We start from the raw sequence: 272,971 nt of genomic DNA, 5'->3' as shown, positions 1-272,971 counted from the left end.
GTTTTCTTTGAGCTGGCAAACAATCAAATCCACTAAATTGAATTCCGGTACCCGGAGGTTGGTTCGTTTTCCGGCAGTGTGTATGTGTGTGTGTGTGAGGTATTTTTTCCCTGCTACTCATTGTTGTTGCAGCGCCCTACCGGGCGTGATTCGAAACAATGATCCAACCGACAATGACGCCTTCGGTACGGATTCGCTTGTTTGATTATGGTGCTGAATGTGTGGAAAACGAACCGGGAAGAACATTTCGATTTCCAGTGCAAATCGAATAATCGAACACAAATGCAATTTTCCAACGTCTATCCCCACCTGTTTCTTTTGTGCTGCCGAGGAACGTGGGATGGCTCGTAGCGACACCAGTACCGATGTGGTCGGATTTTAACAGGCCGCTACACAACATCTTACGGGGTGTTTGCGATTGGAAACATTTTACTTTAAGATGCTTTTAAATACACTCAGACACTATTACTTTGTTTCTGTTTGATAAACCTGTGCAGTAGGCTGAGTATAGAAGACATTAGACGAAAGTTCTTAAAATAGTGTGAAACTTTTGAAAAATAGGACGGTCTGATCCCATATTAATTATAATTCAGGGAATTTACAATAAACTATTCGTTTGTTCCATGCTATTAAAAAGAAAATTGCAATATTTCTATAACAAAAAAGGTTCCCGTTATTGGGGTAGATCACGGTCCAACCCAGTTTTTTTGTATGCGTTTTGACGTTTCCAGGCTTATCCGCTTACAGCTCGCCATACAAATGGCAAGCCAAGTTAAGCCTAGGAAAGAAGGATTAGATTGGTTTCTCAATGAAAGTACCCAAGTACCCAAAACCTAAACTCGATAAATGTCAAAACAAAGAATTTTGCTAGCTGGTCTGAGCCAGGTTAGGCCATGTTTCCCGTGTGCGAAAAAGGTAAACAATTTTTTTTAACGAAAACAACTAAAAACAGATTATTTTAATAATCAGACTTGTATATTATTTCATTGCATTGAAATTAAAATCAAATTACTAAACTTAAATCGATTTCTCTCAAATTTTAGTTTCACAAAAATGATCCCTTGTGTCATTCTTTATGTCAAAATGCTATGTCCTTTACGAATCTGTACAGAATGATACAACCCGGTACCTGAATTATTTGACAGATACAGGCTTAAAGCTTAAGCTTTCTAACTTTTGGGATGATCTACCCCGTTATTGGCTGTGTAAGCATCCAATAGTCAAATAAAAAAATTATTTGTACATCATCTCCCACAAAACTGCATGAGATTATATGAAATTATGAGGAGGGAAATGAACATACGAACCTTTTAGATGGTAATAAATTTAGGCAGGTTTACGTGATAGCTGCCAATAAAAGACAACAATATAAATAAACAGAAGTGAGACAGTCCCCTATCATACAATACACTATGCATCTCCACAATACTGTTCTTAGTGTTTTATGAAATCTGTACTGTACCAGGATACCACGCCTTTTCTAGCAAACTGGGTCCCGAGTGCATGCAATCTCTAATAGTGCCATTTTATCTAGCCAACGAGCTCACCGTGCTCCTGTACGCATCATGTCGGACGGGTCGCTAATGCGATCCTTCCCTGTAAGCCAGGAGTCTATTCCGGTTTTTCATCACCGTCGGGATATCTGCTCCATCAAACAGTTTAGCTAGTTCGTGGTTCATACACCTTCTCCACACGTCATGCTCAAAAAATAGCACCAAAAATAGTGGGACGATGGGACTCGTTGCTTCGAAATGTCGAAAAGCCCATAGAGAACTAACGGATGTATCAGAGTGCGATTTACGCAGTGTTTCAGCTGTTGTTAAAGTTTTCTCGATCGTAGGAGTTTGAGGTGCAATACAACGCCGGATTAGGCTGCTCAGAATGTTGCCTGAAGCTACGATCGTATCACGTAATAATAATTCTTCAACTACTACGAGAACGTCTGCGGTAACTTATACTCTGGTTACTAGAAGGGCTAGACACTCCGCATCAAATGCACAACATTAGCGTTGCCATAGAGCTTAAATAACGCTATATAAGAAATTAAATTACGAATATATTGTTACTTACGTTAACTAAGAGATGAAGTTAAACAATTAACAAACACATTAACTCTTTGAACCCTTTACTCAAATTTCTCCCTTACTGACTAGCTGCAATGTCCAACGATACTAAATGGTGATTTCCTCTGTACACGGCTCCACACACACATCGTAACCCAACATTGAATCGAAGCTCAAGCTAGGCCAAAAATCACGCTGGAAAAAAGTTTCTCCTTTCTCGCCGGTGCTATCTTTCAACACTGTTGCTCGTCGAATCGGCACACCCACGCACACACAAAATGGAAACACACGGAAGCTCAGCAGTGGATGGATTCCTGTTGCTTTCACGAACCATTCCATCAAACCCGGTGCCTATCGAGATTTTCGCTGTCCAAAGAGTGATGTGAGATTATTTATCACCAAAGTGACGGCCCGGCGAATGACTGTGCAGAGAGACCTGACAGCAACGCATCGTCCAGCCCCGTTGGGAGTGTAACGGGCCGTCGCTTGATTTTGCAACTTCCCGAAATGCAGCACGCATGGCAATGAGGGACAAAGGGTGTCATTTTGTATATTTGGCTGTGGAAGTTAATTAACAGCCATAGGTCATCGGTCAACTCGGTGCAGCAGCGGTAAAACCAAAGTACTTTCCAGCTGTCATTTGAAGTTGACTTGCAGTGACACACGAACCACGCGTAATCGTTGATGCTGTGGCTACATTTACTGTAAATTTGTTGAAATTTCTGATGGCGATCATTTTCTGCAACCAAACCATTATCAAATACACTCAAATATTGTTAATGTAATGCTGAAAATGAATAAGAAAATGTATAAATATTCATAATCGCACTCAATTCTCAGGATAAATTCTTCAATTTTGAATCGCTCTTCACTTTATACAGAGGTTTGATGAGATTCAAGATGAGCATTGAACTATTAACTAAAGGGTGGTCCAATATCAAATTGCATCACCGTTCAAACGTTGCAGAAAATGTACTAGTTGATCGATGGTTTTCAAACATTCTGGCATTAAAATATAACCCTTAACTAAGTAAGCTATTCGCGCTAACAGTTTCGGTAGGTTGCGCATTGCTTTGTTTGAGTACATGCGCAGATTGCTTGCCAAATCATGCAATTCTTGGCAAACTTTGTAATATTAGGTTACTTTAATTCCCCCGGACATTAAATTTGTCATTGGTGGCGAAGAACAGTAGGTACGAACCCTTGACGAGCAATTGAAGTTTCGTCAGCATCTGGCAGTGAGTCTATTGTTCACCTGTTTACACCAAATCTTTGCGTGACGTTATTTTAGCTTGACACCATTGTTTCCATTTTTAGATACATTTTTTATCAGCCAAAAACACTCGAAACTACTTCTGTTCATCATTTCAAGAGAATATCAACCGAGATGCAATTTGTTGTGGGACGCCCTCGTTATATTGAATTTCATCATTCGTTGTATTGAAATAAACATCAAAACAACCAGGCGCCTCCACCGTCTTTTTTCAATTTGATTATTTTATAGACAAGTAGTAAACAAAACATGTTAACAACTTAACAGAGCACCAACATTTTGGATTGAAAAATTGCTCTATTCACGAAATAAAAAAAACTAACAAACCACGAATCTAATGTATCTTTCGCTACGGTTGAGATTGCGTGACCAACTGCAGCACAGTCATGCCAAACAAACACAAATCATTTTTCATACCGTACACTGGGGCAGTATTTTAACTTCTGTACAAATCTGTAAATCGAGCATGAATCGTTATTATCACAACCACGCCAAACCACTGTCGTGGCCATGCCCGGCGCTGCCAGCAAAATCCTTGTCCGCTTCGGTACGAGCAGTTTTGTGTCTTCCCACGAATTCGTGCCCGCAGCCAGAATCGTGCAAAAACATTATTCACAATAATCAAACCAATCATCGGTAAAATGAATGAAATGAAACATTTCAGCGTAAATGGCTGTCCTTGGTAGGTTTTTTCCCCAAAGAGAAAGGGAAGGGGACAAGGAGTAGAAGAGAGGGGAGAGGTTACCAAAAGCATTCTTTCCACCGTCGCACCAACGCATCCCCTTCCATCCCTCGAATGACAACCGTTTTGCCAGTCCATCCCTTTCCGGAGGGGTTGTTTTCCGGTGTCACGCCAAAGGTACACGGAAGCCCTTGCGCCGTGCAGCGAAACGAATTCGATTCTGGCGAAACCGGAAATTGCCGCTATCTGGGTCGAGGCAGATGGCGCACCCAGAGCAAATATTATTTATTGCCACGTTATTGACCTTCCTCCGTGCGAAAGTGCCACCGACTGGGTGGGCCAGTTTCCGTGCAGTGCTCCACACCGGGTGATCTATTCACTTTTCCTTCGTTGCTGAACGCTGTGGTCTGTTCGTACGGCTGTGTGTACCATTGCGTACGTGTGTCCGTGTCTGTTTGTTATTCGGGAGCATCCGAACAACGGAGATGTTGTTCTGCTTGCTACTAGGGACACTTTGTGGCTGCCGCACTTTTGGATGGCAACGGCACTGGTGGATGCTCGGCACTTGGCAACGGCTGCTCGTAAATCAACAGGAGAACCGCCGATCGTTCCTTTCTCTCTCGACAGCCCTCTCTTTTTGCCACGTTCATTCGAATCCTTTAGCACGATCGATTTCCGATTCGACCAGACTGCGAAAACTAGGGCCGCTGAAGTTTTGCACGTTTCGCACGGGAAATCGATCATGATACCAGCAGTACCGCAGCTACAGAATGGAAGTAAGTCTTTGGTTCACCCTCGCAATACCATTTGTTTTGCCGTGCCAACGACGTGGACTGTATACGCATGAAAAAAAAAACTATCACGCAAGAAAGATGGCTGCGACGACGGCATCCAATGGACGAGTAGGGAGTCCGTTCGGTTCGACTCAAACTACCTACCGCCGTCAGGGTTTGTGAGGCAAATAAAAACACGGAAACGGACGATTTCATGTCCTTGCTCGGTCTGCACGGTCCCGGCGCTTTTCTATTTGTGTGCCACCCTTAACCTCTGGGTTATTTTTTTTTAGCGGAACGTTTCATAGTTTGTTCTTTAGCTGCTGCGGGTGGAGCGTCACGCTGGATGCAGTAGTACACGGAAAGGGACAAGGTGGAAATGGCAAGGTTGGACATTGATTAGCTTCTGGTGAAAGGCAAAACGGATGGTGCCGGTAACGCCTTCGCACGGGAAGTGTAGGTTCAGTCCATCCATCACCTGCACCGCGAATAGATTGTGAAATGGACAACCCATTTGCCTGACGGTTTCATTCGTTTGAAAAATGTACTGTACAGTTGAACTCATCGTTTCACTGTGCATATCAGTTTTATTTCATTGAATAGTTGAACGGTCAAACAGATTCGCAATGAACAAATTTTTAGTAAGAAAAATATTTATAAATTGCAAATATTGAGAGTGTGATTGTATAATTTTGCTAAAAGTATACAATCTGCATAACAAACAGAATGTTTGTTTGAATTGAAATAAATTTAAAATTGAATTATTATTTTGAGTGAAGAAAAACTAACTTCCTTACAAAAATTACACTTGATACTTAAATACTAGAGAATAGTATTAATAATATTATATGCATATATCCAGCAAAGAAATCTAATTTTTTCCTAAAACTTTGGCCACTGCATCGTAACAACGTTTTGGGAATAAAAATAGGCTATTGGGATGATTTATACATTTGCAACTAACATTTTCCAAAAAAAAAAAATAAATAAAAATAAATAAAGCTTTGATAGAGCACTACAGAAAAAATCTTTTTTTCCTTTGCTTTGAATAAATTTCCTTGTACAAAAAAAAAATTAAGAAGAATTAACATAAAATTTACCTGATTTTATAGGGAGACATGTTTTGCAAATTGCATACTTTCAGGCTCAAACTATAATTTTGCGCAAAGTATGCTGTTTGCACAACAAACAAACAAAAAACAGTGTTTCTTGACCGATAATAACTAATTTGCATAGGATAAATCTTTGTATTGAATTTAATTTATTATAACTATGTGTAACAATAAATCATGTACAAAGTAGAACAAAAATTTGTCTATTTTAACTAACCGACTTGTATACTACCGGAAGATCATTTTCCTCTTGATCGTCGATATTCTCCTCCACATCAATAGCCTCGTAGCTTTCAGCATTCCTAGAATGTCCAAGAATCCTTATTGTTATTTATCTTAGGGCGACGTACCGACCTGCGAGCTGCGACTATAACAGAATCGCCATCCACGTCAATATTTACCCGTGCGTTTTATACGCGATATCTACCCTTCCCGCTCCGTGATCCAGCAACACAGGAAGCCCGCGCAATCATTTTCCGCGTGGGAGACTACGGAAGAACCGTGCTTCTGCAAGGGCAGGAGCTTTTGCTAATCCCGGTCACGTAGATCCGTTCTTCCGGATAATTTAATTTTAATCTGATGCCAAATGGTGGGCTGCAATCGCATCACGCGCCATTCGCGCCAATACCCTTCCGACGATTCCACCTCTCGTTTGCATTCTACGGCCGTTTTATCTAGCGGCGATGGTCAGTGTTCCGGCCAGGTCCTGAGCGCTAGTACAGTAAAATGCGATGAATGGAATCCTGGTTTCCCGCCAACGAGAGCAACGCACCATGTGTTTGTGAAGCACGCTGTCCATTCTCGAGATCCGAGATTCGTCCGCAACCGTCCGACATCTCAGCCGTAGCAGCATGGCTGTTTTGTGTGGATCGCGTGTGGTGTGTATGTGTGTGTGTTATTTGTTCGATGAGATAAATTTCGGACGATATGCCCCACGGTCAAACATTCCACTCGAAGAGGAATTGTTTCTACGGTGTATATTTTTTTGGCTCTTCCTTCTGAAATTGTTTTTCTAACGACTGTTCGCTGCGTTCGAGTAATGATATCGTGGCAAGCAATCTTCCAGCCATCATGCAGGATTACACCAACAATCACGATGATTGGATGCCATTCGGTCGAAGGGCAACTCCTGTATTCTGTTCAAATGGCGCATATAAACTTAGACACAGACTGTTCGCACCATGAGAATCTGCTCTGGTGGGCGATTTTAGCGATTCTTTGGAAATAAAGATTTGACTTGACACAATTTCCGAGAAGCTTCCAATATGCTTTGCGGTTGACCCATCCCTTATCAGTTGAATCGTCATCTATAGAAGGGAATGTAATTGATACCTAAGCGTCAGTTCGACATTGGATAAAAAGACCAGCACAGGACGCCATCACCGGCATTGTAAAAGATTTGATAATTTAAGCAATTATTTTGCTCTGCTTCCGGAACACTATGCGCGTGTGTGTGTGTGTGGAGCAGACCTCCCCCGTATTGGACGCTATCAAAATCCAGCTCGTCTTCATACCGGTGAAATGATGCTGAGAGCAGGATTACATGTTTATTCCGTTCATCCCAATGGGAGGTTTATTGCTTTTACCCGACCCAAGGTCCATCCTTCACCACACCCGCCTGTGTCTTATCGCATCAAAAGGAAACCCTTCGAACTTACAAGCGAACCATACCGACGATCGACCGTACGGGATGGAAAATTCCGCAACAACACAACCCATCCATCCCGGCTGATGCGTAGGCCGTTAGTCACCAATGGTGCTGCGGTAGTGCATGCCTACCTTGCTTTTCCCACACCCTTCCCCCCCATTCTCCTTTCGTCACATTCTCTCACATGCGCTCTATTTCTCCCTTAAGCAAATGATGAACCGGAAGCACATCGCATATCGGGTACTGGCCGGCTGGTTGGATCTTTTCCAAGCGAATGGGTCCGGTGGACCGATGGTGACCGATTTATTTATCCATCTTTCCGCTCGATAGGGTTGACCGATCGATAAAGCCCGATTTCAATCATCCGCCTCCAGCCGGGTGGAAAACTTTCCGCTTGCGCTGACAGGATAGTTTTCCACCCCCCGCACTGGGAACTCCGAGCCGGATGAACGGGAATGAAGAAAGCTGTTGCACCGCAGTTCCAAGTGCGCAAGATGGGAACGGCTGGAAGAATGCTATGCAAGGACCACGGAGTGTGCAGTTGCGACGAAACAATGTTCATCCGGGACGTGTTCCCTTCAGCAGGATATAAGATTTGCTACAATGTTCGGGATTAAACTTAAGCCTTCCGTAAACCCCAGGGAGCGTGTTGTTTGGTAAACGCATCCAATTAATTTAATTAAGTATTTCTATTTCTTTATTAGTATAAAATATGGCCATAATACTATTTATTCGTACAATGTATTAAATAAATATTTTTTTGGTGCCTCCTTTCACTGTCCTTTTCCATACGATAATGTTCCAAAACTAATGTAAATTGTACCTTAAATAACACTTCAATAGATTAAAGCAATACGACCGATCCTTATGAAATATTTAAAAAACATCCAACCCTCTGATGTAGTTGATATTGTTAAAATTACGACCTGCAACTTAAGCCTTCGAAACAATTTATTCAATAGAAAATAGTTTTCAACCAACCGCTCAACCACAGACTCTGGCTATGAATGTTAATAAATCCTTGAACCCCTTGAACTGCCTACAATTGGAAGCATAATTTATGTCGAATATTTGGTGCCCGATAGCAACGCATCAATGGCAGCAAGTATTTATATCAATATTCAACAAAACAACTAAACCCCAAATCTACTCCCTTGAAGTTGGTTTCCCAACCAAATTCCCACTTCCATCGAATCACAGCAACCTCGACGCCATTCACGAGAGCACTCGATTGATTCAAATTTCCATCCTCTTCCATCCATCTCGGCCGTTACTATTCACGTCCGAATGTTCCGCGTCTCTCGGATGCGAAATTCATCCCACCCACGGCCCATCGGTGATGTAGGAATGGTGGAAGTGGCACCGACTGTCTGTAGGCGCATCACATGAATTCCGACAATCACGGCATCTCTTTTCCAAGTTTCCATTCTCCCCCGTTGCCCCCGATCCTCGCCTCATGGCGATGGTGTGCTAAAGCGTCATTGTTATCCCTCTTGGCACCCTCCACACACGCGGCGCACAGTGGCGCGCGCAACAGACCAGACCGGAACGTTCGGCAAGGAGGCAAAGTGTCCGATTTCATTCAAGTTTTCCTCTTCCGGCATGCTTACTCACACGTATGGTTTCTGTACTTCCGCTTTCGGGGGTTGTTCTAAAACTTCCTGTTCAGTCGCACTTTCCTGATTCCGCAATCTTTCATTCCCTCTCTATTCCTCCCACGCCAAATATTCGCATTCGAAGCTCCTGCGGTCGCACACAATACAATGTAGCGGAATGGCATCTACGCCATCATTGCAACTCTGCTGCCTAGACTCAGCACAAAAAAGCTGAAAATGTTTCCCCTCCATTCGGCGAGGCGAAAGCTTTCTTTGCTTCGTACACGTACCAATCCATCGAAATAAAGCCCACACACACACACCCTCAAATACACACACACACAACCACAAACAGTAGAAAAGTATGCTCCTATTCGAAATCAAAACAAAACGCACTCGGAGCGCTATTTGTACCATCGTAGCAATCGTCCTGCCACAAACACAACGAAGTGCACCTACACAACCACACACACACAAGCTGCTCGAATATTGCCGAAAGCTGGCTACTTCGTCTATCGAGCACGATTCGGTGCGCATGCGAAGAGCCAGCAACTTTCCCTCCCCCCCCCCCCCCCCCTCACTCCCTTTCACTCCCACTTTCCAGCGCCTACTACCGTCCAACTGTCATTGATTCGCCCACGCACAAGCCTGCCTAGCAAGGGGCTTACCAGCTGGCAGCGTGCGGAAACAGGGAATTTCATTCATCCAACTCGACGTCGACCGTGGTCGGTTCGTGTGCAAGCTCGGCATCGCACCGAACGTGTCGTACCGGTTTCGGTTTGCGCCGGATTGTTGATGGTTCGTTGCCAAAACGGTCGGCCAAACTAGCTGCGAACACAGCAGCCACCATCAGTTACGGCAGTGCAAGCGACCAGTTTGGATGTTTGCTCCCAGCAAGTGTCGCACGTCACAACTGCAAACGACGCAGCAAATCGCCAAAATCGGTACCGTGAATGTGCAAGTAAGCTCAAAATATCTGACCTGTTAAATGGGCGGGATGGTCAACAAGCAAGAGACCTAGCCGTCTCACCGTCTCAAACCGACATTTCAAACTCGGAAAGGACAACCGTTTCGTTAGTTGGTACAAACAAACAAGCAAAAAAACACTCAATTACCTCGTTGAGCACCCCTGGAGTCAACATCTTTGCACCGAAGCACGCACAGGATTTCCGGTCCGAAGGATAAGTGGTCGTTGAAAGACAGGTGCGTAACAGATACACTGGTCTTCCTCTTCAGATACACTGGTGTTGTGAAGGGGAGGGGGAAAAAGGAGGCCCTTGACGGAAGCATCTGCAGCCCCCCGAAAGTGAACAAACGATGCCACCAACAAGTGTGCCGGAGTGCTATTAATGGGACCTGTTCTCGATCGTACGATCGGTGCGGACGAGTGTGTCCTTGCCGTCACGGCACACAGCAACAGCACTGGGTCGTGGTGACTCCCGTGCGGCAGTTATCATGAGCGACGCTCAACAGTCGTGCCCGTGTGAATGGTTCCAGCGTTGGTGCGATAAGTGTCGATTACACGTAGTGGTGCACACTTGAAATCGAAGGCCTAGTACAGAGCCCACAAAACTGGCCTAGCCCGTACCGACGTCCGGCCGTAAGTGTCGCCTTCGAGTGGTTTTCCCTCAGATCCGGGGCAGTGTCTGGATGAGTTCGTAGTGAGAGTTCACTCTGTCGAAGTGAATCGTTCGCCGTGTGCAGTGAGCGGCTTCGGTGAGCTCGGTGCGTGCCAGATTCGATACTACCGTTGAAATTGTGTCTGTTTGTACGTGTTTTTGTGAGTGTCTGTGTTTGTGTGTGCGTGTGTGTGCACACGAGTGTGTGAGAAGCGTGTGCAAGAGTCGGTCCACTGTGTCTGTGCGTGTTTCGTGCGTGTATGTGTGCGTCCGGGCGTATGTGAGCGGGAAAACAAACATGAAACGTCTAAGTCGTCCCCGGGCATTGGTCTGTCATCTGCTGCTGGCGATCAACATTCTGACCGTTTGCTGTGGCAGTAGCAGCACGGGCACCGATGTCACCATTACTGCAGGTAATTGTCGAGTAAATGGCACTATCTTGCAGCATCGCAATGGCTATATTTGGAGCCGACTGCTCGATCGATATTATTATTTGCCCCTCATATTCCATTTCACATCATAGGAAATTGCTTTACCAAAGGAAAAACACCTCCAGTGTGCAACATTCATGGACCAATTCGCTAGCAACAATAGGAAACGTTGTCGAAGGCGTATTCCTGGCCACTACGCGACAACCGTTCGTTATCGACTCTAGCTCATTTGCGTACAGTTTTCCACACAAATGGTGTCCCACAGAATTCGGCTTCAAGGGTCGTTTAAATGGAATTGCTATTTGAATTGAAGCCATTTCATTGGAATTGGTCGCCGCAAGCAGGAACCAATTGGCTGCCAATCAGTTTGTTGCGAAATGTATCACAAACAACTAGGTGCTAACGAAATTAATTACTTCGCTGGAATATGAATCGGCCTCGTGGAGAATTACTGAGTAAAAGAAAATCCCGCCTTATTGATGAAATAATTACTATAATTCGTTTGTTTACCAAACAAATCCGTCACTTGCAAATATGCCAACACTGACGCGCCATAGTCCGGATGGGATTTGGCCCAGTTCGTATGAAACCCCGCTGACACCATTGCTAAACGAACAAGCCTTAGCTGTAAGTTTACCGTATGAAACTGTGACTCGGATGACTTTGGGACTAAAAGTTTTGCTCACATCACCACCAACGACAGGTAGACTAAGGTACCCAAAACAGAATTAACACTGTATAAGTGAGTTTGCGTTTCGCTCTCTAAAGCAATCAAGCTACTCGAAAGTTAGCTTCCCTGCACGTGTGTGGGGTTGTGCTTGTGCTTAAAACAGTTCACAAAATACACGGCCAACATACAAAAAAAGATGGCGGGGGAGGGCCAAATTAAATTTATGTTTCACATTCGCACCCGACCCTGAAAAGCATGGTGGTGCTTGCTGCTCGCCAGACAAGAGTAGTAGAACATAAGTAGCTAAAACATCACATTCCAACAGTTGTTTGAACGCAGTTTGTGCCTAGAGTTGGGAAAGGAAAGAAGAAAAAGAAAGTTTTGCATGGAAAAATGTGAGATGAGGGAAATTAAATACAAAAAAGCTCGCTTTTCTCGTCCCCTTTCTGCCGTCTGTGACCCCTACGAGTGACGAACTCGTTTTTTTTTGTTATTCTTTTTCGTGTGCTAGTCAAAGTTTTAAAAACATTGAGCCTGTTCGAGCAGCTAACACTCGAACCACGCTAAAAGCTTCGAAAGAGCCGGCTCACGATGACGATGGTGATGAAAATTGGGAGGCAAAAGTTTAACGCCTTTTCCACGCGCCGTTCGCGAACGAAGTTGTCATCCTGTCAGGCGCAGGTCGCCGTGAGCACGCGAAGAAGTGTTTTAACAATTTTTAATCAAACCCACCGTGGGCTGGGATGAGTGGCAGGAATCAAAAAGAAAACAAACAAACAAAAAATGATCAGACACGCTCCGGTGAGTATGGAAGGAAATTAATTTCTATTCATTACGCATCACATGGTGTGTGCTTTTTTCTCCCGATTAGCGAATGCATTAACGCGTGTCGCACTTGGAATGAACGATTCTAAAAGTTTTGAAATAAATTACAAACACACATACACACAGATGATTCCCGCTTCATTTTGCAATTGCGTGGGAATAGTATCGCTTGAAAAATTAATCATCCTAATTAACATTCATCGCTTCATGCCAAAGCTTTGCAACAGTCTGCAGTCTGATCTATGTTGACGCCTAGAGTAGAATTCAATGCTGGTAGATAAATAATTGGCTATTGGTATTCAGTGGAAATGCAACAGATGCATGATAAAATGATTGATTCCATTTTTCTCGTTCCGTTTTCCAACAATCTGGCAAATATGTTTCGGTAGAGGTGGAAAGCAAGGTAGCGCACAGTATGAAAATGCTTCAATATTAATGATACAGTTCAGTAGTGCAACACGTTTATTTGGTTCGTTTACTTTAATATCCGGCTGCTATAAATTCGAAACAATCATATTTTCTCCGCAAAAAGTGTATTTTGTACACCCATTGCATACATTCGGGCGGTTTTGTTGCATACTGTGTAGTACCGCAACCGATGCGATGCGTGAACAATTGCATCGAACCAAATGGTTGTTCTCCGTTCTCGGACAACAGATGTTCAACACGCTCAACCTACACCAAAAAAAAAAAGGCAAAGCTCCCACCCCACGGAAGTTAACTACTTTCGGGTGGATTGAGGTGGATAAATTATGTACCGAACCCGATCGTGAGCACACGTGTCCTGTCGTGTTTTCCGTACGGGTGAAGTAATTGTATGGCTTTCCGGCGTGCAATTAAACGTCGCATGCAGGCTAGGCTTGCGTTTTTCTCTAGCACAGGTTGAAATAAATGAGATTCATTCGTGATTTGCTTTTTTTTTTCGCTGTGGGAGGACGGGTGGAAGAGGTTGTTTGCATCAGTAATTTTCCTTTCATTTTATTTATTTTGTACCATCGGCGGGAACCGTACACCACTGGTGCCTGGCTGCAGTGGAATGAAAATAAGTTGCTTTCGGTTAAATTTATCACCCATCTGCCAGCTGTGCAACAGCCGGGCTCGGGAGACCTCGGCAGGAAGGGTACGAAACGAAGCAGGGAAAATAGAACAAGAAAAACCGGGTGGTGGAAAAAAAAGGTTAAGTGCTTTTCCACCTACGGTTTTGCGAAACCGAACCGGTCCGTGCCATCATAAATAACTAATTAATCTCCAAGCCTATTCTTTATTCACGAGAGGGCATTATGGAGAAAACGAGATTTCCTCGCACCACATGGCGGGAGTTCCCAGCCGAGTACCAAACCCCCGGGGTCACTTTGAGTCCCGAAGCACTGTGTACTATTTTTCACGACCCATTAGATGTGGGACTACTTGTTACCTTTCTTCCTTTTTTTTGTTTTGTTTTTCTACCTTCTCCCCCAAAACATGCTTAGCGAAGGGCACACCAGATGCAAAACCACTGTGCGGCAAACCGGTGTTGTGACCCGCGTACTTTTTTTTAGGAGCGCGAGATGATTACCATCCCGCCCTGGTCGAGTGGGAGCGCGAGTTTGTGTTGCTTATTTGTTGGCCCTTCCATTTTATTCCACACGCGGAATTTCATTTGTGGTGCGCGCCTGGTGGTCGTGCTATAATGAATGGTAGTGCCATTTATGCATCTACACCGCCGGCCAGGTTGGCAAGAAATGCTTAATTGAGCTTAATTACACATCCGTTGCTGAATGGGTAAGCCTGGTGCTTGCACACTGCTAAACGTCTATTTTTCCGACACACATACACACACACACACTTTGAAACGCTGGAGTTCGAGTTGGTTCGGTTACAAAAACCGCCAGCAGCTCACGTGATGGCGTGCGTTTGATGAAAGCCCGCCGGGGACTCTCACGCATCACGGACCGTGTAAAACGTTACGCTAAATTTCCTACCATCCGTCCAATATTGGACACACTTCGTCACCTTTCTGTGGCGTGTTTTCGATCCCGGCGGGGATCCAGTGCCGACACGTGCGGTACAGTAACACTTCCACTAGATATCCCTGAACTGCTTCTACGCTCACACTGCGGCATTAGTGGAAGGTCGTATACGTGCACGATTGAACCGGTGAGTCAGTGTCTTAACGAGAAGGAAAGATTTAGCCTGCGGGCGAACTGACGACGAGTGATACGCAGTAAATTAGATGTGTTCCAAAATCCTTGTTAATGCGATAAGTAGCTTTTGCCGGGATGGGGAAAAAGACATCGACCTACGAATGCGGACCAATCTTTCGGTTCGGTTTCTGGCACGTTACCTTGGTGAGGTTCTTCTGTTTTTTGCTGTTGTTGTTGCTGTTGGTATACCCCGGCTTAAGATATGTGTGTGCGTGATGAAAGACGCTTTCATGCAAGACGGGTTGGAAGTCGTGCATTGGTAATGATGAGCAAGACATGTACCAGGGCTCAGAAGCAGCGGAGAATATTCTAACCAGTCTACCAGTCTAGCCATGTTTTTCGTGATCTTTGGTATATCGATACGTCGGCAAGAACGAGCATTGATTAAAAATGGAGGGGCCATCCACGAAAGATAACAGCGTACGTAACAAAGCAACGCCACTGACATGATGATGGTTGGATGTTCAGTATAGCTCTACAACTTAGGTATCTAATTTAAATAACCTCCCGTACATGAAGCTGTATTCTGTTAATATAACCAACAACAAAATATTACACCCTCACACAAAATGAATGTTTTATTTGTTGGCGTTCTTTTTATTGTACATTCGATGTATTTACATATGTCAGATGTTTAAACTGGCAATACTGTCAAGTGCTGTCATTAGGGTTTCTTTTTCACTATCTGTCATTTCGCTTGAGTGTAAAAAACAAAATTTCATCGAACTTCGATAACTTTTGTACCGCATATTGTGGTTTATTGCGAGCAGTTTTGCTAATATTTTTTTGTTCATAAAATCATCGAGTGTTAGTGAAATTCTATGAAAAACACGCTATAGTTGATCCAACCTGCCGACGTTTGAAAAGTGGCGATTTTGGTTTGGTGAAGGTGAAGGTGGCGAGGTGAAGAATATTTCGGACACGAAACATTAACTAGCCATGGGAATAGGCAATGCTTGATTGAGATCTTGCACAACTACACGAGAAGCACGAGCCAAACCCTTTTTGTTGCCTTCTGAGCAACTGCCACGACGACACTGGTAATGAAAAAATAACTTATGACGATAATCGAAAGCTTTCTACATCCTGCTCATGGCTAATCTTCGATAGCTAAGCAGAAACCCGAAGATCTCGTGTAATATTTGGTGGGATCAACTGGCGGTGGTGTAATATAAGCTGCTAAAACAATATTAAGTTTAGCGATAGTCAATCGACGACTGTTGCTTTTGGGCTGAATTTTGTGAGAAAAACGGCAAGGCAATGCGTGACAAACCTAAATGACTACATTGAAATGTTCGTTCAAACGTTGCAGGACCTGTAAAAATGCAAAAACAAGGTAGTAGTCAAATTAGCATCCCTGAATAAATACTAATTTGTTTACACAAACTTCTTAATTGCAATTAAAACTTAAAAGTTTTATAAAAAATGCTGTTAATTAAATTGTTCTTTTAATGTAAAACATATTGTTCAGGCGTTCAGGACCCCTGGGAGGCGAAAACTTGCCAATGGTAGAGCGAAAGATGTCACGAGTCGGGGATCGAAGGAGGACCACTATGCGAGAGAAATATATTCGCCTGTAGGAGAAGGAAAGGGGGCTTTTTTGTAGAAGAACTCTAGTAGTGCGGTCAGCGGACCAAATTTTGAACTTTCGTTAAACTTCATTATTTTCTTCCTGGATTCTATAACGTAAAATAAAGTATTTGTGAAATGGTCCTCAAAAAATGAAGTAGAAGTGTAGCAAAGTTTACGCTGAATCTGCGTCCGAACACATATCCTAAGGCCAAAGGCTGCAAAAGATTGGAACAACACATGTGTTGTACGTTTTTCCATATGTGCATAGGAAGAAATCTACCAGAAGTTGTCGTTCCATTGCTACATGCTTTGCTGGTAGCAAAGCCATTCACCGTACCATATTTCATAAACCAAGCTCAAATGGAAAAAGGCTTTCAACCAAGACACTTATCAATTAGAAAGCACATGGATGGGTAACAATCAACAACTAATCATCTGGAATGGAGCTCTTCCCATTCCCATAATGCCATTGAGTCTTGTCTTGTTTCATTCCCTAGTGCAACGGTTCTTATTAAAGAAATTACTCATATTTACCATTGCTGCAACTGTAGACCCCGAATAATGGCACCGGAAGCGATGTTTGATTGCTCAATTCCCAGAACAATCCCAGACAGATGTACCTGAACCCATGTTTACTCGAAGTATACCACCATTACCACCAACGGAAACGTACCTTACACGTTTGACACGAAAGGGTCACAATGGGCGGGAGCTTATCCAAACCGTTCTAGTAGCTGCACATCCCGTAATTCGATCCCGTATTTCCCGGCTTGAGTGGTGGTTGACAACAGTAGTGCCTTCCAAGAATTGCCTCCTTCACGGTCGTCCAGATTGAGCTGCAAATTGGTGGTAGAAAATAAATAAAATGAAATCTCAACGTGCGCTTGCGGTGGATGGCAAACGAAGCTAAATCCGTTGTCATCTGATCTTGCCGAACCGAACGCCATCGCGACGGTTAGGTAACCTTTTTATCACTCCGGCTTCAGCTGCGCCACCATGCATGCAGGAACGCATCGGCACCGGGCTTAGGCGAAGGACAAAGCGCGTCAAGCGCGAATGACAGCGCACGACCTCGACCAAACCTTCACAGTTTTGTCTGTTGCCGATTCGTCGTCGTCATAAATAATTCAACGCCGAAGCAGTGAGCTTGTTTCTAGAACCACAATCCGTTGCTTTTTGCTGCTGGCGCGTATCGGTTGAACAGCGAGGCATTCTTTGCGCTCCGCCATTGACTTTCACTCCGGAACGGAAGGTTTATTCCATTCCGCGCTGTGAAACGACGCGTTTATTCCAGTTGGTCGAGATTGTGTTTGTGTGCGTATGACCGATTGTACCCACTCTCTTCTTTTGCATCAAATCAAACGGTAATAGTGTTTTCTTCTACTTTTATGGTAAAGTGATTGCTGTATGATTGCCGCTTATTGCCATCCTTTAGATCCGGTAGTTCGCCGCACTGTGGTAGCCGAACCCTTCGCGTTCAGAACGCTTCGGAAAAGTAAGGGAAAAGACCGAAAGACCGTAACCTTGCCATGGTGAACACAAAAAAAAAGGAAGCTTGAAACAAACACAGCATTTATTGCTATATTATCGATTGCAGCACCACCATCACCATCAACACGGGTCGCCCAACGACTTTGAACGCCCGGCTAACCGACGCCTGTAAGTTAGGCAACCCGCCAGTCAGTCACGTTTTGTGCCCCAATATGGGTGCCCCGGGTTTGAAGTGGATCGGGGCTCAGAGGTCGGAGGGAGAGAATGAAAAAAAAAGGCGGCAGGCTTTTCGATTTATGATGAAAAGAACGACTCAAGGGTCTGAAGGCTGAGAAAGTTCAATTATGCAGAGACCTCCCCACCGGGGCCGATGGTTGGGTCAGTCCCGTAACGCCCCAATAAGCCAATTCCCGAAGATCCCCGACCCTTTATGCCTTTCCTGGTTTTAGCAGGGGGGTTCAGTTATGGTTTGACCGCCGATTTAGGTCACTCCCACCCGGACCCCGGTTTGGAATGGAGTGGATGTAGATTGCACCGCCGTCAGTCTTTCGCCTTGTTGTCTATTCTATCCGCATAAACGGGACGGGAAACCCTTCATAAATCGCAAACCGAGTGGCCTTCACGCACGAGTAAATGTCAGGAATGGCTAATCTATAGTTATGGTGTATAAGGGGTTTTCGGTTGTGCACATTATAGCACATCCCTTGCCGACGTTCCTCTGTCCATCTGATCGCTCTGGCCATCGGGCAAAAGCGGGATTTGATTTGATATTTTGTCTGTTTTTTTGTTTTGTTCACCGCTAAATCTAACCTCTAGACGTGACGAGTGCACGGACAGGGTACCCCGCGTTATAGGGTCCAGGTGATGAAGAAACCATTTCGCTTGTCGCTTGTCCGCATAAATCAATGTCGAACCGAAAGCAGACATTAAATTTCGTACCCAATTCATTGCGCTCTAAACGATGCGTCCGCACGCACACGCTCTAGCAGTGAACCTTCCACAACGATCACGTGCCTTGGTTGGGTTTGTTTCTTTTTTTGTTTGTTTGTGTATGTGTTCCAAACCATTCTGTCGCACTCAACGATCCGCAACCCACCCGTTGCTATTGCGTTCCAGCCGTCGCAAAAATCAAACTCAACCATAAATGCAACTTCCCCCGCAGGGTGGGCGGAATAACTTTTCATAAAACATGAAAATTATGATATTTCGGGGTTGAGCGAGTGGTCCCCTGCCGACCGCCAGTGCAGCGACTTCTTGCCGGCACTCTGGTGCCGCCGCGAACGGATAAGCTCATAAATTCATAAACTTGTGCTCTTCAGCCGTAGCTTAGAGTGCTGGTGTTTTGGATTCCCGTCGCAGCTTCTCGGGATTGCCACTGGGTGGGAAAATGGTTTCACCGCGCAAACACTGTACCCCGATTTGAAGCAAAGCACGGAACGGATTTTACGGATTGCTAAAGGAGTTGAATTGTTCCATGGTTCCCTGCTTCCTTGCTAAAACCCTAATACCCGTTTCTATCCTTGGAAAACCATTTTTCCCATGGAAGATGGATGAGCTTTTTTGTTTCCCTTGTTCTTTCTACCCTCTCTTTCTCTCTCTCTCTCTCTCTCTCTTTCTCTCTCTCTCTCTTTCTCTTTCGCTTCCCAACCACATGACTATAAAATGATAAATATTATACCCCACGAAAAGCAGTCACTGTCCCGTCACGGAACAGAGTGTGAAAATGGCGGATGGTAGAACTTGTTCTTGATCGTCCCCCATACCACCCGCTCGGCAACGCTCGTAAAACATAAACACGCACCGGTGCGGTGGGAAAGCAAATTAAAAATAAATTAATTTCAATCATCGCAATGCGAATATTGCTTTGCCGTGCTCGCCAACCGCATGGGCCACAAGCGAATGATGTTGCGCATCCGTCCGTGGGGGAAAGATTGACGACCGGAAATTGTGGTGAATCACCGCCACACTGCGCTTCCCTGGCAACATGTTTTCTTTCGCTTGTTTATTTGGTTTTTCATGTTCTTCCCCCGGCCAAATGGCTGGGAAAATGGCAGCTTGCGTGTCTGCAATTAGGAACAATTGGAGAAAAAGGATTAGAGCGTCCGCGGTACAATATCGGATGGTTTTGCGTTTTTATTTCTTATTTGTGTGCTCTGTGTGTGGCGGAATTTCCAGCACAGCATACGGTGCGATGGTCAGCTGCAGAAAGAAGTGCTAAATAATGGATTTCGTAGCGTCCTACGCTTCCCTAATGGGCACGGATGGGGATTCAATTAGGTGTGTTCCAGCCCCAGCTGGGAACCGCCGGAACCGCGCACTGCCACTATTCGCACAATGACACAGCGCTCGGAAGGACGCATCAATCATTTGTGTGTGTTTTTGTTTCTCGCGTTCTGGAGCACGGATCCGAAGGGAACCGTGAAGCGGGTATCATTTTGTACTTTTCATCTCAATTAAATTGTCCTCCAGTATAAAGGGTATGTACGACCCGTGGTGAAAATCTAATTTTCAATTGTGAATTGTGAACAGAATGTGTTTATTTATGAGTATCGATAAATCATATGTATTCCGTCATTAACCAAACGAACCGCGGCACTCATGTTGGCGTGAAACACCAGGCGTCTCCATTCGTGGAGTTAAAGCGTTGTTTGTTTATTTATTGGTCCATTTAGCATGCCATGATTAATTTTCTTGTGATTTTCCTTCAACCGTTTGCGCTTTTGGTAAATGTTAGCGGCAAATAACACACTGAGTTGAACACTAGTTGAAAATACGACATCCGCAACGCTGTACACGAAATGAATGCTTGTAGCGATTAAAAAGAGTTCTGATTATTAAATTTAAAAAATCTAACAGTACAAGATATGTTTGATTTTTGAAAACTGTTTATCCGACGATGAATTTGGAAAACACATTTGCATCCATTGTTTCTTGACCTAAGAAAATAGAGCTTTGACATAGATACGAGACATGGACTTTGTCCCAAATTGACGAAAGCCTCGAGAGGTCGAGAGGAAGATTTTTGGCCCGGTATTTGTGCAAGGAAAATGGAGCAACCGCTATAATGACGAACTCCGTGGTCTGTATGATGAACTCACTACAGTGGATTAGATTCGTCCAGCTCCGGTGGGTTGGTCATGTCATGAGAATGACACTCGACGAATGCCCGATGCATTGCTCGCGCAGGTCGTCTACTTTTAATACTAGGAGGCGTGCTAGGCTTAAATTGAGATGGAGCAATGGAATTGAATCGTTGGTGGAATTCGTCTTCAGAATGAAGAGATTAATAATTCATTTTAAAAAATGATACATTTCAACGAGACAAAGAACTAAAATGAGCGGTCATAAATGAAGAATGAGGTGTTTATCCGATTTCAATTCAATCTTTATACACATGTTTTGAAGCGCTTTTACCCATTTAAAAATTCATTTTACCATATGTACATCTTGCTACAGGTAATAAGCTTCAATGAATAATGAATCATTTCGGCACACGATTTATAGCAAATGGTGTTTTTCTCGGAAGGGTGTGCAAATCTTGCTGTCGGCATTTGTTAGCTCTGTGAATACAATGTTAACAACAATATGTTCATATTTGGAAGAAATTAATCTACTTCGAAACAACGTTTGTTCATCATACTTCCCCGAATGTAGCACTTATATTTCATTTCCAAGGTAAGCGTCCTCACCACTGGCCGTAGTATTTAATCAGCGCAGTTGTTTATTTAATTAACCCACCATACGCTGGAATATAATGCATGTGTTTGCAAAAGTTAACGAAGCCAACTGCAAGAACCTACATACAGCAAGGTGAAAGGTGATTCATTTTCTTCTGGGAAACGATCAACAAAAGCAGAACGGTTGATGCGATTTACTTCTCAAAAATCTGTTTGGTACGTTGAGGTAAAGCTGCTCGATTGTGCAACGAATAAATAGAAGTAGGGTTTGATAACTTTTTACAAAGTATGCATAACAATCTACTAGGTCATGGTCATAAAAGCTATGCAAGCTGCCACTAGAAATGTTCGATTTGGCATATGAAGTAATAACGATAGTTCTTAAGATTCACAACTTGGACAAGAGCTTATGTTTTAATAACTATTACATCTCGAAAAATGAAATATGTATGCGACTTTACAAAATAACAATCCGAAGCTGCCATCCCATTTCGTGAATATTATTTTACTTCACGTTTCCTTGTTCAGTTGCATATACTTTCGGTTTTTTGTGCTAATCCATGCTAATCCTAAGCAGATTTTCTCTACCATACGACCCGGCATACAGTTAATGGCAAGTTTTCGTCGCCGGAAATCGCCATGAAAGCAGACAGCAACAATCGGTCTGACAAACGGATTACCGACACGCCACACAAAAATTCGGTTTCGTGTCGTAATGGCCGATGGGGGCGACAATCGAACGGCAAACCGTCGTAATCGGCCCCAGCACTACCGAAATGAACGAATCGTGTACAAACGAAAGCAAACAAAACATAATTGCAATGCATAATCCTCTAATAGGATTCTGTTGGATTTGCCCGACTTTGAAAGCTTGCTGGGCGACCACTGCCGCCATATATTTTCAAAAAGTGAATGTGAAAAGTGGGGAACAGACCGATTGGTGAATAAGTTTGGCGAATTTTCCACACTCACCAAAAAAAAAAACACAAACAAAATGAACAAAAAGAAAAAGAAAACAATGTAAGTCCTTGGTGTGGTTCTTGGCCAATCAATAAAAACAATCGAACAAACATTTGCAGAACATGGTACGCGAACCAAAATTGTTCCAGATTTTCGTGGGCATCAATTTTCCGTCCCACAACTGTTCCATTCGAAGAATGGAAGAAGTTGTACGGCTGCTGTCTTTGATGTGCTATTTTGGGTTCCCGTCTCTTTTCTTCTCCGGGGACCTTTCCGGCTGGCAGCGTGAGAAGTAGAGAGCATCTTACATCCGGCTGCTCGTAGCTCAATTCCTTCAGCTGAAAGCAACAAGAGCGAGCACTTAAGCCGCACTAGAAACTTGTCGACATTTGCTAAAGATTAATTATTTTTTCTCCTTCCATCCTTCCCCACCTGGTGCCTATTTTCCTCGTCTGTGTCCCACAAACTAAACGAGACGTTATAACACAAACAAGGTCGGCCAAAGCAAAACAGAAAACGTGATAAGATTTCGTGATGACGTTGCATGCGGGATTCGTCGCTGTGGCTGGGCGTGTGTGTGTGTGCGTATGTTTTTGTTGCCATTTGCCAATGTATGGGCAAAAAGTTTTGTGCTCTTCATTTCCCCTCGGGAAACGGTCATTCATTAGTTGGAAAAGTCGGGCCCAGAAAAAGGTTGCTTGCTTTTCCCTGACTGTTTTTCTGTGTTCTGACTACGCTCTACGTTATTGCCACATATAAGCAGCTAAAAGCTGGAAGCTTCTGCTCGACGGAGACACCTGCACATTGGCACACAAAAGTTGCAAAGTACTTTTAAGTAAATTTTCTAATCACCGGTACAGTTGTGTGATTTTATCAATGGTTCGGCTAAACAATTCATCCAAATTGGGCGAGAAAAGTTCCATTCGATACCTACTTATAAGTGGTATTATCTGCAAATTTATGTATGTCATTTTTACTTACTTCAATAACTTTGGTAAACTTTGTTGAAAGTTATCAACCCTACTTCTATTTATGCATTGTACATGCGAGCAGCTTTACCCGTACGTACCAATCCGATTTTTGAGAAGTAAATCGTTCTGCTTTTGTTGATCGTTTCCCAGAAGAAAATGAATCACCTTTCACCTTGCTGTATGTAGGTTCTTGTAGTTGGCTTCGTTAACTTTTGCAAACACATGCATCATATTCCAGCGTATGGTGGGTTAATTAAATAAACAACTGCGCTGATTAAATACTACGGCCAGTGGAGAGCACGCTTACCTTGGAAATGAAATATAAGTGCTACATTCGGGGAAGTATGATGAACAAACGTTGTTTCGAAGTAGATTAATTTCTTCCAAATATGAACATATTGTTGTTAACATTGTATTCACAGAGCTAACAAATGCCGACAGCAAGATTTGCACACCCTTCCGAGAAAAACACCATTTGCTATAAATCGTGTGCCGAAATGATTCATTATTCATTGAAGCTTATTACCTGTAGCAAGATGTACATATGGTAAAATGAATTTTTAAATGGGTAAAAGCGCTTCAAACCATGTGTATAAAGATTGAATTGAAATCGGATAAACACCTCATTCTTCATTTATGACCGCTCATATTAGTTCTTTGTCTCGTTGAAATGTATCATTTTTTAAAATGAATTATTAATCTCTTCATTCTGAGGGCGAATTCCACCAACGATTCAATTCCATTGCTCCATCTCACTTTAAGCCTAGCACGCCTCCACATTCCAAGTAGACGACCTGCGCGAGCAATGCATCGAGCATTCGTCCAGCGTCATTCTCATGACATGATCAACCTACCGGAGTTTGTCGAATCTAATCCACTGTAGTGAGTTCAACATATATGAGCTCCTGCATTGATTTTCCAAATCGAAATAATCTCAAATGTTAGCTCTACTCGTCATCCTTAGTAGTGGTCTTAGTGATTGTAAATGTGAAAGCGCTATTTAAGAGATTTTATTGTATCGTATATTTTCCAACTGATGATTTTTTTTTATAACATATGAAAGTACTGATTATGTATAAACTAAGCTTAGCTTTTCATTCCAAAATTCAGCAAACTTTCCATAAATCTTTTAAAAAATGAGTTTTACTTTGGAAAAGTTTGTCAAGTTACTTAGCTATGTTAGCAGATGTCCTTTAATTTCATTTCATTGGGCCAGTTTCTTCCTAAGGATAGCCACTCTTTAAGACTTTGCAGGTTATCGTCTAGATTCCAACTATCTTTCCCAGTTTATGGTTTGTATTTTACATGCTATCTTTCAAGGGTAACTCTTGTCGCGAAGCATGAAGCTACAAATTCGACCTAATCACCGCTGTCTACTTTTTACACCTGTTTCACAGGCTGATTCCGCTGTTGCATTTTTCACCACTGTGGGAGCTTTAGCGTTTCTCGGTGGCTGCGTTTTCGTTTGCGCAATGACCAAATTATAGCCAATTGTGACAACTTCGTATTCAGAGGTTGCTTTTGAGCTGTTGCCCGACAAACTGGTGAGTGGCATTGAAGTGGATATTTCAGTGAGTACCAACTTGTAATTACTACCCAAGGGTAGTATGGAAAGGAAAACCTCTAGAACTGCAAAAAATCAGATGAACTATTGCTTTATTTTTTCTTTATTCCTCTTTCCTTGTATTACCATGTATTACTTCATTCTCTGAGGAATGAGTAATATGGGCGATATAAGTATAGAACTCTTGTCAAATACCGCTCGATTCGTTGTTTAAATATATCCCTACACTAACCCTCTTCACTTTTCGCTCACGCAACACGGACTTCACTCAAACAGAACACTGTTTTTCTACACAAATATATCGCAGAGTGTGGCTTCCTAGAACCAGGCACGATTCTGTGAATTTAATATTATTTGACGCTTAACCGTCAAAATGAATCGACTAAATATAGCTTTCGGGGAATTCTTTTCAAGCATCTCCCCTGTCACTCTACACATTCATCAATCTTGTGTAAGCTGTCTTCAATTAACGGTAGAATCGTTCCAAAACCAGATAACAAATCCCGAAGCATGATCCATCCGGAGGAGCGCTTTGTTGCCACCGGTCTACACTGCTTCGCATTCGTTCACCGTTTGTGTTTGCTTCAGTTGCGTCATAAGCAATGTGCGATGCTAGAATTCAAATTCTTTCGCATCTAGAAGACACCATACTACTTTAAAACGGTGGGTTGCAGTTTTTTCTACCTTTTCATTTAAGTTACTCTATGTACGAATATTAACATTCTCTCTGCTCTGTCATTTCTTGCGCTTCTCTTGTTGTTCTTGGTGAAAAGATACTTAACGAGACGGAAAGCAACGAGGAAAAAAACCTTGAATATGAACAATTCTTCCTACCTAGCTCGTTTGGGGCATTCTTTTCTGGGCGAAAAAAAAATGCTTCTCCCTTATTAAATCCGTCATTTGAGATGTCAAACCAAAAAAATACCGATTCCGGAAAGGTATTTTCACCCTCTCCAAAACTTCCTATCCTCGATCGTAACCTGGCTATCCCTTTCGCTACTTATCGTCACTGGGCAACCCGGTACCGTGGTTCGGGTGGAAGTCGTTTGGGAATCAAAAGCTGCTAGCTTAATTTCCGCAACTCGTAGCTTCCCATAGTCACGTGACTCTGTTTCACAAACAAAATCATCCAACCTTCAATCGATCGGTTCGGGGCAGGAGTTGGGTGGAGCAAAAAAAAACTCCTTCCGACGAACGAAAGCCTTGCATTCAGTCCATTCCCGCTGGCGCTGCTAGCCCGGGCATTTGCATAGAAAACTTGAGTGACATTTACGAGCCGGACGGAATGGGCGGACTGAAAGCGAGCACGTAAAGAAATGGAGTCCTTGGTCACGCAATCTGTCGATTTGCTTCCAAAATACGGTGCCACTTCCGTTCGAGCACTGTCGTCTGGATCTGGACAATCTCAGACGCTTTGATGTTACCGAAATGTCAACGAGCGCAGCATCGTAGCACGATCGTAGCACGGAATGGAGCTGTCAATGCCAGCGGTTGTTTTCGATAGCGATAGCGAACGGACGGACGGGCTTTGGTGTCCGAGCTGTAGTAACAGACGCTTTGATACATTTTTTATGAATTCTCCACCGATCTGCGGTGTGCACGGTGTCCGCAAGCGGGAGTGGAAAGTAATTTCCCATCGCTTTAATTTTCCTGCCCAACATAGCACATCCAACATGCCGTAGAGAGGAATTTTCATGGTGGTTTTCCGTTTTTTCGTTTGTGTGATACAACCACAAAACTTTTTATCCTCCCGATAGAGTCGTCAGGCAAAGCAGTCTTCTACTCTTCGGTGTTATTGCCATATTTCATCTCGTTGTGTACTTCGCCCCTTAATCTGCGAAGGATCGACCCGAAAAAGCCGACATTTGTTTGTACGTCTCATATCTGCAAGGGTAGCATGAGCAACCGGTTTTTGCACAAACATAACCGTTCCGACCATGGCCAGAAGGTGAATCAAGGCTCACCCCATTAATCATATGTACCGTACTGCCAAGATACGCATCAAACGCTTAGAGGTGCCATGGTAACGACATCCGTTCGTCACGCGGCCCAGTTAACGATGTTGGGGGAGAGACCAAAAAAAAAAGCACCAAACCCCCAAACTGATTGTATCACGACGGTATCGGTTTCGCCGAGCAAACATCTGCTGCGATTAGATGCCGCAGCCACCTTGAACCAGCAGCCTAACTAACAATAACACGAGCGTCAGACAAAACAAAACTCACACCACCCACTACCACCGGTGGCAGCCACGCAAACAAACAAATTTGGCACTACAACGGGCGCAATTCACACGCTCGTTACGACCGTGTTGTGAAGATATTACGCACGTTAACTAGAGCGTATTGTTTGCCATTGTGGTAGGGTTTTTGTGATATCAGGGCACAATGGAAATTTGATACAGTAAGCTCAAATTCAGAAATGTTTATCGTCGGGAAAGTTTAAATGATGTGGACTCGTTCTAACTTGATGTAGGTTAAATGATCATTTTAGAAGCATATCGTACGATTTGTTCACTTCATTCGGAAGGTTTTCAGGAGCTCGAAGCGTCTTCGTAGCGTTCTTGATCTGTTTTCTTACTTTGTGTAACCTTGTGATATTAAACACAAGGTTATTTGATTGTACTTTTACTATAAATTATAACTGAATCAACATAATAATTTATACTTGTAAATTATAAAAATTAAATATATAATATATAATGATAATATTAATTAGTTAAATGTTATACTCAAATCTTCCATATAGTCTCATTGAATTTAATCAAAATTACGTATGAATACAATATGCTTAATAATGCTAAAAAAGTGTTGTTTGCTTTAATTTAATAGTAAAATGTATTTAACATTCGATTTTACATTACTTAAATAATTTTAATAATAATAATTTTGACTAAAATTAAGTATAAAAATTTTACGTGAAATATTGTTTTGTATTTACTGACTCTTTTTAGTTTTTCATTAATTACGGTGATAATTATAACTGTCACAGATAAAAGCCGCTACGAAACTTAGTTAATTCCAGGTTGAAGAAAAAAGCAGCACGCAGGAAAATCACTCATTGATTTCGATCGATAGTTACTACACAGTCACTGTATCATTAAGCATCTCATTGTGTTGCTCTTGTGAGTTCAGGTTTGGCGTCCCGTGTACCGTGTATCTGCTCCACGCGGCTTTGGTTCCCTCCAAGTATTTAATGTGAGTTGAACGATATGTTTGTCCCAGTGGACAAAATGACTTCATTTCGATGGTGAGTTTTTGTCTCTTATCCCCCATCCAATTTGATCCACCCATCCACGTGGACCGCTCCAAACAGAGGGAAACGCGTACCGGCCCAAGGTATCTTACCGGATGCGGTGGTCTCGGATGGGCAGTTAATTAAATTTAAAAAGAACTTAAATTGGATTATCTTTTAATTATTATCCTTTGTGTTTGTTCGGCGGCACGATCCCGGCCATGGTATTGGTGGTTGCTTGCTTGTGCTGTGCTCTTCCCCGTATGCTTTCTGGAGAGCATACAAAAAGCGCACCACCGGCACGTACCGAGCGAGCGAGGGCCAGCCCTAAATCATTCCGTCGCCTTACCATGCTGTTATATGCGGCAGCACAAACCTGGCCCGGCCCGGTAGCAGTCGTTCTGGAACCCATCCTTAACACTTCAGCGATGACAGTGCGGAGTGCCACGAACGTGCCCATCTCGGCTCAACGGCGACTAAATTCATTCCGACAACTGTGAATCCGTCTTCCAGCGAGTCAGTACGGTTGCTGATAGGCCCTTTAAGATTTCATTAATTTGCCATGGTAGTCACGTATGATTCATTAGATGTCGCAAACGCAAAGGTTGACCGGAGCGGCTAATCCTTTGGCTGCTTTGTTTTGTGGTTAAGACATGTATCATCGTTGCCGCGGTACGAGCTGTCAGCAGTTGAGGACAACATTGTGCAGAAATATTACTAAATGAGTCATTCATTTCTTGCCTAGCTTTATGGTTCTTCGTCCCGTTGGTTTCACCAATATCAGATGCTACAAGATTTATCATATACGCATGCACGGCCACCATTGTAGCATGAAATTAGATGCTTTGCGGATGACGATTAAAGATGAACATATTCAGCATGCAATGGAGACGCCTGGTGGTTTTTAAAAATGAAGCACCAGGCGCCTCCATGACAATTTTGTCGCTGTAGAGAAAATAATGCTTAATGCTTAATGCTTAATTGAATAAAAATTAACGTTTTGTTACGAAGTTTCTTGTTTAAATTATGTTAATTACAATAACTTTAGGCACGCAAAACAAATTTTTATCTGGTGCCGGGTGTTGAAGAAGCTCGACATTCACCATGAACAATAGTCCCAACCTCATGCTGACCTTCGTCATACCTTCATCATATCGAGCTGTAAGATTAGTTAAAAGCAAAAGCAAACTTTACGTTCATCCCTGTCCATATTCACCATGGATCGTTGTTTTACCCTTGTTAACAAAAGCCTTAAGGGTTGGCTATGCACCGTGAAATAAGGATTTGTTTCCCTGTTTGTCTTAACACGAATTCAGTGAGAGATAGAAAAAGAAAGAGAGAGAGAGAGAGAGAGAGAGAGAGAGAGAAAGGGGAGAAAGAGCGAGATAAAAAATCTCCCGTCAAAACATTGCGCATCCATCGTGTAAAGTTGGCGCCCCGAAGGCGTAACTCGAAAGTGTTGATGCGTGGGACGTGTAGACATGAACGGCTTCGGACCGTTTCGACAACGTCCTCACACCATCCGGCACCATAAGGTCAGCTACAAGCCCTTCCGCAAGGGCCAGCAGCCATTTCGGATGACTTTTCTTTATGCAAATTTCGTTCCCTTACGAACAACTTTCATTACGCGTCCGATCCGTCGGCATCTATCGTAGGCTAACTTCAACAGGGGAAAAGGCAAAAAAAAAACAGAAACGACACATAAAACGTGTGACGGAAGTGACGACAAAAAAGAAACAGTGCCACAAAATACTTCACCCGAGGGAATGGTGGGCGAAAGAAAACAAATTTAATATAAATTCATTTGCCACGGCAAACGGCAGCGAATATGATGGTGGGATAATTTATGACCACTTTCCAGAAGGGCACATCTTTGTCAACTTTGACGACCGCTTTTGTCCGACCATACACATGGAAAGCGCTGTTGGGCGCAATAAAGTGGCGCTATACTGCAACGGCGAATGATGCCAGTGGCACCGATGAAGGCTGACGGGTGTTTTTTTTTTTTTAGATCGACCCCTGAACCCAGTGGATGCAAAGAGAAAAACGAAACAGAATCGTAATCTGTGGAACGGTGTGAAGATAGGAAAAGTGCCATTTTCTTACACCTTTAAGCTTTTGGAAAAAAAACTTTCCTTAAGGTGTACCCTCGATAGGGTTGCCCGACGGTATTTCTTTTTTTTTTTCTTTTAGTCGTTTGTTTTTATCTGTCTCCCGGCACCAGTTTACCGCTTACCGACCTGCTGTTCAAATTTACCCGCACATAAGAAAAGCTTGCCTCGTATCGTGAACTGCATTATGTGGCGAGTTTTAATAAACTTACTCGAAGCCGAATGTGTTTTTGTTTTACTGCGAAACAATGAGGTGCACACATTTTACGGCCACAGTTAATGAAGTTGTGCTAAGGTGTATGCGCAACCAATATACACCTCGGTAACAAAATATTCTTCGGCCAAATCTTCCGAAATGGACGAAAGCCGCGATGACGCCGATCATCAAAAGAGGAAGGTCTTTGGGAAGCGGAAGTAATGGAGGGGAAAGGCAGTATAAAAAAACAAGCAGCCTGAAGTACCATTTAATAGCCATCCTCAAAAGGGCGAATGAAATGATTACGATGATTTACCGTTCTTGCCAGCGGTGTGTGCTCGTGGGTTTTTGGGATGTTCGCCTCATATTGCAGAAGCCTTCAAAAATCCTTGCAAAAAAACTGAATCATCCACGCAAAACAGTACACGGTAAGGCCGTGGTGAGTGATACTTCGTGAACTATAACCACCATTTCGGGGTTGGTCAGCCCCCCAACAAGAGGCCCACATGAAGTTGCGTAGCGAGTGGGCGGATAAATGGGAGTTAATGAAATTACTCATAACACTCCGAGCGAACGACATCCGAAACGCCGGCCCCCCGAGACGTAATGCCCCAAAATTATGGCGATGACACAAACGGGCGTAAGATAAAGGGGCGTAGGTGGGAGGGTGGTTTGGGGGGGGGAGTGGACGGGATATGCGAGTAAAAACGAAATAAACCAACTCCCGCCTTCGTACTGTGTCATGTTCTGCCCGATCTGTAATGTGGTATGATTGTTCCGGTCGTAAGGCTCCGGCCTCGGTACAATGGCTGCTTTATGCAGCACTTGACGCGGAAAAAGTCACTGAGCCGACCGAGCAGGGTGTTGCAGTGGGAGTGTGAGATGCTGTAAAATTGATTGCATAATGGGAGAGAAAGTTGTAACATTTTACGATTATTTTTATATTACTCCTTAAGCTGTTGGGGACCCGTTTTTTTTCTCTTCTCCCTATCGGACGTACGCAACAGTGTGTGTGTGTGTGTGTGTGTGTGTGTGTGTGTGTGTAGGGCAGAACGGGAACAGGGAAGCTCTGTGACTCACACGAGTGCAATGTTACGTACTTGTTTTACGGCATTGTAACAACCTGATTTTACGCACGTGGGCGCTTCAATCTGTGCTACAATCCGATCGTCACCGAACCGACCGGAATTGATTTTAATGGAGCTGAAAAAACTGTAAAACTCCACTTTCGAGTTGTTAGTGTCCTTGAAAAGAGCTTGCATAGCGTGTGCCCTACCAGCAGTATTCAAAATGAGCGGGTTCTTCTCAATTTTGGAGAGGATCGTTCTGCAATGGTCCCGCCACCCGATGGATGCTTTTGTGGTGAAAGTGTTGAATTTACATTGCCGAAATAGGGTAAATACGGATACAACCATCGTTCAAAACCGGCTCAACCGAAACTCGCTCAAATATTGAACCTTTGACACTCAACACGTTTGAAAGTGGTTGAGGTGTGGTAAAGCACTCTGCACTCCCACTGCGTAGTACATTTCATCACCAACATTCGTGTGTTTGACGTGACAGTTCGTGTTCGGAGTTCCATACCGAATATGATCCGTGTACATTGGCACCGTTCCATACGCCGACAAAAGGGAGCCCAACAAAGGCGTCCAGTACCAGAAAATGTCCTCTACCATACGTGACGAAGGCAGTCGGGATACACTTATCTTCGAAGTGCATGCACAAAAAACACAAAAGAACAAAGCAACATTTTCGGTTGTCGTTACACAGCGCACCATTGAGCGCTCTGGATAGTGTTGTGCTGCGGGCGAACCTACCATGCCGGGCTCAAAGTCAAACAACTAGCTGCTGGAACGAAATCAAGCAAAGCCTCCGTACGCTTGGACGCAACCATCCTTGCGACATTCGCTACGACAGATGTAACTCGAATGATACTGCCTCAAACCAACTCTGTCTGTTGCTTCCTCTAAGATGTCGTCTGGCCGGGGAATTTTGGGAAGGCAAACTGGGATTAGCTATCAGCTACCCCAAAATATAGTGTGAAAATCATTATGTGCATGAATAAAATTCACTAAAACCCTAGCTCGAGGGAGGCAACTCCTCCCATATCTTACCGCCCAGCTGTCCATGCCTTTTATGCCTTTGTAAAAGACAGAACGTCTTTGCGATACTTCAACGGCTTCATTATACTGTTCTCGTCACCCAAAAACCATCGCAGCTCGTGTCTTTTAATAAACATCAAACAAATCACGCTTGATCACGTTCGCCATGCAGAAGGATCACCTTTGACCAGCAAAGCCCGTTTCGCTCGGAGCTACACATGCATCAAACGAGTGTGACACGATATTGCATAACCGGCAGGCGCTGGTACAATCGCTGATGCTGGTGCCATGACCGGGATACTGTTGCGTTGGATTGCATAAATGATTTTTGGTGTGTTGGCATGGAGACGCGTGCGTGATACATGTTTCGCGACGAAACATATACACCCGATGTCATGCCAAACCGTACCCAGGTCGGAAGATCAACAGCTAACGCGCTGTATGAATAATGCAGAAAAAAAATATATTACACTCGAAACAACCACTCCAGTCAAATGTTTCGCAAATCTGTTGTCCTGACATCTACAGCATGTGATAAAGTTATTTATACATGGATGTGTATGTGTGTGTGTTTGCATCTATATGCAAGAAAGGGAAATAAATAGCTTGCTACCTACGGAACGATCTAAACACAACCGCAAACATGCATACAAACATTGAATCCGGTCGGTGGGTTTCGCACTATTCGCCGTACGTAAGTGCAACCGGCGTGAACCGGTGAATGAAAGATGAAAAATATGATTTGATGAAAAGGTACCGTTACGTACGAAGCGCTCTGATTCCGGTGGGCACGGATTCTTAAGCAGATATAAAGCTCTTTGCCACACACCAGCACCAACTGTACCGAACGACGATAAAACTCGTCTGAAGTGGTCTACCCACAGTGTTCATGCAAAAATAAATGGATCGATATATGTCGCTCGCTTTGCAATCTATGGCTTTATGTTGCATGGTTCCCTTTTATTTTCGTTCCCCGTATGTCGATTCAATATGTGCTAGCGATGTATGTGTGAACGAAGTTCTGTTCTTTTGCAATTCTTTTAACTAAACATTAAACAGAAGCGAGCGAATAAAAAAGCTCCAACCGCTTCGAGCGTTCCGGTTATGCTTGTTTTAATTTATTTTTGCTGGTTGGGCAAACGAAAGCCAAAAAGGGGAGGAAGAAAAAACTCTTCCACATATTGAACGAATACTGGCTTTCAATGCCGAACGTGTAGGTGGTCGGTTGGAACAGTTGAACCGCTTCATAAACTATTCACTACACATTCTGTTAATTTCTTTTTCAACATTCTCCCACGCTACCCGACTGCTGTTCCGATCCAAGAGGAACCGGAACGTGGGGCACTTCTTTTCCTTTGGTCCTCACATCACCCTTCATACAATGCAGAAGGGAGAAATGTTCAACTACTTTACAAAAGGGAAATAGTACTGGAACTAGCAAAAAAAAACGACGCCCAGAAAACATTCGATGGCTTTGTAGCTGCACCATTGCTTCGTTTTGTTTAGTCAAAAAGAATTCTCACCACTTGAGAAACGAGTGCGGGTGAAATACGTATATTGCCATGCAATTTTCACTCCATTCTTGTATCATTAATCTTTCCGAGGGGATTTTTTTTATTTGCTTGCTTCTTTCACTGGTCGGGACGATCATGTGGGGGTTTTGAAGATTTTTCCTTACACTTGTTTCAGCGCGCGTAACGTAAGGAAATGATGAATAAAGGTTTATTTTTCATGTTAAATCTTAGCCCGACAATGCATTGCTTCTTGACGTTTTTATACTTTTGTTATACATGAATCGTTGACTTTACTTTACAGTCAAAACGTTTTTTTGCGGACGATACAGTTTTGCTCTCTTACTGCTACCGATTTAATCTGGCGGGGTGAAATTATTTATAAACGTTAATTACAATTACAAGTTGCGACAAGCAACGAATTAAATAATTTAAATTATTGTCCTACTTCTTGGAACACTTCCAAACCATCGTGCTGCAGTGGAAAATGAACGACTCTGGAAGCAACCAAACACTCACCAAGCACGCTTCCAAGAAATGGTTTATAATTATAATTCCAATTATCCGGTGAGCTCCGGTTCCGTTCTATTAGCAGCAACCTGATACGACTGCCGCAGGGTTCACCGTATACGTCCTCGTTTGCAGAATCATCCCTTCGACCTGTATCGATGATCGACACCGAGCAGTCAAGAATCAATAGGAATATGTAGTAGAGCAGCTAAAACTCCTGGTTGGTTTGGAAATGAGTCCTTCGACATTGTAACACTACGAAATCATGTTACCGTTCAATCAGGTTACCCACCATCCGGACCGTCGCTCGTGCACAGCCAATCCGCCTGCAGGGTATGCACACCGCATAGCATCATGAAAGCTCCGGTCGGGTCCTACGCCCATCTGCCCATCGCTTCGGTTAGAAATAGGCTGCTGAAAATAAGCAAACCGTAACTCATTTACATCATTAAAGGCAATATACCAACTGCCAGAGCGAAACGAATTCGCTCGCGCATATTATCACATAGGCTGGCAGCTACGTTTTTGCACCTGCTGGCCAACCGTATCCTCACCTCGTCCTGGCTCAAACCAAAGGATCCGATCCAGGCCAACCAGGGGTGGCAATTTTACCGCTAATTAAAGTAAATTAAAACGCTCATTAGAATTTTATTCAATTACCGCACGCCAAGCCAGGCCATTCTGCTAGTTTTCAACGTTTGCCTGCGCCAGCTATTAGTCAACCGTGTCCACCAACCGGACACGGTCCCTGTGGTCTGGCTGGTCGGTCGCCGACCGCACGGAGGTCGCCACCGCGAAGGCGAAACCGTTGGCGCAGCTATTAAAATTAATTATACTAAACCATCACCAGGTACCTGGGTTCTGTTTCTATGGGACGGGTGAAAAGTTTCGTACCGCCACAGCTGGCCGCACCAAAACCAGCAGGCCAACCCCGTAAGACGCACAGGAGGTCCTTGCAGCTGTCAAAATATTGCTTCATTATTTACCCCGGGTGCGCGGCTAACAAATGGGTAGCCCGGGAGTTGGGAGGGAGCGGCTGAAGACGTTGCGTGGATCGTAACGACGCAACTGGCCGCGTGCTTGCACAACATTTCTCAGCAAGAATTTGTTGATAAAGACTTGAAACAATTGGAGGGATAAGAATCAATTATGAAACATGGCACACTGTTCACGGTGAATGGGAATTTGTGGGTTGCGAGATTGCAGCAGTGCTGCGGTGGCGTATCAGCACGGTTCTATTTTCGTGTAACGCCTACGGTCTTTAAATTAATTTTACAGTCCCTCGTCATGCGCTGGGGACACCGGTCTAGGATCCGTTGTACCATTCCGGTTAGTGTTCTCACTCGTATTGTTTTCACTCGTGCCTTGGAATGAATTGTGATATTATTTGATTTTACAGCGTTCTTCTCAAAGAAGAATGAAGTACAAAAATATGTGCTAGAGTTGAGTCGAAAACATCCAAAATTTCATTCCGTGCACGGAGGGTCAGCCGGAAGGACTTCTGGCTAAATCTTTGCTGTCCAAATTAATTAAGTTGTTACATCTAATTGTTCTATCCTCGTGCTTTAATCAACGTGATTTTTATTATCTTTCACGAATTATAAAGTACCGCAATATAGCATTTAACCATACTTCTATTAAATAAAACCCAGGGCAATAAAATAAAGCAAAAATCTTATCCAATATATAAACTAGTAGGCAATTAGTAAGTTTAAACGAGCAATCTAGTGTCTTTCAATTGATCAGAAAGAAGGATACATAACCGAAAAAGGATTATTTTACTAATAAGAATTTTACATTCTTTCAAATGAATTGAATTAAAAATAATATTTCTTTAGTTCTTCTGTTTAGTCGATTTTTCTCAAATTGTAATTCCACAAAAAGATCCCTTGTGTCATTCTTTATGTCAAAATGCTATGTCCTATACGAATATGTACATAATGATACAACTCGGTACCTGTATTATTTGACTGATACAAGCTAAAAGCTGAAGCTTTCTAACTTACCGTATGATCGGACCCATTACCTGTCTACACACAGATTACGCAATAGAAAGGAATATTTGAATAAAACCTGCTCAAATGCACTTTTTTCTACATTTTTCCTCATTATCTAACAATTTTTTCATGCGCTTAAAAATTTTATAATTGTAATCAAACTCAACAGAGCTGACCGCAAAAGTTTCCAAACAAACTTTTCACCCCTTTGGGGTTATGCAATGGGCGTGTAACCTTAATTAAACTCGGGCATAAAAGGTCAACACGGAATCGTAACACTAAGGAATCTATAAAAAATAGGTTTGCTAAAAATAAAGATTGCATAGCTTGTGGCTGTACCACGCCATGACACAGTTTCTGGTAATTATAATAATTTTGCATAACAATTAATGTGACCACAGACAATGTTTTGCGAGCCAGCATTAGCATCAATTGCTGTAATTTTGTTGAATTATACAATACAAGAGGTTGACTTTGCGTATCGGTCTAGACATCTTAACTAAGCGTTCAAATTAGGAAACTTTCAACAAGTTACTTCGCAATGCTCGGTGTACAGATGTACAAAAATATAGCAGTGCCAGTCCTACTTATTTATCACAACGCACAATTTGGCTTTGATGTTAGTACACTTACATATAATTAGCATCTCCCCCAAAACCTTATCCCACCGTGTTCTTCATCGATCCTTGCTGAGCCGGTTTTATCCCATTCAGCAAACAAATTTTCAATTCGGACCTCCTTTCGCAAACCGTACTTTATCCATCGCCCCAAAGCGATGCGCTTCATTAGCTTCAAATTGAGATTGCTACATAAATCCATCAGTAAAAGAGCTCGCTAAGAGGAGTAGCTATTAGAGTTGGAGTACGCCGTCCTGCTGGTAACCATCGCTAATCTCACACCGGGCAGATCGTACTCTGCAAATCTTGAGTTAAAAGACAAGCTATATTTTGTCCCTGTCGCCCTGGCTGCCGGACCGGGACGTGGGGCCCAAAACTCAATTAACGGGCAGCAAAACTTTGGCCATTCCATCTGCCGCAAAGTTTGCGCATGAAAGAGGTAAATTATATCAGCCGAAACGTAACCTTACCGGTGGGTTTGCCTGCCCTGTTTGGCTCGCATCAACCGTCCCACCTAAGTTATCGATATCATCATCTTCTCGCCTTGGGGTCGTAGACAGTTATGTAGAAATGGTTGTCAAATCAGGAACTTTTGCCACTTTCCAACATGGCCTCGGGCATACCCGATCAGCTTTCCTCGTTTCGAGCAGTGTTTTCCAAACGGAACAGATAAAACAATGTTCGGAACTGGCGCAATCAAGCAGCGAGTGCGAAAGTTTGGACAAAGTTAAATAACAACATAAAATCGCGATTTATTGCTGCAATTGTGCCCGAAAATGCTCACCTCGCGTAAAACACCCACTCTGGCGCTTGTCTTTTACTGCGCTGATAATGGACAATTGTGCTTGCCGTGCTTTAATGGATCACCTTCAAGCAACAGGAGCGCAGTTTGCTGGTGGGCAGCGATAAACCGGAGGCAAAATCAATCATCCATACAGTGCTGGATGCGCTATCTTGATCTCATTAAAAGTTACTTTTGCCTCATTAGCGAAAGGTCGCCATTGCTCAGTCCAGCGTGTTTGGCGTGAGTCATTTTTTGCAGCAATAAACGTCACTCGGGCAGGTGAATTCTTTCACGATTCGGCAACGTTCGCCATTCAACACTCATGGTGGATTACATCATCCTAAAATACTGAAGCTCAATGGACTTTCTGCAACTTTCACCTAAACAAGTAATTTATACTGACTGTAGTCTCATAGTTACAACTTGTTTAATGTAGGTAACGAAATACTGAAGATACTTGGGATACCATCAAGGCATACGGTAAACAGTATAATTTACTTATTTGTACAAATCACTTTTCTCAAGCCATTCTTCCAAGTGTCCTTAAACGTGTATGAAAGCAATTGCCATTTTTTGCCAGCAATTTTAATTGTTTTAAAACAATTTCTGAGCAAAACAAAGAGACTTCCTATCGTAAATCTTAAAAAGCGGCCAGTAAAAATTGTAAACACTTTAAATTCTTAGAAATGTTTTACCGCTGCAAGATAGTCAAATTCAAGGGGCAGCAAATTGGAAGGTAAAAGATGCAAACACGTTGAGAGATATATTCAACAGATATCTGCAATTGCGAATGGTTTGTATCTACATCGATTGTAAGGTAGCCTTTGTTGGGGATATGGCTTTTCCCAGAACCACCTCTGACGTCAGACGAACGTAAGAACATGTTCAAGTGATAGTGGTTCAGTGCTGCTAGCCGTATGATAAGCAACTACATCGAATAGCAAGAAACACCTGTGCGACTTCTCGTTTACATCTTATTTTGAAACGTCAACGTTGGCCAATAAATTACGCAATATTGAGGTGTCCCATATCCAGGAAATTATTTATCCTTTAGTGTAACATTGTAGGAACGAATAGAACTTCTGTTGAGCTGCTTGCTATTGTAGAACTTATTGCGGTATTAAATGACCTATGGAATTTGAGCAGATCTCATTCTCAGTTCTCAGCACTTTTGATTATCTCTTGAACAAGTGAGTATAGTAATGTTAGGGTGCGAAGCATACTTAACACAGTATATGTAGGGCTACATAAAAACTTCCAGCCTATGCAGAATATCAAAACATCTTTAAATTATTATTAGAGACTGCCGACGCATACGGCCCGATAAACATTACAAAGCATTGTAGATACTTATTTTCTCAAGTCCTTACAAGCTTATTTCGACAATTTTGGGAAACGAGAATATTTTTTCATAGAATTACTAAGCCCTGCAACTACTATCATAAGCTATCGTAATGTGAATTTGGACCAGAAGTAGATTGTCTGTGAATTCTACTCCAAATACCGTGATCAATAAGTTCAAATACATGTAAGGTGTTGACTATAGGTTGAATCGGCCAAAGATTTACCTCGTTTGGCACGAGGATCAAGAATCCATTCGGACGAGAAACTGTTCGTGCTGCAGCAGCCACATGATGTATAGCTTGACCAAGACTCCAAAATGGGACAGCATGGTACAAACCTGGTTTCTGATCGATTTAAGCGACTTCTTGGACTGAACTTTGTGAACTCCCAGCTCTCCGGATCTGGTTTAAATTGAATTTTTGGTAGGTTCTGTATGCTGTTAATTCTCAACGAATACAATGATATGGCTTTGGACCAGTTTTATTTTTATTTTTATTTTTATTTTATTTCAAGTATTACAGTCTGTGCCGTATTGTCGACCGAGGTCTCGACTGGGGTTTACAAACATTTAATTCATTGGTAGGCATTTCCTTCTACCAAACTGCCTTATTCCAGGCATACTCGGTTACTTTGAACCAGTTCTCGACTGTAATTCTAAAATCACGGAGGCAGAAACAAAAATATTGTCTGGTTGCCTCTATTGTAGTTTCAAAGTCTATTCGAACTTCAGGTTCACGGTGCATTACATGACATAGTAAAGAATAATTAGTCGACGACAAATCACCCTTCCTATAACCATCATTAAGCAAAGCAAACTATGTATGTGACGTCAAATGTGTTCCGCAAATGCTCTCGCCCGAATTTAATACACCACTGACAGTAATGACACAAAGAATGCACCATTATGAATAACTTCGAGATTACGAAACGAAAGATTACCAGCCATTGGCAGCATGGTAAAGTTACTTTGCTACATTTTATCGCATTCTTCAGTGTAGTCACCCATCAGGTCCAGCAACAGCCAGGCCACCGAATGATCAAACTTCCAGCTCATATTTTGTTCTGCTGGCTGGCTTCGGCCTGGCACGAATCAGGAGTCGTGCGACGTGGAAGCTAACGCTATCGCAAAAGTTAATCCATTGAAAAGTTGCATCATCGCGCCGGCGAAAACCCTTTGCCCATGAAGCAGCCGGCAAGTCAACGTTGACTGATGGCTCTTAGTCTTAAAATGACGTCCAACCGTGGGAGGGCGAAAAAGAGGGATATCGATCCTGCGCCACCACCCCATGTACCACCCGGTTAGCCTCCCGGTCGAGCATCTGCACCATTAAATCAAAAGCGTCATCTCATCGTTCACGGGCGCAATGGCATCGTCCAGCATCTTCAAGGCACGCTCGTTGAAGCAGAAACACCACGCGGTATCTGTGATGTATGAAGCAGCGCGTCATCTCCAACACGGCCCGGGCCAAAAAGCCGGTTGTCCGGTACCGTCTTACAAAAACCCGGGCTTAAGTCAACCAATTTTGTACGGTAAAGTTTTCACCTTTCGCCCTTGCACCGTTGGCACATAATTTTGAACCCGGAACTATTCATCATCTTGGCACGCGCGCTCACCACACCGCCAGCAGGTCCCTGGCACAGGGCCGCATCCCTCTCAAAACCGGTATGCAAAAATATGATCAACCTGCGTGAATGCAACATGCAGGTGGGAGTTTTTACGAGTGCGATAGTGTCGGGAAAAGAGAACAAAACCGAAAAAAAAACTCCCCGGTCCATCATGTTGCCACCATTTTCTTGAAAGGGGAAAATGGAAAAATCAAGCAAAGCGCACGTTTCGTTGCACGGACAGTGAATCTGCTCCAAAGAAAGAAAAAAAAACTGAAAGCTGGAACCCTGACGCTCAATTCAGTACAGAAAAATTGCTGAAGCAGGACACTGCTGCTGCTGCTTTTCACGTTGTCTTTGGCACGGGCAAGAAAAGTGGCTCCATATCAAGACGGTGGAACGTGATTTGAAATTGTTACCACGATCCATCGCCATCGTAACGCTGGAACGTGCATTGAAACGGGGTTTTGCTGTTGTTGTTTGAATGAACCTTTATGCTGCAGAGAAGAAAAAAAACAGCAAGAAAATAGATATCCGTACGGGAGCCATGTAATGGAGCAATGCAGAAGACGGCATGTAAAATCCATGCTACCTTTTACGCCATCCAAACGCAGAAAAACGTGAGAAACTGATCTTCGGCTGCTGGAAGAAGCGACATCTCGTAAAGCGGGAAGAGCCCTCTTTGAGGGAAAATTGCTTCACCTCTCTCTTTCTTGCTCTCTCACACACTCACATCCATGCTTTCTTTTGAAGCGGATTCTATTTCCAGCGTGGGGTAGACAACTGCCCCATAATCAGAAGATGATTGCAAATAAAAATGAAATTGTAAACCGTAAAATTATCGCACGAAAACGTTGCACCGGGTCGGTTGCATTTTCCGATCCATTTTCCACCAACCGAGAACGTGTCTGTTGCGGCCATTAGTCGTGAAATTTATCCCTGTCAAAGCTGCGCACCGTTCGGGCAAGTCAACATTTGCGGTAAACATTGAAGGGGGTTTTGTGTTACTGGTTTAGTTTGGTGTGCTACACTGTATCAGGCATGGCATCGCCAGTGTACCTTCACCCACTGGACTGGCCGACATATTCTTGTGTTCGAGGGTCGAATGTGGATTGGATGTTTTTTCCCTTGCGTTATTCCCTATCCAATTTCAACCCTTCCGGGTACGCGATTGTTCCGGAAATGAGAAAAACACGCACACACACACACACAAACACAGGGGGGGGGGCGTACAAACGGGTACAAGAAAATTTAAAATTAGTTTCTTAATTAACAGCAACCATGCTTGTTCTATCAACGCTATCTGCTTGTCGTTTGCCCGGTGTCCCTGTGAGAGGGATGCCGATTCGGGTCAAAACCTTGGCCATCTGTAGGACCACGCAACACATCCCTTCGGCAGGTTGGGAAGGAAAATTGAAAAACTCATCATCGGCTCAGGGACGACTGCCCACGATCCAGCGCCCAGTGCCAGTGTGCCCCCGCGCCCGAAACCCATAAGAACAGACGGGCAAGGGTATTTCTGTCTATCTAATAATTATTTTTGGTGAAGCGGTACCGGTTGCGTTGATTGCGAAAATCGAAATGCCACCGATTGACCTACATTTCCAGCACCGTACGGTGTTACTGCTCTATCTACCTGCGGCACGATTGGCAATCATACATCAATCATCACCCGATGTTTCACACCGGGTGCCACAAGTTCGTTATTGCGATGGACCGATTTTCACCGATCGATTATCTATTAACCTACACATGCGGGATGCACCGCAACCGGATGCGTACAAACATGCTTATGGGTTCTTCTTTTCGCTAACCGAACCGGTGTGTGTTTTTTTTTTTTTGTTTGGCCCCACGCCGCCCAAATCTGATCGTTATTTTCTCTTCTCTTTTCTTCACTTTTTCGGTACGGTTCCGGCTTGGTTGCTGCTGCTGATTGTCGCGGACGGCGTTATACAGACGGTTCCATGCCCTCCATAGCAACCACAACGGAAGCTAAACCCAATTCCAAGGTAAGTCTTTTATCCGTTTGGTAGGATTTTATGAGACAGAAAAATAGTCAAGTCAAGCGAAAAAAAACAAGCCCCAACAGAACGGTTTTCCAAGAATTCGGCCCGGCCGGGAAAATATTCCCGCTTTTGAAGATGGGAAACGGTTTTTTTTTTGTGGGAATGCAGCCCGACATTGAGGATGAAAACCATCGGGACCGTTCTTCGCTGGTGCAACGTCCTTCGTCGCCGTGTGTGGGTAGCAAATCGGATTACATCATGGCGCCGTTTGCCGGTCCGTGGTGTGTTCGTGGCTTGCGTGGAAAGGTACATCATTATTAGGAGGTAACCTGCCCCGTTTTGGGGGAGTAGACGGCTCAATAAAAACCTTCCTTCGTTTGCGGCCGTTCGATCTAAAGGTTCACTTTTGCTCTTGCGAGGAGAGTTGGCTTTTTTTAGGTGGTGGCAGTACAGATAAGCTGAAAGAAAATGGCAATGATTTTCCGTACTGACTACCAGGCAATGACTACCAGGCACTGAAGCTTCAGTTCACGGTTTATGTTCTGCTAGCATCATCGAAAATTCATGCGTTCATTCATGGCTTTTTTGCAGCTAACGTGGTTTAGGTAAGGATGCTGGTTATGGAAAGATTTGCGAGGAGTTTGAGTGTAATAAACTACTGCTTTGCAGATTTTTTACTGGTTTATAGGGCGCCACAAACGCTTCGTGGTCTTTCTAATGTGCAGAAGAGACTCTTTGGGTCGTCCGGTGTCATTCTAATGACATGACGTGATCCCACCGGAGTCTAGAAAGTCGAGTTCACTGTTTACGATAGTAAGTTCATTGTACAGCTCGTAGATCTAGTCATTGTAGCGGCTTCTGCATTGTTTTTCCACACATACGGGGTCAAAGATACTTCCGGGTTTTATATAATTACAGCTTAGTTGGCCGTGACAGTTATTTCAAGTAGACAATTTCCATCAAGCTGTAGAATTACCGGTTGACAGGTGAAATTTAAAAGTGAAAAAAGATTAAATGCTGGACTTTCAACTTTTAAGATGCGCTCACTCATATATACGTCAACTCTGTGCAAAGAATGATTTTTTAGTGGGGCCACTGATGGTGCCCACATCAATTTGGCAATTGCCTCGTTAATCTCCAATCCGAGATTTTTTGCCGCTAGCTAAATTCTTTTGAAGCTTATGCTACGTAGGAGAGCCGTAATTTGTCTAAATGATGTCTGTTTCGGAGGCCGGTGGTGTATTGCAGGCGGGGACGGTCTTCACACGACGGGAACGATCGAAAGTCCTATACGAACCAATCCTCCGCATGCAGAACTGACTGACATAACGCATACCGTTAAAGAAAGCAAGAAATAACAGGTTAGACCTCTTAATAGTTGTTGTGCCGATGATGGAATGATATCTATATTATCAGCGTATGCCAGGATTTGGATTGACTTATAGAAGATGGTGGTTTTTTTCATCCACCATCACCTGCCATGGGACGTTGGTCATTGTCATTCGTACCAGTCTGGTAAGTATGGTCGGGACTCCAAGAGAGCTGATTGCGTTGGATAGTTTCATCCTGGTTATGTTTTTGAATGCGGCTTTGAAGACAATGAAGAGATGGGAAAAATGAAGCTATTAACTAAAACTCCACCATCTTCCCCAAAACCTGATGCATGGTGAAAATCTGATCAGCGGTGGATTTTAAAGTAATGTCCCACAGTGACCTTACCAGTCCCCATATTACTTTGGATACCTCAACAATTGTTATGCTTTATCGAAATGTTGCCATACACATTATAATAATAATAAAGACAAGGTATTCATTATAAAATTGCCATGTTTTTGTTGCCATGGCTTGTTGATGTTGATGTTGAAGATTATTTATCTGTTTTAGCATTTAAACAATTTACATTCTCTTGTATTACCTTTATTCGCATTCTTTATCAACAAACGTACTCCACCAACGGTTCCCAATTCCTCCAGTTGTTAAATAGCCTAATTGGCTTGATAAGCGGTTTATTAATTGAATCCAATTATGTGATTTACGGTTTTTTTTAATACGGATCATCTTTTTTCGTAACGACCTTGTAGGTCATGCCTGCAAATAAAGTTTTACTATACTGTCGGTTAGCGCTTATTACGGAGAATCAGTCTAGATGAGATTTAATCTACGACCTTCGGACCTTTGCATGCTAAGCTAAACGATCATTGAACAACTCCACTTAATTAGGCACTTTACTTAATTAATAACACAAAATTATGAGCAAAGCCTTGTTTGTTAAATAATTTTTACCAGCGATAAATTGTTAAATGAACTCAACAAAATATTCTTCTTAAAACAGAGTAAACTTTCTACTTTATACTAAAAGTCTATCTGCTAGACGCATAAAAATGCTTACTGAACATATCCCCTTCAAACATGTGTAAAAGGTTTTTTTTGTGACAAACGCATAAAATGCAGCACAGCCTCCGCAGCTCAGCCCCATTGCCCTCTTTGCCTTCGCTTAAGCAACCTGACCGACCAAACCAAGCGTAACGGAAACCGATAAAGATTTTTGATCTTACCGTAAGCGATCAACCATCCAACCGACCGACCAGTTGATTGAATTTAGACGAAGAAAGCAACTTTCACAAAAGGTTTCCCCACAAAGCAGCAGAAGGACTATTCGGGTTCCGTTCTCGGCGCTGCAGCGAATGGGGGCGAACGTCCGCAAAATTGGAAAACGTTACAAAAGTGCCGTAATCAATGATTACAACGAAGCGTTTTGATTTCGAGAACGGGAAAAGGCAGTGCGAAAGGAGTGGACGAAAATAGAAGGAAAATAGAAGGATGCCTTTCGCAAAACCTTTCCCTGTCGGGTGTGTTCTTATCGGCTAGCGGCAATCGATCCAATTTGTGCGATTAGGCTTTCATTAGGTGGATTGTATGTAGCTTTCCATCAACCATTTCGTGGCCATTCAGGCGGTTGTGTGAATGAGGAAGGATGTGGGAAAGTATGCAACAGGTAAGGTGTGCTTTTCATAAGATTCGAAGCCTCCAACCACTCGCATTTAAGGAAGGCTTTAATTTTGAACTTTAGTAGGTTTTATTAAAAATAACAACAACATAATCATATAACGAGCCAAGGCTTTTAAATTTAACAAAGTACCTCGCTTAAATCATCGCTCGGTGACCATCAATAATCAAACTGAAAGATAATTAACATCGCTGGAAACAATTTGGGTCATCAATCATCTTTCCCGTCGGCAAAACTGAATGAACTTTTGCTGCACTAATTATCGTTCACAAATGTCACTCAATCAAGCACCTTTGATTGACAGCAAGGCCCGTAACCTCAATCGTTGTGCTCACGTTCGATGTTTATCCCGGGGCTGGTCATTGGATTCCTGCGTTCCGCTGGCCTCATAAATACACGCAAGGAGTATAAGCTTTCGATTCTACCCAGCGTTGCGAGACTGCCAGATCGCTCACTTATGCTTCTGACAGCTCGTTTGATGTGTCTAGAAACAGTTGGCTTCTGTTCAGAATTATCATCCGCTACAATAATTCATTCAATGATTGGTTCAACATTTTATACGGAATGAGAAAGGGCAAAGCACCATAGGATTGTAGCAGGACGTTCGGATGTTGAGTGGTCTCAGGACTCTTCTTAATCTGAACTCCAAAATTGAATATTTTAAAAATATAAAACCATACTAACAGTGCAAACGATGTAAAACATTGGAACTATTGGAAAAATTGGAACTCAAGTGTACAGTAAAGGCTTTGATCGCCTTTATTCCGATCATAGGGACATAATTTATCTCTCCAATTTTAATGAATGTGTTACTATTTGTTTAATTGTTCAAAATCAACAATAATTATTACTAATCATCAATATCAAACTTCTACTCAAACATTTGTCCACTTCAATCCCACTATGCATGGCTATATAACTGTCAAATATCTTTCACTGCACAAGCCACGTTGCAGAAATTTTACCCCGGGGAAGAATTTTCATAGACATTAACCTGCCCAGCGGCTAATCACGTAAGGAAACTAACCTCATCTATATCAATCAACGCCACCGAAGGACACTTAACTAAGCACTTTGCAACAATCGACCGGGAAAGCGACACTTTCAGCCATCAGCGGCGGTGTTGCACCGAACCGATGTGCCGGGAAATTCCATCACAACCCACCAGCTCTGAACCAGCCATCCACCAAGCCGGGTTCCATGTATGGACTTAATTTTCCGTTAATCTGATTATAGCGGGAGTCAATAAAATTACCATAATGGCGACTTATCGTTTCGTGGGGGGAGGCTCACCCTGGTGGGGGAGGTGAGGAGGTGGGGTGAGACCCGGATTGTCCGCGACGGATCGAGAGTAATTATACCCCAGAGTGTATCACTACCGCTGTCTACCGTACCGTCGGTTACCAAGGTACGACTCATCTCCCACGTGTTTGCCTTTATCGAGGTGGGCTGAAAATCGTCCGCTGGTGAAACAACATCGAACCTAATTGAATTTTCATTGAACGACTGCTGGCAGCGTAATTGATTTACGTTGCCCTCGGTCCAAATTCAGTTCATCCCTGTACAAATTCTCTGTTCTTTTTTCCTTGGTCTTGTGGAATTTCTCGGTCCTCCCGGGAATTGCGGATCAGTTGCGCCCTAGGAAAGTTTTATTTTTACGGCGACTTTTTATCCCATGCACGCGTGATAGCAGGTGAAGTGGAAACTCTCAATGTGGTTTCCCTCCCACCGTTTCCCCTACCTTCCGAACCTCACCTTTCCGTCAATGCTGACAGCCTAAACCATTGGTGATAAATCTTTCTCAGCAAAAAAAAAAACCCTTTTTCCACTTCCGATCACAATCAAAATGGTGCGACCGAGGCGATGGTGTAGGCAGCAGGAATGGAGAATGGGTGGCATGCAACAAATGCTTCCAGCCCGGATTGATTGTTGCAGCTATCCGGGGTTGAAGAAAGTTCGGAAACGCGTCCTGACACGCACGCACAGTGACTAAAGAAAGTAACCCTAACAAGGTACGACGGACATCTGGGTGTGGGTGACGGCCAAACAACGACGACAAAACCAAAGCAATCAAAGAAACCTGCCCGACGTTAGCAGCCATCGCCCGGTTGCTTAACAACGCAAAAGGAAATTCGAACTCGATATGCCATCGATAGCCCAATTGGCTGGCTGGGTTTGGTTTGTCTAATGGGCTAATTCTTTGAGGTTTGAGTTCGAATTATTTCTGTACCGGTTCCCTTTTTTCCATTCCTTTCGCAATTGGTTTCTAAGCGAATGTTCCGTCCTTTTGCACAACCACCGGTACGGCATTCTCGTTGGTTTGCCTGCCTCGAATGGCACCCATTATACGTTTTGGTCGGCGTGTTCAGGTGAACGTAGTACCGTTCGTTGCTAGATTGATGTATGGACAACATTCTTTCCAGCGATAAAGGAAAAGGGTACGTAAGCCGAATAGAAGAAAAGTGGTAAAAGTCGGAATGCTGCGTGCAGCAAGTTTCCCACATTTCCAGGCTGACTTGCTCCGTGAAAGGTTTGGACCTGCCGGTGGTGCTTGGCGAAGCGAAAGGGAACATGTGAAACATTTCAGCTCGATACGTGCATTCCGTAGGGTACGAGCCTGGCATATCATTGGTAGTACGCAGAGTATGTTTCATTTCATTTCATGGCATCAAAAAGTGTTCAAAAGCTTGAATACTTTGTGAAATAGCACAATGCCTTGAGCCGTGCCCGAGCCTTCCTGCACGCCATGTTGAACACTCCTTGCTTAACCACACATACACAACGATACGTTAGAAATGCTAAGCTTTCTCAGTGTAAAATAGTCTATAAAATAAAACAGTAATTTTTATCATCTTTATGTCAGAAGCATTTCAATTTTACAGAATATTTACTATAGTCGATTATTACTTCCACGAATAATGATTATTCGCACGTTTTTTTCCAGCACCCAAGCCAAGTGAGTAATTAATTAACACAATTTAGGATTTCCTGTAATTGCGCTAAACAAGTGCCAAAATTGCAAACACAATCAAGAGAAGCTAATTGAATAAGTGAACCGTTTAATGACAAATTAAGCTGTACTGCAGCATAATCAAGTAGCAATACTTCTCCGAAGTATAACATATTTGAGTTTTCCACATCTCGTCCCTTGGTAGTTCGTAATATCATTAAGCTCGTCTAAATGAAATGCTACAGCACGATACCGTTAACGACTTTATCTTTTCTGCTTATCGATTTTTGATGGAAATCGGAGAGTTCTGATATGCTGGTTGGGTGCCGCTAGTATGTGCTCAATTCTTTGAATCTGCTGATAGGCTTTAAAGTTTTTTATAAGTGATGTATGCAAATCCTGTTAACCTTACCCAGAAATAAGTAAAAATCAATAGGTCGTACAGCAACAATACAGCATATTGGCACTAAGAAAATGTCGAAAACGTTGTGAGCTGATCGATTTGACATGATCATCAAACATACTTTAGGCAATTTACAAGTACTTGATGGAAGAACACATATATTAAAGAGATTTTTTTTGTTTTATTGGCTCCTTGGAAATTTATGTTATTTTAGTATTTAAGTTGTAGGATTCCGATGCGAATTGACCTTACGTAAATATTATTTTAAAATTATTATTATGTAATGTTGAATATACTGTGAATATAATAAACTGTTAGTCATTAATTCTTAAATTATTTTTAACCTAGCATTTGATATAATTTCACTTAAAATATATATATAAAAATGTATCAAACTTCTAAATGTACAGTTTCCCTAAATCTGTTGAACTTTATAAATCGATTAATACAACAACAACAACAAACAACTTTCAAAACCGAAACTTCCCCTGACATTATCGTGATCCTAATGATTGTCAGTAAACCTCATCAAATGGGCTAATTCAAACCTCCTAAATAGTTTGCCTAGCAGGCAGCAATTGAGTTCAAATCATTGGCACGGTACTTGTTTACCGATATCAACCCCTAAACCCACGCAATACGAGAGTCAGTTCACTCCACGCCTGTTTGTGTGTATGTGTACACTAATTAGAACGGAACAGTTTACACAGTGCAGACAGATGACGGCCGGATTTCGTGGCGTGATCTTATCGATCGTTTCACACACTCACAAACACACACACACTCACACACAGTATATAAACTCCATGAGCAATGATTACAAATTATGTTAAGGCACACTGCCTCGCCCGTTGCTCATCATCGACACGCGGTGAGAATTAATTCACTTCGGCTGCTGTCATTTATCTCACGCACTTCCCACGCAGATTCTCAGCTCCCGGTGCTCCAAATCGTATGCTGGATGGCTGTTCGCGTTTGACGGGTGCTGTGACAGCATCATGTCGCCCCGGTCTGTTGTGCCACCCGTCGGCTGATAAATTGCCACCGCATCCGGCGTCCCGGTGCCAAAATCAATCGATTGAGCTAACGCGCCAAACTTAAGCGGGTGACAAAAAAGAGAGACACAACAGCAGTCACATCCATCTTGGTGGACTTGTGTCTTTTTGTTGGTGCTTCTGTAACATGCTTCATTGTGCCTATTTTCCACACGCCCGGTACGCGCGCGTTTGAGCCATCTGGCACGTACGCCGTCCCGAGGTCTGCGTGATGGAATTGGCAGCGGTGGAGACAGTCCGGAGTCCGGCTTTTGGATTGTAAATTTATGACCTTCTATGTCATCGATGTCCTTGTCGTCGTTGTTGTCTACGATCTCCACTTCATTTCAATCGATCGAACACTCAATTGCACTGTTGGCCACCGAAAAGGCGGGGGAAAAAGCACAAAGAAACCAGCTACAGCAACTCCGAAACGGCTAGTGTGTCTATTTTCCCATCGAACAGCCAGTTGACGGAGAACAGATAAATGTGCGCCCGTTCATCTTTTCTCCCCGTTGCCTTTGGACCACCAACACGTGCTTTGCCAACCAATAGGCAATATTTTTTCAACACAGCCCTCGATGCTTTGCCTCGTGTTTGTATGGATGTGTACGGTTTTTTCCCCCCTGTTGTTGTCTCATCCAAACAACCCTCGAAAAAACCAGCATCCAATAATTCCTGCACGGGGGATGAGTGATGGTCGACGATTTACCATTTTCGCCATACCGTACAGCCGGGGCTGGGAATGTGTGTAAATGCAACAAGCAAACAGTGAGTGAAAGAGCGCACATAAAAAAAAGCTTTACATTCCCTCTCATATATACATATTCCTGTACTGCTCACTCTAAAACTCCACGCGTCCTGGTCGCTCCGTCGTACGATGGGGTTTTGTACCGCTGCTTCGCACACCAAACACCAGGCGTCTCCATCATGCTGTTCCCCGTACATGGCCTACTACCGATGACCGTATTGGCACGAGCACGCTATTGATTTCTGACAAATTGTTTGCTTTATGCTCTGTTAGCTTTTGCAGTTTTGCATTAATAAGAAATAACATAGTTAAATTATTCAAACGTATTCAATATACGTCTGATATTGGGATAGTGGTAAACATTCAATGTTGGCAACGTTTTATATTATATTGATTGATCATTCTTTATCATCTTATTGTGTTCATGATTCTGTTTGTGAGTAAAAATTAATTATTTTAAAAAAAACTCATGTGTAAAAAAACTCATGCATCTATGTCTAGCTTTTATTAAATTAATTCTCGTGGTAATATAGTGGTAATAATAAATTGAACAAATTTAATATACAAAATCAAATTATGTTCGAGAAATGAGATTATTTTAGCTAGACAAGCCATTGGGCGGCCAGTCTTCATCCGACAGCACCGCTCCAAAATTCCATCCGGACCAATCCTCCGTACACGGAACTAACTTATTGGCAGGCCTAGACTTCCTGAGGTTGTGGTGTCGATAAAGAAGAAGAAGAAGCAGCAGCTATACATAACATATTTTCTACATTGACCATGCTTTAAATGTACAATATGTGTTCAATCTACTAGAAACGTGCTGCTGGAATTCATGTATGCTTGCAAATAATTCCGGGAAACTGAACAATTATCCCATTTCATACAACTACATCCAAAAACAATCGGGATGCAAAGGTTTTTGTCCAACGATGTATGAATTTATCACCTTCAGATGCCTTAAAATTGCTTTTCAGCTCTTTGAGACGGGTAATAAAATAGAAAAACCTTTTGCCCCAACATTAAAACCATCTTCAACCAATTCAATTTCAGCTTGCCAATGGGAATGACTGTAAAACCACAGTCAGAACACTCATTGCTTGGACAAGCAAAACAAGACATAAAATAGAATTTCAAAAACGTGTTCATAGCAAACAGAGCGTAAAGTTAGCTTTGACTACACCTTGATACCCTACAATTCATAGAGGTCTATTTTTTCCATCACTGCTATCAGTTTCCCATGGGCAAGGATTTTGCGGCAACAGCAGGCAAAATGTAAAAAAAAACCCATGTGGTTGCGTTTTATGCAGCGAGAATTGAGAGGCAAAGCAGACTTTATGAAGCCGTTCCATTGTATTTTACACAACAATAGACGACAATTCACCCACCAGCGTTTCTTTTTCCGTTTGGTTCAGTGTATAAATTTCGCTCGGTGTTGAAAACGGCCCTCCAGAATGAGCACCGCACCCGACCGGGTACTAAGCAGAATTTGTACGCACATAACTTGCGCACTTAATCGGTAGTCGGCTGATGATGGTGATGATAATGATGGCATAATGACGATGGACACACTCACTCGAAGCACAATACGCACCCTGCTAGCGGCTCCAGACGAGGGTATGAACAGCATGATAAGGAAAATTGAGAGCAGATTTTTCATCTCGATAAGAGCACAAATAAAAATCGATGAACGCTCGCCGACCGACTGTAACGATAGTCAGAGGGAAATGCAAGAATTTCATGTGTACTTCCCGCACTGGCTCCAGCCCCAGCCTGGTCGATCCTTATTGACGTGCCGCACGAGCATCCATGTCACATTGTGCGGTCAGCGTGGGTGGAGTTGGGTTGGGAAAATGAAAATACCGTTGGTTCCGAACGTCCTTCGGTATCGAATCGTATCGGCCTCCATGGCTGGCGATGGAATGGAAAAAGGAATTTACGGATTGTATTCCATATAATGATGCCGTGATTTTTACTCATTTCATAAACTGCACCATTTCATTGTTATGCCCCCAGGGCTGCAATCAAGGTTTGTAGAAGGGTCTGGTATTTCCGGTGACCAATATTTGCTTATAAAATTGGCTGAAGAATTAACGCTTCCTTTCGTTTGTTGAAGTTTGATCCCTAAAGGATGGTTCAATCTACTTAACCCCTAAAAATCTCAGCGATTTTCTAAGTCATCTGTTTCAAACATCTTTCCATAAGGACCAATTCACAATTTTTATGGTTGACGCAAGGTATACTATCTTCACGTAATGCATCTAAGATATAAAAATCTTTTTGTTCATGACGTGCCTTTATCATCTTCCTAGAACTGTATTTATGTTCATCCGATTGATCTTTGATCAGATTATCAGAGTGTCCACCATTTTTATACAATTTATACCTGAATGTTTTAATACTGTTGATATTGATGTTGTGCCCACAAGATTGACATCGTCTGTACAGATTTCAAACCATTTTTGATATGATAAATTGATCGTTGATCCAATTGATCGTTTTCAGAAACAATGAGTTGGTCTTCCAGAGTCCCTCAGAGATGGGGAAACTATCATACAGGGTCAAGAAGATTTATCATATTTTTTAAAGCCTTGACCTTTAAAATTACTGATCAAATCAGACTATTCTATGGTGATAGTATCTAGAAGAATAATGTGGTAAGAAGTTAAAAAAAAATTATAGTATTGTCCAATATAATAGCCCTGCGCATTGATGAATATAACAATCAGATATATATATAGAATCAGAAATAAAAATATTTCGTGTTAATACTCGTTATCTCGTGATAGCCATCACCTGACTCGTAACAGTATCATTCGAGTACTTAGAAACTAACTTCCCGTACCATGACCACTAGTCGTCACTGGTACTTTCAAGTTTTTCCTTTAAATCAGTAATTTAGCCATTAACTAAACCTTGTTTTACTTACTTGCTTACTTACCAAGAGATCTGGGACTTACTTCGCGATCTGGGCCTGCTGTACAAGTTCTCTAAACTGCTCTTCGGCCTTTCTGGGATACGCATCAACGCCACGTCGCTACATTTTAATTTAGGTTTACCCCGCTTCCTCTGTACATGGTTACGAGCTGGGTCGTCCGGAATCATTATCATGACATGACCAGCACACCAGTGCCTGTGGAGTTAAATCCGCTTTACGCTCATAGAGCTCGTCATTGTAACGACTGCTGAGTCGTTGTCCTTCCACACATATTGGGCTAAAATTCCTTTTTGAGCAGCTTCCTCTCGAACAGTCGGAGTCAGTTTTTACAAAGTCCATGGCTCAGAGGCGTATGTGAGTACTGGATATAACCGGATATAAGTTCTATATAGTCCCAGCTTCGACCGTAAGAACAGCTGGCGATGTTAATAGAGAATAAATAGTAATTTCCTCCTGCTGACACATAATAGGAGAAATTTTGGACGACTTCGAGGGTACACGCACCAATCTGATTTGAAACTTTGGTTAACAGATAGACACGAAACAAGCTACAGAAATTGATTGAATGGTATCAAAATTTTGGATATAATTTTTAAAAAAACATAATCAATGAATCATAATAAATATTCCCGTAAGTATTGCTAAGTTTGTTCTTCTAAATTCTTTTTCTTTTAAATTTCCAACCAAATTGTTCGCTACATGACAACAGCAACATGATTTATTGAATGTTTTGTAGTTGATTGTAAATCAAAAAAAGTTTCAAAACAATCGCTCTTGCCATAATTGATCGAACTTAGTTTGAGAAAGTATTCATACGAAAGTAAGTCAATTTAAGGTTTTTTTTTTTCGCACCAGCACCCCTGTTGTCACAATCGCCATTTGTCTACCGAACTTTTCAATCCATCGTTCACATCAAAACCAAACCTACGCACATCAACTTAATCAATCGAATCGTGGTTAAATTTGCTGACTCGCGCGATTCATACCGACGAAACCCGTCATCGGCACGCTGCTTTCCCACCTACACCGTAGCGACCGAACGTCGATGGTGGGGCCTGCAGGATCGGAAAAATTAAATTAATTAAAACTAACTTTAGCGCCATCAGCAATAGCGGCTGTTTGCTTTGATAAATTAATAGCACCGCACAAGGCGGGGGGGTCTTTGAGGGACCTTCGAGTCTCTAAATATTTGAATGATAGGTCCCGTACGGCTCCCCCTGCCCGTAAGGTGTAAGGTACCCGGTCGGCAATTGGAAACGATGCCGGAAGTAAAGCGAAGTGCGTTTTAAAACAATGCTGTGATTGATTTCGGTCCGCAACACTCACCGCTCGCGCCATTGCCCGTGGAATCTTTTTAATTTATTTCAAACTTTTCCCAACAAGCTTGCAAGGTTTCAGGAGGGCGATGGAAGGCTGTTACGGCCAACCCGAATTAATTGTTCCGCATGTACAATGTACAGCCAACACTTTTCCGATGACTTTTGTGAATAATGTTTTTACGCTTGTCGTTCTCTTTTTCTCGCACTTTCGCGCGGCACAGGATCAGCAACAGGCCAAACATAGGCATCGGCGGGAGAACAGCGTAGACGACGAATCGTCCTTGGGTGGAGCGATCGGGCCCGGTCCCGCTGACGATGGGGATCGTGAGGAAAATTTCATCGCCCTGGCACCAGATGAAGCGGATATTTATAACTTCTCCAACATCATGAGCATGACGATGGCGAACGGGCCGGTTGGTGCCGGCGGTACGCGCGGTACCAATGTAAATGAGGCAAATCCATTTAATGAATTTCGCAATACACCACGCCAACGCGACCGTTCCCCAGGGCCGGATGCTCCCGGTGACATTGAGCAGCTGCCAGTGGCAAAGGGTGAAAAGGAACTGCCCGAACTGACGCTGGACGATGAGGGTGGATTCGGTGGGGAAGCGGTGAGAGCCATCGAGAGAAGTCGGTTCGATGCGGAACCGAACGGTGACGATGTGGACGGTGGAAACGGCGGCGAGGTAGATTCTGAGGATGATAATGCGATCGAGCGAAGTCGCTTTCTGGCGAAGGACCCGATAGGACCGGATGGCCAGGATGGCCGTACATCCCGTACCGATTCCGATGCGGCGCTGCTGAGCAACAGTATCGACTTTCTGAACTCGATCGATGGAGCGTACCTGTTGGCTAATGCGGCAAACGGCGGACAGGATGGGGAGAACACCGGCAAAAACGGTGATCTTTCGCGGAAAATATTGGACGACAATGGTGAGTGGCGATAAATCAAACCATTCATGATAATTTATAATTCGTCGGAAGGGATATATTCTGCCCGAAGGGACATGCAAATTAAATGTTGCTAAGACGATTGCGGTTGGTTCTTGCTTTCAACGATAATGGCTTGCTTTTGCTAGTGAACAAATTAATAACTCGAGTAATCAAGATGCTTGATTTTCTCTTAGTAGCACCTTAAAATAGTCGACATAAACGTGTTCGTTGACATGTTATCATGCATTTAAAATTTTACATAATAATTTCAAATGTATTTGTATGTTTTATTTCTTTTTGATTTTTGTTTGTTTGTTTGTTTTGATTGTTTGTTCTTTATTACAAATGAAGATGCACATTGTATCAAAGTGTGAAAGCACGACTTTAAGTACAACCTTTACGTTCTATTTAATCGTTTACAACAGTCGATATAGTCGACATAATTTATATGATATTGGACAATTAACATTTAAAGTTGTTTTAGTAACAATTGAAGAAATTGAAGGTTTCATCAATTTAAAATAAAATTTAAATTTACATCTATAAATGTTCATACCTTTAAGGAAATATAATTTGCCGTTAGAAGTTTTCACTAATACGAAAAGTTCAAAGAAGAATCAGTTGCTGTTGCTTATGTATCAACTAGAAAAGTTAAACAGTTATTTTTCCCGTTTCCAACTTTTGAGCATGAAGTTTATTACGCTAAGACCTCTATGGTAATACAGCTCTACTCAATGATCCTTCCTTCTTATAGACAATAATATCTCAACACGTAAACCAACGCAACCAAGTGCGGTGGATGGTACCGACCAGGACATTGGAGAAAACGAACTGTTCGACCAGATGGAAAAGAAGGCCAAATCGTACCGCTTGAAGTTGTACAAAAAGCACAAGAACTTTAAGCACACGCACCACCATCGTGGTGGATTGTATCACCAGCCGTACCATAACTTTCACCACGACTACTACCGCCGCAAGATGTTGGAGCGTGAGCGCGAACGCTGGAAGAAGATGCAGGACCTGAAGCCGGACTACCAGGGCCAGATCAACTACTACGAGAACTCGAACAAGCTCGAAACAAACGACGACATTATGGCGCATCTGAACGGCCACAGCAGCCAGGAGAAATGGCCCAACTTCGACAAGGTGATGACCTCGCTCAAGACGGAAAGTAAACCGGACAACATCCCACCGTACATCAAGAAGTACAACCGGCGCAACAAGCAGCTGATCGATCTGCTCGAGGGTACGATCGCGCCCCTGTCCGACTACAGTGCGCACAAGCACCGGGAGCGCAAGTACCATCGCAGGAAAAATCCCCACTGGATGGAGGAGGACCTGTTCGAGGAGCAGCGCCCGAACCAGGCGAAGGCACAGGGCCTCCAGCGCAACTACATCCAGGAAACGATCCAATCCTCGACGATACACTCGAACGCACTGCCCGGCGAGGGCATTCACATCATCTACGACAAAAAGCACGCGGCGGACCACGACGATTTCGACGACGGTGGCGGTGGGGGTGGTGCAGGACCGCATCTGTTGTACGGTCGACCGACCATCGCCAGCGGAGGTCATGCGGTGGATGGACATCATCCGAACTACAAAATGTCGTCTCGGGCCGGCCAGTTCGTGTATCATCGTGTTGCGTCACCGCAACCGGTTGGTGGTGCTGGATATGGGCGGTTGAAGCGCCAACGTTTGCCATTTGTGGCGATTACGGATCGGCGCCTCAGTGCACCGCCGAAGCGTCGCCCTGCGTCGAACGGTGGCCCCAACCATGTCAACAACAATCTACTGAATCACCAGCCGATGCCTTAAGAATCGAGATCTGTCAAACTCTGTCTCCCCTTCACCTAGTCTGCTTAATCTCTACGGACCGTCGTTAATTGACGGGTCATTCAGTTTCATCCATATCTTAACTGCCCTTCAACCTCTTCTTCAGTCGGCAAAATCAATAACAAAGAATAGTCGATATAATCGACATAATCGAAGGTGTCACAGCTGGATAGGCAATAGTTTGTTCGCTTAACACTCAAAATGGTCGCTATATTTATTAGATCAGCTTCTCCAATCACTTCCCTCCTTTCTGCTCCACCCCTTCCCCATCGATCCCCCCCTATTATCTCTTCGCTTCATCCTCTACGCATCCCACGTTCTATTTCTCATAGCTGGCAGCATTCCGCTGACAGGACGCTCATGGTGCGTCCTCACGTTAGTTCGCACCCGGATTATTATCATCCGGTTCATCTGGCAAACCGTTTCCGTTTTCGCCGAAAATTAAAGGCTAGGGCTGACGGTGAGTTGCTATCGATCGAGTGCGATCGCGCTGGGTTCGTCGTACGGGCATCGCACACAGCATCCACCGAAAAGGGAGAGGATGGCCAGATGGTGCCCGAACAAAGCAACAAAAACATACAGAGAAACAGACAAAGGCATCCCGCTGCTGTCCCGTGTGGCCGTGATGTGGGTAGACGCGGATATAAAACCAAAAATGGAACAACAACAAAAAAAAAACAAGATGAAAACAAAGCAAAGTATTGTGAACACAAGCAGAAGACGAAGACAATATATATTTACCGAAGAGATGAGGATGATGATGATGATGCTGATGATAATGAATATGCTCACGTGTAGGGTTTAGTAGGGTGGCAAAAGGCAAAGGCGATAATATAAAGCGTGCAAAACGAACAAAAGTATCAGAAGCGGCAAAGTTTAAAACAAAACCAAAAAAAAAAAACAAAACAATACAAAACCAAATCAATACAAAATGTTACATATGCACTTATGCAATTACCATCCCAAAACTATTCTACAAATTTTTGGGGACAAATGAGCGAGAATGAAAGTGGAAAATGCGGAACGTTCGTTACCAAGTAAGACAAATGACACATTAACTACAAACATACACACACACACGCGTTGCAGCGCACCGTTTGGCTTATCCGTTTGGCAAACCATCGACTCATGTTTCCCAGGGGCCCGAGTATGTACGACAGGATGTTTGGCTGGCAGTGCTGTGTATGAATCTCCCGAAATTGTCACCCTCTAATAGCTAACAACATATCAAAACTGATGGCTTCACGTCACAATTCCGTTTCACCCCCCGTGTGACCACCCCAAATGGCGGCCATCCACTGAGAGACAGCCATCAGTCAGTAAAGACTATCCCGTACACACTCATCGTGGCGGTTGTCGACCGAGCCGGCAGTTCCCCCGTTGCTCTGAATAGCTTGAATTTTAAAAACCCCTTTTCTTGCCGAAACATTGCAAAGAAAAACCCTCCCGCAGGGTAGTCTTAAAAATCTTTAATGCACAAACGAAGGACAAACAAAATCATGACAATAATAAACATTTTAAAATGACGTTTTTTAAAATAGCGGAAGACACCGCGCGCAGCGAAGACACGTATTGGGGATAAGTATTGCGAACCCTGGCATACACACAACACAAGTTTGTTTGGTTAATTTTTGCAACAAGCTAAAAAAAGGAACACAAGTCTTTGTTTGCAAAAGGGTTGCAATTCACACCCTGAGAAGCCGGTACGAAAAAAAAAAAACACGCTGGGACAGCTAACGCGATGCGCAACAGTGAAATGTTAACGTAAGTTTTCTATGAAAACACATAAGCAATAGAAAATGACAATATCTTATATGGCGGAAGGCCACGGACGGGAATGCTGAGAATGCTGCCACCGACGTACGAGCATAACCAGCGCGCGTTGTATGTTGTTCCCAGCATGTTTTCCTTCCTATATTTTTTTGTTTCATTTTGCAACATGCTTTGCCACGTTTGGCTTTTGGTCGTACCCTTTAATGCTTGATGTGTGGTCGATGCATAACGTTGTACTAATTATTACTAGCACATTGCATTCCTGGCATGATTGCTTCATTAAAATTAAGCGAACATTAGCACACAGACGCGTGCGCATTGTGTGCAGCGGCAGGTGGACAGCGGTACGGTCTTAAGGTGGGAATGTTTCGGACGGTGAAAGGTAAAATTCAAGCCGACAACCGATTAAAACTAACAACAAACCACACGAAAACATTGTTCGATGTCAATAACACAAAAAACAAAACACTCCGGTACGCCAACTGGACACTGCACGGTGTGTACTTACGCGTAAGATTGATGAAGCAGCATATGAGCATAATCTAAAACACTACAAAACGTAAGCGATGGAGAGAAAGAGAGAGAGGGTAACATTGCGGGGAAAATTCCACCCAAAAATCACACAGCAACATGAAGAAGAAATTTTAAAAAGCTAACACACACACACGCACCCGAACAACAGGCTTCACAAAAATGCGAAAGAAAAACAAAAAAATGGTGGCCGAGAACAAACATCAATCTAAGGTAGGAGAGAAAACGAAGAAACAAGTTATAGTCAATTTTCTAACGGATTCGAATGAAGTACGAAACCCAACAAAAAAGAAAGAAACAAAGAAGAAGAAGAAAGAGGAATAAACAAAGCAGAAGAAGAAAAATAAGAAGCTGTGAGATAACCACTTAACCCGGGGGCCGGGGTCTGTACAATGAAAGTGACAGAACAATTCGCCCGAGTAGTAAAGTGTGAAGCGTAAACAAAACGGCACTAGCTAGTATGGGGGAAAATGCCCTCACACAGCAACAGACGCGCCATCTGGCGGGCAGCAAAAGTAAACTAGCTTGTAAGTACATCTCAACATAGGTATCTCTGTGTGTGGGTGTGTGTATGTAAAAAAAAAAACTATCGACGTACAGAGCAACATTAAACTCCAGCATTAAACCGACAGCTGGTAAACGATAAGGGTGGAAAAGCTGTTTACGGGAGGCAGTAGTTTCGTTTCTAACATTTTGTCTTATTTACTATTGGTTGAACTTTGCAAGGTTAGAAAGCTTGCTGCGTTATTGTATATTTTCAAGCAGACGGCATCGTGTGCAGCACGGCAATTATATGTCGACTTACAGCAGGCAGGTTAGGCTAGGTTTATGCACATATATGTACACATGCACCTGCACACTCACACACATACACGCTCGCACACGCACACAGAACAAGAAGGCATGCAGCTTTATGTCCGGTTGGTCCTGAAGTTTCGCGTATACCTTTTGCCCAGGAGAAGATAAGACATTTTTTACACTTTTACTCCTATCTTCTTCCGGGCCAGCAAGAGGTTCTACAGCAAACGACTCATCCACGGGATGGTCACCCGCCCTAATGCAGGCATAGTCGTCGCAAGTTATTAAGCAACACCACCAAACAAAACAAAAACGACGAATGCCAACTCATCCATGCCGATGCGTTTCGTTTTTACCGTTTCAACATGGTTTCTCTCCGACCATCAATCGGCAGCTAGGTAGAACGCACCGGCCGTGTCAGATTAGCGCACGCGTTCTATCCCAATGTAGACTTGTTGTATTGTTTATGCTCCGCTAAAAAGATATCTCTATCTATGCTTTAATAGGTGACGTTTTGAAACGGATATTAAGATGTATGCAATGGATGGATCTACATAGACACAGGTACAGGAGAATAAGCGCTTCAAACTGGCGCACTTGAAGATATCCCTTAAAGGAGGTCTCCCAAAATAAATGAGACCTAACCTAACGATCATTGGACGCTACAGTGGGGACATACAACAGATGCATTGACTTTGCTTTAAAGCTGTATCATTCAATTACTACGATTTTCTGTTCATACTCTCAATTAAAATTTAGTGGGCAATTTTTGATTAAATATGCAATAAGCTACAGATTGGGTAAATCCATTCCATTTTTATTTAAAATTAATACAGATAGAACACTAACTGATAGCAAGGTTAATGTAACATATTTACTTATCAGCAAACTACAATACATGGTCGCTTTATTTATTCAACGTAAGATTATCTTTTTACCGCTAATACACCAGTAAAATTCTTCTAGCAAAACAAATTACAATGCCCCGATATCGCAGACGCGTACCAAGATACAAGATGCATAAGCCGATAGTACGTACTCCACATCACTTTGTGACAAACTTATCATCTACACAGTGGAACAGTACATTCTAATCACCATCATAGGCCAAGCATCGTTAAAAGTTAAGAGGCTAAAGAAATAAACAAAAATAAAACAAAGAATCATCCCCCGTAACGACACGTACACAACAACAACAAAAACCCCAAATAAAAAACAACAACAAATGGCAAAGGAACAATAAGATAGAAATAAAGGAGTATGGAAAACTTACATTCGAGTGTTAGATGGCTCGGTTTTTGGCTCGTTAATGAGAAAATTGGGTGACATGTGATAAAACAATTTAATTCCTTTGCCGGGTTTTTTTTTCTCTTCCGTAACGATTTAATTTCATTGTACTGTTTAAAGTATCGTCTATCGCCTTCCGCCCGTTTTCATTCGCCATAAACGCCCAAAGGTATGCAATTTTATTTCGTACATCGCTTATTACTTGCTGAACAGGTAGAATCTCCTAGGCTTGTGAAGTGTACCACCATATCACTTAGCCATAGACGATCAGTCCACAAGGTTTTATCCAACGGAAAGCTGAAGAGGGAAACATTATAACTTATATCCAAGATTTATACCTACCAGCCACGGAAAGGTAAACCACGGTTAGCTTATGTCGACTTTTATGTCGACTAACCATCACACACTGTCAAGCAGCAAAACACCGATCTACAAATAAATGTACACCCATCTAACCCAGCTTGCATTGTTTTGACACATCTGACATACCTCAAGCACATGTTTCCCTACTCAACCCATCGTCTAACGCTGTTTGAAGATCGCGTATCACACACGCACCGGTTGTGAAATATTTTCAACGCATCAATTAGTCATCTAATTACACGGCAATTAAGCATGAATTATGGTGGCACAAATGCTGATTTGTGGCGCGCATTGTTATCAACTACTCTAATTGCCATACGGGCTGCGATAAGCTATATCCAGCCCACCAGCTGTTTCCATTTTGAAATGCGGGCTGGAATGTAAGGGTTGGACATGAGTGAGTAAGTTCCTTGTGAGAGCGGCGTATCAACGCCGACCCTACGGCTCGTCGCTTACCGAGGAAACTGTGTTTAAGCATGCCCAAAAAGGGGTCCCTTCGCTATCCCGTACCCATTCTCGTCATCAACCGCAGACATTTCCTTTTTTTTTGGGAGGGGAAGAAAAGCTTTCAGCATACGCTCCGTCAAGCAATCACATCCGGGGAATCTTTGCCAGATATGTTTAGTGGGATGCTGGGATCTAGATATACTGAAAGGTCGCAACCCCGTCTACCTCCAAGCGTTTCGGTTCGGTGCGATTTTCAATCAACGCTTTTTCCTCCGCCACCACACGTTTTTTCCCTCCCGTTTGCCCTACCCTACTCGGCAAAGCTGTTCATTTCCTTTTAACCCACTCGGCTTTGCCATTTTGGCCTTGATTTTGACACGACCAGTGCCACCGCACACCGGCGTTCTATCTACCTGGCGGCTTATCTACTGATTTCATTCCCGGGGATGTTGTTGTACAGCGAGTGCACACATCAGTGCTACCGAAGGTTCAAATCAAACACGGCACGATAGGAAAAGTGAAAAAGGATACCCGAAAGAAAATGGAAAAATGAAATGAAATAAACCTTTAACCCACGAACGGGAGGATGTGCAGGGTAGCGTATGATCGGGGCGTGGGAAAACTCTCCACCGACGCCACCAGACGGCTGTTCCCAGCAATCCACGGCCGTCTACGGATGGGCTGACAGTAGGGATTGCACAAAGAACGCACAAGAACGCACCACCATATGGAAGCTGTGGGGGGAAAAAAGGGACCCCATTTTGCAGACTTCTTCAATCGCATACCCTTGTAGAGTGGGCAAAGCGACAAAAAAAAAGTTGTTGAAAAGTTTAATCTCACTGACAGTATTCTTAGCCGTACCGCACTCAACTTCCCACACGGGCCGGTTGGAAGCCATCTTGTCGGGTCCCTTCTCGATGGTAAAAAATAAACGCTCCACTGCGGATACTCGCAGCCGTTTTGAGCAGGCCGGTCCAATTTCTTTGGCCGTCGAGATTGTGTCATGTGTTCGATTGCCGTCCCAGTGCTCGGGCCCATAATCGATGGCGACAGTCTGTTGGCTATGGCCGGGTTTGTTTCGCATCGCATAGTGTGCAGACCCGGCAGCTCAGCTTAACTCTAAAAGATACAGCGAGGGCCACAGTCAGGAAACGTGGAACGAAAGCATACTGCCGGAAACGGTCACATCCCTGTGCAAAACTATGCCCCGGTTTGGCATTGGGAACGATTAGAGTAACCACATTTCATAAGAACGATGCGTCCCGGGGACCAGATTAGACTGCCGTGGTCAGTTCTAAAGCTTGGAATTTAAATACGCACCAGTTTGGGTAGGTTTGTTTAAATCCCAGAAATGTTTGACGTCCGAAAGGTGGAAAGTTTTACCATCGGTGCATGTCGTTCGCCTCCGAAATGGTTACTCACCGTTCGAGAGCTTAAGACTTTTGCTCGGTTTTAGCCTCGGTTGACCGGTGCATTAGTTTTATCGTAGTTTTAAGTCAGGAAACTACTTCACTAAGCGTTTATGATTCAGCTGAGGGGCGACTTTTGCCCCTTGTAAGTTGGAAGAAACAATGCTCGAATGCTGTAGAATTCCAACCGTTGTGGTTGCGATAGTTTTACGCAAAACCAACCGGAACACTAACTGAAATGAACAAAAGGCTTGAAGATTGGAAAACCGATTGCTCTCCGTTGAAACATTTGTATGGTTCGGAAAATGTTTCCCTTGCTCTAAAGAATGCGCTAGAGCATGGCTAATGCTTTTATTCATGGCCTTAGTAGGACTTGATTTGTACCAAACGGGTAGATCATAAGGCGTTGACGGAGCTTTCAGGATCGTTTGGCTGCTAAAAACATTGCATGCCTTCGTGCATTTTAATCATCCGTAAGCTCCCGTTCCACACGACGCCACACGTACACTTAAGCTGGGCGTCTGGCACAAACACCGGGGCAGCGTTTGGGCCTCATTTTATCTAGGCTCGTGTAGGAGTATTTTCCCAGAAGTAGAACACCATTACCCGGATGACCGAACGGTCAAGAGTTGTTTACTCACTACCGAGGGCTGCTTTGAAGAAAACTAACAAGAATCGTCCTCAGCTAACTGCAAGCTGTACCTAACGAAGGAAAACCTGAGGCCATAATGAGACGCTTTCCCGGCGACATTGCTGCCTTAACTTTTCTCCGCTCCCGCTGTTCCCTTGCCTGTTCCTTTCACCCCCTGCGTATGACTGGGAATACATTAGGACCGTTTTTAATTTCCCTGCAGTCTCCGGACAACAGCTCCCAGGGCTCGGTTTGGATCCACTGAGAGCATACTGCATTGGAAATCGCCATGTTGGAAAAAAAACATTCCACCTGCCACCAACACCGTCCATGCCGGGACATCTAACCCCGGAACCCCGAGGCCCCGGAGGCAACGAAAGATTAATAAAAATTAAAATTCCACCACTCGAGTTGCTCGTAACCGCAGCCAGGCACAAAGTTCCCCCTGGGCCAATGGCTTCCGCTGAAAGGGATTTTAGCACTTTTGCTCTCCGAGACTCTCCCGCCTGACGCTGGCCCAGCAATTCCCTCAGTTTCCCGCCGCCCACAGAACGCTCGAAAAATCTCATTCCAGTATGCTCGCGCGCGCGAATGAAGCGAGAAAAGTTCTAACTTCCCAGCAACGGGGACGCAAAGCCGTAGGCACCAGGGGGGGGAGAAACCGTGGTACAAAGATTAAAAGCTTTGAAACTTTACCAGCTGCCACGGAGTGCATCGTTTTCGGGCGGTGAGATGACACGAATGGCCATGCTGCCGTCAGCAAACGGTGTGTTCGTTCAGTTCGTTTTGACTTCAAACGCGGTGAGTATCGGTGTCGAAAGTGTTGCAATTGCAACTGGCCACCAAGGATGGGTTTTTGCCGCTAGAAAAAAAACGCCCTGGGAATGAGATACTCTTCTAACGAGCGTTTCGTTTGGAAGTTTGTTTATGGTACGCTTATGCATTTTGCGTTTGATAACCAAAAGCGATAAATTTTATGCCGGTAACGATATAACGATTGTGGAGCTAGCCGAACTGGTTAAAGAACTGGTATACTGGTTAAAGTTTGAGTAGCTAAATAGAGCTGATAAACTATTTTACATATGTCACATCGCGCCTGAACTTATGCAATTTGCAGGGCAACACTTTAATCATCGAAATCAGGTGTATTAATATCGGAAAAAGAATCGAAGAATTTGAATGCCTTCGTATGTATTTGCATGTCCTGTTTGTTTGTCATCTCCGATTATAATAAAATTGTAGTCTTGCTCAAGTAGAAGTTACTTCAAGGGTTTTCTGGCTGCAGGAATCTTGGTAGATACAAGTTTCATTAAATAATATGCAAAATGCTTAGGATGAAATAATAAACAGTACTCCTCGAATCCGTGAATGTGATACGACCGAGTTACACGATGTATTCACTATCGCGCAAGAAGTAAGACTCGCAACAGGTCTACTCGTGGATAGGTTGTGGAAAATTATTAAATTTTTTACAATGAAACCCTTAAACACAGTACAGTTGGAAGAGAAATGCACAGTGGTGACTATTGTGGAATTCTCAGAGGAACCGGTCTGTGCCAAGCTGGTTGATTTTGAGTAATTTATTTGATTGAAAACGCCTGAAAATTTCTTGAACAATCACGAATAGTTAATTTCCAGTGAATCTTCTGAGGTTCGTTAATCTTTTAGTATATCTAGCAATATATTTGACCATTCCTTTCGCAATATACCAACTATTTATTTAACCAAACGGGCACAGGGATACCTACTCTCTGCATTTCTTGAATATCCAGTTAATACAACGGATATCTATGGTCTAGAACAGTTTAATCAGTATGATCAAATGTGCTTCCACCAAGTTGCTTAGCAACTTAATCAAAACTTCAAACAATAAAAGATTTATGTTTAAAGCCGTAAGGAACTCCACTCACACCGAAATACGACGTAAGCAACCTTATGCACAGCTCAGCCGAAAACATTCAATCATCTAATTAAACGAAGATATCACAATACGATCAATTAGCAAACTAAAGCACCACCCGATGTGGTATGGCACCGGCTACAGTGATTCGCGCCTATCCGCCAGCAGCTTCGTACGTTGTCCTGCTCGAATATATCAATTCCACATCGAAATCCTTCCCTGATGGTGTCAAATTTGCTCCCGAACTAATAGCCCAGCTAAATGCAACAATCAACAACGATTATCTGCGGTGCCGAGCGTTTCTTGCACGGCCATGTGTGCCTTCCAGCAGTTCGCCAGCTTATCGAGAGGCTTACCACCATTTGTCTCCTTTACGGACAGTCGTTTGCTACAGTTTCTCCTTCCAAGATTTCCGATACAAATAGCTGGCACAGTACGGGTTTGGGAGCTACGAAGTGTCTTTAATCCTTAAGCGCCATTAAAACAAACGACTAGTGTCCTTTGCGTTTGAAGTTCTCGACCCGACCAGTTGGAGTTGCTGGCCCTACCGAGGTACCAGGTCATCTTTCTTGCTTTGCATAATGGGGACACATTCCTTGGTAACCGGGGGAGTGCCAGCATTCCCTGAATTCTTGCTAATGGATATTGCGTGCGGTCCCAGCTCCTGTCCGGCCCATTGCCGGCACCAACTTTCATTAATGAAGGCCCGGCTCATCGCCGTTTAATTTCATTCCTTGGACAAAAAGATGCTAAACGACCAAACACCCAGATGGCCATAGTTAAGTGCATAGAGCCACCAGGGCGATCGCCATTTCCTCTTGGGCACAGGTGAACGTACACATAATTATCGTTGCTACACTTATCGGTTCTAATTTATAGATAGAACCTCCCAAAATGACCACTGGGTTGAGATTGCGTTCGGTGCTTCCCTTCTCAATACCGCCCGGATTGTTCGTAGCTGGCCCGACCGAAAAGGAACAACCGAAGCATCCGTACTGGTGTGCAGATCCCTGGTGGAATATGTTTTTGATTTATCTTCCCCACGCTTTTAACTGACTCCGTTCGGTGGAACAGCGAAGCCATCCCGACGAATGCCACCAAACGCTCCAGCAGTGAAAGCGACGTACGTGCCCTTCGTACACCCAGAGCACCCGAAGACTAATGGCTTTCCGGGGGATAATTTCGAAATTATTTTCTCTATTTCCTACCACCCCGGCCACACCCCGCAACCCCGACAAACGCACCCGTATGGTTAATGGCTAAGCAAATGGTGAAAACGCTCTACCGCCAAGGGTTCCAGTTGGGCAACTTTTACATACGGTGCAGATTTATGTTTCATATGACTAAATATCCCAAACTCCGGTTTCCCGTTCCGTACCGGGCGCGCCACTGTTAACGACAGCGCACACCCAGTGGAAACCATAAAGCTGATGATAACGGCGGAAGGAAGCCAATTTTCATAAAAATTCAAATTTGCCTCCATTGAATTTGAGAACCATATGAAAGTGGAACATTTGTCGTTTCCTGGCAAGGTTGGTTCGGTTTCGCCACCGTAGCCCACCTTCGGTTGTGCACGTATTTGAGAGTCTCCTCACCAGAATGGCAAAACCGAAACAAAGAAAAACTATACGCTCAAGCGAAAAGGGTGGCGCAACTCCACACGGCTCCGGGTTTATTTTTGCAAGCGTACATTACATCAGTTTGACATTTCGAGCCGCGTGTCGAACGACGGGTCGCGCCGGAACGGCAAACGAGCCCACGTGCACCACCGAGCCTATCGAGAACGGGCGACCAATAAAGAGTTGTGCCGAAAATGGTACGAACATATCTAGAGACTTTTCATTGCGGCCGGCCCTTTCATCGGCATCGTTTGGTTGGGAAATTCCAGTCGAAAGAAGAGACCCCCTAGTGCAAATAGCTCAACGGCTCCGGTTTGCGAGCTCGTTTTGTTCAGCGTCTTTGAATGAGAATAATGTGCTCATTCCACTACGGGGCTGGGAATGCTTTCTTCGTGCAGGTTGTATAAATTCCCCTGCCCGAATGCCAGAATGCTGACGGGTGGATGTAATTTGTTTTATTCTCCTTATTTTCTTTAAATTGTGAAGTGCGCCCTTTCATCATTTATGATACCGCGCTGGAAGCTGCTACACATACCAATCAAATTTGGCTGTGCAGTACACCGTGCATCAGGACGATTAAAACCCTTGTCATTTTATAATTATGATGCCATATGCGATACACTACACAGAACCGGTATGCCTTCGCGTATTGGCGGTGGAAGGAGATAATTGGCAGAAGCTTTTATTTGATATAATAATGACTTGACTGACTTGAAATAATGACTTATTTGATATAATAATTCCTTCTTCATATAGCTGTATAGAAGCTTTTTAGTCACATAAAAACGATCGAGCCAGCCAAGATTTAACGAAAATGGATATATCTTTACCATATTTTAAACTCTTGCAGTATTTCAGTATGAATATCACAATTTAAAATGAGTAAATGTTGGAAACCAAGTGAACATTTGAGGAACATTCGAGGTTACCTTCCGGGACATACGATGCTTATTTATCTGAGAACGGCCAACGAGGAAAATTGCTATGATTTCCTGAGAAGAAATTTTTTAAATATCTTTTCTTTCTTCAATTCCATGCGAGCATGTCTCAGAACTATGTAGTTTTAGTTTTTTTTTGTCAAAAATTGTTAAAAGACTCACGGCTTTAATCTCTGCTCACATTTTATGTTTACTTTAAAGAATAAAATCTCAGGGCTTTAAGAGTAAATAAATATTTTAAAGTAACTAAGGGGAAATTATTTTATCTGAACAAAATAAGCAAGTATTCTTGTCAAGTGTTGTTACTAACTTAAGAAGTTTGTTAATTGTTTTAATCTTTACCTCACCACGCCGTGTCAAAATCGTGCGATTCCTATAGAGCATCACTCTTATTCGGGTATGGAACAAATATGTTCTAGTCCCTGTGTGCAGTCACAGACATCAGTCTAAATGATCTAGTAGGTTTAACGAGCCAATAAAATGAAGAACTACGCCGTCTTGGCATCTTTCTGATTTATCTCATGAACTAGATCCTTATCAGGTGGAAGTGATGGTAACCTGACGCAAAATGAACGCCAGCGCATGTGTTGTTTGAATGCTCAATTCTAATCGCATTCCGACTGCATGCGTTTCACTTCAACGTATAAATTGTAATCACCAACACCAACACTCCAACCGTAACAACTGGTATCTTATTGTACAAGGCACTACTAGCCTCTGTTTAAAACCCAGTAGAGATTTATGTATCGTCTTATTGTCACAGTTACTTCCTCTAGGTTTACCTTAAAAGGTGCGTCAGATGTGATAACATCTGATTCATTTACTCTAAATGTTGAATGCTTTTGACACATGCTTCAAACCCCTTCTAAAATCTTCTTTAATAACACATTTCTTGACACTGTTGCAGGTGTCAGAATGCCCGAAATCGTACTCATCCAGCCAGGACAACTTCCCTCGAAAGCTCCCACGCTTTGCACGTACCTTTTCATCCACTCAATCATGTAGAACCTAGCATTGCAGGTGTTAATGCTTACCTTCTCAAGTTGATCTCGGTACGGTGTGAAGATGATGATTTGTAAAAAGGGCTTTTTTTACCAATTATGTTTAACCTTTTCTATCAACGTTGGCACAAAACGATGGTAAAGGGTGTTAAACTTTCACCGTACCCAGAAGCGTCACACCGGTAACCGATGGTACCGAAGTGACAATGGCAATATCGAGCGCTGGAGCAACTTTTCGTCCGGTTCCTTAGCACACGTGTGCGTGTGCGTACCCGCTGGCACATAAGGTTTGCAGGCGAAGAAATTATGCAAATGTAAACATGAAACTATGTAGATTGCATTACTTCCGGCGGGAATGCTGGGAGGAACCGGAGGTGTTGTTCGATGTCCAGGCGAAGGTGAAACTCGAAACCTCAAAACCCGCTGGAATGCTTCGCTTACCCCCCCGGGGGGTGAACCACCCATTTGCATCAAACCCTGCGCGTTGCAGCACCGCACGAAAGGCAACGTGCGAAAGGTGCGAAGCGGCAAAGCAAATTGTTTTTCCCGGACTCTTCGACTGTCGAATGGGGGGTTTTCGGAAGCATCCGTTCGTACACAGTTCGATAAACTTCTAAAATTCACTTCCAACAACCGGACGTTCAGGTACGGGCCGGCACACGCAAACACTACCGCACCGGGAAGCGGATAGTTTATAAACCGGATAAAAACATGTTTGCATAATTTATCCCGCTTCTCAAATCTGCTTAGCCGGCCAGGGAATGTAGACCGTTAGCCACTCGGTCCGTGTCGGGTGAAGGGACAGGGCAGCATAGAGCGCAGTGATAAAGGTTAGCCCACCCACTGCTAACCTGGGTCGGTATGGGATTCCATTGACTATTCGCATGCTAGCGTCACATACCGAATGGGCTGAAAACATAAGCGGCCTTCTGCACAAGCAATGGTTTGTTCGAATCTTATATAATGATAAAAAATGGCTTTAAGGATTATCTGCAACGTGTTCTGTTGTTTTTTTCAATCGATACTGTGATCCTTTAAATACTCTAAAATAAGTTGTAAAATGAACTGAGAGTTTGAGATTTTCTATTTCTATAATTTTCTTTGTGTAAATTTACCGACAGAAGGTGATTAAAAAAACGGTTTAAATAAGAAAACTTTTTATATCCAGATCTGGTGTTTCCTTAAAGCAAATATGACTTCACTCAACTGCACTACAAATAACAACGCTACTCACTGCGATGATGGGAAGGAATACGTGTACACTACATAGCCTACTTTTAGGCGCTTTTCTATTACGTCGACAGTTTGAGTTTTTTTCTTTCCAGAGGTAACTAGGAATAGCGGAAGTCTTCAATATGAACTTTAACGCAGGCTCTATACTTTAAGCAGAAGAATAGTTGATTTGTTTGGAAAAATTCATCCAACTGTTGCTTTTTCTTTACTTTTTAGCGTATAAATCACGGAGGAAATCTTCAAGCTAAAGATATAAAAGTGTACAATACTACACGAGCGATTTATTTGACTTTTTTGTGCTTAAAACAAACACCCCTGTTTCCCCGTACAACAAACGCTAGCTGCCGACTGCTTGCCTAGAGCAACCGATCGGGCACCGGCAGATCACAGATCGCATTGTGCGACGGTATGGCAGCGACACCGGCCAGCGCAATACCGACCGAGTCCGAGATGGACGTGACCATCATCGCGTACTCACGCCTTGCGGCCGGCACATCGTTTTGGATGCGATAGAACGTGTTGACGTAGCCGCCACCGCCCAGCAGACCCTCCCACAGTATCAGCACGAAGATGATCCAGATCGACGGTGTGAAGAAGTACACCGCCTCGAAGGTGAAGTACACCACGTTCAGGAACTGGAACACCGCCATTATCCATACGTGCCGGAACTGGATGAGGTTGACCGATGAGCGCGATATGAACACACCGATCTGATAGATCACCTGGTACCAACGGTACTGTCCCGACTGGGACAGCCAGATGCCCGGGAAGTACAGCAGCTCAAACTGTGGCCAATGCAGAGATAAGGGGAAGGTGGTTAACAAACTTTGCTTTAGTATACCATTGGCACCACACACTCACCAGCCCCTGGTTGATATAGTACTCCAGCAGATACACCAGTACCAAAGGAATCATGTAGATGAACAGCGACGGAATGTAACGGATGCGTTGCTGCCAGGTCTCCAGCGGTCGCTCATCCTCTGGCAGCGTGTTGTAGTCGATCTCTTCCGGTTTTTCCTTCGCCTCCTCCGGTTCGGCCGCTTTGTCCGTGTTCTTGTGGCGCAGGAGCAACCAAAACGCGGCCGCTTCCAGGGCCGGCACGACGAGCATAATGAGTATGGTAGTCTTTGGCGTTAGACCGAGCTCCGTCAGCCCGGTGTAGGAAAGCGACCCGGCAATACCGGCACCGCCCGTCCCAGAAGACCAGGTGGAGATGACGTTCCTGCGCGAAATGGAAGACGGGCGGCAGGAAATGGACACACTCGTTACAGGTGCTCATTAAAAACGAATAAAAGCTTTCCTACTAACTTGTTGAAATACGTCGCATACGCGAGGAACGTGGCTTCGCCGAGACCGGACGAGAAGGAGGTCGCTATCACGCCGACGAACAGCACCCATTCGACGGTGGCAAACGCTGTCAGTAGAAAGCCAGCAGCAGCTGCCGCGACGCACAGGAAAATTCGAACACTGCGATGAAAAACACCCATGGGAGAATTGGTCAAACAGTGCAACAACCAAAAAAAAAAACCGGAATCGAAAGCGTGAGAAAACGTCCATCTGCGGGGGTTTTCCCGGCCCAAGACCCGAGGATTCGGCGTGTACGTACTGTTTCGCCAGCGGAAGGAACGATGCAATCGATTTGACGGCCAGGCCCGGCAGAATGTCCGCCAGGAGAATTGCACCGGTCGAGAGCTTGTTGCACGGACGTGCCTCATAGCCGAAGGTAACGTCATCGGCCCGTGCCGTGGTGTTCGCTACGCCGTAGTCGGTCTGCAAGGGAAGCGAAACGAGAGCGAAGCGTGAAAAGTTACGAATAAATCGTTTCCAACCGGTCCATCAACAGATTGACCGAGCTGCCATTTTTGTGCCGGGGGAGAATTGGGAAAAGTTGATGGTCCATGCAGCTGCTGTTCGTTGGCTTCCTGAGGGTGTGGATCAAGCTGACTCATGAAGCAACAATGGGCAAAGCAGTTCAAAGGCAATACTGGTGCTCACTTTTAGGTAGTAATGGGTTTTGCCATGACGCTATGGAACGTGCCATGATTTTGTATCTTTTCAAATGCTGCTACTTAAAAATACAGCCACACGCTTTGGCTTCCACAGATTATACAATAAATTTTATATTTAATTTAGTATTGCAAGAGTATTTAGAGTGACATAGTATCAACGTATAAGTAGGTATACATTCAGTTAGACTGTCATTGGCTAAATATGCAGAGGCCCATCATCAAGAGTTACTTCAATGCTTAATACAGCAATAATGTGATCCTCAGTAAAATAAAAACAATCATGAATGTTACATGCGCCATCATCCGTTCAGGTCAGAGTTTAATGTGCTATGAACGGATTGTATAAAGACAGCATGTTCTTAAAATTTGATCATTTTTTATTGATTTTCTTCGCAGGTGTTGAAGAATGTCTGGTGAAAATTCATATCAATACTTCGAATAATAGCGAAGATACCGATTATAGAAAAAATTCATGCCCAAGCAATGCTCAGCTTCCAGAAGCGTGGATTCAATGTTCAACAATTACTCAGGTACCCAGAATTGCTGGAAAATTTGGAAAGCAATTTGCATGAACATTTCATCAAATTTTTCTGAACACTAAACAACTTTTTTTTAATGATTTCTTCGCTTGGCGTTACATGCATATATTTAATTTTTTTAAATTATTTCAGTTGTTGGTGGATAGAAATGTTTAATATCCACCTCGTCAAATACTTTAAAGCTTCTTCTTTATCGGCACAACAAATTCAAGAGATCTGGACCTACCATTTTTGGATTTCTGTGACTTTATTTACCCATCAGCAAGTCAGTCCTTGCTACGTGCGATTGGTACAGATAGGATTTTGGACTGGTCCGGTCGTGTGAAGATCGGTGCCGCTAACAACATCATTTTAAGAATCGCCAATGGAGTTAATGGGCTAATCGGGTTTATCGGGTACGATCTTCCTACTTACTCTCCCATTCAGGGACTGTAGTGAAGATGTTCGAGCATTAAATTTCAAAATGCAGCATGATCTGAACCTAAAAAGTGTGCTAGTGACCCAGCGAAAATAAATGACATGCTAATGCTAACATTGAATTCCAACATAAGCCCATCAAACCGTACAGTGGTATAAATCTGTGTTTTCTTTAATAACGTTAACGATCAACTTGAGCTAATGCTGGGCCAATAATAGGTGTTGTAGAATTATGCTTATCATGAATACGAATGAACAGCGCTTAGTAAATGTGAGAAGATTCTAGCCGTATGCGATTCTACGACTTCCAGGTGATACAGACCAATACAGTCGCGAAGCTTTCTAGGAAGCTTTTTCAGCAATATTAATTATATTATAATTATGCAAATTTCATGTTCGTGTTTCCAGCAACCGAATCTGTTCTCTATCTATGAAAACTTCACGAAACCTGGATGAACAAAATGGGGGGCACCGTTGCGGTACAACAATCCCAGCTGGACCCATTTACTGCAGATGCACGAAATCAGTAAACCCCACGCACTGACCGACAAACAGCGACGCTCTAAGCAGACAACGGCGTAAAACACCTTTTGTTATTTTATCGCTCCCGGTATCGGTACCACCGACCATAGCGATTTCGGAACTCGAATTTCACCAACGCACAACTTAACAGAACCGGCAAAGGTGGGTGAATTTTTCTGACAATAGAGCTTTAGCGGACCGTTTCCCATGTTCGGGAATGATGAAAGCTTTAGAAAAGGAGCCCACTTTCGGTGAGCAGAGTTGGTGAGTAGACGTGAGCCTTATCAACAGGCTACATGCCACTGCGGACTTGTCAGCTTTACATCATATTCAAACTGTAGAGATAATTCTACGAACAAACCTAGCTAAATTGGGCGTGGCTTTCGCATTCCCATCAAAAGTTTACCAACAACTTTTCTAACAATATACCAAGCTTATTCTTTAGACAACTGGTGGTGAATGTTTTTAAATACAAGCAGTCTTAATTTTTTGTGGAACCGTTTTGTTCCAAGCAAACGTATTTATCGATTATAAAAATAATGCTTTGCAAATAAATAAAATTATTAAATTTCAGGTCTTCACACGATAGGATCGGTGCAAAATCTTATCCGGACCCAATCCCGCGTAACAAGGACTGACTATCCGGCTACATGCTAACATTAAATCTAGTAAGCCAGAAATGACAGATATGACTAAGAAGATCGTCAGGCCAAGAAGAGAGATAGAAAGAGAAAGAGAAAGAGAGAGAGAAAGCATAGGAAAACGGTCTATTCCGCACGAAATCGCAGTCTGTAATCACATAAAAAGAATAGATCCTCAATTTTAAACCACTTTTAAGCTTATCCCAAGCATTTATCGTTCGGTACATTCATTAATGATTGTGCCGTGTTGAAAAAATGACGGTCATTTAAAGGCAATGATCAAAAGATTTGGGTAGTTATAGACAAAAAAGGTCTTGTAGTTACACTCGAGATTCCGTTTTCCCTTGCCATTGGCAACGGATGTCCTCAGCAGTTATCATAAATCGGAATGGTTTTATGAGTGGTTCGGACTATTGCTGACCTTTACCGCACCCATGCATTAAGTCGGCTGTGTTGAGAATGTTCCTAAATGCGGTTTTGGGCATCAAAATCATTTTTTTCTAACAATCATATCGTTCCGCCTTGAATGTTTTCTAGCTTCTATTCAAGCATTCTGACATTGTGACATGCAATATATTCTAAAATCTAATTTTTAAAACTTTTTCAATATGTTTCTTGTCATGCCACATATTTGTCAATTGTTGTCAGCTTAAGAAGTTGATCATTAACTAAAAACAGTGATATCTCTGATCAGCCTTAGTACAACTACCGTACCTGATCGCTAATTTTATAATATTGTTTGAAACATTTTGTAAATCTGTACGATAATCATAATCACCTTCAGGATTTTGATCAGTATTTCGCCAGGAATCAGAATTCATCGTTTTAAATTGAGCTATTAATTATTGCTTCCTCTCCTCTTCAACGTTTATTATTACAGTTTAAGCAACGTCCGCGCAGAAATCATAAATTAGTTTGAAGTTACTTCTGTCTTATCATTGTTGCTGCAATAATCAAGACACACAAGACTATGAATGGAATAAGGAAGTACATTACTTAAACATGGCTCAGATAATAACCGCCAGCAGCAAAAACACGAGAATGGGGAGATAGTAATTCAATTCACCAATTTATCTTTCCAATCTTAATTTTAACATTACGCCAGCTTCTGCTTTGCTGCCACTGTAATCTTATCATGTTTTAAAACATCACCTTTCGCGGTACACGATGTAAACACAGCAACCTCTATCACATTGCCATCAGACAATTGTAAAATCATTGTGATCTCCAATAAGCATTATTAGGGTGTTATTTCCTGAGCGACGATGTACTGCGGCTCGTCTCGTAAACATTCGCTTTAATTTGTCGTTATCTAGTTCCACCCCCTTAGACGAGCAGCTGATAAACTGTCAATCGCACCATACTGATAGGCCCTCGGACAAGCTCGTCTCAAGCAAAACCTTGAACGGTGGGTTCGACCGTTTCTGCAGGCCGATCACGCCGTTTCGCTTCATAAGCGGTTCGGAAGGTCTCGTACCATTGAGGGTTAAGGTCCGGTTATCAGGTAGCAGCAGAAGGGCGAGACATTGAGTAGGTAAAGAATCGGCTAATCAATCATTCAACAGACGCCTCGAGTCATCCCACATGGCAATACACCGGCCAGTTATGGCACCACGTGATGATCGTCGTGACAAGCTCACATACACGTGTTCGATATTAAGCGTCGAGTAAAAGGGAGATTCCCCGTTTTAGAAGCGCCAGCTCATCGACCCACTAACACGTATAACCTTCATAATCGCAGCTTTAGTCCGCCGGTGGCTAGTATGGACGATCGATCAAAACACCTGTGAAGCGTACACATTTGTTTGCAAATAAAGCACGGCCGCTAGTACTACCACGTTCACCTCGTCTGGCAGTGTCGTTCGAAAAACACACACACACTCACTCAAACAGCCGCTGATAGACAAGAGTGCCTAGCGGAACGAACTCTTGGAACGTTCGCCACTCGTACCACTTTCGCTACTCACCAACATTGCACTCTTGGCGTGATCTTCTCCCTCCAGTTCCTTGAGAATATCGTGCGCAGCGGTCAACATCACCACATACCCGTAGTTATTGCACAGTCCCAGTATCCAGTAGGCCACCAGATCGCGCCACAGACCTTTGTCTTTCGGTGGCGCCTGTTCCGGATCGTCTTCCGTCAGCGGCACTACCGACGGCGACGATGTTTCACCGATATCGGTCATTATTTTTATCACACGGGTTTCGGTCGCGGCTAAGGGCACTTTGTTGAACTTTCTTCAAGGCACGCTGGGGACTGAACGGTTGCTATCAACACTACACACACGCGCAAACACAATAGATGGCCCTTTGTTACAAAACTGTATCGAAACGGCAGCTACGTTGGTAAAGGAACGTTACCATTCATTGCCCTATTTTGCTCGCAACCCGTATCATCAGCGCGTGCAACAACGCAGAGTCGAGCCCCTCTGCTGTGTCGTTGGTGACCTCGAAGGTCGTTCGCGGTCAGCCACTCGCGTTTTCCCCTATTTGGTTCAGCAGCAGCACGCGCAATCCGCTCAGACCGAACGCACTCGAACGACTAGCGAACGATGCACACACGCCGTCGCTGGTGGCCAATTCCAATCGTGCAGGCCGGACGAATTGCCGCCAGCCACACGCACACACTGTGCGGCGATCGTACCGGACTGAGACCCCGCATGATTGGGGCCCGATTGACGGACAGGGTGAGTTACAGACCGTCGATGATGATTGGGTTTCGGCCCGGAGGGAACCACACATTATTGCCAATTCTTTCTTATCAGTGAATTTAACCGTTGCGAGATGCTGAAGCCGCGTTTTTAAAGGGATGGTGACGAAAACACACGGTGTTCTCAGTTCACGATCACAAATCGCGCGACGCGGTGAAGCGCATGAAGAAAATGGACTAAAAGACCCAAATTGTTCAGTGGAAAATGATGATCAGGTATACAATTTTTTTCATTTTTCTCCTGTTTTATTCCATGTTGCGATAAACGGTTATTAAAAGCGGTCATGTATTATTTGACAACAATTTAAAGTTATTTTATTTATTTTTTTGCGACAATTTGTGTAAATTACGACACATGACGATAGTTGGTAAGCATAATAAAATTTTAATCCGTTACTTCAACTATTTAAGCTTCAAAACTCTAATGTTGGCTCTAATGTTGTATAATGTAATAACTCTTAAAATGTAACTACGTAGTATGAAGCTATCTAGCTATAAAGGAAAGGATTTAGAGAAAAAAATACTAAATAAAATCTTAATATTAATAATCTATATTTTACTAAAGATGACGGAAAAAACTAGCCAAGAGCTAGTGAAAGCTGTGCCTAAATAAATATGAAAGCTCGTCCATAAATAGATCAAGTTAAGAAGGAATGACAGAATGATACTACCGATTGGTGATCGCTACTTTGAAAACCCTAGCTTTAACTGTCTGAAGGCCCAGCTTGCAATAAGCCTACGAAGTAGTCGATTAAATGGTTGATAGCATTTTAAAATTCTAGAGGCATTCTGTTGCCTTCCGGGCTGATCGTGTCTTTGGACTCGGGCTAAACATGAGCGGAAAGCTTGAACAAGTCAGGAAAAACAAATGTATCTAGCACTGGCAGTAGACTGGATATTAAGAAGTGCCAAAAATCATTGGACAGACTGGCAAAGTATGACGAATTTCGATATTACCCAGCTACTGGGTTACAGCACCTAGAATTAGATGGAGCAAAATCAGCATTTGCCCTTGCGTTATTTCAGATATCTGGATTCTGAACCAGAATTTCGGACGAAGTATATTTACTTTTTCAAGGCTAGAACCGCTTGGAGGTCTTGGTCTGTTGTAGGAGTCCTTTAAACCGCTTAAAGTCGAGCGCAGTCGCCTGCCAATCCATAATCCCGGCCTTTCTGGTGGACTCATCAACGCCGTCACTACATCTCAGATTAAACCTACCACACCTTACGGGCTGGGTCGTCCGGTGTCATTCTCATTGTTCTCATTGAACAAAGTATGTTTTGCATAAATTTTGTTCTCACAACATGGCCCCTGTGCAAAGCATGACGTATCCTTCATATCCCCTTGTAATGATGAATCCACCAACTACGTAAATACCTGCCTTGGTACCCATTCCCGCAATTCTCTGTCCTATTCCTATGTACCAGATCATTCCCACGTTAATCGTGTTTCACTGGTAAAGGACTTGGGTGTATGGTTTGATAGCAGTTTCACCTTAACGCCTCATATAGACTCTATAGTTTTTAACGCTTGGAAAAGGGCTCTTTCTGCCTCGGACTGCCTTTTCTTACTGAAAAGGCTACTTTCTAGAGCTCTTGGTACTATAAAATATATTACCCACGACTTCTCTAACCCAATGTGTTTGATAGCGCTGTTCTGTTCGTTGGTCAGATCTTTGCTAGAGTATAGTTCAGTAACTTGGTCTCCTACGGCTTGAGTCCACAATGACCGCATTGAAAGGGTACAAAGATCTTTCACCAGGTTCATCTTCCACGTTGCCTGATTATGAGTCTTGGTGTCAACTGCATGGACTTGAAACTCTCGAGGCTCACCGCCACCCTTCCCAAATCCTTTTTATTGCTTCCCTGCTGTGTGGTCGTATTGTTGCTCCATCTTTGTTGGGCTCAATTCCTTTTTATGTCCCAAACCTTCGTATTTGTCTCCCTTTATTTATCCCTTTACGCCATACTTCTGTTGGCCGCAATGATCCTTTGCTGCGTGCTTTACGTGCATTTAATTCTTCGCCTCACTTGTTTGACTTCCACCTTTCGCACTCCGTATTCCGTTCCTTGTTACGATCATCTCTTTAATTCTTAGTCCCTCTCCTAGTTCGTAATTCAAGCTTAACTTTAATCTTAATTTTAAATTAGCCATAAGTGTGTATGTTGAGCCACTAGCCAAGCATTACTTAATAAACTAATTTGGAGTTGGTGATGTTTTGTTGGAGAGTGACATCAACGATCAAAGAAAATTGCAAAGTTAACTAACCACAAAACCGTTAAAACAGCACTGGAGCTTGTTGAAGATGGGCTGAACTTTATTGTCTGTACGAAGTTCCATTTTATAACAAATGTTTAATGCGGGCTTTAATGGGATTTTGCAGAAACGAAGCCAATTGTTACAGTGAAACAATTAGCATAAAAAGAACATTTCGAACGAAAAAAAGTTCCTTATCTTAATCCATCTTTATTGCACGCGTAAATAGCTATTTCCACCATTATGCGCGACGAGACTTTATGTTTCATAAGGCTCTTAGCGCCGGCTCTACTCCAAAACATAATGTTAACTATTAATTGTATCCACACGACAATGCAAAAGCAAATACGTAACATTGCACAATGTTTTCTCTGCTTCCATTATCGTTAAACGCAGCGGGCAACTACCATGGGCTGTACCATGAATGGACTAGACACGTAATAAATACGCCGAAAAGCATGATTTATCCTGCAGCCCATGCGCTAATACCATTCATGGTGAAAATAATTAGATTCCCTTCCATTGATCGCACGTTTTGCAACGATATGCACTAAATCCCACGCTCGTACACATCCTTTCCCACCAAACCGGTGCGAAGGAACAAATTCAGCACAAACTCCACGTACCTCGTCCAGCACGGTATCGCTATTTACACGTGCTAACCGTGAACCGTTGCCGGGTATTGTGATATCAACATGCTCAAGCACCACCAATTTGCTCATCGTCGAGATTGTCATTAATTAAATTCTTTACCTTTCGGGTTGCGTTCTTTTTTCCTCCCGCCATTTGCTAAAATGTCCGTCCGTGATGGATCCCGTGCCAGCCCGGGGAACGCAACTACTCATTCTGCGTGGCACGGCGTAGGCGAGATTCTCAGTCAGAAGATGTCCTCCTCCGTGCCTGCCACCCATTACCTAACGCAACCATTCCGACCACTTTATAAAACACACCGGAAGCGAACAAAGTACGTGAAAGCCTTGCGTGGAATCCGCATCCGTCCCTGCTGGCGTCCGTCGTACCGGTGGCGTTGTCGTACGAAGCAATGCAAAACTTGCTCTTTCCTTTTAGATAACCACCGCATGAAATGTTGCCCGTTGTCGGGGTGCGTTTTTCGTCTGTTTTTTTTTCGTATGTGCATCGCTACAAAATGCACCAGGCAGTGCCGAAGAACTGCACCACCGTGTGGCAGGATACGGTGGCATACGGTTCTTGTTCGTGCTTGCCACATTCGGCAAAACCGACATGCCTATTCTGTTCTGAATGTGCCACGTCTGCGAGGGAAACTGTTCGCTTTTAATGCCACCCCAACCTGGCGGGTTGGGATAAGGGGTGTTGGGCCGGACACAGGACGTACCGTATACAGCATCAGCTGCAATCTTCTTAGCGAGAATATTATTTCCCTGATTGAAGGCGGTCCGTGGCGCCCGTGGAATGCAGGGTACGTCAGTTTCGATATTCACTTCACTGCCTCTTTTACTACTGCTGTGACATGTGAGCGTTGGTTTACTCTGCGCGCTGCCACTGCCGGTGGAAAAAAAAAACTTTTGCCTTCCGCTGCGTTTGGTTGCAAGAAATCTCTCTCTCTTCCTCCCAATATTGCCCACCCACCCAACAACGGTTCTGGCGCCGAACCAGGAAGCGGTGTATGATATTTTTAGCACACGATGGCCTTCGAGGGGATTTATTTGCGTGGGTGAGTAGACACAGCGCCAGCAGGCGGGAATGATGGGGAAAGCAAGCGCTGGGGACGCAAAGTGTCCCATAACGGGCACAGTTTTTGCCGAAGGAAAACCCCGTCCGAACTACGTCATAATCACCAAGGCGACAAATAGCTGCACCTTTCATATATTTTTCCATACTTTTCCCATATTTTTCACTCGCTCTCTCGTAAGTGTTTCAGGGGTAGTTACATTCCGGAAGTGTTTCAGGAGTAGTTACATACCAGTTTCCGGCATTTATTTACAGTACCGTGCCGGGCGATGGTGAGTGTGAGTTTTGAACTGAAGCCTGTAATAAGTGGGTCTGCAACAACGCATGCTTCTTTTTTATATAAACCGTTCCCATCAACATTAATTAAAGTGCAAGGAATAGTATGAAGGCCACGAACTATATGAAAACCAAAAGAGATGTGTTATTGGAGGTATTTAACAGTAATTATGAAACGATTACCAACAATTACAAACAATCTGTTGTGTTACGTGCAGGACAACAAATCTCCTACCTTCTCCGATCTGCAAAAAGGTGCAACGATCTAAATTGGACGTAGCAATAGGTGCGATTGCAATTTTAAAAAAGGACATGACAGTTCGGATGCTTGTCTCACTTTTCTTAGCTGTGACGACACGTACGGGTGTTTACCATTCGCTTTTTTCATTGCTGATTTTAACTTCCTCCGGGCACATTCACTTGCAAGTGAAGACAGGGGAAAAAAGTGATCTGTTGATGTTATCGCAACAGCAAAGCGTCAAAGGAAATGTTTTTTTTCCTACGAACTCCCCTGAACACGATCCGTCCCTGTTAATTAAGCAAAGCCTTTGATGAGCTGCCGATAGCTAAACATACACTTCCGTTAAAGCGTGCACCAAAAAAGTCTCTATGATCGAAATGAAATTTGAAATGGCTGTGAGTCTCCTGGAATAAAGCGCCCGAAGGTATGCAATACACGTTGCTAAGTGACAGTAGCACGATGAGGACTAGCATTGTTTTGCGTTAAAAATCGACTAAGCGTGGTAAAGAGGCAACAAAAGCTTTATCATTCCATCAGACCCCATCACACAGTTAGTTAAAAAATGGTCGCATAGCTTTTGGTGGTATAAGTATTACCTCCATTCTCTGAGATGGATCAAATTACGTAAATGATATTTCAAGTTCAATTAAAATTGTTTGATATGAAAAAGGGATGAAAAGCTCTGAACAATAAATAAACCAAATTTAACTTACCATTTTGATGTGTTACAGTGTCTATTACATGTATTCGCATAAAGGCAGCAAGTGTGTTTTTTTTTTGTTTTGGTTATTATAAGTTGTTATGACCTTAATTATTTCTTTAAGGTGCTGTCTATGAAAAAAATGATAAGATATTTGTGTTAAAGTAGTTCTCCAACTTTACAGCATTCTAAAGTGTCCTATTATAAATTGATCTTGAGATTACAATTTTTTGTACATCAGTTTTAAGTTAGTTCAATTCATATTGCAAGGAACATCTTGTTCGTTGTACAATTTTCGACAGAATTCGCTATTAATACCAAATGAACCCTGCCCGTTTAGCCTCACTTCCTTCTCCATACTAGCTTTCATTTGATCCACCATCCACAAACGCATTGATCGTCATAATTAGCAACATCAAACTCTACCGAGAGAGTTCCATCCCATTTGGCTCATGCATTAGGCGGAATAGAAATTATTAATATGAATCCTGAACCGACTGATGCGCGAGCTTTGTTCCTTTCCCGTTGGTGTAAATCGAAACATTCAAATCTGGCTCACTGCCACCAATATCTGGTTTCATACACTGGAGTTGCAAATCTGGATCAAGGTTAAAGGGTCCGAGCTGTTACAGCGCCCACATTGGGCGCACATTAAACCTTACCCCACCTGCAAGAGATCAAATCCCTACCGGCAGATGAACATCGAATGTAACACGACGCTTAGTATGCATTTTTAATGAAGAAATATCGTAACGCATAGGGATGGACGCTTTCCATGCAGCACACCTCAATCAAACGCTTCCTGAAACAGCGTGCAATAACCACATGCTTTGGCACCGTGCAGCGATACAGTGCCGCATTGCCGATAGGGAAAATTTGGGGTAATCCAATTAGGCGAAGGTATGCTTTTGGAGAAGATCTTGTAATTAAGAGCACGACAGCAGCGTAATATATGTGCTTCTGTTAATCCTGCAAAGGGAATGCTATTTGAATGAAGGAATGGATGATTCCTAAAACAACTTCTGTAAATTCTGATTCATTCGACAGTTCGCAGGATTTTGTACATGAAGCATACGAAAGCAGCTGTTCTGTAAAATACGGATTTGATGATTTAAATGGTGCTGAAATAGCATTCGTTTCAAAATATGCAATATATTTTTCTCAATAACAGCCATCGGAAGCAGGTTCAAGTATTTTTTGGGTCCTTAACAGGGAAATATTGAAAAGAGTAGTAGCGCGCTGCAAATAATCCTGCAACAACGATTGCATACTTCCCGGCTACATTAAGCCAGGACACAAACCAAATTATTCAGAAGGGTATTTTTTAGCATGCGCTTGTCTCATTTGTGTGTCATGTAATTATGAAAAAAACGTTTTTTTTTTCTTTTTCGAAATTTATGTGTTATTTATATATTTTTAAAGTAGTGTTTTATTTATCTTATCTTTGCATTAATATTCCAATTTGGTTTGGTACCACAACAAATGTGTGTTCTAAAAAGTTGACTGGCCCGCTGTACCCATATGTCAAATGACGAAACGTCAAACGACGTATTATTCCATCGCCTGCTTTTCGCTGAAACGTCTCAACACTGAAAACAACAAATCATCTTTAACCCCACAAATTCGTGTATCGTCGGTCATCTCTCTTGTTTGTTAAGTTTCACGCGAATTCATTCACAATTAACACGAACTGTACGGATAATTTAGTGTTTCTCCCATTGAACGGTACTGACTAGAAAATGTCTCGCGGAAGCAGCGCCGGATTCGATCGTCATATTACGATTTTTTCACCGGAAGGTCGTCTGTACCAAGTTGGTATGTATTGTAGCTGATACCTGTGGTCACCCAGTTGCCATCATGTTCAATTATTTGCTCACCAAACACGGTTTTCAGAATATGCATTTAAGGCCATCAACCAGGAGGGCCTTACGTCTATTGCGCTCAAAGGAAAGGATTGTGCAGTGGTAGCGACTCAGAAGAAGATCCCAGACAAGCTGATCGACCCGGCTACCGTGACCCACCTGTATCGGATCACCCGTGAAATTGGCTGTGTTATGACTGGTCGCATAGCGGACAGTCGTTCGCAGGTACAACGGGCTCGATATGAGGCCGCCAACTGGCGGTACAAGTACGGCTATGAAATTCCGGTAGATGTGCTGTGTCGTCGTATGGCAGACATTTCGCAGGTGTACACGCAGAATGCCGAGATGCGGCCACTCGGTTGTAGCATTGTAATGATCGCGTATGATCCAGAAAATGGACCGGCTGTGTACAAAACGGATCCGGCTGGCTACTATTGCGGCTATCACGCCATTTCGGTCGGTGTTAAACAAACGGAAGCCAACAGTTATCTGGAGAAGAAACTCAAGCGCAAAGCCGACTTTGGCGAGGAGGAAACGATCCAGCTAGCCATCACCTGCCTGTCCACGGTGTTGGCAGTTGATTTCAAGCCGACTGAAATAGAGATTGGCATCGTAAGCAAGGAAAAGCCGGAATTCCGTACCCTAACCGAGGACGAAATCGAGGTCCATCTGACGGCGATTGCTGAGAAGGATTAAGCGTGCGGCCGTTCCTTTTTCCATGGGAAATCTTTTTACGTACGGTGAGGTTACTGGTTCTTACATTTGTATTTCTTTTCCATTACATTCAGAATAAACGAGAATTGTAAGAAATTACTTATGCTAGTTTATTGGTTACGCAGTGCTTTTCACTTTCCTGCAGCAGTTGCCTGTGGATTGCGTAGTACAAGAATTACCGAATCCCCCCGGAGGAACATCTTCGAGATAAATCTATCCTTGTTCACCGGTTTAACCTTCTTTTTGCCCTTGCCGGTGCGCGGAACTTCGGTCCACATTTCCTTCACGTTCTCCAGCACCATGTTGCAGTGCCGATCGAACGCTTTCACGCGTCCAAGCAGTTTTTTGTTGTTGCGACAGTTTATCAGAACCTGCGTGTTGTTTTTCACCGACTGCGTTAGCACCGAGAGTGGACCGGTGTTGAATTCTTCCTCTTCTTGCCTCGCCAGCTCCTCAGGGGTTAGTTCCGACTTTGGTTTTGCCAACGCCCTGAAAGTGAGTAAGGAGATATTTATAAATAATGAAATGGATTGCAGTTTTTAACGATAGTGTACTTACATTTTAATAGAATCAAATTTTTTTCCAAGCTAGCAGTGTGTGATGCGGTGCTGTTGGTTTTTTATTTTGTTTGACAGCTGTGATGGCGTCCAGCCGCCGTCGATTTTAGCCGCCCATGCAAATGACAGCTCGTATAAACAACCGTTCATGGAAAGATGCCCTTACTTGATCGCGTTCGACTCTTTTGTCACCCAATCGTTCAATGATTCTTTCACATGATTGGAGTAAAGTTACACATTTAAAAGAAAATAAGGTATATTTTGAACACACAAAAGCTGGATAGGGCCCACGCATTGTTACGTAGAAGAATTTAACTATCAACCACTGGATGGATCCGTTATGGCGCCCACATTTTTAGACACGAGTGAGATATCCATGTTTGTAGAATGGCAGTGATTCCATGTTCGTCAGTTGCTTGATCTTCGAACGCTCCAGCGCTACACTTGGCACCAAATGGCAGTTGGAACGTCTGTGAAGTAGAAAAGATATAAAACACGTGCGGGAATTCAATCGTTTGCCGGTACGGTAAGCGCTTCTTCTTACTTGTGGATGGGTTTTTCCTGTTGACTCCAGGGCCAAGTTTTCTGCAGCTTGATAATACGCTCCAGCTTCTCGATGCGTGATCGCTCTTCTTCACTAATTTCAGGTTCTTCGGGCGTTTCCTCCTCATCCCAGGACTGTTCAACGTCGTCCTCTCCACGGGACGGTATCGTTTGAAAGACTTCCGACTCATCGAACAGACTCTCCAACGTAATGACGAAAGCTTCTTCCTCCGTCACAACGCCATCCCCGGTCGGATCCGGTTGCGTTTGTTCGGCACCGTTTACAAACTCGTCCATTTCGTCGGTAGCTTGCTTTGTGGTGGCCCGAAGCGCTTCCGGAAGTTGCCGTTGCAACTCGGGTGGTGCAAATTTTGTCAAGGTTTGTGTGAGGAAGCTAAGCGTCGCCTGAATTTGCATCGGTATGACGCTGATTTCGTTGAGCTGTTGTTGCATTTGGCGCAGCTGTTGTTCCACCGCCAACACGCTCAGGCTGTCGCAGGAATCACACGACAGTGAGCGGTGATCGTGTGAAGACATCGAATCGAAGCTCGATCGGCGACTATCGCAGGAAACTGGCCAAAATGGGAAAACATACAACGGGTAAGTGAACGCTGATCGATCTTTCCACAAAAATGAACCAAAAGGGTTTAACGATTATGTATAGGAAAAAAAAGAACGATTTTATTCAACATCGGAACAAATCGAGGTTAAGTACATTGATCAAAGCGAACAACAAGCTTTAACAAATCATGTTTCGTTTTCGTTTAATACACTCCCTACGACCTTTGCTGGAAAATCTGAGATAGTCTGTTATTTACTCCCTAACGGTAAGTGCGCCCTGTGCGGGCGTGTCTGTGTGGCTCGAAGGCAATCGGTCCCTTCCTAAGCCTCGACACTAACTTCCTCCGGAATCGGTTCCGCCGGTTCCACAGCGGGAGCCACCTCCGACACGGACCCATCCTCCGACGTTTCGCTATCCAGGCGTGTCCGCGGTGCCGCCTTCACACCGACCTTGCCCTTGTTCTTCTTCTTCTTCTTCTTTGGTTTGGGGGCCGGTGGTGGCTGTTCCTCTTCGTCCTCGTCCCGCCGGGAACCGGTCGGTAGAGAGAGCATCATACGCTCGATGTATTTCTGTTGCTCTTCCGGCTTTTTGCGCGTCTCCGTCAGCAATCGGCGAATGTTCGCGATCAGCTGCTGATGCGGTGCATCCTTGCCGTATAGATCCGGCGGTATTGGGGGTGGTGGCTGCTGCCATACGATCGGATGCCATACCTTGCGCTCCGGGGGTTGCGTCCAATTTTCTGCCCAATCCAAACAAGTAGCGGGCAGGGAGAACGCACGAGGGCGGTACGGCAAAAACGAGGTGAAAAGTAGTACAGAGTTAGTGTGATGGCCCCCTTCCCATGGTAGGTTAGGGGCCAGCTGGACATACTTTGGACGGTGGGACAAACCATTAGCACATACCACGTTCGTCGGTTTTAGGTTCGGGAGCGGGTTTGTTAGTGACATCGGCCGCCGGCTGCTGCTCATTACCTACGAACTTGACCTCGCGCGTTTCCTTCGGTTGACCCTGCTCTTCAGCTGTTCGGTTTTTCTCGTCGTCTCTGGAAGGGTAAAAAGACCAGGTTAGGGAAACGATCATCTCTTCAACGCTCAAGGTCGAGTATTCACAACAATACAGGCTGACGTGCGAGAGTGATGGGGGGGAATAGTTTTAGCTGTGTACTTCAAGAGGCTCTATTGCCTTTGAACTTTCAAAGCGGCATTCCTCCCAATCCGTTTTGTGGTCGTTACGTCGATACGAATATTACGTTTTGAAATTGGATGCAATTCGTGCATTAAATTACCATAACAATAATTTCTGCAACGCAATACGCTCCATATAGGCTGGTCCGCGAATGGTTCGACACCTCTACTTCTGCCGTGTGACGTCCATCGGCATCGCTCGACCGAGTTAATGTTTGGCACAACTCAGGATCAAAATAGAACCACATGCAGAGCGGATCATGCACTCAAACAGTAACCTACGCCAGTAGCCATAGGGGATGGTGGCGGGCAGTTGTTGGTAGGATTGATCTACGATCTACAAGCAGCTACCCCACATCGATAAGGCGCGTTTGCGCGCTAGCCCTAACCAGTCTCTGCCGCTTATTGTTGTCGGCACGGCAAGCAGGCGGGCATTCGAAAGACACGAAACGTAAGCAAAAAAGTTATTTCTGGTTCAACGGATCTTGCGAGATGTTGGATAACTGGTCCGTGCGGTACGGCTACCAAGCGATACGTTGCGCTTTTGACGTCCCTAATGGACATCGTTTCAATCAGCGCTGTGACAGGCATCAATTTCCCTGCTTGCGTGAGGTGTGTTGGGGCCACAAACAGGTGACAGGTGACGTCACCGTGTGTGGCTCTACCTGTTGATGTTTTTAAAACGCAGGTTCGTTGAACGAATTCCTGATACAGCAACGCTCGGTCAAGGATTGTTGTGATTGCTGAGGATCTTCAAGTGGGTAGTGGATTCGATCAGCAATTGACAGCTTGGTCAGATTACAAACATATCTACTCGTAGGAAGACGCTATAGATAGCGCATTATTGTGGTAGCCAAATGCGAGGAAGATCTTCATCCTCCTGTACATCTTAAGGATACACAATACATCGCCCCAAGTCAGTCGTCTTAATTACGACTTCAATTTCCTTCCCAAGGACTTGCCGCTTTTTTGTGTGTGAAGAAACACGGTTAGCCTTCATCCGTAACTAGGGCGCTAAGGGAAACAAGTTTCGACACCATCCCTCTAGTGCAACACGACTTTAGTGCGAGATTGAGCGCACGCCATGATCGGGGCACCTCAACTCGCCCCGATCTCGCTAGCGATCAGAAGATTTTCACGAAAAATTTCCGGTTATTTTTATCAGCAAAATAATCACTCTTCACTCGCGCGGACACACACTGTTAACGACATACGGAGGGGAATGAAACACACGAACGTGCTGTCTATTGACGAACCAAACGAACCACCGTTGTGTTCCCTGCAGGTCCCGGGAACTCATACAAAACGGTTTCTGGTTCGCCCGTCAACCACCCGGCGGGTTCAACCGACAACAAGAGCCACAAACACGGCGTGTGTGTGTGTGTGTGTGTGTGTGTGGGGGGGGGGGGGGGAGGTATGTGGGGGTAATGCTTACTGTGCAACGATCATCTGCAGCTGTTCGCCCGCCTGTTTGATGACGGATTGGGCCGTGGCGAGACGCATGGCCGACGCATCGGCCCCGTTGATCTGCAGGATCTGATCGCCCAGCTTGAGGCCCGCCTTCTGGGCCGGGCTGCCCTCGGACACCTGGTTCGGGACGAGAAACCGTTCCCGGATTACGCGCACGGTCAAATCCTCCGTATCGAACGGGATGATGTTTCGCTTGAACTTGGGTCGTTTGTAGTAGTCGGGAGCTTCGTCGCGTTTCTCGTTCGTTCCATTGCCGTCCAGTTGCTGGTGCTGGTCACCTTCCGGTGCCACCTTTGGCTCGTCCAGTGCCATCCCTAGCGTGACACTAGCTTAGACGCTCGGGGCGTTTGGTCTAGCTCTCTGGGATTTTAAAAAAAAATTTCTGATTCCAATAACGCAAGTTCCCAGCCGTTGGTCCTTCTACTGTGACAATCAACGTAACACTGAACCAGTGAGACAGGCATAGCTTATCCCGGGATTCACACTGCTCGATCTTGCCCGATAGCCAAAGGTGAGACAGTTTTGGTGTGGTTTTACTGCGATTTGTGCATGTTTTTGTTTCCCTCGTGTACCGATAGGCTGCGGACCACCCAGTTGTGTTGTATATGATTTTGAAATTATGTTTCGTCTCGGATACGCTTATGTACTCTGGGGTGGATAAATAGTTTCATTGTCGTAGTAGTGTAGCAAAAGCGCGAATCGCGGAGATTACTCGGCAGATCAAATGTGTGTCGAGTGCGATGTGGCAGTGGATCATCTTTCGAGGGTTTGTTTTCATGACATGTAATTCTAGTGACGTCGAGCTGTGTGTTTCAAATAAATTTCGAAACACTTTGATGAAAACAGAAAAAAAACCCCGGCAGTAGAACCAACGTCCCAAAACAAACGTGTTGTGGTTGGTCAGCTGCGCATGGCCGAAAGGGGAAGAATCAACACGCGATCGTGCGCATGACGAAGAGATACATGGCCGTGTCTGTCTGCAAACCGGCGACATCACTCAATTCAACTGTTCGAATGCTAGGTTATGTTTATCGCCGAACAAACCGGTGGTGCCTGTACGCTGGCAACGGCATGCACAACAGCAACAGATCGCCGATGATCGAGTTCAGCGTACGATGTTGCGCTAGCATAGATTCGGGTGGCGGTTGGATCTATTTTTGATCACGGAGTACGCACCGTACGCAGTGCGAGTCCCGCCATTCAAACCCGCTTTTCGTCGTTACGATGCACCAGACGGAAACACGCGAAACAATGGAACGAACCTGAAATTCCAATTACCGACGCTTCCTGCTACCATTCGATCAACGACCATGGCAAGTTGCCAAGCGAACCACTGACTCACCTGGAACACGGTGATGGGCATCTCGAAGTCCGCTCCACCGGTGATTCGAAATCCGAGCGGATTGTCGCTGTTCTCGTTGACCACCGGACCATCTCGAGACGATACGGTCAGCACTGGAATATTGCGCTTCTCAATAACAAATTCGGGCATTTTCACGATATGGCGGTGCGGGTGATGTAATGGCGGTGATTTTCCGACGATTCGGTCAATGCCAGGTCAGACAGGGTGTCGATCGTCGTCCGTATGCTGTGTGCCGTACAACGCGATGATTACGTATTCGCCGTGGCCTACTTTCACACGCAGTTGGCAGGATCGATAACCTATCACAATGAAATACTGCCGGATGCACCTATCGTTTGGATGGAACACTTGATCCTTGCCAGCTGCTAGTCACTCGATCGCCACCTACGGAGACTTACTTCTGTGTAAAAAGATCTTCAATTGCACTAAACACGAATCCAATCGAATGATTGGATCAATATGTTCTCAATCACGCAATCGTAACAAACGGTACACACACCGTCACTGCACGTGTGCACATGTGCGCACCGGTTGGGTAGCCGAGACAAATCTGGCGACGGAGTGAATAATTTTAGTGCAGCTGACTCCGTACATCAGATCCACGAAGCATGGGAATGCACTTCGGATTGTTGTCGGTTGTCGAGACACACACACCAACATAGCAGTGGGATGCGACTCGGAATTGGAATCGTCTTGGGTGGAATGCACTAGAAGTCTCGGGACTGCAGAGAATGCAGAGTTGTACTAGCCATGGTTTATTGACAATGGATGTCAATTCAAAACGAAGGATCACATTTATAGTTTAGGTTTAATTAAGAGGACGGTTTTGTTCCCTTTAGTCGTTAAGGACTACTGAAAATATTAAATTAGTAAATTGTAGTTTGTGTAATATCCTCGATATTACCATCCTTATCTTCCGTATCTCTCTACATAAAGAAGTTCTCTTATTGTTTTCTATCGTATTTCTTAAGGGTCTTATTTTGTAATTGAGTTTAAGTTTAGTAAACCTGTAAATTTATCAAAGCAGCTGACACTAGATGTGCTTTTTAGTTTATAGCTTGCCTTTAATTGGTCAATGGTTCGGGAATGATATAAAGGAATTGAGCAGTAAGACTTGGTCAATCTTTAAGAAAAAATAATTTAGAGCAAAATGTCTTCTTGCTACTTATTTATATATTTGAAGCATCATTATTTTAAACTATTATTTTTTTTTTGAAAGGATCTACATAACTACTTATTGAACGAGTACTGCGCGACTGCAGCCAGAGTTGTCAAACACACGATTATCGAGCCTCGTGCGAGCAGCTAGTGGATACTTTCGTTAGAGAAAATGGAGTGTGTAATAGGTAAGATAGAGCTATCTTTTTTTAAATATTGTGTGTATTTATTTAGCTTAATTTAATAAATGTCTGTCAGCAAGAGTTTTACAAATTTGTCTTATGTGCTAAGGGAGCTGCGGAAGAAATTACAATAGGAAATTAACAGATTACACGTAACACTAGTGATGATGAAAGGACAGTGGACTCACGTAGACGTGAACGAAAATGTGACACAGGGACATACTGTAGTAGAACAGGAGATACGAGCTATTGAAGTCCGAAAGCGCTTTGATAAAGGGTTTGTTTGAACCGCATCGCGTATGGCGGGTTGGGATGTATCGCGATAGAGGTCTGTCGCGTAGACAGCAAGATGGGGCGTAGAGAGCGATGGCTAATAAAATAGAAGGAACATCCAGATCATGGGAAAGTAGATTTGCTTTATTGCAAATCGGAAGATCGGAAGATCGGAAGTGGGAATGTCGAGCTTCAATGTCCAAGAAGTCGACAGCGTACTGCAAGGAAGCGACGAACAGCTACTCGGGTGAAGCTTTGCTGCACACTCTGCAATCTGGTCATTGCATTTAATAAATGTAAAAATTCTGCAGCAACAATACTCTATCTTTTTACTTAAAAGCCCCACAAGTACTAATCAATCATTCAGATTCCCAAACCAGTTGAGTTCTTTGGTTTGGGAGGATTTGCAAAATGTTCACGTTTGGTTTGATATGCTAAGAAATACCGCAATTCACGAGGTTCCTATCTGCCATATTCCGTCATAATCGTCTCGTCATATTGTCATATAACAGACAGAGGAAGAGTAGTATTCTCTTAGCGTAATTTTGTAAGATTAATTTTAAGTTAAAAAGGAGAACACAATGCGCTTGTCAATTTTATTCTTCCACCATTGTCTAGTCATAGATCCAACTATCTTTTTTCAATTAGTTTCTTGCAGATTTAGAACTGTGAATTTTATAATAACTTAACTTGAAGCGTGGAGCAATTCTTAAGCTAGTTACAGATAACTTAAAATGTAGCTAGGTTAATGTCATAACGACTTCCAAGTTGCTATCTGTATGAAGTACCTACTAAAGATTGGATTATTTTATAAGAATGTGCACTGAGATTGTCACTTCGAAGTTCTGCTAACCTTGTTTAGGAGATTATGAACCTATATTGCATGTAGTTGTATTTAGAGTAGTCAAGTGATATCGCCATTTTTTGGTTTGAACTTTCTCGACAAGAAGTGCATACTGAAATAGAAAGTTTCTAAGAATTTTTTTTTAAATTACTTAAAATTACTTGAAAACGTCTTAATTTTATTATATGTTTTAGTTGCAATGTTTTGATAAAAATTTAAATACACAATGATGATTGAAATGATTTAAATATATGCACTGCCATGTAGCAGAGGCTGTTGTTTTATTTAAAGTGTAATTGTAATTCATATATTTTATATCCTTCTCAGTATCCATGCCTTCTGAATTCCGAAAGTATACCTTACAAAATAAAATAAAAAAACGCTTGAACACTCAAGCATTTCCCGTGCTGCCGTCCTCTGGTTCGATCATATCCGTACTGACCTCACCGAGCACCTTTTCCTGCTCCATCAGCTCATCGATGTACTGATCGGCTTCGGCATCCGCCACTGTCGTCTGTTCCTGCTCGACCGTTTCATCCCCGACCGCGGCACTGCTCGGTTCAGCTTCACCCTGCAGCCGCTTGGCCGCTTCCTCTTCCTGGCGCTTTTTCTGTTCCGCCTCGAATGTAGCGAAAAACTGTTCCTCCTCCGCTCGACGCTCTTCCTCGGCCCGACGTGCCTCCTCCACCAGCCGCTCCTCTTCGGCCTTCTTTTCCGCCTGTTCGCGTTCCTGCTTCAAATGCTTCTCGTACTGATCCTCGGTGGCGCGCAGCTTCAGTTCACGTTCGCGCGTTTCTTCCGCTACGCTTGGAACCATAAAGCAGTTGGACTCCCTAGGGATATAACACACCGAAGAGAAAAAGGTAAAGCACATGTGGAGGTGTGTTTAGAGCGGCTCACTTTAACGCAAGCGTCTGTCGACGCCCAGTTCCGCCTGCCATGGGAAAAGCGTACTCACTTGTAAACCACCTTCTTGCGATCATTCCACGGCCACAAACCGTTCCATTTGTCGGGCTACGATAGAAAGTTGGTTCAGATGATTATTCACTATTAAAAATGTTAGTAATCCTTGTTCTACTCACATTCCTGTTGGCACGAAGACGCGCCTCCCAATCCAACATCGAACGGTCCGCTTCGTTTACTGAGGAAAAGAAACCATCTTTATCAACGGGTGGGGTAGTGACTATCCTTGCGAGATGCAGGCGGACACGGGATGGGATAGGACATAGACGGGATGTAGTTCGTGAGCGGACAGAGAAATGGGCTGGGGAAGGATTGTCCCAGAAAATCGTAAATGTGCTTCGCCAGTCGGTCAGTCAGTCGCCCCCGTCTAATCGGCCGCGTTACGATTATGAAGATGCAATGATTCGTCGTGTGGAGGCGTTCGTTCCCCCTTTCGTGTACTTACAAGGTTTAAACCAGTAATCCACCGTCATCTCATCTTCACTATCCTCATCCACATCGCTGCAAAGGAAAAAAAAAGGAAAAGCGCACACGTCATCGGTCCACCCTTTCATCGATTATTTCCTGCCCGATTGTGCTTACCCGCTGACGAATATCTTCACCGTGCGTCCCGATTCCGCGATCAGCTCCTGTGCCTGCGCGAGTGTCAGCTTGTCCGCATTGGTTTCGTTGATCTTTGTGATGATATCATTCACCCGAATGCCGGCCCGCCGCGCCAACCCTTCGCGCTTTACCGAAATCACTGTCAGCGGTTCGAACTGATCGATGCCACCGGTCACCTCGAAACCCCACAGATTGTCCACAAATGACATAACGCGACGATCGAGCTCGGTCGTGCCCGAAACACGCACATGGTACTCGCAGTTCTTGAACGATTCGATCGGTGGCAGAGCCATCTCCATGGCATCCACTTGCACGTCCATCGCGGGTGTTGTTTCGCTGTTTCGCTGAAGCGCTTGCACAGAAAAGCTCCCCGTAAGAGCGCTAGATACGGTGGCAGGAAGAACCGCGCTGTAAACACTCGGGCGTGAAAATGGTTGGCTGCTTTGTGCTTTGATCGGACACTGCCGTGCGAATGGTGTTTGATGCGGTGTGTGCATTCGTAATGCTTCATTAAATTATCTTCCCCTCAATGTCACCACCAGAAGCCCGAGCCCGAAACCATCGCGTGGCCGAACAACGAAGATTAGCCCTTCCGATACCGAGCAAAACAAATGCGATCGGCCGCATCGGTTATCTAACGCATCCTGCAGACGCGGATCGTTCTCGCATCCGAAGCGACCAGAGACCGGGAACGCATATCAACCACACGGCGCGACCACAGAGGTTGTCAAGTCATCAAAGTATTTTTAATCCATTTCCGATAGTTGTGTATCTCGTTCACGATCAAAATCGATTGTTTCGCTGCATCGACGGGTCTATTATTAGCCCCCCGCCGTTTTCCATATTATCGAATGCACCAACGTGGCAAATATTAGCCGTCTTTCCGGTACCGGGCACACACCCGGGTCGATCGAGCTTTCGTTGCGTTGAAGCAGTGTGCAGCCGGTGGATGTGCAGTGTGCAGTTATTAGGGAGTTTCCTTCCCACGCTAATGACCGGCAATATCCTTCCGTCAAGGTTTCCGCGGGTACACGTTTAATTGGGCCAACATTGTTTGTTCACGGCGCCAGATAATGTACTGCGTGGGCCTTCAACTTTGCATTGGGCGTAAGGTTAGAGGCGATGTCAGTTCGCAGCACAGCGGTATATTCATTGTGCCTGCATCGATTTGTTTTCTAAATATGTGTAATTTCGTTTGCATAAACAATACTTCTGGCGGTGGTTTATATAAAAGCTCGAGACTATCTGGTGGTAGTTTTTGCATAGATGATCCAAATTCAGAACAACATCAACAATTCGAAAAAATAGAAATTTATTTGACGCTGACACTGACAAGTGTTCTGCTTAATGAATCTTTTGCGAAGAGCCATGTATACGAATCTTTAGTAAGGAGTCATTCGAATCAAGAGTCGAATTTCAAAAGATTCATAAATTCTTAAAGATTGGTGAACCTCTACGGAAACATGAATTTTAGGATTTATTTTTCTTTTTGCTTCTGAAATAAACATTTTCGTACAAATGATATAAAACTTTTATTATGGAAAAACCTTCTTCTTCTTTATCGCTAGAACAACCTCTGGAGGTCTCGGACTGTCATTTTGGGCTTTTTTTTACTTTATTTACCCGTAGCCGGATAGTCAGTCCTGCTGACGGAGGATTGGTCTGCATGGGATTAGGACCCTGTCCTGTCGTGTGAAGCCTGAAAAACATACCTTATGAAAAAAATAGTTTTGGTATTTGTTTTGTGAACATTAATTCTGGGTAGTTGAGTTGAAAAAATAATTTTAACATACACAATTAATTTTAACTTGTTTGCTATTGAAATATTAAATATTTCGAAAACTAAGAATTTACGTGTTAAACTTTACGGAAATGATTGACGTTAGCAATCTCCGATGAGAGCAACGCAAAGTGGCATGTACGATATGTAAATTAAAGTAGTTACTAGCAAAAAGTTCGCTCCAACGGTTTACGCAATCCACTGCTAGGAGTTCTTATAACTATTTCTTCTTCTGTATCGGCACAACAACCTCAAAAGGTTTAGGTCTGTCATTTCTGACTTTCATCGACTTCTTATCTACTCGTTGCGAGCTAATCAGATGTCAGAGGATCAGAGGAGGATTGGTTCGAATGAGATTGTGGACCGGACCTGTCGTGTGAAGACCGGCGTCGCTACCAATGCACAGCCGGGCCGCTTAAAATTAAAAAATTAGCTAAATAAACATTCAGAAGCAAAAAGAAAATAAATTATTTTAAAATTATGTTTTCGGAGAGATTCATGAATCATAGAGGATTCATGGACCTTTAGAATAGGGGCAATTCATTCATGAATCTGAATCAGATTAACGCAGTTCTACCCCCTGACTTTTCTTCAATTAGACGATTTAAAATATTTGAAAGTTTCAATTAGCAAAGTTGTTTATAAAGTTAATAATAATTAGCAATATACACCAGGTAGGAAAACGGAAAGCATATAGAGAAATTTATTGTTTATAAAGTTTAATCAACTTCTAATAGTGATAAAGTGAATAATTATTAAATGTCACAAGATAACATGATCATCATAATCGCCGGTGGCATCGCACGATCACAGGCGACCCGGTGGCAGAATGGTAGCGGCACCGGTTTTCACACGAACGATCCGGACCAAAATCCCATCCGGACCAATCTCCCGTACCGCAGGACTTACCTATCCAGCTGCGGGTAAATAAAGTCACAGAAATGGCAGGCCTCTTGAAGTAGTTGTGCCGATAACGAAGAACACGATCATCGTAATCAATTGTATGTTAGAGAATCATCATCAACTACAAAGAAATGCATAATCTAAGTAGTAATCTTTGTAGCAATCGAACAGACGACTCAGAGGTTGCCAATGTGTCGTAATGGCTGATTTCAATTGAACTTCGCATTTACAATGCGAATAAATACAATCCCCCACCGGATCAAACTATTTTCTTTCATTTGTGTGCTTTCTTTCGACGCTTTCTTTGTGCTCACTTTGGCCGAGTGCCATCCCGGCCCTTGTGCGAAAACGCTCACGTGGATCGAACAGTTCGCTTGTTCGACGGTGTTTGTTTGTTTGTTCACTAGGTACGGTTAATAATAAACGCAATGCACCGTATCGTAAATGGGGTTTTATTTTTATTGTACTTATTTACATAGAAATACCAGTCTCTAGATATACTTGATAATGTTCTAATACAATCGATGTAATGAAAACAGTCAACGATGTGCTTGATCTGCAAAGATCTGTAGATTAAAATGAACGCTCTAAACGATCTATGTGTCGGCCAACATAACAATACCGTCCTATGTTGCGTCCTACGATGGATGGATGAGGGTCGGTTTTTTTTCTTCTCTTATTTGCAGTATGTCGCTGCGAAATAAAGGCGTAGGTGATGATTTCAATCGACGATCGAACGTACCACATGGCGGATGACACTAGCGAAGCTTAATAATACATCATTTAGTCAGGGAAAGGATTCGAAAGGGACGGAAGGCTAGGAAACGGACATTCGGGAGGCTTCTTCAGCAGGGTGATGTACACTGTAGCGCGACCGGCAAAGATTTTGTGGAACGTAGCCGATTAGCAGCGATTGATGAGATCCGATGAGGTGATGGAGGCGTACAATGAAGGCGTTGCAACCGTCGTGTGGATGGTTGTACGTTGAGACGGTACCGACGTGCGTAGCAAGAAGATGTTTGCAAAAGGTCAGTAACGGTTGCCGAAATCAGGGCCCAACAACGGGCCCAAGCCAACTCATCGTAAAGGTCATAAGCCAAAAGCACGCGAGTGGTGGGAGATTGGGGTTGCGGGGGAAGTGGGGGTAACGGTTCAATTTTGATAGAGGAAAACCTTCGACTTGCGAGGCTGGAAAATGGTTTCGTCTTTCATTACCTTTCGCACATCTTCTTCGGCTACTACCATCTCCGGGCGCAGCTCGATGCCACTCTTCGGGGGATCCATGTCGTGTACCAGCTTGTAGACGTCGCTGTTCTTGATGAAGCTGAGGTCCTTCTCGGGTTTCTGGTACTTGAGGAAGTTGACCCTGCCAAAGCGAAAGAGAATCACACACGGACGATCAGCCAATGCGTGCGTTCGTTCGGCAAGAGACGATACAGTCAGGGACGGATTAAGCATGCGGACACGGAAATAGAACGTGACAAGATGATACACAACGCAGTGATCACACCTTCGGGGTAAAGCGGCAAATGCGTAACAGCTACTACTTACCTCCCCACGGCCGGAGTTTTACTTGAAAAGCTCACTCTCGAACTTTTCCACCAACAGTTCGCAGTTGGAGAATTTCTTCGCTTTACTCGTTGTTCTTTCGGAAAAAGAGAGAAAGAGAGAGAAAAAAAACATGTGCACAATGAAGATGATCGGGACGCATATGTGAACCTATTCGAAAGGACAAGCTGGAATGCGGGCATGCAGAGTAGCGCCACTACGTACCTGTACACGTGCGGTGACTTCGCCTTGCCCTCGGCCCAATAGTAGTTCCAGAACTTTACCTAAAACATAGAATGTGCTGTTAGACAAGATGATAATGTGCGAGCAGGATGTGATGCGAACGGCAAATCTATTAGTGCGCGATGAAACTATTCATTGAGCCCAGCACCCACACACTCACAAAAGCCCATTAGTGACAGTTTCCACCAAAAAAAAAAAATCCGTCGTTAGTAACAACAGCGGTGCGTAGTGACACGAACGAACACAGCACCCGGCGCAAGGCACACAAATGACAATGGGGTGGGCGCCCAATGAAAGGGGTAACCCGTCGGTGGTTACCTGTCGTCGTAACCGAGATGAGGACTTTCGTAGAAGTTGCTACAAAAGAAGAAGAACACGAAATGAACGGTGCGAAAACATTGCGCATGAGTGCGAGGACAGAACGGACTCCAATGGATGAGGTGCCGGAGCAGCGGCACCGTGCCCGGTGAACGATGGACGGCGCAGCGGCTGTGAATGGGGTACAAGGAAAGCAGAAACGGGAACGACAATTACCCAAGCGTGGTGCCCTGGATCAGTTCCGCCTGCGAGCTGATCACCTCCGCGATGAACTGCTCGTTGAATGCGTCCTTCGCCGTGCGCCATTTGCGCCCACCGGGCAGAAAGATGGGACGCTCCTGGGGCGTCAGCGGCCCGAACGCACTGACCGTCTTCTTCTTCTTCTTCACCACCTGTAGCCTCAGCTCGTCCTGGACGGCGGTGCGCAGGTCGCCGCCGGCATTGTTTTGGCTGGAGCTATCGGAATCCTGTCGAAGTGTAATACGCCACCGAAAGAAAAAAAAAACCCCCAAATGGGACAGAACAAGGCAGAAGACGACCGGAAATGCGACACGAGCCGCCCGTGATCGCGATGGATCGCGTTGGAGAATGGTAATAGTAAAAGAGAGATAGAGAAACGATTAGTACACGAAACACGAACAGTAAGGCCACCAGTTTTCCGCCGTCGGCAGGATCTGGTTAGGCTTGGCGGGACGGACATGAACAAGCACACGGACCACACGGAGTCCCGTAGACTACAAAGCCACCACCCGGGTGTGTTAACGACGGTTTTAGTTGGTGGTACATTTATTGCTATTAGTATACGTGTTCGGGAGCGCGTATAAGTATCGCTGACAAGGGTGCTGTCATACGGAACGTGTGACCACACTCGGATTGCACCGAGATCTTGGTGTCTCTGCTGTGCGGGTCGGTATTTCGGAGTATATTGTTGAGGTGGGGTGGAGGGTGTCGGTGTCGGTAAGTGGCACGTTACGCTAACACCGGCTGCGGTTCGATGGCCATCGCGTCTGAGCTTGCCACTCCGCAGGCAACTAGCTCCTCGGAGAGGCGCAGTGGCAGTGTTACGTACTCAATTTCTTCCTCCTCGTCCACGTACAGTCGATAGCGCTGGGACACGATGGCCCACTCGATCGTTTGGTACTTTGGCTTCTTTCGTGTGTTGCAGGTGTAGTTTGTAGGTGTTCGATGCACAGTGCGTAGGATCACGTGTTGTTTTCGGAGAATTAGAGGGGCAGGTATATTGGGTGTGTAGGAACGGTGTGTTCGTAGATTAGCATACAATGTATCGGCGGTGATCAATTCCCATTCCAACGGAAGTGTACGGTGGTTTCATCGCAGTAGATGCAACAGGTAGTTGATCGCAAGGGAAAAAAATAAACGTTCCAAACAAAACAGAAAAGAAAATCTTTGATCAAACACTTTTGCCAGTGGTACAACAATCACCCACGGTGTGGAATGGGAATTTCACTAGATTAGCAAACGCGGCTAGGTGTTATGCTACGGTTCTGTTAGGGGGAGGCGGGGTGGTAAAGTTACTACTCCACACCCCGGCTGGCACTGCACTGGCAGTGACCAACGCGTCACGCACTCCACCAGGTACCGACTAACCTTATCGTTCTGGTTGGTCCACTCAATGTCGTGTTCCTTCATCCTTTTCTCTAGCTGTTCGAGCTCTTCCTCCGTGTACTGGATGTGTTCGCCTTCGTCAACGGATGAGGACTGATCGCCACCGCTGCTGTCCGCCCTGCTAAACTCGGTCACCTCGAACGTCTCGGACACATCGGGCACGATGGCGTCCGGTGCCGACTGTTCGGTGGCCTCACCCTCCTTCGCTTCCGCTTCTGTAAGGTAAGGTTAAACACTTTCACTCAACTACGCACTCGCACGGGGATGGTGTCAGATGATGCTCGCTTCGTTCGGGTATGACAGGTGCATGCGCACTTTACAGTCCCAGTTGGCATTGAACGAACTGAGTGCCAGTGTCCGTGAACGCATCCATTCGCTTTCCGGTTGCTTCGTTTTGTGTTATAGTGGATGCATCTGTTATACACGCCGCTAGATGATCACTACACGGCAAGCAGCGTAGATCACCGGCAAGCAGCGGTAAGATGAACCTAAAAAGCAATCACACACACAGCAAATCTGAAAATCGATTATACCTTCCGGTCGGGGTGAGATACTCTTGGATTTCCTTTTCGGTGCCGCCAGCACCGCTAGCTGTTCGGTCAGGGCAGCTATCGTGGCCTGGATCGTGTTCGGCAACGCAGACAACGCTTCCAGCTGTTTTTGCACATTCTGCAACTGTTCGCGGAACTCCTCCGTCGGTTCCTCTTCGCTCGGGTCGGTTGCCTCGGGCTGTGCGCTACCCTCAGCGTCACCTGCAGTGGAAGTGCCATTAGCGTTCGTGTCCATCTCCTCTTCACCGCAGTGAACACCATCGGAGCAGGCGTAGGGACAGGGACGGGGGCCAGGATGTTCGACGTTACCTGTCTGCGGTTCGATCGGCTCCTCCACGAGCGTCTTGATCGTTTCCACCTCCACCTCCTGGCGTTCGTTCAGGTACTCGTCGTACATCGGTATCGGTTCCGGTTCCGGTTCGGGTTCCTTAAATTGGGAGGCACGGGTATGCAAACGAACCACAGCTCAGCTCACAGTGCAACCACAGACAGTGCGTCCACCGTGCGGCACATGTCGCTTTTAAGCTCACTTCCGCTTCGCAGGCTCCGAACACTTACCGGTGACTTGGGTGGCTTGTAGTCGGGGGCAATTTTCGGTTTCGGTTGCTTCACAATTCGTACCTGGTAGCGCTCGGTCGGGGGATTCCGTTCGAGCTTCCTCTCCTCGGGCGTCTTCGGGGGCGGTCGCGATGGCCTCTGCAGGAAGGTGGTCCACTTCTTGTCCTCCTCCTCGCCCTGCACCAGCTCGCTGTTGAGCGTCTTGAACACTTCGCTCTGCTTGAACACACCCGCCTTGGGGATCATCTTGTTAAAGTTCACGCTGCAAGGTGACGGTACACGCCAAATCAGACACAGACACAGTCGTAGGTGAAGGAAATATTGCCCTTTTTGCACCCTTTGGTACGCTCACCACCTACCCGATTACGTTGTGTTGCTTCAGCACTTCGGCTTCACCCGAGAGGATCTCGGCGATCTGCTCGTCGGTGATCGGTACCTCGGGGACCTGTTCGTCGAGCTGGCGTTCTTCCTTCGATTGTCTCAGCGGGCATGGGCTTCCGACATTCGGCGTCCAGAACGGCTTCGGCGAGGTGTTGATGTACTCCACCTCGCCCGTTGGCGTTTTCTCCTTGATGAGTCGTTGGGACGGTGTTACCTCGCGTGCCCTGCCACGTTCGAACATTGAGAGAAAGGACATTTTGCGTTACAACATTCATGGCAGGACCTTGCTGCGGTTGACTAACCTTAAGATACCGAGCACAAACTGGTTGCCGGCGCAGGCCAACAGCTGGTGCGCATCGTAATAGGACATGTTGCCCGTGGGTATGTCATTGATGCGTACCACCACATCACCGATGTGCATGCCGGCATCTTCGGCGATGCTTCCGGGTAGGATCTGTAAAGTGCACACACAGAGTCGAATTGCATTTGCATCAAACTACAGTGGAAATAGAACGTATCAACTAAAGCCACAGCACACAAGACGGTGTCTACACGGGTGTCGAGCGAAGTCTTGCTGACATTTCTAGTTGCCTCGACGCTATTTTTATCGATCGATCCGTCGATCGCTTCAATAGTGGATTGAGATGGTCTCTCAATTTGGGTTTCATGTTTTGAGGTTAACCGTAACGTCTCGAACTCGTATTTTACTGGGAAATAAGGTTGTACGAACGATATTCGATGATCGATGTTATGGATATTAAGTTCGATGGAAAGCCCATGGTTGTACCGTGTTCTACGTCGTCACTTCTTAATATTGTACAGGATCTCTGCTATATTCTACCAGCATATCGGCACAGACAATTGCAATCGATTATGTAACATCGCCAAAAAACTATTCTACAATTAGCTTAAGGTTTTTACTTGCAAATTAAATTATTACAATCGGACGGTGCGTTGCACAGTCTTCGTTGATTGAACTTAAACTTTTGAGGTTAAACTTTGAAAGCTTTTAAGTGTGTAATATCGTAAGATAGCACTGTCCAAACTCACTTTAACCACCGTCAAAGGGACATCGAAGTCTGCTCCACCGACGAGCTTAAATCCAAACGGAGTCGTGTTATCGTAACGGGAGAAGTTTAAATCCAGCACCATTTTGAAGAATGTTGGGGTTATTCAGAAAACAATAACGTCCACCGTGCGCTGGTTGTAACACTTTCGTCACTTGAGCTGATTCGTTCTGTAAGCCCACGAAACTATCCACTTTCCCGCTCGAGAACCTCTCCGACCGATTGCTGCAGGTGAAATGTGGCGAAAAGACGAACGGCAGCTCACGAATGCATCCACCACGATGCGCCACTTGGACCAGCAGGCAACACGTCTGTACGAACGATCTCGTGATCCTCGATTCGGTTCGATCATATGATCGGGCAGCCACCGTAGTGCACTACTTCAGTCAGCAATCACTGTTTACCGTGGCGTCCCATCGCGACGGAATTGTTCTGAACAGGTAGCACGAGATGATGCATCTGTCAGCAATGCATGGCGGTGGTTTAATTTTGGAACAAACCATGGTGGATGGCTGCATGTGGCGATCGAGTCTATTGATTGCTTTTGCTTTTGTTCTATGTGCGATGCCATTGCAGCGTAATTAAGTGCAACACGTGCTTACGATGCATGCAGACAACGTTGTGCGAGAGAAGAAATGATTACCAATCTAAACAGCGTTGTTTATTCCGTTGAAGCGGTTGTTATGTTCGGGGCTCGAGGACTTATCGGAATCACATCTCTGAAGCTCTGTAGGTTTTGTAGGATAACCAGTTTCGTGGATTTTAATTAACTAGCTCTAAGGCTTTTGGAAACTAGCAAAGGTGATTTCGAAACGTTTAATCAACCACTGATCTTCTCCATGTGCCAGATCTTGAAGAAGATGGCGGAGCAATAGCTCCAGTTTTTCCATCTCTTCATTGACTTGAAGACCGCGTACGATGGAATATCGAAGGTAAAACTGTACGACGTAATCAACTCTTTTGGACTACAAGTCATACTTACCAGACTGGTACGAATGACAATGACCAACGTCACATGGCAGGTGATGGTGGATGTAGCGCTCTTAGGGTCCTTTGCTACCACCAAGGGTCTGCGCCAAGGAGTTCTATACTATTCAACTAGGCTAGCTCGTATACTATTCAACTAGAGCACTAGAGAGCTCACTCGAACTCAACTCGAAGGTAGAAACTTCGAGGACCATCTTCTAAAAATCATTCCAGATCCTGGCACACGCTAATGACATAGACATCATTTAGGCAATTTACGGATCTCCAACGTAACGGATACTTACTAAAAGATTGAGCAGGTGATTTCAGGTTAAAGATTCACGAGACAAACGCCAAATTGATGGTGGCTCCACCAGTGGCCCCACGAACAAATCCTTATTTGCGCAGAGTTGACGTATGGATAGGTGAGCTCATCTTATTCTGCAGTCTGGATAAAATTCTCTATTTGAAACAACTGCCGCGACGAACGAAGCTAGCACTATATAGTACTTATATGTATAGAAGGTGCTCAGTACGTGTGGAAGAACAATGATGAAGCCACTATAATGACGAGATCTACGAGCTGTGCGATGATTTCACTATCGTAAAGCGGATTAGACTCCCAGGCTCCAGTGGATTGGTCACGGCATCAGAATGACACCGGACGACCCGTTCGTAAAGTTCTTTTAGGTCGATAGAGGAGGCGTGGTTGGACCAAACTGAGATAGAGTGATGGCGTTGATTCAACCGTCAGAAAGATATATTGGATTGGTAGACGACGGCGCTCGAGCGGTTTAGGCGACTCTTGCTGCAGACCAAGCCCGCGAAGCGATTGTCATGACCAGCCCACCGGAGCCAGGGGAGTCTAATCCGCTGTAAAACTGTGAGTTCGTCGTACAGTTGGTAGAGCTCGTTCTCGTTCATTTTCCCGCTTATGGTCTCCACGAGTGTAAATCCGCCACTGAAGTGATGTATTAGTTTCCAGATCCTCAGAATTTTCATCATGTAGATAATGTATATTCGACGCATTTATTTAGTTGTCTAATCTCATGTTGTGGTTCGGTAATGTCCCGTAGATATCTGTCCAATGTTATCAGTTTCAATGCTAAAGCTACGAAATCATTGCTAATGATGCTAAATTGTTCCACAATTGGTTGCTGTTCAAACGTCTTAAGCCTTTTCAAGTACGCACAGTAAGTGGATGCAAGTCCTGGCATTCTTCGAAAGGATTATGGTGACATGTCAGTAGAGAATTCTGATATTTGTAGTAATTATCGCATATTAATAGTAATTATTCAATTCAACACCATAAAGTTCATTAGTTTTATATTCCAAGTAAAACATTTGAATGAGCTATCCCACTGCAATCCATTCGGCTACTCATTGTTCAGCAATGTGGCACATTCATTTAAAATATTTCTTAAACATTTGAATTTCTACTCAACTATTCACCCCATTTTCACCACACTGCGCACCGAATCTTGTTTTATCAAAGGTCAAAACCTGATTGAATAAAAAAAGTTACTCTCCAAAACTCTCCAAACATTTGTTGCGATACACCCTGTAGTGAGGAAAAAATCTGTTTTCAAACAAAACGTACTAGGTGTGCGTGAGGGGTGAACTCAGCGACGCACGCACACACATGCATTCAACCGACACATTTTAAATGACACAATCAGCTCACTGACACGGTACGGTCCGGTTTGGTTTTCCCTCGCAAATTTTTCAACGATAGAATTATCACATTTCCCGCGAATCCGGCACGTCGCAGGTATTTTCACGTGACAGTGTTGCTGGTCTGCCGTGCGTGGTGGCAAGTTCGTGCTAGTGATCTGCCCAGTGTACGGTGTAATTTCCGATTTGCCGGTTATACGTGATGACTACCCAGTGAGAACGACCGTGCAGACGGCCATTTTGAACGGCGGCTCACTGTTTCTTTGTTCCACGGAACGAGTGAGCGGGTTCATATTGCATGCGTGGTGTGGTGTGGTTATCCGTGCAGTGTTGCTACAAATCAGTTGCTACCAATGTCCTAACTGGCCCAACAGGATTTGTGTACCGTGACCGTCAAGCGGACAAAACAATGGAACGATTGTGGTGTTAATTGTAGTGAGCTCCGAAGTGAGAGGAAAAATTCCGCCAAAAGTCTCATTCGAACGAACGGTAAAGACAGAGGGCACACCAACACACATAGCGCCGATCGCTGTACGGATTCACACGAGCGTATGGGTGTGTGTGTGCGCGCGAGTCACGGCAGCAAAAGCGAGACGGCGAATCGTCGTGCGGATGGTCTGGAGCAGGTACGAACACGCATCGACGTTTAGTTACTGACGAGCGGGCACGAAGGTAGCCCGCGTTTTTCGTAGCAGCAGCAGGCGCGCGAGCGAACGAAAATCGAAAAAGGAACTGTAGTGAGAATTTTGTATCCTGTTTTGTTTTTTCTATAGCCTGTCATTCTTGCCAGTTTCGGTCGGTGTTGTTTCTGTTTTATTCTCTGTCTTCGCCTGTACGGTTTCTGGCACGGCACGATGAGTGTGTGAATTGTCCCTGTTTCCGGTTTTTTTTTCGGAACGGATTTAGTTGATTTTCCGGTGCTAGTTTTGAAACGATTCCCTGTAAAAGGCCATTACACAAGATCCTGATGCGTACAGCAGTGACACGGTACGAATTTCTTCGTGAAGCAGCTATGGATAGAACGACTCGTTAGATTACGAATTATTCTTCAGCACGATATAATAGATCCACCGGTGTTGTTGCCACTCGCGGTGGATCCCTCGATCCTTCATTGTGTCGTGTGGTGTGTAAAGTGAGATCGTTTGGCTATATCCAGTACCTTAAGTTTGCCGTCCTGTGGCTACTAAATCGGCTAGAATTATCAAAGGAAAGGTAACATAACCCAACCAATCCTGTTGCTGTTTGCTGAGTGCGTATTGCAAAACTTCCGGACAAAATGTACGACCTGGAGGACACGACCAGCGGATTCCACGACGCGCTGAGCAAATACGGTGTAAGTAAAACAAAAGAAATGCAAACCATAGCGTTTAGGCGAGAGGAGGACCTTTCACATTTTGCTGCACATCTTAGCGAACTGTTTGTAACTGAAATGGAATGAAAATATGGCCAATAATGCTTAAAAGCAATATGAACCCGGCAGATGCGTGTGTGTGTGTTTTTTTTGTTGTTGTGTCCATCGTGTTGAAAAGGCGCTTCGTAAACCCGTATGTGGTGCCATGTGCTCTGCCGTCAACGTTACCAAACATCTGCCTGCCTTTTAAACGTCAGGCCCCGCGAAAGTGTGCGGTGTGCTGTTTAATTGCTTGTGTAAGATTTTATTTTTTTTTACATTCTGCTGTGCTGCGAATTGTGACATGTATGGAGCGTGTTGTTTTTTTTTTCTTGCTTCCTTCTTTCTTTTCGCATCAAATGTCACTTGCTGTTAGTGAGGACAAAAACAAATGAGACAGCGTGAAAGAGAGAAAAGCGCCCCACACATCACTCACCCTCACGTCATGTTCGCAATTCGCAGTCGTGAGTCAAAACCCGCATACCGCCCTGAGTTTTGTTATCATCCGAACGCAAGGAAACGACAGGAAATGAGATGCGTATGCCGATTTGTTTCATCCCGCAAATTTGCTTGCATAAGGGGACACTACCTCCTCATCTGTTCGGTGGATCAAACCCCACTCCCCCTTCGCACGGCGGATGTTGGCGAGAGTGGATGAGAGTTGTGAGAAATCGTTGTTTAACCGGCGAATCGACTCACGCGGCACACACAGTTCAAGGCCAAAATGCCGGTTCTGCGTGAATCGAATGTTTTGCTATGTGTGTTTGTGCCTGTGTTTGCGTTTGTTTTTTTTTTGTATCGTTCGGGGGCACCGTGTTCTCTTTCGGTCCGGAGACGCACGTGGTTTCATGTAGAATTAGCACGAAATTACATGCAATGCGAACTCGTTACAGAGAACACAGCCACATTTCAATTCGCATCGGGTTTTGTGAGGTTTGTGAGGCATTGGGAGATGGGGGAAAACGAATTCTATTACCCACTCACATGATACCCAACAGATGTTGTATGGAGCACCACAAACGAAAAAAAAACATGTCTTTGAGGTTTTGCCTCCACGGAGTGTGGTGTGCACGGTCACAATACACAACTGCTGCACATTCCTACCAAGAGCTCGCTCAGTTTCGCGCGAAAATGTATCCAAGGAGGCGCAATGAAGGGAGAACCAGCAGAGAATGAAAGATAATCATCGCCGATGAATGCGTGCTCCCCAATTCCCTCCATCCGCTCCTTCCCTCCTACCCTTGCTCGCTTCTCTTTGTCTTTGGACAGAGGATCTTGGAATAACTTCTTCCTGTCCGTCTTCGCTTCTCCGTCCCGTACTGCTCCTTCCCCTATTCTTCCTTCCCTCCCCTAGTCGATACGCTGAAGGGGTGGTGGTTTTTTAAATTTGCCCATATGCCGCCTCCTGCCTTCATAGTCTCCCAAACATCATCGTAGCATGCGTGCGAAAAAGTCTCCGTCAGCCAGCCGGGGCAGAGCACGAAGAACGTCAAGATCATCACGTTAGTGTCGTGCTGCAAGGCACATGAGCGCGCGCCTTTTTTAATTCTACTGGTCCTCTCCGCAAGGCACTGGAGAGCAAGCAGTTGGGGCGGTAAGGTTTGTTTTTTTCTTTACTGGTTCGTCTAGAATTGGACCTGATCTGAGCTAAATTTAATCGATATTGATGTTGCTCTTTACAGGCAAGCACATGAACATATATCGCCTCAATGGAGAAGAAGAAGGACGGCGGTACCAAAGAATTTCTCGTCCCGGGCGGACAATCGTTGCGATTGTTCAGTTCCCGCGCTTTTTTTTTGTATCAGCTCCCGCGGGGGTCGACTTACCGATGGCCCTGAAACGATCGGAACCGCGTCGAGAATGATCAGAAAATGCACGAGACATGAATTCCCGCTCGTGAAGCCAAGGACATTGTGGCCTATTTCAGAGCATATTTGTATGAAAGTCGCTCCGCTGTCGATCGTTGGTTTGTGCCGTCTGGTGAAACTTCGCTTACAGAGCTGGCAGGCGAATATCGGAACCGACCAGGATACTGATTACTATTCCAAGGGTGTACTTAATTTGATACCCGCAGACCGGCAACTTCAATGTCGAATTCTCGTGGGTTTTCATTTCGAACGAGTCCCATGTATTGGTTGTGTATGAAAATCCCGCTTTTCCCTACTACTATTTCAACAACTTTTCGTAATTGAGCAAATTAGTAGTGTTATGCTTAATGATTTTTTGAATGATGAATGCTTAACGAATGAATGCAAAAGCGTCATTCATATGAATCTTTAACGAGGAATCATACGGATCAGAAATCGACACTCAAAATATTCATGAATCCTCAGAGTGAAATGTCAGTTGGTTCTTACTTTTGACAATTTAGGGGATCATGCAGGTCATGAATCTTGAATGGTTTATGAGTATTAGAGGATTCAAGAATCTTTGAAATAGCGATTCAAAAATTCATCAGATGTACCCAACACTACAAATTAATTTTTGGCGCGAAAAAAAAATCAGTTGTCTGATCACACATCAGTGTCGTTTATGCCAACCCATTTCGCTCGGTCGCTTTATTATCACCCCTTTTTTTGGTCACTAACCAAACAATCGCTGTGTATGTGTGCGTTTGTGTGAATATTTTAACGGACAAAAAGTAGGTCATCGGCATCGGTATTTCACGGGCAAAAACTACCACCATTGAAGATCCCTCCAAATTCAAAGGACATTTAAAAAAAATAGCTTAAAAGTCGATTGTGTTTGTACCCTGGAAAAAGCGCAAGACTTGTCCCGATCTCTTCCCATGAATGACGATCGCCGGGTAAAACTTGATTTTACGCACAGTCTGCACTTTTTTGTTGTTGCTACGTTTTGTCAACGCACATTCTTCTTTACGGTAGGGATTTTGCTGGTGAATATTACCCCAGGTACGAGAGTGAATACATCACTGTGTACCCTGTGTCCCGCCTGTTTCTACTTCTTGGTCTCCGTTTCATTCCCTTCGGAAATTCGGTCCAAACGAAACGAACACGACTCCATAAATGCATTAGACGTGTGCGTTGCTTTTCCGTTGTCCTCCGTAGCTATGTGCAGTGGAATGTGTTTATTTTGTTTTTAAATCTCTTTCCCAAGGCTACATCTCGCCTGTTGACGCGCAGGGGAAACATTAGAAAATCATTGCACTAAGGTCAGTTCCCGGGTGCGAAGGGCGTTGAAACCGGCAAATGTGTGGAAAGGACTCAAAAACGTTCCTTCGGTTGCGTTTTTAACGTTTGTTTTCTTTCCTCGTCCTTCTGGAGATCCTCGGCTGGGAGCGTTGGTTGTGGCCGCAGCAGGATGGAGGAAACTACGAATTAAGTGTAGGGGAAAGCAGGAGATAGCAAGAGCCACAACATAAGAAATTTTATGCTGTGTTTATCCGGGACTTTTCGTTTTTCCTTCGGAGCCATAAATCTTAACTTCGGGTGCCTTTCACGGAGATATCCCAATAGAAGATCAAGGTTTATGGTTCTCTATTATGCAGGAAACTATCGAAAGGAGGATCAGAACTTTATTGCAACCATCTCCGGAATGGGTTCCGGGGAATGGGACGGTGACGGTGCAATGAAAACGAATGTTTTCGAAGCCAATAAAACTATTTAGAATAATTTTGAGCACTTCACTAATTTATGCGCTCCAGAGTTGCGAATGCAGCGCAATGGAGATTTATTGATCGTGGTGACATTAACTCAATCTGTGTGCAGCATGTTTATTTTAAAGGGACAGCGCCAGGCGCCTTTCTTTCTTCTTGGTCCTTGTCCTTTTACAGCATCGGTGTCAGTTTCGTGCTGCTCAATATCTTCCCATGATTGCAGATTTTGAGTATGCAAATTAACATATGGAATTGGTGGTATAATGGGATCTTTTTTAATGTTGGAAATATTGATACGAACATCGCAGGCCAGGGTGAGATTTCCGCGTAAAATCATCCCCATCGAAAATCCCTGAACACGAACTCAACGTCGTTAATTTTAGTAAAGCTTAAAGTTATCATGTTCACGGTTCCGCCGATGGGGACCCCCATCATCTGTTCCGGCTTGCGGAGACTTGAAGACCTTTTCTTTACCACTTATTGCTGCCACCCACTGACCACGGAAGGAGCAGAACGCCGATCACACCGTGGAATCATTTTCTATATCTCGGGGAGGATCACCCAAACCATGGGATCAGAAGAACAAAAGGAGGCTCCACAAAGCTCCGCCACTGGTTCTAGTTCTCTTGTGCGCTCTTTGTTCGGATGGATCGTGTTCTTTTTTTGCTTTGCTAGACGGCTAGACGAACAAAATTCTTTGGTCACTATACAGGGAGCTAGTGGCGATGCGTATCTAGGAGTTGAATGAATGTGTTTTTCTATGTTTAGAGTATCTAATTATTTCCCGTAGTGGTTGATGGTGCGGTTTCCTTCTTGCGTTGCTTTCCTAATTTACATATTTTACACCATCCACTGATCCCCGGTGGACGGTGAATTTTCTACCTTTACTCCCATTATTCGCTATTTTTTAACAAAGCAATTGAGTGGAGTGGAGTTTTGGTTCAGTGCATGATCTTCCTAAGTTTTTTTTGCATTAGTTATTATATTTTTTGAAGAGTCATCAGTTTTCTTGTATGTTTTACATTATTTTGTAAACATTGAACCTGATGCTCCTGATGAAATACAATGTTTTCAGTTCTTTTTGCAAGAAAATATTAAAAAAGGCCTTGAATAATCACTGTTTACAGCAACCGTAGATTCGTTCTTTGTTCACCGGGAGAAACAACCTTCGGCAAGTACGATTGTTACTGCTCATTTCTTAGTACACATGCCGCTTTCAAGATCTCTCTCCTCCATTGAAGACAAAAGCTGATGAACCCCCTTAAAAAGCTCTGCAGGACGGAAAAGGCAACAAAAAGTTACCTTCTCGTTAGCGGCAAACACGAAGAAAAACCGGGCAGGCGAAAAACAACATTAAAAATGCTTCATGCCCGCACAGTGCCGAAACGCCCGCCAACACACACTGGAAGGAGGGGCTCACACAATACCACCACACTCTGCTGATGCGCTGATCATGATGCTGATGATCGCTGCGAACGCGCAACGAAGCGAAGCAGGAAGAGAAGCGGCACAGGCACATAAAAACACACCCCGCCGCGCATCTCTCGTACCCCGACGTGGGGTACACTGTCCCGCACCCGGCCGTTCCCGATCTGCCGTAACACTTTTCGGGGTCTCGCGGGTTCTTCTTCCCGTTTGCTTGCCACACGGGAATGACGACGACGATTCTGGACCCGGGTCCCGGGAATGAACAGGGGAAAGGGCAGGGGTAAGAAACAATCGGAGAAGGGTACACGACGATACACGCGGGCGAGTGAGATGGGTGGGTCATACTACGATGGTAGAATTTTATGCTTTCCGCCACAAACCCCGGGAAAAGGGCAAACGAAAGCCCAATAATGGACGAAGAGAAGGAAGATTGCATAGGGAGGAAAAAAGGGGAGGGAAAAGAGAGAGAGAGAGAGAGAGAGAGAGAAAGAGAGAGAAAACAGAATTGGTGGAGGGTTACCCCTGGCCTATTCTTTTCTGTCCCTTCACAACAAACGATGGGTTTTCTCCGTTCATGCCCTCCTATTCCCCAGCCGACGCTAAAGGTTCGTGTGAAATATTTTCCATCCAATTCTGCCTTTGCTTCTTCGCACAATGTTCTGCCTTTCCCCGGTGGCGGTCTCTTTGGCGCACGAAAGGAGAAGCTCTGCTCATCTCACACGCTGCTTTTGAAGCTAGTAGAATGCTAGTAGGTGTAGTACAGCAGTGGGCCACCACACCACACCCCCACAACACCGGGAAGAAGCTGACCCCCCCACGAGGGGGGGGGGGGGGGGGTTTTATGGGTGGAAGATGGCGGCGGCGAAACAATCATCCCCCTTTTGCGAGAAGAAACGATTTCAATGCCCAACTTTTCAACGAAGAAGGAAACCCGAGATTTCGGAACCGGTTTTCGGTTGGTGAGTAAGATCTGTTGAAGCTGTTCTCTGCTGAAGCACCCGTCAAGGTGCGGCAACGTGATTCGGGCTCGATTTTTGGACGATTCTCTTCGACTACCGTGTACGCTCTGGTTCTTGGCGATCGTTTCGAGCCCCAGCTTGAATAAATCTGCTGATTTCTCCTGCACAAGCCTTGCGGTGTTTCGGTTCGGTGTATGGTTTTGCGGTTGTTCTGTGGTTCCCTGTTGTTTGGGAAAATGATCTTCGATACCTTCCGTACCTTTCGTCCTGACCAACGAAAGGGAATTGTGTTGCAACGCTGCCGGGGAGGGTATTGCAGTGAAGATCATCCACTCCAGGCAGGCATCTGTGCGGTGTAACAATTAGTTGATCGATGGAACGTAACACACGCACACACACACACACTCACGGAAAAAAACACCCGGCCGAAACATTGACTAATTGCATCGGATGTTTTTTTTTTGTCGGAAGAATCGTTACCTGCAAATATGCTGCGCTCTGAAGTGCGATTATTGGCGCTTTTGCTTTCTTTGCTCGAATGGGCTTTTACTGGGTCGGTTTTTGAGGCCCATTTTTGTTTCGCAGCATCATGCACACAGTGCCGCTGTACGGTACCGGGTGGAAAAATAGCCCAAAAAAAGACACACACACTGTCTACCTTGGGTGTAATCCCTTTTTCACACCTTTCTGCTGTGTTGTGTGGCAGTGTTTGATGGTTTTATTGAGGCAATTTTTGTTTTTAACACGCAACATTATCATCAATGGGATGAGCTTTTCCCACCCGAGACAAAAGCGCTTATCTTACGTGTTTATCACCTTCTTTTTCAATTTATATTTTCATTGTTTTTTTCTTTATGTTGTTTATTACCTTTTATATTATGGTAGATCTCTTAAGATCGTTAAGATTTATTGTTTGGAGTTTTTTATTAGTAAAACTTGAGATGTATCGAACTTTGAAAGCAATTATTGGACCATTCTGTCCTTAGTTATTGCATACATTTAGGGGTTTATTAATTGTTAATAAATTGGTTTTAAGTACGCCTTAAACTGTTAGGTCTGAACCTCTTCCATATTTGTCTTCAACATGCGTTAAGTGTGTCTGATATACATGGTTTTCGAGATGATTTTTATTTTTATTTGTAAAAATAATATTTCATCATGAAATAATGTAAAATAACTAATATTTTATGCTTAGTTGTTTACGTTGAATAATTACTGCCCAGTATGGTAACAATTTCTTAGTTCCCAAGAAGTAATTAGAGCTGCTCAATAAAATAAAATATCTCCCCCAACTGCAAGTGACACTCAACGCTCTCGGAATGTTCATTGTACCACAAATTAAACGACTACCAACGTTATTAAAATCATGCCATTTAAAATTTTGCTTCCATACGGAATCAACTGATATCCTTCGGTGAGGTCCTCCACTCTTCTGGAAGTTGCAAACGTGAGCGAATTGTCTGCCCTGATGTCTCGCGCCTCAAAAAGAAAAGAGTTCATCTGCTACGAACTATCAGGCTGCCAGCACACGAGCACGACCGATGAAACATTTCACGCCAGCACTCTCCCGCCGGTCTCCAATATCTCGTCCTTACCCGCCAAACGAAATGGTACAGCGAAAGGAAAGGGCTTTCTCTCCGTGTTGTGTGCGCTTTTCGGGCTTACGCTGTGTTTGTTGCATTTCCTTACGGGGGGGAGTGCCTTTTTCCCGCGCATTTTCTGTATCCGGCAAAAGCCCATTGCATCGCACGGACGGTTTGTTGTGGGCGCAGGACGCGTCGTACCTGGAACATATGCCGGGTTTTTTTTTTTTGAATTTATTTACACTTCGAAGGTGTTCCGAGTGCGTGCGTTGGTTTCCTTCGCCTTTTACCCAACTAACTTTACGGGTGCAATCGGTCGCGAAGTGTAAACCCGGGCATTGCTAAACTGCATATTCATAGCCATCTCCACACCCCCTTATTGCCGAGTGGACCGTCGGGTGTTATTTCCGGTCCCCTATGGTCTCGTTCTAGCGCATTTTCACCCCTAGCCGCCGGTTGGTGTTTTTTGTTGTTGTTGTACAGCCGCTTAGGGCAGGTGAACACATTTTGGGGGTAACCACCGGGTTTCAGCAGGAAGCTGACAGAAACACATGCCACACACACACACACCCCAATCGGGGGCCTCCGTTTTTTAAATCAACCGGCGGACGGCATTATAAGGACGGCCGGTTTTTCGTTCCGCTTAGCGCAAGCAGGGCTAGGGAAATTGAAGTGAAAAAGGAGACGATAAAAAACACAAGGGGGACAAATGTCCACGTGCCGCATGCGCACTAAAATGTACCGGGTGTTTCACTAGCCTTTCGTTTTAGCTTGGTTCGAGTTGTGTGTGGAGTTGTTTTCGTTGTTGTTGTTGGTGTTATGCTCATTTGTGTGCGCTCCTTCTTGTTTCCAGTGAGTAACACCGCTCAGAGCATTCTAATTTGACCGGTGTGGGTGGGAAGGGTGAGGAATATCCTTGCCGCCTCTGTCTACTGACGAATGGTAGGACCCGTGTCACCTTCGACCGGGTAGGGAATCCAATCGTTTCTTATGTTCGCCTGGTATTTTCCGGAAGTGACACGAGAATTCCTTTCCGTTTCCGAAACGCCACAGACACACACACACTCGCACAATAGTGGGCACCTTTCGTGGGTAGGGGAGATGAGGGGCGGCCCGAACTGTCTCCGCTCGTAACCGGATTTAAATGTCCACAGATCTTGCACAACCCCGAACCGGCTCGAAGATGAACCGCCCCCGGGAAAAAAAGGTTCTGACGGAAGGGGGTGAAAGGGAGGAAGTTTCCGCTCTCCTGTGTGTGTGGCGAATTTTCATTCCGAGAGAACAAGCTCCTCAACAACAACAAATCGATCGATAAACGAGCAGCTCGGGATAGGATTTTCCACCTCCTCCACCTTCCTGTGTTTTTTGGGTTTCCTTCCTTCCCCCAAAACATCTTCCTGCATTCTAGCGCACATTTGTGTGTCCTCTGTGTGGGGGTTGTTGTATTGGAGTTTGCGCCCTGATCGCTGATCAAACTGGGCGCCAATTTCATGTTGCCACACGAGCCACAGGTAAGGAGGAGAATATGTGGGAGGGTGTGTGTGGAAGGGAGAAAAAGGAACGAACGAAAAGTTGGAAAGTCGGGGCACGAGAGAGGAAGGGCATTATTTTGAAAAAAATCATCAATTACTTTCGCTTTCAAAGGCGGGAAAAGTTAGTCGAGATGAGAAGACGCTTGGCGTCAAGAGTTTATGCTCGATAGATTTATTGGTGCGTCTTTTTTAATATCAATAATACCGATTGCAGATAATATTTGCAGCGAAAGCTTTATCTCAACCCCAATAGGTTGGAAAACATTCCCCCAAAAACACCCACTCTGTTCCATGTAAAAGTGCGGAGAGTTGAAATTGGATTTATTTTATAAATATCTCACCATTCGCTTCCTTGACATGAGAGGAGCTTGTGGAGCGCCTATTTGCTTCCAGGCAAGTGTGGAAACGATTTTCCCGCGTTCAATGGAAATGCTTCACCGCGGGAAATAGCAAATGGAACGGAAGGCACGCGCATGCGCCCACATTCCCATCTCGGTAGCAGCAACTAGCCGGTGAAAAATGTACATTGCCGGGTTTGCTGTGTTGTGCAGTGTCCTCCTTGTGTAGGGGTAGATGATGATAAAGGGGGGGGGGGGGGGGTTGGAAGGAAAGGGTTGGTCGCCGGTACGGTGATTCATTAGCAGACGGTTAGCTCTGGTCTCTCGCTTCAGTTGCACCAACTCCTGTGTGTCCCTATGTGTGTAAGTTTGGCAAGACAAGATGGAATTTGTCGTCCCGTCCGCTGTGTGATGTCCTGAAACGGAATGAAAAATGACTTGACACAGGAAAATGGTAGTGGAGGGAGCTTTGGATCGTGAACATCACAGACATGCAGACAGGGGATGGATAACTTTTTAAACTTCCAGAGGAAAATTCTTTTTAAGTAGAAAGGATTGATATAATTTAAATATACTGCAATAACAATTGTGGGGAAAGACTCTTCATTGTTATCATTGGAATCTGATTCAGACTCATGAATGTGTATGAATCTTTGTATTGAATCAATGAATCTGAATCTCTATTTCTAAGACTCTTGAAGGATTCATGAATCTTTTGAGAATCTTTTTTTTTGTTAATGACTCCTCACTCAAGATTCATATGAATGACTCTTCCCTAAAGATTCATTAGGCACAACACTAATTATCATGTTCGCTTGTATGGTTATTTAAAAACCGATCATTCTTTATGTTCGTTCAAAATTCAATCCATTTTCATATGTAATTTTCAAATTAATATCGTCATGCTCCCTGAAGCGCTTCAAAAAGGGCCAAAAAAGTAAACAAACACAAGGTGGTGGCTCCAAAAAAACAAAAAAACAAAAAGCACAACCTAATCACACGTTTCGCTTGTGAGCGAGAGAGCTCCTCGTGTGAACCACCGCTCGCGCGCCACACTTGATTGACTGCGACCGTACTTTTCCGCTGTTGGTTGTTCCCACCACCTGTGGGGATAGCCTTTTCGCCTTGAAATCTCGCCCAGAACAAGCCGAACGATTGAACGATTTTTTTTAAAAGTTTCCCACACCGAGGCTTTTCGCGCTCTCGTTTACCCGCCCATGTTCTGTGCTTGTTTCGCCGAACCAGGCTATAATTCTATTCTCACGCACGCCGGACACAATTTTCCATGCCCGGTTGTGGTTGTGGTGATCGCGCTTTCTCGCGATCCCTGCCAGAGTCCCTGCGCGCTCTGTGCCTGTTGTGCGCTTCGTGATAATGAGTGTGAAACAAAGGAATGACCTTCCTCTACAATGTTCAGACGGTATTTAACACATGTTTCGAACATCTTGTTCTTGTTTGCAAAGGGTAAGAAAGGTAACGAACCGTGATGCGAACCATTCTCTAGTAGTTTAAAAAGTTTCACAAAAATCTTTTACGCCCAAATCGTGTGCGATCATCGTGCAGAACTGCAGGAAAATTGTGTTGTAGCGAAGCGTAGTAAACACGCTTATTTAACATTCGATGTAAAGCGTACCAGGGGGAGGATCTATTTGCGTGTGGAATAAATCCCAACTACAAGCTGCTCTCTCGTGGAGAGTCACTCATAAGTGACTTGGAGGTGGAGTACTTGTCCGATCATCACAAGCAATACATTACTGATACTACCGAACGTGTTGTAATTAATCAACATGAGTGTGGTTCGCACACTAATCGATGGTTAGTTTTTTTTTTACGTTTTGCTGTTCCCAGAGGATATCTTTGGTTGGGTTGGGTAAGAGTGAAAACACAGGGGTAAGGTACGCGATCGTGTCAATGTGTTTTTGTTGTTGTTTCGTTACTTCACATATTCTTATGGATCGCGCTGAAGAGCAGCTGGTTTCGCACGTTGTGCACATGTTTCCGTCGGTGTTGTGTCCGCTGATGGGGTAGTTCTTCCGGCGCGTGCCCTTTTTGTGTTGCAGTGCAGGCAAACATCATACGCAGCCGCTGTGGATGATCGTGTTCCCGCCCGCTTGTAGCTAAAGCGAGGGGATAAAGGACGGAACAAACAAGCTGAAAATTCACTTGTCGTCATTGCAACCGAAAGCATCTGTCACATGGTGTGGCCCGTTCCCTTTTTTCACGGTGAGCTTTGAGCCTCAATTTCGACTTCCCTTTTCCAGCAGGCAGGTTCGAAAGCGCGGCCAGCAGGGTTGCTGCAAGGTTGAACATCGAGGGATCGTGTTATGATCGTAATCATGATCAAGAAAGAAGGATTCCGTTCAGGTTCGCTGATTAAGTTTGTGTGTTTTGGTGTGCAGTGGTGAAGTCCTTTAGCTTAAATATTTATGTTTACCTTGTAGAACAAATTACAATAAGGCTCTGCTAGTTGTTTATCACACTGTAGAGGATCGTGGATCGTGGAGGATTCAGAATCATAAATCTCTGCAAACGAATGAATGATTCTGGAACGACGAATCTGTAAAGATTCGATAATCTTCAAGGATTGCGTGAAAATTTTTATCCTTTGGCTGCTGCAATCATACGAACGTCGGTGTGTGCCGCTTCAGAGGATCGTTAATTTTTGTAGATTTTCCAGAGATTTTTCTGACTCTCTAAAGATTGATGAATCTATTGAGATTCTTCGGAGATTCATAAATATCTGGATATGATCGAGAGAATCGTGAATCTTCAAAATTTCGTAACGAACTGCGGATTCTTGAGTTTTTCGAAAACCAACTCTTCACAGAGACTTCACAGAAGAGGTTCTTACGAATGTTTCTCATCAAAAGATTCATTAAGCGGATGAACACTAGCTCAGCTTATAGTTTTAGCAACATCACACAGTACCGTGTAACAAAATCGCCCCTTGAACTCTTACCGATTGTTGTTTGGTTTAAGATTTAGAAACTTCAAAGATGTTTCTCTTCCAGCGGGGGGGGGGGGGGGAAACCTCTGCACAAAAACAACATCCATTTGTCGAGATGCAGGAAACAACATCCGCACTGTGGGAATGATGCGATTAGGGCTCACTTCCTCATCGTTTTCACGGGGGAAGAAAATTATTATTAGACGGATTTCCACTTGTAAAGTGTCTCTGGCTCTTTGGGGAGAGTGGTCCGGTGCGCCTTGGAGAGCGATCTTTGTTTGTGCCTGCCAGTCAGTAGCTTTTCGGATTCTATACTGCTGATTTTATGAATATACGTGAATATTATGTATTCTATTGCATAATGTAACCGATTTCGATGATGTTCATATTCCGATTGCGTCTCTTCGCCGGCATCTCGGTTGTTTTGCTTTGCTTGTACCGTTACTTTGTCGAAGAGCGAGAGAGCGAAAGTACGGAACCGCAGTCAGAATCGAAACCAACACATTGTGCAGTCAGCAGCGACAAATAAACATCAGCGCGCGCGCCGCGGGAGTAATGACCGCTCTTTTTTTGGCGCGCTTTTTCACTCGAACCATCAACCCCCCGGTTGCTGTTGTTGTTGGGGAGCTGGTTTCGGGTCGAGATTTTGATAGTGTGCTGGAGGACAGTGTACCCCGCCGCCCCACACACAGGGACAACATCTTCAGCGTGTGTGTTTGCGCGAGGAATCGTCATGTTCCTTACGCACGATTCTTCAAATAATTGGTCGTCGCAATGGTCTTTTCTTGTCTTACGATGCTGTGGCAGCTTGGTGTTGTGTGCTCGCAATCATCATCACTCATATACCGTCCCATCGCCCCATTCTCCAGCCCCCGCTCAGGAGGACAGGTGGTGTGTGTGTGGAGTTCACGAGAAAAGGAGCAGCAGGAGACAAATCAAACAAAAAAAAAAGCGCGCGCAAAATATGTTGATGTTGCAAGAAAGTTTTTATTACATATCTTTCTCCTTAATCCCCCCTCCCATGGTTGGGGGGGGTGGTAGGCGGAGAAGATAAACAACGGGTTGTTCTTGCGTAAGTATTGGTCGTTAACCCTCCGGTGGGGGGGAGTCTCTCGCAAAGGTTACAGGATGACGATTTTATGTTGTGGTGGAGGGCGAAGCATGTGCGGCACTGGATTTTTTGGCGCGAAACTTTCATGATGCTTCCTCGCAGAGGATGGCCGATTATGGAGCGAAAGTTTGGTGTTGGTGGTGGTGCACAAGTTTGAAACGGTTCAATAATACGTCCTACTTTACCTTATAAATTATAGCATTACTTTTTACTCACTCAGAGTGATTGTCATTTCGTACAATATTATGTCTCTTATGGAGAGATTATTTCGGGAAGTTCTAAGAGTCTCCAACAGAACTGGAAGAAGAAAAATCTTAACGAATGATGATGCAATGTTTCACAACAGTACGGAAAGTATGTAGTCCTGGAAACATTTCAACCCAATCGTAAATGATCTGATAATTTGAAGGTAATTTTTACAATTTGTTATAAACATTTAAACGTGAACGATGGAATCACACATACCTACGTGTTAACTTCACTATCAACACAACGGTACGTCGTCTCCGGGCGGTATTTCCGCAGTGAACGAATCGTGCGTTCCCTCCTATCGACTGACGGAATTCTGAGTCACTTTCATTAGATTTGCTAATGTAAGGCACAGGAAGATTCGCATGTCGCGCATCCGCCCGAAATGAAACTTGATAGTGTGCGGTTTCCCCGCTTTATCGCTCAATCTCTGGACTGTGTTATGGAACACCTCCATCCGGAGAGTGAAGTTCCCGCAACTTCGTTGGAACATTCGTTGGAAAATGCTGATTAGCGACATCCAGCCGCCGACAACCGATTGTTGTACCATCATCAACGGAGTCTCTCCGGGCAGGATGTTTTGACTTGTTGTGTCATGTTTCACCCACCACGCGGACTCACGGCACACAATCGTTGCTCGCACATCCTTTTCGGTACATTCGCTAGGCATACGTTCAAAATCTTTCCTATCGATACGCTTCACGGCACAAATCGACTTCCGCAGGATAGATAAACGCATTCATTCTTCGTTTGACAGACGGTTTTCGCGCCAAAACTTCAATCGCGCTGCTCTCTCATGCTCCGTTATCATCTTCGTCTTGGTCGGTTTGGTTGGTTATTATTGTGTTGTGTCTGTCAACATTTATTCGATCCGGTTGAACGGAAGAACGGAAGGGGAGAGAAGGTGGTTGTCGCTTGCCCTCTTCTCACTGTATGTCCACCCACCCCCCGCCCACAACGGGGTGCGCACCCCACCGTTTGTCATCTGAAGATTGCGCGCGGATTTTTGCTTGTTGGTGTTGCATCTGTGTCATATGTGTGTGTTATCGGATCGTGATTTTATTGTTTGTTGCTGACTACCAGCGAACGGGATGAAATTTAAATCACAACGGAAAACACTCAACTGCTAAGCGAATGATTTGATTTCGACTGCGCGCTCCACCGATGGGTTTGGTTTGTGTGGTGAAATTTCGCGCGCACTAAAGGCTTGTTGGTGTGTGGTGTAAGTCTCATGCGGTGTAGCTTTGTATGTTGAACGCTCATCTTAGAGGGCAGCGAACTAAACCCACCACATCTTACCCACCGAACCCCCTTAGCAACGTTCTTGGAAACCGCAAACTCTATTCCAACACATCGAACGGAGTAGACCGGGAGATGCAGATATCCAGCCCACCCACTCGCAACCCCTCCACACACACACACTGCGCAGGGTAGTAGAATGAAACTCTCCCCTTTCAAGCACGTTTCACCCCTACAGTGTCGGGGTGCGTGCGTGCGTATATGTACCTTGGTTTTTGGTCCAACATTAGTTCGTTCCCCCATTATATAGCTTCGTGGTGTTCCTTTATCCCCGCGCAGCCAAAGCAGCTCCAGAACGTTGTGCGGGTGGAGGGGAAGGGGAGGTGGTTTGTGAAAAGAGGAGAAACGACGACGAAGAGGAGGAACGACACAACACAACAAAAACGCCACCACCACCCCACATGTTTATGCGAACGAGCGAGCGAGAGTTGTACGGCGGCATCAAACACGGCTAAAAAGAGCGCACCAGTGTTCAGCGTGCTCGGGCACAACTTTTGACGCGACTGTACTTTCCTGCGTGTGCTGTGTGGCTTTCTCTCCCTTCTGCTCGAACGCGCTCCGGCTGCGGTGCTGTTCAGCGGGCCCGCTGAATGATGTATTTCGTTGCTGTGTTCCCCTCGCCGTTTGTATGTGTGTGCGGCGCGCGTAGCATTGTAGTTTTTTCTTCTCTGTTGGGTTTTGCGTTTGTTTGTGTCCCCCGTCGGATGCGGCGCAGCCGGCCGGCTTCAACGTTTTTATGTTGCACCGCACACATCTGTGCGGGATAGATGGCGGGCGCGTTTTGTCTCGCTTATTACGATCCCAGGCGCGGTTGCTATCTCGCTCGCACGATTATGTTGCTTAGCTCCTTAGTGATGGGTTTTCTCGCTCGGTAAAAGAAGAATAGCAGAAGGGTCCCTTTTTTGTGCGGGTATGTGCCGAGAGGATCCCTTTTTTTTCCCTGCGTTCCCTCGCCTCTTGCCCCATTCGCCGACCTGTAGAGCCGTGCCCCTGCTGTGTGTTTTCCTGCTTCATCTAGAATTTCCGTGCGTAGCGAAATACGCCACAAAGCAGAGAGAACGCAAATGTGTGGGTAAGGGTTTATTGAAAGGGGGTCTTCATGTGGCTCTGGTATACGGAGGGTTATTCGATTTTCCCTAATTCTTCCCGCTGGCTTTTACTGTATGCATATGTGTGTGTGTGTGTGTGTGTGTGTTTAAAAGTGTCTAGAAGTGAGGGAAAAAATTATCCATCATCTATCCTATTCCACTGTTTGTGGTGGTACATTCATCCCTTCGCATACGTTCGTTACACCGCCCAGGCACAGGGTGGTGCAGTTCAGGCTTTTTGAAATGAAAACATTTCCCTCTCTGTTGTTACGCTTTTACAGCGATCCCTTTTGAATCGACTGTACTTTTTTCCCGAGCTGCTCTGCCTTCTTTGTTTGCTGTCGTCGCTTGTGTACAGCGGCCGTATGCAACAGCTCAACCCTTGCTGTATACACCGTGACACCACCGGGGAAGACAAGATTGCAGTCTAGGGTTGCTTCGAAGCCTGTGAGAAAGTTGACTCACATCGTGTCCCTCAGTATGCCATGCAATGCATGTCGTTTGCAGTAGTTGCTATGGTGTTTCATCTCTGGTGAAGAAAACCGCACGCATATCATATCAGAATGTTGTATGATATCCTTACAATGGTTGGATGCAAGTTTTGCCTTTTTTTATAATAATAAAGATGGTTGCGGATATAGATGAGAATTTATCTGATTGACTTTTACAATAGACAACTTTTAATCGATCTCATTTGCTAATAATTATATCCTTGTTTTCTTTTTTAGACCTCAATGTCCTCGATGTCGGACCTGTACATCACCGATTCGATGCAGGATATGCTCGACATCGACATCAAATCGGAGGTGACGACCGTGGTGGGCGGTGTGAATGAGTTCGTTTCACTGATGAACTACGATCTGCCCTCGCTCGAGCTTGACTCCAACTCCCTCGATGGGGACAGCTTCTTCAGCAGCACGCTCGGTATGGCGAGCAACGATCTCTATCCGGAGGTGGGAACCTGCGCCAATCCGAACTACGTGATGCCCGTACTGTCCTCGGTATCGTTCCCGAACGGGAGCCTTCTGTCCGGTGCGTCCGCATCCGCCCCGACGATCAATGCCCTGGTCGCTGCCCAGTCGCTGCTCAAGTCACCGAAACAGAACATTAACCTCAACACGACCGTGCACGGTACGGCCGGGTCCAATCCGACACTGCCCAGCCCCAAGGAACGAAAAAGCCATCTTACGTTTTCGCCCAACACGATCAAGGTGTCCACGGTGCAGGAATCGAAGAAGATCTCCAACCTGGCACAGATCACACGTGTCGGGACTGGTGGTACCATCTCCTGCACGTCCCTTGCCGCGTCGACTCCGGTCGACAGCGTGCGCAAAGATCTGTCTTCACAGATGACGATCAAGGAGGAAACGATCATTGTACGGAATGGGGTGGTAAAGAGCGCTAGCGATCACTTCGTCACAAGCGGCAGTAATGTAACGATCGGTGAAACGACCGTTGTACATCGGACGACTTCCACCGGTTCACCGGGGCTTGGAGTGGGACTGGGCAAGGGTAACACCGTCAAGCTGGCTCATGGCATCGGAGCACTGACGTTCGCCAACAGTGTACCGTACAAGAACATCAAGAGCGTACAGAAGGTTAGCAACGGCATTGGGTTGAACAGTGGCGCGTCCAGCCCGAAAACCTTCAACCGTAGCATGATCATAGAACAGGCGGGTGGTAAACCGGGTGGCATCGTCACCGTAACGCACGGCGGCTCCCCAACGACAATGATCGCCCGACAGATGCAGCGAGCGATGACACCGACCGGGCCGAAACAGAAACCGATCAAGGCGGTTGGTTCGCACGGAGGCGAAAGCGAATTCCCCAAACCGGCCTATTCATACTCGTGTCTGATCGCGATGGCACTGAAAAACTCTCGCTCCGGTTCGCTACCGGTGTCGGAAATTTACAGCTTCATGTGTGAACACTTCCCGTACTTCAAGACGGCACCGACCGGCTGGAAGAACTCCGTCCGGCACAATCTGTCGCTGAACAAGTGCTTCGAAAAGATCGAAAAGCCAGCGATGAACGGAGGCCAGCGGAAGGGTTGCCTGTGGGCGATGAACCCGGCCAAGATTTTGAAGATGGACGAGGAGGTGCAGAAATGGTCCCGGAAGGATCCGCTCGCTATCCGGCGGGCAATGGTACATCCCGAACATCTGGAAGCACTCGAGCGGGGCGAGATGAAGCACGGTTCGACCGGTGACGATGATCTGGACGTGGAGGAAGATCTCGAAAGCGACGGAGGACCGTCCGATGTGGACGCGGAAGAGGTGGACGAAGAGGTCGTGGATCCGGAGGAGGAGGACGATGAGGAGGAGGAAGAAGAGGATGATGTGGAGCTGATCGAGCCACAGCACGAAACGATCGATGTCGATGCGGAAAGCTTCATCATCAATACGCCGGAATCGTTGATCGACGGGGACGAGGACGGTGGCGATCCGGTTGATTTTGAGCTGGAGGTAAGAACGGCCAAGCACTCATAGGGATAAAACAAAGACTAACGCAATTGTTTATCTTTCTTTTAGGTTCCCGACTTTTATGAAAATATTAATGTAGATTCTAAGGACAGTACGCTCGCGCTAGAGTTCACGCAGCAGGATCTTCTATCGCTGGAAGATGAAGATGAATCGCTTTACATTAATCAACTACAGCAGCAACAGCAGCAGCAGCAGACGCGGCTCGGTGCAGTAAGTGTACCGCAGCAGCAACATCAGCTCCAGCAAACGCAACTCGTAAACCACCATCACCGTCAGCAGATACAGCAGCCACCGATGAAACGGGCAAGGCTCGACATTAACTACACCATATCGCCCTCCTCGAATGGAACTGCCAGCCTGGTGAATGTCATTTCCACCCGCCAACCAACGGTAGTGCACGGTAGCGGCAACAACTCGGTCACCGTGACACCCGTCAACGGTGGTAACGGGGTGATGAGCTTTCAGCAACACTTTCAACAGCAGCAACTAAGGCAACAGCAACAACACCAGCAAGGAACGATCCGGCGGAAAGTACCGATCATCACACGGTTGGCTTAAGCCACAAGCATACGCATACTTACTGACCATTAGACGGTAGCTTTCGATCTGGTTGATGCTGCTGCCACAATGCGGGTAAGTTGCACTCAACCTTCCATATTTGTGTTGGTGGTGTGTGTGGTTCGGTATTGCAATAGGCCGAAACGATGTCTTTAATTTAACTCGCTAGCGTTAAGTAAGCAAGGTGAATATATAATACGGCCGCCACGTAGAAAACGATCAAACTTGGAAGAAGCTAATGTACAGCCGAATGGTATTGCATTACACACGTGTGCGCCGTCCCACTTAGTGTGATCATCCATTCATTATCGTTCGCGCGTTATTTGGTACAATCGTACAGCAAAAACCTGTACAACAACAACAACAAAAAAACTTGTACAGTAGTAGTAATAGATAGGGTCTAAGAAAAAAAAAAGGAACAAACAATACAAACAATCAGCATCAGTTTAACTTTTTGCTTTACACAGAACCTCGGTGGTGTGTGGGTGAAGCGATCATTCGTTGTTAAAAGAGAACAAAACACAAAAACAAATTCACTGCCAGCAAAGAGAGGGGCACACTCGCATGCCAACCAATCCGTAGAGGTGTCGTTCCACAGTAAAACACCACAATAACCCTAAAAGAAAAACAATATACCGATCTCTTCTAACAGTTGCCGTTTGGCCAGCGTAGGGTGGGTTGATACAAGCAATAGAGAAAGCAATCCACAACACACAACATAGCAGGAGCAAAAAATCATTATTGTGATTGCAAATGGAAGCTTGGTTAATAATGTAGTAGCAACGAAAGGGAAAACAAAACGTACCATAACATTCGATTACTGCAGTTTCGTTCTGGACCGTTTGTCGTTCAGAACCAGGTGACACTAATCGGTTTGCTAATACGCCCGTAGGTGCTACGTAAGGACAGGAATGTCTTCGAGAGGAGACGATCATAAACACAAAACTCGATACCAACCGTATACCTGATCAAGTACGTACAATCGCGCTTCTTGTGCATACTAATATGAACCCAGTCAAGCCCAGGTCCCCACACGCTTTTCGTTTCGTTCTGTTTGTTATATTTAGGGATTCGCAAGGATAAGAAGAAGAACACAGGGCACAAAACGGGGGCACACAAAATGTTCCTCGTTTCGTTCCTGTGTAACATATGTGTACGTCTAGATGCAAAATTGCCAGAACAGTATTTACCAAACACGGACGACGAGAACAACGATGGGGGGGGGGGGGGGGGGGGGGGTGTTGCCGTGGATGGGAGGGAGATGATATTTGGGATGAGATTTTTCAATTCAATTTTTCGAGTTTGATACTTCTGATGAGAGGGTGTTTTTTTTGCTATTTTACTTGTTATATGGTGTACCACCTCATCCAACGATCAAACTCGATCGCGCACCACGAAGCAGAAGTGTTTCTGTGGGTGAAGTTAAGCATTGTTTGAAAAATTGGAATGGAAAATCAATCAAATGAAACAATATGGTACAAGTATGTGAAGAGAGAGAGAGAGAGATAGAGAGATCTCGTCATTAAGTTCGAACAGTACATTAGATAAGAATAAACTAACGAACAAAAAAAAAGGAAATACAAAAAAACCGGATCGATAATGCTCTGAAAGTGGCTCTAAAAACGTTGCATTAATTTAAACTCCAACAGCAGTACAAAACGTGTCTCGGTGAATAAGGATTTGTGTAGGTGAGGGAGGACGTGCATTCGTCCTAAAGCACACTCGTGAAAGCGTGTTACTCTCGACGCAAATGCGAGCGTTTTCTCGTGTGTCCTTTAGAACAACACGATTAAGTTTAGTTTAATTCGCAAACGGCCTGAAGTTGTATACACAAATTATATATACATATACGTTTTATTTAAGAGCAGTACAATTGAACCTGAAACAAGAAAAAAAAGAGCATTAACTAAATAAGTGTGCCTGGGCACGTTCGATACTTTCTATCGGCCAAACTGGGTTTGGTTTATTTTATTATTTTATGCTTTTTTTATGTTTACCCCCTCACCACCTAAAGCCCTAAAACGATCAGTTTTTCAATGTTTTAGCACAAAGCGTAATAGCGCTGCTCCACTGTACAGCACAACGATGGCGCGGGACACATACACTTTAGGCTCCCGGAAATCTAGGAATAATCTATGGAACTAAGAAAAGAAGGCATTTACTACAAAACAGACAAAAAATCCTGTGTCACGACGAAGGATATCACAATCAAAAGAAATGCATTAGCCGTGTGTGTGTGTCCAACGTGTGTTGTTGCGCAGCAGCACCGTTACAAATACAACTCTTCACCGAAAATGGGCCGGTGAGGAAGAATGATGTGATGATGTGAAAGTGAATAACGATAGGCATTTTTATTTGTTTTAAGTCCATAAAATTGCACACCAGCTGTACTGTAAGATGTAAAATAGTTTTCTAGTGTAAGAATGAGCAACAACAGCAACATTCAGCGAGAGGGAGAGAAAAAGTGAGGAGGAGGAGCATAAATTTTTGTATCAAAAATAATATACTTTTAAAAGGAGAGATAATTGAATGTGTGGGAGCCGGGGAGAGAAGTGGTGGAGATAGAAGAAAAAAAAAACATTTAAAAAAACCACAAAACAATTTGAAAAAAATAATAAAAGATTTCTGTTGAAAAATGGAACCCATCCGTGGTGTGAAATGCTTTTTGCATTCATCGTTTGAGAACACTTGAGAGAACGGTAGCGTAGTACTTTCGTTTAGTACAATGAATGGTCGAATGATTTTTATTGTCGGTACATGATTTTTCCTCGTATTGTTGCAAAATTTGAGCAAGCATTTGAGGTTGATAAAATTTAGTACAAATAGCACACAAGCTTGCATACAAGAAGACTCGAAATTGTGTGCAGCTCTTTCGCAACGGGTGTGTAAATATGAATCCGTTTCAATAATCTCAGTTTATTGTAATGTTGTATTATTGTTTTTTTCGGGTTGCTGTTCGTAGTAGACAATGTTTTGCTGGTCCCACCGAAACCCGGCTGATCGGTTTTTTTTTTGTAACTTAGTGATTCTTTTAATTCGTGAAGAATTTGTGTAGATCGATCACTTAACGGTCAGTGCATTAGGAATCTTTTCTACTACAATATGAAGTGTTTATTCAACTTTTACTTTCAGGTTTTTCATACAAAAAAATCACTGTACATTGGAACATGATCAGGGTGCAAAGTTCTTCCTACTTCTAGTTTGCAGTTTTGCGGGTTGTGGTTGTGTGCATCTCCACTTTGTTACACTTTAACCCAACTACGAATCGTGAGCATTAAAACACTTCCCTGGGCGCTATCTCCCAAGGTCATATCAATAAACAACTGGTCTTATCAATACAGGCTTGTCTTTTTAGCTACACTTTAACACCACACCCGGCTCATAGCCTACTTTTCATCATAATACCGTCGCTTCATCGCCCGATACTTTCGCAGACTGTAGAGCGCTTCGATTTCCTTCACAACGTACTCGCCCAATCCAATCGCTTTTTCGATCTTCTCCGGATCGGTTTCGGTGCTTTGTCGCTTGAACGCGTTGTAGCAACGTTGCCGAAATTTATCCGGTCCGCCGGGATATTCGCGGCCCATGTACTGCAGCTGTTTGTAAGGCGGAAAGTAAGCAAACAAATGTCTCTCGTGTGAAGGTGGTTGTGGTGGTTTCAAGCCGCTTACCCGTTTGTAAAGATCCAAAACGCGTCTCCGATGGTCACCCATCCCTGCGGTAGTAGTTTCCCCGGAGCAGTGGATTGTACTGTTGCGCAAAAAGCGGGGAACGTAAAGCAGCAACAACACACAAAACAAACACTTTGTGTGGCCAGCTGTCAAAAAAAGGCTGTGCGGTTCGGCGGAACGAACACTGTGAACCGCGAACACAGCTGACCGTGCTGGTGTGCATTGTGCGACGAAGGCGTCCGAGCATGTGTGTGCGTAAATGAAGCATCATCGCGTAGAAACGTAGAAGGCCGGGTTGTTGTTAAACAAAGCCGTTACCAAGAGTGATGATACAGCGCGTCAAGTGTGTGGCGCGCGGAAGCAACCAGCGCAAGTTGTGAAATACACAATTACACCCATAAGCAGCAGTGAGCAATAGCAGGCGCAGCAGCACCAGAAGTGGGTTGCTTGGATCTTTCAGTGTGGAACAAAGATTTGCATTGAATACGCGCACGCTTTCATTCAATTCATCAGATGGAGCTAACGATGGAGATGTGAGTACGATTATCGGCAAAAAACGCCATGTGTTTCAATGTGTTTCTGAAGTAATATTTAACCTTTGCGTCTTTTCTTGTAGTCCCACCGCTGGACCGGAAACGTACTGCCGTCTTTGCCTGGGTAAGGACAGCTTGCTGGGAGTGTTTTCGTCGAATCCCGATGATACCCACAGTTCGACCGAGCTGGTGAAGAAAATCTACGAATGCACCAACATTAAGGTAGCGTATGCAGTCTGCCTCCGTATATGCAGCAGTATTGCAATATCGGTTTGAAGGTGACGGTCACCTCGGTACGGTGTGGGTAGTTCACCTTGACGTAAACAACCCCATCGACACATACACACGTCCCCGTCATCTTTATTGAAAGTGCTGCTTCTTCGCTAAACCTCTCAGTACATTATTTTTAGCTTTCCTCCACGGTGGACGCGGGATGTGCCATCTGTCACCGGTGTCTGCAGGCGGTGCAGGATTTCTACCACTTTCGCGTGCGCAGCAACAAGGTGAATGATCTCATCCAAGTAACGACGGTCGTTGCGAATGGTGACGATAGTGGCAGTGATGCGACGCGCTATTCGCCAACACCCTCGAAACAAACAGCACCGAGCGGCAAATCGGTCACCTCTTCAACTCCAACGCCCGCCGTGCGGAAGCATCACCACTGCCGATACTGTCCAAAATCGTTCCGCACGGTGGCCGCATTAAAGGAGCACGGTAATAGGGCACACCTGGCCGGGAAGCAACACCACTGTCCCAACTGTTTGGCACAGTTCCAGCATGCACCGTCCCTGGCAAGGCACGTCCGGAGCCGTAGCTGTTTCGCCTTTAGCAAATATCGGTGCCGGGTGTGCAGTGAAAGCTTTCACGGGCGTGAACAGTGGGCTGACCATATTCAGATTCACGCAAAGGACTTTCCGTACCAGTGCCCGGACTGTTGGTCACAGTTTAAGCATAAGGCTACGCTGCGACGTCACGCCAATACCGTCCATTTGCTGGTGAAGGTTTAGGGAGGGGACACGACCCCGTGCGATTGTAAACCCTTAATGCGGCAAGTTTAAAACACCAAACGTGCGCGTCGACTGATAAGCGCAAGTAGGTCAGGTTAAAGAGCACGTAGTGCGATGGTGATGAATAATCGATTGCACAAGGTAATTTGGCGCCACTGGAGTTCTCCAAATTCGTTTCGCGTTCGTTCCAAACGTTCAAAACACCACAGAAAACAGTTGAAAACCGATAAGGGAAGTTTGATGAGCTTTAAGGGGTCCCGTGGAATGCAGTCCAATCGTCGCTAAATGTGTTCAATGTAGAAACTATGTTTAGGTTTTACGCTTCATTTCCATCCGGGCTGGATATGGCATATTATAGTTAGTTAATTGGAACGAATTTCTTTTTCGCAGGCGAAGTAAAATTTCTTGCAAAACCTTGTATCACCGCTGTGGCATATAGATGGAGTAATGTACTTATTATTTGTAATAAAATGGAAACTAGTAAATGGAAAATATACATCAAATATTGATTGTAATGTATTGTAGGGTATGTAGGGTACTACGCAATGTTAAAAGTGATAAGTTGAGTACCAACGAAAGGTATGATCCAGATCGAATCAATTTTGCTATGCGCGTTGCACACTTTAGGGCGCAATGTTGTAATGAGTTACAGGAATGTATGCAATCCGCATAAGTTTACATTGCACTACAACTGATGATGGCTGATCATAAGGATTTGGGATAAGGAGGAAAATGCCCATGAAAATGGGAAATGGAAATCAGTTTAAGGTTGTTTATTGACTTGCGATGCCGTATATTGATTTGAGCTATGGAACACCTTGCAACAGTTCGTATTCCCTGGGAAGCGACTATCCGGTTACGTGGTAAAATGAGTCTAGTAAGCCAGAAATGGTAGACATTACCTAGTAGGTCGGTATGAGAAGAAGAAGATTTGGGATCAATGTGACGGATGCAAAGTATCTGCGTGCCGGCGGGTCTGGCCGCATGGGGAGCAGACCATCTGTTATTGGCGACCATCTCGAGATAGTAGTAGTAGAGATAGTTCTGCCATCTTGGTACGATCAATCGTATCTTCGGATAACAACCAAAGTCGCTAAAACTGGAGGTACATTGTCATGTGGAATCATATCTATTATGTGCTGTACAAACTCTACAGTGCTCAAAAAGACTACACCGAGATAAAAAAAACTCGTTCGTTCGTTCCGCAGTCCTACAGTCCTTGTACAATGTGTTCGGCAATCCTTTTTAACTTCCAGCGCAATATGTCAGACTCATGTGCTTCTTAGCGACCTGTTCAGCACAGCCCACTCGATGGATTGTACTAGTGGTCACACTTATAGTTACTACCGTATGTTGAGGCAACCATCATCTCTAAAGTTTTATTGGATCATCTGAGCCGCATACTATGACCAACGTTTATGCTATTCGGTTTCGAAAGGAAAATGAAATAGCCGTTGTGCTTATCCACGTAATCAGAGTGACACCGAACGATCTAGTACGTAAAGCTTCTTGAAGTATTGATCGCCGAGTAACGAACACCGCGATGCATTGTTAGAGAATTGTTTTCTTTCGTTGCCAAACTGGTCATCTTCGTTAGAAACACCTGCAAACATTCGTGTAACAGCCGGGAAAGTGTCGTTTACACATCTTCTGGTTTAAATTTATTTCACTCAAATAGTTTTCAAAGGAATCCATCTTCTGTCCATCATCTTCGTACGTGAAATTTGTATCGCTGTGTGTTTTTCATTAAAAAATATATCATCGCAGGCGCAGAAAAAAAAACTTGGGAGCAAACGAGATCCCTCCACTCTACCCATGCAACGAACCGTTGAGTGTGTGTGCAGTCTGTTCCGTAAACTTATATGCTGTTGTTTTTGACGTGCAATTTGCTTAGTTTTTTTTAACGATTTGTTCACAATCATCTTGCTCGCGTTATGTTGTACTTCATTAGATCTGATCGCCGTACCGTGTAGTGTTGTTGTTGTACATCCCTTGTATTGAATTGTAGGGATCGAAAAATAATTGCACAATGTTTCTTTTCTATATTTCCACCAGCAATATGCAGACACAAACTGTTCGAGCATTTTGTTGTTCCTTTTTCCACCTTTTTTTGGTATTTTATACTTACACATCTATGACTCGTCTTCGTCTGTTACACCGGCATTGGCGGTGCCTTCTTCCCATAATAATCCTTTCCTCTGTATTTGGTGACATTCGCGACTAGATAGAGTTGATTCTGGTTCGGCGTGCATCGTATGCCGGTTGATACACGTGCGTGGTGTACCAGAATCGCAAATTAAAAAAAAAAAACAAACTACCAACCATTCTTAGCTCACAGGGTTAAAGCATGCTCTTTTCTAAACAATACATAAACAAACCACGCGAGAGTACTGGGCCTTGCTTTTCTACCTTTTTTATACCTTTCTTTTTTTTGTTTGCTTCAAATGACCATCATTCGTTTGCGGCTCGTTTTCTGTGCCCGTATGCAAATTGTAATACCGTTACCCCGTACGTTTAAAATGTCTTCATTTGCCGTACGACGGTAGCAGATTCAACACGGTAAATTATATTCTGCTTACACGTTACACATTCACGACCACGCGCGTGCTCGTGGTTATACTACGTGTTTTCATATATGTATAAATGTTGCAGTTTTGCGCTATATACTACAATTGTTTCTGTGTTGTTTTTATGTGTGTGTGTGTTTGTTTTTTTTGTTTTGTTTCTGTTGATCACGATACAGGCACATACATATTTAATAGTCGGTACAAGTTGAATCTCACACGTGTGGTACACGTTAATCATTCCCATTACCAATAATGCTCGCTGTTCTTGTCGGTTTTCTTCATCTTTCGTGCACCTTCCGCTCAGCTGCACACACGAACAAATTGTAACCGAGGGGCAGAAAATCGACAGTTTAATAAATATATATTCTCTCTCAAACCGCACCCACAACTACCCACGCGTGCGTGCTGGTTCAATGTTGTCGAAGCATTTAAAAATCGTTGCAACAATATCCTTTTTTTGCTCCATCTGTTTGTGTGGGGTTCTCTTTCGCAAACTACAGCCGGACACCGGTTATTTATACGAACACGCAAGAATTTTCGTAACGCGGTGGTGTATGGCAGAAAATAGTGTACATGCTAGGTATGGATTAACAAACACTGATATCCGTTCTATTCCCACTCACAAAAGCCGGCAGAGTTTTCGATTTCTTTTTGCTAACCGATACTTTTCAGTAATAAATATTGCCTCTTTACACGCAACACTACTACTAGCAACAAGTCGTGGTATCTTTTGCTCCCCGCCCTTATTTGTGCTTGGTGAATGTGTGATAAACTTAACCAAACAGAACGTTGCTTTCGCTTCCAAGATACTCACAGAGAGCCCCTGCCGCAAATCAGAAACTTATAAGATAAACTTAAACAAAGAATAAATAATTGTATCTTTATCGAAATAACTAAAACCTGCTAGTGCTTCAACTATCTAAACCTTAACGGATGCTTAAGCATGTGTGACAACTATGACACAGTGCGACTAATGGCCCTCAAACCGCACCGAAATCAAACACGGAATGACCTGAAAATGAAAAATGTCGGGAACGTCCACTACATGGTCTTGTTGGGTACGCGTGTTTCGTGCTTTCCCGGCACGTGAAACCGTATTGGCAAAGGGCGTACAGCCAGATTGTTGTACGTCCGGTGTGCTTTAAGTAGTGGTACGGGTAGGCTAGCCTAGGTGCCAAACGACGTGTTGTGTGCACTAAATGCAAAGCACAGCAGGAGTGCAGACAGCGTTTTTGTCACCTTCGCGGTTTATAGCGTTAAACAGGAATGCTTTAATCGGTGCCAATTCGGGGGCATTACAGTACAGCAGATAAGGTTGCATCTTTAATTGACTAACTGCGCATCCGTTTTGCGTTCGGCTCGAGCTTGACGTTCACCATACCGTACTCGCTGTTGTAGAGCATTCGATCCAGGTCGTCTTGCACGGGACGGGAGTTTATTTTCTAAAACAAACAAAAAAAAAGATATCTATTATTAATTATTTCATAGTCACTGAACCAAATCAAATTGGCCGTACAGTGTGTTCATCTTAAGAGCAGACGGACATTGACAAAATTTCTCAAAGATAAAAGTTTTAGAAAACCTCACACAATCATGGTAATTAAAAAGCTACAGTCCAAGTCCAAATTATAAATTCTTCCTTACGCGAAAACGCTTATTCAGACAACTTCTAACTTGACTAACTTTAAATACTAGTCCAACATTAGATTAAAGTATCTTCTCTAATACCATAAGCTTTGGTTTTCGATAATATTTGACGAGTACCAGTAGATACCACTAATTTTCACTTTTTAAAGTGCTCCGAAAGGTCATCACAAATGTCTATGTGTTCGTTTTTCGTTAATTTTATCCACGTACCCTTCAGCTGTGATAACATTATCAACACAATATTTGAGATAGTTGTTTTATGTAAAAACACGAAGTTTAGAGCTTCTGTGCGACTTCTCCCTTAAAAGCAGGCAAAACTGCAAACACTTAGGCAACACTTAGGTGTTTTTTTCCTAAATTAGTAAGCTGTCTAGTTGTTTAATATACACCAAACATTGGGTAGTACGACACTTACCTCACCCATAACAGCAATCGGTGTAGTATTGGTCGCTTTCGCCACCTTATGCTCGATGATGAAGAACATGTACTCATCGTACAGCAGGCGTATTAGATGAAAGCTCCCAAAGCTGCCGGCCGACCGTAGCGTCAGATCGCGGATCACCATCGAGCTGTAGAAGCTCCATTTGAGCAGGAACTGGCGCGCGGCATTGACGAAGCTCGGTTTGCCCCGGTAGTCCTGCAGCGCATCGTCGACCACGTTCTGCAGCCAGCCGGCCCACTGCTCGAGCGTGTTCTGCTGCTGCAGTGCCGCCTTGAAGTCGTTCTCCAGCCGCTGCACGATCGCGGTATCGCACTGACAGATCCAGGAGGCCTGCTCCTGCACGTTGCGAAAGTCGACACGGTTCAGATCGCTCAGCATCTGCGCGATCTGGGTGCCGTTCTGCAGTACGGCACGGGCCGCCTGGGCCAGGTGGTTCAGCGAGGTGTAGCGGCGCAGCGTTTGTCCGAATGCGGCCACCGCGGTTAGCTTGATCGCGACGATCGGTTCCGGGCAGCCGCCCATCGCCGACGTTAGCCAGTTCTCCAGGTTTTTCGCAAAGTTGCGAATGGCCTGGGTCAGACCGGTCGGGATCGGTCGCAGCACGTCCGGTATCAGCACATCCACCATACTCTGGTAGAACTGCATGTCGACGTGCTTCACAAACTCCTGCACCGGTTCGCACTGCGTCAGCATGTAGAGCTTCTGCTTGCTGAGATACTTCTCCTCCTCACACTCGTCCCCGTTGTTGTTGTTGTTCTCCGCGCGCCAAAACTCGCGCCACAGCGATTCAATCATGTTGAAGTCCAGGTTCAGTATCGCGTCCAGAAACGCTTCGCAGTGTTCGCGATAGATTGAGCGCAACGTGTCCACGTCCTCCATCGTGATATCGTCCGGGAGTGGATGGATCATGTCAATGATCGGAAACTGCGGTATGGCACCGTTTGGATCGCCGAGATACTGCAACGGAAACGGATGACGATCAGAGATTACTCGGTAATTCGTTCATGTGCTACAGTTGTTTGCTTACCTGTGCGCAGGATTCGGGCATTTCCGCCTTAAAACTGTTCTTCTTACCACTTCGGCCATGATGCATCGACATGCCGTGGCCGGGGCCTCCTCCTCCATTGCCGGTTCCACCAGCACCATGCTGCAAATGTCCTCCACCAGCACCTCCCCCACCATGGGCCATGGAACCTCCACCGTTACTAGCATGCATGCCACCGTTCGCATGATTCCCACCACCACCATGGCCATGCATCCCGTTGTTCGGCCCACCCGTACCTCCACCACCATTTCCTCCGCCACCAGCACCGCTGAGGCCATTGCTACCGGTCAGCTGCTGATGGTGGCCAACCATCAGCCCACTAACGCCGGACCCGTGCTGTGGTTTGCACTCGATCGCATGCACCAGCGGAGACGTGGGCTTAATGCGGATGCCGTAGTAGTGATACTTGCTGTTGCCCCGCGTGCCGAGCCGACGCGTCCGCAGCCCGCTGAACACCGAACGGATCAGTTTGCCGAAGCTGGCCGCATTGACCGCGTCCAGCTTGTTCTCGTTACAGTGCCACATGTAATGGTTGTACAGGGTCGATCTCGGCAAGCTCACGCCATCCGCCGTTTCGTAGTTTTCCATCAGCCAGTTAACCTGTGGAGCGGAAGCAAAAACCAAACGGCACGAATTAGCGACCGGACTAATCGGAGCTGGAACACAACAGGACGCGCTTATAGACAACCGGAAACATCAACCCATGCCGAGAGAAAACCACCTGGTGAACCACCTGTCTCTAGCGTAGCGCGATAAGGGGCAATATGCGAGTGCGTCCTTACCGTGGCGGGCAGAACACGAGCCGCGTGGGTCAGGTTGGGCGTGGAATCAAGCTCCTGACCTACCGCAGACGCTGCATGGTGTGCGTGCAAGTAGGACGCTACGTCCTACGGATGTTGATGAAGGTGTTGATTATGGGAAGCAAATGGAGGATGGTGAGCCGAAACAGTGAACAAGAATGTTGTGGGTAAGCGTAACAGTTTGGAAAAAAAATCGAAAGATAAATTTTGAATAGTAGAGAAAGAGAAGAGAGAGAGAAAAAGAGAAAGAGCATAGTGTTAGTTTTTGATTTGGGTGCAGTATGCAGAAGCGAAAATAGTATGAGTTTCATAGGTGAAGATGTGAATGCATTTTTACTAGCATCCACAGCTAAAGAGTGTTATTTAAATTGCCTAATTGATCGCTAGTTGAAGACGTAATTAGTAGAAAAGTTACATAAAAAACTGATAATCTTTTAAATATTCTAAAAATTAAAATAATTAAAACATATTCTACCACATCGCAAATATTTCTAAAGTGAGCATTAAGGAACAACGCTTAAAACGCTTGGTCATTCTAGAATGAAGCAACATTACTGGTTTCTCGACCTTATCTGGTGCAGTCGAAACATTTTATGAATTCCGATCAAATAAAACTATACTGAGCCGAGACATCTTTACAATGTTCGAGGATCAAATTCCAATGACATCGGCAGCTTTAGTTTGGGTTTGTTCATAGATTTATTGCATGGTTGATGAAACCGCCAACGTGACGGATACAGCCAATTGAAAATTCCCAAAAGAAGGTCAGAGTGCTCCGAAAGTTTACATAAGAAGTGTCTGAATAATGGTGTATTCTAAAAAAAATCCTAAAAACATTTCTCACGATACAGTGTGTTTACAATTTCATCTGGTGAAGTCGCACCATTTTTTGGAATCGATTACAATAAAATTAGCCTGAGTCGCGATAAATGTGAAACAATTTGCGCTTTCTGGATCCTTCTCTAGATAGATCTAGCGTTTAAGAAATTACAATCCGACTACGTGGTAAAAAATAAGTTTAGTAATCCAGAAATGGCAGGCATGACCTAGTATGTCGTTACGCCAATAAGAGAGAGAGAGAGAAAGGTTCTTCTCAAAACGGAATTTATTTTGCTCCAAGCTTTCTAAGCCGTCTAGTTTCATTTGAATCCAATCCAGAAAAAGCGCTGATCTGCGATTTCGCCAATTCAGCAATTTTCTGTTCAGTTATTCAGATGAGTTATTTCCAATTCCACGAACGCTTTTACCCCATGTAGATAATATGATTTTTGTCGAAACTTGACTAAAATAAATGGGCGACCGGTGGTGTATTAGCATTGGATTGGTGGAGCATTTTAAACAAATAGAAACACGGTAGCATTTTATTTCATGGCAATAATGTTAATAGATTTAGAACAGATACAAGTAGCGAATATAAGCAGTGACCGAAATATTTTGCTCAAAGTGATTATTTCTGTCGGAAAATATTGTACCATTCGAAATGACTGTGTGAATGAATGAACCAATCCATTTACATTGCAAACGAAAATTGCAAAATTTGAAAACAATTAATGGTAAATTGGAAATAATCGACAAAATGAATGACTATGTTAACTTTTGATAAAGCTTTTCTTGGAAATTTTAACATTCTACCAACCAGTGTTGTTTACATCTGCTTTAGGTTCACGAATCTGACTGAATATTTAAAGTGAATGAATGAATCTGAATCTCTAGCTAAAGCCTAGCTAAAGTTTAATATGAATGAATGACTTTACTCAAAAGATTCGTTAAGCACAAAACTACTCCCAATGGCTTACTGTACAACTTTGTTATCGAATTGTACTTTTGTTATTTGAAATATAAAAATGTTATAACTCGTCAGAGATATGAATATTCCGCCCGTAGCACTGAAGCTTTGAATTCAAGAGAACGAAGAGAACAATGAAAATGTATCATTTTTCGATATCCCAAAAGTTTAAAATTTCACAATGTTGTTTTTGTTTCCCTTCGGAACGGAATTGTTGATAACTACATTCTCCTCGCTATGATGACTTTATGCGGCAGTGATTGTGATGTACATGCAATTGGGTTTTGTTTTACCACCTGAACGCGGCTCAAATGATAGGGAAAAGCCGCACACACTTGATGTCAACAAACTGCGAATAATTCGTTCAGGTGCGGGAGTTAATTAAATAACAACTCTACACGCCCGGATCTCCAACGGCTCAGAGTGCGGAAGGAAACGGAACAACAACAAAAATACCCCCCCCCCTTCACACGCCATGGGTCACGGTGGAACCACAACCGAGCGCGGGGTGCAAAAATGTGGAAAACCAAATATCGAAGCGAGGAAAAACAACCATTCCGCCCATTGAGCATATCGAGTAGAGAATGTGGGATATTGTAAAACAAAAAAAAAATTGAAATACTGAAGCTGCATCATTGTCCGGCTGCTCGCGATTGGTGGCCACTATCAATTACCGATGCGAAAGCATCATGCTCAATAACAATCGGCCATGCGTGTGCATTGTGCGGGAGCGCTCCAGCATCAACCCGCGGTTAACCACAGCAGACACTTCTGCGGATTCTGCGTGTGCCATCATGTCCGCTTCAATGAAGCTGAGGTTGGAGTCCGATTTTCAGCAGATATCAGCGTGTGTGTACGGGTACGTGGCGATGTTGGTTGCGGTTCGCCGAATGCAACGATCCATCCGCGATCATTATTTCACATTTGTCAGGTGTGTCCCTTACACGGAACGTGTACGCCTCTCCGCAAATGTTTGCTACACACAAACACATACACATATATGTATACTTACGGTCATATTTTGTGGCGACGAATCGGACTGCTGCTGTTGCGTCCCGGATGCGTTGCCGGTGCCGAGCAGGACCGCCTCGTCCACGGGGACAATGTACTGCTGCTGATTAGCATTGCCACCAGCGGAACCGCCATTGCCGGACGGTACGGTCCCGTTCGCGTTCACACTGTTGGGTCCAGCCCCCGGAGTGACCGAACCATTGCCGGTGCCATTGCCTGCACCGGTGGAATCGGCATGAGTGGTACCGGTGCCTGTTCCCGCTGTACCGTAGTTCCCGGTAGTCGTAGCATAATATTGTTGTTGTTGTTGCTGTTGTTGCTGCTGTCCATTTGTGGTATAATCTCCCACGGAATACACGGGATACGTCCTGGAATGTTGATTGCAACACGCAAATAATTAGTATTAACGCCAATCCTATGGAGCTGTATTTGTTTTCGTTGATCAAATGTTTCCTAAACCTCAACGTAAACCGCCTGAAGTTATGCACATCGCTTGACACTTAAGGACTTCTAGGCAAATGGTTTACTTATTAGAGGTGGTTATGTTAACTAACGAAAATGTAACACGTTTCCTAAATTTCAAACAAGTGTTTTGTGTTGATCAAATGTTTCGACTCCATGTAAACCGCCTGAAGTTATGCATATCGCTTGACATTTGATTACTTCTTGATAAATAGGACACTTTCACTTACGTTTACTAGCGAATTTGCAATAAATCTCTTAAATTTCAAGCAAATTTTTCCGGTAACTTACATTTGTGTCTGTCCCTGGCCAGAAGTGTTGTACATTTCCGAGTCGACATACTGCACGTACGTGTGATGGTTGGGAACACTCTCGGGTGACGAAACTGTTTTGGAATACAATAAACAAAATCGAATGGCTTGTATTAACAAATTGCTGTCGAAGCGATGAATCGATGCTGCAAAAAATAAACTGTCTACAAAATAGCCAATTGCTTGAAATTCTGTCCACGATCCACATATTTGATGATGTCGGTAAAAGCCGCTCTCGGTTGTGGGCAGCACACAAATCGGATTATATTTCTCGTCATACAAAAGAACACTCATGTGGGCCATCGACGGGCGGCGTTCGTTAGTTTAGTGACACCCGTCATCCACACTCCCAGCATCAAGCTGTTCTGTCAAGCTCCACAACAGACGATCTCGCCTCTATTGGTGAGTATTAATTTTCGATTGGCATATAGAACGCGGGAATCATTTGACTGATGCGCAAAGCTGCTCCCATTTGCTAAAACCATGCTTTTCCCAGCTTCGCTCTTACACAACCGGACAGAACTAGACTGGGTGCGTTTGGGACAGAACGGGTAGAATATGCTGTACGACAAACAGACCGGCGAAAGGATATTTGAAATTAGGGAGATTTATACATATGGCGGTACGCCATTATGAATAGGCCACGTAAACGGGACGCTTTGAAAGGACCGTTTGCAAACAATGGAGAAGCCGCCTGCGGCCATTTTGTTTTTTATTCTACTGCGAACGGGAATCTGTTTTTCCGGCCCTTCTCTTGTGTTCGTTCGCTCTCTCTCTCTCTCTTATGCTCTGTCTCCGTTCTATCTTTGTTTATATCTTTTTTCAGATCTGTTGCTGTATCACCCGCTGTATCGCAAGCATTTATTATATTCATCCATATTCCAGATGGCTGTTATCATCCTTTCCACTAGGAACAGATACGCGAAAGCAAAGGACATCACAAAAAATATGGGGTGATAGAAACATCAGCCCAGCAATGGTACGACTCTTGGAGATTGTACCAAAAAAAAAAAGATTCCCTCCTGTGCAAGGAAGCATACACAGCATCCCCAGATCTGGAAAGAAAACCTGCGAAGTGTGCGGAGCCCGCCCTTCGACAGAAAAAAAACCCTTGCCCCGCGCTCCATCCAGCGACCTTTTGCGTGCTTGACAGAACAGTGCCAAGGGACAAAGAGGACGAATTTTTTATCCTTGCGCTTGTGTCAGCAGCGACATTCAGCGAGCGCGAATTGGTACGGTGGTCGGGGATTCGGGCAATTGGCCGGTCCCGGGATGTGGGTGTGGATATTTTTGGATTTAAACCGGGAAGCTGCCCGACAAAACCTGCTACCGAGAATACAACGGACCGTGCCGCACAGGACCTGTCTCGATTGAATAGCGCCCTAAAAGTCATGGCGTAAAGTTTGTCCCCTCTTTGCAGCGGGGCGCAAAGGAAGAGAACAGCACGAGGCAAGACGAGGGGATGGTTTTTCATTTTCTTGAAAGTATTTTTATTTTCATTTCATTTATGAATAGGAAAGGTTGCCCGAACACACACACACGCGCGCGCTAGATGATATTGCTCAGCAGGACGCTGAATGTCGCAAGGGTAGCGTGGAGCTGGCCATCAAGGCGACGGGCTGGGCAGATCGTTTGGGACAGAATAAAATTGAACGTGACCGTGGAAGCAGGTTGATGGGGCTGGCAATTGGAACCAAAACCAAGTTCTCCCTGCACAACCCAACATGGCCGACTGACTGTCGCTACCGGGCAAGTAATGGCTTTGTTGGCGTTTCCTTCAGCCCCAGTGTTCTTTCTGGCGCACTTTTGTGAAATCGTTTCGCACAAACAAGGGCGCAGTTTTCCGCTTATGCGACTGTGTGTGCGTGAATGGTCGGATTTTACTCCAAATGCCGGAGAGAATCGTCGCTGTAAAAAAAGAGGATCATTGCGCCTTACACCGGAATTTTGACGTGCAAAAGGAAACAGAGCACACAAATGGGGAAAAAAAGCAGCATTTCTTGTTTTGCATTGCCTCATTCAGTTGGCCATTGTTTGATCGGAGGGATTTCTGTATGCGCCTTAAACCTTGAAGCACATACTGGAACGGATAGCAAATTTGCAGAAGCGTTTTTTGATCTGTTTTGCTCCACAATGAAACTCATCAACACTGTTTGCGGTTTAGTGGAACGAATACATAACTCACACACTACAGTCATTATTCCGCTCACGAGTAAACGCGCCAGAAGGCGATGATGTGTTTTGGAAGGAATTTTGGAGCTGTTAATGTGTTCATTTTCCCAGTACCAACATATTCGAATTTCAATCAACAAATAGCTTCAGAGATTATACAACAATGAAAGGAACATAGTTAAGACCGTTAGATAAATGAATGCGTAATTCGACATAATTTATCAACTCAACAAAATAAAATGTGCTAAACATTTTGTTTTGAATCGTTGACTGCATCTATGCGACAGCAATCTACTCACTGTGCTAGAGATATCAGACATGGGTTAGAAGTTTGGATAGGCCGTTATAATTAATGTTGGGATTAACGAATCTATTGAGAAGAGATTCGATAAAAATCTTGAATAAGGAGTCATTAAAATTATGGAAAGAATCTTAAAAAATTCCTGAATCTTCAACACCTAAAGAATTCTTACAGATAAATGAAAATTCTATCACTCTCTCTCTCTTGAAACTCTAACATATCATGGTTTGAGGGATATTGTTGGGCAAGTTTTTGGCAAATTTTTAACAGCTAACGATGCAGTTGGTTGAAATATCGATCCAGCTTTCACCCACAGCACCGAAGTCGTCCTGTCGAACTATAAAGAAGTCTTGAACAGTCCTTAATCATTATTTGAAAAGCTTCTCTTCCTGGAGTTACTATCTACCAGGTCATGACTGTCACTTCTGGCTTATTAGACTTATTTTGCCACGTAGCCGGATAGTCAGTCATAGCTACGCAGGAACGATCCGAATGAGTCTCGGTCATGTCGTACGAAACCGGAGCCGCTACTAAATACAGTCCCAGGCTAATCAGCCAACTAAACTTTACTCTAAACTCCTAAGCTCTAACTAAACCTAAGATTTCTGAAGCTGAAACACATCAAGGCTGCGCAAAATTAGGATTTCTTGGAGAGTCGTGAATCTATTGAAAAATCATAAAGAAATTCATTCATTCTGTACAAAGTTTCATTTCTGTTTCAGATTCATGTATCTGTACCATATTCATGCAACACTTATTCGAAGGATAAAAGAAAACAGTAAAAGCGTTCACGTTTACATTGAAGAGTGATTGACAGCTATCGCTATAGAAAGGTGAAAACTTCCCTACGGAAGGATACAGATTATGTTGGACACACAAAAAACCTCACGAAATAGAGCGGGGCATTATAGCATTCGGTACCAAAAAAAAGCAATAAAAAAAACTAAAAAATCGGTAAAGTAATCTCCACCAAAACCGACACAGCTATCGATTCCCTCAACAATGGAAAAATAAAACAAAACTTCTACACCTCAGCTAGGTACGGGTTTGGTCAGCAAAACAACAATCCAAAATTTCCACCTAAAACATTGTAAAAATCCTGCGGTGCGCATTCGGACTCGAAGCATGAATTCGTTACAGAACGGAACCGTAACCCAAAACACAAACGTCCGGCAGAGGTCCGGCTGGAATGGTCCGGTTTAAAAAAATAGCACTAAAATATTGTTAAAAAAATGCGCGTTTTAGCAATAGAAATCTACAAAAAAAAAACGTTGCTGCACGACTGGTCTATCCGTTTAGCCAGCACGGCATGATGCAAACCCGAACCCGTAGCCCTTTAACAATCACACACAGAGGCAAATCGAAATCCTTCCAACCGAAAAAGAAAAAAAAAGAAAGGAACTTGACAAAAGGAAACAGCAATCGGGAATGCGCTGGCGAGGGATTTTATTGCACCAATTTAAGGTTGCAACCGTCGTTCGATCTCGTCGTTCCGAGAACGTACCGCAATGGGACGCATCGGGGCGAGCGTGCTTGTTTGGGTGCGATATCGAATCGGGTTTTGGGCAAAAGGATGCTGTCTGCCTTGCTGCACTAAGCAAAACAATGTCCTCTGCCCAGTCCCCACCATCAATAGTTGCACTACATTCCCTGGCACAGTCTGCTGTGCTGCGTACAAATCAGTGTTCGAACGGAAACGCCAACCGTCACGATGCACATTGCGATGGTGCAATAAAACGATAAATCAATCGCTGCTGCAGCCACGCACAAGAAATCATGCAATCCTTCGAGGTCGGTTTTGTGACGGCAAGAACCCCTGGCCATCGTTTCGTCGGGCCAGCGGTGAGTTTGAGGTTTGATGCGAAGATGGGCCACAAACACCGTTTAATGAACGATGGCTGCAGCCGGGCGTGGATCTCATCTCTGCCTGTGCTCTCCAGGGGGATCGAATTCTCGGGGATGGTTCCACGAATGCTTACCCACAGGGCCGGAGGGTGACTGCGGGCATGAGGGAATGATTAGACAATCGCTTCATTTGACCATTTCCACTAACCGCTTGTGACAAATTTGTGATTCCGCCGTAAAACCAAACCGCGAATTACATTCCATGCGTTATTGGCGGTGGCATTAATAGACATCTCGCAGTTACGACCTGTGGTTAACGTTAAGATATTGCGGGAGATTAAAGGGATGACCGGAAGGAATAACTAACAGTGTTCGTATACTGCTTGTGAACATATTATCTTAAGCTTGTGTTTATGAACTATGGCAAGGCTATACAATTTTGTGCATATCTTGCAGAGTTTAGTTCAATTTAATACAAAAAGTGTAATTAGAAATGCTTTAAATGAATGCAAAAAAGTACCAACAATCGACTCGACTTTGGGAATATAGATACAATTGTTGTCTAATATCCACATTTATGAGAGTAGAAGTTCAAATCCCGAAGAAATAACTTTATAACTGATAAATATTAAAATTATGAATACTTAAAGCATCTTTACGTTGGCAAAGGAAATGTTGTTGAACAAGGTGAATGTCAGTGAAGTCAAATGAAAAAACAAAAACATAACAAAAACACATGTCAATATCTAATCGATACACCCCATTCAACGAAGGAAACCTCATCCCAATATGTCTCCCCTTCGACAAACGGTTGCGAGCGGAAAAACCAATTCGATTAGCAATTTTTGTGTGCGCCGCTCGGCACACAAGATGGTTTCCCGTGCCGTACGCCATTTTGAAGGCACTTGCGGTGACGATTCGACTCCGCAATAAAAAAAAAAACGCCCCCTAGCGCAGCATCAGCAGAACAACCCAACCGGGATGCTGGGTGATGCTGATGCTGCCGGGTCCCCTTCCTCCGACGACGATGTTGATTCCTGCCGCCAGTCGCCTATCGTCGAGGGACGGATTCATTTTACGGCCAGAGCATTCCACGCCATGCGGAAGTGATTGGAAAGTAAAGGCCAAGTATGCGACCATTTCGATCAAGGGTGATGCGGATGATTCTACATCTCAAGCCACCCTCTCATATCGCGAGTCACTTCGTAACCGTTGGGTGTGTTTGTGCGAGACCAATAAAAACAGGATAAACTATGCACAAACACAAAGCCCCTACACACCACACGCCTTATCGCAATAAAGCTTAAGGACCTCTTCTGGGCCCGGCGAGTCATAAACACATAAAAATACTAATGTACTTCGTTTCATTCGCTTCAGCCCAATGCGCGTAAAGGTGTGTATGCGAACTGCAGCGAGCTGTTCTAAAGCGCCCCCATTTTTTTTGCCCACCCTCGCAGCAAAATGGAAGACAGATGGCTCCAAGTGGGTGGAGGCAGCATCTCATGCACAAGGATATTGTTATTGCTCGACTTAAACGAAAGAAAAATAATAACTCCGCGCATCGGTCCGACTCACCGGAGCGTACGCGTCTTCGTGTTCTAGCGATGTGTACCGGGGGTGGGGCGCAACCCGCAACCGCGTGGACCGTTCTGGCCGTGTGGACGCGCGGGCAGCACACTCTGGCAGAAGTGTGCCGTAAACATAAATTTAATGTTGATTGGATTTCTGCGAAATGGCGCACATTACATTACCGCTGCGTGTGTAGCGAACCGCACAGTGGGTGGGACCCACCACACACCACATCCCGCGGACGGTGGCTATCGAAAAAATAAGGCAAGATCACAAAACCGAAACCGTGTCATAAAGTAAGCTCGTGCGAATTAAATCTACCATTATCGTAAAAATGCGGATGGTTCGGTCCGGAATGGAGCCCGGAAGCTGGCAAACACTTGCAGCAAGAGCACACAAAAAATTAACTCGCATTTTTGGCAAATTTGTTGAAGCTGAAGACACACACACACACACCCGCATGGGGCCATTGGGGCGAGGACGTTGTATCAACATTTGTAGGTTTGTTTCGCACAAACTGTTTACCACTAGCCGCAGGAAATTATGTGTCCACGTACTACAGCACCGTTTGTGTATGACAATAAGATGGCGGACGTGATGGGCAACTGATTCGCGAGCACTTTGACGCATTGGAGTCATCGTAAATGCCACGGCATACTCATATGTTGTAAAGTTTAAGTGATTCTTGTAACTGTTGCAATTTGCAATAAAAAATCACTTAAAACATATGTTGGCATATTTCCCAGCGGAAAAAAAGTCCGAAGAACTTTTACTTCCTTAACTTTACAAACTTAAGTTATAAAAAAGTTTGTGTTTTTTTAATTAATAGCGCGCTTAGGCAAGTTCAAATCACAAAAAACACGTTAGAAAGGGTGTTACATTCGCTTAGGTCGAACCGCCGAAAAAGTAAAACAAAAATAAGTGTAACCGCCTTGAAATGATATTTTGCAATATTCGTTAGCATCTCTTTTGGTTTTGATGACTTCAATGTTTGATTCATTTTCAAATTGCTGTAACAAGGTTTTTGATTGTTTATGAGCCGATTTGCTCTCAGCATTCCCTTATGCACACCTTGAGGTCCTGTATGGTGGTGTTGCGATTGACAGCTTTTTGCGTAAAACTTTTATGCGATTGCTCTCCAAAGATTTTCGATAGGGTTACAAACCAATCTGCAAGCTGACCATTCATGAACGGCGATTTATTTCGGCTCTGACCATGCCGTTGATTGGCGTTAAATATAATTTCATGTATTATCTTGCTAGAAAACAGCCAATTTATCCCGGTAATCCTCCCAATACAGAATCAAAGCATATTTCACCTTGCAAAAACAGGATACACGTAGGAAAAATTGCTTACATCGGACCATTTTTAAATGCATACGTTATATATTATTTACAAACATAAGAGATCTTCATTGGGAGCTTTTCCGTATTCACTTAGAGAATAAAGGAGTTTATGGTTTACAATAGCGCATCGATTAATCATGCAGTACACATAATACGCTAAATTAAATCGTACGGAAAGGGACATCATGTTTTACATAACACTTTATTTAACGAGCGGCTAAGTCACCTCCGTCTAACGATGGCTTTTTGGAGACTATCTGCTAGAAATCTGCCGATTATGACAATAAATGACGACTATTAACTAAAATGTGACTCTATAACAGGTCAAGTAGGGAAGCCACGAGGTGACCCGGTGGTGTATTGGTAGCAGCACCGGTCGCCACACGACAGGACTAGTCCAAAATCCCATCCGGACCAATCCCTCATACGCAGGGCTATAACCATCCGCCGACTATGGGTAAATAAAGTGAAAGAAAGCCAGAAATGGCAGGTCTTTAGACATCTTGAGGTTGTTGTGCCGATGAAGAAGAGAAGGGAAGTAACTAATTTAGGACACTCAAAGAATTACGAAGATACTGAGCAGAGAATCGAAACACATCATCGGAATACTTAATACATCATCGTGAAAGAGTTGATTTTTAACCTTCTCGAAACTTTTCATCTCTCAAGATCTTAACCGCTGAATTTCTGAAGATTTTATTTATTATTCACGTTAAAAGAATGTAAAATTCAATCAATTGGCTAGTTGGGGCTACCAGTTTTTAGGGGAAGGTAAGAGCGCTTCATAGCAAAACGAGGAGTGACGAAAAACTATATTGCTGTATTTAAGAGGCTTTACGGAATCTTGGAGCATCTCGGCTTACTATAGCCTTAGTTCGGACAGCTCTGTTGTGTAAAAAAGCCTGAAGGTGGTTCCAGAATCATATACGCCTGGACCGGATTTGGACCCTTCCTCAAAAGATCACAAGGTTATAGTGACACAAATTAGAAGACTGTTTTGCATACAATACATACAATTATTCAAATTACGGTGAAGTTTAATGACTTGTTGGACCAAAGACGGGGGTTTTAGCCGACTAGTAGTAAAGTCATTGTAGTAAATGTGGATGTGAATTTAAAGTAGCTTGAAATATGTACCTCAGACATTATTACCGTCGTGTTGCAAATGAGTGATTATCAGAAGCAATATGTCATATTCGATACGCATTCGTTTTACTATCAGCGCAATGACAACGCCTCAACCACTTTCAATAAACCACAAAGCAAATGATCATGCAATAAATAAGTAACACTAAAATATACATTACATGAGTTGTGCAGGGAGTAGGATTTCCCACAGTAGGACATGTTGTTGCAACGCCTGTTGTACATCATGGCGCCGGTAATGGTTTGTCAGTTTGTTCTCAACTTCGCAACTTCTTCTGATAATAACCAAGGCACAACACTCTGTACGACACTGCGGTGCAGCTGTGTCTCCGGTTGGGTTGTTATTTTGACGTAGCCACAGCCAATATCGGTTAGTCACAGTTCTTGGAATTTCTCAACAACTTCCACATGTACACATACGCACGCACTGCTGGATGAAGTTATATCACACATCGAATTAACTATCTATTTTTGATCGATCAAAAGGTTGGCTGGCTGCAGTAGCCGTCGGTCAACGTCGAAGTTCACTTCGACGGCACCCATATATCACACCGCGCGGTAGGGTATTGGTATTTGTCTCAAGGACGACTACGGGTGGTTCGTCTTACATTACCCGGCCAACATTGTACACACGCCCCATCCCCCGGCAACTGCAGCAATGCACCCGTGTGGTGCCACCCAGCCAGCAGCTGGCTTCGAATGCCGCCGTAATCCTAGCTGCAAGGATTCTCGATGTCCGATCGAACCTTGGGCGTCTCGGGACCAAGTTACCATGGGATCCTGCCGAAAGTAGGTTACAACATCACCATCACTACTCGATGCTCGAGCCACTCAAGACGGGGTGCGATCCTGCCGGGTGGCCTGATTTCGTATGCACGGTTTGCCAAACGCGATGAGAGACGGACCGGAGAGGATGGACGGTCGGACGGGTTTGGATTGCAGATTGGCCCGAGTCGAGTAGCCAACCGTCTCCGGGACGTGAAAATCGAACAAAATCAATACTGAATGAAAGTGGCACAGCTCTCTTGTAGCGTGGGGACCCCGCGTATGGTAATGGCGAAAGCGATGGGATGAATTCTTCAGGGACAGCTCATTCTCGGAACACTACTACGCTTCTCTCGCTCTCTCTCTCTCTATCACTCTCTCGTCCTCACTTTCACTCGCTTTTGTTTCCAAACATACAGACACAGGCACACCACTTTCTCTATTGCACTCTATCAGCCATCATTGATAACTCGATTCCGGTGATGATCCTGCCCATCGTCTACGGTCCCTTCCTTCCCTTTTGCCCGTCTGCTGCAGCGTGAGAGTGAAAGTGAATTTTCTTATTCGATCGGTGTTGGGATGGAGCCTACCGGAGGCGAATGTACAAGTGCACTGACTCATGCACTTCCAACGGAGGGTCAGAGGTCACATGTGGATCACCCCTATAGATAGGTTTACCGTCCGACTGACACCAACAGCATGCGATCTTGTTTAGTTTGAGTGGGTTTTCTCGCCAACTTGACTTGTTAGCTTTTCACAGACATTATGTTGGCTGATCCCAATAACGCCGACAGTCACAGTCTTTAAAATCACTTCTCCAATCAGTGGCACGGCCTTTAACGTAAAGTTCACACAACAGTGGCCCAAAACTTCGTCTCCAGCGGAAGGAAACCCCACAATCCGAGCCACCGACTGGTGGTAGCAGCAGAGAAGACTATCCTGCGGGCTGCTGGAATGCACCGCCAGCGTACGTTTCCACGATGGCTGCAGCGACAGATCCTTAGCAACGGGCCACGACGACGCGACGGTGTAGAATGAACTGAATTCGATACCGAAATCCATCCACTGGTGCACCGCGCGCGTCAGGACTTTTCCGGCACATATTTCCCTCCTGCCGAACGCGACCACCGCACGTGCGCCTCCCACCCAGCCAGTCAAGCGCAGCATCCACAGCCGCAGGATTTTCTCGCCTTGTTACTCACTCGTTTACTCTCTACCCCTGGCTTTTGCTATCTGCTTCCCGATGCACACGGTACACGCTTTCCTTGTCTAACAGAGCCGTTCTCTCTCTCTCTCTCTCTTCCCTAACCTTTTTGTCTTTTTTCTATTCATCAAACAATTTGTTCGAGTGGGAATCCCTTCCGCATGCCAATATCCGCCAGCCAATCTGGAAACGATCCACAACAACTTCTGATCCCTGGCTGTTTCTAATGTCCACAGTTCCGTTGGTAAACAGTGCCACATGCGAAGAACATGACAGGCAGCGTTTTGACAGAAGTCTACCGTCAAGAGGATTTCTGCGGAAATTCTGGGCTATATTGGAGATGCGAAATCTTCAGTCACAATACTGAAATCAGCAACAAAATAGCTCTTACTTTTGAGGAAATATTTCCTTGCATTCGATGCAACTGCGAACTTGCTTTGGAAGGATGGACAAGGCCGGTAGGAGTGGCCAGTACGAGTGCCTCAGAGCGGGTCAATAAACCAGACCAAAAGCGGATCTTCAAAGATAAGCGATATTAAGTTTCATATTCCTCCCCAAGAAGCACCATTGCACGATTAGACATATTTTCATCGAATCTTCCGTAGGCATTACGGAAGGACACCGGATACTGCTAATTGTACCGTGATTGATTGCTCACCACCCCGTCTTCGCGCGGATGCTGTAGCCTTCAACTTCGTGTCTGCACCGAGATTCCATTTCTTGGCGACCTTGACGAATCATCTCCAGAAGCTGCAGCTCAGAATGTTGGCCGCACCAGGTGGCGTTCCACCACGAACGGTTACACCGGTGCTGGGTGATGGGTAAAATGGGCGTAGCATTCGGGCAATGCAACAGCGTGCACGGAGGGCCACCGCTACGCATATCCTTAAACGCAGCATGCAGTCGCGATATCCTGGCGCGGTTAGGCTCCGCCCCGAAACGCACAAGAGATGCGTGCCGGTACAGCGGGGAGTGAAAGATGTAACGTGCGAGAGCGAGAGAAGCTTAGGGTTCGCCGTTCGCCACCAGTGCACTCTCGCAGGCGCGCATGTCCGATATGTCCGGGAAGAGCCGGGCAACGGGACGATGGGTTTCCGTGACAGGGCCGGATGATGGCCGTCGTCTCGTTGTCGGATGCTCGTTGCTTGCCGGAGTGGCACCGGATTCATCCTGTTTGGTTGTAACTTCAGGCTGCACACACACACACACACACACGATGCAGACAATCTGAATCAGCGAGGCCACACACCTGGCATGTGGTTCGGTTTGAAAAACACCATCATGTTTGGATGAGACTGAGAAGGGCGATTGGTTCATCGTACCCGTCGCATCATGGCAATATTTCAAAGATTCCATTCCCGATGGAACGTTCCGCCGGACCAGATAAGATCACACACATGCACATCAAACACAGCTACGCACTTGTTTTGAAGTGAATATTTCTTTTGGAATGAGAACAACGATGGTACCGTCGGGCGATTACCAAGTTGCTGAATAAACGTACCCAATTCTAAATACCCCGCACGCAGGTTTTCAGACTATTCGGCGAAGAGCACACCGCTCTCCACTGCAATTTAGTACCGGTCTGCTGGCCAACAGTACCGGTACCGGGATGTAGCAAAGCATGCCTGCTAGCGGAGCATTTTTTGTGTGGTTGACCGTTGTGCCATAACGGGAGAAATGTTTCATATTTATAGTGGAATGCAATTATTACATCGGACCATCTTCTTATTGCCCCACGTAGAAATGTATTACGGATGGTTGGATGTTTAATTTTGGTAGTTCATACTCCCACCTCTCACAGCATCGTGCAATGTGCAGAGGCTTAGACATTCTTCAGAACCACTCAAAACTATTACAACACACCAGTCCTGGTACCGATATCGCTCCTGGTACCGATACTTCTGGTGCTCTGGCAGAGTTGGACAGCAGACGGTCAAACAGAACTTATTTGATATGTAAAGCAGGCAGATCAAAGGTTTGTTTGAGGTTCTCCCAACTCTTTCGTGTTTAGATCGTCAACAATTACATGCTTGACGTTTTGTGATTTTTTTTTTGTTAGAGAACGGCCTGGCCGTTTCGACTTATTTTATAACACGGAGTCGGATAGTCAGTCCTTGCTACGGGGGTTTGGCCCGGATGGGATTTTGGTCCAGTCCGTTCGTGTGAAGACCAGCGCCACTACCATCATGCCACCGAGCCGCCCTGACGTTATGTGATTTAATCATATTGATATTATAACTCAATGGCATGGGTTCTATTGCGCGGATTTTAGTTTAAAATTCCAATCGAAAAAAGCATAATTTTGATCGTTTGTCTTTAATGATTTAAAAGATTCAAAAACCAAACATCACCATAATTCTGTGCCGTCCAACATTTGTGTGTGCTCGCTAGTTGCAAAGAGATAAGCGAAACAATGCGAAGCCCCTGTGAACCGGAGCAAGTGTCACGGTTATAACGCTCGTACGACATCTTCGGCCAAACTCCTTTCTCGATCGATTGTTGGCTTCGCTTTAAAATTTTCCGATAAACATCATCGCCATCACAATGGTATTTGGCAACGCGAACCGATCGGCTCCAGATATCGATCTCGGTGTTTGCGCGATGGGAAATGGTACACCTGTTGCATCGCCGTCGCACGATAGCATCGCTAGCGAGCGGGCGATAGATGTGGAAAAAACGATTTATACTCCGCTGCACAGTATCGCACTTCACACAAACTGATGCTGCTTTGCCGGAGTTTTCTTTTTGTTCGTGGTGGAAAAATGGTAACATCAGCCGTTCGATGAGGAGTCGAGTAATGAAATCAATAATTTGGCAAAACCACTAGGTGACGGCGAAACGTGTGGTACGGTGCCGTGCTCAGCGATATCCATCTTTGCGACACTGGCCAAATAATTCGGCTGGCGCGCTGAGATACCCCATTTTCGCTACCACCTGAGCGTGCGAGTATCAATTACCCGTTGGATGCACGTGCAGGCATCAAGCAGTGCCAGGGCACGTGTTGCATAACCTGAGCTACCCAGTCCGCACCAGGCGACATATTCCAGTGTGCAGAAGGGGTAGAGTACACGCAATTCATGAGCACCGTACGGGCTAATCGTACAGGTGGTGACGCGTTCCCCTATTCTTCGATCGGACACAATGATGCGCCCTCGCTCGAGTCCTTCCATTTCTGATGTTATTATTTTTATCTATTTATTTGTATCCTTGCATCACCCCTCTTTTGTCCGTGCATCATGTGCAATAGGTAAGCGCACACACCCCGTTACCCGCTGCGTAATCCTAATTAATTGAGGCGCAAATGTTGTCCAACAGCTTCCACCGTGGGCATATGTTTCCCGGCCGATGGTGCACCTTCACGGCTGCCGTTTGCCGGCCGTGAGTTTTCCCCCTTTCGGTGTTGTACGGGAGCGAGGAAGCGAGACGAGACAACGGGGTTTCGGAACGGTTCATATGCTCGTAAAGATAGCAAAGGTAAAAAATCAATTCAACTGCAGCAGTCAAGAGCGATCGCACGATAGGTACGAACTCATTTTCGAGTTGTTAATCCTCCCATTATTAAGTGCACGCCGCCAGTGATGCCGCTGCGTTCTCGGCTGCTTTCCCACTTGTGCTGGTCGGCTGGGGTCCCGTTTTTACAACCAACAGGACCCTCGGTTCCGTTTTCTTCCCTTGCGTGCGGTCCAGCCCCGGTGGTGGGCCATCGTCGAGCGCGACCCGAGCGAAGGACTTCGCCGACGAAGTCCCACCGAGCGCGGAGGGATAATTCTTCCAATCAAGACTAATTATTTCAGGATTACATTCGCTTCACTACACCTCGATGCGGCGCTTATCGAATGAAGCGCGCACACTCTCGGGCTCGGGCTCTTACGCGTCCACGGGATGCAGCAAACTTTCCCTTGTTTTTCTCCTTCGCATTGTTGTTGCTGTTTTTTTTCCCCCCGATCGAAACTCGGATCGGATGAAGGCACAACAGCACGGCAATCCGAACGAAAAAGGCTTTTGGCAGATTTTTTGTTACCTTTTCTATGTTATGATTTTACCTATGTTCGGAACGGAAAGCGGATAACAAAATCATCGTACGATAGACATGTGGTGATCGCTTTCACATCAACTGTAAAACTGTTGTGCTCTAAACCGGTCGATTCGGGCTGCTTGGAATGTTTAGATTGTTTTGCTTACTACTAGCCAGCCTTCAACCCGTTTCGATGCTACTCCGCGCAATATGATACAAGATGTTGAAAACGTTGGCCAAGCAACTGTTCCCGTGTTTGTCAAACAGGACTAAAGGAATATGTATTATTCATTAAAAAGTTTTTACATCATTACACGTTGCTCTTACATCGAGATGGCAACATAGATCTTTGTCCAAAGAATTGTTGCATAAAACTCTCCAACTAAATATGGACTGTACCTAGTTGTACGCACCCGAAAGTGGATACAAACACGCGTGAACACAACGCATGACCGACTCGCAACCGTTCAAAGAAAACCCCGGCACAAACTGGCAAACGCGCTAAGAACAAACCACACCACAACTACCTTTCACCGGCACAAGGATAAATGAAATCAGCAGTCGATGAATTCAGCAAAAACTAATTTCCACCCTCCTTCGCCGACACGATACGCTTGCACGCTTATTATGAACCGGCAAGACCACAAACTCCCGGCAACAATATGCCACCCACGCCTGCTCGTGACAAAATGTTCCTTCTTTCGGGTTTCCCGCACTGCGTCGGTCCCCGCGACGTGTCGCTTCTGCTTCGTCAAATAAATTTAGATCAAGAAGATAAAACTTTACATCGATGCTACTTAGCCGAGATCGTGCATCGCTTCACGCGGCAAGATCTGTAGTTAAGAGTTTTAATTAGTTCGACATCGTTCCAGCCGGCCCGGTGGTAGATTCGTTACGTGGCTTGATACGATATCCCGTCATTTCGTGGTGCTGTAAGGAACAAGCGATTCAAGCGGTATGTGGAGAAATGTGTTTTTTTTGTCACTACTGAAAAGATCTTCTGGACGTATTATGGTAGGATGATCATCGGACCGCGAGAAGGATAACGACACACGGTTCCTTGTGGTTACCAGTGTGAGCGTTTCTGTCGGAACGAACAGAGACAAATCATTCCTTTAACCTTCGAAATTTGGAACCGATTTAAGTCTCAGGATTTCTTCGCTATAAGACAGATCGCACGGGCATGGCACGGTGGTGGGGTTTTACTGTTGAGAAAGTAGACACACTGAGAACAGCACCGAATTGATACAGGAATTGCTCCTGCTGTACACGGTAGGGAAGGTGAAACCGTATCAATTTCACCCCAATTACCGCACCAGCCAACCCGGTCGGTGTGCCACCTATAATCAGCTAGTCGTAAGTTTAGCTAAACCAGCCCAAACAACAACCAGCACTGGCTGCTGATGATAATCTCAACGGGGGTGGCCAACCACGACCCTCGCACGGAACGGGGGAATGGCTGTTAATTTGTGATGCTTACTTTTTTTTACGCATCCTGCAATGGCTTCCCCCGGGTTGCAGCTGCCCACCCCTCCAGCTTCTACCCACTGGAGAACGCTCGCCAAACCCACTTGACGAGATAATGAGTAAGTGGGTAAGAGCAGAAGGTGGGATTACGGTCCCGACCACCAGCCATAGACTCAAAGTGATACATTTAATTGTGCCGCTGTGTAGTTGCCCTGACCGTACGGGGGAAAATTCAAGCAGCGCGGTAAACGGTAACCGACCCTATTCAAGGTTACAATAGAAACGGGGGTCGCGTCTCGCGCCGCGCACGGGTTTTTGCACTGAGCGTGTCTGATTACACGTATTTTGACGTGTTTGACAAGTTTGCCTGCGAAAAATGTCAGGGTGCAAGGATGTGCGGACAAAAGGCGGAAACGAAGGCCAGCCACACGGAGAACGATATCTTGCTATTATAAAAAAAAGGATACGTTTAATTAAGCAACTACCCGCACTACGGCCCATCAAAACGGGGAGAGGTGCACCGAAGCGTGTGGCAGCTTGGATCGGAAAAGTGGTGAAATGAAATCGAGATAATAATAGATCAAAAGATGAGTTGTTTATCAACACTGATTCGAGGTGGAAGCGAAAGTAGGCAGATTTGAGCGAGCGCATCGTTGTGCGGAGGGTTCACGACATTAACAACATCACGATAATAGCATTTCCGTGCGTACATGCGATGCAGCAGTAATGAGTTGAAGAAGCCAAACACGGTCAATCGCTAATAAAAAAAACACATTAAACTGTAAACAAACAAATGAAAAGCGAAAGAAATTTCCAACCAAAACACCCTAAATTGCTGGGGAAATATTGCGTTACGGTTTAGTAATTGACATGATTATTCGTTTCAAGCGATGTTGTAGTATGGTACAATGACACCAAACAGGAAAATTGGAATAAAATTGTGAGCAATTCGCATACGTCAAAAGGCGTCAATACATTACACCCAACCGTCATTGAGTGAAATTGGATCACTGAAGCAACCCGTCTAATGGCGTTGGCAGGATGCTTTAGACGCCCGGTTTCGCACACACCCACAACGGCATGAGGAGTTTATTTGTCACTTTTTTATTTGCCTCTTCAATTTATCCTCCGCTCACAAACTTCCGAGAACAATTTACGCACCGGTGCCGCCCGAAATTCCTCACGTGTATCCGTCCACTTACGGGGCACATACATGCGATGGAGTATACGGCCGATGCTCTATTGCCAACGGTAGTCAACCGTGGCGGGCGAAGAGGTACACAGATGATCAATGCCCTTTGATTCTGGGAACGCAAATAAGCCTACATACAGCGCTGGGAAGCATCCACCAACAACGCACGTGTCGTCACGCAGAGTGGCAATTTGCGAAAGGAAATATTTTTCCGACCGTTGCATTTTGGCAACGGACATACTTCACCATTTTCGGAACCATTTCTTCCCTTCTGGATCAATGACCTTAACTTTTTGCACGTATGGCCTAATCAACTCGCTACACCGCATTATCCTGATCCCACGGAAAACGGATCTTCTGCACTTGCTCTGCGGGATATGATATGTCGTATACGTGAAGCTGGCAAGGAAAACATCGCAACAAGCATCTGCATGGTAAATTTCCAGTGAAAATTGTGCAAATTTAAAGAAGTTCAAAACAGCTTTGACGTGATATCACTTCAGGTGTCATTGACGCTTCAATTGCGTCAGTTCGTCAATAATGGATGCACTCGATTGAGTTTGTTAACAAGATGATAATGAATGCAAGATCGCTTTCTACAAATCAAGATCGAGAACTAACGTTGTTGGATTATATTGAATATCTTAACCTTGAAATTGCATGTTGATGTAAGCCCGGTGCTTCTGTTACTGGCAGAACCGATGTTTTACAAGATAGAACCGGTATCAAATCCTATTTGGAACGTGAGACCTGAGTGACTATCCAACCATCAACATCAATTCAATCGACTGGTGAATAGTGCGTAATTGAGTATGTAGAAGACAGGATGTCACTAGGATAAAAAATATATGAATTCCACTTTTGTACCATCTACACCCTAACACCAACCGTAGTATCTATGCAGAAACGAAAAAGTATCTTCAACCTGGTAATGCGTGGTCTCACAATTGGAAAATCCAATACAACTCTAATAGAACACTCTAAAAAGTTAATTGCTTCGTTATCAGGCTTTGTTCAACATCAGCATATCACCTGTTTTGTGACATGATGTGCAGTTTAGTTAGGCAGGACTTTCGTAATGTTTGCAGTAATTCATTATCCTTTTTAAAGATTTTTCAAGATGGTACATATTTTTTATAAAACAAAACTTTACATCTAATCCGAATTAATCTAAATAAAAATTTGAAGTTGTGATTAAAGAGGCGGTATTGGTGGTGTATTGGTAGTGGCGCCGGTTTTCACACGGCAGGACCGGTACAAAATTCCAACCGGACCGATCTTCCGTACGCAGGACTGACTATCCAGCTACGGGTTAATTAAGTCAAAGAAAACCAGAAATGACAGGCCTGCTTGATGCCTAGACTATTAAGTTGTTGTGCCGATTAGGAGGATTTAAATAAAAATATTATCAAAATAAAAAAAAACAAATGTTTCGAAAACCACTCGCTTAAGTCAGATTTATAAAAAAAAAACAAATAATCATTAACAAATAAAACTATGTATGCATATTTAAAACACCTTTAAATGAGCTTAATGATATACATTTCAAATCAACTTTTAGGCACAACATACAGTATAAAATATTTCGTGGTCTTAACTGCATTGTACAGATAAAAATTTGTTGTATTGGTTTGCAGTTATGGTAAGTTCTATTTTTATCATTACCATGACTTCATCGAATTCTCTATCAGTCAGTTAAGTGTGAAATGAAACCGAATTACTCACCTGTTACAGTTATGTACTGTGGTGTACCGCTGCCAGGACTTTGACTCTGCACTACCGCCACCTGTGTCGTCTCCTCGACAGTGGCTTCGGATGAATTGCCACTCTCAACACTTTCGTTTGTGCCCGAAACATCATTCAGCAGCTTCTCATTCTCGGGCTTTGCCTCCGCATTTTCGCTATCATCATTTAAGGGAACGATATCGATCAGGGTTCCGTTCGTATTTATCACAATTTTTTTCTAAAAAAAACATAATAAGTGTTTACATCACATTTTGAATTTGCGGTATACGTTCGAAGGAATACCAACCTGCTGCTGAATGATTTGCTGCAGCGAAAGTCCGTTCGCACTACCGAGAAGATTCATGATGTTGGAATTATTCGTCAGTAGGTTGGTGGACATGAGTGTTCCTTTTGCGCTTCCATTCTTTAAGCCACCAGTGATGGCGATTGTGGGCAATTGGGAGGAACTGGAGGGTCGAGACGTCATGCCAGTGGCCGAGCTCGAAACACTCATTGTTGCCACCTCCACCTGTCTACTACCGTTGGTGGTGTTGTCGCTATCACCGGGTTCAGTGGTGGTTTTTGGTACTGCTGTAACACCTTTGTCGGATTGCTCGATTGTAACGGAAGCTGCCGTTGGGCTACCGGTAGTTGCGGGAATTACGGTAATAAAATTGCGTTGCGTTGCTAGCCGTGTCGCCATGCTTTTGCTAAAGATAGATGCTCGCTTTGTTAAGCATAAATAGTACTCTCGGACACTAGGGCCAGTGTTTAAATAATGTATCTATTATTCTATCCCTGTAAAGTGTGTCGGGACTTCACGGTCCCTGTATAACATGCAACAGGAAGTTACCGTACCGTTATGATAAATGGGATAAGCGTTGATATGAAATGTTGTTAAGAATCGATTGGGCGGCACAGTTATCACTGAAGAATAAATGGTTCTGTTCCACGGTTCTGAATGAAACTGCTGTCTACGGCACGTTCAGATAGTTCGTTTAACGTAGAACATTAGCGCTGCGGCGAATCACTGCCTTTATGTGTAGTAAATATAGAATCTGAAATGAAAAGATATTTTATTTTTAAGCTATATTCAAACGAAATCGTGTGACAAACATTAATATCTGCCAATTAATTCGTGATGCGTAACAAATTACTAATATGTCTACCATATTGTTACATTGAACGCCATCTATTGGGAGCTTTGTGAACCAATTTCTGTATGAGCCACAAATGAATTTGAACGTGTCCTTTAGAGTCCTTTTTTGAATAACTGTAATTTGTTGTTTTGAAGATAGCATAACATAACGATAATGATACCTATTCTTCTTAATGATAACATAATGATGTTTATCCTTCAGAAGCAATTACATTTTAATGATTTCGAGAAACGATTTGTTAAATAGCTAGTTGTAATTTAATTGTGCTTTACATTTTGTTTTGTCGTACATAATTAGGTTTTTGTATTCGATATTTATAATCCACACTCACTTGAACTCTTCATCAATCATCTATCAATGAATGTTTTGTTTCCCAATTGCACTATCCACCATTGTTCATCCGTTTTACCACACGGAAAATGTGTGCAGACACAGAGAGAAGACAATTTAAATCTTCCAAGAGATTACACTTCACGGGATCACCCGTAACCGCACACCTTTCCCGCAACACAGGGAAATCGCGGATACCGGGGACAATTTGTATTGTTTGTAAGCACAATTAGCGAAAAAACAAAAGCAACAAACGCCGGTCGTCGGTCGTTAAGAAACAGAAACGAATGCACCAAGCACAGGACGGCTACTGACGCCCAGCTATCAAACGTGGATACAAAGGACTGCAATGCTGCTAGGACACCCGCGGATGCATGGCGGTGGCAACGGACTTTGTTGGAAAAGCAGACAAAACAGAAAAGCATAAAATAAAACACCAGTGACAGTCCAAACGCGAACCACTGTATCGATCAAACAGACTCCTTGTGAACCGCTCACCGTTGCCCCCCTACGTTCGATGTATCTCTGTCCAATGCGTTGGAGTGCGCCTTGCAGGGGTCCCACCGTTCCGAAACACGGTAAGGCACAGCCAGCTGCAACGCAACTTGAAAGCCAGAAAGGATACGAAACACATCAGCACCGTTGTGGTGCAGGATACGCTTCGCTAACCACCTTCGCGGTTGGTTGTTAGGGGTCCTTTCGGGGTCCTGCTCAGCATTTGTGTGTGTGTAGAGTTGGCGGCGTGTGGGGTGGCGTTTAATGAACAACATATGGGGACGCGACCGTTTCATAACGAAGAATGTAAAGTAACGAAACTAGTTTCGTTCCCCCTGGATACGGGAAACAGGTAAGCACGGACACCGCGGCACGGATACCTTCCCAAGCGGAACGCTCTCTGCTTCGGTGAGTTAGGTTAAACCCAAATGCAATATCCTTCGCTTTCCTTTCCAATTTTGTGTCACAATCTGCACAGAATCGAATCCTTATTCGCAAATTAGGCAATTAATCGAAATAAAATTTAAAACAAATTGTAACAAATTTAAGCAAAAAAAAAGTCTGGCGAGTACAGTGAGTTTAAAAATGTGGAACCGTACAATATGGACCAAACAACAATAAAACTATCAAACTGTCCATAAACAGATATGATAAATTCTTTGCTCAATGATGCGTTAAATTTAGCAACCCGTGGCAACGCGTGCCTTGCACCTGGAAACCGTCACGCTGCTTGGGTACCGTCCCGTGCGCGCATCGGTTCTGCGCGTCTCCAAAGTTCTGGTAAACAAACGCGGCTAGACGACACGTCCGTGCGAGGGTGTAAGGACATCATCATGGGCAGCGAGATTGAAATAAAGGGGGGTTCAAATAATTCAAATTGTTTGTTCACTTTTGCTGCTTACTAGGAACCATAAGAAACATTATATCCGGTACTGGTACCGATCATTCGTTTGCAATTGCCCACTCCACAGCACAAATATCAAACTTACCTCTCTATCCTTTCCTTAGGATGAAGAGCATTTTCTCCGGAGAAAAATCGTCGCACTGCCGTGTGTTTCGATCCATCGCTACAGTGGGTGATAGTTCTATCGGTTGTTGCCTACGAAGCGGACGGCTGCATTCCAGCAGTGGATTTGCCTTCCAAAGGTCTATCGCACAGACGACCTGTTACACAAGCACTACATCAGAAAGGGAAGGATGGTTAGTATTCCTACGATTGCAACACACCAAAAAGCGTCAGGGATGGTAGCAATGACGAAGCGATGGAATCTAACCTTAGCCACCGTTTTGCAACAGTTGCGTACTTAGAACGGTGAGGATTTTCGTTCCGAGAAGTGGAAACACGAACAGCACCGGTTGCGGCCACAAGCTCGTAAGTTCGTAGGTTTTCCACGTACCACTCCGAACCTGACATATATGCCAGGTGATTTCTTCGATATTTACAATCGTTCACGCAATGGGGCACACAGTGCAGAAATTCCCGGTGTGTACATTCGAATGGATGTTAATTTCAGCACGGAAGTTCAACAAGCACAATCACACACATATCCACTAAGAAATGTCCAGCGGAAACCCTTATTTTTCGCTACAAAACTGTCCGCCCGTGTTAGATTGCCTATTTTGCACCGAATTCTTATCGAGTGGGGCACAGTTAGTGAAGAAAAAGGGAGGCGGAAAATCCTTTGCACAGTTTCGTAGCAACTACTTTGGTGAAATCTCTTTTATTTTGTTATTCGTTTTTCAGCTCGTTGCCAAGGAGACAAAATTTTGACAGCTCCTGTCAAACACAGCAGCGCACAGTGCAGTGGTGGTGGTCTCCGTTCTTTGCGGTTCGAAAGTTTTTAAATAATCTGTTTGCCTCATTTGGAAAATGTTTGTTTGAGAAAACAAGCAAAAAAGCAGTATCGTTAAATAGCATGTGTTTAAATTGAATACAATTCTTCAATCATAATGGCTTCACTAAGCACAAAATGATTTAGAATGAGGGAATCATACCGTATTTTTGTGCTAAAATTATGATTTCCGATTGAACTGATTTTATTTGTTTAAATTAAAAAAAAAAACACGCCTTGTAATAATTGCACAAATGGGTGCAATTTATCCAACAATAAGCGCACATCGGATTGAAAAACATTTTGTTTAGATTTTTGTATAAGCCGCCGTTTCGTTTTAGCCGCTTTAGCGTTGTACTAAAACAGCCGCACCGAATGAATTGAATATTGATTTGAACCAACCGTTGCAAGAGTAATGATTGTACAGATTAAAACGATTTATTTTGATTAAAGTTATACAACGAATCAGCAAGTGATTTAAAAAATGTATTTAAATGGAATTTAGTTTATGTTTTTAATGAATTTTTTTCCTTTTTCTTATTTTAGCGTTCGTTCTAAAATTTTATGTCAAAACTATTTTAGTACAACACTGTAAAAAAAAGGTTCGTTGCCTGTACACATTTTATGTTTTAAATTAAATTAATGCCCTCTGGAGAATCAAGGTACACAATTTGCTTCTACTGTTTATTTTCTATTGTATTCTACTTTCGGTTTTGGAACACTTTCTGTGTTTTTAAATCGGAATAGTAACATTATAAGCAAAACTCCCCTGTTCGGATCGGTGTAATACTTCGGCTGATATGCGAGAGGAAAGAAGAGAAGCTTACAAATCTTCTTTAAGCTCTTTCGCCACATAAACGTAGGATAAAACTCACTGAATCATCAAATCATTTCATTAAAGTCATACAGACTGTGTTTTGTTGTTGGTTTAGAAGTCCTTCCTATGGAAGGTAGCTTCAGATAAGGTTTAAAAGGACAATTTAAGCTTTGTTAATCGGAACGTTTAACGCAATGTTATGAGATTGAAGATCAAATTAATATATGCTTTTAACGAATAGCTTAAAACTTAAATAGAAGGGCGTGAATTATGCATGGCTTCTATTACTTTCAGGTTCATTCTTTGTACCCAAAACTACGATATTATTACCACGATTTTCCGGAGTTTTTTTTAACAGATCTAAACCAATCGCTAGTAATATATCTGTAAAACAGTGATAGTCGACATTAACTATCCAATCCGGATTAAAACGTCAACGTGTTTAAAAGTATGTTGTAAATTAATCAATTAGTATTGGACACTACAGAAAAAAAATCCACTAAACGTACAATCTATTTAGATACTATTTTAAACATTGATTTCATCAAAGCTGGATCAGTTATGCATGCTAGTATTTATAAGTTAAACTCTAAATAATAGTTGCATAAAAAGTGTAAAGTAGCATAGTTTGAAGGCCAGCATTAAGACTTTTATCAAGAATATAGAAAATCCAGCACCGAAGGTAACCCACTGCTAAAGGAAGGTGTACAAGGCGAAACAGTTTTGATCCCGAGACTTTGTTTTGCAAACTTGCAACATTTTTGTTTCACCTTCTACCATCCCTCCCGCGTCCACTCACACGCTTTTACGATGTATAAGAAAGCAACAAAAAACGGAAGAACCTCGTACCCGAACACTTAAAACCATCGTCCAAGAACATTAGCTGTTGGGCAGGTTAATCCAACCGATTGGGTTTTTGCGGGCGGAATGGGGAATGTTGGGAAAGATTGTATGCGGAGATTTTGCGCTCCTTCTGTTTTCCAGCACCGATTCCATCGTACCCTTAGCTTCTCGTTCTCTTTCAAGCGCGTTCTCTCTCTCTCTCGCGCTCACTTCCCTTTATCACTCTCCGATTTTCCGACACATTCGCGTGAAGGTATGATTGTGCAGAACCACTCCACAGTTCCGTGTGATGGACCGCACAAAAAGCATCCTACCAGGGATGGACCATGGTAACCGCGGGTGAAAGGAATGCGAGAAAGCGAAAAACCGGGCGAAGAAAATGTTGGTAGTTTTGTTTACTTTCAAAAGAAATTATGTCGGATCACGGTTGAAGATGCCCCACTGCGAAGGGTAAGGATGGCATGTAGCGACGGGTCGGATAGGGAGAGCGAAAGGAAAGGAATTAGAATCAAGCCAAATTGCGTAAAAGATGGAGGGATGAAAATGCGTGGGGAGAGGGGAGGTGGGTGGAGGTGCAGGGTAGCAAAACAAAATCGTCCAAAAACATATTTTCATACAGCCTACACCATTCGCAGCTCCAGTCCAGGTGATGGGAGTGAAGATGGAACGGGTCGATGGGACGGGACCATGAGTGTTGTTACCGGTCTCGAAGGGATTTATTAGATTTTTTGGTCAGGCGGCCGCCTGCTTGCTTTTTGATTCGCCGAGAACCTTTACCGTCCGCGGTTTGTTGGAGCAGTTCAACAAGACATCAAATAAATCCTACGCGCGATGGACAGTTCTTGCTTTTTTTTTTGGGGGGGGCAAGGGAGGGGGGGGATTACTCCGTAGAAGTAAGAGGCAAGGAGCAGTGGGAAGGTGTAGTCACATTTATGAAAAATATGACTTTTAGGCCCAGCTGTCTGAGCGGTACGAGTAACGGCAGCACCGACTCATCAATGTGGCACGAAACATTGAAACGAAGGTTACGTCTTATCTGACGTTGACACAAAAAAAGGGTGACAATGTATGCGATTTTTCACACCGGTAGGTTGGTGTAGATTTTGTTATTAAATTTTCTCATACCGTGATCACTCAACGCAGCGGTGGCAGATTTGTTCGATGACCGTTAACCGTGGCCGTGGCCGAATGGGCAAAAGCTCATTCGTACCGTGCTCAGCGAAAAGCTTCCTCAATTGTCATCATTTATGACGCGAGCCGTGATGGGTGGACGAGTGGGTGGACTTTGACGGATGTGGATGTCGTGGGGAACCAGCATTGCTACACATAAGCCGTAAACGTCCGCCATCAATCGGACTCGTACGGATGCGTGAGAATCGAGAGAGAACTACAGATCCAGAGCACTAATCATGTCCGAATGGTGATGAACAAGGAAAAATGAACTGAAAAAAACCCCCGCTCCCGGTTAAGTTGGCAAGTGCTAAAGCGAGAAGCATATGATAGCACACGGAAGCGAACGAACGCGATGGAAAATCGGGTGGAAATGTCTCCCCCGGTAAGAAATGTGAAACCATACAGGCACGCATCAAAACCAAACAAAAAATCCTTATTCTCCTCAAGCGAATGGTCTTTGCTTGCCTTGTTGGACACTTTGCTCCGCTTCACCGCTGCACGCGGATTACGGATGGAAATTGGGCGGGAAAGCCATGTTTGGAGTGGGCCAGGAGGGAGGGAGAGAGCCCGCTGGCAGCTTGAACGAGCGAGAGCACCCGAACACAACTGGGAGAAAGCTCAACAGCACCGTCAGAAAACCCAACCTCGAGACTGAGTGAGATTTCACTGGCCAAACTGGTTCGCATTCGGTCACCACCGCTGGGAGCGCTCTCATGCTCCGGTTATTTTTATAACCCTCCGGTAGTGGCTTTTCCGTTTCCCGATTCTACTGCTACTGACAGAAGAACCACACACAAAAAAAAAAAAAATCCTCTGCCCAACTCCTGAGTTTGGATAGGACCCAGCGGGACTTAGCGACTTAGTACAAGCGTAACATCAGACACATTGCGTGTGTGGTCTGGGTTTTGGTGTGGAAAGAGCAGCAGAACAAAAGAAGGAACGAAAAAGGTAAAGAAGTTTGGTCATAAGTTTGATGGAAAAGGCAGGAAGTGCCACATTCCTGCCAGGTTTTTGCTGGTGTGCTTGCGATCTAGTCCGTGTGGGTACGTTACCCTAGTTACCATTGGCTACTGTTGTTCGAACAATTATTCGACAGTGCCTCTTCGCTGGACAGAGTAAAGACCACTGGAAGTGTTGGAGCTGCCCTGGTGCATAGTAGTTCCGGAAGTAGAGCAGTGATACGCTTGAAAAAGTAGTGCCGAGAAAATGTTATGTACAGTACAGCTTGGTACAGTTAAGCACCATTTGATTGCGTTGTGCGTGTGCGTGTGAGTGTGAGTGGGTGTGCTAATGTGCATGTTGGTGAATTACTTTTTTTTTGTGAGGAATCCGTACAGTTTTTGCTCGGTCCAACGAGTTCTTAGACCCCCGTTTCAGGTCCGTTTTGTGCTATTGTGTGTGTCTGTGTGGGAGGGGAGAGGGAGGATTTTTGACGAGATTTTTCATCTGCTTGGTGGACAGTAAACGGTACGCTACGCACGAGTGGTGGTGGGATTTGAATGTGTGATGAAGAAGGTGTAGCGACCCGGATTTGCGACAATTTGTGATGCATTTGTTTCCGTGTGTGTAGGTGTATGCGTGTTTGTGTGCTCCCTTTGGTGGTTGCCTCCGGTGACGAGTGTAGCGAACGGTTTATGGGAAAAGTTTTCCATTACAAACCACATTGAAAATTCCTTTCTCCATTTTGGGAAAAAAGCACGAAAATTTGTCATACAACTGCGAAAAGATGGAGAAAAAAACAGTTGAAAGATAAGAGTACCCACTAGGAAACCAGTTCCAAGAACTGGAACAGATGAAAAACAGGGGGTGGGAGGATTGGGCAGGCAGCAGCAAAATATCGATCGTAGGACTTGTGTATGTGTGTGTTGCTCTCTTCGAAACGCTTCAAACGCTACGAAAAGGCGTACAGCGAACATGTACGCACTCACGGCTCGCGTAAACACACGACTCACACTTACTCACAAAGGTACACACACACACACACTTACACACAGGCACATGCTCGGAAGCGAACTGGTGCTACTCTCATTCACGTGAAAGCCCCAAAAGGCTGCACGATTTTCCTAAGCGCCAACCCGTGCGGGAGCCAAGCTGCAGCAAGCAACGAAACCACCCTCTCCCTTCCCCCCTCGCCTCCCCTCCCTCTCTCCCCCGCCGAGTGAGGTCGTTGACGGTTGTGTGGTTAACGGGCCTGTGTGCGTGTGTGTGTGTGTGTGTTTGTACCGAGAGGGCCTAGTTTTCTCCCTCCCGTATTTGGGAGCGAGGGTGTGTGTGTGTGTGTTAGTTGGCGTCGGGGATAGGGAATGGATTTTCCGGCGCGCATGCACGCAGCCTACTTTGAAGGGAAGAATTTCTGATAAGAAATGCTTTGGCGAGTGGCACGAAAAAAAAACGACGAAGAACACGGTGAAGATACTCTCCGCGTGAGGCGAGCGTGTGAGAATGAGCGAAATTATATCAATGGGAGAAAACCAAGAGAAACAGAGAGAGAGAGAGAGAGAAAGAGAAAGAAAGAGAGAAAAAAATAAGAGAAAGAGAGAGAATAAAAGCATGAATTCTGGTTTATGGTTATGGTGGAAGAAGAGAGCGCGTGTGAACAGGGAAGGAAAAGCGGAGAAAAGGCTATGAGAAGAGCAAGGAAAACCACCGTTCCGTTTTTTTTTTCTTGTGCCTTGTGTGATGAAGATGTTCTGCAACGATGCCTGCTTGTGCCTTCGCCAGCTTATAGGACGTCACGTGCCCTGCCAAGCCACCGCACCATTGGCAGCGGCTCAGCAGGACGCTCGCACCAAAGCAAAAACCCGGAAGAAATACAGATGCGATGCGGGGATGCATCTGACAACGGCGGTACGGGAACTGTAGGATGCTGTGTAGATGTAGGCCATCAGCACGGTGGAACAATACCAGCCAACATGCATCCATTGGCTGGTAACGAAAAGCATACACTTACCAGGCGTCTCCATCACCGTGGCGAAGATCTCGACCCGCCCGCAAGATCCTCGTCGCCTTCGTACAGGGCGGGCGTTGTATCGCCTCCCCCCCCTGCCCCTGGCTCCGTGCCGTACGTCACATGCACGGGGAGTCCGTTATTTGCCAATTATCTGAAGTAACAAGACGGCATTGTGCTGCGCCTGTAAACGAAGCCGGGGAGCTACTTACGGCGGCACGGAACGAAAAAGTCCACATTTTGCGCTTGGCTGACAGCAAAATGTATATGTGCGCGCAAGCAATGTACTTCGCGCTTGGAAAGGTGGAAACTGTAACCTGGACAGGTGTGATGGTTTATGTCATGATGGTGTTTTTGTTTATTTGTTTTTTTTTTTGCTGTTTGTTTGTGCCAAATGTTGCTTCCGCATAAAGCACAATTCAAGGAAAAGATGGGAGATGCTGCACCGAAGGTCCTTCCGTGTAGGTAGATGAGCAATAGTTTTATCTTTAGCGTTCCACTTTTTCTCCCCTGCCGGAGTTATGGGCGTAAAAATAGCTCTAGTACCTTCCTAGTGGGTGCATCATGTGACATCATCTGGCCGATACTATTCTGGTGGTCGTTGGTCCATCATTGGTACAGCCTTTCCGGCATCGATATAGATAGCCGGTAGATGAACTTCCAATTAGCCAATTCCCAATTCTATTAATTAAATCGTTTGCTTAATTACGTTCGATCGTACTCACAATCGTTCCGTCTTGAAGAATGCCCAGCACGGTGCCTTCGGCGGAAATGGAACTGAGTAGCCCCGCAAAACCCTCACATACGGCAATTAGATTAAATAATTAAACCCAACTAACCAGTCGCCGTGTCTTCGTCTATTTCTGCGTCTATGATATCCGACCAGAGGGCTGCAAGACGCCTACGGCCGCTAGTGAAGCATTCCTGTCCCCTGATTAGTGACTGGGTGATATCTGTGGGAACGCGCGCGCGTGTGTGTGAGTGTATGTGATCCGTGCGTGGCCGTTTGTGGATGTGATGTGCGGGTGTGGTGCGTCGACCAGCCGTGGCTGCACGCAATGTACGCGAGGAACGCGCCGCTCAGAATGAGGAAGGACCCGTGCCGAGTGCGAAAGAGTGCGCAGCAGCAGCATCAGTGCCGTCACCGGTCGGTACCGGGCACGGTCGTATTGAGCGGTGGTGGCAAGCGTCCCAGTGCGTTGGTAGCTGTAGACGGCGTCCGTCGTGACGCCCGACGTCCCACAACCATCGGCTGTGTGCGCAATCGAATCAGTCGTCAATGAGTCACGTTCGTTCCAACCAGAGACTTCAGGAGCCGTACGAGCAGGAGTGGCAGCAGCAGCAGCAGCAGCAGCAGGAGCACGAGGAGTGGTACCGTGGTGGTAGTGAGCGTAGTAGCGAGGACCGGTCCAGGTCGTCGCAGCAGCTGCGGCAACAGCCGCGGCAACACCAGCAACAGGAGGACGAGGACTCCATCGAGGAAGTGGTACGGCTGCATCAGCAGCAGCTGCAGCAGCAGCAGGGCTACCTAGGGCCGGGCTCCTCATCGGTGCGCCGACGTTCGGCCGGTGTACAAGTAGGTGGGGGCGGCGGCTGTAGTGGGGGTGCCGGTGGACGAGGCTTCGTTGCGGCGGTGGGCGGTGTTGTTGGGCAGGGATTCCTTGCACTACGGCGCACGCGGGTCCGAGCCGGTTGCGCCTCATAGCACGGCCGGAACAGCGCTGCCAACAGCCACAGCCCGAAGCTAGTCGTCGTTTCACGCGCCCGACGTAGACTAATGCAGTGGCGGAAGTTCGCACGGCTGAAAACGACTGCTACCGGACATTCGCGCACGCGAAGAATGCTTTGTTGTGGCCGAAGAAAGGTGAGTGTATTTTGAATAGCTTTTCTTTTAATTCCACCATTTAGCAGGGAAGATCTCATAAAACAATCGTAGTTAACTTTTGTTGACATAACATTTTTCTAAAGAATATCCGTAACCGTTTTTGTGTACATACGGACGGAATCGACAGTCTCTATTGATTAACGAAATAACAGGGTGTAAGGATTTTGCTACGGCTAAGCAGAAGGAAAAGGACAAAATGATGTCTTAGGGACATGAAAGCATGAATGATATCATGCCGGAAAGTTAGTCGATGTTAAGATTTTAATCAATAAATGATTTGTGTAATGCAGCAAAATGCAGCTAAAGTTGCTACCAATTCCGCAAATAATCATTGCCAAAGAACGATTTATGTTTTATTGTAAAAGTGAAGATGTCAAGATAGAGATTTTTGTTTGCTTTATCTAAATTCCACATGAATGACATCATTACGGGCTGGATTGTTTGGTGTTATTCTCATGACCCGCTCAATGGAGTTTAGCGAGTCTAATTCGCTAATCGGCTAATCTAATTCTAAAACTAATCGGTAATGAAAATTAGTTTAAGTTCATTATTCTGCTCCTAGAGTTATTGTTATAAAATCACCACTTAACATTTGCTGTTAACTGTTTAACAGGTGGCGTCTTAGTAAATGGGCATTCTAGCACTCTAAGGGAAAGATCCCATTGTTGTTTCTTATTCTTGTAATTTGTTATTTTATTTCTTAAATTCAATGGGCCTCATGTGACCCCTTGGAACCATTTTTAAGATTAGGTTTACAATATTACAAAACAGAAAACAAACTAACAGGAAGTTGACCGCACAGCACGAATACAATTAAAAAATGCATAGTGCGACACGTCAGGTTCGTAACGATCGCAAACAGCACCAAATTCTCGGCACATAATTAAAAACGGGAGAGCAGAGGAGCAGCAAAGGCAAACTCTCCAATCCTGTCACGAATTCTCCCGATTGGAGACAGAACTAAGCATCGTGCGTTATCAGAGTCAAGCATTGGCCCAGTTATCAAATAGCCAAATTTATGTGAAGAAGTTTGGAATCATCAATAAAACTTTACCTTGATGGACCAAATGGGCAAATTTATTCGTTGCTAGATTGGAGACTATCATTAAAATATCAGCTTACCGAGCTCTTCCTAACCTTTTATTTTGCTTCCGGAATTATTTCAGGATCCACAAGATCCATAAGAAATCCATAAGAATTCCATAAAACTAGATAAAAGTTAGAAACTTTCTTATGATATTCCCACATATTCTTCATTTTAGGAATTGAAATTTACTAACAAAATAAGCGAGACGAATAATATAAGTGGTTGCATCGAAAGACACTTGCCCTAAGTCTTCAACTAAATCTTTTCATTTTGATGTTGTTGCATGTGGTATCATTCTCAGAGCACGGGCTAAAAGATTAAGGGAATGGAAAAGATTTCCCTTCGGTTCGGCACCCAGATGCACCAAGATGGGCCTGTAGGGCTTACGGAGAACATAACGAGCGTTGGTGATTCCGTTCGCTTCATTGCGAGCGTGGCGAAACGAAAATTCTCACCGCAAAATGGTATAAACTGAAACGGGGAAGAGTGCGGTGTGCCATGCCCGCGTAGGCGGGAAGGGCTGGAAAATGTAGGACAATGGGCCAAGATGGCAAAAGGATCCGGCGGTATAGGTGGGCCACTGGGAAAACATAATTTATATGGATAAACAACGAATTGAACGACATCCATATTTCTCCGTACCGTTCGCTTTTGTCGTGTACGGTTGTCGCCGGGCGGGTGGATGGGTTTGGCCACCCAGCGCCACGATCGTTATGTTGCCCCGATTGTGCCTCATGTGTGCATGGGACTGTATGCATGCGCGTCGTTTTGTTTGTGTGTGGGTATGCGAAATTGGATCCTGGCCCGGCAGGACTCGGCAGCAACACGGCACGGCGACACAGTGTGCTATGGCCATGCTTGTGAGAATTATGTTTCGGAGCAACGTTATGGGACATCGATTTTTGCGACTTTATCCGTGCTTCTCGGCTGCGGGTTGGGGTGAACTAACGCGAGCTGTAAGCATCTGACAACCATTCCGAATTTATTCGGTCCACCCGGGGCAAACGCCACCGTTGCTCGATTTGGCTCAATGCAATGGAGACATGGTGGAAAACCGGGTGGCAGCAGCCTCATTTGTGCCCGGTACGAGTAGTTTACTGACCCACCGTCACAAACTCGATCGTCTTGAACGGTCATGCGAACGAATCAGGCAAGACGTTGCGAGAGAAATGTATTGATTCGAAACCGAAAGTACACCACGACGATAAAAATATTTCATTCTCAAAAATCATCATTCAATCGGGTGCAAAGTGTTGCAACATTTCAAAACACATCAAATATTGTAAGCATTTTGTCTGTTGGGTGAAACATAAAAATCAATACCACCACCAACGGCACTTGGCCACCTTGGTTTGGCACACACGCGCGCAGGCAAAAAAAAATACATCAACTCTATTTAAATTGATGGCAACTTGTCCGCACCAACGGCCAACGTATCGCGGGCTTCCTGCCATTCGGTCGTTCAATAGCAAAATGGCGAAAGTGTAAAAGTATGTTATGTCATCGGGGATTAAACGCCGATTTTATTACCATAAATTTTCCATCATTCCCGAAGAAAAGCCCCGAGAGCTCCCGGACCTGCACGCCAGTTGAGACGTCGTCAGCGAAAGGCGCTTGGCGCAGGAATGTTCCGTACGTCGCGTTGAGGTCGCGGTCCGGTTCGACGAAAGGATTCTTGTCTTTTCGGACAGGGGTGGAGTGTTCCTTCCGGGCACATTTTATTCCTCCTCCCACCGAGAACGCAAGGAAAATGGCAAAATTCCTCTAGCGAACATTCAAGTCATGTCCAGAGTGCAATATCACGTGCTCGATGGGTTGGGAAAACCCAGCCGGACTCGGGATTTTGTTTTTTTTTTTTGTTTGGCAACAAACCCATGAACATAATGACAATAATAATACCACTAATAATAGTGATAATAATCGTTCGGTAATGGACTGGCGAGTAGATCGTGCGGCCGTGCCCGAACCGTTTGATTGAGGAGCTTAGGTCGCTGTGATCGATGCAGTCCGGGACTCTAACGTGCCGAGATAGATCAGGACGGTTAAGGGTCTATTTGAAGTGTGGTCGAAGTAGTTTGAAACGATTTTGAACGTTTTCGTACCGGTGACCCGTGTACCCGGTGGCGTACGGCAGGGTTTCTCTCTAGTGCAGCTAGGAAAAAGTAATTAAAATGGGAAGTGGCATAAGTGGTGCTAAAACTGCAAGCACTAGCATCTTATGTGTAGAGGAAAAATATATGAAAAAATGAACGATTTTACAAAGCTTTGAAAAGGTTCAAGCTTAAAATAAAATTTGATTTGAATTTAGCTAATTTTACAATAAATTTATAAGCAGTAGTTTAAGCAAACACAGAGAAAAGGCTAGAAAATAATGGCCCATCATTATAAAGATTATCAAACGGGGAGCAATTTAATTGTTGACAGTGGGAAGTACCTCCACTGGAGAGCTTTTATAATCCAATCCATAATTCCACGGTCATTGCCATTATGAGCTGACAACCTTTTTTTTGGTAGGCGAATGAACTCCGCTGCACTTCTTGTTGGCCAAATAAACTTCCAGCGTTGGAACTGTTTGCGTCCAAACGGATTTGCCACAAAATCTTCACTCGTCTGGAACTGCAAACATTTTCATCAATGTCTCGAGCAGATTGGTTCAATCTTTGCCAAACAGTTTCTTCCAACTACCAACAACTGACGGGAATGGTAAAAGTGAATGAAAAATAATTTCCGATACAGACATTAACGCCCGAGGGTGCAGACCCTCGTAAATGGCAAACATAAGGGGTTCCGCCGGCTTATTTTTCATATGCAAAAACGTTGCACATGGTCACGCAGCTTCCGTTCCCGCCCGTGTGAAATGCTGTGAAGCAAGAATCAATTTCCGATTGCATTTATGCGTACGCGTACACTCGTTTGGGGGAGCTCTGCAAACGGGGTACCAATCTTTCAGATGGAAATCTCACTTGGAACATTTTAGGTAAATGGGGATTGTTCGAATATCCTTGGGATTTTGATCTACGGTTTGTATTGAAACTTTTCCCCTGCTTTTGGGTAGAGCTGGAATACTCGAAAACACGTAAGAGGTACTTGTCTGTTGACGCTACTTGCAAACCAAACCAGTTTGTGATGTCTTCTTATGAACAGCCGAACTAAGTGCTAATCAGATGCCGCAATACTTGGTAAATATGGTGGATGGGTTAGAATTACTTATTTGAGCATTTCCAGACATTTTCAACGATATTGGCAACGCGAGACCTTTCCACATTTTGTGGTAATTTTTATTTATTGGTTGGTTCAATCACATCACTTTCTTACCGGTCGCTAGCTAATGGTGAAGGTTTCGTTAGGTTTTAAGAGCTCGCAATAGACAACAAAGCTTTGTGAACTTTTCTTCCCGCGAACGGTCGAAATTGACATATTTGTAGCGACAAAAACCCAATCACTTTTTTCCCTTAGGGAAGCAGAATCCTTTTCTACTCGCTTTTAAAAAGACATTTACGAGCGAATTGCGATTATTTGTGCACAGCGTTTGTCACTTTCAAGAAACCAGCCAGTAAAATTATTAATTTGACGAATCGGTTTGTTTTTCTTGGGTCATAGCAAGGGTCATGAGGATTTGGAATGGAACCGGCCATCATTTATTGTTGGGTACATATGTTGACAATTTTAGTCAAACACCTGTTAATAGCTTTCCAGAAATTCATGATGATAATTATATGTTTTATTCCAAAATTTTACTATTATTTTAGTTATTCGTTATCAAAATTCAAATGATTGTTCGTTAATGTTATATACGATGTTTAAAAAAGGGTAAATTATGTCAGAAATGCTTCGAAACGCATCCCAGCGATAATATTTTGTGGTAGTGTTTAATTTCCCCGGGACGCCTCGGTGGTGTATTGGTGGCGGCGCCGATCTTCTTACGAGACGACCGGTCCAAAATCTCATCCAGACCAATCCCCCGTACGCAGGACTGACTTCCGTTACGGGTTGAATAAAGTCAACGAAAACCTGAAGAAAGAAAGAAAAAAGCTCCGAACGCCCAAACAGAGCTTGAAATTTTTTTTTTTTTTTGTTATAGAGCCTTGATTTTAGCAGAAGTAAATGATAAATATTTTTACAAAAAATCAAACCAGGAAGTGAGCGATGGCTGTCATTAATGGTGTATATCCACACAGGACTGTCTATGTAGTTTTCTTTCCATATATTCTACTGTAACTGTAGTGAAAACCAAAAAATAGCATTTAAATAAAAAGAAATAAAAAAACTCCCGCTGGACTATGAAAAGCAAGGAAAAAGCTTCCTTCCATTGGTAAAAGATGAACCAGAGTGAGAATCCAACGAAGACGAAGGCACCAAATTAGCATAGCAAGCATACTTAGCGTCGGTTAAACATGTCGAGATGGTTCGCTCAGCGTGAAGGAATGACACAAAGAATGCCAGCTCAGATTAGGACACGAAATGAAAAATGCATAGGAATTTCATTCCAAACCCTTCGCTAACCCGCATCACAATCTCCACCGTTGGGCCTCCGTACAACCAGTCCCCTCCACAGCCTCCGTTCGAAACTGAATGAACGAGAGAAGGCGTTCAAAACCGAAAAAAAGCACAGCAATACAAGCCCCACCCCCCCCCCCCATCCCACGAATCGATTGTCGCTCCATTGCAGCAGACAACCGAACTCTGATCCGATCGGTGCCGTCGTTTCGCTAATCGTACTACTAGCGTGTACACCTACACCGACACACGACAGCAAAAAAAACCGATGGTATGGTAGCAGTTTTCTCGGTGCAAAATGGGTGCATTATTACATCGCACCGCACTGCTGCACATAGATCTCTGCCCACACACACACACTTCCCACTCCCTTCCTTTCCCTAATTTTGGCTACGCGCCGCCTGCGAGAGGCATATGTGATTGTCTCGCGAAAGTAGAATATTTCGACCATTCTTTCTTTTTCAGGCAGCAGCATTTGGGTTGCGAATGGGATTTGTGTGCAGTTTGCTCGTCTCTTGTCCACAATGAATCGTTTCAGCGCACGCTCCCGGGCCAGGACCGTACAAGATACACCAGTGCAATAAATGGATTGGCTAGTGTGCCAATACACTGTCAAACGAGCCACCCCCTTCCGAAACACCCACCCACCACGCAGTCCACTTTTCTTCCGTCGTTGCAATGCATGATGGTCGTAGACTGCAGCGTACTTTTGATAGTATTCCAGTTCCGCGCGTAGTACAACCGAGTCCTTCCCGATTTCACCTCCCACCCGCCACTCTCTCTCTCTCTCTCTTTTGCCTCAGGGCTTTTCATTCCACCACCCACCCAATTCATCCCATTTTCATCCCGACACACACCCACACGCATGCTGCTTCTCTCTCTCTCTTTCTCTCCTTTTCTCTCTACCTTGCTTCTGGTTCTCAATTTAACACGAAAGGATGAACACGGATCTCTGGACCCGCTCTCGTGTAGATGTGAGATGAGTTCTCTCGCTCGCTGTCACGAGAGGACCGTTTATGAGATAACGCTTCTCGGACTGGGTCTGGTGGGATGCCGTGGTGGCAGCACGATGCTTTACAGCTGCTGTTTGCAGTGTTCGTTTGATTTGCAAAACCATTATTATCATTGTTTTTCGAGGAAAGGTTTCACAAACGTTCCAGCGACCTAACTGTCATGCACAAACCTATTTATCGCTTGCAAATCCTTTAATTCCTGCCGCCCGATTTGAAGTTTTGCGATGAGATAATAATTAAACCGTATCGAAGTAGAAATCCGTTCCACGACGTTGTGCTGGTTTTGCTCCATTTGTGCGGATGCGACGGTAATCGATATTTCTCATCGCCCCCTCCATTCGGCTCTCCCACTCGCGCTTGCACCATTTTGCTTTTACGCAAACTGGCATTTCAGCAAATGTGTACGTGTACATCGGTTCCAACACGGGCACATACCCACACATCCGTATGGTTCTCCCACAACCGCGGCGTATTGTTTCGTCGCACAACCAAAACCGAGCGGGGACAATAGGGAGAGAGCGAGAGCGAGCGAGAGAGAGGGAGAGAATCTTACGTCCACTGATGATGTCCTCCGCCTGTTGTGTCGCTTTAAGGACGATCTGACGGTTTTGGGTGATCGGGGGATGAAAATCGCCGGGTGCGGCGGTACAGGTCAATAATCATTACGATGGTTCGCCTGCCGCTGGTTGGGTCAAACACATGCACAACATTGTGCACAGCACGGCCCATTGTGGGCAGCGCCAGGTGTGGGCGGAATCGAACCGGGGGGGAACATCCCGACGAGCGAATTGATAGCGAAAGAGGTCGAGTGGGATTTAATGTGTGAGTAGTTCTTTCGGTTGTTGTTTTTTTATTCCGCAGCTCTGCTTGTAGCAGGTGTCCTTTTCTTTGGCTGTTCAATCCGCCCAAGTAATGTGTGCTGAAGTAGGGCAAAACCGAGGATGATTCGTTCGTACATGGTCGGCACCTGGGTAAAGGTGGGCCTGTCCCCAGGAAAGAAAAAAACTCATGGCGGTGGAAAAACTTGCCTTCTCAGCTGTACATTTTGCACCCATAAAGCGTTTAAAGGGTTGTGCCCTTTTTTTGTTGAAGATCATCCACCAGAGTTGCCAGAGGTTTCCAGAGGACGGCAAGACAGACAGCTGACATTGCGTAAGCTCTGCTTGCCCTAGGTACGCGAAGTATCATGTCGATGCGATGAAGGGCTCACCAAACGAGGGAGGACAAATAACACAAACCCCACCACAACACACCTTCGGGTGATGTTTATGAAAACGAAAATCACTCCCAAACCCCGAGTTTGGAAAATTTATGACTGATAATCAGCGACTAATTAACGGGGTTACGTTCCATCCCTGTGCCATCCTTCCGTCCCACCATCCAAGGGGTTTCGGGTGGATTTGTTTTGTTCAACGATTTGTTTTGTTTTGAATAGGAAATGTTTCTGTGCTTTTGGACATTGGCTTTGGTGAAAATACGCGTTACATGGACACGGACACGCACAGCGATCATTAATGGTTAATGCATAATTTCCTCTGCAGCGCCGCATCGGCCACCCCGAGGATCTGATTGATGGCGGTCAATTAGCTGGATGGTGTAGGAAGTTAGCCTAGGGTTTGAGCGAAGGATGAAACATTCTGAAATGTACGGCGGAATAGCAAGCTCGAAGGTCAGACACAACAGTGCGCAGCAATGAGCGCGAATCACACACACACATGCACGGCAAATCGAGTGCTAGTGGCCGGGTGTTCCGGTTAAGACACGGGACATGACAGTGAAGATGAAGAGCGATAATGCCATTAACCGGAGCATTGTAATTTGCCTTCGATTAGCGTACTGAGTACGGACGCTGCAACACCAGCAGAATCGTAAGGGTACCCCGGCACGCCAGTGCTGATTGATGATTCGGGGGCCTTTCGGGTTCGTTTATGTTATGCGTTGAAATTTGAACATGTTTTCTGGCAGTGTTTTTGTTATCAGGACAACTTTATTCGACACCGCTGGTCAATGATGTCCACGCATTGAACAATGCAGCAAAGGGCTTCTCCATAAAATGTAGCAAACACTCATTGCAGGATATGTAACACTAATAACAACACTATAAACCTAACACTAACACCTTGGAGATCTTGGTCTGCTACATTAAATACTTGATTTTAATTATTCCTTTGCTCGGCCGTCTATTCTCCAAACGAAAGTGCAATCCGTTTGGGATTTGATATCAGTTATGTCGTGTGAAGTACCAGTCCCACTGCCAAAACCCTTCCACGTGGTCCTGTTTAATGAATACTAGGAATTCATAGGATCGTATAGAATACAATTAATATTTTATTTATTTATTTATACAATCACATCCAGCAATTAAGACCTTTTTTATCTAACGGTTCGTATTTAAATATTTCTAATTTTTAAATAAAATGTTATATATTTTTATCATACATTTTCAATCATTTTTTTAACAAGTCACCTTATTTTGAAACATGTAGTTGCTTACACCTCATTAGAGTTTTCGGTACACAATACATACAAGCCGAATTTCCAGTGTTGCATATTGCAACGTACGACAGAAAGAGTCTTGAAGGGAATTGATCAAACTAATACCTTTAATTATGAAGAACAACCGAAGGTAATTCCATTGAAAATGATTAACAATTCAAGAGGTCTCGTGATGAATAAAGTTTTTTTTGTAGCGTCACATCGCAAGCGTATCATTTGCAGCATTTCGATTTGTTAAAACCTCCATTGCAAACGGTTAGTCTCGATAGCGAAATAAATTTATTTATTTATTTTTTTTTCTGTTAGAACGGCCTGGCCGTATCGACTTATTTTACCACGTAGCCGGATAGTCAGTCCTTGCTACGCGGGATTGGCCCAGATGGGATTTTGGTCCAGTCCGTTCGTGTGAAGACCGGCGCTGCTACCATCATGCCACCGGGCCGCTCATAAATTTATTTTTATTTTAACTAAATTAGGTTTAGCGACCCAAAAATGGTGATATTGGGCTTTCTTTTTTTATCTAAAGCGAAATATGCTTATTCTACAATCCGTCATTTTATCATTAAACAGCTCAATATAAACTGTGTTTAAGCTTATAGTTAAATTATCATTTAATAATCAACACTCAAACGACAATTAGTATACTTTCTGCGACTGCAAAAAAATGGCAATATTCCATCGGTAAAGAGAACTTTTTTCGCATGTCCATAATTGGTAGAACTGAACTTCGGGGATCAAGTTTGGATGTGCTTCATGTGTTTGCTTCGCATTGAACGCTACAATTCCTATAGCTTTCTGTGCTAAGTGCGAATCACTAATCAAGCTTTTGCTTTGAAGATAGAGTGCAGCCAAAATAGAAACGCTTAAAGCGAAATGCTGGGAACAGTATAGCCCTACTGGGTACATTTTGATGCAATTATTGATTGCGATTTTCAGCGTTTCTCATCAACTAATATAAAAAAAATAAATGTTCGTGTTCTACAGACTTCAGGCTTTTAAACAACATATTGCTTCATCTTCTTCATCGAAAAACTAACCTGAAGAGGTCTAGACCTGCCATTTCTGGCTTTATTTTACTTTACTTACTCGTAGCCGGATAGTCAGCCCTATGTCCTAGGGTGTGAAGACCTTGCGCCACTATCAATAGCCACCGAGCCACCCCTCATATAGCAGCCACACCACATAGCACCACCCAATATTATTCAAGATGTAGTTTTAAAACAGCAAAAACTCTGTGTTGAATACTTATCAAAGCCGCCATGGAAATAAATAATTTCATAACACGTATTATTATAACATTGTCATATTTGTGTTAGTTGGCTGATGGTAGGGTGATGGTGCTTCGATGAAATATGCATAAATATGCAGAAGAACTCAAATTAAACAATTACAAGTGACGACTAGCACTAGAATATCGTTACGTGGCCTTCGATACTTAAGATCCATTGCGATTCATACATTATGCCACTAGTTGCAGAAACCACATCTAATTATTAATTAATAATTATTTGTAGTTTTCATACAAAATAGAAGTAAGCATAGGTAATTTCCTTTTAAAAAAAAGACACAAGAAACACTCACACCCCTTCGATAAGGATAAAGTTCCCAGTGAACAAGGGCAGAGCTGTGAATGATGTTCTATCGTATGCTTCGATTCCCTTGATTAAACATTATTCTACGATTTTGCCTCTGCCATTGTGCATGTATCAGGTCTGATTGTTTAAAATAAACCACGGGTTGAATGAAACGAATGGCATTAACACCCACTGCTAGCGTTCATCGGCCCACGGAATCGCTCTGGTCTGTGTGGAATGTAATGCACCCACCCGACATGACATTTAAATCCATCACCTTCATCGAACTTCCAAACACCCTCGGAGAAACGGAGCAGTTTGTTTGAAGATCGCCAACACACTATACCCGAGTGTTCGAATGTTATCCTTGTGCAGGGCACGAGAAAGAGAGAAGGGGAAAGGAGAGAAGGGGAAAGGAAGGTAAGATTACTCGTAGGTAGGGTCACGGTATCGATGTCCTCGTCGTCTGCGTAACTTTGCCGAAGATGGTTGGCTGTGGTTGAGCATTTGCATTGTTTTTTTTTTTTTGTTTGCGAATGTGAATGTCACGCAAATAGCTGTGGGCATCTCGTGACACGAGCTGCACACACGCTCACGGACACGCACGCAACACTCCATTTTGAAGTGCACACACACGCCGCTGGGAAAGGGTACACGATATGCTCACATTACTACGAAATGGGCGGTGAGGAAGCAGGAAAGTGAAGGGGGGGAGTTGTTCGGCTGCACCAACACCCACACAGACATACGGGTTGTGAGTTACACTCACCTTCGCATTAACGAAGAGCATAGCGGTGTTGGTGCTCAGTCCCCGATTGACAGCTCTGTTCAGCTCAGGAACTTTTCGTGCAAGCCTTTCTTCGCTCGTATAAGATACAGGAAAGGATACAACTTCGGTCGCCACTGTGTTAGAGCGTCCTTTGTGGACGAGTGGCGAGAGCGAAAGCGGGCGAGAGTCGTTCAAGTCCTCCAACAGAACAACCGCACGATAAAGAGAGAACATCGTCTCGTCGGTGGTGTTGGTGGGTGTTACTGTAACCGAATGCGGCCGTGGTTTTTTAGCTTCGGCTCGTGAAGCACACACGCGATATTTCGTGTCCCAGGCGCCGACCATCCCAACGAACTCCATTTTCCTCCTCCTCCTCTCTCCCCCCCTCCCCCCCCTCTCTCAATGTACCCTCAAATGTTCCATCGCGGATGTGTGGGTATGGCCGAGAACACATCTTTCTACCCAGAGTCGTGCTGCCAATGGTTCATCCACTCTCGGTCGGTCGGTCGGTCAGGTTCTAAGTGCCGGAGCGTGCACGCGGCCATATTTGACAAGGGTGCAAACCCCATCCCGTGTTTGCGGTTTCTGGCGTTGCCTGGACCGAACCGAACGCACCAGGTCAGGTTCTGTGCTCCACTGCCACAGTAACTGCCCTGTCCGTCCAAGGAAACCGTGCGAGGGAAACGGCAGTACGTGACTGTGTGTGCGTGTGTGTGTGTGTGTGCACAACTGTTTCCAAACCCAAAGAAACAGCGGGACCAAACAGGATTCCGCCTCACCGAAAGTTCCTTAACCGCGCGGTGTGAAGGTGACCCATTTGCGGCGGTGACTCCGCAAATCGAGCGGACCACCCTTTTGGCCATCTCGCCACTGATGCCTTGTGCCTCCGATGTAACGGAAAAAAACGGAACATTCCTAGCAGCCTACGGTGTGAGTGTGTACGTGTGTGCCAACAGTTGTGCAGTTTTGTTGTTTGTTTGGTTGGGAGCAGTGCGTGAGTAATGCACGTGAGCTGTACTCACTGGTGGCAGCGAAGGGAAAGTCAATGTCAGCTGCAGTGGCACGCGGGCGGGCAGGCACTGGTGTAGCGCGCAACAATCGTGCACAACTGTACAGTGCAGAAATCAACTAGAGGGGGCCAACTTACGACAGGAAACATAACCAAAAACCCAGCAACGACATATCAACGCAGTGCTCAGTAAAGTAGTGGATTGTAGCAGACAGATAAAATAGAATAAAACCATTTAGCTAAAGTAAAGTGACGGCGTGTGTGTGTGGGTGTTTTGCAAAGGCAAGCAAGGGCAAAAGCAAAAAATCGTTCGAAGCAGGTGAAGGCCGAGTGATATTACTACGGTTAAATGTGCGATAGTGCCACCACTGGATGCTTTTTCACGCGGAGCAGCAAGGTGAGGAGGGTTGAGTTGATTTTTTGGTTTGGTTGGTGGCGAAATGGTCCCAGCGTGGTATTTCCAGAATCCAGGCTCTGGGTTTAGTAAATTTCATTTGCACCTCCCTTTTGCAATGGACCAAGTGCCTGAAAATTACTACTAATGTTCGCTCCGTTCGCTTCGCCGTTTTGCATTATTCATCCAATTTTCCTACACGAGATTGCTGATACGCTGTGGCTGGAATCGTTGTGGAAGGGGTTTGTAACACCGTAACCGTGTGGGTGGGTGGGGTGTGGGTGGTCATAGAACGGGGTGAAGAAAAAAAAAAAACTATGCCAGTGTGTGACACAGTCACGCACCTTCAGCACCGTTTTAGCTTTGGAGCTCACACGCACACATACAGCGGCGTCCGAAAAGCGGGTCCTTTCGGGTCGCTCTCGTGAGCGAAAGGACACTGGCTTAGAATGTGTAACGTCACTTCGAGAATAATCATATTCTGACGGGAGTGAGTTTCGGTGTGTTGGTGATTATGCGATTTGTGCCCATGTGTGTATGAGTAGTGATGAACATTTCGCTCTCCCGCGTGCTCTCGGCGGGATCAACACGAACAGCGTTCTACGAGTGAGCGACGGTGCGCGCGATTTTCCATCGGCGTGCGTGCGTATGCAGCGTATGGGATGTATGGCGTGTGTATGCGTGTGTTTGTGTGGTGGGGAAAAGCGTGGAAATTCCCGTAGCTCCCTAGCGCGCTTGCGTGTGTTCGTGTGCCGTCCGCAGAGACGGCAATGATGACAGCGCGAGGACGACGATGACGGTTCTATTCAACAGTGGAATTTTCATTCACACCACAACCCGCTACCGCCATCGTCGCCGCCACCATTACCTGCCTTCACACTGTCCCTACACGAATGTGTTACGGTGTACGCTTGCACTGCTTATGTGTCACGAATCGTGCTTTTTTTGTTAGTGATGCTGTTTTTTTTTGTTCTTGTCGTGTTACAATGAGTAATGTGAAAGTATCCATTCTCGTAAAGCTCGCGGGGTAAAATATCTCCCCCGACGGAGTTTGGTGTCAGTGGTCATGGACGTTCACAAGTTGTTATTTATTCATGCGGACCGGTCAGATCGTATTGCTTATATCTATTGGAATCTAAATCTAAAGTACAAATCACTTTAGTTTGGACATATATTTTTTTCTCCGAACAGTGAAAGCGTGCCTCATTCCGGCTGTACTCAGCCGACGGTCACAAGCCGAGACGTTAGGAGAGTTTTCAGTCAAATTGGGCTAACTATTTCGAATTTATAACCTTTTTAGCAAGTCTTTTCTCTTGGAAGGGCGTAGCCAAGGTCTGGGAATAGATACGTTTAATAACAGTTCATTAAAAAAGGTTTGGAATTCCCGGGAATGATGAGAAATACACAGAAAACTTATATTATTTTGGTACTTTTCCGCTGCTACAGCATTTCCACCGCTCTCTACTTGGCTTCATTTCGAGAAGAACGTCCCGGATGTATTGTTCAATGTTCTGTATTTCAAGAAAAACAAAATGCTCCTCTCCATCAAACGATGGCACACAATCTCACCGGTCCAAGCTGTGATAGATTAGCTTGATATGGTTCCTGCAAAAAGGGATGAAATTAAAACAGTATACATAATTGATTCTACTTCCACAAATTCCATGGCACTGGCACGAGCCATGTTTATATGGTACGAAAACTTTGTCGAAATGATTTTAAAATGGGAAAAGGTCTGCTTTTAATTGGAACAAAGCCAAATGTGCGCTGCTCTCCAAATTAAACCAACACAATAAAGGGAGGCCATTTCGGTTCAATGCACCGCTCGAGCGGAACCGCCGGTACCTCAACTGCTCACCGTGATGTCACTGATGATATGGCAAAGTGTTTTACCGCTGTTCTAGCCAGTGAATGTCGCGGTTGTTTCTTATCAAGTTGTGCACTTGACGGGACAAAAAGTTATGACAGTAATTAGGGCTTAAACGTGTTACTGTGCGGGGAGATTACTTAGCGCGACAGCCGTAAACGTACCGCCACCGTGTGGCACTTGACGGATGTTTGGCTGGAAGTCGCGTGAGTTGTGTCAGGTGCAGTTGCACCTGGCATCCATGACTTGGCGCAACGTTAATGGAAAAGGCTTACATTGTAGGATATGAATACATTCTAAACGTTGTGTCATGGTTGGACGATCGTGAGGTTAAGATATCGGTGCACTTTGAAAGATGGTTAACGATAATTATAGAAAAGGTATTCATAAGTCTGGGTCTTTTATCTTATTTGCTGTTTAAAAAGGAGAAAGTTGATATCGCACAATTTATAACAATACACCAAAAAAGTATTGGTTTTTAATCTGGAATTTCTCTAACATAGAGACAGTGCCTTAAGTTGTTGAAGGCTTATTTGAAGTATGTATGAAGTATAGAATATTTTTATTAGTTTTGAAGTATACATATTTTAGTCGAAACGACCTGGTTGTCCTAACGAAAAATTTAATGTTTTGTCCAACGGTAGGACATGTAATAGTGTGTAACATAGCTATACAGCTAATGTTTTGAAAATAAAATTGAAGAGATGGATGATAGATATGTGCTAGAAATGAGTGATGCTTAATAGCTGCATAAAATCAAGGAAAAATCGGATGAAACAATTGTTTATATTCTGGCACAATTATTATTGATGCATTGTTACATTAGATTTTTGAATTATTTACTGTTTATATGAAGTTAAATATTTCTATTTTAGATACTTTTTCGACAACATTATTCTTACGAATATTACTAATATCACTAACGAATATCTATTAGAGAGGCAAATGTCAGTCAGACGGCTCAAAGCCTCTATAAAACGAATAAAAAAAATGAATATCTATTAATTGGAATTATGTATTCATTCATTAGAAATACATAATTTTGACGGAAATTACGAAACACAACATCCAAAAATCAAAATTTTTCGAAATAACACTTTGAGACCCTGCTGTCTTAGAAAGCACCAGACAAATAAAATTAATAAAAGGCACAAAAACGATTAGAAGTAAATCTTCTTGTTGTACCACCTTTTTTTTAAATGATCATATATATCTCTATATTATGACGTGTGTGTTACAGTCGTTGCCGTGTTGTCTCTAACGCGTGAAATTTTGTCTCGAAGTCACCATGTTTTGATTGCGTGCTTCGTCTTTGTTGTCTCGGTTTTTATCTCTGTTGTATAACTTTTTTTACACAATTTATAATCGTCACTAATTTTAATAAAATTTTCTAGATTTTATTAAAATGGACAAAAAATCGTGAGCAACAGACAAAAATTGATGGCATTAGAGACAAAAACTGATGCACTTTAAATTTGTTGATTTTGACGAGCTATCAAAGAGTGTACAGTCAATAGGGCAATAAAACAAAGAGAAACCGTAATGATGGATTAAAAAATATGTAAACATACTAATTGAGAATTGAATGCATGATATAGCATCCAAATGATATAGTTTGAACTCGTTTTCAAACATAGCTAAGCAGGGTTTATAAACGCGTATAAATTGGAATATAAAATCAACAGTATGCATCGACAAGCTTCCATGCTCAGTGTGTAAATCCTTTTTGAGAGTAATTAAAATGTTTTACATACAATGTTGAATAGCTCCGAACCGGCACCAAACCACCCAGTCGAACCACCCAGTTACAGAAGACCGAGATAAGGGATGGCGGAAGAATGTGTCAACATTCATTTAACGCGCGCATGTGTGTGCACAGCTGTCCATTCAATATTTATTCAGCCAACACGTGTGTGTGCGTTGGGGCTCTGTCATTTCTCGCCTTGTTTTCGAAGTATAAAAGACGACGACGGTTGCTGCTGCTGCTGCTGATGATGGTGATGATGATAATGATAGTGCTAATAGCATGGTGCCAACTAACCCAGCACACCCAGCGTAACATTTTCTCCCAAATCAGCCACAAACTTACGCTTCCCGGTATGGTTTTCACCGGTCCACATCTTTTCCCACAAAAAAAAAATCCTGTGGTCCAACGCAATGAGACACGCGAACACGGCACCATTCACGCCACTCTCGGTTCGCGCGTACGCTTCCGAGGCTGCTCGCACTCAACCGTTTTGGGTGCCGCATGTTTGCTGGCGCAGATTAGATAGTAATTGAATCCGGAAAAGTATCCCAATTAGAGGACGTTTAAGCGAATTAGCAATTCAAATCACGGTCACCCCATGCTTTTCCGGTGGCTGCACTTCGGTGGGTCCAGTTTCTCGGGCCGGCCATCGGTCGGTACCATTGCCCCCCCCAGGCCCCGGGTCCAAACTTGCACTGTGTGAGTGGAAATTCAATTTTACCTTGATGCCTGATGCCGGGCCCAATGCCGGGAGGGCCATCGCAGCGACTGTTTGTTTAGGCTCGTTAGCAGATGGTTTTCCGATGGCATAAAACCAAAACTTCCGTAAACGCAACCCACCAGGCTGACGTTCAGTGCGAGCGCTTAGCAGACCGCTAAAGGTTGCGCATTGGTTGGGCGAACGGCACACGAGCACTTTCACCGTGCATGTCAAAGCGGGCCCGAGATTGGGCCGATAACGGGGGCCACTCGATGGTGAATGAACGACAAGAAGCTAAGTGGATGAATTTAGTGCGCCATGTGCAGTGTGCTTCCGTGCCTGTAGGACGCCAGTTTGGGCTGGGCACGCCGCGAAGAACGCCTCCGAAACCGCGTGGCTACGCGATCGAACCATTCGCTGGAACGAACATTACGCTCTTGATTGCTTTAATTGGGCATTATGGTGCGTTTTATCGTTTCGTGGAAATGGTACATCATTGTGCCATCGATTGTGCACCTTTTGCGAAGGACCCTCGTCACGGGTAGGGCTGTACTGTGATTGAAAAATGAATAATACAAAATTACTTTCTTCAAAGAATAAAACAAAAAAAAAACTACACAAAGTGCCAACGGGAGCGAACAACTGACGAGACGCTTAAACAAACTTGTTTTGCAGAAGAAAGCGGACCTCTCTTTGGCGAAACGGCAAAGACAGTAGTAGAAAGCGATAGCAATAGCAAAAAAAAGACGAAGTAAGAAAACAAAATGGTAGAAACCCCATTTCGAAACATGCAATCTGCCGTTCAACGGTCGCTGTCAGTGAGAAAAAGGTGATCATGTAACGGCCTACCATCCATCGTTTGACGTGGTGGTGAAAGTGAACTTTTGAGCTACGGTGGCGAAAGAAAAACACATTTCTCCCGCTGCATTAACGGCCATTTCTTTTCCTTTCTGTGCTACGAACTGCTGGACCGGATCGAGAGGGTTGCGAGCGAACCCGGGAATTGTTTGCGTGACGGGGTGCTGAATTATTAATCATCGATTGTGTTCATCGCGCTGGGTTGAAGCATCGTTTCGGCACTTGACGGAACTGCGTGGTGGTTCCCTAACATGGGGTGCTGCCGCACTGGAGGAAGGTGGTGTGAATTTTCAATATATTCGTTCGCGATATTCGACCTGTTTTTTTTTTCGACCACCGTAAGACGATTTTCCCGAGGGCTCGTCGATAGCTTCCATTCACGGGAGCTTACGAGCGTGGAGTTCATTTCCCTATTTAGAAGCAAGGGGTATAAAAGAAACGGAAGGTCGTGTGGGAAATAGGAAATTTGTATACATTTTACCATCATGATAGGCTCAATACGACATTCCCGTACCCGGTTCGGGCTTTACCAGCAATGCTGACGGTTTAACTTTTTTCCCATTCGCAGGAAAATGGAAGATCTGTGCCTGACCTCACTGCAAGCCCCGGGCGGGCACCGCCGGGTCCGATGCCTTCCCACCAGGCGCAGGCACTCCAGCAGCAGCAACACCAGCAGCAACAGCAGCAGGGCCTGCAGGGACACCATCAGCAGCAACAGCAGCAGCGACAGGGTTCGAAGGAACCGGTCCTGCTGCAGGGTGACTTCCGGAAGGTGTCCGGCATCAGTTCGGAGATCTTCCGGCAGATTGAGGCGGTGGAAAATGACCACGATCCGAGTACCGCGGCCGCTCTGGAGGTAAGTGCTTAGATAGATAGCATCCATACGCACTGGTGGGAACGGAACGGTGTATGCGAAAGAAGATCATAACGCGGACGATTGGGAAGCGAAAAGGTCGTGCGGCTATATTTAGTTAGCAAAGTACCGCAACCGGAAGTAATGTGAGCTTGTGTTACATGAGGGTTTTCCAAGGCTGTTGTCATGTGCTATAGACATTGTGCTTAAAAATTGTATTACGGTATTTATAACAGCTATTTAATTGGTTAATCACGATAATAACATACTGATAACACTCAAAAATCAATCCATCGACATCTACGCAATACGAATTTATAATGCCCTATCCATTGTGCTATAACAATTTCAGTTTTCTTCGTTGCTGTTACTCAAAAATCGAACGAACAACGTAAAGAAGCTGTGCAAAAACATATTACATTTATTGATAACTCCCATTTATTTGGCTTGCTTTGTCCCTGGTTATATGTTTTTATTTGCTTACTCCACATGTTTTAATTTGATATACTTGTGCTTACTTGTGTCCAGTACTGGGCGCCTCCATTGATAATAATGTGTTTCCTTAAGCTTTTATCTGGCATACTTCGGAATGAAATAGCAGAAATTTAATATAGTTTCAAAAAATAAACATTCTGTATTCGGGCACAAATCAAATGCTAAGCTGTTAATACCACAGTGCAGTTGCATATGTACGTGCTAACATTTCAAAACTACTAGGCGCCTCCATCGATTTTTGTTGCTTTACGCATTTTTTACTTTTACTCAATCGTTGAAATGGAAAACCATAATAGAAATTTAATACTATTTTTAAATATTTTCTTTCTGCTAGGCACAAATCATTCGAATAGTTTTTACTACTATGCTGTTGAGCATAGTAATGTTTAATAGAGTAAACTCTGATACTGAACTGAAGTACTAGGCGCCTCCATCAATATTCTGCAAAGTATAATTTTTTTAATCTAATTTAATTTGAAGTTGAATAATGTGAAATTTAATACTATCCATGCATTGCGGTCTGGCCGTTCCTTTTGAATTATACAAAATTAAAATTATTTGATAATAGTTTCTCTCTGAAAAATACTAATCAAATGTAAAGCTTCTACTACCTTTTATTTGTATCTGCTCGTGCTTGCGTTTGTGAAGTACTAGACGCCTCCAGTGGTATAGTGGTTTTTTAAGCTTTTCCCTGTTACTTAATACTCGAAATGAAATATTGGAATTTTTTAAACAGTATGAAATCAAATAAAAAGAACAAAATCAAAAAATAAATGTGTCCGAAGATGAAACGCATTAATACCATATTTAGTAACAGAAAACTATGCTCAATCAAAGCCTGGCAGACTTTAACTTAAAATAGCATTGGAAACATCAGATCAAACCATAAAAACATAACGGAATAAAACTTGTTTTTGAAACAAAAGCAAACCCATCCCTTCCGGGTCGAGTGGTGCTTTTATCTCGTCAGGTGAGGTGAGCCATTTTGTGGCCGGAATCATCGGTGGCCTCGCGTTTATGGGTAACGTTAGTGGCTTGTGTTAAATTTGGCTCATCTCCTTCACAAAACCGTGCTGGATGGCATTTTCCCACATCAAAGCTAACTCAACTTCATGCTCTATTTCGCGAGCGACCGTGTGTAACCGTAGACCGTGTCGGACGCAGACATATTGCCAGTGGTTTGGAGTACCTTCTTTAGAGAACAGAAAAAAGCTTGAAAGAGTATGATGCGATATGCTTTAGCAAAGCATACTATTGCACGGACGTATCGCGCATAGTGGTGTGCTTGTTTAGCGCATTCTTCAGCAGCAAAACTTCAGCACTCAAGGTACCAAACCCAAACTGCCTACAAACATGCTGCCAAATCGTAAAGGCAAGCTGCCGGTGGGCGCACGGTACTGACAGGCTTTTGTGCGTAGCAAAAGTTTAAGATGACACTAATTGAGTTTCGGTGTCTTCGGTGGAACGGGGAAAAGTGAAAAGAAATGAATCTCTCCCTCGGTACGATGCTCCGCTTCACCGTACCATTGACGTATTGAATATTTTGCCAATTTTCTATGTCTCGCTCAAACATTGACTAATGTTGTGTCTCGTTTTTCCTCTTTCTCGCCCCATGGTGTCTCGCCCCCCCCGCCCCTCATCTCGTCCAGGTGGTGGAGCGAAGGGGCGAAATGATAGTTCGCATCCTGGAGCCTCGATGTATGGGCAGTCGGCAGGCCATCGACGCGGGACAGAAGTTCCTCAACAAGAGTGATGCTAGGCACACGGTGCAGGTGGGTACGCTTGCGCTTAGGAATGGTGCTGGCGAGAGCGCGGGTTTTATTTCAATTGTTTTCTTTTTCTTCATCTCACCACCCACTTTTTTCCTGCTTCACAGCTGGTAGAGATCGTCAAACGACCGGGCCAGACACTGGGGCTGTACATCCGCGAGGGCAACGGAGCCGACCGGTCGGATGGCGTGTTCATATCTAGGATAGCTTTAGAGTCGGCTGTTTACAACAGCGGCTGCCTGCGGGTAAGTACGAAATAGCAGTCACCACCGCTCATGATGGATGGAAATTTCAATTAAACGCCAATTAGCGAAAGAAGTGCGAATGCTTTCGGGCATAAAATTACTATTTATCTGCTTAGAGATAGACACATAAAAAAAGGAAAAGAACGTCCCCCCCGTAAAGAAACCCCCAACGTTGAAGACAGCATATTTTTCATCAAGAAATGTTCCACCCATCATCGTTTTCGAACAATCAGTAAGAATTCACAACGAATAAGTTTTCCGGAGCGAGAACTTCGCTGTAACAATGGGTCTGAAAATTATTGACATTCTTTGTCTGTTCAATGGTGTCAGATTTGTTGGGTTATAAATTTGAGCGGATAGTAATTGCATGGATTTGGCTAATTTTTAATTAAAACAGCATCAAAAAGCGATTTTTTGCTCCGTGAAGCATTCGCATTTTTGGAGAGAAAAATGATTAAATATTTCGCTTGACAAACTAGTCTTAGCTATGGCTAAACTTTACCTTAAGGGTCATCATAGTTTTCACGTGAAAAAGAATCACTTCGAGGTTGTTCTGGACGGTGTCTTGTTCGAGAACAAGGTAGTCATTGGATATGGTGGATTTAATGGACAGTTTCCCTAGTTTTTCGTTTCCAGTAGACCAGCTTAGTGCTCGATACTTTAAACGTTTACCAAAATATTTAATGAACTTTCATTATCCAGGGATGTATTAAGTAAACCAATGATGTGCGAGGAGATAGGGGATGGATGAATGAATTTAAAGTAAGTAAGTTGATTATTGAATCATGCATGAATGTTGAGCAACAAAGAAAATAATATTTTTTAATAGCTCAGCTAACTACCATTCGCACATTGTAATTGTAGTCAATAATACTATCATTAAGATGGTATAAAAGCATTAATTAAAAGTTTCGCAAGCAAAATGGTGCCTCGTACGGTATAGAAATGGTGTGCACTAGTGAGGAAGACTTTGCGGTTGGCAAGTCGTTGAGCAGAAACGGACGTTTGGGCTTATTGTTGCGATGGTGAGTTTTGTTGGTGAAACTGTGCCCTTTTTGATGTGGTCACCCGATATCAGCAGTGTTGGGTGTGTTCCGGTTTTTTTATTTGATTGCTGCGTAGAATGCTGCATAATTCTCCATTTACTATTTGTGATTTTTCCGGAAAATAGATAACCGTACTACGCCGACGGGTTATGCAAAGGGAAATAAAACCTTGCAAAATGGATACTTTAATGGGACTATTTCGGAGTGTTTGTAGTATGCCAACCAAATATTTCACCCCCCGCTTCAAAAGAAGCTTCCAAAAATCGCCATTTGTTTGGGATTTGTTCCCTTGCAGCGCCATGCTACCACGGCCGATCAGAAGAAACGACCAGGCGTCTTCGTTGGTTGTATCGTTTTGTTGAAAGGGTTTTTTTTTTGCTACATTCGCGTCCAATCGCATTACATAATGCATGGTGCCATCGTACCTTGTTTCCTCACTACAACCAGCTCATCGTGTGCCAGGCCGGCTCTTGAAATGGGGACGAGCAAGAAAAAGAAAATGAATAAACGACGGCATAAGGAAGGAAATGTAATAATCTACCACGCGGCCTATCAGTGCCGGCATTGATGTTGGGTGGAACGGTAGCGAGGAGAACTGATTGGATTGAAGCTGCTTCGGCAATCGAAAGATAAATAGAGCTATTACTCGCAACGGGTACTGCTTGAACGGACGGACATTCATGTTGTTCGCAATCGGCAGAAGGAAGTGTATCCTTTGTGCATGTGGCAGATGGTCGGACAATTGAATAAATGGTGAGCATGTCCTTTTGATAGTGCTGCCCTTCTGGCCACAGTGTACACAGTGCACCCGAAAGTAGCTCGATGGGCGAACATGGTTGGGTAGCAAACGGGCTAGAAACGTGTCCTTGGTTTATGTAAACTATTCCATTACCGAGTAACGAACAGTAACGAAAAGAACCGATTAAAGTGAACCCTTTAATAGCGTTACAGCTCAGCCAGCGCGGCATGCAACGGCTAAATGTTACAACCATATACAACCCCATTTGGTAATGTATGAGACAACGCACCAGGGTTGAGTCGAAACTTGAAAGCGAATGTTTTCAAGAACGCCACGCGTCAGCAGATGATGACAAAAAAAAAGCACGTCAACAATGTTGCTGTTGAGGGGGTTGATATGATGCACATACATGCCCGCGTGTGTCTGGTATGCATGTACGTGTGCTAATGCTCTTTTCGTAAATACCCTGAGAAGCCCGAGCTTGAAGGATGCTTGAAAAGAAACGCTTTCCTGTGCATGGCGAGGCACGCCAGCAACACCCGCCCGAAGCCGGCAGGCAAAACAGAGAAAACTGAGCTTCTTTTTGTGCTCTTTTCAAGGCACTTTTATCGCCCGTCCGGGTTTTTGTGAACCCAACGACCCCAGATCTCCCAGATCACGACGGCCAAGGAATGGGTTTGCCTTTTTTTCCCTTTGTTTATCATCTCATGGAGTGATAAGACTGTTGCGTCAGAGTGCTTGCAACTGACAGGAGACGAGATGGGGGTTTCTTAAAGAATATTGTTTGATAAGCGTATGCCTTGGGATTGGAAGGATGATGTTATACAGGAAGGAATATGTTTTCTTTGTGCTGATAAACTTTGCTCGCTGTCGCCATTCGAGCGAACGGACTGCTCCTCCTGTTATTGTTCATAGCGCCTGAAACTATGCAATCGGATTGTCACTGAAAGCAGCGCAAATTGTGTTGAGTGGGTTGTTGATGTGTTAACCATTTCGCTTTTCCTCCACCGTCAGGTTGGTGACGAGATTCTGGCCGTAAATTTGGTCGACGTAACGCGGATGTCCCTAGACGATGTGGTAATCATCATGTCCATACCGCGCCGTCTCGTGCTGGCCATTCGCCAGCGGCGTGGTAACCGTGGTGCAAACTCGCCCGGTCCACCGCAGATGTCGCGTCCGGAGCAGAAACCACCGCCAGTGGTCGTCATCAAGCGCGACCTGCGGGACGAAGATCTGGACGATTCGGACCGGGCCCCACGTTCCTCCCGGTCTTCGCGCGAACGTCGCACCGGGGACGGTCGCGAAATGACGGAGTCACGGTCACGTCTCGGACTGGGCCTAAACAATTACAGTCCGCAGAGCGAACAGCTCGATCTGTACTATGGCGGTGGTCGAGGCCCGGGCGGTGGTCCCGGTTCGGTCGAAACACCCAGCTGGGGCTACAAACCACCGGCCCCGCCTTCGTCGGTCATCACGGAGCAACCGAAGGGTATGCATGGTGGCTTCCAGACATCGCACTCCTACTACCAGAATGCCGGCACGCTCGAGAGTCTAGCGGAGAAGGTGCACGCGTTCTACCCGTCGGCCACCACTAGCCGTCGCATGTCGGCGGGCCCGGCCGGTGTCGCGATGAGCCAATCGCATCAGCGTTTCCCGCGCAGCGGTTCCGACCAACATCTGCCGCGCGTCGAGTACGCCGACTATGCTTCCCTGGGGCGGCATCCACTGCTGGCACGGTCCAGTCTCAAGTCGGATCTGGTCGGTGCGGCACCGATCGCTGGTGGTACGCTCGGCCGGTACGGTCGGTACGATGCACCACCGCAGCCACGCGGCCCCAAGTACGGGCCCTCACCGCTGGGTGCGACGGCCTCGCTGCAGCGCAGATCACGCCCCGCCCTCGACTACTCCAGCGACACGGAGGCCACCATCGGACCACGACCAAGCTACTACTACTACAATCATCCGGCAATGGCGGCCAGCGGTACGATGGGCCGTGGCAGCACGCAGGCACTCGGCGGGGGTCCCGAGTTTGCAAAGTTTAACTCGTTACCGCGCGAACGACCCGGTGCCACACGGTTGGGTCTTCGGGGACGCATCGCGGACCGGCTGCAGGACGAGGCGGACGGGAATGTGTCCGCGCCGGAGTACTCGCTGCCGATCCGGCGAGATATTCGCGACCTGCGTAACCGCATCACGGCCAGCCCGTCGATCTTCACGTCGGACGAGTACCGGGCGTGGTTAAGGCGAGCGCCGAGCAGTTCGGCGATCTGCGAGCAGATGCGCGCTTCGCGGGACCTTCTCAACCAGCAGCGCGCCCACCGATTCTCCTGCAGCGCGGAGAACATCCATGACGTGCTGAAGAACACCGAACACATCTACAGCAGCCGTACGGGGCTTGCCGTGGGTGGTGGTGGTGGAGTCGTCGGAGGTACGCTAGATCGGCACTCGATGGCGGCTGGCGGGCCACGCATGTCCTCGCTGCCGGTACGCTCCCTGTCCTCGCAGCACATTGGCGGACCATCCTCGATTCGCTCGCCGAGCGTGCGGCGCATGAGACAGCTGCTGGAGCTAACGCAGGGTGCCGGCGTGGGCGGTGTGCCGGGTTCGGTCGTGGCGGCACTAACCGGCCACCAGAGTCCGGCACCGACGCCCAGCACGACACTGCCGAGAGCGCACCGTCAGATAGACATCAATCCGGCGGAGTACACCAAGTACAAGCTGGACAAACCGGTGGTGGATGCAGTTGGTATGTCGGGTATGCTCTGGATACACCTGCTGGCCGGACGCGGGTTGCGCGCGATGTCCGAAACGTCCCAGATACAGCAGCCGCTCATACGCGATCTGTACTGTGTGCTCGAGTGTGACCGCATCCACAAGGCGCGTACCGTCGTCCGCTCGGGCGACCTGCAGTTCGATTGGGACGAATCGTTCGAGCTGGATCTCGTGTGCAACAAGCAGCTGGACGTGCTCGTTTACTCGTGGGACCCGCAGCATCGGCACAAGCTGTGCTATCGTGGAGCGCTTTCGCTCACGACCCTGCTACGACAATCACCGATACATCAGCTAGCGCTAAAGGTGAGTTGGATCTACATTATTGAGCATTGAGTAAGAAAGATTGAATGAGTGAGTGAGTTAGTCATTTGAAATCTTTATAAAAAGTAGCTACAATTCATTTAAAATTTAACTCACTCGCACTCAAATGACTCTTTGTGAGTGAGTGAGTGAGTGAGTTGCTTGTCACTATAATGAGTCACACCTCACGAGTTGAATAACTCAATTATTGTTGATTTATTCCTCTTAAAGGTGGATGAAAATAATTTCGCAAGGAGTCAGCTGAAGAGTTAACTCTTTTAAGGGAACTCACTCACTCTGAGTCATTTGTTTCTATAATAATTCTCACGTGCCGTTTCTCGTTTGTCTACAGGTTGAACCAAGAGGCACCATCTATCTGCGACTCCGGCACACGGACCCGTTCCAGCTGTTCCGGCGTCGTGGTCTGCCAAGCCTCCGGGGCAACGTTCCCGCCCTGTTCGGTGCTGATCTGGAGACGGTGGTAACGCGAGAATCGAAGGGAGCGCCCGGCAGTGCACCGGTCCCCATCATACTGCGCCGCTGCGTCGAGGAAGTAGAACGCCGTGGCCTGGACATTATTGGTCTGTATCGTCTTTGTGGTTCGGCCACGAAGAAGCGATTGCTTAGGTAAGTTCCACTGCCACCCGCTTGGTGTCAATGTTGGATTCTGATTGAAAAAAAAACAAAACGTTGCATCGTTACAGAGAGGCTTTCGAGCGGAATAGTCGTGCCGTTGAATTGACGCCGGAACACGTGCCCGACATCAACGTCATCACGGGCGTGTTGAAGGACTATCTCAGGGAGCTGCCGGAGCCACTGTTCACCAAGTGTCTGTTCCAGATGACGGTGGATGCCCTAGGTAGTGCTGTCGCTCAATGCAAGCCATCCGTACTAACGCATTTTCCATTCCCCCCGACAGGTGTCTGCCTACCGGATGATCCCGAGGGTAATGCCAAACTTATGCTCAGTATTCTGGACTGCTTGCCGCGTGCGAACAGGGTAAGCAAGTGGACGGCCGATACGATAGCACCCACGCCCCCTAACGCGCTCACCTTGCGATACCGTTTCAGGCCACACTCGTGTTTCTGCTCGACCATCTGTCGCTGGTCGTGTCCGCGTCCGAGCGAAACAAAATGTCGGCCCAGGCGTTGGCGACGGCTCTCGGTCCACCGCTGATGCTGCACTCGGCGAGCGTCGGCGCCAACGAGGAGATTGATCACGCACAACCGATCGCGGTGCTGAAGTACTTGCTGCAGATCTGGCCCCAGCCGGGTACGGGCCCGGGCGCACCTACTTCAGGTAACGTAATTCTTAAGCGCCCCGCTAGCAAACCAAAAACCACCGTAAAACCACCGCTACCTTCCTTCGTCAAGAACAATAACCGAATCACAGCTAAACACACATAAAAATTACACACTGTTCGTTTTTCGCTGTTATTCGTTGTGTTGAGCCGTACCCGACCATCCGTAAGCACTACCGTATCATCTTTCTTATTTGGTTTAGTACAGTACCGTACGTTGATGTTGTGGTTCTACTTGAACGCTAAAGTGTTTTGTTTTGTTACGCTCGTTACGCGCTTTTTTCCACTATTGTTGCTCTGGTAGTCCTTCATGTTCAACGCACCGACATTGGTTTAATTACAAAAATGTGTTTCAGTACTTAACTTGCACTATACACATATGCAGATACGGCCATTGTAGAGGACTTTTTTTTTACATGTGTTATTATTTTCCGTAATTATTATTGCAAAGAAGAAACACATTATAGGTGTCACATTTGTTCTGGATTAGGTTTAGGCACGTAAGGTTAGGGCTCTGCTGGCGAGGGCCCTCTTTGAGAGGAAGATGCTTAGAAGGATTTTTGTCACCGTATGTGTGAAAGGACAATGGAGAAGCCGCTACAATGACGAGCTCTACGAACTGTACGGCGAACTCACTGTCGTACAGTGGATTACATTCTCCGGTGGGTTGGTTACGTCATGAGAATGACACCGGACGACCTATGCCGTAAAGTCATTTAAAGGAGGAGAGTCCTTAGTCCACTTGTTTTTAAGTGGAGGAGTTTTTTAAAGAGAAGACCCAGAGTGGTAGACCCAGAATTAGTTGAAGTGATGAAGTTGATGTGTCCGTCAGAAAGGCCGGGATAATGAGTTAGCAGACGACAGCGCTCAACCCCGCTCACGGTTTAGAGGACTCCTGCAGCAGGCCAAAACAGCGAAGCGGTTGTAGCGCTTGAATAAGTATGTAATAAGGTTGAGGTTACGTTTTGGATAGAACTTCTATACATGTTTAGATCTCTTTTTGAGAAGAGTACAAACCTATAAATGAGATGCATTTCGTGCTACATAAATATCCTTTCAATAGGATATTATTATAAAAAGCACTACACATAACATTGATGTTTCAAAGCATTTGCTGCAAGTACAAGAATGCTTTTACCATGCCATTTACGAAAAAACAATGTTTAAAATTTTGAATTTGAAAGCAATTAGTTTAAGAGTATTACTTAAATAACTCTTGTAAGAATTGTATCACAATTATTATGTTTCATTAAAGAAAGGTAAGATTAAGTTGTATGTAGACCTAGAATTCCTTGAAATTGCCAGATCCAAACGATAGAAGTTATTAGTATGCGCGCTTCGAAACCATGTGCCCTGACCTTTGTAAATAATGTAAATAAGTCCTGGTCACACATGAGTTAATTGGCATTCTTTTAGTGTAACGTGCACGTGACGAACTGAACGAAAGTGTCAGAAAAAACAGATAACAGGTTATAATAGGCAGATACGTCACATTAATACATGAACAGATGACAATAGCGCCTCATCGGTTTGTGAGTGGTCGGTAAAAAACAATTGTTGTATATTAAATCACCTGACTAATTTACCAACTGCATGCACCACCATCTTCCACTGTTCGGATGTTGTTAAGATAACAATCTCAACATATGTAGTTATAGTAGCCAAATGTTTTGCTTCTAAATGTTTGTTCCTTGTGCGTGCGTGTGTATTTGTTTGTTAGTTTTAGCAATGAAAGATTTCCGCTTGATACAATGGTAACTCCCCAATTGGGCCTGACGAATGCGATGCGAAATATTCCTGGGTCTTTTAGTGTAACTTGTTTTATTGTTTGTATAGCTTACCTAATTGAGTTGGAATGTGATCGCTTACTTCGTTCGTTCCATCTCACCATTCAATTCATTCAACTACCGGAGTGTGTGTGCGAGAATGGTAAATTGATCCTTACAACAACAAAAAAAGAACAAGAGAAAATCAAAAAAGAACAATCCGGTGATCGCCACTAGCGAGCCAAAGATCATCCATCCATTCCGGTGGGGCGCGCCATACTGTATCGTGCCTCTTTTTCGTTCGCTCGCTCGCCCACTCACTCACTCATGCTCGCACTCATCGAACCACACAGGCGAAACCCAAAACCGGAGGGAAGCCACCATTGGACGGGCCAAACGCCGTTTGTCAACTTCACACACTGGTCACACAAAACACGGAATCCCTTCCATGCTCATCCCGGTACATGTTGAACATCTCACACCGCCACCGAACGATCGTTCCTATCTTTATCACACCAAGCGCAAATTATTTCCTTCCGCTTTTACATGGTAGAGGAATGCACACGTTCTCTTCTTGGCTGGCTGCTCGTTGATGAAGGGAAGCGATTTGAAGCTCGTTTTGTTCTGTTACCATACGTCAACCGTGCACATCACCATCGGCGCGCGGCGCGTGACCGTTGCGCTCACATTGTTTTTTTGGGAATGCGATGTCGTATGATTTACTCGTAGATTGCCCTGCAGTGCATTCACTTGCATTCTGTACTGTCGTCTCACCTGTCAGCTGCTATTGCAATCCTTCCATTGTACGCTGTACGTTAATTGCATCGCACACAAACCTCATTCGCTATCATTTGCCCGCAACGACCCGCAAACGTTTTGGTTCGAATCTGTCTAACGGATGCCGGGAACTTTTAAGTTTTCTTTGTTACGTTTTTGACTTCTACTTGGGTTTTTTGTTTAGCAAAACATAGAGATTGGATAACCTAGTAACAGCTGCACTAAAACGGATCATTTTCACAGCATTCACTCGCCAAACAGTACACACGAGACTCTCAAAATACACACGAGCGTACAAACACACACACACACACCAGAACAACTGATCTGAGGGAGTTGGGTCGAGGGGGTTCTTTCCGTGGGGTGGCAGAGAGTGGTGGGGTACTCCAACCGCTCCCACCCACCCCCCCGCCCCCCCCTCCGGTCACATCTCCACCTCAACACGCGGCGATGCGAACACTGAGCGTGAGTGAGTGAGAATGAGCTGAGATCCCAGAAGAAGAGAGGACGCAGGATGGGAAGAGGACGCTGAAGCTGGAGCTGAAACCCCCTTCGGACGATGCTGTCCATCCGGATGTTGGACGTGCTGCGCGTTACCATGTTCATTTGCGTTTGTGCTTTCCGTTCTTACATGCAATGCCTTGTGTCATGTTGTCGTTCCCCGTAAAACTAGCTGTGTGTATGTGTTGCCTCCTGTTAGTACACGTCTATCCATAGCCGAGATGTTTGTTTGCTTGACCAAATGTGCGTGTTTGTGTGGGTATGTGTCGCTGTGTGTATGCCCCCTCGTAGTTGGTAGGGAAGATCACGCCGACCAGAGTGCAGCAAGGACGCATGACTTGACGTGGCTTGACGGTCACCAGTGATCCGTGTGGAGAGACGGTTTTGACGTGCGTGCGAAGTATGATGTCATCACTGTGCCCAAAGCATGTTACCCAACCGTTGTGACTCGATGTGCCTCTATGCTCCTTCTATCTTTCCCCACTTCTTTCCCGAGTTCTATTCACCAAGAAACCCCGCATTGTTGGGACCGTGTACCTCCAAGCAAGCTTTATCCAGCAGTTCCACCAATACCTACCCACTTCCGCTACCAAAAAAACTCCCCCCCCCCCTCCCCCCGTTCCACTACCAACCCAACCGCTGCGTCGTTTGTATCTCCAACGGTTATTGCCGAATAGCGAAAGCGCGCTACTAACAAACCGCCGACAAAGACAACCACACTGATGAAGCCAAACTGTTCTTCTCAACACCGAACTCGCAATATCTCGTGGTTAATTCAGAGTCCTATGTAGACAGGTCGGCGCGGCGAGCCAGTCGAGCCGCGTGGAAACAAAGCCAGTGCGTTGCCAGCGGGCAAATCGGCGGTGGGGCCATCGCCGGGGCTGCAGCTGGGCAGCAGCATCAGTCACCGCAGCAGCAGCAGCTCCAACATCCAGCATCAGCTGCACAGCACCAGCAGCACCAACCTGGCGGCGGCCACCAGCTCCATCAGCTCCAGCATCAGCCGCAACCCGCACGCGCTGGCCAGCAGCAGCAGCAGCAGCAACATCCAGTCGTCGGTACCACCGTCTATACAGCCCCGTACAGCAGCCAACAATCCATCAACCACATCCTCAACGCTCGGTCAGCATCTGCTCTCAGCCACTCCCAGCACTCTTCAGTATCAATCAGTAGTGGCTCAGTTAGCTCAATCGCATCGAGCCTTGCAACAAGCGGGCCAACAGGTAACCAAATCAAGCACACGTACCCTCAAAGCGAAAGCGTTATCCAAACCGAACAGAACCGACTACTTATACTGCTACTACAACCTACTACCCACTACTACCATTACTACCACCTACTACTACTACGCAAACTACTTCTCGCCGCTCTCCGTTTGCCGTGCGTGGCGACTGGTAACTTACTGCTCGTGTACGATAAACACCACCCCTTACACCCTGCACACACCAAACCACACAAACACAATCCACCAGCGTACAGGCGTAGACACATACATACATACCAACACCGACACAGTTTGCCATCCTTCTCATGGCCGTAGCTGCCGGCTTGTTTTTTGGTTGGCATCGATCGTGTTTTTTTTCGTTAAGTGTTCCGCTCGAACCTCGAGCATCGCGCGCAACCCTATTGACAGACAGTGCGCGTCCGGCTGTGCCGATGTGAGTGCCCTTCCTAATAGCAGGTTTGTTTTCGGACTCGTTTTTTTTTTCTTTCTTCTTTTCTATCTACAAAATAGCCCCATCAATCGGAGGTCTCAGCGGGCTTGGTGGAGCGCGTCCAATCGCCACATCACGCCACACCCTCCCCAAGCTCTAGTTCCACTTCGTCCGCGTCCGGTTCTGGGTCGGGTAGGTACACCTAACAGCTCACCAGTGAGCTGCGTGATTTTGATTCCGGTGGCATATCCTTTCAACTGACTGACTCCAAATCACTACTTGGTAGTTTCATGATGCTCTTCACATTCATGTACATTTAATGAAGTTTATTTACATTCATATCTTTAACTTTTGCATGAAACAAAACAACTCTGTGATTCATAAATCATTGGAGGTTCACGAATCTTTCGAGCTTACTTACATTCATGTCTTCATTCTTTCATTTTCATGTAATAAAACTGCTCTGTGATTGTTTCAACTATTGGAGGCTCATGAATCATTAGAAATCTATGAATCTATATAAATGCATAAGTCTTTGCAAATTCATAAATCGTTTTACAGTTGACTCACGATTCGAAGTATTCTAGTTAAAAAAATGTTTTAAATGACTATTCTACAAAACATGAATGACTTTTCTTAAAATTACGATAAGAATACTTCTTATCTAAAGATTAAAAAGAGTAAGTCTTGTGAAAAAAAAATCATAAGAATAACTCTTCTAAAAAGAGTCAAATGTATAAATGTTCCTGAAAGAGTTTATAGGAACAACTCTTCGCAGCAGATGCGTTGAGCACAACCCTCCTGGTAAAGGAACCACCGAATTCTTGCTCAACTTGGTCTTCTTTCCCCGCCACAGGTACTGATACAATCAAACGTGGAGCATCACCTGCCTCGGTGAAGTTTAAGGAGTCTACCAGCAGCTACTCGCTTAAGTCTGACACACAAAACCGCATGCTGGCCAGTACGCGACAGCATCCGCAGATCACTGGTGCTTCGTACGCGAACGGGTCGCCCAGCAACGGCACGGCTGCTACGACATCTTACGCGACCGATCTGTTGCATGCCAGAAGCAGCGGTCTGTTCGCCTCGTCGGCCGGTTCCGACTTCCTATCGTCGACGTCCTCGATCGCCTCCTCGGTTGCTTCGTCGGCTGCCGGTGCGGGTCCCGCCACATCCTCCGCCTCGTCCGTCGGTTTGTACGGCAAGGCGGGCGCGGCATCCGGTGCCGTCAGCTCGGCACCCGTCACCAGCACGCTCAACATCACCACGTTCAGCTTGGACGAGAAGAACAATCTGGTGGTGTCGCCGTCACCCTCGTCGGCCTCGGAATCATCCTATCGGTCATCGAGTCCGGCCTCGAGCATTCAGCGCGACAAGTCCCCGAACAAGTCCGGCTCGCCGTCACCGTTGCGCCGGCAGGATCCGCTCGATCGTGCCGACAGTTTGCCTTCCACCGGTACAACCGCCCCGCCGACGGCGGCCACCGTGTCGGCGACTCCCGCCACGTCGGCATCCAGCGGCGGTAGCTCGTTCATGTCGTCGCTGCGCAGTCAAACGCTCGGCAGCTATCAGTTCCCGTCGACCAGCCTGAAGCTGACCAGCCAGCTGAGCAGCGGATCGTCCGGTCAGGACGTGTCGGACGATGGCAGCACATCGTCGCTGCTGCGCAAACTCACCTCGTCCTTGTCGCGCACGATCGTGAGCAATACCGGTACGTTACCGTTGTCGCTCGGCAGGGAAAAGCTGTCGGAACTATCGTCGACGGGAGCGTCCGGTACGGCCGGACCGGGCAGTAGCTCCGCGGGTGCCTACTCGAGCAGCAGCGGCATCGGTAGCATTAGCAGCAGCATTAGTAGCAGCATCGGTGGAAGCAACAGCAGCAACAACAGCAACAGCGGTGGTCTGCGCACGATGAGCAGCTCGCTGGGGTATACGGGCATCGGTAGCGGGGCGTCCGCACTGGACGGTGGGTCGTCCGGGATTGGGTCCAGCTCGGTAACGACAGCTGCGGCCGTCACGAGCATGAACATCTACGGCACGCTGCCCAAGAACTCTTCCATTTACTCCTCGTACGGGGTCGGTGCGGGTACGTCCGTGAGCGCGTCGGGCGGTGGGCTTTCGGGGCTGCTGTCCGGTACGACCAGCTCGTACGGCATCAGCGAGCGGCTTCGGGCGCTCACGACGGGTGGCAGTGGTTCGGGTGACGGATCGACCGGTGGATCCACGAGCATTGGCGACAGTGGCGCCACCGGGTCGTCGGCGGGCGATCTCGATAGCAGCGGGTACGATTACGAATCGTCCGGCTTTTCGTCCGCCTCGTACAGTGGCATGGCGACCAGTGGGGCCTCGATCGGGTCCGGCGGTGGTCTGTCGTCGTCCTACTTTAGCACCGGCAGCAACAGTAGCCCATTCGCTACCGTGTCCGGCAGTAGTACGAAGGCATCGGATACGAACCCGTACCGGGTGCCGTACGCCTCCACCAATCCTTTCCTGCCAAGCTTTAACCCGACGAGTGACGGTAGTAATGGTCGCGCCGACTTAAAGACAACACTGGACGACGAACCATTCGACATGAAGTAACACACTCGCACACCAAACGTCTCCAAACAGGGTAGCAAAGGGTAACGAATCGAAACCGTCAGTATTACCATGACAAACCGCCAGCTAATTAATTTTTTTTTTTTGCGAGCAATCTTAGCTCGTGCCAGTAGATTTTTATTGAAATGTTACAAAACACGATGGGGGCAACGAAAAAAAAAGAGAAGCAAACAATCAATCTATTCTCTTTTCAGTACCATTGATAGTGTAAGATGTACTAACTCGTTGACGTTCACTCACATACACACGTTCGACTTAAACATTGTAGTTCTATTAGATGATTGTCATTCTTGGAGTGAAACTCGAAACAAATAACCATCTACCACGTCTTACTGTTAGTGTCGTTTTCTTTACGTTGGTTTTACCCTACACAGCTACGTTCATGTTATTATTGTGAAGGATATTAATGTGGCATTCGGACGATCGCAACAGGTTTAGTAGTCAGAATAAAAACAAACCCAACAAACCCTTTTGCTTGAAGATACGTGGGATATTGTATTAAAGTGAAAACTCACAAAAAAAAATCAAGAAAGTCGATAAGAAATTTAGCAAATCAGGAAATGAATTAGAAAAAAAAAAACATATTGCAGATAATTAAACAAAGGAAATAATATGAAAAAAAGAACAACCAAACGTGAAACGGAAAGTATGAAATAAGCCAACGGAAATGTTTAGTTGTCAAGCAAGCGAAAAAAGAAGAAAAAAAAAACGAAGTAATCACGTTACTTAATTCATGCTAACGAAAAAAAAAAATAACACACACATATAGACAAATTTACGTATATTCGATACGCTTTAACCGTGAATGTGGATGAAAAGAAAAAAGGATAAGATACGGTACTAACAAGTACTCGACAAGAACAAATCAAATTACAGAACAAACGCGCCACAGATAAATGGCGTCTGTCATCGTTTCGTAAGGATTATACACATCGGATGGAAGAACTCAAAGGAAAGAGTATTGCAACGGGAAGAAAAACCATTACAAGAACCAGACAGGAAAATTAGAATGAGAAAAGGGAGCGTTTGAAACAGCTCGCGCAATACTTGCGGGAGGAAAAGACACATACAATAATATACAGTGAAACCGAACAAGACTAACTCTTTTGGCCGTCGCCAAATCTTTTTCGCTGCCCCTCGGGGGGGGGAAAAAACCAAAACCGTTACACGCTTCACGGTGGTTGGTAAACCACGGTTGGTGGTTTGGGAAGCGAACACAATTACAAATCGAAGCACACATTTACACATTTACATTTACAGCTGACTGTTGAAGGGGCAACGAGAAAAAAAAACAAACACCCTCATTGCTTGCTGCTCGGTTTATCATATTGTATGTGTGTGTGTGTTGAAGAGAGAGAAAAAAAGAGGAAAAGAATGGGAGAGAAAGAGAAAGAGAGAGAGCGAGGGAGTGTAGATGAAAAAAAGCAGAAGAATATTAGAACAAGATAGAGCTTTCGTTCCATCTTATGATTATGCTATGGTAATAGGCATACACATACACGATCGACACCATAAAAAGGGTGATTTTCATCTTGCCGGTGTCGGTTTTTGTTTTGTTTATCGAGCGATGTACGAACAGTTAGTAATGTTAGCAAATTTAGAATTCGATCCCAAGCGTCAACCACACGTTGGCGTGCGAGTGTTGGTTAAGTTTGTTAGCGCAGTGTGTATAAGTGTGCGTGAGGTTTTTGTTAGATATGTGTAGGGCAACGGTGCCGTATAAAGGTTGATTTGCATTTGTTTTGATTTGATTTTTGGTTTTGTTTTTCTCTTGTAAATAATTCACAAAAGGATGATCGGCGCAAGTCAAGGACGACGGAAGAAAACTGAAGTAAAACCAAGGCAACGAATAGCAGTTAAACTAAAGAAACAGGAAATCATACATACATACAGGAAGGATTAGTATCATTGTATCGCCATAGAAGATCGCTACCTTTGTGCTATAGGTTATACTAACGACTAACACACCCATACACTATACAACCATTGTTCACCACCCGTTTTGAGTCGCGTGTGGTGCGAATGTGGTACCACAGTTGCCGCCATTACGTTCTACATCTAGCGAGTACCAAAGGAACGATCCCACGCGGTGTACTAATGTTGCGCATTTAATGTCAATTTGATGTCGTGTTTAGAACAACCGAAGGCTTACGACACAGAAAAGGAACGCACACAAACAATAGTTTAGATAACGATGAGGATGGATTGTTGTTTTTCGTGTGCGTGTTTCTGTTGTTATTGTTTTTCTTTTTACTGTAGGTCGGCTTCAGAAGGATAGAATCTCATCGAGTTGAGCATTTGGTTTTTGTGTGTTTGTTCTAAACTTTGTTCTAAAATCTGCTGTCGGTTTTGCTTCTTTTCCGTGCATGTGGGGGTGTTGTATTTGTTAATGCGTAAATATAAGTATTGCCTAAGAATTGAACCTTTAAAGAGCGAAGGAATTGCGCGAAGCGAAAAAAGGATGGCAACTGCAATAAGATAGCCGTTCTCAAATACACATTCGTCGTGTTTCTCGCTCGTCTATAAACACAACCGAAGCGTTACGCTGTAAGCATAACGGCACCTTGAATCAAAACTTTTATCCCAACCGTTTCACCAATTTTATGCGTGGCACTCTCAAGAGGCACTCAGTTAAATCGCGCCATCTAGCGGGAAAGCTTTCATGTTAGGTTTGGTTTGTGGATTTTTTCGATTGGTCTCATCGTAACAGTTGTTTTAAAATGGTAGTTAGGTTTGTGAACGAGTTTAAAGAATTGCTGGTTTATGTTAAACTTATTTCTACCAATGTTCCACTGATGATGCTGGGCCACATCATCCAATATAGTACGTACGCGTGGTGTTATGTTTTAGTTCGTTAGTGTAGTTTGTTGATTTGTTTCCTTCTTAAGCTTCCCCTTCGAAACGGAACACACATGTACGCACGTGGCAATATAGGGAGAAACTGTTTTTCCGACACGATCATTACAATTACGCAAAAGCTTTAACAATATTAAATAATAATATGACGAAGGTGTTGAAGCAGCGCATAAAAGGGAGGGGGGAAGGGGGGACACGTGCTTGGGCTTGTTGATTGTGCTTTCTTCCCTTCCGGTAAAATGGACCCCCTAAACACCATAACCATCGTCATTAGTATCGTCGTACATTCTTCCCCTGGCTCTAGGGTAAACACCGCCCGTTACAATGCTAATGAACTTAACCACTCGATATAGAACCCTGTAAATAAGAGTCAATTTCGTTCACGGATCGTCACGGCGAGTAACTGCGAGGAATTTAACCCAAACGTTGAAGTATATCTGGACGGACACAAAACAGACACCTACACTAAGACGAAAAAAAAACACACTCACGTACACTGACGAACGCGAGGAAATGTAAAATGAAAGCGTTAAAATGGACAACAGCTACAACTACGCAACTACGAATTAGCTCTACTATTTATAATCTAACATTTTAAACATACTGTAACCCTCAAGTCAAATCAAGTCGTGCTTCGTGGGGGGGAGGGGGGAGGTTTTCGAGTAGCTTAGGGCCTTAAACACCAAAACCGGAAAACGAAAGCAAAGACAGTGAACAGAACCATTACGTAAACAGAAACAAAAACCCAAAGTCCACTTAAGTGGAGGGCAAATCACGAAAAAAACCCCCGCATAACCATTACTATTCCAACTAACCGTTACTAACCGTTACAACTTGGGCAGGTTTTTTCGCAAACCGTTTTTTAAACAAAAAAAAACTTCAATATTATCGCTTACAGTGGGTGCGGGAAGGGGATGGATGGAGATGAAGGGAGTGATCGCTGTTGGGTACATTTGCGAAACGGTTCACAACCCGAAAGCATCGTTCATTAACCGATGGAACCGAGTATTCTACGTTCTACGAACTGCCCGCTCAGTGATTGGGCAAGTTGTAACTTGGATTGCTTTGCCCTTTATTCACACATCTACACACTTGTTCGCACAACGATTCATCATCTCGATCTCGAACTCATTACACATCTACACACAAACACAATATCCATCCGGAAATGGATGGGAAAGGATAAAGAAAACAGGGATATTTACGCACACAATCGTATCCTGACAAACCTTTGGGACACGGACCGTGTCCTGGTAACCTTTGGGGCATTGAGAAGGGAAACGGGTAGGGAAACGAATGCAAATGCTGCCAATTTTGACAAGCTGGCCACCGTTTTGAGTGCTGTAAATCGTGCCGTGGACGGGAGTTTATTGTCGTCAACAGGAAGAAATTGCCGATCGCCCGAAGCTCTCCGTCGTATGTATGCCGTCGCTGTGTCGTTGTTCCACCGCTGTTGCTGGGTGTGTGCTGCTGCTGTTCTTCTGTTGTTAGTAATAAAGAAAGGCCAATTATTTGTTATCTGTACAATGCTGAAGTGTTAAGAAGCAGGCGAGTAAGGTGTTGCAAAAGATAATCTTCTCGTTTAAAAGTTATTCTGTATCCAGATCTGGAAACCGTGCACTACCTATCCAAAACCCCGAAAAAGACGAGAGACAGAACAGATGGGAGAATGAGAGAGAAAGAGAGAGAGAGAGAAAGATAAAGATGAAGAGAAAAAACACATACACACCGAATATCATACCGTTTCATATCGTCAAAAACTCTACAAATCACATTCTTACACACCGTTTACACAGCCCCCGCAACACGAAACTGGTGATGAGAATGATAGGTATCAAATATACATGTATATGTATACATCATATATATATATACAAATACTTATATATATATATACTAGCAAGAGCGAAATTCTAGTAACGAAGGAACGACCCAATCAGCAATCCATAAGCGAAAAGATACGTATTTCCATTTCGGTATGCACGTAAAATAATAACAAAGGAAGCAAAAAGAAGCATCCCTGATGGGAATGATTGGCCACGTGCATCGGCAAACGCTATCGGGCAGGAGCGGGCACGTGCGCGGGTTTTTTTTTTGTGCCATGAGTTTTAGGAGCTTTTTACAAATGCACCCTTTAGCAGCGCTAGGTAGAATAAACGGCGGTAATGTGGCAGAATGTGGATAGGACATGATACTTACAGTGCGGCCATTATTCACCTGTAGAGCGGCACCGTTACCATTGGATAACGTTCCGTTGTAACCCAATTTTTACCTACTAAATCAGTTCCTTTGTGAAGATTAGAAGAGAACGAAAAGCAGACAAACCCAGAAAAGTAGGCGATATCAACGGCATCAGAGCGCAAACAGTATCGCCTAAAGGTATGCAATTGTACAGCAGATCTGATTCTCTCTCGATGAGGCGCTCCCGTGGGCACTAACGTATCTGTAGCACGCATATAGGGCACAAGGAAACAAGCGTTTTGCATACTTTTGGGCGGTTCGCGCCTCAACCTACAGCAACCGGTTGGGATAAACCTTCGAGGGGTAAGGTAAACAGCTGGACCAACCGAAAGCAGAGTGAATGTTTTCCCGTACTACACAATCACACATATATGTATATTCACCCATTTCCCACATGCAAAACGCACCCGAAACGCTTCTCGACCACATCTCCTACCGGATCGATCTTGCTGTTGTATCATTTCATGTCGCTCATATGTGGAAAAAGAAAACCGTACATTAACTTTCGTTCATTGTTTGCTGCAGCAAAATGAAAAAAAAAAACAAATAAACCACAAAAGAAACGCATTTATGAAGGCAAATCTAACTCCAAAAACCAAAGAACTCAAACTGTATTTAATGGAACAAAACACAACAAATGCTTCTTAGCGTAAGACGGTGCAAAACCTTTGATGCAACTATAACTTGGGCGCGCAAAACCTACCAGTAACTACTGACTTAAACGGAAAGCAAAAAGAAATAATTACATAACTTCCCCGAAGTGTTTTCGAGCGGATCGAGAAAAGGAAAAAAAAACACACACACACACAGAAACACAATTTGGTGAAAGATAACTCGCGTGTATACCAAAGCTGATAGCAGTAAAATATGAATAAAAACTACAACAACCAAAATTAAACAAACAAAAGGCAACAATACAGACGAAACAACAGTGTGTAAGTATCCGATAATGTAGCGTTTAAGTTATGATAGGTTGTTGTTTTATGTTTCGAGTGGCATACATGATGCCCTCTACAACTTGTGAAACAGCATTGCGCAAACAAAAGAACAAACACTTCAATCATCTGAAGCAAATCGAGATCCAGCAGTACGGTAACGTTTAATAATACGGAAATAACAAACAAACCAAACGAAAACACATGGAAACAAACGGAACAATCAGCCTACAGCAACTGAACTTTGCATTTGAGTATTTGCTCGCAAAAAACAAAACAAACAAACCCGTTTTTCTACACCTAAGTATTTTCTCTTTCTTTTGAAGGATCTTGCAACCGTTGTTGCTACTCGAAGCGAAGCGTAAAGAACGGTTTTCTTTAAATCATTTCCCATCAAGCAATGTTACACATCTCTTTCTGGTACCAGGGAGCGTGAGGGATGTACCGGTTCTGCAATCCCACCAAATTTGCCACATCGTTTTCAAACACACAAAAGTTAATACAACCGGGTAACTATCGATCCACCGGCAAGCAGACAAACGAAACGCGTAAGGCTAAGATGAGAATGGTGGAGTGTGGACAGCGCGTTGTACATTAATTTTGTCACCCGATTTGCATACCTTCGGGCGCATGCTACTCCAATGCGTTTGAAAAGCATGCAGTATTGTGGGGAAATTATTCGGCTAAGGGAAAATGTCCTATTAGACCTGTTACGTTTCGCAGCAAATCGTTTTGTTGAAGTAAGTCGATCGCTGCAAAAAGATCTTTAGTACTAAGCGCATCACGGAAACAACATGGCAGGCATGGAATGAGTGTGTGATCGTTCTGCATGTTACTGGCTCAATGCCGGTAGAAGGAAACAAAAACGAAAAAAAAATAACAGAAACCGAAAAAAAATAAAACTTTAAACAACTTTACACAATCGTTTGCAATCCGCCCCGCCCTCGAGCGTTTATTCCCTCGCAACAACTTACACTTACTTCTCAAGCACTCACGGCACTCATAAGGAGGGCGCCCTACCGCGCACAACGGAAGTGAAAGGGAAAGGGCCCAACCCAAGCCCTTTCGTTCCTATCCTCGGTTCTGGTGCGGATTCTTGATGGGAGCTTTAAATTCCAAGCATATCATATCGACGGACGGCTAAAAGGGCAGACAAATGCCGGAGGGCAACTAGTGTCCGTACCGGCGGGCACAGGCATTCTTAACACTACTTACATTTTACTGCTAAGCTGACTAGTGGAAGTGGGAAGAGTAACACACGAAAAGCGAGGAAGAGAAAGAACGAAGGAAAAGGAGAAAATAGGCAAGGACACTATTCAATACGGTGAGAGGAAGAAATAAGAAAGGAGCAAGAAGGGAAGGTAGGTTGGCATCGCACACGACAGTGAAACTAACCTATTTTTTGATACAAATTTACAATACGATAAGAGATTGCATAAACCACGGCGTTCCATGGCGCACGCCATTAGGACCTTTCATTAGGACACGAAGCAAAATGCGCAACGGACACAACACACGGTCGGTGGGCTGGTGTGTCAATGGAACGAATGCGACGATCGATTGTGAATTCTATTTGGTACTGGTTAAAGTGGTAGGATTTTTTGGGAAAAGCGAGAAGAAATTGTAGTGGAAAAGAGAGAGAGAGAATAAGAGGATGATGAACATTTTCCGAGATTATGGGTCGAGAGCGAGAGAAATAGTGCAAACATCGATTTGCAGTGGACAGTGTTTAATCTGAGGACAGGAACTGAATTGGATGAAGATATCGTTATATTTAGTTGTAATGCGGTTTGCATACTTTAAGGGAACGGTAAGGTACACCTTCCCCTGCTAGCGCTATGTTAAACCATGGTATTATTAATAGTTTTACATTTTATTACGAGACATTAGCTTTTCGCAGTTTTCTTAGCTTTAAAACAGGAATGGTTTCCATTTTACTACACTACAATATTTAGAAAATAACGCATAATTGATTGTTCGAAACATCCTGTATCAAAACTTTGGGTTCTGCAGGTGAAGTACCAAGCGTCTCCATTTAGTACTTGACTGCAGATGAAATACCATGCGTCTCCATTGGGTATCTCCCTACTAACGTTCCTGTCCTAGGAGCTTTTTTGCGGGACCTCACACGCACACTTATCTCGACGCTATATGATACGCTTTCCCAATACATAATTCATTGCACCAAAGAGCCGTTTTCGTTAACAACTTTAGTACAGCAGGAAAGAAAGTAACAGGAAAAAGGCAAACAAAAACACAATAGAATAGCTTACACTGTTTTGTGAAACGAACAAAAAGAACTTCCTACTGCTTTTTTGCAACGAATTTCAACTATTTCTACTCTATCTACTACCAGTTTGCCAGCTAAATGCATCTGTTTAGAGCAGTTTGTCAATCAAAAACACACACACTCTGTGTCCTCTGCAGTGTAGCCCTAGGAGAAATGATCATTTTATGGTTTGTGCTCTATATTTAGCCAACTTTACCTTTTTTAGACTGCACACTCTACACAACCGTCACTACATACAGCTTTTTTATGCACGAAATGTCACGCAATACGGGCTGATGGGGCAGCGTTCGTTCAGTTCAGTTTAGTACGCTAAGGCTAGACGATAATTAGTGCAGCTTATAGTAAGGCAAGAATCGAAACGTCTTGGTGCTGTGCACGGTTAGGCATTACCGGCAAGCAACAATTGCATGTTGTGAAACAGACCAAAACCGGTGACGATTAGCAGCATTCAAAATGTGGACGAAGACAAGGATCAGGGCCATTACACTCGTTACACGAGAAAACGAAACCAGGAAGAAAAGGGAGAGAAGATATTAAAATTAGTATCACTGTGCAAGTTTCCTTTCGAGTGTCCCAAGATACAGGTAGTGGATGGAACCAAATTAACTAAATAACGAACAAGTAAACAAGAAAACAAACGCGGAAACGCGGAAAGCGTAAGCAGGCACAATATAGAATCCGGAACCATTTACTATCAGAACCGAACAGATGGTGCAAAGCAAAAGCTTAGCTGAAAACAAAACAAGAAGAACAAAGCAAGGAAGATGATTTACGTCGCGAAATCTTTCATTTCATTAATGATCTTTTTGCCTTTTTTTTTTTGGAATGGAGCAAAAGAGCGCCACAATCACAGCTTCGAAACACGTTTTAGTGTGTATACAGGGTGTGTCGTTAGCAGCAAACAAATGGTGAAGGTTTTTATTTAAATAGTAAATGTAAAATATTCGTTTGAAAATCACAAACCATTGAGATATAAATTTGCCTACAAGCGAAACTTCATACTTTCTACGTATGTTTAGATGATACGAATTTCATTAATGTACGTTGGTTCCCCTGCTATCTATGCGTACAAGTCTCTTGCATCGATCAGTTGATAAGAAAGCACGCGTTAACAAGCAGAATTATTTAGTTTGTGTTGTCTCATAAAAAAATATTGTAACGGAAACTGGCATTACTAATCAAAGTTGGTATAAGTTAGTAAACTTTATGATGTTCCTTTTTTCATGACCAATGTTTCAATTCAATGTTTATTATTTTGATTTCAAAACTTGCAACATGAAAGCATTTGAACGAACAAGAAACAAAATTATGTCTAAAATCAGCAGAAAAAAAAAACAAACAAAAATGATACAACGTTCCCGCATGCACTGTACGAAAAGCGATACAACACTCATACAAGATTCACCATTATCGTAACCTAACCATAAACCATTAACGACATGCTAAACTATTAAACCCCGAAAAAAGATAAACTGAGCGATAGAGAAAAAGAAAACAAAAGTTAGAGAGAGAGAGAGAGAAAACAAACAAACGAATTACACTCAAAAGCGCAAAATGTAATAGAGTTGTAGTCAAAACACAAGCTAAACAGAAAAAAAAACGAACAGTAAACGTACGTATGTTCCATTTCCCATTGCACTGGTAAAAAATACACACACATAGACACACACATCACACACTGTAAAGCAAACATGTTTCTCCTTCATCCCGTGTTAGCCATGGTAGGGCGGAATGGTCCGGTATTGTTTGTGTTAGTTAGCAACCGACCATTTTCATTTCTCTCCGGCATGGTGTGAGGAACAAGCGACAAAAAAAACGGAAGAAACAAATAAGTAACCGCTCAAATGCTCATACATACAGCAAGCAGTCGTAGAGGATGAGGGTAGCGAGGAGGTACCGGATAGGAAGCCTCAGGAACCATCCCCATTGTGTTTTCGTCGTATGCATCGATACGGTGTGTTGTAATTCCAAATGGTTAACCTTAATCCTAGGACTGTCCCATTCCGCCCCGAACGAATGTACCATAAACCGACACTTTCGCAGGCATGCAAACGTGAGGGTTAATTGTGAACCAAAAGGCTAACACATTTACACACTCACCGATGCGTACAAGCTCACAACCCGGTAAAACATACACTGCTTACAGTACGAACTGCGTGTCGTGTCGTGCGCAGGAAGCGGAAAATATGCAAGGAGATAATACTCTATATGTCTCAACCACTGCCACAGCGTACGAAGATAATTAATGTGTAAAGGAAGCTTACAAAACGGTAACAAAAAAACCAAAACAAACACACACTTGGAAAGAATGGTGTTTTCCAAATTACGAAAAATGAAGGCGAAATTAGCTAAAACAAGCAAAAAACAAAACAAAAAAAAACAAATCTTAACCCTAAATACCACACAAAAATGCAACGGTTAGCGGGTGTGTAAGTGGTTAAGTAAATCGTCATTCCCTTTATCGTCATACAGCAGTAGTAGAAAGCAAAAAGGAAGAAAAAAGCAACAAATTTAAATAAATGAACACAACCCAAAACAAAAAAAGAAAAAATACACCGAATCGGAGCTAGAATGGAATGAGAAAGAAAGGAAAACAAGAAAAACATACACCATTCAGTAAAGGCTAGCAAAGAGGAAAAATGTTCGCTGCTAGCTGGTACATTGAAAGCAACTCGTGTAATGTAGGAACAAAAGTATGCAAATAACGAAAAAGGAAAACAACATCAGCAGCCGTACGACTAAAACTAAAACGTCAAAGAAATCGTGACGAACGAAAACAAAAAAAAATTGGAATACCCAACAATAAAAACCAACTAGCTACATACACACAAATAGAGGGAGAAAGAGATCGAAAGTGGAGAAATAAAACATACACAATAGAAAACAAAACGTAAAGTAACAGAAGACATGGTGAAGGAAAGCGTGAAATTACAACAAGAAGCAGCACCGCGCATTAAAGAAGGAGAAGTGGGGCAAGGAAGATAAAATAAAAAAAAAACGGTAAAATATTAATGAATATTTAAAAGATATGTTATGAATATATATATAAATATATACATGATAAATATTGAAACACAACATGGAAAACATGGCATAAGAGCACTTTGTATGATGACAGTAATATCCGAAATGAAGGGACAACGTAATTGAAATTCGCTTGACTGTAGCGTGTCGTTACCAACCATCGGTAAGGTAAGGACATTGGTAATCCGTAAGGGCATTGGAAATGAGACGATTTTTTATTTTTGAAGAAATAGTATTCTCCGCTTTGCTAACTATGGTAACTTTGGTAACTTTTAGCTAAATATATGTGGTGTGAGTGTCGAGGCGGACGAAAAGAGAAAGAGAACGGAAAGAGAAAATGTGAAATCTATAAAAAGAGAGGATAGCGGTTCGAAGAGGGAGTCGCTTACAGGAGCTTCGCGAATAAAGTGGCAAAAACAGATCCGCTCTGTGTGATCCTGATCGTGGTTTTCTTATCTTTACTTCACATATATTAGCTTTTAATTGTGCAATGTTTTGACTCGAGATAGGCAGAGTGGTTCTTTTTGGTGAACTTGAACGACTCAGTTGTTTTTTCCAAAAAGAACGAACCACACTTCGCGATTTCTTTCTTAAGAAGGAACGAAAACTTTCTTTTCGATTTTTGAGTGCAATTTCATAATTTTTTGTTGGCCATAGTGCCACTATAAGAACCTAAAAACAGGCATGTTCCTATAATGGTCGTAGTAGCATTTGCATAGAAAACTTATCTCAAACAAAAAGAAAATACAATGGCAGTCTACTAGGATTGAACGTAATAAATAAATCAGTGCATGGGAGGATATGCCCGGGATGAAACAATTTACGGATTCTTGCCATAAAGTGATGTGCAACAAGTAACACCACTATTGGTACACAATATCACCACAATAGGAACCAAACCACCATTATGGGAACTATAGAGTCTTTTAAAAAAAGTGATTTTATTTATTCACTTTGTTTAATGGTGGTTGTTGAGGCACCGGGTTGCCTCCGGAAGGATTTCTTTCACGTGGGCCACAAAAGGGAAAACACATTTACTGCTTTAACCTTTAACAACTACTGTTGTTCCTTGTTAACAACAAGGAAAACTGTGTATAGCTAACTTTGACTGTAGGTAGTCAACGGCTGAATATTAAACATGAGGGTAGGGCCAGCTCTACCAAATTGCAGGACCCGTTTCCATTCAGGGATGAGACCATTCGTCACACAAAAGTTAGATTTAAGTCATAGATACCGATGACAGCGTTGAAGGTTTCACAACCGTAGTTCGCACGTAGTCTCATGGGGTTCAAGGTCATAGTTGTAATAGTGAGATTCCGGATAACTAATCCATAAAGAGAACTCACTGGCTCGAATGTTGGAGATACGGCGCATTGGCACACAGACGAGCAAGCGCTTATCAATCACATACGTTCAAGAACAAGACATAATAAGTCCATGTTTCTACTCACGGCTGGAGCCATGATATGGTCTACTTTAATGGTCCCGTTCGATGAACCAGTATTTCAGCCCGTCTTTCGAACAAAAGCAGTGGCTTCGTGACGAACATTCCCGCACTGTGTAGGGCACAACGGATTTTAGGGTTGACCAGTTGGTGACAATTGGAGTTATCACTTCCTGGATCCAACATCTCGCGGCACCCACCTGCAGACACAACGAATTTTAGGGTTGATCATTCGGTGACGTATGCAGTACGCCACTTTCAATCGGTTCCAATAACTCGAGGCCACTGTTATCGAATCGCAATTAATGTGATCCTTGTGTGTCACTACGGTTGAACCGTACGCCACTTCGTTCGGATGTTGATAGCTGTAGGGTTGCAAATTCGTTGTGTGTGTGATAATGATAATTTTTCTTTTTTTTAAGTTGTGTGATAATTTTACTGTGTTCTTTTTGTAGTTTCATAAAATATTATAATTCATAAAATACCACCAAATGATCGTAAGTTATCTTAAAAAAATCAAATTTTTGAGCATTTTTTATCCAAAATGTAAATAAATTCAAGGTACAGCAATGTATTCAGCTTGAGCTGTCAAAATTCGATCGTAGTGGCGTCTGATTCAAAGGCTGAACAGTTGAACGCGATTCATTCACATTGATTGATGATTCACTCATGATTCAATATTGATGATGATTCATTCATGATTCAATTCAATTCATGATGATATGATTCAAAAGCAGCTGAATTTAGGTGTATTAGCATCAACGACGATATAACTAGTACTAGTAGTATAGTGCGCAAACACTGAACGCGTACTATTTCATCAGTTTGACTACTGAATCAGTTTGACACTACCAACCAGCTTCAAGTAAAACATCACTTAATTTTGCTTTTTTTTCTGGCACAATTTTATTATATTCTTTTTTTGTAGTTTTAATTGTATAATGTATTTGTTCTCTTTAAATTGTATTTATATGTTTTTCCGTTTTTCTTTTATTATAAAACGACAGAATAGTAGCCGTACGGTTTGTTGTTTCTTTCTGCTACCACGAATGCTGATGTGGTTTCCTCTGTTTTCCTCTCGTTTCATCCATAATACGTTATAGAATATATATATGTATGTATGTATATATAACTATATCAATACTTTCCATGTTTGACATTCACATTCCTGCTTTGGCGGACACAACAAGTGTTGTTGTTTTTTTTCTGGTTTGGTTTTCTCTCCTGTGTGGTTTTCGTATTTGACTTGTTCTATGCTTAGTCCGGGCTGCGCCTGCATGCTAGTGCGTTATAAGGATGATGCGTCTCCTTCATCAACCTTTTGTTCTTTCCTCTTAATTTAACTTGGAAATTGTATTAATGCAAATTGTATTAATTGGGTTATTTAAGCAAAATGAATTAATTGATCTGTTTGTTGTAGGTTGTTCGGATCGTCGCTGAATGTGACGTTTACTGTCAGTTTCGCTAAGGATCCTTCACCCAGTTAGTTTCCCATTTTGTTATGGTTGATTTCAGCTATTTCCTCCTACTTAACACTGATGCTTTAGTTTCCCGTCTAGCATATTTTGTCGCCTTTCGTAACCGTATTGAATTCCGATTGGAATAGATTTAATTTCTATCGCTGCAACTTGTAAGCTGCGCAGATGTTTAACAGTGTACAGCAATCTTCAACGAGTGGTATTAATATAGCAAATCGACAAAGTGTAAAGCATATAGAATGATTACTTTGTAACGAAAACATTAACACCTTCCCATCTGCATCCACGGCACGGTTTTTAAAAGCCAATTATCCCAACACATTAACTATTTTTTTGCATTTTTATTTGCTTTTTTGTACGTTTAAAATAACAACAATTTGGCCAAGAGGTTGCTACACATTTTGTAAACATTTGCTTGCATTTATGGTTGCGGGTGTGGCATACCTACGATTTCGCATCAGCCAGCAACGGGCAAACATTACGCCTAAAAGGTATGCAATCACGTGTATCGAGTTGACGTCTACAGTTGCCGTAGGTTCACGTGTCATCACGCACAATGGCCAATGAACGGCTGATTGCAATTGAACTCATTGCATTGCATTGTTTTGTTCGTCATGTCAAGATGGTACGTAATCAATCTTCTTTCCTTCCTACATCTCTCAAAACCATTTCGGTTCCATGCTTCTGTAAGTTATATTTTTTTCGTTTGCCTGCCTTTAATTTGCTATGGCTTTAAATGTATTAACAGCCAAGCATTATTCAAAAGGGTTGTTCTTCTTTGACTGTTTACATTTGCATGCTATGTAGTTTGTTTCATTTTATTATCTCTTTTCATTTTTGTTAATGAAATATATTAAACAATCTTTTTCTTTAACATCTGATTGGCTAAAGTCTGTCTTTTCTCTTGATTTGTTTTTTTCTTTCCTTTGTAAACTTCGTTTATTGTGTCGGTTTTTGCAACAAGTTCAATTGTTTTAACTGCAAAAGTGGGTGGGTTTTCGGTACATGTTTTTTCAAAGTAAAGTGTTCAATTATGGTAAGTATTATTTTTTAATTTTGATCACAAAACTAAGCTCTCGATCACATCCGAAATGAAAACTCCGCATCATAACTTTGAAGAAGCAGCTCGATAGTAAAGTCAGTCATTTCATTGTAACGAAACACGTTGCAATGAATGCTGCACAATTGTTTGCATGTTGATGCGAATTTCTTTGTATTTCTTAAATACTTTCCGTGCTTTATTCAACATAGTAGTTCCCTTCCTTCTCCTTTCATCATTAGTGCATCTCTCTGTGTTGTTTCAACTAGTTTCATTCGCCTAATGAGCTTTCCATAATCACCAAAATAACTCATTGGAATAAATTGCTTCCAAAAAACGGTTTGTTCTAAAATGTATGTAAAAAATATACATCATCGTTAATACTCGTTAATCGATTTCAAATTTCATAAGATTTCATGTGTATGTGTGTGTAATTGTGTTTTATAAGAATGAGAAGTAAGAAAAGTTTTTTTTCTAAACCATTTAAAGCTGTTGTCGCTAGGAGAATAATACTGTTTAATTGAGTTAATTTCACAATTAATGCATACCTTTCTTAATCTTGTAATCAAAAGAAAACGAAATTCTAAGAGATTCCAAAGATGAAACCCAATCCCAAACAAATTTACATCACTTTTATAGGCTATCTTTCCTTGAAAACTCGGGTTCGGGTTCATTATAACCCACGACAAACATTAGTAAGCTGCTTCCAACGTTTTCAAAACATACCTCGCCCACACGCCCATACACGCCCACAAATTAGAATGGTTGTTTCCTTTCAAATGTTCGGCGTATAGTTATCTTCATTTGCTTTCACAGTAGCTTAAGTTAATGCTTAAGCCATTTTAGTAACATGACACCATTATTTCCCTCCTTTGAACACAAACACGAACGGAACACAGATTAACTGTTCGCTGCATCATCCGTAATGTTGTATGAATTGACACTTTTGGCGCAATTTCTTCTTTACCGCTTTTCCCGTAGTAGAGAACTACTTGACAACGTTTAATTTTATATTTCTATTAAACCAGCACTCATATGGGATATCGAGATGTTCGCTAGTGTTCGCTAGTGATCGAGTGTTTCACTGTTTTGCATGAAACCAAACAAAAAGGCAGATTAAATGTTTCAAGTGAGAGAGAAAGTTGAAGTTAGGAGTTATTTGTGAAATTATTTTGTTTGTAGAGTGAGTGAGAGTGACAGAGATATATATAGAGGGAGATATAGAGAGAGATAGAGAGAGAGAGAGAGAGAACTAATGAAAGAGACAGTGGTAAAAATAGCGAAAGCGAAAGAGAAAGAAAGGAATAAAGAGAAAAAAATAGAGAAAGAAACAGATAAAGAGAGAGATGGAGATAGAGAGAGAGAGAGAACTTTCAACAGTATAGTAGATAATAAACGAAATACGATAGACGATAGACGAGATTGGAAAGCAGAATGAGAATAACCAGAAGAAGAAAAAGAAGGAGAAAAAAGGACGTACGAGAGTAAAAGCGAAAATAGCAAAGGCAAAAGATTTAGAAGATATGCAAGAAAAAGAAATAGTAGGGAGAGATAAAAATGGCCAAAACATTTCAGGAAGTAGAATAAGAAGTTCATAAGTTAAATAAAGAAATGGAAGAAATTAAGGAAAGTGCACAAGAAAAAGTGGAAAAAGTGGAGCAACAAAATAAGAAAGAAGATGTGCGGTAGAAGCATAAAGAGAAAAGCAAACAACAACTAAAAGTAGAAAAACAAGAAGAGCAGAAAGCAAAACGAGCATAAAATAGAAAAAAAGCGATTGAGAAACGTACCTATTCGATCGTACAGCGGCTAATGTTGTTGTTGCTGCTGTTGGTACTATTGCTGTTTCCGTGGTTGCTGCCATTTTGGCAGTTCGCTAGAGCCTTAGTAGGCGAGCGTGTTTAGTTTGTTTGGTTGGTTTCTTTCGTGACGAACATTACGCAGAGTCACTATAGAACTTGCTTTATAATGAAATGGTAAACATTGTATCGTGTTGTTAAGATGTTCTTTCTTGTTTTTTGTTCTTCCCGTCTCTCCTTCTTCTTTATCGCTCTTCTTCCATGTAACCGATTTAAATACATTTTTCTAGTATGCGCTGTGAGTTGTTAGTAAGGGAACGGTAGCTACGGAGAAAATTGTTTATACGTGGTATCGATAGGCTAGATTAAGTATAATAATACTCCTTATCACATTGGAGCAACAGCTTTCATAGTAATACTTTCAATAGTAATGCGAACGCCGACTACCGACTAGACGTGTTCAAGTACAAGACGGACAGGAATTTTGGTGATTGGCAACGAAGCGCTTCGCAAAACCCAAACTGTAGCAGCAGAAAAGGTGAAAGATGAGAAAGACACAACACAGAACAGTAAGGAGGCATACCGATAGAGACAGAAATCCATGATAGCAAAGAGTAGACGTGTGATAAAGAGGAGAAAGAGCAGAAGTAGAACCTGCAGATTATAGCCATAGAGCAGAGAAGATATAGACAGTGGAGTTCGAAGGGAATAAAATAAATGATAGCAACGATAGCAGCAAAAGTTTTAGTTTAAAGACTTTTATTGATAGTAGTATTTAAGTTTTGTAGTAACAGTTATTGATTATCCAAGCAACTTATAAGTGTAGATATAGAGTTTTTTTTTTCAATTAAAAAATAGGGGAATTTGTATTTTTTATACGTATAAAAAAAATACACAACCAAACACAAAGATTCGCACACGCACGTTGGTTTACTTTTTTGTTTTGTTGCTTCCTGTTGTATACGCTGGACCCTGCCACCTTCCTGCGCCTTCCTGCTTCACCACGCGACTTCCCTCAGGCCTCTCTCTCTCTCTTTCTCTTTGGGCCACAATTCCGCACTGCGCACGGGAGGGAAGAAGGTGGGCGTAGCGATGAAGGAATACTTTTGATCCTGGCCCTGGTAGAGTTATGGTGCTGAATTTGCACCTTTTATTTCCTTTTATGCTTTTCTGCTTGCTTTTTGTTACTTTAACGATAAACATCATACTGATGTGTAATGGGGGATATGTGTGTGTGTGTGTGTGTGTGGGAGATTGATTTGGTCTGTGTGTCTGGTTGGTTAGTGGGGGGACGAGAGTGTCTCAAACATTCAGTTACAATTTGATGATCATATAGTTTCTAAGTAGTAGCAGTAAACGTATGCACTAAGAGAGATAAAATTAAAACAAAACGGAAAAAAAGATATAAAATAAATGGAAAGCATTCTATATGCCGGGAAACGCACATCGACATCGTGCATACTATCCCCTTTCCCTTCTATTTCCTATCTCTGTCTTTGCCCGCTCGATCCCAGTGCTTATCTTCGATTTAGTAGAGCTGTTACAAACGTGTACACAGTCGGGGCCGGCAAAAGCTTGTACAAATAACTTAATTATCTTACACCGTTTTCATTTCCGTATCGCATATGTGTTGGATGTTTGCTTGCATGATGTTCCACTACTAAAACACTGTACTACTAACCGCTTACACCTACACAAACACACACACGCGAGCACATTCAAACGTAACGTCTCTGCCGTCGTTCTCTCTTTCTATCTCTATCTCTCTCTCTGTGCATGTTCCACATGGTTGTCATTTTGCAACACCAACTCGAAATTAGAGCGTTTTCAACGTTTTATTATAGGGCATTACAACTACTACTGTTTGGCTAGGCTAAATAATTTGTCAACGTAAGCTTTGCTCTTGTTTTCTGCTGCCTGTTCCACTCACAATCTAATAAACTGATCGTGACTGATCATATCCAAACATAGAAAGAAACAAAACGTAATCCAACACTAACTGAGTTCTTCATCGCTGCATGTCACTGTTTATCTATCTAGATGCCTGGTTGATCATCATTGAAATCTCTCTTGTGCGTGTATACGCATTGGGTTGGGTTGAAAAAAAAAACACACACATACACACACATCGTTTTTTTATGTTCTTTTGTTACATAAGGAGCATCGTAAATGAGTTTGAAATTAAATCCCTTTAAGTGCTCCTCGTAAGATGAAGAAATTAACAGACACACGCTGGATGATGCTGTGTGTTGGCATAGTGACAGCAAAATAGTGAGAGTGAGATAGAAAGAGAGAAAGCGCGAGAGAAAGATGTGCTTTTGGCAGTAAGTATGTATGTAAGTAGTAAGGGCAGGTGTCACAGTACGTAGTGGTAGTCATAGCAACAGTAGCAACATTATCATGACGTGTTGCTTCTGTGTGTAAGTGTAGGTCATTCTGTAAGAGCTATAGCTTAAATTGGTGATCTTAAAGTGCGCTTACGGCTAGGAGCGTATAAAACAAATATAGTGGGAAACTAGTGGGAAGTAAATCGAAGAACCTTTGTATGTGAATTTGCCCACTGTGTGTAGAATTCGAACAGAAGGGTAAGAGAACTAGCATTAGGGATAGAGATTAGTAGTGGTTGATGGTGACAGAAGTACACAAACATTAACGCCCGCGAAGGGAGGGCGGGTTACGCAGATCGTCTATTACGATCGATACGTTTCGGTGTACGTGCCGGACACAGCTTATGATTGCACATCACCACCACAACTCAATATGCACGGTGCGCATACTTTGATTGGTTTTCTTTTATTCCTGGCTGTGTCCTGTAGCACATTGATATTGGTAAGTAAGAAGTGATAGGAAGTGGGCGAAAAGGGCGTGTGATTCTGATTTGTTTTCTAGTATGTCTGCATGTGTGTGTGTGTGTGTATGTGTTTTTTGTTGTTGCTTCTTTGTCTAGTAGATAAGGATAGGTTTGTTGTTTTGTTGGTTTTGTTTTATAATATATTTATATATAAGCTACACATATGAAGAAGATTCAACCTTTCCTATGCCCCCCTTATGTCCTTGGGTTTTTGTTGTTGTTTTTTTTTTGGGTTTAGTTTTTTTTCTCTCTTCTGTTCATCCTTTCTGCTGATGCCGTGTAGAAGTTAGAGGTTACCCACTTGCTCGTTTCGTATGTGTGTGTGTGCGTGTGTATGTTTTAGATGATGCATGTTTATGTTGTGTGTGTGTGTATATCTGTCTGTCTGTTTATGTGTGTGTGTGCATGTGTATAATAGAGCTTGCTCTTATAGACCATTCATTTTAAAGATTTATCGCTAAAATATAACATCATCTGATTGTCGAGATTTCTCTTACATATAATATTCAATCTCTTCACCGAGCTCGTGCGTACGGGGATATTTTCTTTTTTTTTTGTTTTGTTTTGTTTGTCACTTACGTTTATAGTTTGATTTTTTATAGGTTTTTGTTGCTTGCTTGCTTACTAAACAGTTCTTCCCCCTTGCGTTGCGTGTACCAACAAACACGGATGCACGGTTCGCATACCATCTTGCTACTTTACTTTGTTTACCTTTGTTTCATTTCCACTAATTTGATTCCCATCCTTCAGCTGCGCGATATATATAGAGAGTGCCTAACGCATTGATGATTTGTGTTGATTCGGGTGTGTGTTTGTGTGTGTGTGTTGTTGTTGTTGTTCAACAGCTGTTGTGTTCTTCTGTTTTGTTTCTTTTGCTCACCATCATGGGTGTTCCTACCGTATGTGCTGTGAACCGTATCAACTGGTTTGCTCTTTTGCCACTGAAATGCTGTGTTTTTTGGCTACACTTATCATTTATTCTTTCTATCTCTCTCTTTCTTGATTCGCTCACACATTAACGATATAATGCGGGGGATATAAAGGGGATAGGGAGGGGATTTTGGGGTGGCTATAGTATCTTAAACGCTTCTTACCTTCGTCTGATTATCTTTGCCTCTTGATTGGGTAGGGAGGAGGGAGGAATGGGAGATATTTTTTTAAATGTATTAGTTGTTAGATGTTATTTGTAAATACCGTTTCCTTTCTACCTTTTTTTTGCAGTGCGCATGTGTACGGGAGATGGATGATGGGGGTTCTATAATATCTTATTAAACGCTTTTGTTTGCTTGTTCACCCCACGATCATTCCCGATCATCTGTTTTCTAATCGTTTTCGTATTTTTGTTTTCCAAACTGCCTACTCTTGTTTGTCTTTCATATTCTTATTTTCATTACACTGTTGCACCTTTACAGTCGCAGTAATTTTCACCTATCGAATTTAGCTATCCTCACACAAACCTTCATGTTGCACTATACTATACCGATACCTGTGTAGAAAATGATCTAAACGAAACTCGGTTGTTTGCTGCTTGTACCACACGCTCTTTACTCTCGTGTCCCGATCATCACTGTTCGTTTCCTTCACACACGTTGCTTGCTCTGTTCGTATCCTTCCATTCAGTTTCGACCCGCGCCATCCCTATTCTACTGAAGATCATAAAAACCCGTGGTTTTACCGTTGCTGTTTCGGAATGAAATGAATTCGATTAACAAAATCCACCCATCCATTCCTCACCCGCACTCCCTGGCTGGCGGGAGTTTTGGGTAGCGTTTTAAAAACCAGTAACATCAACAAACAAATACACGCTTCACAACACATATGCACACCTCCTCCAAATACAACGCAACTTGAAGCCTTGTGTTTTCTTTACATGCTTGAACACAAGAAAAAGCCTTTTTTTGGGGTAGGAAACGAAACATGGGCGAACCCGCTTTTGATTAAACGTCCCCACCCGAGAACAAAACGAACAAAAGCCACCGAATAGAGTTTTATGTGGCGGAAAGGTTGAATGTTAACAAAAATACTGAGACAATGGAGAGCAAAAACCCTCAGGAAAATGTTTCAGCGTATTGCGTATTTTCACGTGAAAACTTCTTACAACAGAAATTTTCATTCGCCGTTCTGAACGAGATATTGCACCTTAGAGTATACACGTACGCTTTTACCTTGCCCGCAGCGAGCAGGGTGTCCTGGGGCGGGAGAGATGAAGGAAGTGGTGGTAGTAGTGCCGAAATTAGGAGATAAAACCAGTGGAAGGGTATGATTTGATCAAACAATGATTCACTTGCTCACTAATTGATCGACGCACAACAGACGTACTGATAATGGGTGTGATTTAAACAAAAGAACACAACGCCCAAACAAGCGATGAACCTCCTCAAAAGATAAGGAGCTAGATATCGCGAAGAAGAAATAGAGAAAAAAAGAACAAAACGATTTCGTCCCGTACGTCAAGTAACAAAACACTCAAATCTCATCTGTGTGTATTTATACTCCTATTTGCTAAGCTATATCTATGTTAACAAAACACAAACAAATGTATAGAATAGAAAAACAAATCATTTTGCACATTTCCGTATAGTGAGGTTCGTTACGCCTCAAGAATGGAAAGGAAGAACAACAAAGTTGGGGTGGTGTGTGTTGAGAATAGTATAAAGCGAAATTAAGAAAAGGAACATGGAACAGCAATAGAAGCAACATAGTAAAGGAAACAACAAAACAAAAACCACACAATTGCACGTAAGAAAGAGTAGAGCAACACAAAACAGTGAGTGTACATTCAGAGAGTAAGAGAGCAGATGATACAGGAAAGAACCAAGTACGGTAGCGGTATGTGTGTGTGTGAAGAGTAAGAGGAAATCGTTTAGAGCTCGGATATGAATGTAGGGAACAGTTTTGTTTGGCGACCCTTGTACTTGGGCCGGCAAACTTGAAGCTGTTTCAGCATGATCGGTATTAACTCAGCAGAAATATGCTAACAGTAGTTAAACGTAAAGTAACGCTACTAATCGCCTTTAACATAACTGCGTCTTGAAAGAGCAAAAAGAGTCAAAGCAATGCAAAATATTGGGATATTCCTAACGATATCATCGTAACTCTTAACAGTAGCAATAATAATAATAATAATGACAATAATGATAATAGCGTACAACTATGAATAAATTGGTTGCCCAGTGCCCGTTTAATCCCTGTTCTTAACAGTTACCCTAAACAATACTGGAAAATTATTTCAAATATATTTCGCATTCGCAGCCGCCTTTTATTGCCCTGTGCCTTACATTTCAAATAATACCTACCCGGTTGCAACTTGTGTCTGGTCTTATATCGCTACCTCGTTTTGTCAATGTCCTATTTGCTACATATGTTGGGGGCTTGGGGGATAATGAAGGGATTCAGGGTTTTTGTTTCCTATCTCCCACTGTATACGGACAAAGCCGCGCCATCTCTTGAGGATTTTCGTTTGTTTCTTAACGGCTCTTTCTCTAACCACGACCTTACACAAATCAACAATGCCATGTATTGAAATTCGAGATATGTGATAGCGTTGAAAAAACACCACAGCAACGAAACAAGCGAGATATGAACCTGGAAAGGAACGCAATTGTAAAATGTCAAACGCAACAAAAAATCGTAACACAGCATTCTCTTCCACTTTGGGTCGATGGAGACAAACCGGTGGATCTTTCCGCGCTCTAGTTCATCCATTTTGCTAAACCTACAACAACTTGCCTACACATGTGTGTGCGTTAAGATTTCACCCTGCCTATTTGTTCCGACTGGCCTGTCCTGGTGAAGAAAGCGAGCGAGAGATAGACAGGATTGATGATTCATCCATCCGCGAAAAAGTGGTACATTACCAAAAAGCTTTTTCCTCTCATTTTTGTCACCCTTTTTGCGTCGCGTAAGTAGTACCGAGTTTCTTCATCAAATACTTATCAGGCTAGCCAGTGTGGGAAACAACATCTAAATATTTCTGTGTAATGTTTTGTTGGGAAGTTGGATCCAGAAAGGAAGGTGGGAAGGTTGTTGTTTTATATGCAAATTCCTTCCTACTTGACCGGCTGTCACCCGCAGCACCAGCTAGAATTGGATGATCCTCTTCCACCACAGCATCGATAAGTTTTGCACGATCATTATTATCCGTACTACAAATAGGGGCTTGATTCCATCAACTTCAAAACTTCAACTACTACAAATTTACTAAATTCGCTTACATTGTTTACCCCAACACTGGTCGGGGGATGGAACGCATCCTATATATCTGTGCTGTTGTTGATGATGTGGGTGATGTGTGACCATTTCGCTCTTTGTTCTTAATCTCCTTTCCTCGTAAGGATGTGTTTAGGATTTAAGTGTACGGCTGCATGTAGATAGAAATACAATTATTTTCCCGTCTTCGTGTACCTTTTGCTGTTTTAAGCTAGTGGTTTTACGAGTTTTGTTTTTGATTTTTGATATTTTGTCACTGATATTTGGGTTTTTGCCTGTCTAAACCGCATTCTGGTTGACTACTCTTCATTTTTTTCTCTTTTCCATAAAGATATAGTTTGTTCCCATTAAACACTCTTTGATCTGTTTGTTGGCTTGTTCGTCTTTCTCTAGGAGACGTGATAAGAATTTGCTTCTGCTACATCGCTACATCGCAGACGTTACGGTCAGCACTGTGGACGCGCATCTATGTGTGTTTGTATGCATGCATGCAGATGCTAAAAAACATACAACATGGAGCGTGCGTTTATGTTCATTCTGCATGGAATAATGATCGAATAATGCACGATTGTTGTTTAAAACCACATCAACATCGCATCTTGATTAAGATGCCTGTTTTATCATAGTTCTTTTATATACTCTTGTGGTAGCTCTTCGGCGAAGATACCGTAAATCAGCTTTGTAACAACTGGTTGCAACTCATCATGAACAAACAAATGATTGCCCACAATTGTTATCGCGAAGGATGAGCATATACACACGCCCATACATTCGCACACACGCATATGCTACTTCCACAGTGATAGTCTTCCTCTAGCTTGATATTTCTCCCCACATTTTCTCTTCTTCATTGCACAAGTATCAGCTAATGATATATATATAAGTGTGTGTATGGTTTTGCTCCACGCTTTCTCCTATCAACCTGTGTTCCTGTAATGATAGTACAACATCAGATGTTTCGCTACTAACATTCTACACCTTACATTTTAATCATGTTCAAATAGTAACTTGTCTCTACGATTGTATGTGTGTCCCCCTCTAAAAAAGAACAGAAAAATAAGTGAAAAACTTGTGGCCACTTTTTGTTTGCGATTCGCTCCTAATGCCTGACTCTTGTGTCCCAATTGAAAAGGGTTTCTTGTTTACGCGCACGCTGCACTCTCTTCTGCACCGTTCTGCTCTATCTATCGCTCTGGTTCGATTCAATGTTTGTTTGTGCAGCTGTGCACGAATACGGATACGAAAATGTGGGGTTTCTTCGCGTTCGATAAAAGATTTGTTTCCAGTTGTTTCTTCTTTTTCCTCTTCCTCTATTCCCTCTTCGTTGCTGTACCGTAAACAAAGCGGCACACTACACACTACACGACGGGATACGGGATATATACGTGTTTATGATAATGCAAAATTGTTTCCTTCGTACGTCCTTCACACTCGTTTAGGCTACTTGTAACGCATTTTGGCCAGGACCCATTCGGGGGTACCCCAGTGTTATCTTCATCCTTTTTGCTTCTACACCCCCTGCCCCAGTTACAGTCGAGCGGGTGAGGGCATCAGATTCATTCGATTCCGTCCATTTGGTTCCTGTTGCTCCTGTTGCGATCATGCCGAGGTCGCTGTTGTTGTTGTTGTTGTTAAGGAGGAGGATGATGACATCATTGAGGAGGAGGGAGATAATTGTGGCGCTGAGTTTTCGATGACCGTGGTCGTGGTAGTAGTTGTGTTTGTTGCTGTAGTTGTAATTGATGTAACAACGGTGGTTTCGTCACTGACCGATACCTGGTCGGCCGATGAATGGGTGGTGGGCGCGTCCGGGATCGATGTCGGGGGAGCGGGTGGAACTACTACTGGCAGCTGCTGTACCGGCGATGAACCGTGTTTGGCGCTCGCATACGCGGGCGCTCGCAGTTAGATGTTGGATTTGGAGAAGCTGACGCGTAGATGGTTCGATTCAGACAGCTGGTAGTTGTGCATCTTGATCAGTGCGCACACCGCTTCCTCGATCGAACTAAGCTGTATCAGCGCCATCTTATGGTCCTTCCTACAAATGGAACAAAGACGAAGAATGGAATCACTTAGCTGGAATGATTCTACGCGCAATTGTGTATCTTATCCTTCGGGATATCGGGAGTACTTACGGGAAAAATTTAAAAGCCTTAACCTCAAAACTGTTCTTGGTGAAAGCTTCCTTAATTTCATCCTCGGTTACGGTTGCTCTGTAAGAGAAGATAGAGGGGAAATTAAATTATTATAACAGCGTGAATTAAGAAGGGAAGGGACATTTAGTCAATGACGGGCACATATAAAGGAAGGTAAGCTAGATGTGAGAATACCTTAAGAAGATATTTTTAAACCGAAATGGTAGTTTTTTAGGTCGTTCAAAATTTGACCTATCCTGCGATAGCTATCATGGGAGATCTTGGGCATAACAGTAATAACAAATGTACCCTTTTGAAAGCTAACGTAACTGTTAACGAAGCCTTCGAAATGCTTAGATGTTGTTATGGGTCCGTATGTCAATGCGGATGAACAGCAATGACCAGCTCTATGGGAGGCAAGATAATTTTACTTTCGTACAGCGAAACTGTTCGATAGACTTTGGTGAGAGGTTCATGTCATTATAATGACACGACCCAATCCATTGAACCTGTTTAGCCCGACAGGCGAGTCTACGCCATCAGAAACGAATTGCCGACGACGATGCTCGTCCGTCGTTGCTTAGAAGTACTGAAACAGGTCAAAACCGCAAAGACAGCTAGGTTTATAAAGTAAATTACAAAATTACGCGACAAACAAAATTTGAAAAAATATACGGACACCATTGAGCATAAAACTTCGATGCTTTTCTAACTATTTTACACGGTTAGTCCCTAGCAGTCCTTATCGTACAGTCACTGTGCTCTCATATACGTTCGATAACTACCGTCGCTAGCTAACCAGCAGTTTTGCCCTTTAATTACATTATCATAATAATTCTCCTAATGAAATTGAGCGTGAAAGGAATCGGAGCGGTTAGACGCCACATTCTCACCTTCACAAAACTACATTACGGGGTGAGTGAGAAACAGAAGAAAAAAAAAAACCCAAAGGACAAGCAGAAAACCGTATCGCATAGAGGAACCGGGTGATTGGGGAAAGAAGAACAACCAGTAGCGAATTGGTCCTTCACCTTTACCCACAGTTGGTTCCAGCCCCGCCATAAGACTCAACCACACGACGCAATCGTTTTCACCGGACCACCGGTTGATAATAAATGTCACCCCGGCAGGGACGGTGGTTAAGAGTTTCTGCTCGGTGGAAAGCAAAGAATGTCCCTCTATGAGTTATGGTTTTCATTTCGATGTAATTATGTGCGATGGCGCGGGAAAGGCGTGTGTTGGGCGATCGGGTGTTACAAAATAATTACGTTACCGCAGTGATTGGTTCACGGAAGGGAAGGTGAAACCTGGAATATAACTGCCTGATGAAGTAGTGATGAGTATTTTTCTAAATGAATTGAATTTGTTCGGTAAATTGTGTGTTATACAATTCATTAATGTTTAGACTAGAGTTGGACTGATGAGACTGATTCAGTTCATGATTCGTATTGTATCATGAATACTACATAAAACTTCTCAATATTTAACACAATAGCAAGTTTTATTGCAGGTGATAACCAAGAGAAGCATATGCAAACTCGTGAATCTTTAAAAAATCCTGAATCCGTTGAGGGGCCACTTATGATTCGAATGGCTCTTCACTGAAGATTCGAATGAATATTTTTGCGTGAAGAAGCATTAAGCGCAGCACTAGTTTACACGGTTTTTTTAATCATTACTAAAAAAGAAACTACTGATATCGTATGTTCACCATCGTATGTTCATAAGGGCAGTAAGGCGTGAAAATGCAATTTCGAAACATCCCCAAGAGGATTATATCCGTTTATGCTTAAAGTAAACATCAACACTACTAAACAACAATTACCAACGTGGATTACACAGCAACAGTTGTGTTCTGCTTGTTAGTACCACACTTGGAGGTTTAGCACAACTGTTACTGCATCTAGACCAAACCAAAACACACCTCCGAATACAATGCTGAGCCGGCAGCACAACACCACTTGCGTAGCATATATGTTCCGTTGCTAACTTTTATTGCTGTCCAGCAACTAACCGACCGGAGAGTGCACCTATCGAAAGCCCTGCCCACCGCCGTACGTTACTGTCCCACGTTGACTTTGTTGCACGTGTAGTACTTTCAAATCCACTTATTTAGTTACAATTATCTTCCCAGTGTGGCTGTAGCGTTTCAACCCCATCAGCCGTGCTTGGAACGACACTACACGGAGCAATGGAATTGTGGTGCAAAATCAAGACCAAGCACCATTGCACAACTTATGACAGTCGCTCTCTGGCGCTGGTGTATGTAACGGTGCGAAGCGTACCGAGGGAAATGTATACCTTCAGTTCGTCCGCCTTTGCGGTGCGAAGTAACTTGGTAACTTGGGGAACCAAGCCGGGTTCGTGAGCATCCCCTAGCGATGGTTAATTTATCGACCATGTTACCCCGTTGGGTGGGGGAGAGAGAGCAACGAGTGAGGATTGGGATAGCGTGAACGGAGGTTACTACAAACAAAAGGATTAAAAATCCCTCTTTTCCGTTCCACCGATCAGCGTTTCATCGGATGGTGGGAGAGAAAAAAAAACTAACAAAATCCACTCTGGTTTTGTAAAACTGTTGAGCTCCACAAGCTTGGGGAGTTCCATCATCCACGAAACGCTCCATTGGCTATGGGTTTGAAGCACACATACACACCCCCAACAGTGTGCGGCCCCCTGTTCGAGGATGATGCGGGATGAAAGAAGATAATTAAAAGTTTGTTTTCTTTTCACCTTGGCTCTCTCTCTCTCTCTCTGTCCTGTCTATTTCTAGCGCCATCCCACTAATGCCTAGCATTCGGCTCGGTGACCCATTGCCGTCTGCTGTCCCAGCGCCGCTAGGAGCGAGAGAACGTTAAGAGGGTTCCATGGTTAAGTTCTTTAATAGTTACAGCAAAGTACTGTCTCCGTGCTGGTGGCCATCGTCTGACACCCACCCAGGATAAAGATCCCGCGTATGGCGGGTTGTGAGGACGGTTGGACTTTAATTCCGTTTCTTTGCCATAATCATTCGTTAGGATGCTAGATTGGTTGGGTGGTTATGTTGCCACCATCTTTACCCTGCTGTCCATGCCCACCATCAGCCACCGACCAATTTGAGGATGAGAGAAAATTACTGAAGTGGATTATGCATAAAAGTGTTTCCATGTCCCTTTTTTGCCGTGCGCTTGACGATCCTCCACCGTTCGTCCGGGTATGCGATGGGACACCCATTGGCATCAGATGGTGTTTTTGTGCGGGTGCTCAAATCAGCCACCTTTAAAAATCTTACACAAGTGGTGCCGATATGCCGTAGCGATGGTGATGGTTCTAAACCAAAACCAACTACACCGCGCGCACCAACCACCGTATCTTGGGATATTATTACGCGTGGAATAAAATCTGGCGAAATGAAAGAACAATATTTGAAGCGATCGCAGCACCGGCAGCTGTGCTGTGGCCGCGGTGTCTGCGTGCAATGGTTTGATGATTTGGAAGGAGAAGTGTGAAAGAATACGATTCTGCTACAGCTTACAGGGGTTTCGAGTGCCACTGAGCTATTGGGAGGCATTTCGGGATTCTGGTCAAGGTACATTTACACATTTGCACAGTTTTCAGCATGTAAATTGGGAATGGTTTGCCCATAATCAGCTTCCTTCTTTGAACATGATCCAGAGAGTGGTTCCCTTTCTTTCGCACAGATTCCAGCACTGATTTTACAAATGAAACGCGAAAACCCTGTAAAGCAACTAAGCGAATTCGTGAAACAAAAACACAAAACCGCGCAAAAAGTTCATTAACACCGCATGACCAAAGCGGGAAAGGAATTATGGAGTGTGCATGGGGCAGGGGCGCTAATATACTTACGGAATGTTGCTTAAATGCAGTGTAGCAGATGGTGGATAGATGTTCTGGTAGTTTTTGCTGCCCGGTTTCTTGAATCGATGCAGTGGATTTTGTGCATAGTCGCGGGTCAGCCCAGCGTCCGGTTGGCCTTCCTTCGGCAGCTGTACCGCCTGATGTTTGCTCGGCATCACGCGGATCGTTTTGTTCCAGATACGGAGCTTATCCAAATGGGTCATAGCTGGTCATAGAGAAAAAAGTGATAAAGATACAGCAACGCAATTAGTAATCGAGATATGGAAAATGGAATGGAATGCGTTAACGCATCGAAGCTGCAGCGAAGGAATTTTTTATATCCTGTGAAAAAAAACGTGACGTTAAGCGCAAAAAAAAAATACACAACGTTTCAATGCTTTTTTCTGTCCGTTAAGCTTTTCATTCATTCAATTTTGGTTGCATTTATTTATTTAGATTCATCTGAAAAAAAAACAATCCTCCCGAAATCCTGTTGGCGATGGGTAGTAAAACCGGAAATGACCGTGTTTTTTTTGTACCGGTGAAAATAATCCTCTCCAACTTCGGGCCACAAATTGTATGAACATCGAGGGACGGTGTTGGTGATGAATTCACCATCCTCCTACCACCATTTGTTGCTTCGGTTTGTTGCTCAGAATAAATGAATTTATACGCCATAGCCTTCACACAGCCGTTTCCGGTGTGGAAAAAACGATAAAACAGAGAAGAAAATGCTACTCCTAGCCATTCGAAGCGAGAAAGCAACGCTTGTGGATTGAGTAAAAAGAAGGAAATCATTCGTTTTCCTATCGGTATGTTTATCTGGTGGTGCGTTTTTGTTCCATCTTCTGCGCTCTCTTTGTGCCAACCAGTTCATGAATGAAAATGCAAACTGTTGCAAAAGGGGGTGCATAGCAACAACAAAAAAAAGCACCAATCCTGAAAACAAGCGGAGACCACCGAACATTTCCTCCGGTGTATATAAGTATATGGAAAGCCATAACAGAAACAAAGCTCCCTTGCTTGCTAGTGAACAGTGTATGAAGCGGCGAATGTAAACATTTTTACCAATTATTATTTGATATGTAAACGATGGTACAGTAGCTGGCAGAAAGGTGCGAATAGTGCCGAAAACAAAGGAGAGCAAAACGTAACGCAAGGGAAAACAAATTCACAACAACTTCACACACGCTGTGGCATTGCTGGTGGCCCCGTTCGTTTACCAGAATTAACGAGATCGATAAATACACCGGTGTGACGTTTAAAACGTGCAAAAGTACGTAACAAAAAATCTTCCCTTCGGTATCGAACCAAAGGTTCCGGCCGCACCGTGGGACAGTGCCTGATGAAATATGCGTACATTTCATATTTTGGAAAACAGGCTTGGACTTTTAAATGGCGCCATTACACTATATATGTACGGTGATACAGTGTGCTAAGGAAGAATTTAAAACAAGTTAAAATTTCACAATTTACTGTATTTTCACGTGTATACCAATCCAGGAACACGGCCTGGTCGTCTCAATTAAATTCGGTTTATTTTAATAAGAAAAACATTCCTGCTCAAGGAATATTCAATGTCTTTGGAAAAAAAAGTTTTTTATTTTTAATTATACCTAATGTCAAAAATGTTATGATTGAAATTTATAATTAACAGTGCATCTCATAATACTGTTCCATTTCGTCCTTAAGCGATGTAGCAAAACACTTTATCAATGTTGCAATCGTCAATGTTACCATTCTCGTCATCACTATCTGTATAAATTGAAACATCCTCAATGCTTAAATCTAAAAGTTACTACTCGTGTATAACAATTCTCTTTAATTTGACTTTGGCCATTTTTTAACTAAAATTAGGTTGTTATTCGCGCTAAAATAAGGCAATTGATATGAAAATGTCTTATATGTTGAACAACTCGAATGAGAAATAATTACCTTAATTTATAAAAGCTAAAATTTAAAAAAGCTCCACGAACTTTAGGGCACGAAACAAAGAATGTTTTGTTGAATATCAATATTCGATCACTTCATACCCTTTTGACTGATGACAAGAATATTACCAAATGTGTAAAGCTAATAAATTTGCCATTGAATTTTTCGTCAAAGTTTAAGAAAACTTCCCTTTTAACATTTTGCTTCAATTTTCTTCCATTGAGATGAAACTTTGGAGAAGTGAACTAACTGTCTTTCATCTAATAAATGTCCACGCTCTGGCCCAACGTGCCCTGCGTGTTGTTTTGATACGAGTTTGCACTTTTTGCACACACACATACAAAGCGGAAAACAAATGGGTTGAGAAAAAATTGAAATATTTTCCCTGCATTTTCATGGAATGCTTCCACCCTTACTGCCGGTGAGCTCCGGTGTGAAACGGAAAAATAAAACTTCTCCCGATCGCCACTCCATTTCCCGTCCCGTATCGGGTGAAAGGTTGGACGCCTGGATCTGGTTTGTGTATTTGTGAGGCTTTTTGCACATTTTCATTTACCCCTACGCGTACTGCTTGCTGCCCATTGGAAATGTGACTATCATCGGTCGCTTTTTTTCCACATCGCTTCTTCCGTTGCAGCCGTTAGATTATTTATTTACATTGAGATTTATTGCGTGTAAGCTAGTCAAATAAAACAACATGCACTCGGTGTGCATATTTAAATACCCTTCTTTGCGCAGGTTGAATTGGATGGAGTTTTCGATACCTTCGGGGATACATTAATGGGGATGAAGGCATGAAAGCAAAACAAAAAATAACGCAACAGCACAATGAACGGTATCGAATATCTTCGATCACAGTGAATGGAATTTTCCTTTTGTTTATTTAATAAATATTAATTGACATTTAAAGTAAGGTTACTCGCAATTATCCTTGCACTCAACATTGGTTTTCCCCAGCAAGGGGTGCCAATAAGCAAGGGAAACATACATATTTACAACATTAAAGCCTAATTTCCTTTCACTTACCCAAATACGCCTGGTAGGGTTCAGCCATCTGAATCAATGCTGAATCTTTCTTGTTGTAGAGAATCTTTACACGTTGTACATCACCATACACTCCTGTAACGAAGAGGCAAAGGTAAACAAGCAACAGGGAAAACATTATAATTAAGTGAAACCATTTTGCTTCCGATGCAAGTGGGAATATTTAATGTAAGGTTATAAGTGTCTGAGACGCGATAGGATTTAAGAACAATGTCGAACATAGGGCGAAATATAGAACGGAGTCATGCCGTCGTACATCTTCCTCCTTGGTGGTAGTACGGCAGTTCACCATTAATACTGCAACGATTTGTGAGTATGTGATTTTATGTTACGCAGACCGTTAATTCCTTACACACGGATTATTTAATTGATATTTGCCATAACTTTGCTCTCATCTAACTTCATCGTTCGGGGTTAGCTCATTTTTAGAGCTGTTTTTATTTAATACCTTTACGTATCCAAAACCTTGAAACAAATCTTTGTTATTGAACATCTGAATGATTGTTTTTGAAAGAAATTTCTCGTTAAACTAGGAGTTACAAAAAGAAATGAAACGTTCTTAATTTAAAAACAAACATATTTTATAGATAAACTCCAGACTTTCTTTAGTCGCATGTGAACAACAATTTTGCCACTCAACCAATAAACACGTCTCGGAAGTGAATCCACAGCTAACTTCCGATGGCGTGCCGATGCATTCTAGCGGTAATAAAAAGTTTTCCGTTTTCACACTTGTACCCATAAACAAACACATACACACACACACAGTCGAGCACACATCCAAACGCGATGACAATGTGTCGTGCTGACAAACAATCTCCGTTCCGAAAACAGGACCCGTGCACACGTTGCACCTGCACAAAAGCTTCGGTGCGCCGAATTGGAAGCATTTTCCATCGATCAAAAAGCACTCTACCCAGCGAAAGAGAGAGAGAGAGAGAGAGAGAGAGAAAGAGAGGATGGAGATGGGTGGAAGTGATTGGTACTGCACTACTGCCGTTGCACTTTTCCGACGACGACAGCAGAGAGTCACCCAACGGAAGTAACCTGTTAGCATTTTAAATCCTTTCGAGTTCCTCCTTCCGGCGGTGGTTCGTTCGATTGAAGAAAAATCGTTCAACCATCGAACTAGAATTGTGTGCGAACTGAACTAAGCGCTTCGGTTCCCCGTGGGTGCACACATATGATGTTTGCCCTTTGGTGCTGCGACCGGGAAGCCCTCGGGATGCCACCTTATGTGTTCTCGCTTCCTCGTCACCATGCATTCGTTAAGCCAGCCATTGCTATTGTCCACATAGAGGACGCAGAGCGGAAGACGAGGGGAAGATCGTTGATGGTGGATAAAGCAGACTTGTGCCAAAAACCCACCCAGGACGTACGAGCAAGCTGCTTTAGAGCGGCGATGTTCGGCGGTCGGAAGGCATCGTTAAAATCTGGTTCCGTTCTTATTCCTTCATGGGGTTTTCCTTTTGCAAGAAGGAAGGATCGACTGCAAATCCATACGAGGACTGTACGGTTCCCGCCAATAAGCAAAACGGCTCCCACACACTCTGCCTGTCGGTTGCCTGCCGATATTTTTATTGCTATTGCCATATTACATTTATTATTATCGTTTTGCCCGTCGTCGGATGTGTGTTAGCTTACGCTACCCATTTTTCCCATCACAAAGACACAGCGGGCAGCAACGGGAATGGCGTGGAGATCGTACCGAGATCGCACAGCGACGCTTCGAGCGGATTGAAAGTAAAAACCTTTATCTTCACCACTTCTAGCTTTATTGTACGGTGAGAAAGGAAAAAAAAAATGAATACCAACGTATAAAAGGTGTCCACATTCCATCCGTTCGTTCAGTAAACGGTTTTTTTTCAACCAAAACAAACACAGACACAGTGAGCTGAGTGATCGTCCCTTTTAAAGGGAGAAAAGCTAGCGAAGACTTACAAAAAACAAACTCTTGAAAGCCAGGGTACCATCAATGCTTTTCAACAATGAAATATAAAAAAAGATGTTGATAAAAGGATTGAGAATCAATAATTTACAAAACGGGATTTTTGCTTTTCTTTCCTTCTGCCAATATTGTGATTGTTATTGAGCGAGCGAGAGAGCGAGGGAGAGGGAGAGGGAACGAGAACAAACTGGAGCCGCTGTTGGTCGATTTTAACAAAAAATGGTGAATTGCTGTTACTGCAGAAGCTGGTGCGCGTCAAAGAAAATCTTGTCAGCCGCCGGGTGCCCGAAAGTTGAATGGTTGAAAAGCAGGGACTATTTTAATAAGATTAAGAGTTCAACCAACTGGCCGACCGTGCAAGGTAGAAGTGTGTTTTGTTTTTGTTTGGGTTTTTTGTTTTTCCCTACGCGCACCATTCGTTTATGTTTCTTTAGCGCAATGTATCTAAAATGGTATGACTTTGAGTTTGCACAAGTTTTTTGAAATGAACGCTCGGCGATATGGAGACGCCTAGTGGCCCACTAAAGACATTTTAGATCGACTATTGTACAAATAGAAATTTCAATAAGCTCGTTTACTTTCTATAATACAATCGAGTAATCCGATACTAAAAATGCAATTGATAGCCTGCACTAGCAACGTGGTGTAATGTTTACTAAAATAAAAATAAAATGCTATTTTAATTCAAAAGCCTTACAACAAATGGAGGCGCCTGGTAATTTACAAATGTGAGAAACTGCGATCAACTGCGATCAAAATTGATGAAAGAAAAATTTACTATGATGATAAACAAAATTGACACAAGAAACATGTTTTGGGCATCCTTATCCATACTAAACATGAATACCAACTTAACTGCAACTGATTTATAAATTGATAAGCAAAATAATAATTTGTGTGGAACTTTGATTTTCACATTCACAATTATTCAACGAAAAAAAAATACAATAGGAATAGGTGGCGCCTAGTAGCTCATAAATATTACCATAGATTCGTTCAGTATGAATAATTTACGACAGGTTAAAAAAAAGGGAAAAAGCGACATTGAAAAATATGAGCCTTTGTTGATTCATACTGCATATTCAACCCAATTTGACAAATGGTTTTTAAACCGACGTACGACAAAATAAAAAAAGGAAATTTTCCTTTTTTTAATTAAAAATTCATTCATTAAATGCGAGAATTCATTTTGATAATTTGTACTATTCATTGTAATATGGAATTCTTTTTTTATCGATACCACAACCTCAAGAGGTATAGAGGCCTGCCATTTCTGGCTCTCGGCAAATCAGGCCTTCGACAATGAGGCTCTCGACAAATCAGGGGAACGAGGGATTGATCCAGTTGTAATTTTGGACCGGTCCTGTCCTATCGCTACCAATACACCATCGAAAAATTTAAAATAGTGAAAAAAACCGTAACAATTAAGTAAAGCGCTAGAAAAAAATCACAGAGAAAAACCTTAGCTTGGATGAGCAGAAATAATTTTCGCTTTATCTTTATGCATGTTGAATACCATTGCAAATCAACTAAAAAACACACACACAAAACATAAACTAAATAAAAATTTTTAATTTCCTCATTTCATAGTTTTACATCAAAAAGGAAAGTACACATTTGGCAGTTTTTCACTAGTCAACGCAATAAGCGACTTCTTTTATACGGAAATCCAGATAAATTAAACCATTCAAACCAGCACAAAAGAAGCGCCTCATCCTAAAGTTGTTTCCATATTCCGCTAAGGCCGGCTTACCGGTGGGAAAAACGAATGAAACGCAGAACCGTTTTCATTAAATGCACCGCTGCCCGAACGTGCACGGCACCAAATCCGACCTTTGCCAGTACGAGGCCAGATGTACTGTGGCGAGATTGAGTGAGAGGGGCAGAGTATGTTCACAATTTGGGGATGTGCATAAAATTTAAATACGTTCCCAAAACGAACCAAGTGAAACTTTCGCTCCAGCAAGAATTTATCCTATCCATCAAAATCGTTCAGCGGCTCCAAACGTGGCTCCGATTCCTGTGGGACGCAACGTGAAGCAACGTACTGCCGCCGGTGCCAGTAGAAAAAGATTTGTTACAACCATTTTCTACCATCGTGCGCTACCATCGTTCGCTGCTGGACAGGGGCGAAAGGCAAAAGCGTGCACATGAACAGCAGCACTCACTACGCTTCGCTCCACACCAAGGGGGGAGGGGCGCAACAGAGCGAACTATCTTTCGATCGAAAATCTCAATAATCCTGCCGCGACCACACAACACACGGTTGGTTGTGTGTTTGTGCCCGGTACACCCCCGGGGTACACCTTTCCCATCCGTTGAACGGAGTTCCGGAGAAGTGTGTTGCATATGAAGCGATGGGGGGAAAAAATGCTTTCGCTTTGCGAGAGACTCCACGGGCAGATCTCGGGGCCAATATGTGCACACCTGAGTGTGCGGTGCTGCTGGTCGGTCCAAAGCACTTTCCCTGTGATGGAGTGTGTTGTGTGGCATGTGCATCATGTGCAGTGAAACGTGCAAATTTATATAAATTGATTCGATTCGAGTCCCGATACAAAAATGGGCCCGAATGGGGCGTGTGCGGCAGGGCAGGGTTCGTTTGTAAGCACCTGTGCATGTGGTTGGAGGTGAAACAGTTTCCTTTTCGCTGTTGTGTGCACTCAGTTTCCATTAAAGGGCTTAACCCTTCACATGGACAATAATGTTGACGGTGCCGAGCGTTTTTATAGAACAATTTTTCAAATCTTCGAACCAAAGCGTGATAATACCGGATCATGAAAAGATGTTTCGCATGAAAATATCCTTGACAATAACAGAAAATATACAACTTTTTGTTAGATTGTCCTCAAGCAAACAATGTAAAATAATTCAATACAATTTATATAGGAGGTAATGAAGTTAGCTTATTAAAAAAGAGAAAAGATATACTATTTTTAACAGTGTTGTCTAAGACAATAAGTTGCCAGTAGACAAACATTTATAAGACCTTAAACAAAACTATGAAAGTCAAATATTTTTCCCTATATTTAAGCACGATTATTTAAAAAAAAACGTCATACTGTTTTTGTATTTTCAATTTGCCGCGGAAATGAACTCCACTTTACTTCGCAATCGCATCTCAAAGGGTTCGATTGTCTGGATCACAGCGCACAACTTCACCCTGCAAAAGCCACCCTCAAATCGCAAACACACACACACGGAGGCCGGTTTGCTAGTGGTTGATTTTATTTATTTTTCTGCACAGTCACACAGAATCGAATTGATGTCGTACAGTTTGGCAACTAACACACAAACGCGCTACACACTCGCATAAATATATCTGTTCCTTTTATCCATCGAAACAAATTAAGATTAACTAGGGTACCGTCCTGTTTATGCTCTGTCCCGTCCGAAGTGGGGCAACGGAAGTTGAAGGAGGCGTTCGGTACACAGCCAGCAGAAGAGAGCCGAAAGATTAGTCCGTGGGATTGAATGGGTTCTATGAATGATTTATGAAGTGATGGTATGACACAGTGACGGTTCTCGTGCAGGAAATCCGTAGATGCGGAGGTCCGGGAATTACGCACGCTCGGCTGCCGGTAACAAAGCTCCGCTGCTTCACTCCTCCGTAGTCCCCGCATCCGACGTGTTGCGTTCCAGTTTGGTGCCAAAACGCGTGCGGGTAATTAGAAAAGGCGACGGATCTCTTGCACGAGTGCGGACGGCGTGGGAGTACGTGGCGGTGGAACGCATACATACATACAACGGTGCCAACACCGAAATTGGCTGGGGATTGGCTTAGGGTGAATCAGCCGACGGTGAGGATTTCGGAATTCGGTGTGGGTTAGAGCGCACACTGGCAAGTAATACTTCCCGCTGGCTCTACACATACACACCCACCGCCCATAAAAGTGCGGTTTCGATGGTCGCACAAAGGGACAAAAGGTAAGAAGGAAGGATTAATTTGTTTCAGAGGTCGTTTTCCGTTTTGGCAAAACACGGACCGGGTACTGGGCGCAGAGCATCGACAGAAAAAAGTTAAACTGCAAAGGCTCGGGAAAGGGAAATCTGCGAGTTCGTTCCGGTAAGCTGGAATCAAAATTACGCCTCACGAAGCACAAATGGTTGACGTAGGGAAAGACCCAACCGTACCGGAGATCGGGTATGTCTGCGAAGGGTGCAATAAGAGGGTTTTCCTTTTTCTTTTTCTCTGTCTTGTTGTCTGCATGGTGGCGGCAAACAGTGGCCTTGATTCTGTCCCGTCCCATTTGTTAGGTTGGCTTAGGCTGGGTAATTAGCTAAAAGAAATGCTTTTGCTCCGTTGCCATTCCATCCACTTGGAATTCTTGGTTGGCCTATTTTCTAGAAACAAGCTCTGCGTCAGAAGAACGGATTCACAACTGTCAAGAATCGGAATTACCTTTGCAAATGGATGAGGAAAACCCACAGGTGAATCAGGAGATGAGTATAGCTACCGAATGTCTTTATGCCAATGATCAGTTTGTGCGATGAGCAATTGTTTTGAGAAAAATAGGTAAACAGAAATGGTGATGATGAAGATGAAATGGAAGTCTTTTAAAATTAATGTTAAAGTGCTTTAAAATTTAGGAGTAGATTCTTGTTTAACACATGAAATAAGGGATCAACAAGATTTCTTTAGTTCTATTCGTACTGCTTTAGTATTTAAATAATACCTTCAGGTATCTTCTACTGCTCTGTAAGCAAAATGTACAAAGTATTAAATACATCCAGATGAATGTTATAATACGCCAATCTAGTGGAAGGATTCGAGCACAAGACAATGCAAGCGCATTAGACAAGCTTCCGATCGCTTCACCATCACAATGAGCAGCAACGTGAACATCGACCCATTCCGCACAAAGCTTCTAGAGAAGAATGCTGGGGATTTTGTAGGATTGCTGTATCATCTGTATGGATTCTCTTGGCAAAAAAGGATTAAAGATAGCCGGGAGATACAGTTCCTAGTCAAACGAGAACATATCAAGCACCCTTCAAGAACCAATCGTTCGTATTCCAATTGGGAAATATGATGAAAAGTGTCTTTTGTTTAAGCTGCGCCTGAATGAAAAGTTAAAGACAGACAGATATGTTGCATCTCATCAGCTTGAAAACGTTCCCAGACGGTCGTTTTATTTCAACAACCACAACCACAAATGGAAAGCATAACGATTTGTTTCTGTTGTGCCAGGCTCCATTACTCGACGCAATTTTCCGACCATCAATTCAAGCGTCGTCGTTTTAGCTTGGCATCACACGAACAACGTGGAAAAGAAATTTGTTACATTTTCCGACCACTCAAAAAATATCATCACGATCATTGCACGAAAGACTGGGCTGCGACATCATTACACCACAAACGATGTGCCGGCTTCTTCAGCTACATTCGGTGACTTTCTGTACGGATAATGCGTGTTTCTTAAGGATCGTGGATCGTGAGACGGTTGTATAAAGCGAGCACAGAAAGAGAAAAAAAAGCATTCAACAGGAATTCATCCCCCCCGACGAGTTACACTCCAGGGCCACAAGACGTCGCATTTTTAAATATACTTTCACGGTGGAAAAAAACATCGAAAAAATAAGGAAAAATACATCTCATTCTTTAGCTTGCATTCCGTCGGTTTATGCATTGGCATTTTTTGGTGAGGTCGATATTTTTCCCCCCAACTACAGCTTTTCATGTTTACATTTTTCATGTTGCGAGGACGGTGGAATATCCACACCCATACACAAACCGCCCGGGATGGGTGAATTGGGCGGAAGGCACTTGAAACTGATGACATTGCAGTGTCACCAATTGACTGGCGGCTGGGTTTTTCGTTTTTCCGTCTCGTCATGCTGCTGCTTTCGTTCGTGTAATTTTTTTTTATTGCATCGTTTTTTGTTACATTTGCGTAACCTCTTTCCGGTGTTTTTTTTTTCTTTTGCAAACGCACCAGAAATTGCAAGCAAAAGCAAGGAAATGACGGGATATTGAGTAAACCTGTTGACGTTCACAATAATTCGGAAAATTCGCATCAATTAGAGAGGCGTTTATGACATGTTGATGAAAATTTTTCACAAATCCTTCAGGATATTTTTTTTGAAATAATTTCCATTAAATTCATCACTTTCAAAACTTTCTGGCCCAAACAGAAAGTAATGCTAAGCTATTAAGTTAGGTTCAAGTCGTGCAATGAAATTAATATTTCGATTTTGGAACGAAAATACATCACCATCCACGGCAAAGGTAAGCTTATTGAATGTTGCATACATCTGACGTTGAGCAAAGCAAAGTCGGGTCGTGCAAAGTTTTCACATCGAGCTTATCTCGAAGCGCACGTCGGAGCGTGCTACAACCGAACCGAACCGTCTGTCAGCATTGCTCAAGGCGCAAGCAATCGATAAAGACGACCGAATACCCATGTGGGTACCAGTATTGCAAAAACTTTTTCTCACCAAAACACACACGCACACAAACAGAGGCCGGTAGCCGACGGAGTCTGTCTTGAGGTGAAAGTTTTGCCGGACCAACTTTTACCATGACTAGCGAGTGCACCACTGTCCAGAAAGTGGCTTTTCCTGTAAAGTCACTCAAAAGTCCCCGGGTGCGATGGTGCGCAAGCAGCGCGATCGTTTCACCTTGCCCTAGCAGTTGCAGCACGACCCACGCAAAGTTTGGGCATAATTGGGAGGATTGTGAATATATTAATTTCCATTCGCAAAGCGGAACAACATGCGTGCGTTTGTGTGTCGGTGGAACGTTCGAACGTTTGTTGTTCGAAGATGGATGGAAAGTTTTCCTTCCCTCACGCCGAATAGGATGACACACCGGGTTCTTAGACGATTGATCTCGAACTTTCCGGTTTGCAAGCTGCTTCAGCTTAAACTTTATCGACTGCAGTCGGTGCACCGGGGTCTTCAGTTGTCAATGGTGACGTCCGATACAAAGGTGGTGGTTGGAAGGTTGGTATAAGGCACAAGAAATATGAAATAGTTATCCTTCAGAGTGGTGCGCAATCAATTCGAATGCAATTCTCATTTGTCTGCCCTCGTTAGCGTCAAGCTTGGGTTTTCGTAACTGACAACGGGATGCATCTGCTTGCCTTTTTTTTTTTGGCGCTGTACCGAATCCTCGTACAGATTGATATTTCACATGTTTTACTGCTTCTCAGCAGAAAAGCACGGATAATGTTCACCCAGTAGTAACTACGAATCAGCCAAAAAAAAAAAAAAATGGGAGGGAAGGGGGGTTTGGGAGGCCACACTCGAATGTACTAATCTTTATTCGTTTCGTTTCCTGACAAATAGATATGCACGCCACATGGTGGGAGGAATGGCTCTGGGTGCTGTGCGCAGGTTAGCAGCAACCGAGAAGGTAACTGGGAAAAGTAATATTCCATTTTCGTTACGTCCAAATTCAATTTCCCATCCGACAATGGTGAAAGAGGAAGGATTCGAAATAGGATCGGAATCGATGGTTTAAAAGCGTCTACCTGTGTGATCGGCAAAGGTGTTTTTTTTTTGCCGGTGTTTGGTCTAAGGAAGTTCTCTCGGGATAAGGACGTATCGTTGCTTCCACTATCGCGTATTGTAAGGGTTGTGATATTGGATTTTTTCTTTGGCATTTTTGTGTGTAATACTATCCGATAAATCTTTTTCCCTCTGCGTGAGGTCATAAGAAACATACACATACACACAACAGGTGCTCTCTCTCTTTGGAAGAGTGGAAATAAGATATTTCTTATGCTTGTATATGACACGATAGTACAAGCATTTCAATCGTAGTAGAGGTTTAAGGGAAAAAAGAAAAAAAAAATATGGTGAAAGTAAAATGGCAACCGTCCTTAAATTCCCACAAGAAGGGAAACCCGAAAGAAACCGACCTTAATGACAGGTTACACAGCAGACATCGCATCTCCTTAGGCTTGGATATTTTCTAGATTCAGGCAACAACTACACAAAAAAAGTAGGTCTGAGGGAGGGCAATCTTGCTCATAAGAAGAAGCGCGCCAGTATATGTCACGCTAACGAGTCGTTTCCTGCCGAGTACGCCGCTGGGGTAGCCCAGTTTTTGACTCGTATGGTTTCCGGAATTTTCCAACCGGAACACTGCGCTGCACATTTGCAAAGAAAAAAAAAAGCACGTGAGCAAGGAACGAAAGGATTCGTTCGAAATGTGCCACAACAGGGCACAACAGGAAAAAGGGCCAGGATGCCTTTCCGAACCGACGACGAGGACGACGAACGGGATGCGGTCCACGTTGCCATTTCTCTGGAGCATTTCATGGATACTTTTCCGTTGCCGACACGAGACAGCTTGACTGGGGGCGGCGAAAGAATAAAACCGCAGCGTTTGGGTCTAAACGGCTGCGCGAGGCCGAAGGCCGGCTCACAACGGGAGGAAGAAGAAAGATCTTCTTCGCTAAATTTGACAAGCAACTGACAGCGCTTATGTAGCCGCGTTGGGAAATTGGGATCCCGGGTGTGAAACCGATTATGCCAAAAACTCGTGGCGATGGTTGACGGCGGTTGGGGAAGGGATTTGGTCACACGACCAAGCCGAAGCGCATCATTTTGTGCTGTACGCATTTGACACCACGTTTGGGGATTTGGAGTGGACGATAAAAGTTTGCTGGTGGTGGACCGGTTTGACGAGTAGGAGGTGAGGGAATGGAACGGAGTTCGTACCGTTATCCAAAAGATGAAGGACACGGTGAATAGAAAAGGTGTACGTTAATCTGAAACAAATATAAAACACAACCGTCTGCATTATGCAAAATGGCCGGTGAGGGCGATGAACGACCATCGAACGCTTCTCATCAACCGTCAGAATATGTGTTTGTGTGTGAGTATGGGTGAGTGAATATTTTGAAATCGATCGAAACAAACATGGCAAATCGCTTCGCAAGTCAAAAAAATTGTTATTTTAAATTTCCATCTCCATTTGTCGGACAGCTGTCTGCAGAGGAAGATGAGCCGAACACGCTAAAGTTCATAATATTTTCCGTCCGTTATTTCTTCATCAGCCCTAAAACCTTTCACAGCATTGCACAGGGTACCAGTTTTTCGTCCGTTTTTTTTTGTTATTATTGTAACGATGCGAAATTGTAACATTGCAAACCGAGAACAGAGGCACAAAACAGAAAGCATCCATGAGCCCACGTTGCTTGAATGCTGTTGATGTTTCGTAACAAACTCAAAGTTAAAATAGTAAAATAAAAAAAGTTGAAACAAAACCAGTACAGCACACTGACGCAGTGGAAAGTTCTTTAAAATGGAAAATGGTTACAGGTAAAACGAAATACTAAAACAACAATAAAGGAAATAGAAATAAAACATATAATCGATAAGGAAAGGTTGGGCAAATTATGGCAAACACAAACACGAAAGTTGGTAACACATGTCTTTGTAGCTGGACAGGGAAAGGTGGTCGTGTGGGTGTGCGAGTTGTATGTGTGTGTGTGTGTATGTGTGTGTGTGTGATGATTTGTGTTTGTGGTGGGGCTAGTAGTGTAGTGTTTAATGTGTGCGGACATACCAAAGAGGGTAAATAGAGCATCAGGCGTGACCATCTACAGAAGAGAAGAAAAATAGAGAAAAATTCAGTTAGCAGATGAGAAATATTTCTTTCAAATGATATTCGCTGCGCGATTGCTTAGGGATGGGGGGCGGAGGCTTCGAGGGTTGTTTGGTTTAGGAAAGAAAATATAAAAAATCAAACGATCTTGCATCGGTAAATTTATGATTTGAGAAACATTACAGTCTCCATTTCACCAAAGTGAAACAGTTAACCCAGTGGAAGGTTAGTGGATTGAACTCAAAATTGTATGATACAGGAATAGGTGTAGGAACAGGAGGAGTGAACATAAAAATGCACAATAGAGATACTCAATACAGAGCGCTCGATGGATGATAAACCTGGTAACGTAACAGATGAGAGCACAGATAGTTATAGTTAGCGGAACAAATAGATAGAAACACAGTTCAAGATAGGCTATACACAGAGGGAAACACACATACAGAAAGATACATAGTGCTAAATATATGGTAGACACATAGAATGGTAGTGAGTTACAAAATAGTAAGAGCAATGTATTAAGCATTACCGATCGACGCGCTCGATCACACGGAAAACAGCAACAAACAAAGGTGACACACAAAGCAAATCGTGTAACAAATGTACAAAATCGACCGAAAACGAACCAAATCACTTCAAACAAAACGTTAGAAAAACAAAAAGAAATAACAAACACAAAACACGATTAACAAACGTCTTCAAAAAAAGTATAGTTAAAGAAACAATATGTATGATAGAAGTGATGCGCTCGGTACATAGCAAACGATCGTTGAACGCTATGAACAAAACGCATCATCTATGGCCCGGAAGCGAGACAAGTACACAATTTTTTGCCCGTTCAAATAACAACCAAAAAATATCAAGAACGCGCCAAGAATATCGCATTACTGTCGAGCACTCTTCTGGACGGTTTGGATCGACACGAAAAACGACATGATATAACGACCATCTCATCAACACCAACGGGCACACCCGACGGGCACAAATGTGAAACGAACGACTGCAGGCAGGAAGAAGGACTGTAAATTTAATGAATTTTTAAACGGGCAAAAGTGAGCGAAAATAATGAAGAGGAAAAGCTAATGGACGTTATCTGCCATTCGCCGGGGAGTCGCGCACAAAAGAACACCGAGCATCGGGAGGCCACTGCCGGCAAAAGGCACGTGCAAAAAAGGGATAAGCGTAATAAAAATAAACGATAATGAGTCACGAGAAGTGAAAGTGCACCATCTTCACCCGAGAAGAAAGGCGAACAAGTTGCCGTTAGCGCGATCGATGGAGAACCAACGGGACAACGGGAGTTCAATTTTCCGTACGGCGGCCGGGTTTGTCAGCGCAGCTCCGCTCGATTAACAGTTTGCCACCATTCACACTCGTGATGATAAGCGCGCACCCCGTATCCGTATCGTGCTCGGCGATAAGATCGCAATATCCGAAATACTCGGTGGTAGATGGAAAAGCTGAATCTGGGAAAGACGCGTACCACACGCCAAAGGGGAAGTGAACCCGAAATGACTAACGACACCGAACGATGAGCGGGGGAAAAACGGTCCGCCAACAGCCAAGGACGTAACTGAAGAAGCGGAAGCAAAGAAATCCACCTGTCTTTTTTTCACTTCATAAACGAAACACAATACAACGGCACCGTTTGCCGAGAGCTGCACGGACACTACGACAAATGGCTGCAGGCAACAACCAATCCTTTGTTTCTTGCGACGAGTTCGCAACTTTCGGTCAAATCTGGAAGACAATGCCATTGCGAACGAGAGAGGACGAAGGACACCACGCGCTCCGTGTGATATATACGAAATAAAATGCAATCCCATTACCATCCCTCCCAATGGAGAGGGACAGAAATAAAATCGTCATTTCGTAATGATGCTTATTTAAAGAAACCTGTAAACACACCTACGGAAACATACAAGGAGAAGCGTGAAGTCGGAAGATAGTGTATACAAAAGTGCCTTTGTAGAAGAAAATTCACAGATACAGTGTGAGTGAGAGAAAGAGAGAAAGAGTAGGAGAAACACGGGATAAAAGACAGTATAAAGAAGTCGAAAAAAGAACGTCTCGGAATTAGTGTAAGGGTTGGGTTTTATGAATGTTTTGTATAAAAAATACTTAATTTCCCTTTTTTTTACATAGCATATCCGTTTTTACGTTTGGTAGAACAGTTCGTGATTTGTTTTATTTTTTTAATAAATAAATAATAAACTGCATATATTTATTATGCTTTGGGGCGTCCCGGAAGAATGTGGCACCGTTCCTTCACGACAGGACAGAGACATAATCCCATCAGGACCGTTTATCACGTTACAAGGCCTCTCTATCCAGTTACGTGGTAAAATAATTCTAGTATGCCAGAAATATGGCAGGCATGTCCTAGCAGGCATCATTATGCCAACAAAAAGATTGTCATGATTGGAATTTGTAAACTATTAAAAACACGCAATTTAAAATACAAATTTGCATAGTCACACCAGTAGTGTGGTTTTATAACTTTGCGTTGTAAAATTAAATCTTAAAGTTACGCTTTTAAATCGAATCGCTACTCCAACGCAACGAGTAAGCTGCCATATAACAGGAACTCGCAAACGCAAAAAACAAAATCGAAACGGACCTTCGTTTTGCTTCGAGTTATTATCCTTAAAACCATAAAAATGATTGCACTTCGCGGTTGAATTCTCATCATTCTTTTACCACTGTTTTACAGGAGGGGGGGATTGCTTCTGCCATTTGGGAGGCTGAGAAGCGCCTGGACAGACGGTTTTATTTTCTCAGTTCGGAACAAGGAACTACCAGCAGCAGGCACAGACAAGCACAACTTGTGGCTTCTGCTTGGAACAATATTTTATCCAACACTGTACACATGCACACACACACACACACATCCAGAAGAAAAAGTAGCAGCACCCTGGCTTATCGTAAAGTTCATCAACGGTTACCGCCACAACCGAGCAACAGAAGAAGACGAACCAAATACGAACAGATCCGCTTTATGGATTCGAGCATCCTAGCACAAAAAAAAAGGAGCTTTGGGTTGGGAAGTTTCTGGGTGCTTTATTTTTCTGCTTTTGCCATTTTCTTTCTAGTTTTTAGTGGAAAAGTTTGCTCCTTTGCAGAAGCGTTAAAGACGTTCGACGATTGCCGTGTCCGTTGTGTGTAGGAACAAATTTTCCTTTACCCCGCCTCAGTAATAACACTTCGAGCGAGTGTGAGAAAGGATACGATGCAACCAAACACCGAAGAACCGAGCTGAAGAATGAACTGGTCAAACGAGATTGCATTCCCAACTTCCCCCGGCTGTGCTCAAGACAGCGACAACTCGCCGTCCTATGCGGTTAGCACCGTAGCACGGGGATCCGTTTATGTAAATCGCAATCCATAAAAGAAGATAATTTATTCCACAATAATACGACTACACAGTGGAGTACGGGTGAATGCGGGGTGAGAAAAGCAAACTCGCCTTCTGACCGAACGAATACTGGCCAGACCGCAAAAGAACATGGTCGAAAAGTGGACGACGAGCCGTTCCTTTTCCTCCTGACTCGTGTCAGATAAAATAGACAGTTTGCAGTAAACGAACGGCCTCTTCAAGACTTCTCTTCCAAACAAACTCCTCCTTAGCCAAACTGTGCGCGATTGTAGACGGTGGAGGAACAACCGAACAATTCCACTTTGTACCTTCGGTAGTTTACATTCAAACGAACTACGAACGAAGCTTCCGTCGGTATGGTAGATTCACTCCAAACGAGCTTTACTTTCTCAGGCGGCCCAAAACCACCGACAACGTCTTCAATCTGTTGCACGAAAATTGGTGAAGCAAATGGAATGAGCCCACCCTTGCTTCTAGCGAGGCGGTACAACCACGAGCCAACAACTAGTTGCCGGTTGGTCGTACGCTTCCGTGCGGCTAGCGGTTCATATTGTTGAAGTGGCGAACAGTTCGCTACACTCCTACCGGATCGTAATTTAAAGGGCAAGACCTTTCGCAAATAAATCACACCACAAGCTAACCGACCGCGCCGATGAATCAAAACATTTGGTAAGCAGCCATGTGTACATTTATTGCTTCTCCAGTACCTGCAACGAATTGCACGGCTGGGGCGTTGTGTGTGTGTGTGGAATCCAAAATAAACCGTATGCTTTAGTTTACTGCTTTCAAAGTAAAATGGAAATAAAACCACTCTGGCGCAGATTCTGGATTTGTGCGCTAATCCGTTAAGCATGTTTTCTTTCCTAATGTGACGTTTTTATTGTGCCACAAAAAAGCTCAAATGCTACACTGCTTCATAGTCCGAACCAATTGTTGCATCGTTTGATCACGATAACGGTCATGGCATAGGCCAACACGAATAATAGGACTGGGGGAAAACGCGGTTATAATATCGTTCTCTTCATTTGCTCGTTTGCAACATGGAGCCGCCCTGGTGGTTTCGCTGACGATGAGCGAGAAATCATAATAAAGCGAAAATTAATTCACTTTTTGCTCATCGCTCGCGGAAAATCATTCGGAGGTCTGGAGGGCTCGGAAGTTCCCGTGCATTCTTACGGTACGGTACGGATGAGTCTGGCCAAACGGACGAATGGAACGAAGCAACAGAATGACAAACGTTGTTGCTCTCACACCACAGTGCAGCACATCGCATCACGTTGGAAGGATGATGGTCATTTATGGTGTGTTGGAAAGATGGATGGAAGAAAGAGAGAGAGAGACAGAGAGAAATAGTACTGAAAAGCTTTCATGGTGGAAATGTGTAGTGGAGACGGGCTGGTGAAGAGCGAAAGGTGTTTAATAATAGAATCACTCGGTACGGCACTGGCACAGAACGATCTGGAAAAAGGGGTTTCTTTGTCAAGATCACAGAGACAGCTCGGAAAGATGAAACTAATAATGCGGAACTAAAATAACACACAGACGACAGAAAAGGACTGCAAAAGGATACCCATTATTTACCGAAGCACGGTATCTGGGATGCATACAAAAAAAAAACCATACAGACTATACGCAGCACGACAAAGAAGGCAAAAGGAATACAAGCTGACTATCACGAAGCGAGAAAGACAAAGCCAGATACAGGGTAGGTAGAGAGTAGGGAAATGCAACTTAAAAACATATATTAGCAACATCGAGGGAAAGTAAACGAAGGACATGATGAGGTGCCGTAGCACTGAGAATTAAAATGCAGCTTCAGATTGAACAGAAGAAAAACAACAAGCACAAAAATACACCCACAAAAAACAATGCGGTAACAGAACAATCTAGACGATGAAACGAACAATCAGTAAAACGTAAATAAACGGAATCAGCAAAACCTCAAAACCATGAAAATAAAACTCAAAAATCAAAACTAAACAAATAAAACGATTCCCCATTTTTTACCATATCTGAATAAAACAAACACAAAGAAATAATGAAACCGACCGAACACGCAATGAAAGTATTGTAAATGAATGTAAAATCAAACGAAATAAACCTTAACGCTGAAAGTACAACACCTACCAGCAAAGAAACGAATACAAGGAATAGAGACAATGAATACACAAAAACAAATACGTCAAGTAACCTGAATCCAAACGAAAAGAACACAGCGAAAGTTAAAAAGAGTGTACCAAAAAAAAACAGCAAGTTGAAAGCATACCGAGGCAGCGTGCTTATATGAAAGATGTGAAAATTTTGTGAAACGAACAGAAACGAATTAAATAGTTAGTGGAGTTAATTACAAAACAGAGTACTAGGTGGATTTAAAGTAAGTTTGATGGCAAGCCTAATATTACACGAAGAGAAAAAAGCGAATGACAGTAAATAATAACAATTGAGGAGTGATAAGGTATTTCTCGAACATGTGACTTAAATGAGTGTTTTGGGGGAAGAAATGGTAAATGGACTGGATGTTGAAGAGGAGACGGTGTGATGGTGTGTATTAAGGTGTAGTGGTGAGCATTTTTACGGGTTGTAAAAGATCATCAAAGACACCGAGCAAGAACGTTTGACGTATACACAGAGATAGAAACTCAGAAGTACACAAATATGGAGGGACTGAGATAGTCGGATAGACGTAAAAGTTTATGTGAGGAAGATAGGACAGTAAAGGATATAGTGAGTGAGAAATAGATAGAGAGAGAGAGAGAAAGAAAGAGATATTCATAGGTAAAGACAGGATGCAGAGTAACAGATTGTAGAATGCTACGGTAGATTGTTTTACCTCGTCGTTGAGATTGGAAACGAGCAGCACGTTTGAGAGTCCTCGCACGTTGGCCGGGTTCGGCGTTCCGAGAGCACCGTTCGACGCGAGCGCAAACGCATTCAGACTGGGCAGGGCACCACCGTAGGCACTCGCCAGGGCCGGCGTACCGAGCCCCAGTCCAAACGGTGGCATCACGCCCGGCGTCGCTAAGCCGTTCACTAGAAAATAGGGAGATTTGTCTAATTTGACTATTACACGGAAGTTGCACGCTACTTGACAACAACGAAAACATCGACGGGCGATTGTTTTGAGCTATCAATGCCGGCTTTACCTAGTCGATCGCGGGACAGCTGGGGCCGTTGACCGGCGGCCAACAGCAGCAGATCGCTCGCCGACACCAGTCCACCGGCGCTAGCAATCACATCGCTGCCCGGCTCACCGGACGGCAACGACGGGTTCGTGTAGTCTCGCGACTTGTCATTGTTGTACTTCACGTTCAGTGCCGTCAGCTTGCTGTTATCGATGCGCAGTGTGCAGCATCCGTTGTAGATGTTCTGTCCGTCCAGCGAGGCTCGCGCATTCTGAGCAGTCTGCGCGTCCGGGTACTGTATCAGGGCCTGCAGGAATGGAAATGGAAAGGCAAACATTAAAAATTATGATCTGATGGGTAGAAAAAAAACACATTCCCTCAACTCCGTTGTACATACCTGGAACGAATTGTTTTTGGTGAAGGTGACAATTTTCAGCACTTTTCCAAACCGCTGGAATATCTGATGCAGCACATCAAGCGAAACCGGATACAGTAGCGATTCGACGATTACTCGTAGTACGGTGTTGGGTGCGCCAGTGCCACCACCACCACCGCTACTCGGTGTCGTGGAGCTGTTGTTCGTGTTGTTGCTGCTTGCATTCTGCGAGTTGCTGTTGGTATGTTCGATCGATAGCGGCAACGGCGATCCGGTCGGTGACTGCGTGAGATCCTGTGCCTGCAGTGCGTTCGTTACGTTCTGTTCCGGGATTTACACAGACCAAGTAGTTATTAATCATCGACTTCCGAAAGAATGAAAACTAATAGCAAAACACTTACCGCAATTGCATGGTTTTGATCGATCTTCAATTCCCGATGGTTGGAGTATTGCACATAAACCGTACGACCTCTCAGCGGTGGCGGATTGGCGTGGAACACGCTTACCATTGTCGAGGCAGCGGTCTCATCGCCCATCTCGATAAATGCCTGATTCTTGCCCTTCAACACCAGCACGTTCGTGACACGTCCAAACGGAAGTCCTAGCTGTATGATTTCGGCTTCGCTCACCTCGTTCGGGATGTTGCGAATATGCACCACACGCGACGTTTTCGCTGTTGGGAGGAACAAAAATAAAATGGTTGCATACAATCATATTAACAGTGTATCAAGTACAGCAAATAATGGAAATCATAAAGATGGCTTTAAACTACTTAACTCATGCGGAACAGTACTGGCAATTAGGGTATTTGAAGGAATCAGGCGTGCATTAAAAAGCATCATTTTTATTATTCGCGCTTATGGTTCAATCAAAGTTAATGAAAATTGATCCAGCAAGGCAAACAATGTGTAACGGCTTTGAGAACCCTCGGAGCGAGTTTTTGGGACACTCGGACATGGATTTACATCCAGCAGCATCGTACATAATTCCCTACAATTAGGCCACCGAATCGGTCGGATTTTTGGCTCCCGGCGATAATGAACTAAAATCAAAATCCACTGTTACGCATTATTCGACAGGACGTGCCCGGTTGCATCAATAAACTCCCGTGCGCACGGCCGCCAATAGCGGGCGTGCGATTTTGCTATTATGAATTATCAATACTTTAATTGATTTTTAATTACTGTAATTAGTGACCGTTTTGACTGGATGACGTTCGGCTTTTTGATTTTCAACCAAACGTGCCACTGCAGGGGATGCGTCTTTCTTCGCGCTTCGCAGTCGCAATCGACCGTCCCTAGCAGGCAAAAGTGCCCGTGCCTACGGAAATAAAACTACGGTAGCCGAATCGAATTAAAACTTCGCGAGGGTTTAACGAGCCATTTTCGACAGTCTGTTCCAAGTGGATTAACGTAAACTTCGTGCGCGAGTGGCGGTGGTGGGAACATGGACAGCATTTTCCGTTGCAAATTTATTGAAATGGATGGAAATCGTTTTGAAACGCAGCCCGCAGTCTGCCTGTTTCCCTTAACGCTGTGTATCGGCACGGTACGATTCGCAGATGAACGAATCAATATTAGATGATGTTGTACATTTTCCACTAGGAACAATCCTACAGTTGAAAGGATTTAAATGTTGATTTACAAAACAGCGAAAAAGAAGGAAATTCCATTACAAACAACAGTTCGGTGCGCTTCATTCATTTTTAAAACATCTCGGCCGTTACTGGGGCTTGGGGAATTGTCTCATTTTTCAATCCTGTAATCAGATTAAACGCTCAAATTGGCCGATTATACATCGTTTGCTCGGCAAATTGTTTGCTTTATCGAATGTGTGTTGCACTTGTATGCGTGTTTCGTTCGGTTTGCTACACTTCCATCACTTCCACCGCAACTATTATTAATTTTCATTTTCAATTCCCCAACACCAGGCCTCACTTTCACTTGCTTCGAACATTTTTCACCAAACGACACCCTTCCATCCCACACAGAGGGGAGTTAAGAAAACGGATCATCCCTCAGCAAAAACCCATCACAATGGTTGTTGTGCCAAAAAAAAGGGGGAAAAAGGTATATTCTTACGACTTTTCCCCAGTTATCCATTTTCCCCCACGGCGCAATGGAGATGGATGTAGTAGATTATTTTTAATGATCTCCTGTGGCCGTGTTACGCACTGTGCACCACTTCCTGTTCTTCTATCATCTGGCAGGATAATGCAACAACACTAACAACAACAGCATGGAAAAAGAAAAACTACCTTTACCGACAGGTGACGGCCTCCGTCCTGATTAGGTATCATAAGTCATTTGGGGATTCCGTTTTCGTCGTTTCCAACATTTGCCTTCGGGTGTTCGGGGTGTGATGGGAAGGCATGAAGGTCGGCGGACGAAAACCCCTTTCGACCGTATGGCCTTGGAAAGGGGTCAGCAGGAAAAAAAAATGATACACCGACTTAGGGAGGGAGAAAGAAACACAGCTAGACACGTGTAGCAAATGGTGACTCCGGAACTGAACTGATAGGTTTTCCGCACACAAAGGAAACTCGTGCGGTAAGGCATCGAGGAAGGATCAGATGGACTAGGGCAAAAGTGTTGAATAGAAGTCTTTTTTTTCTATTCATTGTCATGCTGTGTGAATGTATTATAAATTCACCTGTCAATGGTTGAATCACATTTAATCATCAGCTGATTTAGGTTTAAAACACAATTTATTTAAAGAATATGTGCTTTATTACCCTTTTATCATTAAAATCATAAATGTCGAAGACCGGAAGCTAATTGGGTTTTCGTTACAACCGCGCTATTCATTCATCTGTATATTAATCACTACACTCTGTGATGGTTCACCTACGCACACGTCAAACAACACACATCAAAACCCGGAGCACCACATTAGCAAACACTCAATAACTTGATCGCTTTCCGCGAATACATTATGCAAAACCGCCAGCCATTTAATTAGTGGCAATTTCGGCTAATCTCTCCATTAAACAATTCCATTGAAGACACGGAAACTGGTGCATGCATCATTATTATTATGATGCTCATTTCTATTATGGCAGTGCTAACTGTGCAAATATCATTGCGCTGGACAGGTGAGGATTGGAATTCATTTAATTAAAAGTCTAATCAATGGTGCATCAAACCAGCTTATAAACCCCGGCCCATTACATCAAATCAAATCATTCACCTGTCAATGATCGCTACTCGGTATTGCGTGCCAGGGGGATAATGAAGGGTAGACATTGTGTCGAATAGGATATAAGTAACTCTGTTGCGCAATGGAACACCGGAAGAGGTTATTCTGTGGGGGAAGTTTACCTTACTAAATTTTATTCAATTTAATCTGCTTGAAGACTATTCGATTTTATTGTATTATACTTTTATATAATTCTAGTGTATTAAAATAATTTCTATACTAATGAAGTTTCAGTTTCAGTTCAAGTTCATTAATGAAGCCAGGGAAGAGTAAGGTAATAAGGTTTTATTGTTGCAATCCGCCTCGGCACACCTCTGGCAATGAATCTTTCCGTGATAAAGTACGGTGCGGGTCTTTCACAGCCCACGTTCAGAACGGTTTGAACGATTGCGTTATCGCCAATCAAATGCTCGTCAGTAATGACCGATGGCATCGATTGATCGAATGACCCACAGTGAACGAATTTCGGCCTCGTACGCTTTTTTTGATGAAGTTATTATTGATTACCGAAATGTTGCTCGCGTGTTATGTTCGCACACTGGCAGAACCGTTTCGACACTTCATCGAGTGGAAAAATGAGCCATGAAATCAGGCAATCTGTGGCAATGGTTTAGGTTTCCACTTGAACAACCACACAATGGGCGAGGGGAAAAAACAAACCACCCCCGAAAAACGAGTTGTCCGCCGTGAGTGGTTAATACGCACCGAGAGCAGTCCCCTACCGATGGTGCTCCGTACACAGCAGAAAGGATGAAGGCAATCAATTAACTTTCTCGCTTTTCTTTTGGTTGTGTCGACATTCTTCGATACATCGATGAAATCTTAAAGATAAAGTTGATAGTGAATATCGTTGAATTTCGGTCACATCATAAATACTAACTCGCTGTGCTGTAGTTTATCAATTGCAGCGACTTTTACCCATGAATAATCGTTAGCTAATGGGGTAAGTCTTCAAAAGCCCTCTTGCTGCCAAAAGTGTTGGAGATTTAAGAGCAACATTTGCTATCCAAAAGTTGATATTTATTTTCCTGTTCCCTTTTTTTTTGATTAACTTAAGAAACACTTCACATTATCATTACATGGAAATTCATAGACAAGCTTATTGTATGATGATAAATGTTATTACTTATCGCCATACAGCGTTCGTTGCTACAAAACACTGTCACTGAATGAGCAACGAAAGTGGAGAAATGATTTTATTCCGTTAAAAAAGTTCAATGATTTATAATAAATATTCGAGACGAGTGGAAAACTTTTGCATAAACTTCTGGCCGATACTGTACTGCCAAAGTACGGCGATTGGTAGGCAAACCGCTCCCTTTTTTCATTACTTTAATGCGTTTTTAAGTCACGGGGACGAGGACATTCAATGTTTCGGGAATTTCGCACGCGAAACCATCCAGTACGGATGCTTCAATCTCTTTAAGTGTCCATCAAGCCACTTTGCAACCAGGCCAAATTGTATGCACATCAGCAAAACGTTTGCCGTTTACGACTAAAAGTTAGGCAATATAAAACATGGTCCCTTTAGAGTGTATTTGTTCGCTGCATGAAGCGTTGGGCGGATCGAAGTGATCGTTCGTTGAAGAAACTTTAAGAGGAGGATAAAAAAAAACGAGCGTTTCTCCAAAAAAGGATGTAGACGAAAGCAAACCACTCACGCCCGAAAAAAAAAGTTGAGTGCCATAAAATCCGTTCCGAGTGGTAAATTGGTGGTAAATTTAACGATCGTTCACAATTGGGTCTCGGTGTGAGCGAGCGGATGGTGCATAAAAAAAGTGGTGTCGTTATAAATTTGGTTTCATTAGCGCTCGACCGTAATCAAACGGCGGCAGGGAATAGTCTGCCAAAGCGTACCGGAATGCACGTGGGAATCGTAGGATCATCGTTCGCAAATGATCCCAACACCCACGTACAAACACGTGGCGCGGCAAAGGTACGTGCGCCTGGGGGGAGTGGGTGGTAGATTCAGACTCGGTGACGTTTTGTTGCCAGTTCGCAGGAAAGCGCTAATTAACTGTCACTAAGCATTATTGGTGCAGTGGAAAAGGTAGCAGTGGCAGATGTGCGTACATGTTGCTCAATATCCATGCGAGCTTGTGTATCTGTATGCGTAACCGTACCGCAAAACCTGTCATCCCGGCGGTTGGTCACAACTTTAATAAAGTTGTGCATTATCGTTTAATTAATATAATTTATTTAAATTGCTCACTGCGGAATTAAATTGCCTGATTAGGTGGCGAAAACTGGCATGTGGGCGAAAGGGACACTCCTACGGAGCGTCATCGCTACGAATCATACAGTGTTACACGGTGTGTTCGTGACTCTCATATTTCTGGTCCTATTGCAGGTGGTGTAAAAGTTTATTAGGGATTTTATTTTGGCATTCCTAATGCAATTGCAAATGAGAACACAGGAAGTTTTTCAATTTGCTACAATAGAGAGATAAGCAATCACTGCGTGATTGAAAAACAGTGCATTTAGACGGGATTCCGATAAATATTAGAACACCATCCTGTCATAGTAAAAACTAACGCAATGTTAATTTATGACAAAAATTACAACATACAGCCCCAGCCGGATACTACAGATTCCCACAGATAAATATTGATGAGCAATGCCAGAAATTAGCACAGTCATAAAAGCGGAGTTGAACTTTTGATTTATTTATCTACAACTTGGCAAAAGGATTCAGAAACTTCAAACGACAGCTAAAGAGAGAGAGAGAGAGAGAGAGAGAGAGAGAGAGAGAGAGAGAGAACGAATATCTATGAGAGTTCCGGTACACGATAGCAAATCCTTAGCTTAAGGGCGTAGAACATTAACCCAACCACTTCCACTCCCGGGGAAGTTGTCAATTGTGGCCACATTCTAAAGGATGCCCTACCGATCGCGTCAATCCGCCGTGAAGGAGGAAAAGACACCGACCATGAATAAAACATCATTTAACATCTCTTAACTCTTCGTGTACGAACATGCGCCTCAAAAAGGGGATACCTCGAATCCGGATCATGGTTTAAAAGGTAAAAGTTTTATCTCGTTGTTCTCGGCTGAACAATAACCACGAAGGACCTGGTTAAACGATACGGCCGTCTTCTACTACCGCCGTACTTCCCGTACGTCAAATTTTCACCCGCGGGCAATCGACCTGTCGTTTGTGGACGCTTCGGCTTACGGGATGGAGGGATGTGGCAGTCTGCCGCACTCACACATACACACACACACACCGTATCACTTGAAATTGGAAATTAAATGATAACAGCTTGCAAAGGATGTTTCGTGCACAGGGTAGTGCGCGTGCCGCCCAAGGGGTTGACATTATCTGTTTCATGTTCGTGCGGTCGTCAGATTCGTCGTCCCGAGCATCCAGCATCTGATTAGCGCCGGCAGTGAGGAAACCCTACCATCTTAAGATGTCGTAGGTTCTTCAGCCGATAGGAGGAAGTTTTTCTGTTTGTCCCTTTTCAGCACCATAGTCAACGGGGAATTATGAGAAGCCGAAAGTATGATCTAAAGCTTTCACCGTCATCACGCCGATTTCTTCTTTCCGATCGAGTTTTGCAGGATCTCTCCTTCATTGAGGATTTCCCATAGTGCCTATATCACAAATCCACCGCTAGCCAACGGGCCCGCACAGAAACAATGGCAAAGATTATCATCTTCAAATGGAATCTTAATGTTCAGTATCAGTCCTTTTGAACCGTGACAGTCGGCTTGCATACCTTCCGGGGCCACATACAGCGCAATGCTAAACGATCCCCTGCGATGTATATGGAAGTTAGCGTTTTTTTCTTCCTTCTTTTGGACTGTGCCACTTACGTGTTCTTATTGTTTATCTATAATCAAGCGTCGGAGGCAGTTACTCGGGCGTACATCAAAGGATCCATCTGCAAACGACACACCGTAGGGCCTATCTCTACTGTCCCCGTGGCTCTCTCTACGCCCTTTTACCTTCTCTACTATGGAAGTTTGTCTTAAATTTTCCTCATTTTCCACCTCGCCGAATTTGAGTCTAGTTGCCTTGCGGGAATCTAGACTGCGAACCACCCAAACCGACCGAGTTGATGACAATTGTTACGCCGCTCGATTCAATTATCCATTTCGCCTGAGGCTATCGTCGCAGGCAATGTCTTTGCTATTTCTACAACTTGTTTCTGCTAGTGTAACTAAAACTTAAGAACTAAAAATTTAAAAAAATTGTAATCAAACAAGGAAACGGGACAGGGTTACACTTACTGATGCCCATACCGATCACTGTGTTGGTGCTGTCCAGTTTGGCTTTCTTGGTGGCGAGATCCTGATTGTTGTTGTCCGACGCTGGAGCCATAACAGCTGCTTGACTAAGTAGTTCGTCGCTTCCTCGCTGCGGATAGGGAAGAGAGAAAGAGCATAGATTAGCAAGCATTCAATTAATGTCCATTTGTTTGTAAATTATTTCCATAAAAGTTAAATTTACTGAACAATGTGTATGCTCAGTCCAAATATATCCGAGATGTGTCCGCAGTGAAATATGCACCATTATTACCGTCGACTGTGCGCTGTTTTCACTGTTACCAATCATATATTTTCACGCAAACACCACAAGTGGAGTTGTTTTTATTTTTCAAACACGAAGTAATTCAATCAACGGCCACCGTCCAGGCCCATAAAACCGGGTAAAACAACATCCATTGGGAGGAGCGGTGGGTGGCCAGCAAATGGAATATTATCAACCGACGACGTCCGTCCAACAGGAAGGTTCACCGCCGGAGAAGTGGATGGAAAAATCTCATTTTCACGCAATGTAAACAAAAGACAATTTATACCCTTGGACAGGTGTTGCATCCGATGCCGCACCGACCGCGCTCGCAACCGGAATGGAGGAAATCGAAAAATTTTCACATTTAACACCCTTCCGCAATGCACGGAAACAAAGCCTCTTGGTAGCCGTTGCCCCCGAAAGGTTCATTACCCCGGAGATTCCCAATGGGGTACTTTACCCCCAAATAAAAAAAAGGTTCCTGTACAAAATGGTGTTCCAAAAGTCGATTTATTTTGTGTTTATTTTCCTTTTTTTTTGTGCGTACTGGATCCATTTTGATTCATTGCCGGGTGGTTTTCACGGTGTTGCATGTTTTTGGACCGAATTGTCATTACACATTTTCATCACAAATGCAGAAATTTTCCCACTAAACACTGGCAGTGCGAAAACAGCAATAAAAACGTAACGCATTGCACAGACCGGAGAAGGATAAAGCAACGCCAGCAAAGTGGGCTCTGCTGGCGAGGAAGTTTTTCACACAATTGAACCCATCGAATCGGGCACTCATATTGAGAAGGGGCCACTTGTGCTGTTCATTTTGTACAAACTTTTCTGTTTGTATTTGATTTCGGTTTGCGATGCTGAACAGCGCTGTTTAATAATTCAAGTGTGCTTCAATCATGGTCGATATGTAAACAAACTCGAAATTAGAACAGAAACATTTAACAACGTTTTCACATTTGCAAACATTTAATAAACACTAAACTAGAACGCTAATTAAAACGCTAAAGGAAATTGAATTTTTAACATTGCGTGATTGACAAAACAAAAAAATCTAACATGCGATGTAAACAAAATCTAGCCTCTATTACAAGGAAACATCTTATCACAGAGCAAGCCATCGCTGTCGTTGCACTCTTTCAATCAATCTTTAATGTTTGACCCTTCGCCTGTGCGGTGTTTGGCGAAAAAAGCGAAATAAACTTCTGCTTTTTTTAACAAACCACCAACACTAACATCGCCACCGGTGCCATGAAAACCTAAACGAACTTAATCCGTCAGCGAAGTTCCAAGCGCCCCTTTTCTACATCCCTTAACTTAAAGCGGTAACTGATGTCACCGAACATTCGCAACAAAAGCGACTTCGGGCCATTCTTTGGGCTTCACAAATTCCACCTTTCCGAGTGTGTGAGCACGGAAGCGTGGTGTGGGTGTGGTACGTGCTCCTCACACACCCAATTCCGGGAACTCTTATTGCTCCTGCGAGATCGTTTGATACACGGGTTTCTTGAGCAATGGCGACAAAGCAGCGGTGTCGTAGCAGTTGAAAAGAAACTAAGTAACGACATGAAAGCAACTGGAACACTGGCGGATAGGTGGACACAGCGCCAGACGGGTATTACACCGGTACTTAAAGGTATTCCATCCACTGTGCGCCTTCGTGAATGGCACCGGCACCAGAGAGCTTAGCTCTTTCAAACCATTTGCTGACAGATGGCGCACGGTACATGGTCGAACGCGTTTTCGGAACACGGAATAGAATGACAATCCTTTTTGCCATTTTCCAATACGAAGTTCAGGGTTTCGGGGTTTCCTTTTGGGGTTGTGCGCGAACGCGTGGAGAAGGCAAAGTGCAGTATGTGCAGACTCATTCAGCGAAGGCAAACAATCTACCTGTACCGTATCTTCACCGATGGACGGGACACGGACGACTATTGCGAATATGTTCGGCAGCTAAGGAGTTGTGTGAGTAGGTAATATGCTTCATTGAGCTCAGCCGACACTTACATGGCACCATCGAAGCCATCATTTGTCACCAGAGCACCCGAACCAGTCAGGGTCGTTGCTTTAGATGTTGTCATCGTGTTGATTTTTCAACCACTAGCAAATGTGGCTGTGTGTGTGTCCTTACAATTCTGTCTTTGCCCATTCTGTCCTTCCCCATCTATTTGCCTATCCTTCAAGGAACGTCAGCCTTCTGCTGTAAAATCAATATTTAACTAACCGAATGATGAGATGTAAGTGGTAACGGTTTTAATCCGGTAATTCGGCCAATGAACGGACCACCGCCATCTAGCGGAGAGCTGAGAAGTAGAAAAGGGTACACACCGGGTGAAGCAAAATGCCTACTAAGCCGGAAGGCTAACAAGGCGACTCGGTACGGCCGAACACACCACTAAACCCTCGTGCAGCGGCTGTTGGACAAGCAAACACAGCTCGGCACCACCCCGATGATGATGACAGCGACTAATCACGTTGACGCTACGGAGGATGTCATTTCTACTTTGCTGCGACGGGTGTTAAAATTATGTAGATAAGATAACGTTATTAATAATGCCAAATAGTGTTAATATGGAACGCTGCCCTCTTCAATTCATTATTAATTTGGTGCGCTTAGGCGAATAAGTCGTGGTGCTTTTGAAATGGAGTTTGGAAGTTGACAAATAGGGGATGATAACGAGCAAACCTTTTGTTCGCTGGGCTCATTCACACTCCGTTGCGATCAACATTTATAATAAATCAGAGACTTGGTGTGTAAATACGTCAGAGCTTTAAAGAAACTATTCAAAGCATCTTAGTAAATTGGGAACGAATGAGTCCTATACATGATGAGATGGAAATATTTTTGTTAGAAATTGGTTTATCAACTTGGGACTAAGGTTAGGACTTTGTATAGATTTTGTGTAAAAGTTCCACGAAATAGGGGAAGGTATTTAGAAAATGTTTTACCAATATGCACGCAAACCCATAAACAGGGTAACGGAGCAAAGCATCAAACCACCGCAAAAGCCGACCATCACCCGATAGTCCTCTCTATTTGCCGATCGCTACCGTAGGCAATTTTCTGCCACTTCAAACGAAACCCACCAATGGTGCTGAGGGTTAAACAAAATCGACCCCCAAAATCTCTATCGACCCCGAAAAACAACCACTTCCACGGCAACAACTCCCCAATGCCGTCTCCGGGAACGACTCCTTCACATCACCGCCCCGGCAGTAAGGTGGCTGCCGGAATGACGAGATTACGATGGCAAAAGGGGACCTTATCTGAGATAAGAGCGGTAACCGGATCCTCTATGTTGTGCGTGTGTGCGTGTATGGATTGGTCCGAGTCTAAGAAGGAAGATGAAGGTGGGCTCGTTTGGGAATCTCCACGCTTCGTCAAAGACACAGAGGCGACGATCGTGTGGTTTTTCTGGTTGATATGACTACCTCCATTATCCATTTACATGACCGTACCCTCGGAACACGCACTCAGGGAACACTTAGTGCTTATCCATTGGCAAAGCAAGCCTCCAGCCACCGGGCGCATTGTTGGTGTCCCTTCTTAGTACCAACATACCCCTGGGTTCCGACAATCGAAACCAGCGTCACCTCCTGGAGGTGGGCAGGGTCTGCTTCCCGGTTGGAGGTTTTGGTGACCAGAGCGGGATACGGGTGCGGAGGATTTAAGGACAAAAAATCATCATCTTCAAAAACTCGTACCTTTTTTTCGGTGGAAGCTCCTACCGAATTTGTGGTATCAGAAGTGTTTTTGATACTTCACTAAATGGATAAATTGGGCGGACGATGAGGTCAGAGTGAAGCAAGGAAGCAGGGGTGTGCAACATTCGGCAAAAACGGATCAAATATTTCAATTTTTAAGGAACGTGAAGAATAATCTGTCTTCCTGGTTTAAGGGCCAGCGAGGGTTGTTATTTAAAGGGATGAGATTATTACGGACGATAAAAATTTTATCTTATTTTCGTACCTTTTTTTTAACACACGTGTGACCAACCAAGGCAACAGATTGGATGTTATGGCTTTATATTGCTTATGTCATTAGAACGTTTGATCTCTTTTTATGATATTTATTATTTAAAAATATTTTAAATAAATTTTATTATTATGTAAAATAAATGTTTTATACAGTCCATAACATAACTATGCCATCACTTTCTTGTTTTTTTAAGGATAAAATTGAATAAAAAAAATGTTAAGGACAAGTTCTAACCAAACGCGATTTTCTGTAAATCATACTCATTCTCATTCTGTTCTTACTCATCCGAACGCCCGTTATTACAAATTTTTAATCTTGTGTCTAATGCGAAATTGTAATTTAAAGATTACGGGGCGGACCGGTGGTCCACACGACGGGACTGATCCAACTCCCATCCGGACCAATCTCACGAACGCAGGACTGCCGATACAGGTACGATGAATGGTAGTCCTGGGTCCATCATTACCCCTTGGATGCGAGGGTGATGATGTTATATGGTATTGTGAAAAAGTATTTATTAATATTAATATCTATCAAACAAACAACATGTTTTTTCCACATCAAACTGTTATTGTTTCAACGCTTTATCTAGCTGTCTCCATGAACCACATCAACAAACAAATAACCAACGCGTATGGGAGGTGGAAAATTTAGCTCGTCATAAAACGCTTTTCCAGCGCTTTCGATGTAAATTGGATGAAAATTGGAGGCTAATG

General features: G+C 44.1%; 15 protein-coding genes across 15 annotated transcripts; 6 read left to right on the top strand and 9 right to left on the bottom strand.

Moving 5' to 3' along the window:
* The first annotated feature begins 11,063 nt into the window (after positions 1-11,063).
* On the top strand, positions 11,064-58,303 carry LOC128708744 (uncharacterized). Its single transcript, XM_053803725.1, has 4 exons — positions 11,064-11,178; positions 43,077-43,129; positions 55,750-56,461; positions 57,216-58,303. Exons 1-4 carry the CDS (start codon positions 11,064-11,066, stop codon positions 58,277-58,279), a joined length of 1,944 nt encoding a protein of 647 aa, XP_053659700.1. The 3' UTR covers positions 58,280-58,303.
* A 14,280-nt stretch (positions 58,304-72,583) lies between these two features.
* Positions 72,584-78,541, bottom strand: LOC128706886 (battenin). The gene is made up of 5 exons (XM_053801829.1): positions 78,323-78,541; positions 73,834-73,997; positions 73,536-73,694; positions 73,089-73,449; positions 72,584-73,012 (listed from the first exon to the last, which is right to left on the bottom strand). The coding sequence occupies exons 1-5, from the start codon at positions 78,539-78,541 to the stop codon at positions 72,584-72,586; spliced, it is 1,332 nt and encodes a 443-aa protein (XP_053657804.1).
* Positions 78,542-85,988: 7,447 nt separating this feature from the next.
* Positions 85,989-86,807, top strand: LOC128715312 (proteasome subunit alpha type-6-like). The gene is made up of 2 exons (XM_053810198.1): positions 85,989-86,064; positions 86,143-86,807. Exons 1-2 carry the CDS (start codon positions 85,989-85,991, stop codon positions 86,805-86,807), a joined length of 741 nt encoding a protein of 246 aa, XP_053666173.1.
* Positions 86,808-86,956: 149 nt separating this feature from the next.
* On the bottom strand, positions 86,957-87,677 carry LOC128717905 (probable small nuclear ribonucleoprotein Sm D2). Its single transcript, XM_053811582.1, has 3 exons — positions 87,674-87,677; positions 87,549-87,591; positions 86,957-87,314 (listed from the first exon to the last, which is right to left on the bottom strand). Exons 1-3 carry the CDS (start codon positions 87,675-87,677, stop codon positions 86,957-86,959), a joined length of 405 nt encoding a protein of 134 aa, XP_053667557.1.
* A 60-nt stretch (positions 87,678-87,737) lies between these two features.
* LOC128709053 (uncharacterized) lies at positions 87,738-88,462 on the bottom strand. The gene is made up of 2 exons (XM_053804038.1): positions 87,927-88,462; positions 87,738-87,852 (listed from the first exon to the last, which is right to left on the bottom strand). Exons 1-2 carry the CDS (start codon positions 88,460-88,462, stop codon positions 87,738-87,740), a joined length of 651 nt encoding a protein of 216 aa, XP_053660013.1.
* Positions 88,463-88,807: 345 nt separating this feature from the next.
* On the bottom strand, positions 88,808-91,453 carry LOC128707780 (membrane-associated guanylate kinase, WW and PDZ domain-containing protein 1-like). The gene is made up of 3 exons (XM_053802737.1): positions 91,107-91,453; positions 89,390-89,529; positions 88,808-89,226 (listed from the first exon to the last, which is right to left on the bottom strand). Exons 1-3 carry the CDS (start codon positions 91,451-91,453, stop codon positions 88,808-88,810), a joined length of 906 nt encoding a protein of 301 aa, XP_053658712.1.
* A 3,899-nt stretch (positions 91,454-95,352) lies between these two features.
* Positions 95,353-96,847, bottom strand: LOC128707963 (uncharacterized). Its single transcript, XM_053802920.1, has 5 exons — positions 96,507-96,847; positions 96,370-96,425; positions 96,044-96,120; positions 95,920-95,975; positions 95,353-95,794 (listed from the first exon to the last, which is right to left on the bottom strand). The coding sequence occupies exons 1-5, from the start codon at positions 96,845-96,847 to the stop codon at positions 95,353-95,355; spliced, it is 972 nt and encodes a 323-aa protein (XP_053658895.1).
* A 3,515-nt stretch (positions 96,848-100,362) lies between these two features.
* On the bottom strand, positions 100,363-105,587 carry LOC128719684 (LIM domain-binding protein 3). The gene is made up of 10 exons (XM_053813311.1): positions 105,486-105,587; positions 104,738-104,889; positions 104,414-104,659; positions 104,055-104,316; positions 103,806-103,923; positions 103,479-103,697; positions 102,928-103,160; positions 101,536-101,786; positions 101,320-101,358; positions 100,363-100,576 (listed from the first exon to the last, which is right to left on the bottom strand). The coding sequence occupies exons 1-10, from the start codon at positions 105,585-105,587 to the stop codon at positions 100,363-100,365; spliced, it is 1,836 nt and encodes a 611-aa protein (XP_053669286.1).
* A 3,831-nt stretch (positions 105,588-109,418) lies between these two features.
* On the top strand, positions 109,419-128,723 carry LOC128707645 (uncharacterized). The gene is made up of 3 exons (XM_053802604.1): positions 109,419-109,475; positions 126,411-128,147; positions 128,214-128,723. Exons 1-3 carry the CDS (start codon positions 109,419-109,421, stop codon positions 128,721-128,723), a joined length of 2,304 nt encoding a protein of 767 aa, XP_053658579.1.
* A 3,386-nt stretch (positions 128,724-132,109) lies between these two features.
* On the bottom strand, positions 132,110-132,436 carry LOC128707981 (electron transfer flavoprotein regulatory factor 1). The gene is made up of 2 exons (XM_053802938.1): positions 132,395-132,436; positions 132,110-132,319 (listed from the first exon to the last, which is right to left on the bottom strand). The coding sequence occupies exons 1-2, from the start codon at positions 132,434-132,436 to the stop codon at positions 132,110-132,112; spliced, it is 252 nt and encodes an 83-aa protein (XP_053658913.1).
* Positions 132,437-132,907: 471 nt separating this feature from the next.
* LOC128708953 (zinc finger protein 700-like) lies at positions 132,908-133,934 on the top strand. The gene is made up of 3 exons (XM_053803935.1): positions 132,908-132,927; positions 133,011-133,149; positions 133,338-133,934. Exons 1-3 carry the CDS (start codon positions 132,908-132,910, stop codon positions 133,932-133,934), a joined length of 756 nt encoding a protein of 251 aa, XP_053659910.1.
* A 3,898-nt stretch (positions 133,935-137,832) lies between these two features.
* Positions 137,833-163,458, bottom strand: LOC128718948 (DNA-binding protein RFX2). The gene is made up of 8 exons (XM_053812565.1): positions 163,063-163,458; positions 162,756-162,993; positions 143,986-144,079; positions 143,234-143,600; positions 140,418-140,522; positions 139,618-140,235; positions 138,564-139,547; positions 137,833-137,943 (listed from the first exon to the last, which is right to left on the bottom strand). The coding sequence occupies exons 1-8, from the start codon at positions 163,456-163,458 to the stop codon at positions 137,833-137,835; spliced, it is 2,913 nt and encodes a 970-aa protein (XP_053668540.1).
* A 9,979-nt stretch (positions 163,459-173,437) lies between these two features.
* On the top strand, positions 173,438-174,057 carry LOC128717904 (probable E3 ubiquitin-protein ligase bre1). Its single transcript, XM_053811581.1, has 2 exons — positions 173,438-173,554; positions 173,656-174,057. The coding sequence occupies exons 1-2, from the start codon at positions 173,438-173,440 to the stop codon at positions 174,055-174,057; spliced, it is 519 nt and encodes a 172-aa protein (XP_053667556.1).
* A 72-nt stretch (positions 174,058-174,129) lies between these two features.
* Positions 174,130-209,046, top strand: LOC128709454 (rho GTPase-activating protein 100F). The gene is made up of 12 exons (XM_053804450.1): positions 174,130-174,216; positions 192,817-193,104; positions 195,246-195,368; positions 195,473-195,610; positions 198,410-200,470; positions 200,820-201,094; positions 201,172-201,329; positions 201,387-201,466; positions 201,538-201,766; positions 205,607-206,034; positions 206,547-206,658; positions 207,323-209,046. Exons 1-12 carry the CDS (start codon positions 174,130-174,132, stop codon positions 209,044-209,046), a joined length of 5,703 nt encoding a protein of 1,900 aa, XP_053660425.1.
* Positions 209,047-235,083: 26,037 nt separating this feature from the next.
* LOC128717903 (polypyrimidine tract-binding protein 2) lies at positions 235,084-272,718 on the bottom strand. Its single transcript, XM_053811580.1, has 12 exons — positions 272,666-272,718; positions 270,501-270,579; positions 267,991-268,117; positions 260,967-261,229; positions 260,578-260,877; positions 260,202-260,487; positions 259,889-260,088; positions 253,644-253,677; positions 242,161-242,253; positions 239,212-239,428; positions 235,366-235,443; positions 235,084-235,268 (listed from the first exon to the last, which is right to left on the bottom strand). The coding sequence occupies exons 1-12, from the start codon at positions 272,716-272,718 to the stop codon at positions 235,136-235,138; spliced, it is 1,863 nt and encodes a 620-aa protein (XP_053667555.1). The 3' UTR covers positions 235,084-235,135.
* Positions 272,719-272,971: the final 253 nt, after the last annotated feature.

Source organism: Anopheles marshallii, chromosome 2, assembly GCF_943734725.1.
Source record: "Anopheles marshallii chromosome 2, idAnoMarsDA_429_01, whole genome shotgun sequence".
NCBI lineage: Eukaryota > Metazoa > Arthropoda > Insecta > Diptera > Culicidae > Anopheles > Anopheles marshallii.
The sequence above is the reverse complement of the archived record's forward strand: the minus strand, read 5'-3'. Positions and strand labels throughout refer to the sequence as shown.

Bases quoted from the DNA above. Each gene is read 5' to 3' on its own strand.
- LOC128717903 (XM_053811580.1), bottom strand. From the start codon at position 272,718: ATGATGGACCCAGGACTACCATTCATCGTACCTGTATCGGCAGTCCTG. The intron at 261,230-267,990 runs GTAAGTGTAACC...TCCTCCCAACAG, and splicing joins AGTGATCGGTATGGGCATCA to CGAAAACGTCGCGTGTGGTG. The intron at 235,444-239,211 runs GTAAGTATATTA...CTTCTCTTACAG, and splicing joins CTGCATTTAAGCAACATTCC to AGCAACCGTAACCGAGGATG.
- LOC128717905 (XM_053811582.1), bottom strand. The intron at 87,315-87,548 runs GTAAGGGCATCT...ACTCACTTTCAG, and splicing joins AAAGAGTCGAACGCGATCAA to GGCGTTGGCAAAACCAAAGT.
- LOC128707780 (XM_053802737.1), bottom strand. From the start codon at position 91,453: ATGGCACTGGACGAGCCAAAGGTGGCACCGGAAGGTGACCAGCACCAG. The intron at 89,530-91,106 runs GTAAGCATTACC...TTACCCTTCCAG, and splicing joins CTGCAGATGATCGTTGCACA to AGACGACGAGAAAAACCGAA. The intron at 89,227-89,389 runs GTATGTGCTAAT...TGGATTGGGCAG, and splicing joins ACCTAAAACCGACGAACGTG to AAAATTGGACGCAACCCCCG.
- LOC128708953 (XM_053803935.1), top strand. From the start codon at position 132,908: ATGGAGCTAACGATGGAGAT. The intron at 132,928-133,010 runs GTGAGTACGATT...CTTTTCTTGTAG, and splicing joins ATGGAGCTAACGATGGAGAT to TCCCACCGCTGGACCGGAAA. The intron at 133,150-133,337 runs GTAGCGTATGCA...CATTATTTTTAG, and splicing joins ACGAATGCACCAACATTAAG to CTTTCCTCCACGGTGGACGC.
- LOC128719684 (XM_053813311.1), bottom strand. From the start codon at position 105,587: ATGGTGCTGGATTTAAACTTCTCCCGTTACGATAACACGACTCCGTTT. The intron at 103,161-103,478 runs GTATAATCGATT...CTTACCTTACAG, and splicing joins TATCTCACCCCGACCGGAAG to AAGCGGAAGCGAAGGAGGGT. The intron at 101,359-101,535 runs GTAATTGTCGTT...CTTCTTTTGTAG, and splicing joins ATCCAGGGCACCACGCTTGG to CAACTTCTACGAAAGTCCTC.
- LOC128708744 (XM_053803725.1), top strand. From the start codon at position 11,064: ATGAAACGTCTAAGTCGTCCCCGGGCATTGGTCTGTCATCTGCTGCTG. The intron at 11,179-43,076 runs GTAATTGTCGAG...GGCGTTATACAG, and splicing joins CGATGTCACCATTACTGCAG to ACGGTTCCATGCCCTCCATA. The intron at 56,462-57,215 runs GTGAGTGGCGAT...TCCTTCTTATAG, and splicing joins GAAAATATTGGACGACAATG to ACAATAATATCTCAACACGT.
- LOC128717904 (XM_053811581.1), top strand. From the start codon at position 173,438: ATGAGGAAGGACCCGTGCCGAGTGCGAAAGAGTGCGCAGCAGCAGCAT. The intron at 173,555-173,655 runs GTAGCTGTAGAC...CGTTCCAACCAG, and splicing joins GCAAGCGTCCCAGTGCGTTG to AGACTTCAGGAGCCGTACGA.
- LOC128707645 (XM_053802604.1), top strand. From the start codon at position 109,419: ATGTACGACCTGGAGGACACGACCAGCGGATTCCACGACGCGCTGAGC. The intron at 109,476-126,410 runs GTAAGTAAAACA...TTTCTTTTTTAG, and splicing joins ACGCGCTGAGCAAATACGGT to ACCTCAATGTCCTCGATGTC. The intron at 128,148-128,213 runs GTAAGAACGGCC...TCTTTCTTTTAG, and splicing joins CGGTTGATTTTGAGCTGGAG to GTTCCCGACTTTTATGAAAA.
- LOC128707963 (XM_053802920.1), bottom strand. From the start codon at position 96,847: ATGGACGTGCAAGTGGATGCCATGGAGATGGCTCTGCCACCGATCGAA. The intron at 96,426-96,506 runs GTAAGCACAATC...TTTCCTTTGCAG, and splicing joins GTGAAGATATTCGTCAGCGG to CGATGTGGATGAGGATAGTG. The intron at 95,976-96,043 runs GTGAGTAGAACA...TTTCTATCGTAG, and splicing joins GTCTTCGTGCCAACAGGAAT to CCCGACAAATGGAACGGTTT.
- LOC128709454 (XM_053804450.1), top strand. From the start codon at position 174,130: ATGCAGTGGCGGAAGTTCGCACGGCTGAAAACGACTGCTACCGGACAT. The intron at 193,105-195,245 runs GTAAGTGCTTAG...CATCTCGTCCAG, and splicing joins GTACCGCGGCCGCTCTGGAG to GTGGTGGAGCGAAGGGGCGA. The intron at 206,035-206,546 runs GTAACCAAATCA...TCTACAAAATAG, and splicing joins TGCAACAAGCGGGCCAACAG to CCCCATCAATCGGAGGTCTC.
- LOC128709053 (XM_053804038.1), bottom strand. From the start codon at position 88,462: ATGTCTTCACACGATCACCGCTCACTGTCGTGTGATTCCTGCGACAGC. The intron at 87,853-87,926 runs GTAAGAAGAAGC...TCTACTTCACAG, and splicing joins CAGGAAAAACCCATCCACAA to ACGTTCCAACTGCCATTTGG.
- LOC128718948 (XM_053812565.1), bottom strand. From the start codon at position 163,458: ATGGCGACACGGCTAGCAACGCAACGCAATTTTATTACCGTAATTCCC. The intron at 144,080-162,755 runs GTGAGTAATTCG...ATTCCAAAACAG, and splicing joins ACAGTACATAACTGTAACAG to TTTCGTCACCCGAGAGTGTT. The intron at 140,236-140,417 runs GTAAGGACGCAC...TCCGCTCCACAG, and splicing joins CTCGTGTTCTGCCCGCCACG to GTTAACTGGCTGATGGAAAA.
- LOC128707981 (XM_053802938.1), bottom strand. From the start codon at position 132,436: ATGGGTGACCATCGGAGACGCGTTTTGGATCTTTACAAACGG. The intron at 132,320-132,394 runs GTAAGCGGCTTG...CCTTACAAACAG, and splicing joins TTTTGGATCTTTACAAACGG to CTGCAGTACATGGGCCGCGA.
- LOC128715312 (XM_053810198.1), top strand. From the start codon at position 85,989: ATGTCTCGCGGAAGCAGCGCCGGATTCGATCGTCATATTACGATTTTT. The intron at 86,065-86,142 runs GTATGTATTGTA...CACGGTTTTCAG, and splicing joins AGGTCGTCTGTACCAAGTTG to AATATGCATTTAAGGCCATC.
- LOC128706886 (XM_053801829.1), bottom strand. From the start codon at position 78,541: ATGACCGATATCGGTGAAACATCGTCGCCGTCGGTAGTGCCGCTGACG. The intron at 73,695-73,833 runs GTACGTACACGC...TTTTCATCGCAG, and splicing joins TTCCTTCCGCTGGCGAAACA to TGTTCGAATTTTCCTGTGCG. The intron at 73,013-73,088 runs GTGAGTGTGTGG...CATTGGCCACAG, and splicing joins ACTATATCAACCAGGGGCTG to TTTGAGCTGCTGTACTTCCC.